The sequence below is a fragment of the Hyla sarda genome, chromosome 3 (assembly GCF_029499605.1).
Source record: "Hyla sarda isolate aHylSar1 chromosome 3, aHylSar1.hap1, whole genome shotgun sequence".
NCBI classification, from domain to species: Eukaryota; Metazoa; Chordata; class Amphibia; order Anura; family Hylidae; genus Hyla; species Hyla sarda.
Genome location: NC_079191.1, coordinates 324181596 through 324469953, shown reverse-complemented (window position 1 = coordinate 324469953; position 288358 = coordinate 324181596). Strand labels below are relative to the sequence as shown.

The 288358-nt window shown below is 44.4% G+C and overlaps 4 protein-coding genes, 2 long non-coding RNA genes and 2 other non-coding genes across 13 annotated transcripts in view; 3 read left to right on the top strand and 5 right to left on the bottom strand.

Moving 5' to 3' along the window:
• The first annotated feature begins 53130 nt into the window (after positions 1-53130).
• Positions 53131-113849, top strand: WTAP (WT1 associated protein). 3 transcript variants are annotated; one of them, XM_056567233.1, is made up of 8 exons: positions 53131-53273; positions 74864-74899; positions 75007-75062; positions 75471-75529; positions 85453-85580; positions 92804-92982; positions 110545-110699; positions 112664-113849. In XM_056567233.1, exons 1-8 carry the CDS (start codon positions 53244-53246, stop codon positions 113230-113232), a joined length of 1212 nt encoding a protein of 403 aa, XP_056423208.1. In that variant the 5' UTR covers positions 53131-53243; the 3' UTR covers positions 113233-113849. The 3 variants fall into 3 exon arrangements, with proteins under 3 accessions (XP_056423208.1, XP_056423210.1, XP_056423209.1); XM_056567235.1 differs by lacking the exon at positions 53131-53273 and adding an exon at positions 53343-53723; XM_056567234.1 differs by lacking the exon at positions 53131-53273 and adding an exon at positions 53346-53727.
• Positions 73659-142296, bottom strand: LOC130362556 (uncharacterized). Its single transcript, XR_008891458.1, has 3 exons — positions 142186-142296; positions 74757-74810; positions 73659-73872 (listed from the first exon to the last, which is right to left on the bottom strand). It is a non-coding gene; the product is annotated as an uncharacterized LOC130362556 (long non-coding RNA).
• On the top strand, positions 139508-171762 carry ACAT2 (acetyl-CoA acetyltransferase 2). The gene is made up of 9 exons (XM_056567236.1): positions 139508-139637; positions 148411-148545; positions 151726-151907; positions 153320-153437; positions 153685-153828; positions 154391-154513; positions 157415-157569; positions 158625-158735; positions 170507-171762. The coding sequence occupies exons 1-9, from the start codon at positions 139583-139585 to the stop codon at positions 170678-170680; spliced, it is 1197 nt and encodes a 398-aa protein (XP_056423211.1). The 5' UTR covers positions 139508-139582; the 3' UTR covers positions 170681-171762.
• A 46041-nt stretch (positions 171763-217803) lies between these two features.
• TCP1 (t-complex 1) lies at positions 217804-242764 on the bottom strand. The gene is made up of 12 exons (XM_056567232.1): positions 242547-242764; positions 240678-240763; positions 239514-239642; positions 232897-232994; positions 228464-228574; positions 228083-228264; positions 226696-226822; positions 223535-223710; positions 223274-223397; positions 222442-222634; positions 220219-220382; positions 217804-218187 (listed from the first exon to the last, which is right to left on the bottom strand). Exons 1-12 carry the CDS (start codon positions 242608-242610, stop codon positions 217974-217976), a joined length of 1668 nt encoding a protein of 555 aa, XP_056423207.1. The 5' UTR covers positions 242611-242764; the 3' UTR covers positions 217804-217973.
• LOC130363469 (small nucleolar RNA SNORA29) lies at positions 230625-230758 on the bottom strand. Its single transcript, XR_008891873.1, has one exon. It is a non-coding gene; the product is annotated as a small nucleolar RNA SNORA29 (small nucleolar RNA).
• LOC130363470 (small nucleolar RNA SNORA29) lies at positions 239901-240031 on the bottom strand. The gene has a single exon (XR_008891874.1). It is a non-coding gene; the product is annotated as a small nucleolar RNA SNORA29 (small nucleolar RNA).
• Positions 242765-242912: 148 nt separating the features above from the next.
• Positions 242913-288358, top strand: part of ACOXL (acyl-CoA oxidase like) — a 555195-nt gene continuing 509749 nt past the window's right edge. For 2 of the 4 annotated variants that reach the window (XM_056567227.1, XM_056567224.1), the window contains exons 1-2: positions 242913-243030; positions 273609-273692. The gene's annotated coding sequence lies outside the window, so the exon portion shown is untranslated. Of the gene's footprint in view, positions 243031-273608; positions 273693-276108; positions 276174-287000; positions 287123-288358 lie in introns of those variants that run through there. The other 2 variants (XM_056567226.1, XM_056567228.1) reach the window with 2 other exon arrangements.
• LOC130362553 (uncharacterized) lies at positions 260071-274629 on the bottom strand. Its single transcript, XR_008891457.1, has 3 exons — positions 274491-274629; positions 268146-268215; positions 260071-260992 (listed from the first exon to the last, which is right to left on the bottom strand). It is a non-coding gene; the product is annotated as an uncharacterized LOC130362553 (long non-coding RNA).

Here is a 288358-nt window from a genome sequence, read left to right as displayed (position 1 = left end):
AAAATTTGTAAACCTTTTCTTCTGAGTATAAAAATACCCTATGTGTGGACGTAAAGTGCTCTGTGGGCGAACTATGATGCTCAGAAGAGAAGGAGTGCAATTTTGGCTTTTGGAGAGAGAATGTGTCTGGAATTGAAGGCAATGTGCGTTTACAAAGCCCCCATGGTGCTTGAACAGTGGACCCCCCTCACATGTGACCCCATTTTGAAAAATACACCCCTCACGTAATTTAATAAGGGGTGCAGTGAGCATTTACACCCCACAGGTATCTGACAGAATTTTTGAACAGTGGTCCGTGAAAATTAAAAATTACATTTTTCGCACATGGCCCCCAACTTTCATTCCAAACTAATTCTCTCTCCAAAAGCCCAATGACGCTCCTGCTCTTCTGTGCATTGTAGTTCACCTGCAGTGCACTTGATGCCCACATATGGGGTATTTCCATACTCAGACAAGAAGGGGTTACAAATTCTGGGGGGCATTTTCCCTTATTACCCCTTATAAAAATGTAAAATTTGGGGGGAAAAATGCATTTTTGTGAAAAAAAAAATTCATTTACACATCCAACTTTAACGAAAAGTCATCAAACACCTGTGTGGTGTTTAGGCTCATTGTACCCCTTGTTACATTCCTTGAAGGGTGTAGTTTCCAAAATAGTATGTCATGGGGGGGTTGCTGTTATGGCACCACCATAGGGGCTTCCTAAATGTGACATGCCCCCAAAAGCCATGTCAGAAAAACTCACTCTCCAAAATCCCATTGTCGCTCCTTCCCTTCTGAGCCCTCTACTGCGCCCGCTGAACACTTGACATACACATATGAGGTATTTCCTTACTCGAGAGAAATTGGGTTACAAATTTTAGGGAGATTTCTCTCCTTTTACCCCTTGTAAAAATTTGAAAACTGTGTCTACATGCCTAGTTTTCTCCTTCAATTTGCTGCTATTCCTGTGAAACACCTAAAGCGTTAAACACACTTTCTGAATGTCATTTTGAATACTTTTAGGATTGCAGTTTTTATATTGGGGTAATTCATGGGGTATTTCTAATATGAATTCCCTTCAAATTCACTTCAAAACAGAACTGGTCCCTGAAAAATTAAGATTTTGAAAATTTTGTGAAAATTTTGAAAATTGCTGCTGTACTTTGAAGCCCCCTGATGTCTTCCAAAAGTAAAAACATGTCAACTTTATGATGCAAATATAAAGTAGACATATTGTATATGTGAATCAATATATAATTTATTTGGGATGTTTATTTTCCTTATAAGCAGAGAGTTTCAAAGTAAAAAAAAAAATGCAACATTTTCCCATTTTTCATCAAATGAAGAAATGATGTAAATATTGTGGAAAATTTACCACTAACATAAAGTAGAATATGTCACAAAAAACAATCTCGCAATCAGAATGAAAAGTAAAAGCATCCCAGAGTTATTAATGCTTAAAATAACAGTGGTCAGATGTGCAAAAAATGCTCTGGTCCTTAAGGTGAAAAGGGGCTTGGTCCTTAAGGGGTGTTACGCCGAGCACTCCGGGTCCCCGCTCCTCCCCGGAGCGCTCGCAGCGCTTTCCTGTTCGCAGCGCCCCGGTCAGACCCGCTGACCGGGAGCGCTGCGATAATGTCCCTAGCCGGGATGCGATCCGCGATGCGGGACGCACCCGCTCGCGATTCGCATCCCGGCCCGCTTACCAGACTCGTTCCCCGTCTGTACTGTCCCGGCACGCGCGGCCCCACTCCCTAGGGCATGCGCGCGCCGGCTCTCTGCAATTTAAAGGGCCAGTGCCCGTGTCACGATGCCGGCTGGCAGGTAGTGGATCCTCTGTGCCAGAGAGGGATTGGCGTGGACCGTGCTAGTGGATCGGTTCTAAGTCACTACTGGTTTTCACCAGAGCCCGCCGCAAAGCGGGATGGTCTTGCTGCGGCGGTAGTGACCAGGTCGTATCCACTAGCAACGGCTCAACCTCTCTGACTGCTGAAGATAGGCGCGGTACAAGGGAGTAGACAGAAGCAAGGTCGGACGTAGCAGAAGGTCGGGGCAGGCAGCAAGGATCGTAGTCGGGGGCAACGGCAGGAGGTCTGGAACACAGGCTAGGAACACACAAGGAAACGCTTTCACTGGCACAATGGCAACAAGATCCGGCGAGGGAGTGAAGGGGAAGTGAGGTATAAATAGGGAGTGCACAGGTGAACACACTAATTGGAACCACTGCGCCAATCAGCGGCGCAGTGGCCCTTTAAATCGCAGAGACCCGGCGCGCGCGCGCCCTAGGGAGCGGGGCCGCGCGCGCCGGGACAGGACAGACGGAGAGCGAGTCAGGTACGGGAGCCGGGATGCGCATCGCGAGCGGGCGCTACCCGCATCGCGAATCGCATCCTGGCTGGAGACGGTATCGCAGCGCACCGGGTCAGTGGAGCTGCCCGGAGCGCTGCGGTAGCGAGAGAGAAGCGAGCGCTCCGGGGAGGAGCGGGGACCCGGAGCGCTCGGCGTAACAGTACCCCCCCCCCTTGGGTCTCCCCCTCTTCTTAGAGCCTGAGAACCTGAGGAGCAGACTTTTGTCTAGGATGTTGTCCTCAGGTTCCCAGGATCTCTCTTCAGGTCCACAGCCCTCCCAATCCACCAAAAAGAACCTTTTTCCTCTGACCGTCTTGGAGGCCAGTATCTCTTTCACTGAGAAGACGTCAGAAGAACCGGAGACAGGAGTGGGAGAAACTAATTTGGGAGAGAAACGGTTGATGATGAGTGGTTTAAGAAGAGAGACATGAAAGGCATTAGGAATACGGAGAGAAGGAGGAAGAAGAAGTTTGTAAGAGACGGGATTAATTTGGCACAAGACTTTGAAAGGACCAAGATAGCGTGGACCCAGTTTGTAACTGGGGACACGAAAGCGGACATATTTAGCGGAGAGCCATACCTTGTCTCCGGGAGCAAAAATGGGGGGAGCTCTTCTTTTCTTATCGGCAAACTTTTTCATGCGAGATGAAGCCTGTAAAAGAGAATCTTGGGTCTCTTTCCATATGGTGGAAAGATCACGAGTCACTTCATCTACAGCGGGCAAACCAGAGGGCAAGGGAGTAGGGAGGGGGGGAAGAGGGTGACGGCCGTACACCACGAAAAATGGGGATTTGGAGGAAGATTCAGAGACTCTAAAGTTATACGAGAATTCGGCCCATGGTAGAAGATCTGCCCAATCATCCTGGCGGGAGGAAACAAAATGTCGTAAATAATCACCCAAGACCTGGTTAATTCTTTCTACTTGTCCATTGGATTGAGGATGATATGCAGAAGAAAAGTTTAATTTAATCTTGAGTTGTTTACAGAGAGCCCTCCAGAATTTTGACACGAATTGGACGCCTCTATCCGAGACTATCTGTGTGGGCAACCCGTGAAGACGAAAAATGTGTACAAAAAATTGTTTAGCCAACTGAGGCGCTGAAGGAAGACCAGGAAGAGGGATGAAATGTGCCATCTTGGAGAATCGATCAACGACCACCCAAACAACAGTGTTGCCACGGGATGGGGGTAGGTCTGTAATAAAATCCATACCAATCAGAGACCAAGGCTGTTCAGGGACAGGCAGAGGATGAAGAAAACCAGCGGGCTTCTGGCGAGGAGTCTTATCCCGGGCACAGACAGTGCAGGCTCGCACAAAGTCCACGACATCCGTCTCCAGAGTCGGCCACCAATAGAAGCGAGAGATGAGTTGCACAGATTTCTTGATGCCTGCATGACCTGCGAGATGGGAGGAGTGACCCCATTTGAGGATTCCGAGGCGTTGGCGTGGAGAGACGAAGGTCTTTCCTGGAGGAGTTTGCCTGATGGAGGCTGGAGAAGTGGAAATCAGGCAGTCAGGAGGAATGATGTGTTGCGGAGAGAGTTCAACTTCCGAGGCATCCGAGGAACGAGAGAGAGCATCGGCCCTAATGTTCTTATCGGCAGGCCGAAAGTGAATTTCAAAGTTAAATCGGGCAAAGAACAGAGACCACCTGGCCTGGCGAGGATTCAGCCGTTGGGCAGACTGGAGATAGGAGAGGTTCTTGTGATCGGTGTAAATAATAACTGGAAATCTTGATCCCTCCAGCAGATGCCTCCATTCCTCAAGTGCTAATTTAATGGCTAGAAGCTCTCGATCCCCGATGGAGTAGTTCCTCTCCGCCGGAGAGAAGGTCCTAGAAAAAAAACCACAAGTAACAGCATGCCCGGAAGAATTTTTTTGTAGAAGGACCGCTCCAGCTCCTACAGAGGAGGCATCAACCTCCAATAGGAAGGGTTTAGATGGGTCAGGTCTGGAGAGCACGGGAGCCGAAGAAAAGGCAGACTTGAGCCGTTTAAAGGCGTCTTCCGCTTGAGGAGGCCAAGACTTGGGATTGGCATTTTTTTTGGTTAAAGCCACGATAGGGGCCACAACGGTAGAAAAATGTGGAATAAATTGCCTGTAATAATTGGCGAACCCCAAAAAACGTTGGATAGCACGGAGTCCGGAGGGGCGTGGCCAATCTAAGACGGCAGAGAGTTTGTCTGGATCCATTTGTAGTCCCTGGCCAGAGACCAAGTATCCTAGGAAAGGAAGAGATTGGCATTCAAACAGACATTTCTCTATCTTGGCATAAAGTTGATTGTCACGAAGTCTCTGAAGAACCATACGGACATGCTGGCGGTGTTCTTCTAGATTGGCAGAAAAAATCAGGATATCGTCCAGATATACAACAACACAGGAGTATAAGAGATCACGAAAAATTTCATTAACAAAGTCTTGAAAGACGGCAGGGGCGTTGCACAGGCCAAAGGGCATGACCAGATACTCAAAGTGTCCATCTCTAGTGTTAAATGCCGTTTTCCATTCATCCCCCTCTCTGATGCGGATGAGATTATAAGCACCTCTTAAGTCCAGTTTGGTAAAGATGTGGGCACCTTGGAGGCGATCAAAGAGTTCAGAGATGAGGGGTAGGGGGTAGCGGTTCTTTACCGTGATTTTATTAAGACCGCGGTAGTCAATGCAAGGACGTAGAGAGCCATCTTTTTTGGACACAAAGAAAAATCCGGCTCCGGCAGGAGAGGAGGATTTACGGATAAAGCCTTTTTTTAAATTTTCCTGGATGTACTCCGACATAGCAAGAGTCTCTGGGGCGGACAGAGGATAGATTCTGCCCCGGGGTGGAGTAGTGCCCGGGAGGAGGTCAATAGGACAATCATAAGGCCTGTGAGGAGGTAGAGTCTCAGCTTGTTTTTTGCAAAAAACATCCGCAAAGTCCATATAGGCCTTAGGGAGACCGGTTACAGGGGGAACCACAGAGTCACGGCAAGGGGTACTGGGAACCGGTTTTAGGCAGTCCTTGAAACAAGAGGGCCCCCAACTCTTGATCTCCCCAGAGGACCAATCCAGGGTTGGGGAATGGAGTTGAAGCCAGGGTAGTCCAAGGAGGATTTCGGAAGTGCAATTGGGGAGGACCAAAAATTCAATCTTCTCGTGATGAGGTCCGATGCACATTAGAAGGGGCTCCGTGCGGAAACGTATGGTACAGTCCAATCTTTCATTGTTTACACAATTGATGTAGAGGGGTCTGGCGAGACTGGTCACTGGGATGTTGAACCTGTTGACGAGAGAGGCCAAAATAAAATTTCCTGCAGATCCGGAATCCAAGAAGGCCATAGTAGAGAAGGAGAAGGCAGAGGCAGATATCCGCACAGGCACAGTAAGACGTGGAGAAGCAGAGTAGACATCAAGGACTGTCTCACCTTTGTGCGGAGTCAGCGTACGTCTTTCCAGGCGGGGAGGACGGATAGGACAATCCTTCAGGAAGTGTTCGGTACTGGCACAGTACAGGCAGAGATTCTCCATGCGGCGTCGTGTCCTCTCTTGAGGTGTCAGGCGAGACCGGTCGACCTGCATAGCCTCCACGGCGGGAGGCACAGGAACGGATTGCAGGGGACCAGAGGAGAGAGGAGCCGGGGAGAAAAAACGCCTTGTGCGAACAAAGTCCATATCCTGGCGGAGCTCCTGACGCCTTTCGGAAAAACGCATGTCAATGCGAGTGGCAAGATGGATGAGTTCATGTAGGTTAGCAGGGATTTCTCGTGCGGCCAGAACATCTTTAATGTTGCTGGATAGGCCTTTTTTAAAGGTCGCGCAGAGGGCCTCATTATTCCAGGATAATTCTGAAGCAAGAGTACGGAATTGTACGGCGTACTCGCCAACGGAAGAATTACCCTGGACCAGGTTCAACAGGGCAGTCTCAGCAGAAGAGGCTCGGGCAGGTTCCTCAAAGACACTTCGAATTTCCGAGAAGAAGGAGTGTATAGAGGCAGTGACGGGGTCATTGCGGTCCCAGAGCGGTGTGGCCCATGACAGAGCTTTTCCAGACAGAAGGCTGACTACGAAAGCCACCTTAGACCTTTCAGTAGGGAACTGGTCCGACATCATCTCCAAGTGCAGGGAACATTGGGAAAGAAAGCCACGGCAGAATTTAGAGTCCCCATCAAATTTATCCGGCAAGGATAGTCGTAGACCAGAAGCGGCCACTCGCTGCGGAGGAGGTGCAGGAGCTGGCGGAGGAGATGATTGCTGAAGCTGTGGTAGTAGCTGCTGTAGCATCACGGTCAGTTGAGACAGCTGTTGGCCTTGTTGCGCTATCTGTTGTGACTGCTGGGCGACCACCGTGGTGAGGTCGGCGACAACTGGCAGAGGAACTTCAGCGGGATCCATGGCCGGATCTACTGTCACGATGCCGGCTGGCAGGTAGTGGATCCTCTGTGCCAGAGAGGGATTGGCGTGGACCGTGCTAGTGGATCGGTTCTAAGTCACTACTGGTTTTCACCAGAGCCCGCCGCAAAGCGGGATGGTCTTGCTGCGGCGGTAGTGACCAGGTCGTATCCACTAGCAACGGCTCAACCTCTCTGACTGCTGAAGATAGGCGCGGTACAAGGGAGTAGACAGAAGCAAGGTCTGACGTAGCAGAAGGTCGGGGCAGGCAGCAAGGATCGTAGTCGGGGGCAACGGCAGGAGGTCTGGAACACAGGCTAGGAACACACAAGGAAACGCTTTCACTGGCACAATGGCAACAAGATCCGGCGAGGGAGTGAAGGGGAAGTGAGGTATAAATAGGGAGTGCACAGGTGAACACACTAATTGGAACCACTGCGCCAATCAGCGGCGCAGTGGCCCTTTAAATCGCAGAGACCCGGCGCGCGCGCCCTAGGGAGCGGGGCCGCGCGCGCCGGGACAGGACAGACGGAGAGCGAGTCAGGTACGGGAGCTGGGATGCGCATCGCGAGCGGGCGCTACCCGCATCGCGAATCGCATCCCGGCTGGAGACGGTATCGCAGCGCACCGGGTCAGTGGAGCTGCCCGGAGCGCTGCGGTAGCGAGAGAGAAGCGAGCGCTCCGGGGAGGAGCGGGGACCCGGAGCGCTCGGCGTAACAGCCCGCTGATTGGCGCCTGGTCCTAATTAGTGTATTCACCTGTGCACTTCCCTATATAACCTCACTTACCCTTCCCTTCCTTGCCGGATCATGTTGCCATTGTGCCAGTGAAAGCGTTCCTTGTATGTCCCAAGCCAGTGTTCCAGACCTCTTGCCGTTGCCCCTGACTACGATCCTTGCTGCCTGCCCTGACCTTCTGCTACGTCTCTTGCCTAATCCCTTGTACCGCGCCTATCTCAGCAGTCAGAGAGGTTGAGCCGTTACCGGTGGATACGACCTGGTTTCTACCGCCGCTGCAAGACCATCCCGCTTTGCGGCGGGCTCTGGTGAATACCAGTAGCAACTTAGAACCGGTCCACCGGTACGGTCCACCCAATCCCTCTCTGACACAGAGGATCCACCTCCAGCCTGCCGAATCCTGACAGTAGATCCGGACATGGATCCCGCTGAGGTCCCACTGCCAGTTGTCGCTGACCTTACCACAGTGGTCACCCAGCAGTCGCAACAGATAGCGCAACAAGGCCATCAGCTGTCTCAACTGACTGTTATGCTACAACAGCTTCTACCACAGCTTCAGCAACCATCTCCTCCGCCAGCTCCTGCACCTCCTCCGCAGCGAGTGGCCGCATCCAGCCTCCGCTTATCTTTGCCGGACAAATTCAATGGGGAGTCTAGACTTTGCCGTGGTTTTCTCTCGCAATGTTCCCTGCATTTGGAGATGATGTCGGACCAATTTCCAACTGAACGGTCGAAGGTGGCTTTCGTGGTTAGTCTCCTGTCTGGGAAGGCCCTGTCATGGGCCACACCGCTCTGGGACCGCAATGATCCTGTCACTGCCACTGTACAGTCCTTCTTCGCTGAGGTTCGAAGTGTCTTCGAGGAACCAGCCCGAGCTTCTTCTGCCGAGACTGCCCTGCTGAACCTGGTCCAGGGTAATTCTTCTGTAGGCGAGTACGCCATCCAATTTCGTACCCTCGCCTCTGTATTATCTTGGAATAACGAGGCCCTCTGCGCGACCTTCAAAAAAGGCCTATCCAGTAACATCAAAGATGTGCTGGCCGCACGAGAAATCCCTGCCAACCTGCATGAACTTATTCATTTGGCCACCCGCATTGACATGCGCTTTTCCGAAAGACGCCAGGAGCTCCGTCAGGATATGGACTTTGTTCGCACTAGGCGGTTTCTAGCCCCGGCTCCTCTCTTCTCTGGTCCGCTGTAATCTGTTCCTGTGTCTTCTGCCGTGGAGGCTATGCAAGTAGACTGGTCTCGCCTGACACCACAAGAGAGGACACGCCGCCGCAATGAGAACCTATGCCTGTACTGTGCCAGTACCGAACACTTCCTGAAGGATTGTCCTATCCGTCCTCCACATCAGGGAAGACGCAATCCGATTCCGCACAAAGGTGAGACAGCTCTAGGTGTGAACTCTGCTTCTCCACGTCTTACTGTGCCTGTGCGGATTTCTTCTGCTAACTCCTCCTTCTCAGCTGTGGCCTTCTTGGATTCTGGATCTGCAGGAAATTTTATTTTGGCCTCCTTCGTTAACAGGTTCAACATCCCAGAGACCAATCTCGCCAGACCTCTCTACATCGCTTCAGTTAATGGAGAAAGATTGGACTGTACTGTGCGTTACCGCACAGAACCCCTGTTAATGTGCATTGGACCTCATCACAAAAAAATTTAATTTCTGGTCCTCTCTAACTGCACTTCTGAAATTCTTCTCGGACTGCCTTGGCTCCAACGCCATTCCCCTACCCTTGACTGGACCACCGGGGAAATCAAGAACTGGGGTGCTTCTTGCCACAAAAAATGCCTCACGTCTGCTCCCAGTCCTGCCAGTCAAACCCCTATGGCTCGTCCTATACCAGGTCTCCCCAAGGCCTATTTGGACTATGCCGATGTTTTTTGCAAAAAACAAGCAGAGACTTTGCCTCCTCACAGGCCTTATGACTGCCCTATTGATCTCCTTCATCCGCAAGTCTTCCTCCCCTGCCGGACGGGGTTCTTCTTTGTCTCCAAAAAAGACGGTTCCTTACGGCCATGCATCGATTACCGCGGTCTTAATAAGATCACTATAAAAACCTGCTATCCCCTGCCTCTTATCTCGGAACTCTTTGACCGCCTACGTGGCGCTAACATCTTCACCAAATAGGATTTAAGAGGTGCATATAATCTCATCCGCATCAGGGAAGGGGATGAGTGGAAGACAGCATTTAATACCAGAGACGAACACTTTGAATATCTGGTTATGCCCTTTGGGCTCTGCAACGCCCCTGCTGTCTTCCAGGACTTTGTGAATGAAATTTTTCGTGATCTGCTATATACCTGTGTTGTGGTTTACTTGGACGACATTTTGATTTTCTCTTCTAACCTCGAAGAACATCTCCGTCATGTGCGTCTGGTGCTCCAGAGACTCCGTGACAATCAATTATATGCCAAGATGGAGAAATTTCTCTTTGAATGCCAATCTCTTCCCTTCCTAGGATATTTAGTCTCTGGCCAGGGACTTCATATGGACCCAGACAAACTGTCAGCCGTGTTAGATTGGCCACGCCCCTCCGGACTCCGAGCTATCCAACGCTTCTTGAGGTTTGCCAATTACTACCGACAATTTATTCCACATTTTTCAACCATTGTGGCTCCAATTGTGGCCCTAACCAAGAAAAACGCCAACCCTAAGTCCTGGCCTCCCCAAGCAGACGACTCATTCAACCGTCTCAAAACTGCCTTTTCTTCTGCTCCTGTACTCTCCAGACCAGATCCATCTAAACCCTTCTCACTGGAGGTAGACGCCTCCTCGGTGGGAGCCAGAGCTGTACTCCTACAAAAATACTCTTCTGGACATAACATTACTTGTGGTTTCTTTTCTAAGACCTTCTCTCCGGCGGAGAAAAATTACTCCATTGGTGATCGAGAACTGCTGGCCATAAAACTAGCCCTTGAGGAATGGAGGCACCTGCTGGAGGGTTCCAAATACCCAATTATCATATACACAGATCACAAGAATCATTCTTATCTTCAGTCTGCCCAACGTCTGAACCCACGCCAGGCTAGGTGGTCGTTGTTTTTTGCCCGTTTTAACTTTGAGATTCATTTTCGACCTGCTGACAAAAACATCAGGGCTGACGCCCTCTCTTGTTCCTCTGATGCCTCCGAAACGGAAGCCCCCCTGCAACACATTGTTCCTCCTGAGTGTCTGATCTCCTCTTCCCCAGCTTCCATCAGACAAACACCTCCTGGAAAGACTTTCGTCCCTCCACGCCAGCGCCTCAAGATCCTCAGGTGGGGACACTCCTCGCACCTCGCCAGCCATGCTGGCATCAAGAAGTCCATCCAACTCATCTCTCGATATTATTGGTGGCCTACCCTGGAAGCAGATGTTGCTGATTTTGTTCGGGCTTGTACAGTCTGTGCCCGGGAGAAGACTCCTCGCCAGAAACCTGCCGGCCTCCTTCATCCTCTGCCTGTCCCTGAGCTACCATGGTCTCAGATTGCCATGGACTTTATAACGGACCTGCCTTTATCCCATGGCAACACAGTCATTTGGGTGGTTGTTGATCGTTTCTCCAAGATGGCACATTTTATTCCACTTCCAGGCCTTCCTTCTGCGCCCCAGTTGGCGAAACAATTTTTTGTGCACATTTTTCGCCTTCACAGGCTTCCCACGCATATCGTCTCGGATAGAGGCGTTCAATTTGTGTCGAAATTCTGGAGAGCTCTCTGTAATCAACTAAAAATCAAATAAAATTTCTCGTCTTCCTATCATCCCCAATCCAATGGGCAAGTAGAGAGAGTTAACCAGGTTCTTGGTGACTATTTGCGACATTTTGTTTCCTCCCGCCAGGATGATTGGGCCAATCTTCTACCCTGGGCTGAATTCTCGTACAATTTCAAAGTCTCTGAATCCTCCGCTAAATCCCCGTTCTTTGTGGTGTACGGCCGTCACCCTCTTCCCCCCTCCCCACTCCCACGCCTTCTGGTTTGCCCGCTGTTGACGAGGTTACCCGGGACTTCTCCACCATCTGGAAAGAGACTCAAAAATCCCTCCTACAGGCCCCATCCGGGATGAAGAAGCATGCCGACAAAAAGAGAAGAACTCCTCCTGTCTTTGCTCCTGGAGACAAAGTGTGGCTCTCCGCCAAGTATATCCGCTTCCGTGTCCCCAGTTATAAACTGGGACCACGTTATCTTGGACCCTTTAAAATCAAGTGCCAAATCAATCCTGTCTCCTACAAACTCCTTCTTCCCCCTTCTCTCCGTATTCCTAATGCTTTTCATGTTTCTCTCCTTAAACCGCTTATCCTTAACCGCTTCTCTCCCAAGGTTGTTGCTCCTACTCCTGTCTCCGGGTCCTCAGATGTCTTCTCGGTTAAAGAAATTCACGCGTCTAAGACGGTCAGAGGTAAAAAAAAAATTCTCGTAGATTGGGAGAATTGTGGTCCTGAGGAGAGGTCGTGGGAACCTGAGGATAACATTCTCGACAAGGACCTCATTCACAAATTTTCAGGTGCCAAAAAGAGGGGGAGACCCAAGGAGGGGGTACTGTTACGCCAAGCGCTCCGGGTCCCCGCTCCTCCCCGGAGCACTCGCAGCGTTTTCCTGTTCACAGTGCCCCCGTCAGACCCGCTGCGATAATGTCCCTAGCCGGGATCCACGATGCGGGACGCACCAGCTTGCGATTCGCATCCCGGCCCACTTACCAGACTCGTTCCCCATCTGTACTGTCCCGGCACGCACGGCCCCGCTCCCTAGGGCGCGCGCGCCAGCTCTCTGTGATTTAAAGGGCCAGTGCGCCGCTGATTGGCGCCTGGTCCTAATTAGTGTATTCACCTGTGCACTTCCCTATATAACCTCACTTTCCCTTCCTTGCCGGATCATGTTGCCATTGTGCCAGTGAAAGCGTTCCTTGTATGTCCCAAGCCAGTGTTCCAGACCTCTTGCCGTTGCCCCTGACTACGATCCTTGCTGCCTGCCCTGACCTTCTGCTACGTCCGACCTTGCTCTTGCCTAATCCCTTGTACCGCGCCTATCTCAGCAGTCAGAGAGGTTTAGCCGTTACCGGTGGATACGACCTGGTTGCTACCACTGCTGCAAGACCATTCTGCTTTGCGGCGGGCTCTGGTGAATACCAGTAGCAACTTAGAACCGGTCCACGCCAATCCCTCTCTGACACAGAGGATCCATCTCCAGCCTGCCGAATCCTGACAAGGGGTTATCCAGGAAAAAACTTTTTTTTATATATATCAACTGGCTCCAGAAAGTTAAACAGATTTGTAAATTACTTCTATTAAAAAATCTTAATCCTTTCAGTACTTATGACCTTCTGAAGTTAAGGTTGTTCTTTTCTGTCTAAGTGCTCTCTGATGACACATGTCTCAGGAAACACCCAGCAAATCCCCATAGCAAAACTCTTCTAAACTGCTCGTTTCCCGAGAAAGGTGTCATCAGAGAGGACTTAGACAGAAAAGAACAACCTTAACTTCAGAAGGTCATAAGTACTGAAAGGATTAAGATTTTTTAATAGAAGTAATTTACAAATCTGTTTAACTTTCTGGAGCCAGTTGATATATAAAAAAAAAGTTTTTTCCTGGAATACCCTTTAACCATGGTGAGGGCCATGCTTCATCTCTTTTTTTCTATGATGGACTGCATGCTACCATTTGGTGTAGAGCACAAGAGAAGGAAGATTTTAATATTGTCAACCATGTTCTTTGTGCTCAATACAATAACTGTGTACAGATGTGTTTGATATGCTAGTCTGTGGAACATTCTTTTTGGTATACATCTTATCTTGGTATATATCTGTCATGTCTTCCACCCTCTGTCTGTCAGTTGTACTCAATTTGAGCAATTCTGTACACAACAACAATCAATTCCTGTCATCTAATGGTGACTTGCTATTTCGTATTATTGCATAAGCTGACATCAATACATGCTTGAAGGACTTCCTCCAAACAGGCGACTTATTGTTGTCTCCCCAACACTTTAGATATATACTTTGTAGAATCTGTTTAGCTGCATTCAAAGTTTTATTTCCATGATGTGTGTTACGCCGAGCGCTCCGAGTCCCTGCTCCTCCCCGGAGCGCTCGCGGCGTCCCTCTCTTCAGCGCCCCGGTCGGACCCGCTGACCGGGAGCGCTGCACTGACATTGCCGGCGGGGATGCGATTCGCATAGCGGGACGCGCCCGCTCGCGAATCGCATCCCAGGTCACTCACCTGTCCCGGTCCCCGGCTTTCATGCTCTGACGCGCGGCTCCGCTCTCTAGGACGCGCGCGCGCCAGCTCTCTGAGATTTAAAGGGCCAGTGCACCAATGATGGGTGCCTGGCCCAATCAGCTTAATTGGTTACCACCTGCTCCCTGGCTATATTACCTCACTTCCCCTGCACTTCCTTGCCGGATCTTGTTGTCCTTGTGCCAGAGAAAGCCTTTCCTTGAGTGTTCCTAGCCTGTGTTCCAGACCTCCTGCCGTTGCCCCTGACTACGATCCTTGCTGCCTGCCCTGACCTTCTGCTACGTCCGACCTTGCTCTTGCCTTATCCCTTGTACCATGCCTATCTCAGCAGTCAGAAAGGTTGAGCCGTTGCCGGTGGATACGACCTGGTTGCTACCGCCGCTGCAAGACCATCCCGCTTTGCGGCGGGCTCTGGTGAAAACCAGTAGCAACTTAGAACCGGTCCACCGACACGGTCCATGCCCATCCCTCTCTGACACAGAGGATCCACCTCCAGCCTGCCGAATCGTAACAGTAGATCCGGCCATGGATTCCGCTGAGGTGCCGCTGTCAAGTCTTGCCGACATTTCCACGGTGATCGCCCAGCAATCACTAATGATCGCCCAACGAAATCACCAGCTGTCGTACTTGACCACCGTGACACAGCAACTTCAGTCACAGATACAGCAGCTGCTACCGCAGATACAGCAACTTCAGTCACAGACACAGCAGCTGCAACAGCAACAACCATCTCCTCCGCCGGCTCCTGCACCTCCTCCGCAGCGAGCGGCCGCTCCCAACCCCCGCTTGTCCCTGCCGGATAAATTTGATGGGGACTCTAGACTCTGCCGTGGTCTCCTGTCTGGGAAGGCCCTGCCATGGGCCACACCGCTCGGAGCACCGCTCTCACAGTATCCTTTGCAATCTACCCCTGTGCCTCCCGCCGAGGAGGCTATGCAAGTGGATCGGTCTCGCCTGACCCCTGAAGAGAGGACTCGCCGCAGAAATAAAGATTTACGTCTACACTGCACTGTGCGTTACCGCACAGAACCCCTGCTCATGAGCATGGAACTGCATCTGGAAAAAATTGACCTTTTTGTTTTGCCCAAATGCTCCTCTGAAGTCCTCCTCGGTCTGCCATGGCTCCAACGCCACTCTTCTACCCTTGTCTGGACCACCGGGGAGATCAAGAGCTGGGGTGCTTCTTGCCACAGAAAATGCCTCACGTCTGCTCCCAGTCCCGTCAGTCAAACCTCAGTGTCTCCTCCTTTACCTGGTCTCCCCAAGGCCTATCTGGACTATGCTGTGTCTCCTCCTCATAGCCCCCGTCCTGTTAACACTCTGCCCCGTGCCAAGCTTCACCCTCTTCCCTCCCTCCCCGCTCCCACGCCTTCTTGTTTGCCCGCTGTTGATGAGGTTTCCCGGGGCTTCGCCACCGTCTGGAAAAAGACTCAAAAATCCCTCATACTAGCCTCATCCCGGGTGAAGAAGCATGCCGACAAAAAAAGAAGAACTCCTCCTGTCTTTGTGTGGCTCTCCGCCAAGTATATCCGCTTCCGTGTCCCCAGTTTTAATCTGGGACCACGTTATCTTGGACCCTTTGAAGTTAAGTGCCTAGAGGAAGCTACTCCTGTCTCCGGGTCCTCAGATGTCTTCCTGATTAAAGAATTTTCAGGTCCCAAAAAGAGGGGGAGACCCAAGGGGGGGGGGGTACTGTTACGCCGAGCACTCCGGGTCCCTGCTCCTCCCCGGAGCGCTCGCGGCGTCCCTCTCTCTGCAGCGCCCCGGTCGGACCCGCTGACCGGGAGCGCTGCACTGACATTGCCGGCGGGGATGCGATTCGCATAGCGGGACGCGCCCGCTCGCGATCGCATCCCAAGTCACTCACCTGTCCCGGTCCCCGGCTGTCATGCTCTGGCGCGCGCGGCTCCGCTCTCTAGGGCGCGCGCGCGCCAGCTCTCTGACATTTAAAGGGCCAGTGCACCGATGATGGGTGCCTGGCCCAATCAGCTTAATTGGTTACCACCTGCTCCCTGGCTATATTACCTCACTTCCCCTGCACTTCCTTGCCGGATCTTGTTGCCCTTGTGCCAGAGAAAGCCTTTCCTTGAGTGTTCCTAGCCTGTGTTCCAGACCTCCTGCCGTTGCCCCTGACTACGATCCTTGCTGCCTGCCCTGACCTTCTGCTACGTCCGACCTTGCTCTTGCCTTATCCCTTGTACCATGCCTATCTCAGCAGTCAGAGAGGTTGAGCCGTTGCCGGTGGATACGACCTGGTTGCTACCGCCGCTGCAAGACCATCCCGCTTTGCGGCGGGCTCTGGTGAAAACCAGTAGCAACTTAGAACCGGTCCACCGACACGGTCCACGCCCATCCCTCTCTGACACAGAGGATCCACCTCCAGCCTGCCGAATCGTAACAATGTGCAAATTTTGCTCCGGAGCAATGCACACAAGGCCTAAAGGAAGATACTGGGCCTAATTTACGAAGAGTGTTGGCTTTTTACTAGTGTGAAATGTTGTTTCCGACTTGCAGGATTCCTCTCTATTTACTATCGGGTCACAGCTTTTTTCTAGGTGTAAATTTCCAGCCATTTATTCACAGGATTTTTTGTGAAATGAATAGTAAATCAGTCAGGTTTTGAAATCACACCCTTTTTGGGCCGGTGTGAGGTGGAAATTTGTGACCCGTACAGACTTGCGACCGCTCCTCCCCTTAGCTCTACAAAGGTTTCCGAAGCTGGGCGAAGCGAAGGCAGAGCAGAGGACACAGGTCTGCATGGGAAAAAAGAAGCCACGCCCCATCATCTTCCCCTCCAGGAGAACGGAGGTCTTCATGGGAGAAGGAAGGCAGAGCATGGAAGAGAGGACGTACATGGCTCCTCATCTCCCCTCCCCCTACTCTGCCTTTGGAGGATGCAAGTTTAAACTGTTTTTATTGCAATGTAAGTGCTCAACACAATAAATACAGAAGGAGAATATCAAAAGCTGGTGGTGAGACATTCAGGTATCATCCGACACCATGCCGGAAAAAGGAGGATCAATCATCAGCATGACACGAGCAGATACATCAGCAATGAACCGAACCAAAACACAGAAAACATTGAAACCAACCACCATATGGTGGGAACGCAAGAACTATGGAAAGGGAAACAAAGACAAACACAAAGACGATACACTACAAACACAAAACACCACACAAATCCGTCCAGGTCAGGGGGAAGGGGGAAAAGGAAGAGGGAGATGGGAGAGAAAAAAAAGAAGAACAAGAGAAAATAAGGGGAAAGGAAAAGAAAGAAGGGAAAGGAGAGAGGGAAACGAAGAAGGGGGGGAGTATCAGCCTAGGTCAGACGAGAAAAGAGAAATCAAGTAGCCGGGGGAGAAGACTGTGATAGAAGGAGGTCTCTTGCAGCCAAGAACCTGGAGACCGTGTATTGGGCATGAGGGGAGGCACACCAGGTCGCCCATATTTTATAGAATTTGGCAGGGTTCTTACGATGCTATAAACCAGATACTCATAGTTCACTGAGGTGTTCACGAGGGTTTTCCAACCAGCAACTGTGGGAGTCCTAGAGTCCATCCAACGCAATGCTATGGCCTTGCGTGCAAGAAAAAGAACTTCCCTGAGGAAGATAATCTCAGCTGGGGACCACAGTTCCTCATCAAAAAGATGCAGAAGGCAGTACCTCGGGAGGAGCGGCACCGGTCGCCGAGTTAAGGTATTAAGAAACTGTATCACCTCGGACCAGAACAATGCTATATAATGGCAGGGCCACATCATGTGCATAAAGTCAGAGTCAGGGTGCCCACAACGGTGGCAAGATGAGTCAGGACGCCTACCCATTTTAGGGGTGAGGTACGACTGGTGGAACATGTACAGCTGAATCAGTCGGTTGTTAATAAAAGGTGAGACATAGAGATGTGAGGAGAGGGCATCATCCCACTCCTCATAAGTCATGTCAGCTACACAGCTCCTCCAGCGCGCCTCAACCGACAGCGGCTCCCCCCCCAACTTAGCATTCAAAAGGGCAGTATATAGAGCCGATATAAGGCCCCGAGGCCCCTGAGTGGTGAAAACCCCAATAACCGGGAAATGGGAGAATGGAGCACTAGACCTAGGGAATTGTACTTGGAAGGCATGTCTGAACTGGAGGTATCAGTAAAATGATCGTCTGGGGACAGACTTAACATCAATAAAGTACTGGAAGTCCCTAAAGGCACTACGGTCATAGACATCACTAATGGAGATCACACCATAGGACCTCCAAAAGTGTAGGTCCAGTTGGTCAGAGAAGTGTGGCAACGTAGGATCATGCCATAGTTGTCGATCCAACATGTTGTCCGTAAAAACAAATAGACGTTTAGCATAGGTCCAGAGTTTCAGGGCCAGTCTATGCAAAGGAAGCCAAGGGCCCCCCAAGCCAATCCTACCCTCCAAGACGGGCCACAAGTGAGAGAAGTGTAAACTATGGGCGAGGTGATGCTCAGTATTGGGGAGGGGCTGCAAAGAGACCCAGTGTCTAAGATACCTGAGCTGGCCAGCCATGTAATATAACTGTAGGTCGGGAAGTGACATACCTCCCTGAGTTCTAGGTCTTTGCAATGTGGTCAGTTTTAGCTCAGATCTATTACAGCCCCATATAAACGGGGGAAAGAGAGAATGCAGCTGCTTAAAAAAGGAGACTGGTACTATGGCCGAAGCGTGCTCTAACAGGTAAAGACACTTGGGGAGGACCACCATTTTGATGAGATTAATTCGGCCCGCAACAGAAAGGGGTAAGGCAGCCCAGGTCCGGAATTTGGTGCGGACATAGGATAGAAGAGGTAGAATGTTCGTCTGGTGATCCTCCCCAAACCGCCTATTGATGTTGATGCCTAAATATTTGAACTGATCTACAACCCGCAGGCCATGTAAGCAGGTCCCTACCTGAGAATCTCTGATGGGCATATACACCGACTTGCTCCAGTTGATCCTAAGACCCGAATAGACCCCAAAGCTGTCAATGAGGCCGATCCCCAAAGCCAGAGTGCACGCAGGATCAGACATGAATAAGATCATGTCGTCAGCATACAGGCCTACCCTATCCTCCCTCGAGCCAATGCATATACCAGCGTACCCCGGATGCTGACGGATCCGGAGGGCCAAAGGTTCATTAGCAATAGCAAATAACAGTGGAGAGATAGGGCATCCCTGTCGCGTGCCCCTGCCCAGGGAAAAATAAGGAGAAAGAGCACCGTTGATGGACATACGTGCCCTCGGGGATCTATATAAAAGAGAAATCCATCTTCCAATTCCTCCATAGTCAACTCCGACTCCAGAGAGGAAGCACTGACAGCGGACAGTCGAGGGAATGTGATATTGTCCAGGTAGTCAGACAGTTCCCTTGAGGAGTAGGTGGCCTGAGAGGTGTATAAATCAGAGTAGAAGGAGACAAATCTGTCAGAGATCTGGGAAGTAGTGGTCAACACAGTCCCATCCACCGAACGGACCTGTAGAACCGTCGGAGACTGGGAATTTTGGTGAATAAGGTGGGCCAGCAATCTACTGGACTGATTTCCCATCTCAAAGGCCTTCTGTTGGGTAAAAAAAAGCTTACGAGCCGCTTTCTCCTGCAGACAATGTAAGTACTGTCGCCCCGCCTGCAGCCATACAGTTTAATTGTCATCGGTCGGGTCAGTGATGTAAGTCCTCTCCAGGTCAGCACAACGATCCCCCAGCTCAGACTCCTCCCTCATCGCCTCCCGCTTAATATAAGATATGGCCAACTGTAAACACCCCCGTAGGAATGCTTTAGTGGTTTCCCACATTAAGATGCGGTCGTCAACCCCATTATGATCTACAAAGAACATGGAAAGTTGTACAGGTATACCATCATGATCAAATAAGGACAACCAATAAGGATTTAATTTCCAGCATCGGATATTAGAGGGGCCAGGGGCCAGCAGGGTCAGCAGGAGAGGGGAGTGATCTGAGACCCCCCTAGTGACATACGCTACAGCCTGGACCATAGGGAGGACAAGCGGGTTACTCAACACCATATCAATGCGTGAAAGGGAGTTGCCACTTGCAGCCTGACAGGAATAAACACGGGCATGTCGATGTAAGTGCCGAAAGATGTCCCTCCAACCTAGTTCCTGAACCAGGGCACTCAGTGGAGTCGGGGAAGAGGAAGGAACAATGCCAACCCCTCTCCTATTCAAAGCCGGGTCCAACACATTATTGAAGTCACCCATGCAGAGAACTCTAGCCCCTGGAAAAGAGGCAGCGAAAACTGCAGTTTGGTGTAGAACCTCCAGGGCACCAGGAGGAGGGACATAAATACCCAAGAGGACATAGGGGGAATTATCAATAAGTGAGAAAATAAACACATACCTGCCCTCAGAGTCGACCCGAGTATGCCTCGCCTCCCACCTCAGGGATTTATGTATCATAAAAGAGACTCCCCTGGAATGTGACGTGTGGCAAGAGTGTAGCGTCCATTGCACCCAGGGCCTAGATAACCACCGAGTATTAGGAGCAATCAAGTGCGTCTCCAGCAAACAAACCACAGTTGGTTGGTACTTACGTATAGTGGCATACACCAGAGATCGCTTAAGAGGACAGCCGACACCCCTCACATTCCACGAAAGGTACCTAACATTCGCCATGTGGAGAGAGGAAAGCTGAAATGAAAGGAGTGGTGAGAGAAGGGAAACAGGGGTAAAGCGAGTACCCAATGTGTAAGTAGAAGAGGGGGCAGGTAGGGGGACGACAGAAGAAGGCAGAGGAGCAGGGAAACCACAGAGAAGGAGGGAAGGAAAGAGGGAAGAAGGGCAGGCAACCCGACCGGGACGTACACAGAACGAGACAGACACAGAGCACTAGACAAAGACAAAACAAGAGGGTCATAAACAAATGCAACATGCATAAGGCCATTAGCCTAAGGCCCAGAAGAGGTGTGTAATATGGGGGGAACCGTGTTAATCGGGGTCGCAGGGAAAAGAGACCCCACGATCGGCCACCAGGGACAAACAGCAGTGCCATCAAATAACTAGGGTACATAAACAAAAGGAAGTACGGGTGGGCTATAACCCGGCCAATACACCGCACAGTATAGTGAGTACGAGCAGTGCAAAACAACATGCAGTCCAGAGGTATCAACCAGACATCAAGTCCCATCAGCAGAGCAGTAACGGGCTGTCAGAACTGCTTCAGTCACAGGTATATGGCGGCATTCGCCAGTGGAGTACCAGGTCCCCTATGGGGAAGTCCAGTGTAGGGGAAAGGGATAAACGGTATAGGGAGGATGCAGGATCCGCTGGGCACAGAGCAGCGGGAGGAAAGAGTCTGCATGGGTCCGACATGAGATGGAGCATACAGTTACTGAGGGGCAGTCCATGGGGGGGGGGGGGGGAGAAACGGGGGGGGGGGGTAGGACAGCGAGACCGGGTGGGGTATTCAGGTGGGGTATGCAGGTACGGAGGGCAAAAGTCCACGGGTGAAGGTGGCAGTTGGGTGCAGCCCAGAATGTGTATGCACATGGGGGAGTAGACCATGAGGGGACCAGGAGATGGGTACAGGGGGCACACCAGGGGTCTCAGAAGCAAAGTCACTGTAGACAGCAGTACTCACAGTTCACTGGCAGTCCAGGAGTACCAGGCAGAGCAAAAGGTGACAGGGCCCAGCCGGGCCCAGATGGCGCGCAAGACCTCAGCGCCTCACATTGCGCCTCCTTGAGGCCCACTCGTCAGCCTCCTGTGGGGTAATGAAGAAGATGGCCCTCTCACCGTCCACGACCCTCAGTCGGGCCGGGTACACCATAGAATAAGGGATCGCCATGTCTCTCAGCTTCCGCTTCACCGCTTGGAAGGTGGCAAGCTTCTTCTGCAGGTCCTGGGAGAAGTCAGGGAATATCGACACCGGAGATCCATTGAAGGTAAGCTCTGGCAGACGACGGAGCAGTCGTAAGGCGATGTCCCGGTCATTACAATTCAGCATCCTAGCCAGAAGTGGCCTTGGCGAGTCAGGACCCGGTGTGCTCTCTCCACCGCGAAGGTGGTAGTGAACGGGGCGTCAGGCAATAGCTCCCGCAGCCACTTTTCAACGAAGGAGCCGGGGTCCTGACCTTCAGAGTGTTCCGGTAGGCCAACATTCCGGAGGTTGTTCCTCCGCAACCGGTTCTCCAGGTTGTCTGCCTTCTCTTTCCATTGCGACGCGGTGCGCTCCAGGTCTGATATCGCAGCAGGTAAGGGCGCCACCGAGTCCTCGATTGAGGAGATGCGATCTTCAGCCTGTCTCACCCTGTCCCGGAGGTTGTGCAGGTCCTGCCTGATTAGGCCAATGTCAATCTTCACTTCTTCCAGCATACTCGTCAGGGAAGTTTTGCACATGGTAATGGCGGCCAGGAGTTGCGCAGACACCTCACTTAGGGTCACCTCCCCTGAGATAGCGACCAGTGTAGAGGGAGTCTCCGGGCGGGAGTCAGCGACCGGCTCAGCAGGAGCGGAGGAAGAGGGCCCGGCGCCATCTTGGTCAGGGCCGCGCGCGAAACTCTGCAACTTCGCGGCTGCCGCCACACCGCTCTTATTAGCTGGCATGATGGAACCCACCGATCCACTGCGGTTCCGAAGTCTCTGAGGCAAAATTCTGAGGTCCAGGATGAAGACAGGATGCTAAATAACACGGTTCAGAGCAGAGCTAGTTCAGCAGGCGTCCTTTCGGCTCAGCGTCTAGGCCACGCCCCCGAGGATGCAAGTTTACACGGGAAAAGAAGCCAGAGCAGGGGAGAGAGGATGTACACTCCCTCATCTCCCCTCCTTAATGATTTCTATGTGTGAAGGGGAAATACTGCACAGGCTGGGGATAAGGGGATGATTTCTATCTGTGAAGGGGGACATACTGCACGCATCACCCCTCCCCCTGCTCTGCCTTCAGAGGACGCAGGTCTGCATGGGAGAAAGAAGACAGAGCAGGGGGAGAATTACAAAGTACACGGGCTGAAGATTTATAGACTGCAGGGGCTGGGGAATAAATCTTGGACTGGGGATGATTTCTATGTGTGAAAGGGGGGGGGAAGGACTCCTGAATGACACATGCTGGGAGTTGTAGTCCCTATTATGTGTGTATGCTAGTGTTTCCCAACCAGGGGATGCTGGGAAACACTGGTATATGCCCTGTTGAGGTGTGGTGAACTACAACTCCCAGGAGACTACTGAGACAATAGAGGTGTTATGAACTGCAACCCCCAGGAGACTACTGAGAGACAATAGAGGTGTTGTAAACTACAACACCCAGGAGACTACATAGACAGAATGCTGGTGATATACCACAGACTGAAGACTCCTGAATGACACATGCTGGGAGTTGTAGTCCCATTTGTGTATGCCCTTTAGAGGTGTGGTGAACTACAACCCCCAGGAGACAACAGAGGCAGCATGCTGGTGTTATACCACAGACTGAAGACTCCCGAATGACACATGCTTGGAGTTGTAGTCCCTTTTGTGTGTGTATGCCAGTGTTTGCCAACCAGGGCTGAGTTATATTAGTGTGCTGTGTATAACGCCGATTTCCTCGGGCTGCAAGGGGGAGGACGGACTGCACGGGCTGGTTTCTGCTTTTTCATGAGGTGTTCATTAGCCCCATAAATAGGACATAGAAATGCATGGGGTTTGTACAGGACATGAACATCACTATAGGAACCCTGTGCATTTCTTTGTCAACGTTCATACAGGGACGTAGAAATGCACAGGGTTCATACAGGGAAGCAGAAATGCACAGGGTTCATACAGGGAAGCAGAAATTCACAGGGTTCATACAGGGAAGCAGAAATGCACAGGGTTCATACAGGGAAGCAGAAATGCACAAGGTTCATACAGGGAAGCAGAAATGCACAGGGTTCATACAGGGAAGCAGAAATGCACGGGGTCCATACAGGGAAGCAGAAATGCACGGCGTTCATACAAGGAAGCAGAAATGCACGGGGTTCATACAGAGAAGCAGAAATGCACGGGGTTCATACAGGGATGTAGAAATGCACGGGCTTCATACAGGGATGCAGAAATGCACGGGCTTCATACAGGGGAGCAGAAATGCACGGTGTCCATCCAGGGAAGCAGAAATGCATGGGGTCCATCCAGGGAAGCAGAAATGCACAGGGTTCATACAGGAGAGCAGAGATGCACGGTGTTCATACAGGGGAGCAGAGATGCACAGGGTTCATACAGGGGAGCAGAGATGCACGGGGTTCATACAGGGGAGCAGAGATGCACGGGGTTCATACAGGGAAGCAGAGATGCACAGGGTTCATACAGGGAAGCAGAGATGCACGGGGTTCATACAGGGAAGCAGAGATGCACGGAGTTCATACAGGGGAGCAGAGATGCACGGGGTTCATGCAGTGGTCTTCATGTCAGCATTCATTGCACAGCAGCTTTGAGAGAAAATCAAGTCAGGAGGGACGTACAGGAGAAATAACGTTGTAGCATGTAAATCTTCATCCAGGGGAAATTGAGAAGGAGGGGAAAACGGATTTTGGCGGTGGCCACTAATTGAAATCTACACTTGCAGAATTCTGCAAGTGGAGTTTTAGATTAAATCAATAACCTGTCTAGGACCAAGGGCGTACCTGTTCGCCCTCAGCGTTTCCGTTCACCACCGGTAACCGGGCGGAAAATGGAATGGGATGCCTGCTGAAATCGTTCAGCAGACAGCCCATGCCAATGCCTGGACCCCCCCCAACACACATTTTGGTCAATTCAGACCGGAGATTTGCAGCGATTCCAGGTCATATGGGTCTCCGGTGACCCGGTAAATAAGGATGTTCAGGGCTGTTCAAGACAGTTTCGATCACCCAGAAGAGATAGGAGTGAGGTGGCAGGGGTGCCACCCCTCCTATCTCTGCTATTGGTTGGTCAGAAGCGACCGACTAATAGCAGATTGAGGAGGTGGCGCGAGGGTTAAAGTTCAGTTCCCCCGCTCTGCCCACCCACGTTAGTCCGGGCAGAGCGGGGGGAACTGTGATGTGAGCAGAGGTGGAGGTCCCTTACCGATTGTGGGCGGCAATCCTCCTCTAGGTGTGGCGGGTGGCAATCGTGCTGTTGACAGGAGCCAGGAGGTGAGTAGTTGCCTAGCAACCTCTGGAGGGCCACAGTTTGGAGATCACTGTGCAGTGGTCTCTAAATTGTGGCCATCCAGATCTTGCATAGCTACAACTCCCAGCATGCACAAACAGCAAATGGCTGTCTGGGCATGCTGAGAGTTGTATTTGTGTGCCTCCAGCTGTTGCATATCTACAACTCCCAGCATGCCCTTCGGCTATCAGTGCATGTTGGGAGTTGTAGTTTTGCCACAGCTGGAGGCACACTGGTGTGGAAACACCCAATTTGGTAACAGAACCTAACTCAGTGCTTCCCCACCAGTGTGCCTCCAGCTGTTGTAAAACTACAACTCCCAGCATGATCGGTCTGTCAATGCATGCTGGGGGTTGTAGTTCTGCAAGATCTGGATGGCCACAATTTAAAGACCACTGCACAGTGATCTTCAAACTGTGGCCCTCCAGATGTTGCTAGGCAACTACTCACCTCCTGGCTCCCGTCAACAGCACAATTGCAGCTCCCCACACCTAGAGAAGGATCGCCGCATGCAATCGGTAAAGGGACCTACCATGGGTGGGCAGAGCGGGGGAACTGAACTTTAACCCTCGGGCCACCTCCTCGATCTGCTATTGGTCGGTCGCTTCTGACCAACCAATAGCAGAGATAGGAAGGGTGGCACCCCTGCCACCTCACTCCTTTCACTTCAGGGTGACGAAGCTGAACACCATTATTTACCGGGTCACCAGAGACCCATATGACCTGGAATCGCCGCAAATCTCCGGTCTGAATTGACCAACATGAGGAGAGGGGAGGGGGGCTCAGGAGCCTCCAGGCATTGGTCCTAGACAGGTTAATGATTTAATCTAAAACTCCATTTGCAGAATTCTGCAAGTGTAGATTTCAATTGGCGTCCGCCGCCAAAATCCATTTCCCGAGTGCACCTCTAGGTGCTGGCGAAAAAGGAACAACGGTCATATCACCGATCACTGGGCGCAGGTGGTAGAACGGGGAGGCCTAGGAGCCATGGATAGAATCCCCGCCAACCTGGGAGATCGGGGGAGGCTGAGGAGCCATGGATGGTATAGGGTCCATAGGACACGTCAGGGCACTTCTTCAGACTCTGCGCACTGGTAGTGGGGTACCGGAACTCCAGCCGCAGAGACATCAGGCATGTGAGAAATGACAGGCTGCGGAGGAACCACGCAGACTACTGTCTGGCTTGCTGGTATGGGTCCATAGTATGCAACAGGTCACTCCGTCGGACACCTTGCACTGGTAGAGGGGTACCGGAATGTCAACCGCGCATGCGGCAGATATGAGATCGGTGACCTGTGGAGGAGGGAATCATAGTGTATACACATGCCAAGAACCCTCCCCTGATGGATGACCGTCTGAGGAAGAACCCCGAAAAGGCCATAGTTGTCCGCCAGGAACGCAAAAGCCCTGTAAGAGTGCTGGACCGGGGCCGTGCCCCGATAGGGAAGGACTAGGACCAGCCGTGGGCACAGTAAACATGGCATGGTCCGCAGCGTAAGGGGAAACCAGGCACGGAATGTAACCCCAGAATCTCCAAGGACCGTGTAATGGCCCACCACCGTGGTTCGCATATGATCCCTCACAGAGCGAGAGCTCTGCAGAATTAGGTATGGCAGAGGCATAGGGCAAAAAACTGCGCTATCTGGAAAAAAAAAAGGCGGACCCCAAATAATCCCAGAAAAGGACCCAGCAGATATTAATCTGATAAAAACAGATATTACAGGCAAAAAACTGTAAGAGGGAGCCACAAAAAACACAATGCCATTAACAGCCGCTGGAGGGCGTGTTCCAGTCAAAGAGACCAAAGGAAGACAATTTTTTTTTAATGAACCTGGCGCGTGACGCTGGGAGCCCCACGGATTCCCGGCATTAACCACCAAGCCCAAGCCTGGACACACTACGAGGGATGGAGAGGGGCGGAGCAAAATTCTGCCTGAGAGAGAGAGGCGCAAGAGAGGAACTGCGGGTGTTCTGTGAGACATCCTGGGAAAAGGGGCCACCCTCCAGGAAAGCGATGCTCATCACTGCTGGAGTGGAGGGGGGGTGGTCACAGCTGCGGAAAGGATCCACAGGCTGTGACAAGCACCACCGGCAGCCTCAAACTAAACAGGAGCGGTGATGCATAGTGCTGTAGGAGTGCTTGCCACTCCGAGGCATGGGGGGGGGGGTGACAGTGGTGTCCAGCTAGACAGGCTTTTGCTGAGCTAGAGGAGAAATGGCCCTGAACCAGGGAGTCAGAGGAGGGAGACGGCCTCTGACATCCCTGGTAGCGTGAACAACTACTGCAGCGCCCTAAGCCTGGAGGGCTCGCTGTGGGAGTAGCTAAGCTATGTTCATGATAGGCGCAGAAAGGCGCTGAGAGGGGGCTCAGGAGCCCCCAGGCGTTGGCACGCTATGCCTGCTGAACAATTTTGGCAGGCATCCCGTTCCGTTTACTCTCCGGTTACCGGTGGTGAACGGAAACGCTGAGGGCGTACAGGTACGCCCTTGGTCCTAGACAGGTTAATGATTAAATCTAAAACTCCATTTGCAGAATTCTGCAAGAGTATATTTCAATTGGCGTCTGCCACCAAAATCCGTTTTCCCCTCCTTCTCAATTTCCCCTGGATGAAGATTTACATGCTACAGTGTTATTTCTCCTATATGTCCCTCCTGACATGATTTTCTGCTGTGCAATGAACGCTGACATGAAGGCCTCTGTAAAACCCTGTGTATATCTGCTTCCCTGTATGAACCCTGTGCATCTCTGCTTCCCTGTATTAATCCCGTGCATTTCTGCTTCTCTGTGTGAACCCCATGCATTTCTACATCCCTGTATGAACCCCATGCATTTCTGCTTCCCTGTATGAACCCCGTGCATTTCTACGTCTCTGTATGAACCCTGAAATAGAAATGCACAGGGTTCATACAGTGATGTTCATGTCCTGTACAAACCCCATGCATTTCTACGTCATCTTTATGGGGCTTAATGAACACCCCATGAAAAAGCAGAAACCAGCTGGGAGTTGTAGTTATGCAACAGTAGGAGGCACACTGGTTGGGATTGGGAAACACTGAGTTAGGTAACAGACTACCGCAGTGTTTCCGCACCACTGTCTGTTTCCTAACTCAGTGTTTCCCAACCCATGTGCCTCCAGCTGTTGCAAAACTACAACTCCCAGCATGCATGGTCTGTCAGTGCATGCTGGGAGTTATAGTTTTGCAACATCAGGAGGCACACGGGTTGGGAAACACCGAGTTAGGAAACAGACAATGTTTCCCAACCATTGTGCCTCCAGTTGTTGCAAAACTACAACTCCCAGCATGCCCAGACAGACGAAGGGCATGTTGGGAGTTGTAGTTATGCAACAGCTGGAGGAGAACAGTTTGGTGACAACTGTGAATTGGTCTCCAAACTGTAGCCCTCCAGATGTTTCAAGACTTCAACTCCAAGCATGCCCAGACTGCCCAGGCACTCTGGGAGTTGTAGTTTGGCAGCATCTGAAGGGCCATATGTTACAGAACTACAACTCCCAGCATGTCTGGACAGTCTGGGCATGCTGAGAGATGTAGTTTTGCAACATCTGGAACGACAGTGGTGTCCAAACTTTGGCTCTCCAGATGTTGCAAAACTACTACTCCAAGCATGCCCAGACAACCAAAGGCTGTCTGGGCAGTATGGGAGTTGTAGTTTTGAAACTCCTAGATACAGCAGTGAAGATCACTTTCTTCACTGCTGCATCTGGGAAACCGCTGCTTCCACTTGCAGAGCGGAGATCTCAACTGACACCCCCCGCCCCTGCCCTGTGATTCGCTGATCAGTACTGATCGGCCAATCGCAGGGGATAGGAGGAGGTGGCACCCCCTGCCACCTCGCTCCTATCCTTTAGGATGATCGGGGCTGTCTCTAAGCTCCGTTCATGATAGGCGCAGAAAGACGCTGGGATTTTCCTGTCCGGGGCTCCCAAAACAGCACCGACAGGGGGGAAAAGAGTCAAGCAAGGGGAGAAGGGGGGCAAAGCTACCTGCCACAATTATGGATCCCGCTGGCCAGCAAGCTCCGGTGGAGATCCGACCAACTGAAGTAAAGAAAATCAGCGGCCAAAGAAAGTACAGGGAGACGCTGCAAAAGCCGGCGGCTGCCCTAAGACAGAAATGGCTGCCGTAACTGTGAGTCCACTGGCGGGCAAGCATGTGGAGGAGATGATATACTCACTCACAGTCTTCATATACGCACTCAGACGGCTTCAACCAGCTTATGGCCACGCTGCATCATACCAGGCTTAGGTAGCAAGGCGAGCAAGGGCAGTGAGGGCCTCGGACCCAGGGTACAACCTCCAGGCGCTGGCAGTTGGCGAGAAGGGGTTAACAGTACATACTCTATGTATGTGCCCCTTTTTCGCGTATGGGAGAACAGGTAGTGCCATGCTCCTGAACCCCCACCTGAAAATGAGAAACAAAAGGGAGGAAAAAAGCTAACTAAACAGCCCTTACTAGAAAATATTTTTTCTTTAAAGACCAGGTCTGGGGAGATCCCAGACCTGTGTCTTTCCTCCTACTGTCTCTTTCCTCCTACTGCCTCACTTCCAGTGGGCAGGTATATCCTGCCAGGGAGGAGCCAACTTCTTTTTTCCTAGTGTTAGCGCCTCCTAGTGGCAAAAGCATATACCCATGGTCTCTGTGTTCCCCAATGAAGAGCGACCAAGAAAAAGTTAAAACTCAGTCAGATTGGATAAAGGCCGTCTTCCTGTAGCTTTTCAATTGGATTCAGGTCTGAGTTTTAACTGGGGCATTTTAAGACATGAACATGTTTTAATATAAACCATTCCATTGTAACTCTGGCTTTATGTTTAGGGTTTTTTCCCTGCTCTCTCCCAGTCTCAAGTCTTTTACAGACTGCATAAAATTTTCTTTAAGTATTGCCATGTATTCAGCTCCATCAATCATTACATTCATTTTCCTGTATCTGCTAAAGATAAGCATCCCCACAGCATGATAAAACCACTATGTTTCACTGTGGAGATGGTGTGCTAAGGGTGATAAGCAGTGTTGGGTTTCTGCCACAAATACAGTGGGGATCAAAAGTTTGGGCACCCCAGGTAAAAATTTGTATTAATGTGCATAAAGAAGCCAAGGAAAGAGGGAAAAATCTCCAAAAGGCATCAAATTACAGATTACACATTCTTACAATATGTCAACAAAAGTTAGATTTTATTTCGATTAGATTTTATTTATCATTTACACTTTCAAAATAACAGTAAACAAAAAAATGGTGTCTGCAAAAGTTTGGGCACCCTGCAGAGTTAATATCTTGTACTGCCCACTTTGGCAAGTATCACAGCTTGTAAACGCTTTTTGTAGCCAGCCAAGAGTCTTTCAATTCTTGTTTGAGGTATCTTCGCCCATTCTTCCTTACAAAAGTCTTCCAGTTCTTTGAGATTTCTGGGCTGTCTGTCACGCACTGCTCTTTTAAGGTCTATCCATAGATTTTCAATTATGTTGAGGTCAGTAGATTGTGAAGGCCATGGCAAAACCTTCAGTTTACGCCTCTTGTTGTAATCCCCAGTGGATTTTAAAGGTGTGTTTAGGATCATTATCCATTTGTAGAAGCCATCCTCTCTTTAACTTCAGCTTTTCACAGATGGCATCAAGTTAGCATCCAAAATTTGCTGAAATTTTATTGAATCCATTTTTCCTTCTACTCGTGAGATGTTCCCTATGCCACTGGCTGCAATACAACCCCAAAGCATGATTGATCCCTCCTGCTTAACAGTTGGAAAGAGGTTCTTTTCATTAAATTCTGTTCCCCTTCTTCTCCAAACGTACCTTTGCTCATTCCGGCCAAAAAGTTAAATTTTAACCTCATCGGTCCACAGAACATGTTTCCAAAATGCATCAGGCTTGTCTATATGTTCATTTGCAAAGTTCAAACGCTGATTTTTGTGGGTGGGGAGGACGTAGAAGAGGTTTTCTTCTGATGACTCTTCCATGAAGACCATATTTGTACAAGTATCTCTTTATAGTGGAATAGTGTACCACAACTCCAGTATCTGCCAGATCTTTCTGGAGGGATTGTGCAATCAAACGTGGGTTTTGAATAGTTTTTCTCACAATCCTGCAAGCTGTTCTGTCTGATATTTATTTTTCTTGGTCTTCCAGATCTTGCTTTAACTTCCACTGTTCCTGATGACTGCCATTTCTTAACCCCTTAAGGACTGAGCCCTTTTTCACCTTAAGGACTCAGCCGTTTTTTGCAATTCTGACCACTGTCACTTTAAACAATAATAACTCTGGAATGCTTTTACTTATCATTCTGATTCCGAAATTGTTTTTTCGTGACATATTCTACTTTAACTTAGTGGTAAAATTTTATGGTAACTTGCATCCTTTCTTGGACAAAAATCCCAAAATTTGATAAAAAAAATTGAAAATTTTGCATTTTTCTAAATTTGAAGCTCTCTGCTTGTAAGGAAAATGGATATTCAAAATAAATTTTTTCTTGATTCACATATACAATATGTCTACTTTATATTTGCATCATAAAATTTATGAATTTTTACTTTTGGAAGACACCAGAGGGCTTCAAAGTTCAGCAGCAATTTTCAAATTTTTCACAAAATTTTCAAACTCGATATTTTTCAGGGACCAGTTCAGATTTGAAGAGGATTTGAAGGGTCTTCATATTAGAAATACCCCACAAATGACCCCATTATAAAAACTGCACCCCCAAAGTATTCAAAACGACATTCAGTCAGTGTTTTAACCCTTTAGGTGTTTCACAGGAATAGCAGAAAAGTGAAGGAGAAAATTCAAAATCTTCATTTTTTACACTCGCATGTTCTTGTAGACCCAATTTTTGAATTTTTGCATGTGGTAAAAGGAGAACATTTTTTGTAGCCCAATTTTTCTCGAGTAAGCACATACCTCATATGTCTATGTAAAATGTTCGGCGGGCGCAGTAGAGGGCTCAGATGGGAAGGAGCGACAAAGGGATTTTGGAGAGAACATTTTTCTGAAATGGTTTTTGAGGGGCATGTCACCTTTAGGAAGCCCCTAGAGTGTCAAAACAGCAAATAAAAACCACGTGGCATACCATTTTGGAAACTAGACCCCTTGAGGAATGTAACAAGGAATTAAGTGAGCCTAATACCCCACAGGTGTTTCAAATGTAAAAAAAAAAAAAAAAAAATTACCTAAAATGCTTGGTTTCCCAAAAATTTTACATTTTTACAAAGGGTCAAAGCACAAAATACCCCCCAAAATTTGAAGCCCAATTTCTCCCAATTCAGAAAATACCCCATATGGGGGTGAAAAGTGCTCTGCTGGCGCACTACAGGTCTCATAAGGGAAGTAGTCACATTTGGCTTTTTGGAAGCAAATTTTGCTCTGGAGGCATGCTGCATTTGGAAGCCCCTATGGTGCCAGGACAGCAAAAAAAAAACACATGGCATACCATTTTGGAAACTAGACCCCTTGGGGAACGTAACAAGGGGTAAAGTGAACCTTAATACCCCACAGGGGTTTCACGACTTTTGCATATGTAAAAAAAAAATAATAATTATTACCTAAAATGCTTGGTTTCCCCAAAATTTCACATTTTTACAAAGGGTTAAAGCAGAAAATATCCCCCAAAATTTGAAGCCCAATTTCTCCCGATTCAGAAAACACCCCATATGGGGGTGAAAAGTGCTCTGCTGGGGCACTACAGGTCTCGGAAGAGGAGAAGTCACATTTGGCTTTTTGGAAGCAAATTTTGCTCTAAGGGCATGCCGCATTTAGGAAGCCCCTATAGTACCAGGACAGCAAAAAAAAACCACATGGCATACCATTTTGGAAACTAGACCCCTTGGGGAATGTAACAAGGGGTAAAGTGAACCTTAATACCCCACAAGGGTTTCACAACTTTTGCATATGTAAAAAAAAAAATAATTTTACCTAAAATGCTTGGTTTCCCAAAATTTCACATTTTTACAAAGGGTTAAAGCAGAAAATATCCCCCAAAATTTGAAGCCCAATTTCTCCCGATTCATAAAACACCCCATATGGGGGGTGAAAAGTGCTCTGCTGGCGCACTACAGGTCTCAGAAGAGGAATAGCCACATTTGGCTTTTTGGAAGCAAATTTTGCTCTGGGGGCATGCCACATTTAGGAAGCCCCTATGGTGCCAAGACAGCAAAAAAAAAAAACACATTGCATACCATTTTGGAAACTAGACCCCTTGTGGAACGTAACAAGGGGTAAAGTGAACCTTAATACCCCACAGGGGTTTCACGACTTTTGCATATGTAAAAAAAAATAAAAAATTATTACCTAAAATGCTTGGTTTCCCCAAAATTTCACATTTTTACAAAGGGTTAAAGCAGAAAATATCCCCCAAAATTTGAAGCCCAATTTCTCCCGATTCATAAAACACCCCATATGGGGGGTGAAAAGTGCTCTGCTGGCGCACTACAGGTCTCAGAAGAGGAATAGCCACATTTGGCTTTTTGGAAGCAAATTTTGCTCTGGGGGCATGCCACATTTAGGAAGCCCCTATGGTGCCAAGACAGCAAAAAAAAAACACATTGCATACCATTTTGGAAACTAGACCCCTTGGGGAACGTAACAAGGGGTAAAGTGAACCTTAATACCCCACAGGGGTTTCACGACTTTTGCATATGTAAAAAAAAAAAAAAATTATTACCTAAAATGCTTGGTTTCCTCAAAATTTCACATTTTTACAAAGGGTTAAAGCAGAAAATATCCCCCAAAATTTGAAGCCCAATTTCTCCCGATTCAGAAAACACCCCATATGGGGGTGAAAAGTGCTCTGCTGGGGCACTACAGGTCTCGGAAGAGGAGAAGTCACATTTGGCTTTTTGGAAGCAAATTTTGCTCTAAGGGCATGCCGCATTTAGGAAGCCCCTATAGTACCAGGACAGCAAAAAAAAAACACATGGCATACCATTTTGGAAACTAGACCCCTTGGGGAATGTAACAAGGGGTAAAGTGAACCTTAATACCCCACAAGGGTTTCACAACTTTTGCATATGTAAAAAAAAAAATAATTTTACCTAAAATGCTTGGTTTCCCAAAATTTCACATTTTTACAAAGGGTTAAAGCAGAAAATATCCCCCAAAATTTGAAGCCCAATTTCTCCCGATTCATAAAACACCCCATATGGGGGGTGAAAAGTGCTCTGCTGGCGCACTACAGGTCTCAGAAGAGGAATAGCCACATTTGGCTTTTTGGAAGCAAATTTTGCTCTGGGGGCATGCCACATTTAGGAAGCCCCTATGGTGCCAAGACAGCAAAAAAAAAAAAACACATTGCATACCATTTTGGAAACTAGACCCCTTGTGGAACGTAACAAGGGGTAAAGTGAACCTTAATACCCCACAGGGGTTTCACGACTTTTGCATATGTAAAAAAAAATAAAAAATTATTACCTAAAATGCTTGGTTTCCCCAAAATTTCACATTTTTACAAAGGGTTAAAGCAGAAAATATCCCCCAAAATTTGAAGCCCAATTTCTCCCGATTCATAAAACACCCCATATGGGGGTGAAAAGTGCTCTGCTGGCGCACTACAGGTCTCAGAAGAGGAATAGCCACATTTGGCTTTTTGAAAGCAAATTTTGCTCTGGGGGCATGCCGCATTTAGGAAGCCCCTATGGTGCCAAGACAGCAAACAAAAAAACACATGGCATACCACTTTGGAAACTAGACCCCTTGGGGAACGTAACAAGTGGTAAAGTGAACCTTAATATCCCACAGGGGTTTCACGACTTTTGCATATGTTAAAAAAAATAATAATAATTTACCTAAAATGATTGGTTTCCCAAAAATGTCACATTTTTACAAAGGGTTAAAGCAGAAAATACCCCCCCCAAAATTTGAAGCCCAATTTCTCCCGATTCAGAAAACACCCCATATGGGGGTGAAAAGTGCTCTGCTGGTGCACTACAGGTCTCAGAAGAGGAATAGCCACATTTGGCTTTTTGGAAGCAAATTCTGCTCTGGGGGCATGCCGCATTTAGGAATCCCCTATGGTGCCAAGACAGCAAAAAAAAAAAAAAAACACATGGCATACCATTTTGGAACCAAACCCCTTGGGGAACGTAACAGTGTTACAGTGAGTACTTACACCTCTCAGGTTTTTTGAACAGTGGGCCGTAAAAGTGAACAAATTAGATTTTTTTTTTGCACTATATTGATAGTGTTAGCCCAAATATTTCATTTTCACATTGGGTAATAGGGCAAAAGGCCCCCAAAATTTGTAGAACAACTTCGTCTGAGAAAAAAAAAAAACAAATATGTGGATGTAAATTGCTCTGTGGACGCACTACAATGCTCAGAATAGAAGGAGTGAAATTTTGTTGAAATCGAAGTCGGGGGTCATGTGCATTTATAAAGCCCCCAACAGAAAAAAAAAAAACACATGTGACACAATTTTAGAAACTACACCCCTCAATGAACGTAACAAGGGGTACAGTGGAAAATAACACCTCACAGGTTTTTTGAAAAATGGGCCATAAATTGAAAAATAAGATGTTTTTACACTAAAATGCTGGGGTTACCCAATTTTTAACATTTTCACATGGGGTAATATGAGGAATTGGGTTACAAATTTTGGAGGGCTTTTTCCCCTGACTATGAAAATTCATCCACATATGGGGTAACGTGCTGGACGGGCGCACAACAAGGCTCAGAAGTCATAGAGGTCACTTTGTATTTGTGACCTATGGCATATCAGTAGCTGACGGTTACATACATTCCGAGGAAAATACAAAAATGAAACACCCAAATGTGACACCAGTACAGAAAGTGGTATAGGGGTAAAGAGGACATTTCTAACGCACAGGTGTTTCCTAAATTTCTTTTCCAGGAATGGATGAAGGGTAGCTTTTGAAAATTGCAATTTTCAACCTATACTCTGCTTCATCTTTCTGGGAACAACTAACATGTAACTCCGAATTGTCGCCTGGAAATACGACAGAGCTCAGCGAGAACTCTTCGCATTTGAGGCGGATGTTTGTTACGGACCTAACAGTTACATACATTCAGAGGAAAATACAAGAAAGGAACACCCACATGTGAGAATATTACAAACAGTACACCCCCTTGGGAAGGTGTATAGGGTGAAGTGGAGATTTGGAACAGACGGGTGTTCCCTTCATTTTCCAGGAATGGATGAAGTGTACTATGGGGGGAAGAAAATTGCAATTTTAGTACTGATATGCCAATTATTTTCCCAGAATGATGACCCAGAGTACAGAGTGTTTTCCGCATGGCATTATATGGCTTGAGGACTTGATCAGAAAGATCAACTCCAACCATATACCGATTGTAGTCCAGAATACAATCGGGCTTGAGGATCGGTCCCGCAGTACCTCGCACAGGGACAGGGGTGCTGCCATTCCCATGAATTGTGGTGAGCATAAGGACATCCCTCTTGTCTTTATACCGGACCAACAACAGGTTCTCATGGGAAAAGGCACGGGACTAACCCCGGGGGATAGGAGCATGTAGGGGATGGGGCGGAAGGCCTCTTTGATTCTTCCGGACTGTCCCACAAGCGACCGTGGATCTGGCGGCGAGGGATGTGAAGAGAGGGATACTAGTATAAAAGTTATCCACGTAAAGGTGGTAACCTTTATCTAGCAATGGGTGCAAAAGGCCCCAAACGATTTTCCCGCTAACAGCCAGAGTGGGGGGACATTCTGGGGGTTCAAAACGGGAATCTCGTTCCTCATACACTATAAACTTGCAAGTGTACCCGGAGGTATTCTCGCAAAGTTTATACATCTTCACGCCATACCGCGCTCGCTTGGTCGGGATGTATTGCCGGAAGCTGAGTCTCCCCTTGAAGCTGATGAGCGACTCCCCCGCCCCGGGACATAGGCCTCCCAAAATCTGGCTCCGAAGTGATTGATGACCGGCCTGATTTTATACAGGCGGTCATACGCAGGATCAGTTCGGGGGGGACATGCCGCATTATCAGCATAATGCAAACATCTCCGAATGGCCTCGAACCGGGGACGTGTCATGGCCATACTGTAGAGTGGTGTCTGGTAAAAGACGTCCCCACTCCAATATTGCCTGACACTGGGTTTTTTAACTATACCCATATGCAGCGCGAGGCCCCAAAAGGTCCTCATTTCGGCTGCATCGACTGGAGTCCAGCCGCCGGGTCTAGCTAAAAATGAGCCCGGGTTAGCGGCGACGAACTGTTGGGCGTACAGATTCGTCTGTGTAACCATCAAATTAACAAAGTCGTCACTGAAAAAATGACCGAAAAAGTCCTTTTCAGTGAACCCGACAATGTTAATTTTGATTCCTGAGTCGCCAACAAACTCAGGAATCACGGGCTCGTGGTCCGCTGGCTCAGCCCAGTCAAGTTCTCCGATACGAGGTACCAGTGACCTTGGCAGGGGGGCTTCACTAGTATGAGCACTAGGGGGACTCATACTAGCATAGGGCACAGAGTCAAGGGCAGAGGAGGTTTGCGGCACCGCACGGCGGCGTCTCCGCCGCCTTGGTGGCTCATCATCTGAACTAGATGATGAGGAGGACGATGAAATAAGGAAGGTGGGGTCTTCATCGTCCTCTGAGCCGCTCTCGGTGTCGGAGGCAATTAGTTCATATGCCTCCTCCGCCGAGAACACTCTGCGGGCCATTTCCCTACTCTAATGTGGGTGTGTGTGTGGGGGGGGGGAAAACTTTATTGGTGTATGTGCTGCGTGTGGTGTGGTGCGATATTACCTCCCTAACCCGCCCTAACCCTCCCTAGCCTAACCTAACTAAACTAAACTAACCCGCCCTAACAGAAAGAAAAGAAATATAAAAAAGGGGATTTTTTTTTTTTTTTAAAGAGGACTTCTAACGCAAAAAAAGCCCTGCGCCAAAAAAAAGCGTTTATCTAATCAGTGGTGTGCGCACTGATTAGGGCTTGTGGCGGCAGGGGGCGCAGAAGTCAGTGGGGGGTCCGGCCACTCAGCCCAGAACAGTGGCTGGTGGCTTGTACACAGACCCTCACACAAAAAAAAACGAAAAATAAAATAAAAAAAACGCTTAACCCCGAAAAAATGCACCCGCCTGAACCCCCAAAAAAACGCTGATCAGTGATAAATCACCGACAGGCTGCACACACAGGTACGGTCCATCCACACAGTACACGCCTGCTACTGGTGGCACGGAACGCCTATGGGTGCAAAAAAAGAACGCGGTAACCGAAAAAAGTGCCTTTACCACCAAAAAAAACGCTGATCAGTGATAAATCACTGACAGTGGTGAGGCATGCCGCACACACAGGTACGGTCCGGCCACACAGTACACGCCTGCTACTGGTGGCACGGACCGCCTATGGGTGCAAAAACACGCTAGAAAACCCGAAAAAAAAGCGCCGGCACCACAAAAAAAAATGCTGATCAGTACTACGGGACTGATCAGAGGTGGGTGGGCTTTAACAAATGGTGGCGGACCGCTCTTTTATAACTAAGAGGGTCCGCACACACGCTTAGGAAAAAAAAAAAAGATCTGCGCCCAAAAAAAACGCTGGCGGCAGACCGCAGCGACCCAGCAGGGCCGGGGTCACGCAGCTAAAGGTGCTACGGACCCACGGACACCCACTGAGGTACGTTGAAAAAAATAAATAAATAACAGACTTTTTTTTTTTAACCCTAACCTGTCCCTACCTAATCTAAAGCTATTCCTGGGGATTTCTGTGCCAAGGGGCCACAGAAAGGGGGCAAGGGGCACTTTTTTTTAACTGAGGGGATGGTGGGCAGCACGGGGTTCCGTCCTGCACACCAGATCTCTCTGAAATGGCGGGCAGAACGGAGCAACATGCTCCTAGCCCACCAGATCCCCTCCCATTACATTGTGATTGGTGTGGCCACTTTGGCCACCCAATCACAACTGTACTGAGGGGGGTGGCCACAATGCCAGCCCCCAGTACAGCATGGATGGTGATTGGTGGTGTATACTACACCACCAGTCACCATCTATATCCGGGTCACAGGGTCACACGTGACCCTGATGACCCGGAACCGCTGCAGAACGCCGGTAAGTAGTTACCGGCATCCTGCAGCGATCGCTGGTATAGGAGGTCCTCCGGAGGTCCTCCGGACCTCCTCCGGCACACTGCCGGGATGTCTGCTGATAGAAATCAGCAGACATTCGGCTCCGATCCCCGCCCGGCAAGCGGCGGGGAACGGAATCGCAGCGCATCGCTCGTCTGAATTGGCGAGCGATGCGCTGCGATCGCCGACATGGGGGGTCATCATGACCCCCCTAGGCGATATGCCGGGATGCCTGCTGAACGATTTCAGCAGGCATCCGGCTCCGGCGCCCCTCCGGCTAGCGGCGGGGGGCCGGGATATGACAGGACGTACGGGATATGACAAACGTCCTGAGTCCTTAAGGACTCGGAAAAGGGGCCGTTTGAGTACGTCCTGAAGGGGTTAATTACATACCGAACAGATGATATTGACATCTAAAAACGTTTTGCTATCTTCTTATAGCCTTCTCCAGCATTGTGAGCGTCAACTATTTTCAGTTTCAGATTTCTAGACAATTGTTTAGAAGAACCCATGGTGCTGATTGTTGGGGCAAGGTCAGATGATGAGATTGACATCACCTGGTCTTCCAGATGATGATTGAGAACAATCCATGACACTGGCAGGTCTCAGCTTTGCAAAGGGGGCAGTGCATGTTATAAATTCTGCAGGGTGCCCAAACTTTTGCAGACGCCTTTTTTTTGTTTTCTGTTATTTTGAAAGTGTAAATGATGGAAATAAAATCTAACTTTTGTTGACAAATTATAAGAATGTCTAATCTGTAATTTGATGCCTTTTGGAGATTTTTCCATCTTTTCTTGGCTTCTTTATGCACATTAATACAAATTTTTACCTGGGGTGCCCACACTTTTGATCTCCACTGTAGCATTTAGGCCAATTTGCATTGAGGCCAAAAAGTTTAATTTTTGTGTCATCTGACCAGTGCACCTTCTTCCTTCCTGTTTGCTGTCTCCCACATGGCTTTCTCCTTGCTATTCTTCCATAGAGGCCAGATTTGTGGAGTACATGACTAATAGCTGTCCTGTGGATAGATTCTTCTACTTCAACTGCTGCTCTTCTAAAGTTACTAGGGGCCTCTTGGTTGCATCTCTAATTAATGTTTTCCTTGCCTGGCTCATCAGATTAAGTAGTGGCCTTGTCTTGGCAGGTTTTCAGTTATGCCATATTCTTAATTCTTATTGCCATATTCTTAATCTTCTTATTTCTGATGATGCTCTGTAAGATGTTCAAAAAGTACTTGTCACCAAATAAACTTTTCTAAACTAACTCGGACTATGTTCCCTATCTACTCTAAACACTTTTCAAAGCTTTAACCCCTTGGGGACGGAGCCCATTATGACCCTAAGGACGGGAGCATTTTTTGCAAATCGCACACTATTATGGAAACGACACCCCTCAAGGAACGTAACAAGGGGTACGGTGAGCCTTAACACCCCACAGGTGTTTGACAACTTTTTGTTAAAGTCGGATGTGTAAATGAAAAAAAAATATTTTTCCACTAAAATGCTGGTTTTTCCCCAAATTGTACTTTTTTACAAAGGGTAATAGGAGAAAATGCCCCCCAAAATTTGTAACCCCATTTCTTCTGAGTATGGAAATACCCCATGTTTGGACGTCAAGTGCACTGCGAGCGAACTACAATGCTCAGAAGAGAAGGAGCGCCATTGAGCTTTTAGAGAGATAATTTGTTTGGAATGGAAGTCGGGGGCCATGTACATTTACAAATCCCCCCGTGGTGCCAGAACAGTGGACCCCCCCACATGTGACCCCATTTTGGAAACTACACCCCTCACGGAATGTAATAAGGGGTACAGTGAGCATTTACACCCCACTGGTGTTTGACAGATCTTTGGAACAGTGGGCTGTGCAAACAAAAAAATTAAATTTTTCATTTTCACGGACCACTGTCCCAAAAATCTGGGGGGGACAGTGTAAGGGGGTGTATATGTAGTGTTTTACTCTTTATTAGGTGTTAGTGTAGTGTAGTGTAGTGTTTTTAGGGTACATTCACACTGGCGGGTTACGGTGAGTTTCCCGCTGGGAATTTGCGCCGCAGCTCATACTTGCAGCAGGAAACTTGCTGTAAACCCGCCCGTGTGAATGTACCCTGTACGTTCACATTTGGGGGGGGGGGGGGGTTGCAAACCTCCAGCTGTTTCAAAACTACAACTCCCAGCATGCACGGTCTGTCAGTACATGCTGGGAGTTGTAGTTTTGCAACAGCTGGAGGCACACTGGTTGGAAAACCTTCAGTTAGGTTCTGTTCCCTAACTCAGTATTTTCCAACCAATGAGCCCCCAGCTGTTGCAAAACTACAACTCCCAGCATGCACGGTCTGTCAGTACATGCTGGGAGTTGTAGTTTTGAAACAGCTGGAGGCACACTGGTTGGAAAATACTGAGTTGCGTTCTGTTACCTAACTCAGTATTTTCCAACCAGTGTGCCTCCAGCTGTTGCAAAACTACAATTCCCAGCATGTCTGATCACAGAAGGGCATGCTGGGAGATGTAGTTATGCAACAGCTGGAGGTACGCAACTACAACTCCCAGCATGCCGAGACAGCTGTTTTCTGTGTGGGCATGCTGGAATTTGTAGTTTTGCAACATCTGGAGTGCTACAATTTAGAGACCACTGAACAGTGATCTCCAAACTGTGGACCTCCAGATGTTGCAAAACTACAACTCCCAGCATGCCCAGACAGCAAACAGCTGTGTGGGCATGCTAGGAGTTGTAGTTTTGCAAGATCTAGAGGGCAGTATAGAGATCACTGTGCAGTGTTCTCTAAACTGCAGACCTCCAGCTGTTGCAAAACTACAAGTTCCAGCATGCCCACACAGCAAACAGCTGTCTGGGCATGCTGGGAGTTGTAGTTTTGCAACATCTGGAGGGCTACAGTCTAGAGACATCTATAGTGGTCTCAGACTGTAGCCCTCTAGATGTTGCTAGGCAACTACTCACCGGCTTCCGTCGCATCCGGGAGCCGTCTTCTTCTGCCGCACGCCGCCGCAGATCTCCGTCGCCTCCCGCCGATCACCGTCGCTCCGCAGCCTCCGGAGGGGTAAGTGGACTCCGGCGCCGCTCCTCTTTGTTTTCCCCGTTCTGCCCCGCCTATTGTGGGAGGGCAGGACGGGGAAAACGAAAGTAAACCCCTCCGCCCCAGATCTGCTATTGGTGGTCGCGTCTAGACCACCAATAGCAGAGATAGGAGGGGTGGCAACTCTGCCACCTCACTCCTATCGCTTTAGGGGGATCGTGGGTGTCTTAAACACCCGCGATCCCCCTTCTATTCCGGGTCACCATAGACCCGTAATGACCCAGAATCGGCGCAAATCGCAAGTGTGAATTCACTTGCGATTTGCGCCGATCGCCGACATGGGGGGGTCTAATGACCCCCCCGGGCATTTGCACGGGGTGCCTGCTGATAGATATCAGCAGTCACACCGGACCAATCCCCGCACGGCGCGCGGCGGGGGCCGAAATTCCTACGGGCGTATGGATACGCCCTTCGTCCTTAAGTACCAGGACGCAAGGGCGTATGCATACGCCCTTCGTCCCCAACAGGTTAAAGAGTAGCTCCCACCATCCTTTTTTTTTTCTTTCTGTCCCTGCCTATTGCCCATCTATTCCTAACCCCCTCCCTGCCTTTAATTTTTTTTTACTAGATTAAAAAGGCCTTTTTGTCTGCCTGGTAGTGTGCTCACTTACCAGGCAGACTTCCCCAGCAGGCACGACGTCACTAATGCCTGTTGGGGCCGACACTTCTGCCCTTAGTTCATCTATACAGGGTGCCTCCAGTTGTTTCACAACTACAAGTCCCAGCTTGCCCTGACATCTATTGGCTGTCAGGGCATGCTGGGAGTTGTAGTGGTGAAACAGCTGGAGGCACCCTGTGTTGAAAACAATAAGTTAGGGCCATGGCCGTGGTACTACCCTGCCCCCCCCCCCCCCCCCCGTGTTGAGAACCCTCAACCCCATTTTCCCCCTACCCCCATGTTGAAAACCCTGAACCCCGCTCTCCCCAAAACATACCCTAGTGCAGAGTTCTGAGGCAGCAGCGTGTAAATGCCGTGAGGCGGGGCTGGCATGTGAGGTCAGGGAGCCAATGTGCTCTCAGCGCTCGCTCCCGCCTGTTTGATTGACAGGCAGGGAGCGAGCGCAGGCTGAATGAATTAGGACCGACTGCCCGGCCGGCATCAGTCCAAATTCAAGCGTGACGTCACGCCAGCCTGCAGCCGGCCACTAGGAGGGAGACCCCTATACAGTGGTCTCTAAACTGTAGCCCCCCAGATGTTGCAAAACTACAACTCCCAGCATGCCCAGACAGCTATTTTCTGTGTGTGCATGCTGGGATTTGCAGTTTTACAACAGCTGGAGGGCTACAGTTTGGAGATCACTGTGCAGTGAAATCTAAACTGTGGCCCTCTAGATCTTGCAAAACTTACAACTCCTAGCATGCCCACACAGCAGTTTGCTGTCTGGGCATGATGGGATTTGTAGTTTTGCAACATCTGGATGGCCACAGTTTGGAGATCACTGTGCAGTAGTCTATAAACTGGAGCCCTCCAGATGTTGCAAAATTGCAAATTCCAGCATGCCCAAACAGCAAACAGCTGTCTCGGCATGCTGGAGTTGTAGTTGCGTACTTCCAGCTGTTGCATAACTACATCTCCCATCATGCACTGAGGCGATCAGTACATGCTGGGAGTTGTAGTTTTGCAACAGCTGGAGGCACACTGGTTGGAAAATACTGAGTTAGGTAACAGAAAGGTTTTCCAACCAGTGTGCCTCCAGCTGGAGGTCCCCCCCCCCCCCCCAGGGTACATTCACACTGGTGGGCTTACAGTAAGTTTCCTGCTTGAAGTTTGAGCTGCAGCAAATTTTTCGCCATAGCGCAAACTCCTAGCGGGAAACTCACTGTAAACCTCCGCCAGTACGAATGTACCCTAAAAACACTACACTACACAACATTAACACATAATAAAGGGTAAAACACAACATATACTACCCCTTACACTGTCCCCCCCAATAAAAATGAAAAATGTATCGTACGGCAGTGTTTCCAAAATGGAGCCCCCAGCTGTTGCAAAACAACAACTCCCAGCATTTCCGGACAGCCACTGACTGTCCAGGCATGCTGGGAGTTTAGCAACAGCTGGAGGCACCGTGTTTGGGAATCACTGGTGTAGAATACCCCCATGTCTACCCCTATGCAATCCCTAATTTAATCCTCAAATGTGCAAGGCGCTCTCTCACTTTCGAGCCCTGTCATATTTCAGGGAAACAGTTTAGGGTCACATATGGGGTATTTCCGTACTCAGGAGAAATTGCACTACAAATTTTGGGGGGCTTTTTCTCCTTTTACCCCTTATGAAAAGGAAACGGGGGCCACACCAGCCTGTTAGTGTAAAAAAAAAAATTTTTTTACAATAACATGCTGGTGTTGTCCCATACTTTTTATTTTCACAAGAGTACAGAAATACCCCAAATGTGGGCGTAAAATGCTCTGCGGGCGCACAACAAGGCTCAGGAGTGAGAGCGTACTATGTACATTTGAGGCCTAAATTGGTGATTTGCACAGGCATTCTGACATAAACGCAAAAAAATAAATACCCACATGTGACCTCATTTTGGAAACTACACACCTCACAGAATGTACCAAGGTGTACAGTTAGCTTTAACACCCCACAGGTGTTTGAAGAATTTTCATTAAAGTTGGATGGGAAAATGAAAACAATTTTTTTTTACTAAAATGCTGGTGTTACCCTAAATTTTTCATTTTCACAAGGAAAAAAATAGGAAAAAAAAGCCCCCCAAAATTTGTAACCCCATTTCTTCCGAGTAAGAACATACCCCATATGTGGATGTTAAGTGCTCTGCAGGCGAACTACAATGCTCAGAAGAGGAGTGCCATTGGGCTTTTGAAGAGAAATTTTTTTCCAGAATTGAAGGCCCCGTGTGTTTACAAAGCCCCCCTGGTGCCAGAACAATGGACCCCCCCCCCACATGTGACCCCATTTTGGAAACTACACCCCTCATGTAATGTAATAAGGTGAGAATTTACGCCCCACAGGTGTCTGACAGATTTTTCGAACAGTAGTCTGTGAAAATGAAAAATTAAATTTTTAATTTGCACAGCCCACTGTTGCAAAGATCTGTCAAATGCCAGTGGGGTGTAAATATTCACTGCACCCCTTATTATATTCTGTGAGGGGTGTAGTTTCCAAAATTGGGTCACATTTGGGGAAGGGGTGTCCACTGTTCTGGCACCACAGGGGGCTTTGTAAAAGCACATGGCCCCTGACTTCCATTCCAAACAAATTTACTCTCCAAAAGCTCAATGGCGCGCCTCCTCTTCTGAGCATTGTAGTTCGTCAGCAGAGCACTTGACGTCCACACATGGATGTATTTGAGGGTCATTTTCTACTATTACCTCTTGTAAAAATTTAAAATTTTGGGAAAAACCAGCATTTTTGTGAAAAAAAATTTTTTTTTCATTTACACATCCAACTTTAACAAAAAGTCGTCAAACACCTGTTGGGTGTTAAGGCACACTGTACCCCTTGTTACGTTCCTTGAGGGGTGTAGTTTCCAAAATAGTATGCCATGTAGTTTTTTTATTTTGCTGTTCTGGCACCATAGGGGCTTCCTAAAAACGACATGCCCCCGCAAAAACCATTTCAGCTAAATTTTCTTTCCAAAAGACAAATGTGACTCCTTTTCTTCTGAGCATTGTAGTGTGCCAGCAGAGCACTTGACGTCCACACATGGGGTATTTCCATACTCAGAAGAGATGGGGTTACAAATTTTGGGGGTAATTTTCTCCTATTACCCCTTGTAAAAATGTAAAATTTGGGGGAAAACTAGCATTTTAGTGAAAAAAAATAATAAAAATTTACACATCCAACTTTAAAGAAAAGACTTCAAACACCTGTGGTGTGTTAAGACTCACTGTACCCCTTGTTACGTTCCTTGAGGGGAGTAGTTTCCAAAATAGTATGCCTTGTGGGTTCTTTTCCGCTGTTCTGGCACCATAGGTTGCTGTCCATTTTAGGAACTGTCCAGAGCAGCATATGTTTGCTTTGGGGATTTTCTCCTTCTCTGGACAGTTCCTAAAATGGACAGCAGAGGTCAGCAGAGAGCACTTTGGTCATGACATCAGAGGAAATGCATTTCTTTTTTGGATTTCTCTTTAGTACACAGACCCTAAAAAGTACTGGAAGGATTAAGATTTTTTTATAGAAATGATTTACAAATCTGTTTAACTTTCTGGCACGTTGATTTAAAAAAAAAGTTTTCCATGGGAGTACCCCTTTAACTTTTTCAGAAAAACTCACTCTCCAAAATCCCACTGTCGCTCCTTCCCTTCTGATCCCTCTAGTGCACCCACAGAGCACTTGACATATACATATGAGGTATTTCCTCACTCGAGAGAAATTGAGTTACAGATTTTAGAAAGATTTCTCTCCTTTTACCCCTTGTAAAAATTCAAAAACTGGGTCTACAAGAACATGCCAGTGTAAAAAATGTCGATTTTGAAAATTTTGTGAAAAATTGGAAAAAGGAGATTTTCTAACACTTACCGTAAAATCTCTTTCTCGATGGATCCATTGGGGGACACAGACCGTGGATGTATCTTGATGTCTCTAGGAGGTGTGACACTATGGTAATAAAAAAAAGTCAGCTCCTCCCAGCAGGATATACCCGCCTTCAGGCTCTGAGCTAGTCAGTTTAAGTTCTAGAGCAATAGGAGGAGACCAATAGGTCAAGGAAAACCCAAAAACTGTCCGAAAACCAGAAGGAAAAACATAACTGAACACACCCTCGGACAGAGAACCAACGGGAAACAAACCCAAACAAAGGGCGGGAGCTGTGTCCCTCAATGGATCCTTCGAGAAAGAGATTTTACGGTAAGTGTTAAAAAAATCTCCTTTTCTCTATCGGCTCCATTGGGGGACACAGACCGTGGGACGTACCAAAGCCGTCACTTGGGTGGGCAGATAAGTAATCAGGCAGATGGCCGATCCACTGCCGCCTGCAACACTTTACGCCCCAGACTAGCATCAGCCGATGCGAAAGTATGAACTCGGTAGAACCTCGAGAAAGTGATCAAAGACGACCCGGTAGACGCCTTGCAAATCTGCGAGGCCGAAGCTCTATTCTGGAGAGCCCAGGATGCCCCGACAGAACGAGTGGAATGAGCCACAACCCTGAAAGGAGGAATCTTCCCCTTGCAACGATAGGCTTCTGAAATGGCGGACCTAATCCACCTAGAAATGGTGGCCTTGGAAGCAGGCCGTCCCTTGCGACGACCTTCCATAAGGACAAAAAAGAATCACACTGACGAAACGAAGAAGTGATGGAGAGATAAGCCCGAACAGCCCGGACATAGTCCAGATTGTGTAGTAAGCGCTCCCTAGGATGAGAGGGAGTAGGACAAAAGGACGGGAGGACAATGTCCTCATTGAGATGAAATGCCGAGACCACCTTGGGCAAAAAGGAAGGATCTGGCCGGAAAACGACCTTGTCCCGATGGATCACCAGAAACGGAGAACGGCAGGAAAGAGCTGCCAATTCAGACACCCTCCGGATGGAGGTGATAGCAACAAGAAACGCTACTTTCCGAGAAAGGAGGCAGAGAGACACCTCTCTAAGGAGTTCAAAGGGTGCACCCTGGAGGGCACTCAGAACCAAATTTAAGTCCCAAGGGAGAGAAGGAGACCGATAAGGAGGAACAGCATGCGCCACTCCTTGCAGGAAAGTCCGGACAAGAGAATTAGAAGCCAGGGGCCGCTGGAAAAGAACAGTAATGGCCAAAACCTGACCTTTAAGGGAACTGAGAGACAATCCCAGCTCCAGCCCCGACTGTAAAAAGGAGAGAAGAGAACTGAGAAGGTCACCGGGGAGAAGTCCTGAGCTTCACACTAACTAAAATAAGACCGCCAAGTACGGTGGTAAATTCTTGCAGTGGAGGGCTTACGAGCCTTGAGCATGGTGTGAATGACTTGTGAGGAGAACCCGCGGGCCCTCAAAACCGCGGTCCCAACGGCCACGCCGTCAAATGCAGCGACTGTAAATTGAGGTGGCAAAGAGGACAGGACCCTGAGAGAGTAGATCCGGCCGGAGCAGAAGGCGCAGAGGAATGTCGTCCAGGAGCCTGACTACGTCGGTGTACCACGACCTTCGGGGCCAATCTGGAGCTACCAGAATGGCGGGAACGACCTCTGCCTTGAGCTTCCTCAGCACCCTGGGAAGGAGCGGAAGAGGAGGGAAAAGATAAGGCAGAGCGAACCCCGTCCAAGGAATCCCTAGGGCGTCCACGGCCTGAGGGTCCCGGGACTTGGACACAAACGGAAGAATTTTCCGATTGTGTCGGGACGCAAAAAGGTCACTGTCCGGAACGCTCCAGAGGTCGCAGAGCTGCGTGAAGACCTCCGGATGAATAGACCACTCGCCAGGGTCGGGAGAGGACCGACTGAGGAAGTCAGCTTCCCAGTTGAGCACTCCCGGAATGTGGATCGCCGAGATGGCCGGAACCTGGCTCTCCGCCCAGGAAAGACTTTTGGTCATCTCGGCCATGGCTGCCGAGCTGCGGGAGCCGCCTTGACGATTTATGTATGCCACGGTCGTGGCGTTGTCTGACTGAACGCGGACAGGACGGGACTGAAGACAGGGCTCCCAATGAAGAAGACAAAGAAGAATCGCCCGTAATTCCAATATGTTTATCGGAAGAAGGATCTCCTGGGGAGACTAGAGACCCTGAACCGCATATAAGGTGCTGAGTAGTGGCCAAAACACACACAATAAAGGATTTTATAACACATGCCTTATAAAAACATGCCCCCTTAGTGTAATTGCTCCCCCAATATAGTGCAGCCCCTGTAAAACAAGCCCCAAAAAATGAGGGTGGGCCAAAACAGGGGGTCTCCAGAGGTTGCGAGGCTGTACCTGTGGAAAAAGTACTTACCTCAGTCAGAAGAACTTACCTAATGAAGTCTTCAGTGAAGTCTTCAGTCAGCTTATGGTCCCTGCATCACGCCTGGCTGCTATGCACAAGCAAGGCGAGCAGAGACATAGGGGGACCCGGACCCATGAGGTACCACCCAGCCGCTGACCGTTGGTGAGAGGGGGTTAACAGCGCATATACGCAATGTCTTTGCCCCCTTACTCGCAACGGGGGAAACAGTGAACCGCAGTTCCTGAGTCCCCACCTGAAAACAGAAAGAAAAGGGAATAAAAAAAACTAACAAGTCCATATACTAGGAAAATAAAAAAACTGAAGCAAACCAGATCAGTCCACCTCCTTCAGACACTAAGCTTAAACTGACTAGCTCAGGGCCTGAAGGCGGGTATATCCTGCTGGGAGGAGCTGACTTTTTTTTATTACCATAGTGTCACACCTCCTAGAGACATCAAGATACATCCACGGTCTGTGTCCCCCAATGGATCCATCGAGAAAGAGATTTTACGGTAAGTGTTAGAAAATCTCCTTTTTCCAATTTTTCACAAAATTTTCAAAATCGACATTTTTTACACTGGCATGTTCTTGTAGACCCAGTTTTTGAATTTTTACAAGGGGTAAAAGGAGAGAAATCTTTCTAAAATCTGTAACTCAATTTCTCTCGAGTGAGGAAATACCTCATATGTATATGTCAAGTGCTCTGTGGGTGCACTAGAGGGATCAGAAGGGAAGGAGCGACAGTGGGATTTTGGAGAGTGAGTTTTTCTGAAAAAGTTAAAGGGGTACTCCCATGGAAAACTTTTTTTTTAAATCAACGTGCCAGAAAGTTAAACAGATTTGTAAATCATTTCTATAAAAAAATCTTAATCCTTCCAGTACTTTTTAGGGTCTGTGTACTAAAGAGAAATCCAAAAAAGAAATGCATTTCCTCTGATGTCATGACCAAAGTGCTCTCTGCTGACCTCTGCTGTCCATTTTAGGAACTGTCCAGAGAAGGAGAAAATCCCCAAAGCAAACATATGCTGCTCTGGACAGTTCCTAAAATGGACAGCAACCTATGGTGCCAGAACAGCGGAAAAGAACCCACAAGGCATACTATTTTGGAAACTACTCCCCTCAAGGAACGTAACAAGGGGTACAGTGAGTCTTAACACACCACAGGTGTTTGAAGTCTTTTCTTTAAAGTTGGATGTGTAAATTTTTATTATTTTTTTTCACTAAAATGCTAGTTTTCCCCCAAATTTTACATTTTTACAAGGGGTAATAGGAGAAAATTACCCCCAAAATTTGTAACCCCATCTCTTCTGAGTATGGAAATACCCCATGTGTGGACGTCAAGTGCTCTGCTGGCACACTACAATGCTCAGAAGAAAAGGAGTCACATTTGTCTTTTGGAAAGAAAATTTAGCTGAAATGGTTTTTGCGGGGGCATGTCGTTTTTAGGAAGCCCCTATGGTGCCAGAACAGAATTTTTTTATTACCATAGTGTCACACCTCCTAGAGACAGAAAGATACACCCACGGTCTGTGTCCCCCAATGGAGCCGATAGAGAAATTGCTGCTGAACTTTGAAGCCCTCTGATGTCTTCCAAAGTAAAAACATGTCAACTTTATGATGCAAAAGTAGACATATTGTATACCGTATATACTCGAGTATAAGCCGACCCGAGTATAAGCCGAGACCCCTAATTTCAACCCAAAATCCCAGGAAAAGTTATTGACTCGAGTATAAGCCTAGGGTGGGAAATACCTCATCCCCCCCTGTCATCATCCAGACCCCCGTCATTAACATCCTCATCATCCCCTTATCATCCCACACATCCCCCCTTCATCATCCCCTTGTCATCATCCCACACATCCCCCCTTCATCATCCCCTTGTCATCATCCCACACATCCCCTTATCCCACACATCCCCCCTTCATCATCCCCTTGTCATCATCCCACACATCCCCCCTTCATCATCCCCTTGTCATCATCCCACACATCCCCTTATCATCCCACACATCCCCCCTTCATCATCCCCTTGTAATCATCCCACACCCCCCCCCTTCATCATCCCCACCCCCCTTCATCATCCCCACACCCCCCCCCCTTCATCATCCTCTTCTCATCATTCGCCCTCAGTGGTCTTCAACCTGCGGACCTCCAGAGGTTTCAAAACTACAACTCCCAGCAAGCCCGGGCAGCCATCGGCTGTCCGGGCTTGCTGGGAGTTGTAGTTTTGAAACCTCCGGAGGTCCGCAGGTTGAAGACCACTGCGGCCTTCAACATGCGGACCTCCAGAGGTTTCAAAACTACAACTCCCAGCAAGCCCGGGCAGCCATCGGCTGTCCGGGCTTGCTGGGAGTTGTAGTTTTGAAACCTCCGGAGGTCCGCAGGTTGAAGACCACTGCGGCCTTCAACATGCGGACCTCCAGAGGTTTCAAAACTACAACTCCCAGCAAGCCCGGGCAGCCATCGGCTGTCCGGGCTTGCTGGGAGTTGTAGTTTTGAAACCTCCGGAGGTCCGCAGGTTGAAGACCACTGCGGCCTTCAACATCATCCAGCCCCCTCTCACCCCCTTTAGTTCTGAGTACTCACCTCCGCTCGGCGCTGGTCCGGTCCTGCAGGGCTGTCCGGTAAGGAGGTGGTCCGGTGAGGAGGTGGTCCGGGCTGCTATCTTCACCGGGGGCGCCTCTTCTCCGCGCTTCCGGCCCGGAATAGAGCCGTTGCCTTGACAGCGACGTATCTGCGTCGTTGTCAAGGCAACGTGACTATTCTGAGGCCGGGCCCGAAGCGCTTAGAAGAGGCCTCCCCGGTGAAGATAGCAGCCCGGACCACCTCCTCACCGGACCACCTCCTTACCGGACAGCCCTGCAGGACCGGACCAGCGCCGAGCGGAGGTGAGTACTCAGAACTAAAGGGGGTGAGAGGGGGCTGGATGATGTTGAAGGCCGCAGTGGTCTTCAACCTGCGGACCTCCGGAGGTTTCAAAACTACAACTCCCAGCAAGCCCGGACAGCCGATGGCTGCCCGGGCTTGCTGGGAGTTGTAGTTTTGAAACCTCTGGAGGTCCGCAGGTTGAAGACCACTGCGGGTGGGGGAGTTCACTCGAGTATAAGCCGAGGGGGGTGTTTTCAGCACGAAAAATCGTGCTGAAAAACTCGGCCTATACTCGAGTATATACGGTATATGTGTATCAATATAAAATTTATTTGGAATATTCATTTTCCTTATAAGCAGAGAGCTTCAAAGTTAAAAAAAATAAAATTCAAAATTTCCAATTTTTTCATCATATTTTGGAATTTTTCACCAAGAAATGATGTAAGTATGGACAAAATGTTACCACTAACATAAAGTAGAATATGTCACAAAAAAACTCTCGGAATCAGAATGAAAGGTTAAAAGCATCCCAGAGTTATTAATGCTTAAAGGGGTACTCCGCACTCCTCGACATCTTATCCCCTATCCAAAGGATAGGGGATAAGATGTCAGATTGCCGGGGTCCCGCTGCTGGGGACCCCCGGGATCTCGGCTGCAGCACCCACCTGTACAGCTTCCACTTCACACCGGCATTGCTTGTGGTTTTGGATCCCGACAACAATGGTGGAAGAGCGTGACATCACGACTCCGCCCTGTGACATCACACCCCGCCCCCTCAATGCAAGTCTATGGGAGGTATGTCACGCCCCCTCCCATAGACTTGCATAGAGGGGGTGGGGCGTGACATCACACGGGGCAGAGTCATGATGTCACGCTCTTCCACCATTGTGGTCGGGATCCGAAGCCACAAGCAATGCCGGTGTGAGGTGGAAGCCGTACAGGTGGGTGCTGCAGCCGAGATACAGGGGGTCCCCAGCAGCGGGACATCGGCAATCTGACATCTTATCCCCTATCCTTTGGATAGGGGATAAGATGTCGAGGGGTGTGGAGTACCCCTTTAAAGTGACAGTGGTCAGATGTGCAAAAAATGGCTGGGCCCTACAGTGAAAATTGGCTGGGTCCTTAAGGGGTTAAGCATGGGTCCCAGTCTCATAAACAGTACAAAGCCCTATACTTGTTGGGTATCAGTCTGTGGCCTTGGCAAATTTTTCTTCAGAAATGTATGGTGAACTTATCAGCTGGTAGGGATCGGTGCACACCCTGCTTATGCTTCACATTTATGTAGTATACTATAAAGGATAAAGACCTTTACATTCATGGATTCTGCTGTATGCCATACAGCCAAATATGATTCAATTGACTAAAAAAAAAACTAAAAAAAAAAAATGTATACTTCTTTTTGCTGTATATACAACAGAGCGAAATGTAACCACAAAACACAGTGCACCCAGTCGGAAGCTTTCCGGAGTTGCTGATCTATAGGTATTCTGTGGTATCCCCTTATCTTCTGGGCATCTTCATTATGGTCTGGGGGTCTAGATATTTTAGCAGGGGCTAGGACGCTTTTCCCGCTCCATCTCCTCACGCCACAAGAACCAGTGTAGTCGGTAACAATATAACTGAGGGGACTCTCGTCCTGTATTGTATGGAATGTTATGACGGGAAAGTCAGCACGGTGAGTGACCTTGGCGGACACCGCCCGCTTGCTCGCCACTTTCGCCAATAAACTTCACACAGCGACAATTCTCCCCACACGACAGTAGAATAACGTCGCGGATACTTTCAACCGAGAACTTTAGCCCTTGGTTAACGTTCCGGTCGGAACGACGATAAGGGCCGGGGGGTGTGTCCGTGTGTAACATGGAGGCTGGCAGGACGATCATTTCCTCCTCCGCCGCCATTTTGTGTCGGATGCGCTGCAGAGAAACAGGAGCGCGGAGAGAAAAAGGGGAAACAGTCGAGAGCGGGAAACGGAGCGTGTGAGGGCCCAGACCGGACCGCGGCCATATACCGCCAGAAACCCGGCGCACTCGGGAGAACGAACCGCACAGCACAGCGTACAGCTTTTCGTTCCGAAGCGGGCGGGGAAGGCAGCAGGGGAAACTCGGGCTGCGCAGCTCCCGCTGTAGGTAAGAGACACAGACCCGTCACTAGTTGCCCCTAATCCCGCGCACATGTGAGGGGAGGCCGCGCTGTGTGAGGGGCCGCTCCGCCGCCCGGCCAGGAGCGTGTTGTTTGTCTGGTCTATGGGTTAAAGATGGCGGAGCGGAAGGTTCCGCGGCCTTCAACGTCCTGACCTCAGGCTGGAGATAGTGAGCATGGCGCCTGCTGAGTGAGGAGATGTGTGGGCTGTGGTGAGGGGCTGAGGCGGGAATCCCTGTACCGGGGAGGGGGGTCTCCTCCTATACGCAGTATACCATCATTTTGTGAAGACGTATTTATAGCTCTACAGCAGCGATCTGCTTGTTACTTCCTATCATAGGCTGCGAAGTGCAGTAGATTGTAAACCTAGTGTCTTATTTCCAGTATATTAAATATAGGGACACCCTATAGACTGCAATTACATGACGGGATAATGCTAAGAAGTCTGGAGAAGATATCCCTTTATAACTGTGTCCCAACCAGGGTGCCTCCAGCTGTTGCAAAACTACAACTTCCAGCATACCCGGACAGCCAGAGGCTGTCCGGGTATGCTGGGAGTTGTAGTTTTGCAACAGCTGGAGACACCCTGGTTGAGAAACACTGCCTTATGAGGTTTACACATGTCATCCATCTCTTGTCACAGGCCTATGGAGCTCACTGCTGGGATATACCCGCCTATAGATTGACATTTTTTATTTTTTTTAAATCAACTGATGGCAGAAAGTTAAAGGGGTAGTCCAGTGGTGAAAAACTTATCCCCTATCCTAAGGGGCCGCTGGGGCCCCCTGCGATCTCTCTGTACGGGGGCCCCGGCTCTCCGCCGAGATAGCGGGTGTCGACCCCCGCACGAAGCGGTGGTCGACACTCCCCCTCAATACATCTCTATGGCAGAGCCGGAGATTGCCGAAGGCAGCGCTTCGGCTCTGCCATAGAGTTGTATTGAGGGGGCGTGTCAGCCGCCGCTTCGTGCGGAGGTCGACACTCCCCCTTCCCGCGGGCTGTTGGGGCTCCGTACAGGAGATCGCAGGGGGCCCCAGCGGTCGGACCCCCCGCGATCTGCAACTTATCCCCTATCCTTAGGATAGGGGATAAGTTGCTCACCACTGAATCACCACTGGACTACTCCTTTAAACAGATTTGTGAATGACTTCTATTAACCCCTTTAGGACCAGGGTTTTTTTTCCAGTTTTTGCACTTTCGTATTTTCCTTCTTACCTTTAAAAAAAATCATAATTCTTTCAATTTTGCACCTAAAATTCCATATGATGGCTTATTTTTTGCGCCACCAATTCTACTTTGTAATGACATCAGTCATTTTACCTAAAAATCTATGGTGAAATGGAGAAAAAAAAAATCATTGTGAGACATAATTGGAAAAAAAAAAACGCCATTTTGTAACTTTTGGGGGCTTCTGTTTCTATGCAGTAAATTTTTCGGTAAAAATGACACCTTCTCTTCTGTAGGTCCATATGATTAAAATGATACCCTATTTTTATAGGTTTGATTTTGTCGCACTTCTGAAAAAAAATCATAACTACATACAGGAAAATTTATATGTTTAAAATTGTCATCTCCTGATCCCCTATAACTTTTTTATTTTTCTTGCGTATGGGGCAGTATGAGGGCTCATTTTTTGCATCCTGATCTGAAGTTTTTAGCGGTACCATTTTTGTATTGATAGGACTTATTGATCGCATTTTTGCGCATAAGCCACTGTTTGGTTTAATTAACGATATATTTTTATAATTCGGACATTTCTGCATGTGGTGATACCACATTTGTTTGTTTTTATTTACACTTCTTTTTATGGGAAAAGGGGGGTGATTCTTACTTTTATTAGAGAAGGGGTTAAATGATCTTCACTTTTTTTCCCCCACTTTTTTTGCAGTGTTATAGCTCCCATAGGAGACTATAACACTGCACACACTGATCTATTACATTGATCACTGGTTTCTCATAGGAAACCAGTGATCAATGATTCTGCCGCTTGACTGCTCATGCCTGGATCTCGGGCACTGAGCAGTCATTCGGCGATCGGACACCAGGAGGCAAGGTAGGAGACCCTCCTAGTGTCCCAAAGCTGTTCCGGATGCCGGGATTTCGCAGTGAACATCCCGAACAGTCCCCTGAGCTAACCGCAACTTTGAATGCCGCGTCTAAAGGGTTAATAGCACGTGGCACCACGATGAGTGCTGCATGCTATTAGCCACGGGTCCCGGCCGGGCCTGACCTGCTATGATGCCATGGCCCCGCGTTATAGAAAGGGAAAGGACTCCGGATGTACCGATATGTCCTTGGTCCTTAAAGGAGTAGTCCAGTGGTGATTCAGTGGTGAGCAACTTATCCCCTATCCTAAGGATAGGGGATAAGTTGCAGATCGCGGGGGGTCCGACCCCTGGGGCCCCCCGCGATCTCCTGTACGGAGCCCCGACAGCCCGCTGGAAGGGGGCGTGTCGACCTCCGCACGAGGCGGCGGCCGACACGCCCCCTCAATACAACTCTATGGCAGAGCCGAAGCGCTGCCTTCGGCAATCTCCGGCTCTGCCATAGAGATGTATTGAGGGGGCGTGTCGGCCGCCGCCTCGTGCGGGGGTCGACACCCGCTATCTCGGCGGAGAGCCGGGGCCCCGTACAGAGAGATCGCAGGGGGCCCCAGCGGTCGGACCCCCCGCGATCTCAAACTTATCCCCTATCCTTAGGATAGGGGATAAGTTTTTCACCACTGGACTACCCCTTTAACAGGTTAAAAAAATCTCAATCCTTCCAGTACCTTTTAACGACTGTATACTAAAGAGGAAATGCTTTTCTTTTTGGATTTCTTTTCTCTTCTGTCATGACCACAGTGCTCTCTGCTGTCCATTTTAGGAACTGTCCAGAGCAGCATATGTTTTCTATGGGGATTTTCTCTTGCTCTAGACAGTTCCTAAAATGGACAGCAGAGGTCAGCAGAGAGCACTGTGGTCGTGACCTAAGAGAAATCCAAAAAGAAAAACATTTCCTCTGTAGTATACAGCCCCTAAAGTACTGGAAGGATTGAGATTTTTTAACCGAAGTAATTTACAAATCTGTTTTAACTTTTTGGCATCAGTTGATCAAAAAAATAATAATAATTTTCCACGGGAGTACCCCTTTAAAGTTGCAAAATTTCCCTTCTGTTGTAGTCAAATATAAAGAGTTTTCAGAGGGCTTCAGCCCCCACCTCCGCCACCCCTGATCACCATCTAATACTAGGGCTCCATATACTGTTAATGGGAGCAGCCAACCACATTGATTTCTATGGCCGAATTGAGTCGCCTATCAGGACCAATGTGCCATTTTAAGTGGACTCAAAAAGCGCTTTTGAAATAGGTCCAGAACAGTTACTTAGCAACTCAGTTCGGCCATAGAAATCAATGGGGTCCACTGCTCTCATTTATGGCAGGATTTTAAAGGTTACAACTAACGGGAGCACTCATGTAGTATAAACCTACCCTAACATGTTCATTTTCCCTGCATTCTTTTTTTGGTCTTACCCAGTGAGTGATGTCCACATTTTCGTTAAGGGTTGTGGTTTATAGATTTTGGTTAGGCTTTGACTGAGAAATTTCAGAGCGTATTTCTAGCTACATATTCTGTTGCAGCAGAATCCCATTGCTGTCAGTGTGTTGTCTCTAGGTATAAAGGTGAGGTGTATGGGGCAGATGTTGTAGCCCAGGGGCAGATGTTAATCCCTAAATGTTCGTAACAGCAGGGCGTGGTTTTCCCGGTAACCACCCAAACGGTAGCACCGCTATCCCAAGGTTAGGCAGGGCAATAATAGTCCAAGACCAGGTTAGGGTTAACTGTAGCTTTACTGGGGTAGACAGATGGAAATAGTCTTTACAGCTAGGCCAGGAACCCAGAGAAGTGGCCAGTAACACAGAAGGACCTCGCAGCTTGCTGGTACTTGTAGGGACTTTGACAGACTCTAGTTCAGCCACGCTGACTATAGTAGACTTGACTATAGGTCCAAAAATGTATTAATCATAGTAAAAATGCATTCCCAATGGGGTGGTTAAAAGCGTAGCAGAAACGCAGACGCGTTTCGAACCATATGGTTCTTAGACGTGCCATGACTAAGAACCATATGGCTCGAAACGCAGTGGCATTTCTGCTATGCTTTTAGCCACCCCATTTGGAATTCATTTTTACTATGATACATTTTTGGATTTTTAACCTCTTAAAGGGGTTGTCCGCTGCCCTGCCTTTCTGAACTCCGCTTGCAGCGTCTGGAAGTTAATTACTCCGAACGCTGTGTGCGAGTTTCCGTGTTCGAGGCCGCCCTCTTGTGACGTCACACCCGCCCCCTGAACGAAAGTCTATGGAAAGGGGGCGTGACAATGGTTGCATACTGAGGGGGCGGAGACCTGCAGTGAGGCCACGCCTCCTTCCTTTGGGAGGACTTCAGACTAGTGAGCTAAATTAAAAGTGTAATAAAAAAAATAAATAAAGGTGCTAGACACAAATTAGATGTACATGGTCAGGATTAGGTACTGAGTGATATATATTGAAGAAATTTTTTTTTCGTTGGATCTGATGGGTACTCTTTAATGTGTTGCTCAGCATTATAAATTACGCTCCATTGTTCCTTAGTCATAGTTACATAGTTAGTATGGTTGAAAAAAGACATACGTCCATCAAGTTCAACCAGGGAATTGAAGGGAAGGGGATAAGGGAAAGGGATGTAGTTTTATAATTCTGCATAAGCATTAATTTTATGTTGTTCCAGGAATGACCCTGTTTTAAAACCATTAATTGTTCCTGCTGTGACCAGTTCCTGAGGTAGACCGTTCCATAAATTCACAGTCCTCACGGTAAAGAAGGCGTGTCGCCCCTTTAGACTAAACCTTTTCTTCTCCAAACGGAGGGAGTGCCCCCTCGTCCTTTGGGGGGGTTTAACCTGGAACAGTTTTTCTCCCAATTTTTTGTATGGGCCATTAATATACTTATATACGTTTATCATATCCCCCTTAAACGTCTCTTCTCAAGACTAAACAATTGTAACTCCTTTAATCGCTCCCTAAGATGTTCCATGCCCCATATTAGTTTAGTCGCGCGTCTCTGCACCCTTTCCAGCTCCACAGTGTCCCTTTTATGTACAGGCGACCAAAACTGAACAGCATATTCCAGGTGAGGCCGTACCAATGCTTTATAAAGGGGGAGTATTATGTCCCTGTCCCTTGAGTCCATGCCTCTTTTGATACATGACAATATCCTGCCGGCTTTGGAAGCAGCAGCCTGACATTGCATGCTATTCTGTAGTCTGTGATCTACAAGTACACCCAGATCCTTCTCTACCAGTGACTCTGCCAGTGTAATCCCCCCTAAGACATACGATGCATGCAGGTTATTAGTACCCAGATGCATAACTTTACATTTATCCACATTGAACCTCATTTGCCAAGTGGATGCCCAGACACTTAGGTTACAAGATGACTTGAATAGACTATCAGGGGTGTGGAAATTAAAAAAAAACTACTTGTCCAAGGGACTAAAGCGGAACACAATCTACTTGTCCCTCAAGAAAATCCACTTGTCCTGGCAGATAAAATAATTTCCACCAAAATAGTCTGATCCCCCCCCCACTAGACCACCAGGGATGGATATAAGATCCCTTTAGACACTGCTGACAGCAGTGATCTAATGGGTTAATAGGTGATCGCAGCATGACAGGATATTAGAGGCGGGAGAGCTGTAGATCCTCTTACACCCGAGGGAAGCCCAGATAAGTCTAGATGTAACTTTTTGATCACCTTATAAAAAATTTCTCATATGAAGTGACCAAAAATGAGCAATTCTGGACTATTATTTACATTTACACCGTTCACCGTACGGTTTAATTAACATCATATTTTAATAGTCTGGACATTTCCACATGCAGCAATACCACTTATGTTTATTTTTGTACATTATTTTTATTTAAAGAAAATTGGAAACTTTTATTAGGAAAGGGGCTTATTCACATATATACGCACTTTTTAAAATATTTTAATCACTTTTTTTCAGTCTCAATAGGGACTTATGTGTTACTGGGGGGGGGGGGTCTGCTTCTCCAGTTTATGTGCTGCATTTTGTGTCAGAAAATGCTGGAAGTTGCATTTTGTTACTAGATAACTACAACTCCCAGCATGCCCTGATACAGTCTATGGTTGTGTGGGTGTTGCAGCATGTTGCACTGTATAGTAGTACAGTTAAGGTTATTGTGTAACATGCTGGGAGTTGTAGTTTTGGTTTGTGTCAGCTGCAGAGCCATAGGATGTGTAAAGGAATACTGGGAATTACAGTTAGTAACTACAACACCCAGCATGCCCTGATGCAGCCTATAGCTCTGCAGCTGACCCGAACCAAAACTCCCAGCATGTTGCACTTTATAGTTCTACAGTTTAGGTTATGGTCCAACATGCTGGGAGTTGTAGTTTTGGTTCGGGCGTGTTTGTGTGCATCCGTGGGGCTCTTGGATGGCGGGTGAGTATGAAGGGGGCAGGATTCTGGGGGTGCAATTTAGTGCGGGTGCCACTAAAAATAAATAAAATTAGATGGCACAACTGCCCTAATGCCCGTCTGCTCCTATACAAAACATTCATGCATACACATATCCTACATGCACCAGCCACTGCCCCCATATACATACACACACACACTCCCGCCACTGCCCCCCCACATCATACATTACATACACACATACACTCACACCATACATATGCACACATCATACATACACCCATCGCTGCCCACCCACATCATACATCACATACATACACATCACACTTAGACATTATACACACATCATACATTACATACACATCACACATAGACATCATACACATACACTCACACCATACATATCCACCAGTGTTTCCCAACCAGGGTGCCTCCAGCTGTTGCAAAACTACAACTCCCAGCATGCCCAGGGCATGCTGGGAGTTGTAGTTTTGCAACAGCTGGAGGCACCCTGGTTGGGAAACACTGATATACACCATACATATGCACACATCATACATACACCTGCCGCTGCCCCCCCCCCATCATACATTACATACACACATACACTCACACCATACATATACAACCACCCTTCCTGCCGCCTGTATTCTTGGTCTCCTCACCTGAGCTGCCATGAGTGGACATCAGAGCTGTAGTCCCGGCCGGTGTGAGGTGAGATTTCCGTCCTCTCTCCCCTCCCCCTTGCTCTGTGTTTTCCCCGTGCAAACAAGCAACCTCCCCGTGGTGGATTAGGTCCTGTGGAGACAGGGGAGGGATAGAGCTGTGTGCGGGGGATGGAGCTGTGCAAGGAGCTGTCAACATCCTTTCTCTCACCCTGCTGTGTCTTCTGCACTGCGTCCATCCTCCGGGAGGGGAGATAAGGGGGCTCTGCAGTCAGCTGGAGGCCGCTGCCCCCTCCATATACTCAGAGCTGGTGTGAGGTGTAGACTTCCATGATCGGCTCCTGCGCCTCACACCGGCATTAAAGGAAAATAAGGGAGAAGTCTGTCTGTCCCTGCTAGCCTGATACAGGGCTAAATCTATAAACAATTCACCTTCCCGGCCCCCAAAACTACTTGTCCTGGGCGTCGGGCTATAGAATTTCCACATCCCTGCCTATACAAATCCTCTATAGACTGTACCGTGCTACAAAGCTTGGTATCATCTGCAAAGATAGAAACAGAGCTGCTAATACCATCCTCTATATAATTGATAAATAAATTAAACAGCGGGCCCAGTACTGAACCTTGGGGTACACCACTAATCACCGGGGACCAATCGGAGTACAAATCATTGACCACCACTCTCTGGGTACGATCCATGAGCCAGTGTTCAATCCAGTTACAAACTAAAGTTTCCAAGCCCCAAGACCTTAACTTACCTGTCAGACGTCTATGAGGGACAGTATCAAACGCTTTGGCAAAATCCAGAAACACTATATCCACAGCCATTCCTCTGTCAAGGCTTCTACTCACCTCTTCATAAAAGCAAATTAGATTGGTTTGACAACTTCTATCCTTATAAACCAATAAATTGAGGCCAAAAACAAACAAGGTATAGACCACTGTTCGGTGCCCAAAAAATACTAGAGAACCTATAGAGATGCACCAAACTGACACAGTATTATGAATAAATATAAATCTTTACTATAATCAGATAAGATAAAACATGATAAAAAAATCAGCAGCAGTTAGAAAGAAAACGACTCCGAACACAGATATTAGATAATGTCCAATAGGCACATGGAATGGCACATAAGTATAGGCATACAATACTCAATGAAAAGTGGACTTAAAAGCAAGCCACAATATATATATATATATATATATATATATATATATATATATATATATACACACACACACCTAGAGATGCCTCAGTAAACCCAGTACACTAATGTAAACAAAAAGGACATATAAAGAAGTATAGCTAGTATAGTGTCATTTGCCCAGTGCTATCGGCAGTATGAATACAGGGAGACAAGGATGTTGACCATACATATCTGAGGGGAAACAAACCACCTCGGTAAAAGTTGGAGCATCGGTTGTCCCTGAAACCGGTTGAAAACAAGATGGCGCAGACCATTACATGCCACGCTTACAGCGCGCACAGCTGTACCAGGTATTTAATTCATATAGAACTTGTTTGATTGGTCGATATCATGTATATAAACTTCCGTTTACCCTCCATATGACACTCCCTGAGGAAGCGAGTGAGCGAAACGACGTAGGGGTAGGCTCCTGACCTTCGTAAGTATAGCTGTGTGTCAGTTGGCTAGGTGCATGGACAGTCTTATATGTTTAAAAAAAAAAAAAAAAAATTTTCAGGGACAACCGATGCTCCAACTTTTACCGAGGTGGTTTGTTTCCCCTCAGATATGTATGGTCAACATCCTTGTCTCCCTGTATTCATACTGCCGATAGCACTGGGCAAATGACACTATACTAGCTATACTTCTTTATATGTCCTTTTTGTTTACATTAGTGTACTGGGTTTACTGAGGCATCTCTAGGTGTGTATATGTGTATATATATATATATATATATATATTGTGGCTTGCTTTTAAGTCCACTTTTCATTGAGTATTGTATGCCTATACTTATGTGCCATTCCATGTGCCTATTGGACATTATCTAATATCTGTGTTCGGAGTCGTTTTCTTTCTAACTGCTGCTGATTTTTTATCATGTTTTATCTTATCTGATTATAATAAAGATTTATATTTATTCATAATACTGTGTCAACTTCTATCCTTAGTAAACCCATGCTGGTTATCACTTATAATACAATTATCCCATATGTATTCATGTATGTAGTCCCGTATAAGTCCTTCAAACAATTTACCCACAATGCACATTAAACTTACCGGTCTATAATTGCCTGGCGAAGACCTAGACCCTTCTTGAAGATTGGTACCACATTCGCCTTGCGCCAGTCCCTTGGCACAATACCAGACACCAGAGAATCTCTAAATATCATGAGCAGGGGTACAGATATTACTGAACTTGCCTCTCTAAGAACTCTTGGGTGCAATCCATCCGGTCCTGGAGATTTGCTTACATTTATATCACTTAACTTACCTTGTACCATTTCTACATTAAGCCAATTCAGTACATTACATGATGTGTTACCAGCACTGACCTGGCCAATGTCAGCTCCTCCTTCTTCCATAGTATATACAGAACTAAAGTCATGTCATAGTTAGTGATTAATTCCTTTTTTTTAGATAATTATATTAAAGACCTCCACACTATATGCTATTGCAGTTTTTACAAAGCGGTCAATCCGGATTATACCACTTCCAATCTGCAGCAGATCCGGTGTGTGTATGCAGCCTAGGGCTGGGCGGTATACCGATTCATACCAAAATTTTTGTGCTGCACGATATGAATTTTAGCCCATACCGCAATACCGACTTGGCCCCTCCCCCTCTGGAATGAATGAATTATCAGCCCAGCGTTGTGCTGTCTCCCCCCGTCCCCCCCGCCTCCAGATTAATTATAATTATCAGCCCAGCGCTGTCCCCATCGGGGTAAATACTCACATGTCACCCGCAAGCGCTGCCCTCCTCTTCCTCCTGTTTGTGGTTGCCGCCGGCGCTGACACTCTATACCGGTGGTCTTCAACCTGCTGACCTCCAGATGTTGCAAAACTACAACTCTCAGCATGCCCGGACAGCCAACGGCTGCAAAAAATTAACAAAATAAACTTTAACTCTCCTCCCGTTGATCCGGTACCGGCCTCACCTGCTTCTTGGAGACGAGAACGTCGGACAGCCATCAGCCTTTCACAGGCCACAGCAATGTTTTGCCTCGGCCGGTGATGGGCTGAGCCCACTGTCATGTAAGAAGCCGGCCAGAGCTCCTTACATGACAGTGGGCTCAGCCGATCACCGACCGAGGCGGAACATCGCTGTGGAGCGTAAGGCCGACGTAGGAACATGTGTGCGTTTATTTTGTTTACCTTTTGCAGCCCGGGCATAGGGATACCGCACAGTATAGTGTCAGCGGCGGCGGCCCACAACAAACAGGACGAGGAGGGCAGCACTTGTGGGCGACGTGTGAGTATTTACCCACGGGGCTGATAATTAATTGGGGGGGGGGAAATGCCGTTATATACCGTGGAAGTACCAAAAGTTAACAAATATACTGTTATGCCGTTATATACCGTGGAAGCACCAGCCTTAATGCAACCTAAAGGGAATATTCAGGATTTAGAAATAGAGAACTAAGACTACATTCATACCACTATTTTGCCATACGGTTTTAAATCAGTTTTTGTTTTGGGAAAACTCATCCCTTCAAAAACTGACAAAACAAAAAAAAAATCGGGTGCTCAATAAGGTTTCCATTAATTACAATTGGAGATGAGCAAGCTTCCAGTAATTCAATTCGTCACAAACTTCTCGGCTCAGCGTTTGCTGACTTTATCCTGCATAAATGAATTCAGCTTTCAGGTGCTCCGGTGGGCTGGAGACTCTCTTTCCTAGGACTATATCCACCTTTTCCAGCCCACCGGAGCACCTGAAAGCTGAACTAATTTATGCAGGATAAAGTCAGCAATTGCCGAGCCGAAAAGTTTATGACAAAATCGAATTACTGGAAATTCGCTCATCTCTATTTACAATGTTTTAAAAACTGTATACAGTTTTTAGGAAAGACACAACCCTTTGTAAACAGAAAAACCGGACACAAAACCGTGGTTGACTGCAGTTTTGTGCACGGCAAAAAAAACGCACAAAACCATGCAAGTATAAAAACGTATACAACTGTATACATCTAGTTGTGTACGTTTTTGTATGGGAGGTCAATGTATACAGTTTGCTATATGGTTGTATACGGCTTTAAAATACAAAACCGTATACAGGAACCATATAGTAACCATATTGCGTCTTGAATGCACCCTAATTTCTTCAGAAACAGCATCACACCTGTCCTCAGGTTGTGTGTGGTATTGCAACTCTGTTCCTTTAACCCCTTAAGGACCGTTTTTTTTTTTCTGTTTTTGCATTTTCGTTTTTTGCTCCTTGCCTTTAAAAAATCATAACTTTCAATTTTGCACCTAAAAATCCATATGATGGCTTATTTTTTGCGCCACCAATTCTACTTTGTAATGACATCAGTCATTTTGGCCAAAAATCTACGGTGAAACGGAAAAAAATCATTGTGCGACAAAATTGAAAAAAAATGCAGTTTTGTAACTTTTGGGGGCTTCCGTTTCTACACAGTACATTTTTCAGTAAAAATGACACATCCTCTTTATCCTGTAGGTCCATACGATTAAAATGATACCCTACTTATATAGGTTTGATTTTGTCGTACTTCTGGAAAAAATCATAACTACATGCAGGAAAATTAATACGTTTAAAATTGTCATCTTCTGACCCCTATAACTTTTTTATTTTTCCGTGTATGGGGCGGTATGAGGGCTAATTTTTTGCGCCGTGATCCGAAGTTTTTAACGGAACCATTTTTGCATTGATAGGACTTATTGATCGCTTTTTATTCATTTTTAAATTATATAAAGTTACCAAAAATGGACTATTTTGGACTTTGGAATTTTTTTGCGCACACGCCATTGACCGAGCGGTTTAATTAATGATCTATTTTTATAATTCGGACATTTCCGCACGCGGTGATACCATATATGTTTTTTTATTTTTATTTACATTTTTTTTTTATTGGAAAAGGGGGGCGATTCAAACTTTAAATAGGGGAGGAGTTAAATGATCTTTATTCACTTTTTTTTTGCAGTGTTATAGCTCCCATAGGGACCTATAACACTGCACACACTGATCTTTATCATTGATCACTGGTTTCTCATAGGAAACCAGTGATCGACGATTCTGCCGCATGACTGCTCATGCCTGGATCTCAGGCACTGAGCAGTCATTCGGCGATCTGACAGCGAGGAGGCAGGTAGGGGCCCTCCTGCTGTCCTGTAAGCTGTTCGGGATGCCGCGATTAGCCGCGGCTATCCCGAACAGCCCGACTGAGCTAGCCGGCAACTTTCACTTTTAGCCGTGCAGCTCAGCTCTGAGCGCGCGGCTAAAGGGTTAATAGCGCGCGGCGCAGCGATCAGCGCTGCGCGCTATTAGAGGCGGGTCCCGGCTTCACTATGACGCCGGGCCCGCCGTGATATGATGCGGGGTTACTGTGTAACTCCGCGTTATCAGGAGAGCAGGACCAATGACGTACCGGTACGTCCTTGGTCCTTAAGGGGTTAAGTGTATAGAGCAAAGTTTTAATATCACACACAACCTGAAGACAGGTGTGGTGCTGGTTTTGTCTTCCTTCAGAGACCCTTTAAACTACAAGGCATTCCGTGTTTTTTTTTTTTTTGTGTAGGGGACCCTGGTTAAAAAGGTGTGTACTTTGTTCCAAATTGTGCAGCCATTCCTGAGAAATGGTTGTAGTTAATAATCAAATAATTTTTTGTGTGCTATTGAATTTTGGTCCTTTAGTAATGTTCTTGCTATCCTCTCCAACCATATACTCCCGCTTTCTTCATTAATATTCATATTCTCTTCATTTTCATATCAGCCGCAAAGAGAGTCTAAGCACCTGACTTCCGGGTGTAGTCACATGTCTATAGACCAGGCATAGGCAACTTTCGCCACTGCTGATGCTTTGGCTACATCTGCCATGATGCTTTGTCAGAATTTTGGCTGTAAGAAATTCATGGCAGATGTAGTCCAAAACATCTGCAGTGCCAAAAGTTGCCTTTGCCTGCCATATACTATCACTTCCCCGCTGACCTGAAGTGAAGAGGATATGAATATTGATGAAGGGTTAAGAAATATATGGCTGGAGTGGACAAGAAGAACATTGCTGAAGGACCAAGGAGGCACAAGGAATCATTTGCATATTAGCAACATTAACAATATCCAGGGATTGGCTGCACATATTTTGCGTAACTCCTGGACACACAGAGTAGCCCTCAGGGCTATGCCATTTGTACAACTCCCATTAAAGTTAAGAAAATTGTATAACTTCCCTACTTTGGCTGCTTTTGGCTTTCCCAACTGCCACTGCAAACAGGCAGGAGCTGTCCGAAGAACCGGTTCACACTGCGAAATCTACAGACGGAAAATTTCCTCCTGGAGATTCCGAGTGCGTCCAGTGCCGATTGAATCAGTCGGTGCTAGGACTGCGTGGACATTGCAGTCCCCAATAGACTGCAATGTGTTCTGCGAGTATATCTGCCTGAAGAAAGAGCACCACCACTCTTCAGGCGGATATTTTAAAGCGGATTTTCCGTTGACAAATTCCACTTCCAAAATTCCGAAGTGTGAATTTGAACGGAAAACCCATTCACTAGGCTTGTGCATTTTAGCAAGCAGAATTTCTGTCTGCAGAACCGCTATCCATATGAGATGGCCGAGTCTCTAAGCGGCGATCTATCCTTCAGCTCTTCAGTACTGAAAGTATACTTAACATTGCTAAACACTGGTGGATACCAGACATTGCTACATTGTTACCATGCAATAATTGTTACATTATTGCCAACTAGGGATTGACTGATTATCGGTTTGGCTGATATTATCGTCCGATATTAAAAATGTTGGACGTTATCGGGATCGGCAATTACCTTGACGATAATCCGATAATGCCGCACCTCGGTGATAGGACTCAGGAGGACCCCAGGACAGGCAGGGGGAGAGAAGCGGGTGGCGATCACTGGCACCCTAAAAGCTCCCCCTTTAAATCAATGATCTGCAGCGGCATCGCCGGGGGGGGGGGGGGGATAAATAGCCGATAACTTATTCTGGAATATCGGTATAAGTTATGTGCCCTAACCTCCACAGAGTATCGTTATCGGCCCTAAAAAATCTATCGGTCGATTCCTTCTGCCAACGGATACCACTCATTCTACAAACAGCGCATTGAACAGTACAATTCTGCACTTTACATATTCGTTTCTATTCAAAAGACACGTGCACCACTATTTAATTTTATTATTACAGGCTGGAATATCCAGACATGTGGCTTTTACATTGACTGTATTTTATTATATATTTATATTTTAATATTATAATGTATTCTATGCCATCTATGTAATTTTTTAATTTATTAAATTGTATTTTGTGTCTCCGCTGACCCACAAGGGCCCTGTGTGTCACGGAGCACATTACATATTTTAAACAATTAATAAATGTCTACCCAGTATTCAAGATCCTGAGCCTCAATTTTCCTTTTTATCAGATTTGTAAATTACTTCTATTAAAAAATCTTAATCCTTCCAGTACTTGGGGATTTTCTCTTACTCTGTACAGTTCTTAAAATGGACAGAGGTGTCAGCAGACAGCTGTGTTCCAAAAAGAAAACTATTTCCTCTGTAGTATTCAGCAGCTAATAAGTACTGGAAGGATTAAGATTTTTTTAATAGAAGTAATTTACAAATCTGTTTAACCCCTTAAGGACCCAGCCAATTTTCAGTGTAGGACCCGTCCATTTTTTGCACATCTGACTACTGTCACTTCAAGCATTAAAGGGGTTCTCCACTGCTTTAACCTTCTTTGGCCAGTTAGTTAGTACTGTGGCTATATGTCATAAAATCTTTTTCCTGTTGCTAACGCTACTATGTGTTTTTTATTTTATTTTATTTTTTACCTTTAAAGGGTAGCTCCCACCATCCTATTTTTTTTTTTTTTTTGCTAGCCCGTTCTCCCCCGACCCCCCCCCCCCCCCCCCCCCCCCCCCCGCTACGGCACTAGCCCGTTCCCTCATTACACTTGCAGTTACTACAGAGTCCGGCGGCGATGTGCGGGAGGAGTGGCCTCCCAGCCAGTGGCCGGGGAGCCATTGCGCTCGCTCCCGTCTGTCTGATTGACAGGCAGGGAGCTGGTGCAGCCTAACTGAAAAAGGACTGATTGCCACTCCAAAATCAGTCCTTTTTCAGTAGCCGGTTTTTAAATGTAAATTAAACCTTTTTAATGAAAAAAAAAATAATAAAAGTATATTAGAGAGATGTTGTAGTACATAAGTACTACAACATATCAAAAAATAAAGTTGGTGACAGTGCCCATTTAACAGACCCGGAAGCTGGTTAATTCCTTAGTTTGCTGGCTTGTCTCGACCCCTTTTTTTTTTCCCCCGCCGCCATCTTGCCATCGATACGTCACCCTGCAGGGTGTTGTATGGGAGGTCGGCCTGCCCCTCGCTCCGTTCGTGCCCACCTCCCGCGCTAATGAATATTCTGCCGAATGCTGATTGGGCTGCTTGCGGCGAATCGGCGCATGTGCCATTGTGATGTCAGCCTCGGGCCTGACGCGCTGGGGGATTGTTAACACTAACCTTGCCAGAGGGGAGTCCCTGAGCGCTGGACAGCTCCCGAAGGTTTGCTAAGGGCTCTCTGGCAGATGTTCGCGCCGCATGTGATCTTAATTTTTCATATCTGTTTTACTGCAGGTGTTTTAGGGATTGGACTATTTAAGGGGAACATGTGCTGCAATAAACCTCTCTTCTCTGGGCATGGTGTCAGTGTGTCTGCTGCATTTTCCCCTTGTCTATAGTGTTTTGGCAAGTCCAGTTATTCCTGGTATTTTGGGTAAGTTTGTGGTGTTTTTTTGGCAGATTTTGGAATATCCTATTTAAATAGTCCAATCCAATGCTGGAGGCACACTGGTTGTAAAACCTTCAGTTAGGTTCTGTTACCTAACTCACTATTTCCAACCTGTGTGCCTCCAGCTGTTGCAAAACTACAACTCCCAGCATGTACTGATCACCGAAGGGTATGCTGGGAGATGTAGTTATGCAACAGCTGGAGGTACGCAGCTACAACTCCCAGCATGACGAGACAGCTGTTCGTGCATGCTGGGATTTGCAGTTTTGCAACATCTGTAGAGCTACAGTTTGGAGACCACTTCACAGTGATCTCCAAACTGTGGCCCTCCAGATGTTGCAAAACTACAAAACCCAGCATGCCCAGACAGCAAAAAGCTGTGTGGGCATGCTGGGAGTTGTAGTTTTGAAAGATCTGGAGGCCACAGTTTGGAGATCACTGTATAGTTGCTAGGCAACTCACCGGCTTCCGTAGGATCCAGGGAGCCGCATCGCCGTCTCCTGCTGCCACCGATCTCCACCGTTGATCGTCTCCTCCGCTGCCGCCAATGGTTAAGTGGACCTCCGGCGCCGGTCCCTGACGGTTTACCCGTTCTGCCCTGCCTATTGTGGGTGAGCAGAACGGGGAAACAGAAAGTTAACCCGCCACCGATCTGCTATTGGTCGTCGCTTCTATACGACCAATATGAGGGGGGGGCACCCTTGCCACCTCACTCCTATCTCTTCAGGGGTATCGTGGGTGTCTTGGGCAACCCCGATCCCTCTTATCTTCTGGGTCACCATAGACCCGTATAACCCGGAATTGCGCAAGTCGCCGGTGAATTCACAAGGGGGCACGACGGCCTTCATGCCCCCTTCCCTGAGGGGGCGGGTGTGATGTCACGAGGGGCGGCTCTGAAGACTGAAGCCCGCACACAGTGTTCGGAACAATCAACTTCTGGATGCTGGGGAGAGGAGCTCCGGAAGCAGGGCAGCGGAGTACCCCTTTAATGTCACTGTGGAAGTACTTGAAGTCCATTCATGGTAACTGCACTAACACTGTTAAAAAAAATATAAATTGAAAAATCTTGTATGCCGATGGCTGCAAACCATCAGCAGTTACTTGGGCAACCCAGAATATTAAAACTGAGACACACACAGCCCCCCTGACGTGTTTCACTCCATAGCATGTTCTTGGAAAAGTAAATGTAGAGGTGTCAGTACCTTTTTAATTCAGTAATACAGCTGGCATACATCTCTCAAAGGACTGCATCTTCTTAGATAAACAAGGTTTTCCCATGGTAGAGCATTATAGCATATTGCACACAAGAAATGTACCAATTTTTATTTTGTTTCCCCCTGGATTCCTTACCTAGATAGGGGCTGTAACAGAATAAAACAAAAAAAATTGTCTTGCTCTTATAGATAAATTTAAAGGGGCGATTTTAGTACATACCTGCCAGGCTATCAGGGTATTTCCTATTGAAGTTTGGGCTCTTAAACTACACATCCCATTAGGGATGTCCCAATACCATTTTTTTTTTTTTGACCGAGTACGAGTACCGATACTTAAATTCTAGTACTCGCCGATACCAAGTACGAGTACTTATATTTTAAAGGGAATCTGACAGCATGGTGACACGGTTTCTGGCGCGGTTTACTGTGCTGATATGTAGGTTCCTTGTTGTGTTGAATGGAAGGAACCTACAAGATTTCTCTCTTCTCCAATGGGCGGAACAGGGAATTTGCACTGGTGGTGAGACTGATGTTCACATGGTGAGCAGCGGCAGAAACAGGGTCACCTGCACTATCTACATATAAATTCAAGTAGTTAATATCCCCTTGCAGACATTAGCAGCAGCCCCCCGGCAGTCATTAGTAGCAGCCCCCCTGCAGACTGCAGGCCCACCCCCTTGTAGACATAAGTAGCAGCCCCCCTGTAGACCACAGCCCCCTTTAGATAGAGGGCCCCAATTTAAACAGCAGCAGCCCCCCCCCCCCCCCCCATTTAGACATTAGTAGCAGCCCCCTCCTTGTAGGCAGCTCACCTGTGGCTGTCCTCTGTCGGTTGCTGCCGCTCCACCACCCTGTTCTCCGGTCCGTATCATGTCGTCCTATGGAGGAGCATGTTACATATACGTCACTCTGCTTCACCCGTAGCGTTACGCTGGGCGCAGGGGAGGAGGCGGAGTGACGTGGTGTCACATGCTCCTCCATAGGACGACATGATACGGACGGGAGAACAGGGCAGCAGGTATCGGGGACATTAAACGAGTCCCCGATACCATGCAAATGGCTAGTATCTGCCCAGATACCAGTATCGGTATCGGGACATGCCTACATCCCATAGTTCCATGCTTGTAAGTGTGAAGTTAAATTCCTCCCTCCCACACATCAGCCACCCCACCCATTGCAGCCCAAAATATCAGTGTTTTCTAATCATGGTACCTACAGCTGTTGAAAAATTATCGCTCCACCCATTAAAGGGTACCTCTCATCAAAAAAACTTTTGATATATTATAGATTAATGTATGCAGAATAACTTTACAATTGCATGTTATTAAAAAATATGCTTCTTTCTATTTAATTTTCCACTTTGAAGAAATGACCACTAGGGGTCTCCCTACCAGTCCTGGCAGCAAGCATTTCAGACTCATGCTGGAGTCCTAAACACTACGAGCTGCCAGTCTGCTTTGTTCACAAAGGAGAACGCTCAGAGCTGCCAGCCTGCTTTGTTCACAGCCTGTTTGGCTGTGAACAAAGCAGGCTGGCAGCTCTGAGTGTTTAGGACTCCAGCATGAGTCAGAAATGCTTGCTGACAGGACTGATCAGGAAAAATACAATAGAAAGAAGCATATTTTTCATTAACATGCTATTGAAAAGTTATTCAACATTCATTAATCTAAAATATATCAAAAGTTTATTTGATGAGAGGTACCCTTTAAAGCAGGACAGGCTCCCTTTACACAACTCACTAGTGATGTCAGGTCTCGATGCACTGCAACCTGGGAAATCCTGAGACCGGAGTAATTTTGTATGCTGTTAAAAATTTATATTAGTGTAAAAATCACATAAGAATTGTGAGACCAATATATTATGAACGACAATAACTTCACAGCCCATGTAGTATAGTCAAATAAAAAAAAATCCTGGAACACCCCTTTAAAGGCCTTGGACACATTTTAACATGTTTGTTTTTTTCTCTTCTAAAGCGCTACACTCCAACTCTGTCCTGTTCCTGTATAATGTAACTACATGTCACTGCCTGCACTCCTCCATTGGCCCTGTGTACTGCTATTGAGGAGCATAGTGACAGGTGTCATCATATGCTCCTCCATAGGCTGCCATGTGTGGACAAATAAGCTGTCCGGCAGCATACAGGGACTGGGGACTGAGCTGGAATGGAGATGCGTGATTAGATAGAAGGGGGCAGCAAAGACACCCCTTGATATTATTTATAATATTATAATTATGGGCACGTTCATTATACCTGTGTAACATCACTGGATTATTACTGCTAAGTTACTGGGAAGCTGAACACACTGGAATCTGAGCCGATGCCTAGGATTTCTACTGTGAGGATCTAAATACCTTTTCGTGTACCTTGCATGATCATAGACTTCAATTAATTACAATCCGATTCTGATTAACTTGTACTACGGAATGTACCGCATGTAAAAGAAAAGTTTGTGGGCATTTATTGGGTCTTCTATTTTAGAAGAAATGCTGCAGCCTCCCCTAATAGACTCGGGCTTCAAACACAAAAATTTGCCCTTTTCTTCATGGGCTGTTTTATTCCATTTATGTGCAGGCAGGTCCCATAGGTAGGACCTACGTCTATCATATCCTCTTAGGCTATAAATGTTTATCGCCTAGGCCTTTTAAGATTTTTGCCATAGAACTAGAGCGGCATTCCGAGTTCTCTTCCATCTAGTGCACTGCATCTACAACCATGTATTTTTATTCCTCACAGTTGCAACCTCATTGTTGGAATTGTGCTGCTTGTTTACTCAACGGTGTGGGTGGTTTCTTTCTCCATAGATCTGTCGGCACTGGCATTGATGTTGTGGCAGATGTTGCTAGCCTTTGCTGCAATTGCAAATGTGTATTATACCAAATCAATACTGTCATTAGTTTTGAAATCTTTAATGCTCAAACTGGTGAAGTAATTTGCTATAGAATATGGACATTATCTTATGGGGCTGCTCTCTCCTTGCCATTTTGCTGGTGGCTGAAGGGTGTTCCATTTGGAGCATGTCAACTTGCTCCTTTCTCAAACGCCCTCATCACTTGTCACAGGACCTGCATTGGAGTATGCCATATGCCCAGTATAGGGTGCAAGGCCACAGGGAGTCTGTTCATTTTGTGACCATAGTGAAACGTATGTGCCCATACACAATTTATGGGGTTATCCGCTGGCAGGTGGGTTAGAACTATGTCCAGCATATTATATAAAAAAAAAAAATAAACCTGTGCTCTTCTCCAACACTCCCCAGGCTAAATATTCTTTCTTTCTGAGCTGCAGCGTTACACCGCCTGGGCCAGGATGCACCCGAGCCGAATGTTTCATACTGCTGCTCAATGAATTGCTGGCCTGCAGCTACATATATTTGCTGTTGGGATAGATCAGACTAGGGACCAGGGTCTGATGAAAAAATGAGATTCCTAGTGACCTTTTGTTCAAATTTTTATTGTATTTATTTTTCAAGTTTTTCACATTTTAAATAAAATATATATATATATATATATATATATATATATATATATATATATATATATATATATAAAAAATTTGGTGTAATTCTTTCCCCTTCCTAGAGATATCCTGAAATTTCTTATGTTTCTTCCACTTCTATTAGTTTCATACTGTTCCTTTAAAATTCTGCCCCCTTTGCTGTGTCTCTGAAAAATGTAGTTTCTAGTTATTTAAACAAACTTGAAAACATTGATAATATAATTTGAGGGCTACACACCTGTAATTGTGGGTCTTGTTGTGTACTTCTGTACTTGTGTACTACTGATATCATCTGTTAAAATAACACAAGGTTAAGTAAATTTTAAAATGTCTCTTGTTTTATAGGTCACGATGACCAACGAAGAACCTCTTCCGAAAAAGGTTAGTGAAAAAAATCTTTAAATGTGTTGTTATGAATCGTTTTAAATTTTTTTTTTTTAATCACAATTTTTTGTAATAAACCTAATACTGTACTTTTAACTATTCAGGTTCGCCTCAGTGAAGCAGATTTTAAGGTCTTACCAAGAGAAGAACTCCTTCAAAGGTATAAAAAGTAACATACTGTATCTATAAAATTTTGATTTAACTTGGATAATTCTAGGAAATATTTATATTGTACACCAGGGCTTCACAAATTGTCTATGAATCTAAGAGCCAGCAAAAATGTATGTGCTAGGAAGCCACAGATCAGGCAGCACAGTCATTAGTGTCTGCCTCAGCTCCCTTCATGTGTCACTATCATTGGTGTCCCCTCATCTTTAGGGGGGGGTGGGGGACTTCTGTTGCTCCATTCCCACATGAAATCCTTTTTTTTCCCTTTTCATAATGTAGTATTAGATAAATATAAAATAAATGTTCTTTACTGTTAAAGACAATTTACATACTGTTAAACTCTAAAAACCTGTATTGTGAATGAGTTTATGTTCATTGTGGTGAAACTTTTCTGTTTTAGGTGGAAGCAATATGAAGCTTACGTTCAAGCTCTGGAGAACAAATACAGTGATTTGAATTGTAAGTCTGTTAAGCAAAATTACTGACAAAATGCCATTTTATTTAAAAAAAAAAAAGGTTTCCCATTAAAAAAGAATTTCCATGTTTAGAGTGCTTGTCATCAAACCATATTTTCTAAACCAACTCAGATTATATTCCCTAACTACTCCTAACACCCCTCTTGCCCTTAAAAAAAAAAAAAAAAAAAAAAATATTCTGAGCTTTAACCCCTTAACGACCACTGACTTAAATGTATGTCCTGGCTTGGCGGAACTTCGCACACCAGGACGTACATTTACGTCCTGTGTATGACTGCGAGCATCGTAGTGGCGCTCGTGTCATACACGGCAGGTAGCAGCCAGCGACCCGCCGGTAATGGCCGACATCCGCAATCGCCCGGATGTCCGCCATTAACCCCTCAGATGCTGTGATCGGTACAGATTACGGCATCTGCAGCAATGTCCACGTTAAAATTGATGATTGGATTGCCCACAGTGCTACCGTGGCGATCCGATCATCTGTAATGGCGGCCGGAGGTTCCCTCACCTGCCTCCGTCCTTCTCCCGGCATCTCCTGCTCTGGTCTGAGATCAAGCAGACCAGACCAGAAGATGGCCAATAACACTGACCAGTTCTATGTCCTATGCATAGCACTGAACAGTATTAGCAATTAAATTATTGCTATTGATAGTCCCCTAAGGGGCCAATAAAAATGAAAATTGTCAGTTTTTCCCATTTTACCCCCAAAAAGCGTAAAATTATTTTTTTTTCTTTTAGAAACATTTGGTATCGCCGCATGTGTGTATGTCCGATGTATCAAAATATGTTAATGATCCTGTATGGTGAACTGTGTAAACGTATCTAAAAGTTTTATATATGCAAATGTGGGATCAATAAAAAGTACAGATGACGGTGCAAAAAATGAGCCCTCATATCACTCTATATACGGAAAAATTAAAAAGTTATAGGTGATCAAAATAGGGCAGTTTTAGGTTACTGATTTTGCACAAAATGTTGTAGATTTTTTTTTTTTTTTTTTTTAAGCGGTACAAAAATATAAAAGTACCTAGTCATGGGTATCATTTTAATCATATTGACCCACAGAATAAAGAACACTTGTCATTTCTACCATAAAGTGTACAGTGTGAAAATGAAACCTTCCAAAGTGTGCAAAATTAGTTTTCATTTCAATTTCCTCCCTAAAAAATTTTTTTGGGGGGATCGCCGTTCATTTTATGGTAAAATGAGAGGATTCATTACAAAGTACAATTGGTCATGCAAAAAACAATCCCTTATATGGGTCTGTAGATGGAAATATAAGAGTTATAGATTTTAGAAGGTGTGAGGAGGAAAAATCGAAGACGCAAAAATAAAATTGGCCTGGTCCTCAAGGGGGAAAATGGGCTTGGTCCTTAAGGGGTTAAAGGAGTACTCCACTTGAAAACTTTTTTTTATTTTTTTTTTTTTAAATCAACTGGTGCCAGAAAGATAAAGAGATTTGTAAATTACTTCTATAAAAAAAAAAATCTTAGCCCTTCCAGCACTTATCAGCTGCTTTATGATCCACAGGAAGTTTTTCTTTTTGAACTTCCTTTCTGCCTGACCACAGTGCTCTCTGTGGACACCTCTGTCCAGTTTAGGAACTGTCCAGAGTAGGGGCAAATCCCTATAGAAAACCTATCTTGCTCTGGACAGTTCCTAAACTGGACAGAGGTGTCCGCAGAGAGCACTGTGGTCAGGCAGAAAGGTATTTCAAAAAGAAAAGAACTTCCTGTGGATCATAACAGCAGCTGATAATTACTGGAAAGATTAAGATTTTTTATTAGTACAAATCTGTTAAACTTTCTGGCACCAGTTGATTTAAAGAAGAGAGGATTTTTTTTCCAGTGGAGTATCCCTTTTAAGAAGCTCTGTATCATACCTTTCCCCATGCTCATATTGTCTGAGCTTCCGGCAGGAGAAAGTGGGCATTCCCCATCAGGCGCAACGTCACTGAAGCCTGCGAGAGCTGAGCCTCACCATGCCCCACACGCACTTCCTGAGCTTGGTCTCCTGCCAGGCCGGGAGGAGACCAAACCAACTGACTTGCTGCAGGGAGCAGAACAGAGCTACCTAGAAAAACAAAGGTTGAGAATTTTAACAGCAAGTAAATAGCGAAGTGTCTTATAATTGCACAAAGAACAATATTAAAAGTTTAGTTTGGTGACAGGTACTCTTTAATGTTTGCTTTTAAAACTTCAAATAATATGTACCGTATTTATCGGGGTATACCACGCACCGGCCTATAACACGCACCCTCATTTTACCAAGGATATTTAGGTAAAAAAATTTTTTTACCCAAATATCCATGGTAAAATGAGGGTGCGTGTGTGCGCGTGTATACCCCGATATACCCCTAGGAAAGGCAGGGGGAGAGAGGCCGTCGCTGCCCGCTTCTCTCCCCCTGCCTTTCCTGGGGGTCTAGAGCCCTGCTGCCGGCCCTTCTCACCCCCTGGCTATCGGCGCCGCTGCCCGTTCTGTCCCCCTGACTATCGGTGCCGGCTGCCCCGTTGCCTCCCCCCATCCCCGGTGGCATAATTACCTGGGTCGGGTCCGCGCTGCTGCAGGCCTCCGGCGTGCGTCCCCTGCGTCGTTGCTATGCACGGCGCGGCACACTGACGTCATGCGCCGTGCAGCGCATAGCAACGACGCCGGGGACGCATGCCGGAGGCCTACAGCAGCGCGGGCCAGACCCAGGTAATTATGCTTCTCTCCCCCTGGATATCGGTGCCGGCGATAGTCAGGGGGACAGAACGGGCAGCGGCGCCGATAGCAAGGGGGAGAGAAGGGCCGGCAGCAGCGCTCTAGACCCCAGGAAAGGCAGGGGGAGAGAAGCGGGCAGCAACGGCCTCTCTCCCCCTGCCTTTCCTGGGGCTGTATCGGCGTATAACACGCACATGGAATTTAGGCTAAAAATTTTATCCTAAAAAGTGCGTGTTATACGCCGATAAATACGGTATATTGCAAATTTGCAAAGTCTGCTGTGTAAATACGTCTTCATTTTTTTTTTTTGCACTGAAATGTGCAGCACAACCTGGCATTAACACATGTCAACACTTTTTCCCTGGATGCAAATGCAGTTGAGGTCAGAAACGGCTAATTCTAGAAAAGAAGGCTGCTCGACTGGGACTTGTTACATCGCCTCCTTACACCTTTCTTCTGTAATATCAAAAATTAAACAAGTATTGGGCACTGCAGAATTCATGTAATATGGCGGATGGCCAGTGTGAACAGAGACTTGTGAAATGTTAATACCTCATGTAAACATTTTATTATAATAACGAACATGTAAATGTCTCGATAGATTTGGGTCATACATTTGTGGCCCACATCTATGTGGGGAACGGGTTCCCAGACCACTGTACCCCTAGTAAAGCAGCTGTTGAATCCCAAAATGATTTTCCCAATCCCAAAATGACAGTTCCCCAAGATGAATAGGTGGTCAGGCTGTTCTACATCCACTTATTTGAGAATCCTATTGCCACGTGGTAAGCATCACAGACCTCGCTAATGGAAACATTTTGAAGACAGCAAAAACATTTTTTTGTGGGTAGGGGATAACCCAGTTTCAATTACCCATATATACATGTTGGGAAATAACTAGCTGACCGATGGGGGGTCTGAATGCTGGGACCCTCACAGATCCCAAGAATAGAGAAGAATTGTCCTTCAGATAGAGCATCAGCACACTAAGTTCTGTGGATAGGGAATATTATTGGATTTTGGGAGAAGCCCTTTAAAAAAAAATCATTACAGCAATTTAAACATATGCCCTGCCCTATGCCAACTCCCTCCCAGTCAAACTGCCGCCAGTTAACAATGGAAGAGATTGAAAGGAACTTCTGAGTTCTGTACATAAGGTTGTTTCAGAAACATCCAGAAAATCCTGGATGTTACACTGTTGGCATATATCTCCTTGTTTACCTTTTACCATTGTTTTCTAGGTTTGTTGCTTTAGGAAAGACGACTGCCGTTGTCCTTGCATCTAACTTTAGTATGGTATAATACATTCTATGATTGTGGTCATGTGATCCCACTTTGGTCAATTTACATAGAGGGTGTATTTGTTCTGGCACAAAGGAGTTTTTCTTTGAACAGAAAATGTATTATCTGTTCCCTGGCACTCAGTTCTGTCCTTTTCACATCTCTGAAGTATAGCTTTTGAGATGCAAGACCTTGCCTGCATGTGATGACAGATGGATCTTGCAACTTTTGGACATTAAGCGTGCTTACAGTGATGTGACTGACACCCCCCCCTCTCGTCTTCAATTGTATACTTTCGAGGTGTGCACAGGGCACTACTAGTTGCCACCTATCACCCAGTAACAGCCTCTGCACATATGACGTATACCTTTTGAAGATGAGAAGGGGGGGGGGGGGTGTACTAGTCACATTATTTTAAGCTAATCATTGAAGTTTAGAAAATGGTCTGTCGCTGTATTTCACTTGTTAAGTTGGTTGTGTGATTATAGTATTTGACTCCCTGACCATAATTGTACCTTTTATACAGTGGGGCAAAAAAGTATCTAGTCAGCCACCAATTGTGCAAGTTTTCCCACTTAAAATGAGGCCTGCAATTTTCATCATAGGTATACCTCAACTGAGACATAATGAGACAAGAATCCATAAAATGTCTGAATTTTAAAGAATTTATTCTCAAATTATGGTGGAAAAGTATTTGGTCACCTGCAAACGAGCAAGATTTCTGGCTCTCACAGACCTGTAACTTCTTCGTTAAAGGGCTACTCCGCCCCTAGACATCTTATCCCCTATCCAAAGGATAGGGGATAAGATGTCTGATCGCCAGGGTCCCGCTGCTGGGGACCCCCTGGATCTACCATGCAGCACCCACCTGTAGCGGCTTCCGGAACCGTTGGAGGTCCTCAGGCTGAGTCCTTCTCGACCACAGGGACGGAAGATCGTGACGTCACACCCCGCCCCTCAATGCAAGTCTATGGGAGGGGGCGTGAAAGCTTTCATGCCCCTACCCATAGACTTGCATTGAGGGGAGGGGTGTGACGTCACAAGGGGCGGAGTCGTGACGTCACGATCTTCCGTCCCGGTGGTCGAGGACCTCCAGCGGTTCCGGAAACCGCTACAGGTGGGTGCTTCATGGTAGATTCAGGGGGTCCCCAGCAGCGGGACCCTGGCGATCAGACATCTTATCCCCTATCCTTTGGATAGGGGATAAGATGTCTAGGGGCGGAGTAGCCCTTTAAGAGTCTCATCTATCCACTCGTTACCTGTATTAATGGCACCTGTTTGAGGTTGTGGACAGGTGTCTTATACTGATAAGTTCAAACGGTCACACTCCAAACTCCCCTATGGCCAAGACCAAAGACCTGTCAAAGGACACGAGAAACAAAATTATAGACCTGCACCAGGGCTGGGAAGACTGAATCCTGAAATAGGCGTAGCTTGGTGTGAAGAAATCAACTGCGGGAGCAATTATTAGAAACTTGAAGGCATACAAGCAGGGCTGTGGAGTCAGACGAAATTTTAGGTACCTGGAATCGGAGTCGGCAAACAATGTACCGACTACTAAATTTTGATTGGAATAAAAAAAGCAAGTTTAAATGTCCCAATTCAGTTATAATTAATGACTTCTCTACTTTAAGAATAAAGACCAATGCATGCAGTGCCTCACGTAACCGCAAAACGAACACATTAAGTGACCGTGAAGACGCATGCTTTTCATGTTCTTTACTATATGGCATAATTAGGAGCAGTAATACTTATACTTTCCATAGTGTTGTGTTCTGCTGTTACAGGGAACCCATAGGTAACCTAGCCTCTCACTGATAAGGGATTAAGTAAATATGTTTTTGGCAGCACTAGAGACACTTTAACTATTGACCCTCCACTCCCTTCACTTATACAAGACTGAAGCTGTAAACCATTGGAAAAACTGCTGTCATTGAGCTAAGGCTATAAAAACTTGTGAACTCGATTGTTAGCTTAAAGGGGTACTCCGCCCCTAGACATCTTATCCCCTATCCAAAGGATAGGGGATAAGATGTCAGATCGCCGAGGTCCCACTGCTGGGGACCCCTTGGATTGCCGCTGCGGCACCATGCTATCATTACTGCACAGAGCGAGTTCGTTCTGTGCGTAATGACAGGCGATACAGGGGCCAGAGCATCGTTACTTCATGGGTCCGCCCCGCGTGATGTAACGGCCAGCCCCCTCATTAAGTCTATGGGAGGGGGGGTGGCTGCCTTAGACTTGCATTAAGGGGCCGGGCCATGATGTCACGAGGGGCGGAGCCCAGTCCTCACACTGCTCCATCCCCGAACTCTCTGTATAGTAATGAAAGGGCTGTGCCGCAGCAGCGATCCTTGGGGTCGCCCGATCCTTTGAATAGGGGATAAGATGTCTAGGGGCAGAGTACCCCTTTTAAACTTTAAACATGACTATGGGATTCTACTAGGGAAATCATGTTTTATAATAAATGCCCCTTCCTGGATCCTCCCACTGTCCTATCTTCAGCAGCAGATCAGCACACAAACTATTCAATACAGTAGACTGTTTGCTTCCCAGCCAGTAGTCCTGTGGTAATGACAGGTATGTTGCCTTTCTTTCCTTAGAGGAATGTATAAAATACATTCACATGTTAATACAGAGGAGTCGGAAGTATAGAAAACACCAGAGTCTGAGTCGGAACATTTATCTACAGACTCCACAGCCCTGCATACAAGACCACTGATAATCTCCCTCAATCTGGGGCTCCACGCAAGATCTCGCCCCGTAGTGTCAAATTGATCACAAGAACGGTGAGCAAAAATCCCAGAACCACACGGGGGACCTAGTGAATGACCTGCAGAGAGCTGGGACCAAAGTAACAAAAGCTGCAATCAGTAACACACTACGCCACTAGAGACTCAAATCATGCAGTACCAGACGTGTCCCCCTGCTTAAGCCAGTACATGTCGGGGGCCCACCTGAAGTTGGCTAGAGAACATTTGCATGATCCAGAAGAGTATTGGGAGAATGAATGAATGAAGCTCATGCTGCTGTACAGAACACTGGTGAGACCTCAGAGTATTGTGCGCAGTACTGGAGGCCGTATCTCCAGAAGAATATAGATACTCTAGAGAGAGTTCAAAGAGGAGCTACTAAACTAGTACATGGATTGCAGGATAAAACGTACCAGGAAATGTTAAAGGACCTTAACATGTATAGCTTGGAAGAAAGAGACAGGGGGGATATAAGAGACTTTTAAATACATAAAGGGAATCAACATGGTAAAGGAGGAGAGCATATTTAAAAGAGAAACTACCACAAGAGGACATAGTTTTAAATTAGAGGGGCAAAGGTTTAAAAGTAATATCAGGAAGTATTATTTTACTGAGAGAGTAGTGGATGCATGGAAAAGCCTTCCTGCAGAAGTGGTCGCTGCAAATACAGTGAAGGAGTTAAACATGCATGGGATAAGCATAAGGCTATCCTTCATATAAGATAGGGCCAGGGACTATTCATAGTATTCAGATTATTGGGCAGACTAGATGGGCCAAATGGTTCTTATCTGCCGACACATTCTATGTTTCTATGTCATATGATTAGATGCAACTGAAGTAGAACTTTTTGGTAAAAACTCAACTTGTCGTGTTTGGAGGAGAAAGAATGCTGAGTTGCATCCAAAGAACACCATACCTGCTGTGAAGCATGGGGGTGGAAACATTATGCTTTGGGGCTGTTTTTCAGCTAAGGGATCAGGACAACTGATCTGTGTAAAGGAAAGAATGAATGGGGCCATAGTGAGGTTTTAAGTGAAAACCTCTTTCCATCAGCAAGGGCATTGAAGATGAAATGTTGCTGGGTCTTTAAACATGACAATGATCCCGAACACACCGCCCGGTCAACGGAGTTGCTCCGTAAGAAGCATTTCAAGGTTCTGGAGTGGCCTAGCCAGTCTCCAGATCTCAACATCAGAGAAAACCTTTGGCGGGAGTTGAAAGTCTGTGTTGCCCAGCGATAGCCCCAAAACATCACTGCTCTAGAGAAGATCTGCATGAAGGAATGGGGCAAAATACCAGTAACAGTGTGTGAAAATTTTGTGAAGACTTACAGAAAACGTTTCACCTCTGTCATTGCCAACAAAATGTATATAACAAAGTATTGAGATGAACTTTTGTTATTGACCAAATACTTATTTTCCACCATAATTTGCAAATAATGTCCTTAAAAATCTGACAATGTGACTTTTTTTTTTAATTTTTATTATGTCTCATAGTTGAGGTATACCTATGAGGAAAATTACAGGCATCTCATCTTTTTAAGTGGGAGAACATGCACAATTGGTGGCTAAATACTTGCACTTTTATGACAGTTTCAATTGCACTAAAAAAGGAAAAGGAAGATTTTTTTTCCAATTTTTTTTTTTAAACATTGTGCAAAAATGTAACACCTTTGTAAAAGTTAGGCTGCTTTCACACTATAAAATGTATCCTTTTACAAAGACCTGTTCAATGTTCCGTTTTTAAAAACCCTGAAAATCATCTGTTAAATGGCCGTTACAAAATCCCATACAGCCGTTCAAAAATCACATTATAGTCTATGGAATTTTTACATTATCAGTTTTAACCTGTTATAGCCCGTTATTACTGACAGACATTATTTTGTGACGGGAGAATGAATGGAAGAAATAGTGCATGCACTATTTAATGGAAGATTTTCAGGGTTTTTATAAGTGAACATTGAACAGGCCTTTTAAAAAGGATACATTTTATAGTGTGAAAGCAGCCTTACATGTAATAAATACGGTTAACAATTTACTACCCTTAAGGGGTACTCCAGTGGAAATGTTGTTGTTGTTGTTGTTGTTGTTGTAAATCAACTGGTGCCAGAAAGTTAAACAGACCTGTAAATTACTTCTATTTAAAAATCTTAATCCTTTCAGAACTTATCAGCTGCTGCATAATACAGAGGAATTTCTTTTGTCTGACCACAGTGCTCTTTACTGACACCTCTGTCCATGTCAGGAACTGTCCAGAGCAAGAGAAAATCCCCATAGCAAACCGCCTGCTCCAGACAGTTTCTGACATGGACAGAGGTGTCAGCAGAGAGCAGTCTATAGCAATGTATATATAGTACAGTGTGGTTATAGATTCCTATTTGCAGTTTTCCTTAGTATATGTATATCCTTTCCATAATTGCTATGGATTTTACTACTGTTAATACTACTCTCATAGCTAGGTATCATCCCATACTGTATCTTGAGCATACATTAGAGATTTTAAGCTTCTGAAAAGGCTGTTAGAGCATTTCTCACTGACAAGTGTGGCCTTTCCACATGCTGTCATTGATATCTGCCTTCAGTGGACAAGTTGATCTGCTGTATTGGATTGTGTTTTTAAAAAGTCTTACATACTATTCAACAGATCTGCATCTTATTTTTATTTAAAAAAAAAAAATGTTTAAGCCCATACCAGGCCCCTGCTCACAGCTTGATGTACGATTTATCATAATATATGGCTTTTTAGTTAAAAACAACAACCTTCACAAACGAAACATGGACAGGTAGATAAGGGATAATCTAAAATACCTACTGCTTGGTCAGGCTTGCATAAAGCAATGTTAAAAGCAAATGTGCACTATATGCCCATTATGCTCGTATTGGACAGCAGGGCTCGTTATTTTTCCCTTCCCACAAAGTGAACACAGTTCTTTGCTACAACAAAATGTACAGACTTTTCAAGCTGTTGTGCTTACTAAAAACCCAGTTGCTGCTAGGTATCCACAGGGAGTTTGATATTGACCTTTTATAAAGATTGCAACAGGTTACAGCAGGTAAACATTAATTATTCTAGTAGGTCAATCATTTTAATTTTAGCATTTGCTTTGCACAAGCTACTGTATACAGTAAAAATTACTGCAGTCTTATGTTTTTGAAACTTCTTTCTACAGCTAATGATGTGACTGGACTTAGAGAATCTGAAGAAAAACTTAAACAGCAACAGCAAGAGTCTGCCAGAAGGGAGAACATATTAGTGATGAGACTGGCCACCAAGGAGCAGGAGATGCAGGAATGCACGGTTAGTTCTCTATGTATTTCCATTTGACCACTTTGTTAATAAAAAAATAAAAAATACTGATGTTTTTACTATTAAAGGGATTATGTAAGATGAGTGACAAAGTGACACTTATTACCATGTGCTAAATTGTGCCTGTTTAGGAATAACATGTTGCAGCCTTGTTCGATAATTAAAAAAAAAAAATCCCCAACATTGTGCATTCAATACTATTCAATATTAGGAGAAATTGAAAATAGAATTTGTTTTTGCAAATGTTTTAAAATTGAAAAACTTTAATTCCAGATGGACATTAGTATTTAGATTCTTTACTTTGATACTGAAAAATTAGTTTTGGGTACACCCCATTTCTCTTGTCTTTGAGATGTTTCTACGCCTTGATTAGAATCACTTGTGGTATATTCATTATTTATTATAATTATTAAAGAGGCTATCCAGGTTTTATTAACTTCTCACTATAGTGCCAGTGATGGCAAGTAATGTCTTAAAGGGGTACTCCGGTGGAAAGCATTTTATTATTATTATTTTTTTTTTTTTTAAATCAACCATTGCCAGAAAATTAAACAGATTTGTAAATTAGTTCTATTAAAAAAATCTTTACCATTCCAGTACTTTTTAGCAGCTGTATGCTACAGAGGAAATTCTTTTCTTTTTGAATTTCTTTTGTCTTGTCCACAGTGCTCTCTGCTGACAACCGATGCCTGTATCAGGAACTGAAAAGAGCAGCATAGGTTTGCTATGGGGATTTTCTCCTGCTCTGGACAGTTCCTGATTCAGGTGTCAGCAGAGTGGACAAGAAAAAAAAAAAAATTTCCTCTGTAGCATACAGCTGCTAAAAAAAAGTAGTACTGGAAGGGTTTAAGCTCTGTGCAGCTGAGAAACGGGGGTGCTGCAGGAGGGATTGTGGGGGTCCTCAATGGCGGGACCCCTGCGATCAGACATCTTATCACCTATCCTTTGGGGTGGCTCAACCTTCTTTAATTTTTAATTTTTTTTTTTTTGTCATTATGGTCCCAGGTTCAGCATTTCTTCAGTGTCTGGATGACTGTATAGTGAGCTTTCCCAGGATCCTGCTAGCCTCGAGACAACAGCTGATCACAGGGGCAGCAGCGTGTACAGCCGGACCCACATGTAATCAGTGGGCTGGTTTGTCAGGGAAGAATAGAAGATTCCAAGCACCTTGTGATCAGCTGTTGTCTCGAGCCAAAGCGAATCCTGGGAAAAGCTGGAGACAAGTCATCTAGACACTGGAGAAATGCTGAGCCTGGGTTGAACATGAAATCACAAAGGGTTGATCCATCCCACATGTATAAGGCAAGTAAAGCACTTAAAGGGGTACTCCACTGGCCAGCTTCCTGGCTGCATTCGGAACTAATGTTCCGAACACTGTGCGTGCTGCGGTGGTTGGCCACGCCCCCTCAATGTAAGTCTATGGGAGGGGGTGTGGCCTGATGCCCCCCATACAATTAGGACAGGATTGTGTAGAGCCACAGATCTGGAGAAGGGTACAAAAAAACTTCTTCTGCACTGAAAGTTCCCAAGAGCACAGTGGCCTTCATAGTTGTTAAATGGAAGCAGTTTAGAACAACCAGGAATCTCCCTAGAACTGCCCCCACCAAAACTAACTAATTGGGGGGGGGGGGGGAGGAGAGAGAAGCACGTCACCAATCTGGTCTTTATGGCAGAGTGGCCAGAAATAAATCTCTCTCCAGTAAAAGACTCATGAAAACCCATCTTGAGCTTTTTTTTAAAAAAAAGCACCTAATAGACTGTGAGAAACAAGAATCTCTGTTCTGATGAAACAAAGATTAAACTTTTTGGTCTTAATTCTAAGCATCATGTTTGGAGAACAGCAGGCACAGCTCATCACTTGTCCCGATACATTCTTACAGTGATGGAGGGTGGTAGCATCGTGCTGTAGGGGTGTTTTTCAGCATCTGCAACAGGGAGTCTGGTCAGGATTAAGGGAAAGCTCAAAGTACAGAGATTCTTGATGAAGACCTGACCTCAGACTGGGCCGAAGATAGTCCTTTCAACAAGACAAGGAGCCTAAGAATCAGTGGAGGAGTGGCTTAAGGCTTGTTCACACTGTGGACATTACACTTGCAGCAGAACCCCATTGTTTTCAGTGGGATTCTGCTCCTCGGTGCACACTTCAGAATCACAGAAGTATTCCGCCCATGGAATGGACTTCTGCCCAAATTGTGAACATGATCATTCTTTGGGTGAAATTCTGCCTGACTGCATAGCCGTCTGAGACTGTGCAAGTCTACTCAGTTTTAATGTTGATTATTTTGGCAGTGCCTCTTGCAAATGAACACTCAGCCCAGGGAATTCTGCCTGCTGAATGTCCGCAGTGTGAACTATCCCTTAGACCACTCTGAATGTCCTTGAGTGGCCCAGCCAGAGCCCCTGAGAGACATGGTACATCTGAGACACCTAAAACAGGCAGAGAAGAATGGCAGAAAATCCCCAAATCCAGTGTGTAAACATTCTGACATAATACCCAAGATTAGAGATGAGCGAACTTCCAGTAAATTTGATTCGTCACGAACTTCTCGGCTCGGCAGTTGATGACTTTTCCTGCATAAATGAGTTCAGCTTTCAGGTGCTCCGGTGGGCTGGAAAAGGTGGATACATTCCTAGGAAAGAGTCTTCTAGGACTGTATCCACCTTTTCCAGCCCACCGGAGCACCTGAAAGCTGAACTAATTTATGCAGGAAAAGTCATCAACTGCCGAGCCGAGAAGTTCGTGACTAATCGAATTTACTGGAAGTTCGCTCATCTCTACCCAAGATGACTGGAGGTTGTAATCACTGCCAAAGGTGTTTTTAAGAAAGTACTGTTTTCACTTTGTCATTAGGGAATATTGAGTGTTTAAAGTTCAACTTGGCTAATGAATTTGATTTTAAAAATATCGTACTACTGTGTTTACAGCTCCTTTACTGGCCTGCATGTCTCTCTCTGGTTAGAGACTGCAACTAAACTCCAGTACCCCCTCTATTCCTTGTATTTAAGGAAAAACATTAAAAATAGAGCATATAATAGACATTACAAAAGTTACATAAAGAAGTAGTTACTTCGGAGAGCTACAAGGTTACAAAACAGCAGCATAATGTCAGTCGCAGGTTTTAGTAAAGCAGCATTTCAAGGGCATTTTTTTTTACACTTTTTGTGATTGATTTAATTGTGTGATGATGCTACTCCATGTAGATATACTTCCAAGATTTCCTATATTTCTATCACAAAAACGTATTTTGGGTATCGGATGCATTTCAGGTTTAGTGCTCCTGGATATGGTAGAGCAGTTTGCACTGTTCTTGTACAGCAGCACAGGGGCGGTTTGTTCTTAGCTATTCATGCTTTGTACATACAACATGTTACTTTGTGTTAATGGCCTTTTGAACAATATAAAGGCCATTAACACTGAAGTAATATAGCTGTATATTATCGTTTCTATATCTGGCTTGCACTAGATTTAAAATTCTGTGCTGGATTATCTGATGCTGAATGATAATCCAGCACAGGGATAATCTAGAAAAATATATATTTTGCTGTGCCTGGGGTAAAAAAGTAATACTTTCCTACCCTGGTCCCCTGCCACTTTTTTCCTGCTTTTTAGATCACTGCTCAGCCAATCCATGGACAAGAGCAGGACACTGCTGTGGCCAGTAATTGGCCGAGGAGGCAGGTCCTGCTCCAGTAGTCTCCAGCAGGGAACTGTGCAGCAGGGGTAAGTATTTTGTACTCCAGGCCCAACAGCATATCCATATATTTTATTAGTTTTACACTTATTTTTAGTCCCAAAACCACATGCTCTGTATATGCATGACCATCTGTGTATACAGTGATCCCTCAACATACTATGTTAATTTGTTCCAAATGAACCATCGTTACTTGAATCCATCGTATGTTGAGGGATCTGTGCAATAATAAGTTATACTCTCGTGTCCCCGCCGCTCTGGACTGTCACTGCTGCCCTGGATCGTCGCTCTCCATAGCCGTCATAAAGTCGCTGCGCACGCCACTCGTATTGGATGACTGGACGGCAGCAATGTGATGACGACTGAGAGCGACGGCCATGCAATGGAGCATGAAGAGGACTGTCCGCAACGTCGGGGACAGGTGACACGTTAAACTATCCTGTGGCAGCTGAAGCAGTCTGCACCGTTTATGCGATGACCCCGACATATAAAAGCATTGTATGTTGATGCTTCCTTCAATATACGATTGCCTCCGAGAGGCCATCGTGTCTTGAAGTGATTGTAGGTCGGGGGGGGGGGGGGGGATGACTGTACTGTATGACATGCTGTGCAGTAAGACTATGAAGAGAGCTGTGCCTGCTTCATACATGTGAGTGACAGCTGCTATCAGCGACCAACACTCTTAAATTGCTGCAATTATGGCATTGTCGCTTACAGAGGTTTGTGACGGGAGTGTTGCCTGTCACCTGCCGAATTGGCACCTCCACAAAGTCCCTTATGAGGGTTTGATCAGTTTTCATGGGAGCCTGGAGTCTTTTGAAGGCCTCTGTGCTAGCAACTTAGAGATCTTCTGAGAGTCTGGCTCAGGCAGAGCACCAATCAGTGAGCAGTGCTATGCAGTAATTTTACTTAAGTCTCCTAGAAGAACTTAAAAAGCAATATATAATCCTATCTCCAAATAAAAATTCAAATCATCCCCTTTTTTGTTTAAAAAAAAAAAATTTGGTATTGGCCAAACTGTTAAAATAGAAGTCCAAAGTTTTTGATTTTAGTGCATCACATTGCAGAAGAAATTGAATAAAAGGTGACTGAAAAAAATTGTATCGGAAAGGACTGGTTCTTTTTTGCAAAACAGCACCATTCTTATTTGTCCACAAGTCACGTGTAGTATTTATGTATTTTTTTTACAAACCGTGGAAGAAGGATGGGCATTTGATGGTAATAAAATAAAAATCTTGTATTGTTCATTAGGTTCTATTGTATTTTCGAAGCTTTGGATATGTTACCATACTTGATGATGTTGTTTAGGCAGTACAAACCTCTATGGGGGCCAATAATCTAAAATATTTTTTTTTTTTTTTAATAAAACTGCATAGATAATTTTCTAAATAATTTAAAGGAAACCTGTGAGGTATCCTAACCCTTGTAAGCCCTCTCCAGTACTTTGTAGATGTAGGTCACCGTGTATAGATGCGGTGCACATAAGCTTTCTCTGATTCTGCACTATGAGAAATAAAAACTAGGAAGTGGAGCCACAGCGCATGTAGTAATGCTGCCCCATCCTCCTCCCAGCTTTGCATTAAATGCTTGGTACTCCTGGTGTCAGTCAATGAAAGTGGGTGGGGGCAGCATGACTGCATGCGCTGTGGCTCCTCCCCTGTGCCTACCTACCTGTCAGCAGGGAGCAGTGGTAAAAGTTATCCATGGTGTAGTATCAAAGGAAGTCTATTGGCATAGCGTCTGAACGTGGTGCCCAACATTTACAAGGTACTGGAAAGGTCTTATAGGGGTGAGGTGCTCCCTTTTTTAAAAAGGGAAGAAAAAAAAGGCAAAATACTTTTTACATGGTGCAGCCAGATTGTGTGGTGTGTTCTATATATCAACCCAACACCACACAATCTGGCTGCACCATGTAAAAAGTATTTTGCCTTTTTTTTCTTCCCTTTTTAAAAAAGGGAGCACCTCACCCCTATAAGACCTTTCCAGTACCTTGTAAATGTTGGGCACCTGCCCACTCAGAGCACACAAGAGAAAAAAAAAATACATTAAGTTTCGCAAACGAGAAGAGACAAAATTACAGATTTAATATGTATGTATGTACACACACATATATATTATTGAATCTGTAATTGTGTCTCTTCTTCCAGTTTGTGAAACTTAATAAATGTATTGTTTTGTTTTTTCTTGTGCTCTGAGTGGTCAGGTGCTTCCTAGTGTCAGGTTTTCCCTTTGCTCTTATTTCCTGCTTTACGTCTCCATCTTAAGTCAAGCTGCAGCTGGGTCTGTCGGCCATAACTTATAGTATTATTGAGTTCTATGGTGCTTCTGTTTGAGTGGACCCATGGTCTGGTCAGGGCTTGCATCCATATTGCAGATGCAGACATAAAACTTTATACATTTGTGTAGGACTGAAGGTTTCCGAATGTTTCCAATCTCTCTACAGGGTTAGGAAAGAATGTATGAGGGAAATGCAATCTTCCCCTTATAAGATATTAAAAGGATTAACCAGGGATATAAAACGGCTAACTTCTTCCAAAAACACCGTTTGTCCTCAGGTTGTACATGGTATTGCAGCTCAGTTCCGTTGAAGTAAATGGGACCAAGTTTTAATACCACACACACCTTGAAGACAGGGATGGTGCTGTTTTTGGAAGATATTAGCTGTGTTTCTATTTCTGGATAAGCCCTTTAAAAAGTCTCATGCATTCACTGGTACAACTGATTTATGCTAAACAAAAAACGTTAACTCCATGTAGTTTGTTCCTGTGTTGTCTGAAAGAGTTCATGTGGTCAGTAAAATGTAAAAAGTTTTCTACTATCCACACTTTCATGTTTCTAATATTAAAAGGGATGTAAATGCTAGGCTCTGGGTGCTTAATTTATACCCAATCTGCCTCCCTATTCACACCCCTTTTTTTCAGGGAAAGTGCAGATAGAGAGAGGGGGAGAAGAAAAGTCTAAGGAACCAGAGGGGGGGGGGGGGGAATTACAGCAAAATAGTGATGTAATCTGCACCAGAGGCTACAATGTGATTTAAAAAAAAAAAAAAAAAAAAACTACTCTTTCAATAATATATGTTGACATTTTTGCTATCTCTGGTTTTGTAGGTGACCTTATGTCTTTAGGCTCTGAGAAAGTTCTACCATTGTCTTGCATGGTATCCCTCCTTACCTGACACTCGGAACACGTTTTCTACTTTCTGGAGGAGTCACACTTTGCATTGCATGTTAAACATGATTCCCACTTTAGCATCTGTTGTAAATTCCTGCCTGGTTTTTTGTCTTTGATCACATGAACTATGAATACAGACACTTTGGAGGTTTCAATAACTGACACAAATGTAAAATGAAGTATAAAGTTGATCTGCCACATTGCTTTTCTCTCCTTCAAGGATTCTGTAGCTTCATTTGCCAACTGGTTGGTAACACAGAATGTGTCTGGTTGACCTATGGTGATCTTGAGATCTGTTTACCTCCTTGCCTGATAAGCTGGTAATTTTGTTTTATTGGCTCCTCTGTCCAGAACCAGATTCAGCATCTCAAGCAAGTCCAGCAGCCAAGTGTTGCCCAGCTGAGAACTACAATGGTTGACCCAGCCATCAACTTGTTTTTCCTCAAAATGAAAGGCGAACTGGAACAGACTAAAGACAAACTGGAACAAGCCCAAAATGAACTGAGTGCCTGGAAATTTACGCCTGATAGGTAAACAAATCAAATACTCCCCAGTCAAGACTTCCCTGACAATCTCACTGCGAGAGTGCTATGGTGGGATGGCCAAGTACTCGTTTTGCACACCAAGACTCAGACTCTGTGAGCCAAAAAAAAGCCACTTTCTTACATTGTCCAGCTTGTAATGCTTAATGTAAAACTTATCAGATGAACCTTCTATTTCAGCTTTTTATTTTCCTCCCTTCATTTGCTTCAGAGGCCTGAGAGCATCGGACTATTCCGAAGAAGAGGCCACATCGGCAGTGTCCCCATTTTCTAGAACACTTAGACACTTGCAAACATGGTTCTGATTGAAGAAAATACAGGCAGAAAAAGAAGTCTGGCACATTGTGTCAGTGTCCTTTTATGGAGGAGAGAACTTAGTTTTATTTTTTTTGTTTTTTGTTTTGTTTTTTGTTTTTTTATAATTTTTTCGTTTGCCATAAATCATGTAATTGAACATGTAAAATTCCCGTAAAAAGTGGAATGTTCATTGCTCTTTACATTGAGCCTAGTGACTTATAGACATTTTAAGTCCGCTATTCAAATAAGACTCTGGACTTCATGATTGTTCAATGAACTGCTGAGCCCAATCTCAAACTTAAGGTGATTTTTGTTTATAAGGGGATTGCCTGGTGATAGATTTTGATACTCTAACCCCTACACCAGAGTAGTATTTGCTTCTGAACAACCAGATGCAGTTTATTGTATATGTTGCACAGGTCTGGTGTTTGTTTTTAAGCACACTTCTCTGATGTGTGGAATTCCTGTGAGCAAAATTGTTTATTAAGACGAGGTGTTTTTGCACCTCGGTGAAATGAGGTTGGCCTAGGAAGAATAATGGCATGCAACTAAGCTGTCGTTGCAAGGGCTAGAAAGTAACTAAACAAAAAATCATAAAAATAATTCAATTAGACCACCTGAAATAACGTATGCATTTTTTCAGTTATATTGAGGTTTCTGGTATTCCTGTCTTATGCATTTTTCTTTACATGTCTTAATACTGCTTTTTTGTATTGTGTGCTTTTCTGCTTCAGATGCGGCCAAGAAAGTGAATTTGCAAAAAATGCACATTTGAGACTGTTTGCTACTAAGTATATTTCTATTTTTGACCTTCATCTTGGATGACGCAAACTTTTTATTCCTGTATCAGGAATATTTATGTAGGCATTTTTAAGGTCTACTCAAATCCGTTCTGTGATCTTGGTTACTTGCAATCAGTGTTTCTTTGTGCAATATTAACAGCTATTTATTTTGATTTATGTTGGGTTTTGTTTTGTTTGGAAACAGGTAAGATCTACCTTATCATTTGAAAAGTTTCTTATCAAATGTTTATCTAAATGTCTAGGTGGGTTTTGAGAACACAAATTGCATATCTCTCATTAGAAGTATAGCAGAAAACTCCCATGGGAGCAAAATGGAGACTTGTGGGAACATATACCATTGTGTCTGATTGGGATGCAGTATTCACCCTAAAAGGACAGTTTAGACTTAAGAATAGTCATAAAAGTTTGCGTTTTAATGCAACTTTTCAGGTTCTTTAATATTGTGCAAAACTATTGCACTGCTTGGCAGATAATTGTGAAGTACGACATGAGTGTTTTCCCAATATTAAGATGTGCCATGCTAGAATATGCTCTAAGCTTATGTTGCACTAAATTCACTGATCCTGTGCACCCTTTTTAGCAGCAGACTAACACTGCTGTGTCAGCATGGTTGTCATCTGTTTGTCATTGGTGTATATTGTAAGATATATGTTGGCAAATCATAAACATGCTTGCTCTGTTCTGCAAAGTATATGTAAAGGGAGTGGTAAGCAGCTGTCAGACACAATTTACACCTGGAACAAATGGGAATATGGTATCTGGAAATCAGACATTCCTCCTTCTTAAGGTGTGCACCTGGGGCACAGTTGGGCTGAACAATACCCTTTATAATGTTTAAAAAATGCCACACAACTCTGGTGGTGTCTGCAGTGTATTGCCAGCATTACGTAACCTAACTTGCATTTCTAAACAAGCATTTTGTTGGATATATAAATTCCAACAAAACAGAACAGTGGTTATGATTTATTGATGATATAACCCCACTGTTATGTTTTTAAATCAATTTCTCTTCAAAAAGAGCTAAAAAAATAAAACACAAATCTTGGGCAACCCCTTCAACACGACGAAGTGCCTTTCTACCACTAGTTTTGCTTATCCTTTTTGTTAGTGCTACAAATACTATTTTTAATTGTAGTAACTTGCCATCTTAAGGGAAAACTGTCACTAAACTGGGACGTCAGCGCCGCTCGTCCGCAGCACCGCCCGGCTTATGAATATTCATACCCTCCCTCCGCCTCTACTCCCCACTCTGTACAGGACTCCACTGTGCATGTGCTGCGGCCTCAGTGCAGTGGAGTCCTGTACAGAGCGGGGAGGAGAGGTGGACGGAGGGGATGAATGGTCATAAGCCGGGCGGTGCTGCGGACGAGTGGCGTTGACGTCACAGTGCCAGATGGAGCCTTGTAACCCTGCCCATGCCAGTTAGAGGATCATTTGCATATCAAGAATAATGAAGAGAACTGGCAAACGGCGGGACGCATCCGACATGGTAGGCAGCATATTGATCAGCATCCCCCGCACTACCAGCCAGTACCTATGGTTATTTGGGGGGAGTTAAAGGGGTACTCCGGCGCTAAGACATCTTATCCCCTATCCAAAGGATAGGGGATAAGATGCCTGATCGCGGGGGTCCCGCCGCTGGAGACCCCCGTGATCTTGCACGCAGCCCCCCGTTATAATCAGTCCCCGGAGCGTGCTCGCTCCGGGTCTAATTACTGGCGAACATGCTCCGGGGACTGATTATAACAGGGTGCTGCGTGCAAGATCACGGGGGTCCCCAGCGGCGGGACCCCACAATCGGGCATCTTATCCCCTATCCTTAGGATAGGGGATAAGATGTCTTAGCACTGGAGTACCCCTTTAAGTGACAGTTTTCCTTTAAAATTACCCAATAATGGCATTTATCGCCTAGTGTGATCACTGGGGTTTCAACAGAAAGGACCCTTCACCAATCAAGAGAGCTGCAGCCCCCGAGTGCCCCTTGTGAATGTTGTGGTAGTGTACTTGCATTGCATTTGCTTAATTCACTACCATGGGACTTTTGGAGATGGCCCAGAGCAATCTATCAGTTACACAGTGGTGAATAGAGAAGGAACCGAGAAGTGCACTACCATCCCATTCATAATGGGCACCCAGGGGTGCTCTTTTCTCGATTGGTTGGGGTCCTGGTGGTCAAACCCCTAGCAAATAGCACATTACCTATCCTGTGGACAGGTGGTAAATGTTTAGTGTAGCAACCTCTTTAAAGGGGTCAAGTAAGCGGAATTATTCCCAGAAGTTGTCAAGCTCCCCAGAAACTCTACCTTGCCTTCCTAGATAAAGGTGTTGCAGTGCTACCAGAGAGTAAACTACATACTTAAAATAATAAGCCCAGTATTCAGTAACTAGGACTAGTTTTCCTATGCTGGACAAATCAGGGGTCCCCAACAAGTGGCTCACCTTGCTGTGTTTAGCAGTTATGACCATATAAACTGACTATTGACTTTCAGGCAGACCTATCATAACCATGATACAATGGCAGTATACTAGTGGTGTTTAACATTTTCTGAGTTAAATGTGGCTTAAAAGCTTAAAAAAAAAATTGTATGTACTTTTTAGCACTGCCATTTTTAACAAAAAGAAAATGTTTTAATAGACTGAAACAATACAGTACCTTGAGTTCAGACTAGACCTGAACTGTGGATCATTGATCCTTTTGTATGGTAACCGCTTACATTGTAATATGTCCCCTTGCTTGATGATGATAGCATTTTCTCATATTGGAAGAACAGTTTTCAGTAAGTTTAATTGTCTTTTCCTTGCCAGATGAGTCCCTGGGTACTATAGGGTGTCATTAAATACTTTAAATCAGGAGTTGACAAATTTTATTTGAATCTAGGAGCCAGCAAAAAAGACAGGATTTATTTTTTATTTTTTTTTTAACGGACACACTTTTAGTTTTTGAAAGTGTGGTGTTTTTTTTTTTTTTTTGTTTTTTGACTGCTTTACCACTTTTATTTTGCCCAGTAGAATATCTGCCTGGAAAAATTCCAGGTGGACCTTCTGGATCAGTTGGCGCTAGAACAATGCTTAATTTGTAAGCAGTATTCCACTCGGAAATGCTAACCCTAACCCACTTATCCTGTATGTAGAACCCCCCCTGTATATAGCTTGTCCTGAACCTGTCTGCTGACTGGACGGCTTTCCTGTCCATAAGATGGCGTCCTATGGAGAAGCATAAGACAATACACTGTGCTCAAGCAAGGAGGGCAGGCAGTGGAGAAAGCAGTGTAACTATGGGACTGATTGCTCTATCATTATCAACTGCTCCTCCTATAGGATGTAATATTATGGATGTGTAGGCAGTTCAGCCAGTGTGCAGGAAAATGGGTGGAGAGCTACTTTTTTTTTTTTTTTAACACTGAGATTGGGGCCACAGACATTGTGCAGTACATGTGTAATCTCTAGTGTGCTTACCTAGGTGCCAGGACGTAATTCTTATTCACCATGGTGACCTACAGCCTGCGATTTATAGGGCCTTGCTTAACAGCCTATACAAAGTTAAATTATAATTTTGTCATGGTAAATTTTACTATGCATTAATAATGTATAGCAACACATTACCATAATTCATAGCATTTAATTTCTGTGCAACATTATATATATTTTAGGGATCTATATTATCGGCCGATAATCACGATTTTGGGCATTATCGGTATCGCCAATTACCGACCCGCCACACCGCCCCGGCCCCATTGCCTCCCCCATCCCCGGTTTTACAATTACCTGTTCCCGGGGTCCACGCTACTTCCGACTCCTGCTGCGTCCTGAGTTACGCTGTGCGCAATGACGAGTTACGTGACGTCACCGTATGTGCGCACAGTGACAGCTCAGGAGGACGCCACCGGAGCCAGATGGGGCGGTGCAGCGGTAGGGGGCGCGGAGCGGTGTGGCGGTGATGGGACTCGGGACCCCCTGACAGGCAGGGGGAGAGAAGCGGGTGGCGGCGGTGGTCTATGGCACTGCAAAAGCCACTGCAGTTCATTGATTTAAAGCACCTGCTTTAAATCAATGATCTGCAGCGGTGTCGCGGGGGGGGGATATATAGCCGATAACTTATGCCGGAATATCGGTATAAGTTATCGACCTAACCCTAACCTCCACCGATTATCGGTATCGGCCCTAAAAAAAACGATATCGGTCGATCCCTAATATATTTACAAAAAAAATCTTATGAAATCTATGAATTGTACTTCTGTTCTCGTTCTATAGTTTGGTGTATGCAGTTAGCAAGGGATTCCAAGACGTGTGATGGGCTTGTGTTTAAAAAAAGGCATGTCAGGAAGTAAATGCCTCATAAAGTAATCATGCTGGAGCATCTCTTCATATAGGTTTGCATTGTGGAATCCTAGTACTGTATGAATAAACTGACAACTGAGTGTTACTATTCCCCTTGTGAACAGTGTTTATATGCTCCTTTGACAAGGGGTATAGAAACTCTGTTGTCAGGTTATTAATACATTTCCAGAAATGTAAGTATCTTAAAATGCTCTGTCCTCTGTTTACATACATCTGCATATCTGCTTAAAGATTGTGATGTAGTTACATCCTTGTGCATGTTATTGAAGAACATATAAGACTATCATGGCCAGCAAGGCTCCAGCTACTTGGATATTGTACCGTTGACAATTTGTAGATTGTGGAGCATTTTGCCATTATCATATAGCGAAATAGGTTATCTGGGGGATGAGTGAGTGGGAAAAAAAACATACAGTGAGCTGTACTCACATACCTGATCCTCTGCTGCTGCCTTACTGACACACACTGTATCCAAATTGATCTTCACTTGCTTTTCCCTTCTAGACATACAGGAAATCCCTATTCAGCCATTTACTGTCAGAGGCAGGACACCCCTCCAGTGAGTGTTTTGGCTGAGTGGGCATTTAACCTGTTTCAAGTTTAAATTGGGAAGGGACTGGGATCCATTGGTCATTGTATTGGGGTGGAGAGTATTGGCCACTTAATTTTTTTTTCCCACCTAGTCTGCCCCTGGTGACCTCTCAATCCTGCTTGCTAATCACTGTGTGGCAAAAACAGATATTTTTTGTTTCAAAGTGCCACATTTTGGCTGCACTACACTCTTGGTACCGTGTTTCTCCAAAAATAAGACCGTCTTATATTCATTTTAGTCACAAAAACACACTAGGGCTTATTTATTTACGGTATGTACATTGAACAACATACATTGTCCCCCATACATTGTCGCTGCTTCTCTCTCCCCCCCCCCCCCCCTTGCTAAATAATTATCAGCCGCTGCGCTGTACTTTGTATGCCTGTGCCCGGGCTGCAAATATTAAAAAAACAAACTTTAACTTGCCTTCGTCCTCTGTTCCCCCGTTGCTAAGGAACCGGCCTCATGGTCCCTCCTCCGCTGTTCTTGCTGCTTTCTGGGGATGGGTACGTCACCGGCCGCAGTGATGTCCCGGCCGGCTTCTTAAATGACAGTGGGCTCAGCCTATCATCGGCAGAGGCGGGACATCACTGCGGCCGGTGATAGGCTGAAGGCTCTGAGACGTCCCAACACCAGGAACCAGCAAGAATAGCGGAGAACAGTGACACCGGTTCCTTAGCAAGGGGGGAACAGAGGACAAAGGTAAGTTAATTTTTTTTTTTTTTTTTTTTTTTTTTTTTTTTTTAATAGTACAACCCATCCTGATAATCCAGCTAGGGCTTATTTTCGGGGTAGGGTGTAGTTTTGGGGAAACTGAGCCTAAAGTTTCTCTTTTCCCTTAACTATAAGCTCAGTAGGAATCTGTTTTATTGGTATTGGCTTAAAAAGATAAGTTATTCTTTTAGAGCTTTAAACTTTCCTTTGCATAACCATAAAGTTAGAAAGCATGTGTCTTTCAACATGGAAAAAGTATTTCAGGTGTAGGTTTCTGCACTGTATTGTCTGACTTATGTTGCCCAGAGGCAGTGTATGATAAAAATTGCTTTTGTGCTGGTGTTCCTGTTTGAAATTGCCCCAATGTCATTGAATACAGAGTACAACAAAACGCAGAACTCCTGGGATTGGAGTAGGTGCCTGAGTAGGATCTCTCTCCTTAAATATACAAATGAAGAGAAAATGTTGCACTCTGACTTTGTCTTTTAGTTGCAGGCCATCAAACATGCATTTTCAGATTCAGTCATAATGAATCAGATTGCTGTAAAAAGATATACAAAAGGCCCAGGGGTAGGGCGACTAAATATTGCAACAACAAGGTGCAGTGTAGTGCAACCTATTGTCAGAGTGCATGGGGTGCTGCAGCCAACCGCTGGCCTCAGAGGGCACAAGCACTTGCATGTGACCTCTGAGGCTGGTTGTATGCACAAATCGTTGGCCTTAGCTCTCGTGTGCAATTGCTTGTGATCACTAAGGCCTTTGGCTGCACCCTGCCATGTCCGGTAATGTCATTGGGGTATTTCCACAGGGGACAGAGCTGTTGCACAGGACAGGAAGGTACCAGAGGGTGAAAGTATGTTATCATTTTTGTCTGACAATGAGTTAATGTGGCTCATATATACATTCTAGATACAGTGGGGCAAAAAGTATTCAGTCATTCATTCTTTCCTTTACACGGATCAGTCGTCCTGGTCCCTTAGCAAAAAAACAGCCCCAAAGCATGATGTTTCCACCCCCATGCTTCACAGTAGATATGGTGTTCTTTGGATGCAACTCTGCATTCTTTCTCCTCCAAACATGACGAGTTGAGTTTTTACCGAAAAGTTCTACTTTTGGTTTCATCTGACCATATGACATTCTCCCAATCCTCTTTTGGATCATCCAAATGCTCTCTAGCAAACTTCAGGTGGGCCCGGACATGTACTGGCTTAAGCAGGGGGACCCGTCTGGTACTGTATGATTTGAGTCCCTGGCGGTGTAGTGTTACTGATGAAAGCCTTGGTTAGTTTGGTCTTAGCTCTCTGCAGGTCATTCTGTAGGTCCTACCCCCCCATGTGGTTCTGGGATTTTTGCTCACCATTCTTGTGATAATTTTGACACCACGGGTCGAGATCTTGGGTGGGGCCCCAGATCGAGGGAAATGATCAGTGGTCTTGTATGGCTTCCATTTTCTAATAATTGCTCCCACGGTTGATTTCCTTAAACCAAGCTGCTTGCCTATTGCAGATTCAGTCTTCCCAGCCTGGTGCAGGTCTACAAATTTGTTTCTGGTGTCCTTCGACAGGTCTTTGGTCTTGGCCATAGGGGAGTTTGGAGTGTGACCATTTGAGGTTGTGGACAGGTGTCTTATACTGATAACAAGTTCAAACAGGTGCCATTAATACAGGTAACGAGTGGAGGACAGAGGAGACTCTTAAAGAAGTTGTTACAGGTCTGTGAGAGCAGAAATCTTGTTTGTTGGTGACCAAATACTTATTTTCCACCATAATTTGCAAATTCTTTGAAAATCAGACAATGATTTTATAGATTTTTTTTTTCTCAGTATGTCTCTCATAGTTGAGGTATACCTATCATGAAAATTACAGGCCTCTCATCTTAAGTGGGAAAACTTGCACAATTGCCCCACTGTAATATGGGCATGGGTTTGTAAGCGGCTTGTAAGCTTTGTATTTTGCTTTTCTGTTTTGCCTGTTGACTTCCAAGTCCAGAGCTCAGTAGGTGTTCAGTACTTAAATGGTCACTGTTGTTTCAAACCACTTCCCTCCATTTGATAGTCTACATGTTGTCTTTTAATCACTTAATAAAATAAAAAAACATGGGACTCCTTGTCCCAGAAACATCTCTGAATTCTGGTCCACTAGGTTGTTTCACTTCCATGCAGACCAGACACATTGGGGGAGGAGCTTAAATATTATGTCCAGGTGATAGCCTGGACTAAGTGAATGCAATCTAAGCCTTCCTAAAGGTTGTCTGCCTGTAAGGTAAATAATGGTTTCCCTCTTGTCTCTGTGTAGCTTAACATAGTCGGTGGCAGAAGTTTACTGCTTAGACTAGAATTTTTTTTTTTTTTTTGTGATTCTTCTTTTTGGTTACTTTCCATCATGTTCATGTAGCACCTTTGCAAAATCAGTGCATCAACAACCTCTTCTTTATGCCCCCACATGTAATTTAGTATTGTATTGTGAATGCTTTTCCAGGACCGTGCCAGCCTGTTCAGTCCAATGCCCTTTTTCCTTTACTGCAATGGTATGGCAGAGAGCATGATTACTTACATATAGGGGCTCGCCTGTGCTTGGCAAGAAAAGTAAGGGAAAGGAAGTCCAGGTGTAATAAATGCTGGCAAACAGTCCAGCACTGATCACATATCCTAAAATAGAGAGATTGAGAAATGGCTATATACCATGGAGCGGACTCTCAGGGGCTTAATAACAGTAACACCATGTAGATTTTTAACCTGTTAAGGACCCATGACATACTGGTACGTCATGAGTCCGCTCCCGTTCTACAACGCGGGGCCCCGCATCATAGCAGATCGGGCCCGGCCGGGACCCGTGGCTAATAGCACGTGGACTGATCGCAGTGCCGTGTGCTATTAACCCCTTAGATGCAGCGTTCAAAGTTGATCGACGTGTCTAAAGTGAAACTAAAACGTTGCCGGTTAGCTCAGGGAGCTGTTCGGGATCGCTGCGGCGAAATCGCGGCATCCCGAACAGCTTACAGGACAGCCGGAGGGTCCCTACTTGCTCCATGCTGTCCGATCACCGAATGACTGCTCAGTACCTGAGATCCAGGCATGAGCAGTCAAACGGCAGAATCATTGATCAATGGTTTCCTATGAGAAACCATTGAACGATGTAAAAGATCAGTGTGTGCAGTGTTATAGGTCCCTATGGGAGCTATAACACTGCAAAAAAAAAGTGAATAAAGATAATTTAACCCCTTCCCTTATAAAAGTTTGAATCACCCCCCCCCCCTTTTCCGATTTAAAAACAAAGTTAAAATAAACATATGTGGTATCGCCGTGTGCGGGAATGTCAGAATTATGAAAATATATCGTAATTAAACCGCACGGTCAATGGCGTACACGCAAAAAAAATTCAAAGTCCAAAATAGTGTATTTTTGGTCACTTTTTCTATCGTGAAAAAATTGATAAAAAGCGATCAAAAAGTCCGATCAATACAAAAATGGTACCACTAAAAACTTCAGATCACGGCGCAAAAAATGTTCCCTCATACCGCCTCATGCATGGAAAAATAAGTTATAGGGGTCAGAAGATGACAATTTTTAATGTATAAATTTTCCTGCATGTAGTTATGATTTTTTTTTCCCAGAAGTACGACAAAATCAAACCTACATAAGTAGGGCATAATTTTAATCGTATGGACCTACAAATGTACTGTGTAGAAACGGAAACCCCCAAAAGTTACAAAATGGCGTATTTTTTTTTTTTTTCAATTTTGTCTCACAATTTTTTTTTTTTTTTCCGTTTCGCCGTAGATTTTTAGGTAAAATGACTGATGCATTACAAAGTAGAATTGGTGGCGCAAAAAATAAACCATCATATGGATTTTTAGGTGCAAAATTTAGTTTTATGATTTTTTAAAGGTAAGGAGGAAAAACGAAAATGGAAAAACCCCTGGTCCTTAAGGGGTTAACTTCTTTTGAAGTGACAGGTATGCTTTACAAATCGAGTTTAAAAAAAACAAAAAAAAAACTAAACTCTCCAACACAATTCCAATGTTCAGTGCATACTGACTTAAATCTAAAAATCGCGTGAAGCAAAGCATGGGATTTGGCGTTTTATATGAAAAATGGGATTCTAAATATAAAATCTGCATTCAGTTATTGACCTATTGACAGTGGAACAAAAACAATAAAAGGGTTTAACAAAATTAAGCAGTGCATGTTCTGTCTCTGCAGAGTAGAAGGTAATTATCTGCTACAGATGAATACATTTTATTCAGTTATTTTTGAGCTGATCGTCTGAACAATCTTTTACTCTTTGGAGAAACTGTTGAATCTTCCAGGGTTATTTTAAGGATCTATGCAGGTATCCTCTACTAGAACTTGCACTTGTAAAGTAATAAATGCCATGTCACTTGTTAGATACAATTCCATTGTCTTGTCTGGTTTTGCCCCTACATACAGTTTTAAGTTGCAAAAATCTTAATCTCTTCTGCTGAATCAAGTAAATATTTAATGTTAAAATATTAAGCCAAAAGATATATATTTGCATTAATGCTGCCTATATTGTCGTATGAAAATAGTTTTTCCTTCAGCTTTATACCAGCACAAGTGGTGAAGGTGAGTATTAAATGTATATTTTGTGACTACACAAAAATAATTTCTCACTAGATAAATTTTATAGGTTAATATGTTAATGTATAGCTTGTTACATTACAGAACAATTGCATCTGCAGAACTTTTAAGAGGGATTCTGCACAAAACAAACCTATTAAAAGTATTAACACACATACAACTAATGTGTGGTAGTAATTTATCAACAAATGTAGTAGTTGTATTCCATTCTTCCATGTGGCCATAACTTGTGTATGGGTTACAAGTGGTCTTTAAATCTTTCAGTAAAAATTTGACATGTTGTCCAGACATGTCAAAAGTTTATATCGCTCTGGTCGAGATTTGCTGTGATCACGAATTAAACCCCATCTGAATCTTGCTCCATAGACTATAATAGAGCACATCAGTGGGATTGGGTGGCAACCAAGGAGTGAACCTCTGTACCAATTACTTAACCTACCTGGTTTTTGGAAATGAAAGTAATGCTTCTAAAGTTATGTGGAGCTGTAGTTTTGCAGTAGCTTGAGTGCCTCTATACTGGAGTATAACATATAGAGCATAGATTTGATGGCCTTATTCTTTTACAGTTGAAAACACTGAATTTGTCTAAAAGTTACCCTGTGTGTGTGTGGGGGGGGGGGGGGGGGGGTCTCCTGCCACTGCTCCAGCTCTACCATAGAGATGCATGGAAAGGGCACCGCTGTGCTGTGGTTGACATCATTTTTCATGCAGAGAGCCAGGGGTCCCAGCAGTCGGTAAGTCTGTGTTTCCATGCATCAGATTTCCACTGCAGATTTGCAGCTGGTGTGCAGCAGAATTGTCTTAAAGGAAAGCTGCACTGTTTGGTTGCACTAGATAAGTGTTTTTGGAGATTTTTTTTTTAATGTATATTATGTGATAACTTTGGCGTTATGTTTAAAGGGATTGTCCAGCAAAGAAAATGTATCCCCTCTCCACATGGTAGGAGAGGAGTGTCAGATTGCTGGGTAGTCTAACCTTGGGGAACCCTCATGATCTCCTGGATGGGACCCAGCTTTTAAAGAAGAGACCTTTTGTCATTTCTATAGGAGCGCCAAAGATGGCAGAGTACAGCACTCAGGTTTCTTGTCGCTTTCTAAGAAATGGAGTGTGTGCCATTTGTAGCACAGGCTTCTTTCAGAGAGCTGGGGGCCCTTCAGAAGATTGCAGGGTTCGCAGGGATCAGACCCCTGCAATTAAGACTCTTATCCCCTATCCTGTGGATAGCATAAGTGGTCTTTCAATATAAACAAACCCCTTTAAGCTATTTCCTAATAGTGTGTGTCTATGGCAAGTATAACAATATTTATAAATTCTACCCCAATGAAAATAAAGGGGTACTCCACTAGAAAACATTTTTTTTTTTAAATCAACGGATGACAAAGTTAAACAGATGTGTACATTACTTCTATGTAAAAAAAAATAAAAATAAAAAAAATCTTAATCCTTCTAGTACTTCTAAGCTTCTGTATGCTCCACTGGAAGTTCTTTCCTATTGGGATTTCCTTTGTCTGACCACAGTGCTCTCTGCTGACAACTCTGTCCATGTCTGGAACTGTCCAGAGCAGGAGAAGTTTGCTATGGGGATTTGCTCCTTCTCTGGACAGTTTCTAAAATGGACAGAAATGTCAGCAGAGTGCACTGGTCAGACAAAGGAAATTCAAAAAGAGAAAAAACTTCCAGTGGAGCTTAGAAGTACTAGAAGGATTAAGATTTTTAAATAGAAGTAATTTACAAATTTGTTTAACTTTCTGGCACCAGTTGATTAAAAAAAAAATTGCTGCGGAGTACCCCTATAAGCTTCAACTACTCAGACCAGAGTTAAAGGGAACCTGACACCTAAATTACCCTATATTACTGGTGGCAGCACTTGATATAGTGTAAGGTTTCTTACTAGGTTTAGATGTCCTGAGTGTCGGCTATCTTATAGAAAATTAGCTTTAAAAGTGTTCTGTGCTGTACACTAAAGAGGGTCAAGTAGTCATCAGGGGATTCGCAATTGGTACTCACCACGCTTTGGCTGTAATCACTCCTACGGCAGATGTCACTACTTTTCTCCCTGAAGCCTCATGCTAGTCGAGATGCCGATTCATGCCCAGAGATACTGCCTGTGCAAGGTTTCCATGAGGAGAACTGTGAAGTCGGCCGTGCCCAGGTTATCAAGTGTAAATAGGAGGGATTACAGCCTGGAGCATTGACTACTTAGGAATGCTGCATAGCCCAATGACTAGTTGAGCCTCATTATTATACGCCGTGGGACAGTGTTGCCAAAGCTCGGATATCCAGTCCTGGTAAGAAACTTTTTTACCATATATAACATGTTGCCACTAGACATTTCCTTCCCCTACTGTAAAGGCAATACATCATAATTATGTATGTGCTTGGGTAGTTATGTAAATAATGCTTAAATGGGCAAAGTCAGATTCAGAAATTCCTGTGCTCTCTCCTGTCTGATAGGTGTACTATCAGACAGGAGAGAGCACAGAGGAGTGCTATCAGACAGGAGAGAGCACAGAGGAGTGCTATCAGACAGGAGAGAGCACAGGAGTACTATCAGACAGGAGAGAGCACAGAGGAGTGCTATCAGACAGGAGAGAGCACATAGGAGTACTATCAGACAGGAGAGAGCACACAGGAGTGCCATCAGACAGGAGAGAGCACAGAGGTGTCCTCTGTGCTCTCTCCTGTCTGATGGCACTCCTCTGTGCTCTCTCCTGTCTGATGGCACTCCTCTGTGCTCTCTCCTGTCTGATGGCACTCCTCTGTGCTCTATCCTGTCTGATGGCACTCCTCTGTGCTCTATCCTGTCTGATGGCACTCCTCTGGGCTCTCTCCTGTCTGATGGCACTCCTCTGGGCTCTCTCCTGTCTGATAGCACTCCTCTGGGCTCTCTCCTGTCTGATGGCACTCCTCTGTGCTCTCTCCTGTCTGATGGCACTCCTCTGTGCTCTCTCCTGTCCTATCAGAGTGCTAGCCCACCCTCATTTACTGGACTTTGTCCATGCCTGTGCTTCAGCTTAGACAAAGTCATGATTTTATAAGCCATGATTTCTATAAGAAGGAAATAAAATTTTCTTACAAAGTATAATAGAAAAGTTTTATATTTTGCGAAGATGTAGAACATATAAAGTTATTTAATCTGTAAGTTCCCATTTAAAGGAGTTGTCAATTGGAACTTATTATTTTCTTATTGTTTCCAGGGTGTCTACAATTATAACTTTGATTTCTCCGGTCCCTTATAGCTCTGATATCAGGGCACCCCGTCTTCGGCTGGTGACCCTGCTTTCTTTCGAGCTGCAGAGCCTAGTGTCTCTAGCTATGGGAACTAACAGTGCCGTTTGCAAATTACTGGTCGAGGGGAGATACCACTGCGGCCAGTGATTGGCGGAGCAGCAATGTGACATCACATCTATATAGCTCCGGACAGCTCCTTAAAGCAGACTGTCAGCGGAAACCGGCCGGAGAAGGGGCATCCTGATTCTAGAACTACAAAGGAACGAGGAGGGGAGTTAGTTTATTTTATAAGGCAGCCTGGGGACAATAAGAAAATAATAAATTCCATCACTGTATGAAGGGCTCTGCAACTTACTATTATGCGTTATCTTAGTTTCTTAGCAAGATATCTTATAATGTCTGAACAAGAACATTCTTTATATTTACAGTAAACTCATACTAGATGGATTTGCTTTGGGTGCTTTCCATGACAAATCCAAAAAAATCTGCATGAAGTTATATGGTTTTGGTGCCAGTTTTACCCTATCCCCTTGAGTTAAATATTGAAAGTCATAAATTGACTTTTTAAAAATCCACACCGCAGGTCAGTTTTACTCAAAAAGATTTCCTCCGTGTAGATGATATTTGAAAAATCGAATTTTGCTTGCCAGTTCTATAACCCGCTTCAGATTTGGTGTGTAAAATTCTGGACAGAAAATAAATCTAGAGTGTGTGTAATATAGAATAAATAATTTTTGTTCTGCTTGCTTTTAAGAATTTGATACTAGGGCCCTGATTTACTATTGAAAACCTGAATGCTTTTTTTGGGGGTTGTGCTTCAAAATGTGGTGCAGTGCAGCACAGATTGTGTATGCGCCAGTTTTTTGGGGGCATTGCACCAAAATAGACCTGCAAACCCACAAAGGGGGAATGGTCGGCACGAAAAGGGCATGGTTTCTCAACCCGACCTATTTACTACTAAATACACAGAAAATCCTGTCACTAAATGGCTGGATATTTTCACCAAGAAAAAGCTGGCCAGAAAATTTTTCAGACTTGCAAATCTGTGAATCCCCATAGTAAATAGATTGGAATCCTGCAAGTGGGAAACAACATTTTACACTAGTAAAAAGCCAACACTCTTCAATTTAAAACATTGGCCTTGTAAATCAGGGCCAATGTGTCAAATATTTCATATGAACAGTCTGAAGTGCTGGCTGTTTACATACCAGATATAATTGAATCCACTTTGCAGCAGAGAAGAGAACTAGTTATGTACGGATTTGCTGACAGCAGCACTGTCTGGTCAGATCCTGTAAGATCACAGCCTTCTGAACAGCTCTGGTGCGAATATGAACCTAGCCTAACTGAGCTTTATAAAAAAAAGTAAATGTCGGCTAGTGTAAAAAGTGGAATATTTTACTGTTACTTTTTTTTTTTTATTACTACAGTGATAATGTAACTTTAAGCATTTTTCAACATTCTCATAAACTGATGTAATCACCTTTTGTGTAGTATTGGTTGCCTATAGGTTGAATTGTAGGTGTGTGTGTGTGTGTGTGTGTGTGTGTGTGTGTGTGTGTGTGTGTGTGTGTGTGGATATAGAGATAGACACACTTATAGGCAACCAATACTACACAAATATATAGTTACTCTGCTGAGACCACCACTCAATCTGCAGCTTCAAATCCTGCTCGTCAAAAATGTGCATGATACTGTACATGTGAATACTCTCTTAAAAAACGTATGTTAAAATGTACCTGTCGTTAAAAACTTTTGATACAATGTAGATAATACTATTATGTATATTTGTAATATACATTGGTTAAAAATGTGTATGTTTGGGGGGGGGGGGGAATGCTGTCCCTACAGTTATTGCCTGTGTGTCTCTGAGGGTCCAAATATAGGAAGTGAGGGCAGGACAAGCAGGGCTCTGTGCAGGCTCCAGGCTTGTCAATCATTCTGCTGTGTAAGTCGGGGGCATGTCATAGAGCCTTATTGCACAGAGCCTTGCTTGTCCACCCACACTTGCTCTATTTGGACTCCTCACAGACACACATGGGCAATAGCTGTAGGGACAAAAATATACACATTTTTAACCAATGTATATTACAAATATATAGTGCTGGGCGATATACCGGTTCATTCCGAATACCAGTTTGTTTTTTCTGTACGATATGAATTTTTCCCTATACCGCAATACCGGTCGGGCCCCTCGAATAAACTATCAGCCGCAGTGTGCTGGGGAACAAATACATTTTAAAGATACAGTGATACACATTTTTGGTCATACCACCCAGCACCACAAATACACGTATAATGGTATTTTCTACGTTATATTACATTTTTCTAAACAGGTACACTTTAAATGTAAAATGTAGAGTGACCCTAACCTAGTTATTCTAGTGCCTTTTCATGCTTTTCTTAATAGCTTTGCTTACATGGCAGAGTTTGTGTCAAATAATTTTTGATCCAATCAGTGTTTAGTTTAAAACAAACAAGACTGTGCATAAGCTACATGAATCAACAACATTTTATTTTATTATTGCTATATCTAGGATTGTGCAGGGAACCAATCCTTGTCTTTTAAACATGTTTAATCATGTTGTTTAATGTTTTGGTAAGTCAAACACATGGTGATATGGCATTAATTACTTTACAAAAATGTTATCTCTTACAAGGAATTATGTGCAGATATCTTGACAATACGTTTAATGCTTATATACTTGGCAAGTTTTTATTTTTTATTTTTTTTGAGAGATGAGGGTTTGGTAGCCCTCCTGATGTACCAGGAAATGTGAGGATCTCAAGAAAAAAGGAGCATTTTGGTAACTAAGCAGCAATGCATGTTACAGGCTTAATATTGAAGAGATTATACAGGTTGTTGGCTGTTAATTAAAAAAAAGTGTTTTAAATCTTGGCTAATGGTTAAAAAGCAATTGTAACAAAGTTAATATAATCTTGTTTTGATAAAGAAAACCCTTTTTACTTTACAGCCAAACAGGCAAAAAGCTAATGGCGAAGTGTCGAATGCTTATCCAGGAGAATCAAGAGTTGGGAAGGCAGCTGTCCCAGGGACGTATTGCTCAACTTGAGGCAGAGTTGGCTTTGCAGAAGAAATATAGCGAGGAACTTAAAAGCAGTCAGGATGGTAAGGGGGTTACAAATAGATTCACAACTGTATCTTATCTGTTTAATTTAACATTCATTGGTTTGGAGATACACAAGCTCATAAGGAGGAATTGCATAAACCTGTTCAATTTTCTAATCTTTGTTCATTTAAGATTACAAATGGACGTGATCTTCATCTAGAATAGAAGAGATACTGGTTAACAGGCCACAGGCTACTTTATAAGATGTTTAAAGACTTGAGCCCACCAAAAATAAACGTCTTAAAGATTGCCATCCAGTGATCTGCTGGAATCTACTGTAGAAATGTGCCTGGTCCTATAGATTAAAGAATGCTCTTTGTACCTGCTCCTAGCACTGGCTATATGGGGAAGTCCTGAATTAGAGGCTCCTTATGTTATCATTAATGTGCTTGTTTTTATTTAGAGGGGTAATTTGGTTCTGAAAACCTCATAAAATGGAATTTCCTTTACTTTTCCTTGATACATTAGCTTGTGTATTCCAAACCTAGAAGAACTAATTTTCCATTTCTGTATCACCACTAAAAGGGTACGTGTTCACACATGCATATTTTCTGCTGCAGGTCTGCTTCTACAGATTTTGCTACCCATTGAAATCAATGGGCAACAAAATCTGCAGATGCAGATCTGCAGTAGAAAATATGCACATGTGAACGCACCTTAAGGCTATGTTTGCACGGCAGAATATCTGCACATAATTCTTCATGAAAATTTACTTTAATGAAATTCTGCTGTGTGAACGGGACAGCGGAATCCCATTCAAGTGTATTTGCTATAAATTCATGAAGAATTTTCATGTGCAATCCATACAGAAATTCTGGTGGGGGTGTGTGTGTAAACATAGTCTAAGGCTCCTTTCACACTATATATTGCTCCGTTTTAAAGACCTGTTACAATGCCCCGTTAAGAAAACCCTTAAACGGCCGTTAAAAAGTCTATGGGATTTTCTTATTATCCGTTATCACCTGTTATAGCCAGTTATGAAAAACTGACGTTTGTGACGGGAGAAAAATTAGTGCATGTAAAGTTTTTTCTCCCGTCACAAATAACGTCTGTTATTCATAACTGGCTATAACAGGTGATAACTGATCAGAAAATCCCATAGACTTTTTAACGGCCGTTTAAGGGTGTAAAACGGAGCAACATACAGTGTGAAAGCAGCGTTAGTTTCTTTTAGGTTTTTGTGTTACATGTTGCATGTAAGCAGAATGAAAATTATTTTTACTAAACCGTGTAGCTTGGGTATCAAATCGGGGAGTGAGCTTTTATTTTATGGGTCTACTATCCCTGTAGTGAAGTTACAATACATAGTTATTGGATCATGTTCTAATTCCCTGTGTTGTAATGTCTATTTTTGTGCATCTACATATAGATCAAAGGCATATCAGAAAAGCTAACATTCAAAGTGGTTTTACCAAAGTTAACACTTAACATCTATTCTATGGATAGGTGAAATCTCTTGGACCCCCATTTGAATGAAGCAATGGTCAAGCATCCAAAAAAATGTATGGGTTAAACTGAGTACCCACAGACTTTAAATGGAATGATGACCTGTATATTTAACCACTGCCCCATTCAAATGCGCCACGGTATTCATGTTTTGGTGATTGACCCTTTTAACAATCAGGCACCTATTTTATGGATTGATAACTTTCTGGGGAAGAAACCCTTCAAATTTACTACATGTAGCAATATTACTAAGCAAAGTTATGCTGTCCAGATTTAATATAGAAACACTATATAAATCTATATTAGATATAGAAATAGTTACTCAATTAAGAATTTTTTGGTTGTAGAGAACACCTCCAGTGGTGGTTAAAAACTGTTGTTTGTTTATATAACATACTGTCAGTTTTGCTGCTCCAAGAATTTTCAGTATCTGGGTTTGATTTATTTTTTTATGTTTTTTTATTTTTTTTTATTTTACTGTATTTACAATTTTTCTTTTGATCATTTTCTCTATCAGAACTAAATGACTTCATCATTCAGCTGGATGAGGAAGTGGAAGGCATGCAAAGTACTATCTTGGTTCTACAACAGCAACTAAAAGAATCCCGTCAACAGTTCTCTCAACTCCAGCAACAACAGTCTCAAATTTCTAACAGGACTCCAGCAGAGCCCAAAGAAGGAGAGACAACAAGCAAGGACTGCAGTCGTGTGGCAAATGGACCAAGCAATGGTGGCTCTTCCCATCAGAGAAGTCACAGCTCTTCAGCTCTTTATAGGGAGGGTAGTAGTGCAGAAGAAGACTTTCCTGGTTCCCCTGTAAATGAGGGAAAACTGTCCAACCACTCAGACGAGAGAACTGGTAGAGGGGGGTCAAGTTACTTAAATCAGCTTAGTACTGGGTATGAGAGTGTAGACTCACCTACTGGAAGTGAGAACTCTCTCACTCACCACTCTAACGATACAGACTCCAATCATGACTCTCAGGAGGAGAAACCAAGGAGTGTCAAAGGTAACAGAACTGTGAGCTCCCGTCACATTCAGAATGGCTTGGACTCTGGAGCAAACGTACAGGGATCTGTTTTGTAAAATAAAAAACTTGTTTATTTTTGTTTTCTATGAATACAAGTCATTTAATTTCACAGTTCATACTGTCCAAGAATAGTGTATATTTTGTCATAATTTTGCCTTTCGGAGTTTTGTTTTTCATTGTTGCTTAATGTAATACCTCTGCCATTTTGGTCATTTTAACAGTTAATTACATTCAGTTGCAAACAAAATTGACATTTATGTAGACAGTTATTTTTATGTAAGATAATTAAAAGTTGGACAAATAACTTTGTAAATTCTTCATATTAATGATGTCTGTACAACTTCTAATATCAAAATTTTGCCGTGTAGTGGGATTTCTACCATCTCTTTATCACCATGTTTTTTCATAGTACTGTGCATGGGTAACTGCCAAAGTACACCCAATAACATAGTTTTATCACAAAAATTTCTCTGGTAGTTTATGTTGAACTGAGTTTTTTTTATTTTCTACTTCGGCAAAACTGTACATACTATTCCTCCTTTAGATGGCTGAATGTTTGACACTAGTGTGCAGTTATTCAGACCGTTGTACCTTGTTTATGCATATGATCCTGTGACTCCAATATTACCTTGCCTGTACTGACCAAACCAAAATAAAGATTTTTAATATGTCACATGTCATAAAAATTTGTTGATCATATTTGGCCTTTAAAGTAACCTTGATACTTTGTTTCCAGAACTGGAGCCTTGTTGTAATGACTTGGGACATGTTGGAGTATAATCAATATAGCAGTTTGCCACTTATCATTAAAAGTTGTGTTCCTGAAGACACACGTACAAAGAGTGTTGTAAATTAAAACCATTTCCCTCTTGATGACCTTACGTATCCTTACATTTCAAGGCTCATTGACTCCATAGTAGCTAAACTACATCGGTAGGATGTAGCTTGATTTGCTGTGGTTGCCTCTCTTAGGGGTTTGAAGCTCTGTATAAGAAAAAATCAGCACTAACCATTTGTATGAAATTAGACTTGAACTTGGGAACTAAAGAACATGATAAAAGGTTGAAACTAGAGAGGAGTGAAGTTAGTGATTTGATTCGTCACAAACTTCTCGGCTCTGCGTTTGCTGACTTTTGCCTGCATAAATTAGTTCAGCTTTCAAGCGCTCTGGTGGGCTGGAAAAGGTGGATACAGTCCTAGGAGATTCTTAGGCCCCAGGTTATTCAAGTCTTAACGCTTGTTCAGATTAGGCTGTCCAATTGAAAATATATTTTTTGTAAGTTGTTCTGGCAGACAAGACGAGAAAGCAGGTTTGCTGCATTTATTCTATTTTTTTACCCATCACAGATGGTTGTATTTAACATTTCCTATTCATTTTGACCTTTCAAGGGGAGATTACTGCACATATTTTATACAGCTCTTGAAAAATCTGTATACTATAATGTTCCCTTCACTTAGCAAGAAGTTTTATAATTTTAATAGAGTACACGTGGCAAAAAGCTCAAGTAGTACCCATGAGATTTGTGAGATACAGTTCATGACAATTCATTTTCTGGTATACTGACCATAATTTACACTTTCTCTCTGAAAGGAGTATTTCAGGTACATCAGGCAAAATGTAAATAAAATGCTGCAGAAGCATAAAGTTAGAATATTTACCTACCGTATATACTCGAGTATTAGCCGTTCCGAATATAAGCCGAGGCCCCTAATTTCACCCCAAAAACCTAGGAAAAGTTATTGACTCGACTATAAGCCTAGGGTGGGAAATAAATCATCCCCCCCCCCCCCCCCCCAGGTTATTATCCAGACCCCCGTCATTAACACACTAGTCATCACCCCCCCCCCCCCCCCTTTCCTCATCACCGCCTGTCAATCCCTTCATCATCATCCAGATCCCCCTTTTGTTTTCTACTTGCCTCCCCTCGGTGGGAAGGAAGGGTGAGCTGGTCCGGGCCGTCCATCTTCGGCCATCTATGCTGCAGGGACCGTCCGGTGGGGAGGGTTAGTCATTCCGGGATGTCCATCTTCTCTGTTCCGGGCCAGCCCCGGACTAGTGACGTTGCGTTGACGACGACACGCAGGGACGTCCGTGACATCCCTGCGCGGTGGCGTCACACACACACACCATCTGGAGGTCCGCAGGTTGAAGACCACTGAGAAGGGATTGACAGGCGGAGATGGACGGCCTGTACCATCCCCTCACAGCTAAGCCAGAAAAGTTTTTTTCACTCTAGTATTAGCCAAGGGGGGCGCTTTCAGCACAAAAAATTGTGCTGAAAAACTCTGCTTATACTTGGGGATCTACGGTAATTAAACTTTTATCAAAGTTGGCACAGAGAATAGGCTTTAGTGATTAATTTAACCAGCAATCTAGGGTGTATTTGGTTGTGTACCTTTTTTCTAGGCCCTGCAAACAGTACAAATAAATTCTCCTTTCAAAAATCTTGTACACCATGGGTGTCAAACATGTGGCCCACAATGAACGTCTTTGCGGCCCCGCATCCCTGTGTCCCGAATTTTTTTTTCAGTAGACAAGGATGCCCTGGTTACCTCTCGGCGGCCCCACTTTAACTTTAAAAACGCAGGGGCGGCCAGGAGGTAGCGCACGCAGGGACGTCACTGACGTCCCGTGCGTGCGCCCATAGAAGACCGGAGCAGCGAGGAGGATGCACGCGCATGGTAAGTCACCAGCGGCACGTCATCTTCAGTGCTCCGACCACTGCTCCTCTCTGGTCCCGGGACCTACTGCTATGACCCATAGGCCTTAGCAGTAAATCGTGACCCCTGATTGAAGGAGTGGTGGTCGGAATACTGAAGTGGGGCAGTAAACTGACATACAGCCTCCAGCCATACACTGTATATGGCTAAAGGCTGTATGTCTGTGGTGGAACTATACTGCCAACCTAATGTGGGGGAACTGTACTGGACAGTCTTGTGAAGGGGGGGCATGGGGTCTTGTGCATGGAGGGGCATGGTTTTGTTTGTTTGATGCGGCCCACATAAACTTAAACATTTTTTGGCCCATGTTAGCCTTTGAGTTTGACATGCTTGTTGTACACTATATGGTAACAAGTTAGGGCACTTTTTACATCCATTGAACGTATCTTCTGTGACAGGTTTGAGAAAGAATACTGGTAAAAGACTCAATATTTACTGTTGAAGCTGCTTTGGAAATAAAGAGGGGACTGTCCTAAAGTAGAACACAATGAGGCAATATACACAGCTGATTTTGCTACCCATTGACTTCAATGTGAAGGAAAATACGCAGCAGTTAAATACAGCAAATGTGACACTATCCTAAAGCATAACCCTGATAATGGTCAAGTAGCAGAATAACTTTTTGCTGAATTCTTTAGTCTTGTTTAGGTTAACTTATTGGTTACACAGGGCATACAGGTACGCTCTGCATCCCCGATTCTTAAGGATCCAGGGCATACCTGTACGCCCGTGGGAATTCCAGTCCCTGCCGTTTTTCGGGCGGGGACCTGGACCGGGATGCCTGCTGGAATCATTCAGCAGGCATCCCGTGACAATGCCTGGGGAGGGTCCTGAGATCAATTCAGAAAGGCTATTTCCGGCAATTCCGGGTCAATCTGTGACCTGGAATAGGATGATAGGTACCGTCCTAGATAGCACCTATCATCCTTTAGCAGCAGGAGTGAGGTGGCACCTGGTGCCACCTCGCGGTCGTCCTGATTCGTCGGCCAGTAACTGCCGACAAATCAGGACTCCTGCTTTGGGGTTGTCCTGAAACGGCACCCGCTCCGCCCCTATTCTGGAGTGCGATATCGGGTGCCGAGAGTTGTTACCTGGTGTGGGGCCTCCAATCCCCGACATCGGTTGCAGTAGACACACTACTGCAACTTTCAGCATGCCCTTTGGCTGTCCATGCATGTTGGAGGTTGTAGTTATGCAACAGCTGGAGACACATTTTTTCTATGAAAGTGTGCCTCCAGCTGTTAGATAATTACAACCCCCAGCATGCATGGACAGCCAAAGGGCATGCTGGAAGTTGCAGTAGTGTGTCTCCGGCTGTTGCATAACTACAAGTCCCAGCATGCCCTTCGGCTGTAAGTGCATGCTGAGAGTTGTAGTTTTGCAACAGCTGAATGCACACTGGTTGCGAAACAGTTTGTTAGCTAACTCAGTGTTTTGCAACCAGTGTGCCTCCAGCTGTTGCAAAACTGCAACCCCCAGCATGCATGGGCCGCCAAAGGGCATGCTGGGAGTTTTCGTAGTATGCGTCCAGCTGCTGCATAACTACAAGTCCCAGCATACCCTTTGGCTGTCCGTGCATGCTGAGAGTTGTAGCTTTTGCAACAGCTGAAGGCACACTGGTTGCAAAACAATGAGTTTACCTAACTCAGTGTTTCACAACCAGTTTGCCTCCATAACTACAACCCCCAGCATGCACGGACAGCCAAAGAGCATCCTGGGAGTTGTAGTCTTGAAACAGCTGGACGTTTGCCTCCCCCATGTGAATGTACAGGGTACATTCACACGGGCAGGGTTTACAGTGAGTTTCTCGCTGCAAGTTTGAGATGCAGCAAATTTTCCGCTGCAGCTCAAACTCCCAGTGAGAAACTCACTGTAAACTCCCTCCTGTTCAAATGTACCTTAAAAGCACTACATTACAAAAAAATTAAAAAATAAAACACATATACTGAGAGTTTTGCAACAGCTGGAGGCACCCTGTTTGGGAAACACTGCCATAGGTTAATTTTGGTATCGGAGGCAAGTGTAATTCTTGCATTCGGGTCCATCCCTAATTTAGGCCTCAAATGTGCATGACGCTCTCTTGCTTTGGAGCCCTGTCATCTTTCAAGGCAACAGTTTAGTGCCACATATGGGGTATTTCCGTACTCGGGAGAAATTGCCTAACAAATTTTGGTGGGCTTTTTCTCCTTAAAAATTTTACACTAACATGCTGTTGTTGCCCCATACTTTTCATTTTCATAAGAAGTAAAAAGGAAAAAAAAAAAAAGACACCCAAAATTTGTAACGCAATTTCTCCTGAGTACAAAAATACCCATTACTGCGGGTACACAACATGGCTCAGGAGTGAGAGCGCACTATGTACATTTGATGCCTAAATTAGTGATTTGTACAGGGGTGGCTGATATTACAGCCGTTCTGATATAAACATGAAAGAATAAATACCCTCACCGAACGTCGGCTCATTAAAGTAAATGGAGTTTAGTGTTGGTCCGGCTGGGGTACGGGAGAGCCCCTCCCCCAGCCAGATCCGGCACCTGTAATGTAAAAATGAAGTGTGAATGCAGCCTTACCCTAAATTTTTAATTTTCACAAGGGAAAATAGAAAAAAAGCCCCCCAAAATGTGCAAACTCATTTCTAGAGATGAGCGAACTTTTACAGTAAATTCGATTCATCACAAACTTCTTGGCTCGGCGGTCGCTGACTTTTCCTGCATAAGTTAGTTCAGCTTTCAGGTGCTCCGGTGTGCTGGAAAAGGTGGATACAGTCCTAGGAGAGTCTTTCCTAGGAATGTATCCACCTTTTCCAGCCCACCAGAGCACCTGAAAGCTGAACTAATTTATGCCGGAAAAGTCAGCGACCGCCGAGCCGAGAAGTTTGTGACGAATCGAATTTTACTGTAAGTTCGCTCATCTCTACTCATCAGGGACATAGGGGGAGATTTATCAAAACCTGTGCAAAGGAAAAGTTGTCCAGTTGCCCATAGCATCCAATTTGTTCGCGTCTTTTATTTTTCACAAGGCCTCTGCAAAATGAAAAGCGATCTGATTGGTTGCTATGGGCAACTGGACAACTTTTCCTTTGCACAGGTTTTGATAAATCTCCCCCATACCCCATATGTGGATGTAAAGTGCTCTGGGGGCGCACTACAATGCTCAGAAGAGAAGGAGCTCCATTGGGCTTTTGGAGAGAATTGAAGGCCACGTGTGTTTACAAAGCCCCCATGGTGCCAGAACAATGGAAACACACACACACACACTACCCCGCTTTGGAAACTAAACCCCTCACGTAATGTAATAAGGGGTACAGTGAGCATTTACGCCCCACAGGTGTCTGACAGATCTTTGGAATAGTGGTCCGTGAAAATGAAAAAGGTACTAGAATCCTCATAATCCCTACTCTTATAAAACATAACTTTTAATCATTCCTTTATAAATTAACCAAGGGAGGAATATTAAAACCACAACTAATTCCACTGGATGTTATCCACTATCCTTTCCAATATTGTGAACAACTGTTCTATTCAGAACTAGTCAGGAAAAGGATGTTCAGTACTAAACTAGTGCTGATTAAGGCTTTTTATGCCGACATTGGAGGCAGTTGCACCTGCAGTGTGCACTGCCTCTCACTTGACTTCTTATATGCCAGTGGATGTTAGTGCATATACCATATATCTGCTAACATCCTACATGTTTCACCACTAAGTGTGGCTTTCTCAATGATGGCAGCTAGCAGAATAAATGCTCACTGCACCCCTTCTTACATTCTGTGAGGGGTGTAGTTTCCAAAATGGGGCGGGGGGGGGGGGTCCCACTGTTCTGGCACCATGGGGGCTTTGTACACGCACATGGCCCCCGACTTCTATTCCAAATAAATTCTCTCTCCAAAAGCTCAATGGAGCTCCTCCTCTTCTGAGCATTGTAGTTTGCTTGCAGAGCACTTTACATCCACATATGGGGTATTTCCATACTTAGAAGAAATGGTGTTTCCATTTACACATCCGAATTTAATGAAAAGTCGCCAAACACCTGTGGGGTGTTAAGGCTCACTATGCCCTTGTTACGTCCCTTGAGGGGTGCTGTTTCCAAAATAGTATGCCTTGTGGGTTTGTTTTTTTTTTTTTTTTTCAGCTCTGGCACCAAATGCTCCTAAATGCGGTATGCCCCCCCCCCCCCCCCCCCCCCCCCAAACCAAAATTTCAGCAAAATTCACACTTTCACACAAAATCCTATTGTCGCTCCTTCCCTTCTGAGCCCTCTAGTGCACCCACGGAGCACTTTACATCTACATATGAGGTATTTCCTTACTCGAGAGAAATTTGGTTACGAATTTTGGGAGGATTTCTCTCCTTTACCCCTTGTAAAAATTACAAAAATGAGTGTAAAAAATGAAGATTTGGAATTTTCTCCTTCACTTTGCTGCTATTCCTGTGAAACACAAAGGGTTAACAAACTTTCAGAATGTCATTTTGAATATGTTGAGGTGTTTAGTTTCTATAATGAGGTAATTTATGGGGTATTTCTCACAGACAGGCCCCTCAAATCCACTTCAAACTTAACTGGTCCCTGAAGAATTCAGATTTAGAATTTTCCATGAAAATTTTGAAAATGCTGCTATACTTTGAAGCCCTCAAAGTTTTCAAAAAGTTAAAACATGTCAACTTTATGATGCCAACATAAAGTAGACATATTGGGGGAGATTTATCAAAACCTGTCCAGAGGAAAAGTTGCTGAGTTGCCCATAGCAACCAATCAGATCGCTTCAGAGGCCTCTTTAAAAAGGGCAACGCAGCAACTTTTTCTCTGGACAGGTTTTGATAAATCTCCTCCATTGTACACTGCTCAAAAAAATAAAGGGAACACTAAGATAACGCATCCTAGATCTGAATGAATGAACTAATCGTACAAAATACTTTTGTCTTTACATAGTTGAATGTGCTGACAACAAAATCACACAAAAGTGACCAATGGAAATCAAATTTATCAACCCATGGAGGTCTGGATATGGAGTCACACTCAAAATCAAAGTGGAAAACCCCACTACAGGCTGATCCAACTTTGACGTAATGTCCTTAAAACAAGTGGAATTGAGGCTCATTAGTGTGTGTGTGGCCTCCACGTGCCCATATGACCTCCCTACAATGCCTGGGCATGCTCCTGATGAGGTGGCGGATGGTCTCCTGAGGGATGTCCTTCCAGACCTGGACTAAAGCATCCATCAACTCCTGGACAGTCTGTGGTGCAACGTGGTATTGGTGGATGGAGCAAGACATGATGTCCCAGATGTGTTCAGTCGAATTGAGGTCTGGGGAACGAGCGGGCCAGTCCATAGCATCAATGCCCTTCCTCTTGCAGGAACTGCTGACATGCTACAGCCACATGAGATCTAGCATTGTCTTGCATTAGGAAGAACCCAGGGCCAACCACACAAGCATACGGTCGTACAAGAGATATGAGGATCTCATCTCGGTACCTAAACGCAGCCAGGCTACCTCTGACAAGCACATGGAGGGCTGTGCAGCCCCCAAAGAAATGCCACCCCACACCATTACTTACCCACCACCAAACAGGTCATGCTGAAGGATGTAGCAGGCAGCAGAACATTCTCCACGGCGTCTCCAGACTGTCAGGTCAGTCACGTGCTCAGGCACAGGGTGCCAGTGGCGAATTTGCCAATCTCGGTGTTCTCTTGCAAATTCCAAACATCCTGCGCGGTGTTGGGCTGTAAGCACAACCCCACCTGTGGATGTCGGGCCCTCATACCACCATCATGGAGTCTGTTTCTGACCATTTAAGTGGACACATGCACATTTGTGGCCTGCTTGAGGTCATTTTGCAGGGCTCTGGCAGTGCTCCTCCTTGCACAAAGGCGGAGGTAGCGGTCCTGCTGCTGGGTTGTTGCCCTCCTACGGCCTCCTCCACATCTCCTGATGTACTGGCCTGTCTACTGGTAGTGCCTCCATGCTCTGGACACTACGCTGACAGACACAGAAAACCTTCTTGCCACAGCTCGCATTGATGTGCCAACCTGGATGAGCTGCACTACCTGAGCCACTTGTGTGGGTTGTAGACTCTGTCGAATGCTACCACTAGAGTGAAAGCACCGCCAGCTTTCAAAAGTGACGAAAACATCAGCCAGGAAGCATAGGAACTTAGAAATGGTCTGTGGTCACCACCTGCAGAACCACTCTTTTATTGGGGATGTCTTGCTAATTTCCTTCCATTTCCACCTGTTGTCTGTTCCATTTGCACAACAGCATGTGAAATTGATTATCAATCAGTTTTGCTTCCTGGGTGGACAGTGTGATTGACTTGGAGTCACATTGTGTTGTTTAAGTGTTCCCTTTATTTTTTTAGCAGTGTATTTGTGAATCAATTTATAATTTATTTGGAATGTCCAATTTCCTTACAAACAGAAAGTTTCTAAGTTAGAAAAAATGCTAAATTTTCCTGAAATTTGGGGATTTTTCACCAAGAAAGGATGCAAGTAACAACGAAAATTTACCACTATGATTAAAGTAGAGTACGTCACGAAAAAACAATCATCCCAGAGTTATTAATATATGAAGTGACAGTGGTCAGAATTGCAAAAAAGGGCTGTCTCTTTAAGGTGAAAATGGGCTGCGTCCCTAAGGGGTTAAGACTAAAGCGATCAGGATACAGATTTACTTGCATTCTTATAGACTTGTATGTGACTTCTGTCAAATCCGTATCTTGATCTTTTTAGTTTTGGGTTGCAAAGTTGCCAGGAGGTTTAACAAGATATTCTGCCACTACACAATCATAAGAGTTAGGCTGGAACTCCACGGAGGTTTTTTTTTGCAAAAACGCAGTAGAAAACGCCAATTTTCCTGCGTCCAGATGTTAGCTGCAAATCAATAGTAAACTGCAATATGCCAGATTCACTTGGCGCTTTTCAGTTTGGCGTTTTTTTTAATCCTTTTGGCTTTTTTCAGCAATTTTGGGCTCAGAGGCTGGATTTTCAAAACGCCCGACAAAACCTAGTTTGGTGTTTTTTGCCCTGAAATCGTGGCATTTACCTCCCATAGAAGTCTATGGGATAGCAAAAACGCCAAGAAAAAAGCCATGTTGGTTTTAAATTTGGCGTTTTTGCAGGCGGTTTTTATTCTTTTTTTGGACTTTAGCGATCCAAAAAAGTGATGGAGATACCTTTTTTTATTAAAATTTCGTAGGGTACCATTAAAAAATAATAATAAAAAAGATACAGTAGTGATGGAAAAAATTGTATCTAACAAAATTTTTCTTTTTTTTTTTAATACGAAATGTTTATTAATGTTTAAACAGGGATCAATTTATGTGAGCGGGTAAAGCATTAAAAATGTAGCCGACAATAATAAAAATGTAGTGTGTGTTTTTCACTTTTTTTTTTCCAACATTTTTTTAGGTAGCACTACTACTCCCAGCATAGAACACACTGTTCCATGATGGGAGTAGTAGTACCTGTACTAATTGACAGATCGCCCGTTGCGATCCTCCTGGCCAGATGGTTCTAGCCAATCACAGCTCTCTGTGGGAAATAGGAACATGTGTATATATATATATATATATACGTCAGTGCAGGGGACCATAGAAGAGCGGGCGTCCGCATCTATACATTATACAGAAGGATCACAGCGTGTGTCAGGAGTGATACCCGCTGTGATCTGTTCTTAAATACTAGTACTACTACTCCCACCATGGAGTACACTCTGCTCCATGCTGGGAGCTGTAGTACCTGCATTAATAGACAGATCGCATCATGTGTCAGAAATTATACTTGCTGTGATCTGTCTATTAATGCAGGTACTACAGCTCCCAGCATGGAGCAGAGTGTACTCCATGTTGGGAGTAGTAGTACCTGCAGTTAAGAACAGATCACAGCGGGTATCACTACTGACACCCGTTGTGATCGTCCTGTCTATAGCAGAGATGGAGCGACTGTATACAGCACTCGCATCCCTGCTCTGTACTCCGGCCGGCCACTCACTCATTCATATTTTCCTCAGAGCTGTGATTGGCTGCAACCATCCGGCCAATCACAGCTCTGGGTGGAAAATATGAACGGCCAGTGATGTGAATAGAACATCACTCAGAGTACAGAGCAGAGGTGCGAGCGCTGTATACAGCCACATCTCTGCTATATTATGGACGATCACATCGGGTGTCAGACTGACACCTGGGGCGATATGTCTATAGTACAGGTACTACTACTCTCATCATGGAACGGTGTGTTCCATGCTGGGAGTATAGTACTACATAAAAAATGTAAGAGAAAAAAAAAGTTAAACACACACATACACACTTTATAAAAAAATTATTAAAATTTTGTGATAAAAAATAAACATTTAGGTAATACATTTTGACATCCCTACTGCATCTTTTTTTATTTTATTTTTTTGGTACCCAACTATTTTGTAAATAAAATGCCAAAGGGGCAAAAAAAAAAAAAAAAAAGGCAAATTCCACACAAAGGTAAAAACGCCAGAAAAACTGCCAAAATGCAGGAAAAATCTGTGGCAGTTTTCCTGGCATTTTTGCTGGGGGGAAAAAAACGGAGTGGAGTCCTAGCCTTACACTGTAAGGTTCTCTGGAGGATAAGGTCTGGAGTTCACACGGGGGGAATATTCAAAGACTTGTGTTATTCGGGCTCTTTATTTTGCACCTCATAGAGTGTTAACTGCATCTCATTTTCAGAAGTGTGTTGGTCTTTTAAAAATTTAGGGCAAATCACACAAAGCACATTATTTAACACCAGGTATTAGCTCCGACACTTTGTGCACCAGAAAGTGGTGCAAAACCTTTAAAGGGGTGGTCTGGTGGAAAACTTTGTGCCAGATTTGTAAATTACTTCTATTAAAAAATCTTAATCCTTCCTGTACTTATTAGCTACTGAATACTACAGAGGAAATTCTTTTCTTTTTGGAACACAGTGCTCTCTGCTTAATCACGAGCACAGTGCTCTCTGCTGACATCTCTGTCTATTTTAGGAACTGTCCAGAGCAGCATATGTTTGCTATGGGGATTTTCTCCTACTCTGGGCAGTTCTTAAAATTGACAGAGATGTCAGTAGAGAGCACTGTGTTCCAAAAAGAAAATAATTTCTTCTGTAGTATTCAGTGGCTAATAAGTACTGGAAGGATTAAGATTTTTTTTTTAATAGAAGTAATTTACAAATCTGTTTAACTTTCTGGCATCAGTTGATTTAAAAAACAAAAAAAGGTTTTCACCGGAGTACCCCTTTAACCCCTTAAGGACCCAGCCATTTTACACCTTAGGACCCGGCCATTTTTTGCACATCTGACCACTGTCACTTTAAACTTTAATAACTCTGGGATGCTTTTAGTTATCATTCTGATTCCGAGATTGTTTTTTTCGTGACATATTCTACTTTAACATAGTGGTAAAATTTTGTCGATACTTGCATCCTTTCTTGGTGAAAAATACCAAAATTTGATGAAAACTTAGAAAATTTTCCATTTTTCTAACTTTGAAGCTCTCTGCTTGTAAGGAAAATGGATATTCTAAATAATTTTTTTTAATTCACATATACAATATGTCCACTTTATGTTTGCATCATAAAATTGGCAAGTTTTTACTTTTGGAAGAAACCAGAGGGCTTCAAAGTTCAGCAGCAATTTTCCAATTTTTCACAAAATTTCCAAACTCACAATTTTTCAGGGACCAGTTCAGGTTTGAAGTGGATTTGAAGGGTCGTCATCTTAGAAATACCCCACAAATGACCCCATTATAAAAACTGCACCCCCCCCCCCCAAAGTATTCAAAATGACATTCAGTCAGCGTTTTAACCCTTTAGGTGTTTCACAGGAATAGCAGCAAAGTGAAGGAGAAAATTCACAATCTTCATTTTTTACACTCGCATGTTCTTGTATACCCAATTTTTGAATTTTTACAAGGGGTAAAAGGAGAAAATGTATACTTATATTTGTAGTCCAATTTCTCTCGAGTAAGCACATACCTCATATGTCTATGTAAAGTGTTCGGCGGGCGCAGTAGAGGGCTCAGAAGCGAAGGAGCGACAAGGGGATTTTGGAGAGTATGTTTTTCTGAAATGGTTTTTGGGGGGCATGTTGCATTTAGGAAGCCCCTATGGTGCCAGAACAGCAAAAAAAAAAAAAACACATGGCATACCATTTTGGAAACTAGACCCCTTGAGGAACGTAACAAGGAATAAAGTGAGCCTAAATACCCCACAGGTGTTTCACGACTTTTGCATATGTAAAAAATTGGAAAAAAAATTTCACTAAAATGTGTGTTTCCTCCCCAAATTTCACATTTTTGCAAGGGTTAATAGCAGAAAATACCCCCCAAAATTTGTATCCCCATCTCTTCTGAGTATGGAGGTACTCCATAAGTTGACCTGAAGTGCACTACGGGCGAACTTCAATGCTCAGAAGAGAAGGAGTCATATTTGGCTTTTTGAGAGCAAATATTGCTCGGGGGGCATGTCGCATGAAGCACCTATGGTGCCAGGACAGCAAAATAATCCCCACATGGCATACCATTTTGAAAACTAGACCCCTTGAGGAATGTAACAAGTGGTACAGTGAGCATTTACCCCCCACTGGTGTCTGTCAGATCTTTGGAAAAGTGGGCTGTATGAAATTTTTAATTTGCACAGCCTACTGTTTAAAAGATCTGCCAGACACCAGTGGGGGGTAAATTCTCACTGCACCCCTCATTACATTCCGTGAGGGGTGTAGTTTCCGAAATGGGGTCACATGTGTTTTTTTTTTTTTTTTTTTTGCGTTTGTCAAAACCGCTGTAACAATCAGCCATCCCTGTGCAAATCACCTCAAATGTACATGGTGCATTTTTTTTTTACACTAACATGCTGGTATAGACCCCAACTTTACCTTTTCATAAGGGGTTAAAAAGGAGAAAAAGACCCCCAAAATTTGTTAGGCAATTTCTCCCGAGTACGGCGATACCCCATATGTAGCCCTAAACTGTTGCCTTGAAATACGACAGGGCTCTGAAGTGAGAGAGCACCATGCGCATTTGAGGCCTGAATTAGGGATTTGCATAGGGGTGGACATAGGGGTATTCTACGCCAGTGATTCCCAAACAGGGTGCCTCCAGCTGTTGCAAAACTCCCAGCATGCTTGGACAGTCAACGGCTGTCCGTCAATACTGGGAGTTGTTGTTTTGCAACAGCTGGAGGCTCCATTTTGGAAACAGTGGCGTACCAGACGTTTTTTATTTTATTGGGGAGGGGGGCTGTGTAGGGGTATATGTATATGTAGTGTTTTTTACGTTTTATTTTATTTTGTGTTAGCGTAGTGTAGTGTTTTTAGGGTACAGTCACACGGGCGGGGGATTACAGCGAGTTTCCCGCTGTGAGTTTGAGCTGCCGCGCAAAATTTGCTGCATCGCAAACTTGCAGCCTGATACTCACTGTAAGCCCCCTGCCCATGTGAATGTACCCTGTAGGGGGGGGACCTCCAGCTGTTGAAAAACTACAACTCCCAGCATGCACAGTCTATCAGTGCATGCTGGTAGTTATAGTTTTGCAACAGCTGGAGGCACACGGGTTGGGAAACACTGAGTTAGGAAACAGACAATGTTTCCCAACCAGTGTGCCTCCAGTTGTTGCAAAACCACAACTCCCAAACATTCTCAGGCATGCTGGAAGTAGTAGTTCGGCAACATCTTTAGAGCCAGATGTTGCCGAACTACAACTCCCAGCATGCTTGGAGTTGTAGTTTTGTAACATCTGGAGGACTACAGTTTGCAGACCACTAATACAGTGGTTCCCAATCTGTGCCCTTCCAGATGTTGTAAAACTACAACTCCCAGTATGCCAAAACTGTCCAAGCATGCTGGGAGTTGTAGTTCTGCAACATCTGAAGGGCCAGATGTTACAGAACTACAACTCCCAGCATGCCTGGACAGTAAGGGTATGCTAAGTATGTGTAGTTTTGCAACATCTGGAAGGGCACAGTGGTCTCCAAACTGTGGACCTCCAGATGTTGCAAAACCGCAACTCCCAGCATGCCCAGACGCCAAGGGCTGTCTGGGCATGCTGGGAGTTGTAGTGTAAGGGGACCAGATGGAGCAGTCCAGATCACTTTACAGTGATCTGGACTGCTGCAAAGGTCCCGCGCCGCCGAAGGTCAACTCACCTGTCGCCACCACCGCCGTCTCCGGGATCTGGGTCTTCAGGCACGAGGTAAGTACCGGGGCCGGGCCCCAGCACTCCCCCGTCCCCCGCCACGTCCTCCGGTCTTCCTCCCGTCCTGTCCGGACTTCCAGGGGCAGGGCGGGAGGAAGTAACCGCCCCCCCCCTGCGATTGGTCGGTTAACTAACCAACGGATCGAAGGGGATAGGAGGAGGTGGCCGGCTTGCCACCTCGCTCCTAGCCTCCAGCATGATCCTGGCTGTTTGTGACAACCGGGATCATGCAAAATTAGAGACCCGATCAGCCCGGTATTGCTGCAGATCGCAGGAGCGATTTCCCTCGTGACTTGTGACGATCGCCGACATGGGGGGCCTACATGGCCCCCCCTCAGCGTTTGCCCTGGATGCCTGCTGAAGCATTTCAGCAGGCATCCGCTTCCGATCTCTGCCCGGCGCGCGGCAGGGACCGGAAAACGCCAGGACGTATGGGGATGTCCTGGGTCCTTAAAGCCCAGGGTGCGGGGACGTCCCCGTACGTCCTGGGTCCTTAATGGGTTAAAGACATAGGGCGTACCTGTATGCCCGTGGGAATTCCGCTTGCCGGGCGGGGACCGGGATGCCTGCTGAAATAATTCAGCAAGCACCCCATGCAAACCCCTTGGGGGGTCCTGAGGCGCATCAGTTCAGCGATCAATTCAGACAGGCGATTTGCGGCGATTCCGGGTCAATCAGGTTCTCGTTGACGCAGAAAAAAAAGGGTGATAGGTGCCGTCCGACACAGCACCTATCACCCTATAGCAGCAGGAGTGAGGTGCCACTGAATCAGGACTCCTGCTGTGGAAGTGTCCCTAACGGCACCCGCTCTTCCCCTATTCCGGAGAGTGAGAATGGGTGCCGGTAGTGAGTACCTAGAGTGGGGGCCCCCGATCCCCGTCATCGGCGGCTGGATCGGGGGCACCCGGAGCAGAGACAGCGGCAGCAGGCAGGATCCGGAAGAGCAGCAGCAGGAGGTGAAGTTGGCCTCCTGCTGTTGCTTAGCAACAACTCCCAGCATGCACAAAAGGGCATGCTGGGAGTTGTTATACAACAGCAGAAGACACTACTGGAGCTCCCAGCTTGCCCTTTGGTAGTTTGTGCATGCTAGGGGTTGTAGTTATGCAACAGATGGAGGCCCATTTTTTCAATGAAAAAGTGTGCCTCCAGCTGTTGCATAACTACAACCCCCAGCATGCACAAACTACCAAAGGGCATGCTGGGAGTTGCAGTAGGGTGCCTCCAGCTATTGCATAGCTACAAGTCCCAGCATGCCCTGTAGTTTTGCAACAGCTGAAGGCACACTGGTTGTGAAACACTGAGTTTGTTACCTAACTCAGTGTTTTACAACCAGTGTGCCGCCTCCAGCTGTTGCAAACTACTACTCCCAGCATGCACTGATAGACCGTACATGCTAGGATTTGTAGTTTTGCAACAGCTGGAGTCACACTGGATGCAAAACACTGAGTTAAGTAACAAACTCCCAGTGTTTTGTCACCAATGTGTCTCCAGCTGTTGCATAAGTACAACTCCCAGCATGTATGGTCTGTCACTGCAAGCTGGGAATTGTAGTTTTGCAACAGCTGAAGGTTTGAACCCCCCCAAGTGAATATATAGGATACACCCACTTGGGCAGGGGTTTATGGCGAGTTTTCTGCTGCAAGTTTAAGATGTAGCACATTTTCCGCCGCAGCACAAACTCCCAGGGAGAAACTCACTGTGACTGTACCCTAAAAACACTACACTAACACAAAATAAAAAGTAAAACACTACATATACACCCCCTTACACAGTCCCCTTCCCCCATAGAAAAAAAAAATTCTTGTATGGCACTGTTTCCAAAATGGAGCCTCCAGCTGTTGAAAAACCACTTCCTGTATTGCCGGACAGCCACTGTCTGTCAAGGCATGCTGGGAGTTTTGCAACAGCTGGAGACACCCTGTTTGGGAAAAACTGTTGTAGGGTATTTTGGTGGCGGAAGCAAATCCCCCAATTTAGGCCTCAAATGCGCTTGGTGCTCTCTCGCTTTGGAGCCCTGTTGTATTTCAAGGCAACAGTTTAGTGCCACATATGGGGTATTTCCATACTCGGGAGAAATTGTGTTACAAATTTTGGGGGTCTTTTTCTCCTTTTACCCCTTATGAAAAGGTAAAGTTGGTGTCTACACAAGCATGTTAGTGTAAAAAATGTAATGTTTTTACACTAACATTCTCGTGTTGCCTCATACTTTTCATTTTCACAAGAGGTAAAAGGAATATAAGACCTCCAAAATTTGTAGCGCAATTTCTCCTGAGTACGGAAACACCCCATACGTGGATGCAAAGTCCTCTACGGGCACACAACATGGCTCAGAATAGAAGGAGCACACCATGTACATTTGAGGTCTAAATTGGCGATTTGCACAGGGGTGGCTGATTTTATAGCAGTTCTGACATAAACGCAAAGCAATAAATACCCACATGTTACCCCATTTTGGAAACTAAACCCCTCACAGAACTTAACAAGGGGTATAGTGAGCCTTAACACCCCACAGTTGTTTGATGAATTTTCGTTAAAGTTGGATTTGAAAATGAAAAAAAATTTAAAATAAACATCATTAAAATGCTGGTGTTACCCTACATTTTTTCATTTTCACAAGGGAAAATAGGAAAAAAGCCCCCAAAATTTGTAGCCCCATTTCATCTAAGTATGGAAATACCCCAAATGTGGATGTAAAGTGCTCTGCGGGCGAAGTACAATTCTCAGAAGAGGAGTGCCATTGGGCTTTTGGAGAGAGAATGTGTCCGAAATTGAAGGCCATGTGTGTTTAGAAAGCCCCTGTGGTGCCAGAACAGTGGACCCCCCCCCACATGTGACCCCATTTTGGAACCTACACCCTTCATGGAATGTAATAAGGGGTACAGTGAGCATTTACACCCCACAGGTGTCTGACAGATCTTTGGAACAGTGGTCCGTGAAAATGAAAAATGTAATTTTTCATTTGCATAGCCCACTGTTCCAAAGATCTGTCAAACGCCAGTGGGGTGTAAATACTCACTGCACCCCTTATTAATTTCTGTGAGGGGTGTAGTTTCCAAAATGGGGTTACTTGTGGGGGAGATCCACTGTTCTGGCAACACGGGGGCATTGTAAAGGCACATGGCCCCCCGACTTCTATACCAACCAAATTCTCTCTCCAAAAGCTCAATGGCGCTCCTTCTCTTCTGAGCATTGTAGTGCGCCAGCAGAGCACTTAACATCCACATATGGGATATTTCCATTCTCAGAAGAAATGTGGTTACAAATTTTGGGAGGCCTTTTCTCCTATTACCCCTTGTGAAAATGAAAAATTTGAGGTAACAACAGCATTTAGCGGAAATTTGTCAAACACCTGTGGGGTGTTAAGGCTCACTGTACCCCTTGTTGCGTTCCTAGAGGGGTGTAGTTTCCAAAATAGTATGCCATGTGGGTTTTTTATTTGCTGTTCTGGCACCATAGGTGCTTCCTAAATGTGACATGCCCCCCAAAAATAATTTCAGCAAAATGTGACTCCTTCTCTTCGGAGCACTGTAGTGCGCCCACAGTGCACTTGACGTCCACACATGGGGTATTTTCATACTCAGAAGAGATGGGGTTACAAATTTTGGGGGGCATTTTACCCCTTTGGGGGGCTATTACCCCTTGTAAAAATTAAAAATTTTGGGGAAGAAACAGCATTTTAATGGAAAAAAATTTATTTACACATGCAACTTTAATGAAAAGTCGTCAAACACCTGTGGAGTGTTAAGGCTCACTACAACCCTTGTTACGTTCCTTGAGGGGTGTAGTTTCCAAAATAGTATTCCATGTCTGGTTTTTTGCTGTTCTGGCACCATAGGGGCTTCCTAAATGTGACTTGCCCCCCAAAAACCATTTCAGAAAAACTCACTCTCCAAAATCCCATAGTCGCTCCTTCTCTTCTGAGCCCTCTAGTGCACCCACAGAGAACTTTCCGTACACATATTAGGTATTTCCTTACTCGAGAGAAATTGGGTTACAAATTATAGGGAGATTCTCTTCTTTTATCCCTTGTAAACATTCAAAAACTGGGTCTACAAGAAAATGCGAGTGTAAAAAATGAAGATTTTGAATTTTCTCCTTCACTTTGCTGCTATTCCTGTGAAACACCTTAAGGGTTAACACACTTTCTGAATGTCATTTTGAATACTTTGAGGGGTGCAGTTTTTATAATGGGGTAATTTATGGGGTATTTCTAATATGAAGGCCCTTGAAATCCACTTCAAACCTAAACTGGTCCCTGAAAAATTCAGATTTTGAAAATTTTGTGAAAAATTGGAAAATTGCTGCTGAACTTTGAAGCCCTCTGGTGTCTTCCAAAAGTAAAAACAACTTTATGATGCAAACATAAAGTAGACATATTGTATATGTGAATAAATGTATAATTTATTTGGAATATCCATTTTCCTTATAAACAGAGAGTTTCAAAGTAAAAAAAAATGCTGCATTTTCAAATTTTTCATCAAATGTTTGAATTCTTCACCAAGAAATGATGTAAGTATTGACGACAATTTACCACTAACATAAAGTAGAATACTCATGAAAAAACACTCGGAATCAGAATGAAAAGTAAAATCATCCCAGAGTTATTAATGCTTAACCTCTTCAGGACATAGGGCGTATGGATACGCCCTGCATTCCGAGTCCTTAACCCCTTAAGGACGCAGGACGTAAATGTACGTCCTGGTGAGGTGGTACTTAACGCACCAGGACGTACATTTACGTCCTGTGCATAACCGCGGGCATCGGAGCGATGCCCGTGTCATGCGCGGCTGATCCCGGCTGCTGATCGCAGCCAGGGACCCGCCGGCAATGGCCGACGCCCACGATCTCGCGAGCGTCCACCATTAACCCCTCAGGTGCCGGGATCAATACAGATCCCGGCATCTGCGGCAGTGCGCGATTTGAATGAATGATCGGATCGCCCGCAGCGCTGCTGTGGGGATCCGATCATTCATAACACCGCACGGAGGTCCCCTCTCCTTCCTCCGTCCGGCTCCCGGCGTCTCCTGCTCTGGTCTGTGATCGAGCAGACCAGAGCAGAAGATGACCGATAATACTGATCTGTTCTATGTCCTATACATAGAACAGATCAGTATTAGCAATCATGGTATTGCTATGAATAGTCCCCTATGGGGACTATTCAAGTGTAAAAAAAAATGTAAAAAAATGTAACAGTAAAAGTAAAAAAAAAGTGAAAAATCCCCTCCCCCAATAAAAAAGTAAAACGTTCGTTTTTTCCTATTTTACCCCCAAAAAGCGTAAAAAAAATTTTTATAGACATATTTGGTATCGTCGCGTGCGTAAATGTCCGAACTATTAAAATAAAATGTTAATGATCCCGTACGGTGAACGGCGTGAACGAAAAAAAAAAAAAAGTCCAAAATTCCTACTTTTTTAATACATTTTATTAAAAAAAAATTATAAAAAATGTATAAAAAGTTTTTTATATGCAAATGTGGTATCAAAAAAAAGTACAGAAAATGAGCCCCCATACCGCCGCTTATACGGAAAAATAAAAAAGTTAGAGGTCATCAAAATAAAGGGATTATAAACGTACTAATTTGGTTAAAAAGTTTGTGATTTTTTTTAAGCGCAACAATAATATAAAAGTATGTAATAATGGGTATCATTTTGATCGTATTGACCCTCAGAATAAAGAACACACGTCATTTTTACCATAAATTGTACGGCGTGAAAACGAAACCTTCCAAAATTATCAAAATTGCGATTTTCGTTTTAATTTCCCGACAAAAATAGTGTTTTTTGATTGCACCATACATTTTATGATATAATGAGTTATGTCATTACAAAGGACAACTGGTCGCGCAAAAAACAAGCCCTCATACTAGTCTGTGGATGAAAATATAAAAGAGTTATGATTTTTAGAAGGCGAGGAGGAAAAAATGAAAACGTAAAAATTAAATTGTCTGAGTCCTTAAGGCCAAAATGGGCTGAGTCCTTAAGGGGTTAAGGACCGAGGGCGTATCCATACGCCCGTGGGAATTCTGGTCCCCACCGCTAGCCGGTTGGGGACCGGAGCCGGATGCCTGCTAAAATCGTTCAGCAGGCATCCCGGCATATCGCCCAGGGGGGGTCGTTATGACAATTCAGTCCAGCGATCTGCGGCGATTCCGGGTCAATCGGGTCTCCCGTGACCCGGAATTACTGGCTGTTCGGGGCCATCTCTGACGGCCCCGAACAGCCAGAGCCTGCAGGGGTGAGGTGGCACTGGTGCCACCTCACGATCGCCCTGATTCGTCGGCCGGATTACCGACCGACCAATCAGGGCCCCTGCTGCGGGTGTCACTCCCGCACCCGCTCCGCCCCTCTTCCGGAGGACGTGAGCGGGTGCGGGAAGACGACCCCGGGTGCTGGGGACCCCGATCCCCGGCGTGAATGTTGGGATCGGGGCCCCAGGAGCAGCGGCAGCGGCGACGACGACGAGGGACTGACCTGATACGGCTGGATCGTTGGAGGTGAGTGACAGCCTCCTGCTGTTGCTTAGCAACAGCTCCCAGCATGCAAAAAGGGCATGCTGGGAGCTGTAGTTATGCAACAGCAGGAGGCAGACTACCACAACTCCCAGCATTCCCTTATGGGCATGCTGGGACTTATGGTTTTGCAACAGCTGGAGGCACATTTTTTCTATGGAAAAGTGTACCTTCAGCTGTTGTATAACTACAACTCCCAGCTTGCACAAACAGCTAAAGTGCATGCTGGGAGTTGTAGTGGTGCATCTGCTGGTTGCATAACTACAACTCCCAGCATGCCCGTTGGCTGTCGGTGACTGCTGAGAGTTGTAGTTTTGCAACAGCTGAAGGCACACTGGTTGTGAAACATAGAGTTTTTTTTTTTTTACCTAACTCAGTGTTTCACAACCGGTTTGCCTCCAGCTGTTGCAAACTCCAACTCTCAGCAGTCAATGTACACCATGCACCGTACATGCTGGGAGTTGTAGTTTTGCAACAGCTGGAGGCACACTGGTTGTGAAACACCGAGTTAGGTCACAAACTCAGTGATACATAACCAGTGTGCCTACAGCTGTTGCAAAACTAAAACTCTCAGCATGTATAGTCTGTCAGCGCATGCTGGGAGTTGTAGTTTTGCAACAGCTGGATGTGTCCCCCCCCCCCCCCCCAATGTGAATGTACAGGGTACACTCACATGGGCGGAGGTTTACAGCAAGTATCTGGCTGCAAGTTTGAGCTGCGGCAAATTTTCTGTCGCAGCTCAAACTGCCAGCGAGAAACTACTGTGAACCCCCCGCTCAGGCGACTGTACCCTAAAAACACTACACTACACTAACAAAAAATAAAATAAAAAGTAAAAAACACTACATATACACATACCCCTACACAGCCCCCCTCCCCTCCCCAATAAAAATGAAAAACGTCTGGTACTACACTGTTTCCAAAACGGAGCCTCCAGCTGTTGCAAAACAACAACTCCCAGTATTGTCGGACAGCCGTTGACTGTCCAGGCATGCTGGGAGTTTTGCAACAGCTGGAGGCACCCTGTTTGGGAATCACTGGCGTAGAATACCCCTATGTCCACCCCTATGCAATCCCTAATTTAGGCCTCAAATGCGCATGGCGCTCTCACTTTGGAGCCCTGTCGTATTTCAAGGCAACAGTTAAGGGTCACATATGGGGTATCGCCGTACTCGGGAGAAATTGTGTTACAAATTTTGGGGGGTATTTTCTGCTTTTACCCTTTTTAAAAATGTAAAATTTTTGGGAAAACAAGCATTTTAGGTAAAAAAAATTTTTTTTTTTTACATATGCAAAAGTCGTGAAACACCTGTGGGGTATAAAGGTTCACTTAACCCCTTGTTACGTTCCCCGAGGGGTCTAGTTTCCAAAATAGTATGCCATGTGGTTTTTTTTTTGCTGTTCTGGCACCATAGGGGCTTCCTAAATGCGGCATGCCCCCAGAGCAAAATTTGCTTTCAAAAAGCCAAATGTGACTCCTTCTCTTCCGAGACCTGTAGTGCGCCAGCAGAGCACTTTTCACCCCTATATGGGGTGTTTTCTGAATCGGGAGAAATTGGGCTTCAAATTTTTAGGGGTATTTTCTGCTATTACTCTTTTTAAAAATGTAAAATTTTGGGGAAAACAAGCATTTTAGGTAAAAATTATTATTATTTTTTTACATTTGCAAAAGCCGTGAAACACCTGTGGGGTATAAAGGCTCACTTTACCCCTAGTTACGTTCCCCAAGGGGTCTAGTTTCCAAAATGGTATGCTATGTGTTTTTTTTTTTTGCTGTTCTGGCACCATAGGGGCTTCCTAAATGCAACATGCCCCCCCAAAAACCGTTTCAGAAAAACGTACTCTCCAAAATCCCCTTGTCGCTCCTTCCCTTCTGAGCCCTATACTGCGCCCGCCGAACACTTTACATGGACATATGAGGTATGTGCTTACTCGAGAGAAATTGGGTTTCAAATACAAGTAAAATTTTTCTCCTTTTACCCCTTGTAAAAATAAAAAAATTGGGTCTACAAGAACATGTGAGTGTAAAAAATGAAGATTGTGAATTTTCTCCTTCACTTTGCTGCTATTCCTGTGAAACACCTAAAGTGTTAAAACGCTGACTGAATGTCATTTTGAATACTTTGGGGGGGTGTAGTTTTTATAATGGGGTCATTTATGGGGTATTTCTAATATGAAGACCCTTCAAATCCACTTCAAACCTGAACTGGTCCCTGAAAAATACCGAGTTTGAAAATTTTGTGAAAAATCAGAAAATTGCTGCTGACCGTTGAAGCCCTCTGGTGTCTTCCAAAAGTAAAAACTTGTCAATTTTATGATGCAAACATAAAGTAGACATATTGTATATGTGAACAAAAAAAATGTATTCGTAATATCCATTTTCCTTACAAGCAGAAAGCTTCAAAGTTAGAAAAATGCAAAATTTTCAAATTTTTCATCAAATTTACGGATTTTTCACCAAGAAAGGATGCAAGTTACCACAAAAATTTAGCACTATGTTAAAGTAGAATATGTCACGAAAAACCAATCTCGGAATCAGAATGATAAGTAAAAGCATTCCAGAGTTATTAATGTTTAAAGTGACAGTGGTCAGATGTGCAAAAAACGCTCCGATCCTTAAGGCCAAAATGGGCTTGGTCCTGAAGGGGTTAAAGGGGTATTCCAGGAAAAAACTTTTATTATATATCAACTGGCTCCAGAAAGTTAAACAGATTTGTAAATTACTTCTATTAAAAAATCTTAATCCTTTCAGTACTTATGAGCTTCTGAAGTTAAGGTTGTTCTTTTCTGTCTAAGTACTCTCTGATGACACGTGTCTCGGGAAACGCCCAGTTTAGAAGAGGTTTGCTATGGGGATTTGCTTCTGAATTGGGCGTTTTCCGAGACACGTGTCATCAGAGAGCACTTAGACAGAAAATAACAACCTTAACTTCAGAAGCTCATAAGTACTGAAAGGATTAAGATTTTTTAATAGAAGTAATTTACAAATCTGTTTAACTTTCTGGAGCCAGTTGATATATATTAAAAAAGGTTTTTCCTGGATAACCCCTTTAAAGTGACAGTGGTCAGATGTACAAAAAATGCTCAGGTCCTTAAGGTGAAAATGGGCTGGGTCCTTAAGGGGTTAAAAAGGTTTTGCGGGGGTATCCTACATCAGCCATTGATTGGCTGATCAAGCAACTCCATGTGCCAACCCCAGGAAATCCTGCACAGCAACACTGTGCTCAATGAGATCTATGCCCCCTTAATGTGGTATTCCAGGAATTTGTTTTATTTGACTATGCTACAGGGGCTGTAAAGTTAGTGTACTTCATAATATAGTGTCTGTACCTGTGTGTGACGGTTTTCTCTCAATTCTTCTGTGATTTTCACTCCAATATTTATTTTTAACAGCATACAAAATTACTGTTGTCTCAGATTTTTCCCAGGTTGCAATGCGGCCGAGACCTGACTCACAAGTCAGCTGATGACAGGGAGCCTGTCTGCTTCAATGGGTGGAGGGATCTCTTGGTGGGAGAGAGATCAATCTGCAACAGCTGTAGGAACTCTGAGTGAAAACCACACTGATTTGAATGGCTGCAGCTCATTTATGCTTCAGTGGGTGGGGTCGCTGATGTGTGGGAGGGAGGAAAATGGAATTATGGGATTTGTAGTCAAAGAAGAAAACACAAACAGGAAAATACCCGTTCACAAAAAGCTAGCCACAGTGTTATGGTAATCTCACAACATAGCCGTTTAGCCCCAAGACAAGTGCAGATCCTTCCTAAGCATGTCCATTACTGTCTGCCAGGTACGTACTAAAATCACCTTATGGTGGATAACCCCTTTAAGGCTAGGTTCAGACTATGGAATTTCTACCTGGAATTCCGCTTTGAAATTGCAGGCAGAAATTCTGCTTGCAAAAATGCACAAGCCCAGTGAATGGGTTTTTACGTTCACCAATTCACACTTCGGAATTTTGTAAGCGGAATTTGTGAACGGAAAATTTGCTTTAAGAATATGCGCCTGTAGAATGGCATTGCTCATTCTTCAGGCGGATATACTCGCAGAACACATTGCTGTGTATTGTGGACTGCAATGCCCACGCAGTCCTAGCGCCGAACTCGGAATCTCTAGACGGAAATTTTCCATCTGGAGGTTCCGTAGTCTGAACCTAGCCTAATACGTATAAAAAATAATGTTCTCAAGATAAAGATAGGGCAGTAATAGATATATATAAATATATATGACATGTACTATTACACAGGTAACTACTTCAGTCTGTCACTCCGCAAAGTAGAGGACCATAACGGTGTTCATCTGAGTGTTTCTCTGTTCTCTGTTCTTATTTTATGAGGGAGATGATTGTCTTCTACAAGAATCCTGTATTTTTCAGTTACGGCCGCATAGCCTTTTTGTCACATCTTGTTATTTCCACCTTGGCTCTAATCAATGTCATTGTGATGCTGTTTATATTATGCCGTATTCTGTCAATGAAATTATTTAACAATAACTAACTAAATAGTGGTCGGAATACCCTTTTCATCTAGTCTTGCTTAATGCATGGAAACAGTGAAAATCTGTATATTTATCAGGCTTTATTTTTCCTTTTTGTCATACTATTAGTGTTACTGTAGATGTAATGCCTCTACTCACTGATTCTCCCTACAAAGATCCAGTAAGGCTATGTTTACACTGTATGTTTTTGCTGATATTCGTAGCCATAAAAAATTAGTCCATAGACTTTCATATAACACATTGTTTTTTGTTAAAAGACAAAACGGGGGGGGGGGAAATGTTTAAACTGTGTGAACATAAAAGTTAGCTGGAAATAAGTCTGCCAGTTTAATGGTTAACACAGACATTTCTCCTCCAAGCCAGCAGATGGCACATTTCCTTTTTTGTCAGCCCCCTGCCATCCAGGAAGACACATAGCATAGTAGTCCTGTGTGAGTCAGAAGCTGTGCCAGTATTACAGTGTGTGCAGTGCAATCCTCAGCCTGGAAGATGAGCTCTGCAAAGGACCCAGTGGTGATTGTGGCAGCTGCCCGCACTCCTATAGGTAACCACCACATCAAGTGTTGTGTGTATATTATGTGATATATCTATTGCAGACAGTATTATGTGATGGCAGTGATACATTTATTGTGTCCAGTGTTGTGTGTATATTATGTGATATATCTATTGCAGCCAGTATTATGTGATGGCAGTGATACATTTATTGTGTCCAGTGTTGTGTGTATGCTATATGAAGGTGGTGATACATTTATTGTGTCCAGTGTTGTGTGTATGCTATATGAAGGTGGTGATACATTTATTGAACCTAATGTTGTATACAGTTGATACAATGTTGTATGTATGATGGCGGTGAAGCATTTATTGCATACAATGTTGTGTACATATGAAGGCAATGATAAATATAGTGCACACAATGTTGTGTACATATAAATGCAGTGATACACTTAGTGCACCCAATGTTGTGTACATATAAATGCAGTGATACACTTAGTGCACCCAATGTTGTGTACATATAAAGGCGGTGATACATTTAGTGCACCCAATGTTGTGTACATATAAAGGCAATGATAAATATAGTGCACACAATGTTGTGTACATATAAATGCAGTGATACACTTAGTGCACCCAATGTTGTGTACATATAAATGCAGTGATACACTTAGTGCACCCAATGTTGTGTACATATAAAGGCGGTGATACATTTAGTGCACCCAATGTTGTGTACATATAAATGCAGTGATACACTTAGTGCACCCAATGTTGTGTACATATAAAGGCGGTGATACATTTAGTGCACCCAATGTTGTGTACATATAAAGGCAATGATAAATATAGTGCACACAATGTTGTGTACATATAAATGCAGTGATACACTTAGTGCACCCAATGTTGTGTACATATAAATGCAGTGATACACTTAGTGCACCCAATGTTGTGTACATATAAATGCAGTGATACACTTAGTGCACCCAATGTTGTGTACATATAAATGCAGTGATACACTTAGTGCACCCAATGTTGTGTACATATAAAGGCGGTGATACATTTAGTGCACCCAATGTTGTGTACATATAAAGGCAATGATAAATATAGTGCACACAATGTTGTGTACATATAAATGCAGTGATACACTTAGTGCACCCAATGTTGTGTACATATAAATGCAGTGATACACTTAGTGCACCCAATGTTGTGTACATATAAATGCAGTGATACACTTAGTGCACCCAATGTTGTGTACATATAAATGCAGTGATACACTTAGTGCACCCAATGTTGTGTACATATAAAGGCGGTGATACATTTAGTGCACCCAATGTTGTGTACATATAAAGGCAATGATAAATATAGTGCACACAATGTTGTGTACATATAAATGCAGTGATACACTTAGTGCACCCAATGTTGTGTACATATAAATGCAGTGATACACTTAGTGCACCCAATGTTGTGTACATATAAAGGCGGTGATACATTTAGTGCACCCAATGTTGTGTACATATAAATGCAGTGATACACTTAGTGCACCCAATGTTGTGTACATATAAATGCAGTGATACACTTAGTGCACCCAATGTTGTGTACATATAAATGCAGTGATACACTTAGTGCACCCAATGTTGTGTACATATAAAGGCGGTGATACACTTAGTGCACCCAATGTTGTGTACATATAAATGCAGTGATACACTTACTGGACCCAACGTTGCGAACATATAAAGGCGGCGATACATTTAGTGCACCCAATGTTGTGTACATATAAATGCAGTGATACATTTAGTGCACCCAATGTTGTGTTGTGTACATATAAATGCAGTGATACACTTAGTGCACCCAATGTTGTGTACATATAAAGGCGGTGATACACTTAGTGCACCCAATGTTGTGTACATATAAATGCAGGGATACACTTAGTGCACCCAACGTTGCGAACATATAAAGGCGGCAATACATTTAGTGCACCTAATGTTGTTGTGTACACATGAAGGCGGCAATACATTTAGTGCACTTAATGTTGTGTACATATCAAGGTGGCGATACATTTAGTGCACCCAATGTTCTTTACCTTATGTGATGTCACTTACACATTTATTTGACTCTCTAAGCCTGTGGTCCCCAACCTGTGGCTTTTTAGCTGTTGCAAACTACAACTCCCAGCATCCCCCCCCCCCCCCATGTGGCTGAGTATAAGCCATTTCTTCTTGGGCTAGTCACCTGCAGTCTCTAGAACAGTGTTTTTCGAAGAGTGTGCTTCTATCTGATGCAAAACTACAACTCCCTGCGGCTGTCCGGGCATGCTGGGAGTTGTAGTTTTGCAACAGCTTGAGACAGTAACACACTGCTCTAGAATCCCTGTGATGAGACTCTGCATGTATTAGTCTTTACCAGAAATACCTCTCCTGGTTTTTATTTGTCGCCGGATCTGTTGCCGTGGAAACTAATCTATCTATCCATCTATACATTCCACATTTGTATAACTTAAACATTCTTGAAACTAAAATGATTGCTTGATGTAAACCAGACAGTATAATTCCAATAAACACTTCTTGTAATACATAGACTGTTCTATTAACCAACCGCTTCTACTGTACCTAACGCGCTTTCCTATAGTAAATGGGCGAGTCCTGGCACACGTGATGGAAACGTCATTAATATTCATTTATCAGAAGTGGAGTGAAGGGAGGAGCTGCAACTGAAGTCAGTCAGCTTTCCCAACCGCCGCTACTGATTGGCTGATTGGTGTAGAACCATATCAGGTAGCGACTTTCTGATTGGTCACTGCTCTGACGTGTTCTTCACCCGCGTTCTGATTGGCTGTTAGAGTAAAACCACGCTGCAGGGATGTGTTGTCAGTGGTCTGGCTGCTGCACGGCCGTTCGCGAAGAGGGAGGAGGGGCGGAGTGATATCTTTGGGTCGGTGTCCTTACGCTGCCTGGTTGTGTTGTGCAAAGTTCAGCTGTAACAATGCGCAAGGTGTTACAGAAATTACTCAAATATTTAACAAATAATTTTTACAGTTTAAAAAAGTGCACAGGAGAGAAAAAAATTCTTCCCAATTGACGTTTAGTTACAATTTTCTTTATTTTTGACGGATTTTGCCCCCCCCCCCCCCCCAAAAAAAAAAGGCAAAATAAAAACTAGCTGTAAAGTTATAAAAATAGGCTGAGATTTTTTTTTTTAACCCCTTCAGGACGGAGCCCATTTTGGCCTTAAGGACCGGAGCGTTTTTTTGCACATCTGACCACTGTCACTTTAAACATTAATAACTCTGGAATGCTTTTAGTTATCATTCTGATTCCGAGATTGTTTTTTCGTGACATATTCTACTTTAACATAGTGGTACATTTTTGTCGATACTTGCATCCTTTCTTGGTGAAAAATCCGTAAATTTGATGAAAAATTTTAAAATTTTGCATTTTTCTAACTTTGAAGCTTTCTGCTTGTAAGGAAAATGGATATTACGAATACATTTTTTTTTGGTTCACATATACAATATGTCTACTTTATGTTTGCATCAAAAAATGTATGAGTTTGTACTTTTGGAAGACACCAGAGGGCTTCAACGGTCAGCAGCAATTTTCCGATTTTTCACAAAATTTTCAAACTCTGTATTTTTCAGGGACCAGTTCAGGTTTGAAGTGGATTTGAAGGGTCTTCATATTATAAATACCCCATAAATGACCCCATTATAAAAACTACACCCCCTAAAGTATTCAAAATGACATTCAGTCAGCGATTTAACCCTTTAGGTGTTTCACACGAATAGCAGCAAAGTGAAGGAGAAAATTCACAATCTTCATTTTTTACACTCACATGTTCTTGTAGACCCAATTTTTGAATTTTTACAAGGGGTAAAAGGACAAAATTTTTACTTGTATTTGTAGCCCAATTTCTCTCGAGTAAGGACATACCTCATATGTCTATGTAAAGTGTTCGGCGGGCGCAGTAGAGTGCTCAGAAGGGAAGGAGCGACAAGGGGATTTTGGAGAGTACGTTTTTCTGAAATGGTTTTTGGGGGGCATGTTACCTTTAGGAAGCCCTTATGGTGCCAGAACAGCAAAAAAAAAACCACATGGCATACCATTTTGGAAACTAGACCCCTCGGGGAATGTAACATGGGATAAAGTGAACCCTAATACCCCACAGGTGTTTCACGACTTTTGCAAATGTAAAAAAAAAAAAAAAATTTTACCTAAAATGCTTGTTTTCCCAAAAAATTTTTATTTTTAAAAAGGGTAATAGCAGAAAATACCCCTAAAAATTTGAAGCCCAATTTCTCCCGATTCAGAAAACACCCCATATGGGGGTGAAAAGTGCTCTGCTGGCGCACTACAGGTCTCGGAAGAGAAGGAGTCACCTTTGGCTTTTTGAACGCTTTCCCAAAAATTTAACATTTTTAAAAAGGGTAAAAGCAGAAAATACCCCCCAAAATTTGTAACAGAATTTCTCCCGAGTACAGCGATACCCCATATGTGACCCTTAACTGTTGCCTTGAAACACGACAGGGCTCCAAAGTGAGAGCGCCATGCGCATTTGAGGCCTAAATTAGGGATTGCATAGGGGTGGACATAGGGGTATTCTACGCCAGTGATTCCCAAACAGGGTGCCTCCAGCTGTTGCAAAACTCCCAGCATGCCTGGACAGTCAACGGCTGTCCGACAATACTGGGAGTTGTTTTGCAACAGCTGGAGGCTCCGTTCTGGAAACAGTGGCGTACCAGACGTTTTTCATTTTTATTGGGGAGGGGAGGGGGGCTGTGTAGGGGTATGTGTATATGTAGTGTTTTTTACTTTTTATTTTATTTTTTGTGTTAGTGTAGTGTTTTTAGGGTACAGTCACACGGGCGGGGGTTCACAGTAGTTTCTCGCTGGCAATTTGAGCTGCAGCAGAAAGTTTGCGGCAGCTCAAATTTGCACCCAGATACTTACTGTAATCCTCCGCCCATGTGAGTGTACCCTGTACGTTCACATTGGGGGGGACATCCAGCTGTTGCATAACTACAACTCCCAGCATGCCCGTTGGCTGTCGGTGACTGCTGAGAGTTGCAGTTTTGCAACAACTGTAGGCACACTGGTTATGTATCACTGAGTTTGTGACCTAACTCAGTGTTTCACAACCAGTGTGCCTCCAGCTGTTGCAAAACTACAACTCCCAGCATGTACGGTGCATGGTGTACGGTGACTGCTGAGAGTTGTAGTTTGCAACAGCTGGAGGCACACCGGTCGTGAAACACTGAGTTAGGTAAAAAAAAAACTCTAGAGTTTCACAACCAGTGTGCCTTCAGCTGTTGCAAAACTACAACTCTCAGCAGTCACCGACAGCCAACGGGCATGCTGGGAGTTGTAGTTATGCAACCAGCAGATGCACCACTACAACTCCCAGCATGCACTTTAGCTGTTTGTGCAAGCTGGGAGTTGTAGTTATACAACAGCTGAAGGTACACTTTTCCATAGAAAGAATGTGCCTCCAGCTGTTGCAAAACCATAAGTCCCAGCATGCCCATAAGGGAATGCTGGGAGTTGTGGTGGTCTGCCTCCTGCTGTTGCATAACTACAGCTCCCAGCATGCCCTTTTTGCATGCTGGGAGCTGTTGCTAAGCAACAGCAGGAGGCTGTCACTCACCTCCAACGATCCAGACGCTGCAGGTCAGTCCCTCGTCGTCGCCGCCGCAGCTGCTCCTGGGGCCCCGATCCCAACAGGGGCGCCGGGGATCGGGGTCCCCAGCACCCGGGGTGCACGTCCCGCACCCGCTCACGTCCTCCGGAAGAGGGGCGGAGCGGGTGCGGGAGTGACACCCGCAGCAGGCGCCCTGATTGGTCGGCCGGTAATCCGGCCGACGAATCAGGGCGATCGTGAGGTGGCACCAGTGCCACCTCACCCCTGCAGGCTCTGGCTGTTCGGGGCCGTCAGAGACGGCCCCGAACAGCCAGTAATTCCGGGTCATCGGGTCACTGGAGACCCGATTGACCAGGAATCGCCGCAGATCGCTGGACTGAATTGTCCAGCGATCTGCGGCGATCGCCGACATGGGGGGGCATAATGACCCCCCTGGGCGATATGCCGGGATGCCTGCTGAACGATTTCAGCAGGCATCTGGCTCCGGTCCCCAACCGGCTAGCGGTGGGGGACGGAATTCCCACGGGCGTATGGATACGCCCTCGGTCCTTAAGGACTCGGGATGCAGGGCGTATCCATACGCCCTATGTCCTGAAGAGGTTAAATAAAGGTAATTTAAAAAAAACATTTTTAACCAATTTGTATAAAATAGCACTTTACATAAATGGACAATTTAAAAAAAATTATTAATTTATTTTCCAGCTACGAAAAACTGTGTGTGATGAAGATCTGGTAATGGCTAGTAGTAAAATGCAGTTTCTTAAAATAATTCCCTGGGATTCTGTAGGACCCTCTACCGCAGCTTTGCAGAGCTGTTAAATCTGGACTATGGAGTACATGGGTGCTGGGGACTGGGAAGTGGCACTATCTCAGAGTATGTTCACACCATTAGGATGTCATGTGGATTTAAAGGGAACCTGACCCCAGTTTTATGCAGTGTGTCACCCTGGTAACTAGTCATAGGGGCAGGTCCCAGCAGCTGCTCTTTACCCTAATAGTACTGAGTGACGCGTCCTTATACACAGGGGGCGCTCCTCAGCGTTTGCAGGGCAGAGAGCAGTCGCCAGGACCACCACTACTTACCTGGGTTATCGCGGCTTTTTTAGGCAATGTTCAAACGACCGAAATTCTGCAATTCCACTTAAATTTGATACCGCAAAACTTGCTGCTGAATTCTGCGGAAATTCAAAGCCCCATTAAATTCAATGGGATTCCATCCGCAATTCCGCAAAATTTGAAAACAGGTCTTTAAATGTTGCAGAATTTCCGTGGCGGAAAATCTGCTGTGTGACTGGGACAGTGGAATCCCATTGATCATAATGGCCATTAAACTTTGGCAGAATTTCCGGTGGAATTATTCTGCAGAATTCCATACAAATATTTCACCTTGTCAGCAGATTCTGCATGTCCTCAGTACATTGACAGCCCCTCTGCAGCAGAAATAAGTGTCAGCCTAGAATCCTCTTGTGAGATAAACTTGACTAATGTGCACTCAGAATTTTGAGATACATGAGAGGACATGTAACCTTATAAATCACTGATCATTATGGCTGGTTTGGAAAATGTTTGGGGGGTTTTCACACTGTGTTGCAGTTTCCAGCATAAATATAGATCAGAGTTCTTCCCCTAGGTATACCTCTGATATTAGAGATCGGAGTTCTTCCCCTAGGTATACCTCTGATATTGTAGATCGGAGTTCTTCCCCTAGGTATACCTCTGATATTGTAGATCGGAGTTCTTCCCCTAGGTATACCTCTGATATTGTAGATCAGAGTTCTTCCCCTAGGTATACCTCTGATATTATAGATCAGAGTTCTTCCCCTAGGTATACCTCTGATATTATAGATCAGAGTTCTTCTCCTAGGTATACCTCTGATATTAGAGATCGGAGTTCTTCCCCTAGGTATACCTCTGATATTGTAGATCGGAGTTCTTCCCCTAGGTATACCTCTGATATTGTAGATCGGAGTTCTTCCCCTAGGTATACCTCTGATATTGTAGATCGGAGTTCTTCCCCTAGGTATACCTCTGATATTGTAGATCGGAGTTCTTCCCCTAGGTATACCTCTGATATTGTAGATCAGAGTTCTTCCCCTAGGTATACCACTGATATTATAGATCAGAGTTCTTCCCCTAGGTATACCACTGATATTATAGATCAGAGTTCTTCCCCTAGGTATACCTCTGATATTATAGATCAGAGTTCTTCCCCTAGGTATACCTCTGATATTATAGATCAGAGTTCTTCCCCTAGGTATACCTCTGATATTATAGATCAGAGTTCTTCCCCTAGGTATACCTCTGATATTAGAGATCAGAGTTCTTCCCCTAGGTATACCTCTGATATTAGAGATCAGAGTTCTTCCCCTAGGTATACCTCTGATATTAGAGATCAGAGTTCTTCCCCTAGGTATACCTCTGATATTAGAGATCAGAGTTCTTCCCCTAGGTATACCTCTGATATTAGAGATCAGAGTTCTTCCCCTAGGTATACCTCTGATATTATAGATCAGAGTTCTTCCCCTAGGTATACCTCTGGTATTATAGGTCAGAGTTCTTCCCCTAGGTATACCTCTGATATTATAGATCAGAGTTCTTCCTCTAGGTATACCTCTGATATTATAGATCAGAGTTCTTCCCCTAGGTATACCTCTGATATTATAGATCAGAGTTCTTCCCCTAGGTATACCTCTGATATTGTAGATCAGAGTTCTTCCCCTAGGTATACCTCTGATATTAGAGATCAGAGTTCTTCCCCTAGGTATACCTCTGATATTAGAGATCAGAGTTCTTCCCCTAGGTATACCTCTGATATTAGAGATCAGAGTTCTTCCCCTAGGTATACCTCTGATATTAGAGATCAGAGTTCTTCCCCTAGGTATACCTCTGATATTGTTGCATCAGTCATACGTATAAATTCATGTTCAAAGAATACAACAACATTTTGAATAGTTTGTATTGCAGCTATGTTCCATTGAAGTTAATGGAGCCAATATATAATGCCATGCACAACCTGAGGACAGACAGGGTGCTGTTTTTTAAAAAAAAAATTAGCTATGTTTTTTTTTTTTTTTTTGATAACCCCTTATATAATTCTTATGGTGGGTTCTAAAAAAAAAAAACAGTCGACACATCTTTTAGATTAGTAGCAGTAGTATGTTTCAATGTGGATAATTACAAAATGTTTCATTTATTAATAGGTTCATTCAATGGAGCCTTGTCGACTTTACCCGTTCATGCCCTGGGCACAGTTGTCATCAAGGAGGTTCTAAAGAGAGCCAGCATTAAGCCAGATGAGATCTCAGAAGTGATATTTGGCCATGTCTTAACTGCAGGTAAGTGGTTGTATAATACAGTGATCCCTCAACTTACAATGGCCTCAATATACAATAGTTTCAACATACAATGGTATTTTCTGGACCATTGTAAGTTGAAACCAGACTCAACATACAATGTACAGACAGTCCAGATCTGTGAAACATGTCAATGGCTGGAAGATCTGACCAATCAGAATGGGCAATTTACTGGTAAAACACCAGTATTACTGAAGTGTATGCACTGACTGGTGTCTGGTAGTGCCCCCTACAGTATAGGGAGGTATTACATGTTCTGTACTCTTTACCTGTACCAGGGTTACCTGCTCCTTTGGACACCAGGTGAGGACGGCTCCATGTTACTTTTTTAGGACATTGCATGTACCGTACAGGACCCTGAAGAAGCTCCTGTCCTCTACATAGACCAGTGTTTCCCAAGCAGGGTGCCCCCAGCTGTTGCAAAACTACAACTCCCAGCATGCCCGGACAGCCTTTGCTGACATAGACAGTGATTTACAGCTCCCAGCAGATCTTTCTTACTTTTATATGTAAGGATTTGCTTTATCTATATTAGTTATCTACTTATTTTTCTTTAATTCTCACTTTTTCCTATTTTCGGATGACATTTTGGATCTTGAGAACCAATTACCAGGTTTCCATAGAGTTATGGTCTCAACATACAATGGTCGTCCCAGAACCAAATAATATTGTAACTTGAGGGACCACTGTATAGGGATATTGGGGGAGATTTTACCTGTTAGGAAAAGTGGAGCAGTTGCCCATAGCAACCAGTCAGATATCATTCCTTTTTTTTTTCCAGAGGCCTTTTTATAAATAAATTAAATAAATAAGCAATGTGATTGGTTGCTTTGGGCAACTGCACCGCTGTTTCCCTGCAAAGGTTTTGATAAATCTGGCCATTATGTTGATGCATGAATACACATAATAAATCTTTGATTTCATTAAGGCCCCTTTAACACTATAAAGTTGTTCCGTTAAAAGATCCGTTATAAACATTAGTTAGAAAAGCCTTAAAAACGGAAGTTAAAGTCCATTTTTTGATTATCTGTTATGACCCGTTATAGTCCGTCATGAATAACGGATGTTATTTGTGACAGAAGAAAAAATGGCACATGCACTAATTTTTCTTCCGTCACAAGAACTAGGTAAATTGACGGCCGTTATTTTTAACATTGAAGTCTAAGGCAAATGGATGAGCCTTTGTGTCATCTGCTTGCACCTGGTTTATAATATCCGTTATTACTTCTGAGCATGCTCAGAAGAGGGGACATCAGCAGACTCCTGCAGTGCTGAGGGACTACTACTACTCCCATCATGAACAGACTTGTTTCCATGATGGGAGTAGTAATTCCCTGACTGTGGGAGTCTGCCAGTGGCTGGGGAGGCAACATTAGTACTACTACCCCCATCATGGAAAATACTCTGTTCCATGATGGGGGTTGCAGTACAGGGGCTTAGGGATTGATCGCACCGGGTCTCACTTCTGAGACCCCACGTGATCAGAAGTTATTAAGCAGGGGATCGACATCATGGTCCGCAACCCTGCGATGTATGGTGTGTTTTTACATTTATTTTTAAATCCCCCACGGGGAGCCCTGAATGGCCGGTACCATTCATGGCTCCTAGTGCGGTTTTTAAAATGAACATTGTGAGTGGCAGCAAAGGCCATATGTATATTAAAAGCGCTGTGGGGGGCAAGATATATAGCCTATTTATCTTGCCCCCCCCCAGCGCATTTATAATATGCCCCCCCCCCCCGCAGCGCATTAATAAACATATGACCCCCGCCGGCTCATTTATAAATATATACCCCCCGCTGGCGCATTTATAATATGCCCCCCGCAGCGTATTAATAAAAATATGACCCTCCCGCCGTCACATTTATAAATATATACCCCCCGCCAGCGCATATGTCATATTATGCCACCGCAGCGCTATATGTGAACAGTATTTCTATCAGCAGCCGGCCAGCCTGATAATGCTGATACAATACTTTTAATTCATAGCGCTGCGGTGGCATATGTATATAAAAGTGCATAGAGTTATCTGCCCACCACAGCACTTTTATATACATATGCCACCGCAGCGCTGTGAATGAAAATTATTTTATCAGCATCATCGGGCTTGCCGGCTGCTGATAGAAATACTTTTCACATATAGTGCTGCAGTGGCATAATATGGCAAATGCACTGCGGAGGGCACATTATAAATGTGCTGGCAGGGGGTATATATTTATAACTGCGACGGCAGGGGGTATCGTTATTAATGGCTGTGGGGGGCTAGATTTATAGGCTATATATCTGCCCCCCCTGCAGCACTATATATCTTGCCCCCCTCAGCGCTTTTAATATACATATGGCCCCCGCTGCTTCTCACAATGTTCATTTTAAAAACCCTGCAGAGAACCCTGAATGGCTCCTCCGTACCGGCCATTCAGGGCTCCAAGCGGGGGATTTAAAAATGAAAGTAAAAACACACGATACATCGCAGGGTTATGGACCATGCCGCCCGCCCCCCCTGCTTAATAACTTCTGATCACATTGGGTCTCAGGAGTGAGAACCGGTGCAATCAATCCCTCAGCCCCTGTACTACAACCCTCATCATGGAACAGAGTCTGTTCCATGATGGGGGTAGTAGTACAAACACTTATGTAGCCTCCCAAGCCACCGGCAGACTCCCGCAGTGGGGAATTACTACTCCCATCATGGAAACAAGTCTGTTCCATGATTGGAGTAGGATTAGTCCCGGCTGTGTGAGTCTGTAGGCAGAGGTGTTAAAACGGCCGTAGATGAGGGATTTTATGACTGGCTTAACGGATGAATATGCCCGTTATTTTGATGGACATTATTCAGCCGTTAGCACCCGTTATTTCATTCGTTACTATACATCCGTTATTACACAGAAAACGGATGTTTAATAACAGATAAATACTCATAGTGTGAAAGGAGCCTAAGACATTTTCTGGCTGAAGCAACTTATGGTAGTTAAGACCCTATGCACATTCTGTCTTGTGTAGATACATAATATGGCACTCCGTTTCAGAATGTTTTTTCTATAGAATATCCCATTATAGAGGTATCGACCAATAAAAGATGACTAGTAGTGTACTTGGTACGCAATGAAATTGGGTAGAAATGCCTTATATGATGGCTTATTTTTCTTTTTGTAATCATCTGTAGGCACTGGGCAGAACCCTACTCGTCAAGCCAGTGTGGCTGCTGGGATTCCCTACTCTATTCCAGCCTGGAGTTGCCAGATGATCTGTGGCTCAGGCTTAAAGTCAGTTAGCCTTGGAGCTCAATCTATATTAACTGGTGAATCAGACATTGTCGTGGCTGGTGGCATGGAGAGCATGAGTCAGGTAAGACTGTGCATAATATTCAGAGTAATAAAGAAGCTTGAGATAATGTGTCCTTTATTGTAAATTCCAATCGGCACTTTTTCTTTTTTTCTTTTTTTTTTAAAACATGTCAAGGTGAAAGGATTTTAAGTGCCCAAACACCTTCATACCAAAGTTGGCCAAATCTTTGGCAGCTGTCTAAGGTGATTATATCAGTGGTGAAAAGGGTTGGGCATGTTGGATTTTTTCCACCCAACCCTATTGTTCTGGGAGGGATAAGCCGCCACCAGAGCAGCCACCCCTCTCTATAGACAACACATAAACATTTAGCAGTGCGGAACGTTTATGTAAATAGGGAGTTCGAGATAGATGACTGTTGGCCCAATGAATGTTTAGCCAACAGTTATTAATAATGTATGGCAACCTTTAGGATTAGTGCAAACAATTGAAGTGAGAAGTGATTTTAGAGATTAATAGTTGTGTTAGGCTGGCGTTGCACACAGTGGCCCAGATTTATCAAACTGTGTGAGAGAAAAAGTGGAGGGATTTTCCCACAGCAACCAATCACAGCTCAGCTTTCACTTTACCTCAGCTCGTTAGCTGAGATGTGATTGGCTGCTGTGGCCAGTCATTTTTGGGGAAAATTACTACTTCAGTTTTTGATGCAGTTTCTTGAGCCAAAGCCAGAAATGGATCCAGCAGGAAGGAAAAGACCTTCCCATTATGTTTCCATTCTTTTAGCATTCACTACTGGCTCTACTTTGGCCCAAAAACCTGAATGAAAAACTTTTCCCCCTAAAAACACTGTGTGTGAGACCAGCTTAAGTGGATATACCGCGGTTTTAGGTCCGGTAAGAAAACCGTATATAGGGGGAAAAAATGAGCTGACCGGAGTCACTATCTGAGTCCAATCGGCTCATTCAAGTGAACAAAATACGGGCTGGGTCTGGCTGGGATATGGGAGCGTCCGGTGTTCACTCCCACTAGTGGGATCCGGTGACCGTATCTTCAAAACGTAGTGTGAACCCATCCTAAGACAGGTGTTACCAAACAGTCCAACATGAAATAGTGGTCTGCAAAGTAGTGACCAGTAGAACACAAGATCAGGCATTCACTAACGTCTCTGATCTTGTGTTGAGATTTGTGATTTTCCTTTGACTTCCTCCATTAACATGAATTCATGGCTGTTATTTTGGCAGTTTTAGATCTGATGCACTAGTTGATAGGTTACATGCCAAAAAAAAGCCTGGGAACCTATAATGCAGTACATTAAGAAAAGATTACATAAAGGTTTACCAATCTGGAATGGAAACAGTGGCAAAACAGTATCCATAATATGTTCATAAATGCTTATATGTGCACAAAAACCCAGTCCCTTTGTTCATCTCTGTAATCTTACTCAGTTGTTTTATCTATATACCTTTTATTTTCAGGCTCCACATTTAGTCCACATGAGGGCAGGTGTGAAAGCTGGGGATGTCCCATTACAAGACAGTATTCTGTGTGATGGTCTTAATGATGCATTTTATAAGTATCATATGGGAGTAACAGGTAAGACTATTGTACTGTAAACTGTTTTCATTTTTTTTTTTTAACATAGGCCCTATTAACAGTCGGGGCTTTGTCACAATTAAATGCCAGGATAACTTCAAAAACGTGTTCTAATATGTACCATGGCATGGCCATTGACTTTAATAGATAAATCAAATTCTACTAGTGGCTACATTTTGTGTGCCTCACAAAGTCAATTTCATTTCTTTCATTTCTGTACATTTGTTTACATGTGTTGTCTTTATAGCTGAAAATGTGGCCAAGCAGTGGAAAATCTCTAGAGAGGAGCAGGACAAGCTTGCAGTCCAGTCACAGAACAGGACTGAAACTTCACAGAAAGCGGGGTATTTTGACAAAGAGATTGTACCCGTTGAGGTTCCCTCAAGGAAAGGTAAGCAGCAGTATGCTATGTAATAGTGCCGATCCTATACAAGTGATTTCCTTACCTACTGTCCAATATATCCTGCATGACCACATTAGTATTTTTAACCCCTTTGGCAAAAAGTGCAGTGGGTCTTAGCTGTATCTTACAGATGATACTCTACTACAGGCCATGAAGGGGGCTCCCTTAGGCACTTAATTACTGGGCAAGAGGAAGGGTCCAAAAAGCTGCCTGTCAGTATTATGCTAAATCAGAAGTATTGTATATTAAAAAAGATAATCAATAAGTATTACATGCCAAAAATGCACTTATAAAAACTTACTTGTCCTGCAAAATCAAGCCTTCATGTACCTCTGTAGATAAATAAAAATAGCATCAGTGCATGTGTCTGATCACGAATCCACTCAACCCAGACACTGCACCGCGCTCGTAGTTGATGGGGGCCCTAGTGGTCGGTCCCCTACCGTATAGACACTAACCGTCTATCCTATGGAAAATCTCTTTAAAATGGAGAATGTCTAAATGCCACATTACAGCTTGAACTATGTTCACTTTATTTAATTTTCCACAGGCCCTGTGACTGTAACAACTGATGAGTTTCCCCGCCATGGAAGCAGTTTAGAAGGAATGGCAAAATTGAAACCCTATTTCGTAAAGGATGGGACTGGTACTGTAACTCCAGCTAATGCCTCAGGTAAGTAGTGTTGTTTATGCCAGTTCTGACTCCATAAAATATTGTGGTATTGTGTTTTCAACATGGAATGGTCTGGAACAAAAGTAACAAAACAAAGTAAAATCTACAATCATTGTACACTTTCACTACTGGGTATGAAACTATCGGTTTCTACAATACTTATTAATGCTCTGTGTAGACAAAGTTAAAGGGGTTGTGCGCTGCCCTAATTTTCGGAGCTCCGCTCACAGTGTCCCGGAAGTTCATTACTCCGAACGCTGTGTGCGGGCTTCCGTGTTCGCGGCCGCCGGGCGTGACGTCACGGCCGGCCCATCGCCCACCCCCTCGTGATGTCTCGCCCGCTTCCTCGTGACGTCACGCCCGCCCCCTCTACCAAAGTCTATGGGAAGGGGGCGTGACAGCGGTCGCGCCCCCTTCCCATAGACTTTCGTTGAGGGGGCGGGCAAGACGTCGTGAGGGGCCGGGCGTGACGTCACGCCCGGCGGCTGCGAACATGGAAGCCCGCACACAGCGTTCGGAGTAATTAACTTCCGGACGCTGTGAGCGGAGCTCCGAAAGTCAGGGCACCGCACAACCCCTTTAAAGCCTTTCGAGAGAGTCATATTAGAGAAATTTACTGACATGAACAGCCAACAGAAGGCTTAGATGCATGTTTGTTTTGCATTTGCTCTATCTACTGAAAGACACAAGCTACTCCAGTAGGAATAAAAGTAATCAGATGCATACAAAACACCATGCAGAACGTCCAAAAAAAACTCCCACTCTTCTGACATGTGTTGGGTGAATGGTGCCCTGTAGGTATATATAATGTATATACTTGGAACAAGAAGTTAGAGAAGGCGGATGGCAATAGGACTGCAGGCTCAGACTACACAGAATTTGTTTGTTGTCTGTTACCATGGAAACATAGTCCCATATAGGAGCTGTAGACACAGAATGGTGGGAATGTTTAATGGAACAATAAATTAAATCAGTTGCAAAAGTGGACATGGTCATTAAACAGTGCTTATTTAGTCCCTAATTTGTAAATAGTAAATTAAGTTCCAGGAGTTGCCATGTTGTATATAAAACATTGGTAAAACGAAAATAACTTTTTTGTTCCCTCATACAGCTTCAGATGATATCACTAGCAGTGCCGATCTGCTCCATATACTTATATTATGCTGCCATCTTAGCACAAGTAACTCTAAGTTACTGCAGTCACTTGGTTGACATGGTAACGGCCATAATTGTGGTAGCAGCTTTTCTATTGAGGATAGTGACACCATACATATTCATGTACATCGAAAAATAGCATGTGTCAGCACATAAGAACCATTTGGCTCATCTAGTCTGCTAAATATTCTGAATACTATCAATAGTCCCTATCTTCTATGAAGGGTAGCCTTATACCTATCTCCATCTTATATGAAGGATAGCCTTATACCTATCTCCATCTTATATGAAGGATAGCCTTATACCTATCTCTATCTTATATGAAGGATAGCCTTATACCTATCTCTATCTTATATGAAGGATAGCCTTATGCTTATCCCATGCATGCTTAATCTCCTTCACTGTATTTGCAGCTGTCACTTCTCCAGCAGGCCATTCCATGCATCCACTACTCTCAGTAAAATAATACTTCCTGATATTACGGCATAAACCTTTGCCCCTCTTATTTAAACCTATGTCCTCTTGTATTTTAAAGTTTCCATCCTATCCCCTCTGTCTCGTCTTTCTTCCAAGCTATACATGTTCATATTCTTTAACCTTTCCTGGTAAGTTTTATCCTGCAATCCATCTTCTAGTTTAGTAGCTCTTCTCTTAACTCTCTCCAAAATATCTATTTCCTTCTGGAGAAGGACTGCGCACAATACTTTGTCAGGTTTCACCAGTGCTTTGTACAGCGGCATGAGCACTTCCCTCTTTCTACTGCTAATACCTCTCCCCAAACGCCCAAGCATTCTGCTTGCATTTCCTGCTGCTCTATGACATTGTCTGCCTACCCTTAAAGGGGTATTCCATGAAAAAAACATTTTTTTTCATATCAACTGGCTCCAGAAAGTTAAACAGATTTGTAAATGACTTCTATTTTAAAAATCTTAATCCTACCAGTACTTATTAGCTGCTGAAGTTGAGTTGTTCTTTTCTGTCTGACAACAGTGCACTCTGTCTCAGGAACTGTCCAGAGCAGGAGAGGTTTGTTATGGGGATTTGCTGCTACTCTGGACAGTTCCAGAGACAGACAGAGGTGTCAGCAGAGAGCACTGTTGTCAGACAGAAAAGAACAACTCAACTTCAGCAGCTAATAAGTACTAGTAGGATTAAGATTTTTTTATTGAAGTAATTTACAAATCTGTTTAAAGGGGTATTTCAGGCAAAAAAAATTTTTTATATATCAACTGGCTCCGGAAAGTTAAACAGATTTGTAAATTACTTCTATTAAAAAATCTTAATCCTTCCAATAGTTATTAGCTTCTGAAGTTGAGTTGCTGTTTTCTGTCTAACTATTTTCTGATGACTCACGTCCCGGGAGCTGTCCAGCTCCAATGGGGATATTCTCCCATCATGCAAGGGATATTCTCCCACCATGCACAGCTCCGTGACGTGACATCATCATTGAGCAGTTAGACAGAAAACTTCAGAAGCTAATAACCATTGGAAGGATTAAGATTTTTTAATAGAAGTAATTTACAAATCTGTTTACCTTTCCGGAGCCAGTTGATATATAAAAAAAAGTTTTTGCCTGGAATACCCCTTTAACTTTCTGGAGCCAGTTGGGAAAATGTTTTTTCATGGAATACCCCTTTAAGTCTTCGTTTGATTGAGGAATTCTCTAATTGGAGGCTTTTCAGTTCATTAAATAATACAGTATAATATTCTATTTTGCAACAATAATTAAACCTGGACACTTTTTAGGTATCAATGATGGAGCTGCAGCAGTAGTTCTTATGAAGAGATCTGAAGCAGAGCGCAGGCACCTCTTACCAATTGCGCAAATAGTTTGCACTGCTCAAGCTGGTTTGGATCCATCTATTATGGGAGTCGGACCTATTCCTGCTATTAGAAAAGCTGTAAGTTTCTGCAATGATTTAATTTTTTGTTTTCACTATTTTGTTGCTTCCACCTTCAGAGAGCTTTTTGTTTTTCCATCCAAAGCTTTTTTTTTTTTTGCAGGACCAATTGTACTTTTGTAAGAACACTACAAGAATTTAGGTGCACTAGTGTGGTGGATGTATACAATGACATTGGTTATTCCTCAACACTGATGTTAAAATTGAGACATTAACCAGTATATCCTTATATGAAGGACATACCTGAGCCCGCACACCAACGCCAAGGTTTCTCAAAGGGCACGGGACCTAATACTAGACCTACCTGTGCGTGACAAGCAAAACCAGGGGCCAGTGGGCAATTATGGCAGCATTAGGCCGACTCACAGCCTCCTAGGGCCAACAGACCACAAGGGCAGGATCTGCTCCCCCAGCATAAATGCACAACTGCATTTGGGGTTGAGCACCTCCAGCCATTTGAGACCATGTCTTTGTTGTTGTTTTGTAAGAACACCTTTTATAAAACCATAAAATATACTGAGAAATATGGACAATATAGGGAATTGTCTAATTAGTTTTTCATATCTTCCCTCAGAGCTGGACTCATCGTCTTTGTATAATCGCAGCTAGTCTCCTGCTTCTGCCACCTCCATAGACTTCTATAGGCAGCAGACCTGAAGTAGAAAATCCTTCTCCTCTCTATTTAGAGCTTTAGTTGTTTTATTTTTTTATTTTTTATTGTGAGTTATGGAACAGTGCAGGAGTGAGGAGAAATAGGTAGAGGAAAAAACCCAAAAACATTAAATTACCACAACTTTAACTATCCTTTTGAATAGGGGATAAGATGTTTCTAGTGGAGTACCCCTTTAAGACTTTGATATTGATGGCTGGTCTTTAGGATAGGCCATCAGTATCAGGCAGGTGGGGTTCTAATCAGCTTATTAAAGGGGCCATAACGTGAAGCTCGTGCCAGTTTTGGGCAAATGTCTTTTTAGGATACGAATAGTGGGTGTCAAGAATAGAATTTTTTACAACTACTGTAATTTCACAGACTTTTGTTTTTTGTATTTTTTCAGGTTGAAAAAGCAGGATGGAGCCTTGATGATGTTGATGTCTATGAAATAAATGAAGCATTTGCCGCTCAGGCCCTAGCAGTTGTTAAGGAGCTAGGACTGAACCCTGATAAGGTTAGTGCGTTAGATTTTTAGTAAATAAAAAGGGTGACGCTAGTATAGTCACAATGATGAACTTTGATCACCACTGCCTTTCAAAAAAGGGCTTTGACACTCCTTAGATATTCTCAGGAAACTACTATTGATCTAAATGTGGTTAGATTTCTAGTAACTAACAATATTGATGTAGGGTGTAGAAAAAAGGTGATTAGCTTCTGTTGTTGAAAGAGAATTTCACTGATAAAATGTGCCCATTTTGGGAAACAATTGCTATCCAGATGCAATATTAGGATACTTTTTAGTGCATCTTAACATAAAATTTAGTTGAAAAGTATTAAAGGAGAACTCCAGCCAAATGAAATTACCTTTATATAGCTGCACATGTTAAAGTTATATAACTGTATAATGTACAAGTGTAATCTTTGCTGAGCACTATTTTTATATACTATTCTTCTCTTAGCTTTTCCTCCAGGTAGGCTGTCCAGTAGTTCTTAGCACGTATGATGACTGTTGGGCACCAGTTTGCTGGACACAACAACTCACTTTTTAACATCACACTCCCTTCTCCTCAATTCAGAGCCGCGTTTCAGTGTATATGACTTATTGGCTGGATTTTTCCTTTAAATGGGTACTCCGGTGCTTAGACATCTTATCCCCTATCCAAAAAGATAGGGGATAAGATGCCTGATCGCGGGAATCCTGCCGCTGGGGACCCCCTTGATCCCCGTTTGTGATCAGTCCCCGGAGCGTATTCGCTCCGGGTCTGATTACCGGCGACCACAGGGCCGACGGTGTGTGACGTCACTCCTCCGCCCCCGTGTGACATCACACTCCGCCCCTCAATGCAAGCCTACGGGAGGGGGTGTTACGCGTAGCTGTGCAAGCCCTTATCTGGGGAAGGTTTTGCCCTGAATTCCTGGCAACTACAGCAGCAGAGGTACCAGCCAGGGGGTCTAATCTAGGGATACTACCTGCCTACTGGGGGGAGGGGGGGTTAATCTGTGACCTGGGCTGGTTTACTGAGTGCAATTCACATAGAGATCATGAGTAAATTGTGCAGGTCTGTTTATGTATGTGTGCATGCAAGCAAGAGTGTATTTGTGTGTGTATATATATATATATATATATATATATATATATATATACGCATACATATATATACGCACGCGCGCGGCGTGAGTTTGTGCTTTAGGGTGCACACACTAATGCAATAGGCTGCACACGTTAATCTAAAAGTTATGTTTATTTGCTAACTACTCTACCACAATTGGTGGCCATATTGGATTGTGAAATATTCTACAAACATAGTTTTCTCTAAAATAACTAGTCTGAAAATTACTTGATCACTTTCTCTACCACAATTGATCACCAGATTTGGCGGCCATAGTGGATTGCGCAATATTCTACATACATAGTTCTTTCCAAAATTGCTGCTCAGAACAGTGCGAAAATTAGCACACACATCCACGATCACCTTCTCCACCATTGAGGGTCAAAGCAATCGTGTGCGATTACCTGGCTGTGAAGCTTGGCTTTGCTGCTTGTAGCTACATTTTTTATTTATTTTTTAAATCAGATAGTTTTTATTACGTTTTTTCACAGTTTTACAATAACAGGCCCCACCCAAAACAAATCCGTCTCAACCCACCCCCACAAAAGCTCCTCCGCCCGTATCCTAGATAAGTCATAAACAAGCTCCAACTTAAGTACCACATTGACATAAATGAACAGATGAGCACATTCCACCAGAGCCATTTATAAATACCTCTCCAATTTCCGTCCAACAGGACACACATCCTTCCACATCCATACATCCCAGGAGGGCAAGCACATGTAGAATCCGCCACTTCAGTATCTCACTTGCCATACCACACGCAGCCACACATTTGGAAACATCCTACTAATAAGAGGCATCCAAAGGGGGGTCAAATCTCTGCACCCAGGGTCCCCAAATACCCTCAAACTTCCGCTCCACCTTGCACTTAATGTATACATTTTTTATTATTATTTCGTCACAAATTTCAAATGCTTATATCCGCTACACTGTAAATCCAAAACACATGTGACTTTGCATAGTAGTAGACCCTTGAGCTGTGCATAATCGTATGTAATATAAAGGTCACCTGGTAAGGCCGCCATCTTGGTTTTTGTGCCAATTGTGCACAATATTGAAAAATCTTCTCTGGAACCGCAAAAGCTACAGATATATAAATCGTTATATGTGGTGGCACTTTTGTGCTGAGTCCGATTTGTTCATTATAAGACTTTTGGTCACATGGTGTGGCCGCCATATTGAATTGCACATTATTGTACAAACATCCTCTTCTCTGAAACCGTTTGTTAGAATAACGTATAATTTGGCAGACGTGTTTATGGTTACCTCCTGTACCAAGGTTGTTGTATGCAACCAGACACCAATAACATTTAGATAGCATTAAAAGTAATGCGCAAATTGTTTTAGATGTGTGTAATATGTACACTGTTAATTAAACATTTTTGCACAATGGTAGAGTGCTCTATTGTGCTTAAATGTAAACACCTGTCTTTCTGAAACCATTACAGATTCAGATGTACAAACAGTTGTGTATAGTTACATTGTGACCTAGACTCATACATGTTCGTTTCACGTTATTTAACCACATGATTCGGTGGCCATATTAAATTCTGTAAATATCAAGAAAAAATATTATTTCTATGGGGCTTTTTCATATAGCTGTAATTGCCTCACTGTTAAATTAAAACTCCATAAAATTTTGCCCAAAGGTAGAGCCCTAGACTATGCATAATCTACTGTAACATAAAGGTCATAGGTCACATGGTCAGGCAGCCATCTTGATTTGTTTGCCAAGACTTTGCACAATTTTCAAACCTGTGCATTTCTGTAACTGCTAGATACAGGGGTATAAATTGTTGTAAATGAGACCTGTGAATCTCATAAAGGAAACAGGTTTCTGACTATAGCTAAAGACAAGTATCTGTCCCAAATGGTGCAGGGCCCAACCAGAGGGGGCGCCCTACTAGACTTAATATTAACCAACAGACCTGACAGAGTAACTAATGTGCAAGTAGAAGAACACCTAGGAAATAGTGATCATAATATAATACATTATAATTTGTTCTTCAATAAGGGAATCTCTCGAGGGGCCACAAAAACAATGAACTTTAGGAAGGCAAAGTTTGACCGACTCAGAGAAGCCCTTAACAATAGAAAATGGGAGAATGTCCTCAAAAACAAGAATAAGGACACTTAATGGGAGACTTTTAAAAATATCTTAAACTCTCACTGTAAGATATATATACCTTATGGGAATAAAAGGTTCAGAAATAAAAGAAAACCAATATGGATGAATAAAAACATTAAGGGGGCAATAAATGACAAAAATAAAGCATTTAAACTACTAAAAGAGGACGGCAGTGAGGAAGCATTAAAAAGCTGTAGAGAAAAATGTAAAATATGTAAAAAAAAACAGATAAATGCCGCAAAAATAGAGACAGAAAGACTCATTGCCAAAGAGAGTAAAACTAACCCCAAAAAGTTATTTAACCCCTTATAGGGGTTATCAAGGAAAATACTTTTTTTTATAAACTGGCTTCAGAAAGTTAAACAGATTTGTAAATTAATTCTATTAAAAACTCTTAATCCTTTCAGTACTTATGAGCTTCTGAAGTTAAGGTTGTTCTTTCCTGTCTAAGTGCTCTCTGATGACACGTGTCTCGGGAAACAGCCAGTTTAGAAGCAAATCCCCATTGCAAACCTCTTCTAAACTGGGCGGTTCCCGAGACACGTGTCATCAGAGATCAGTTAGACAGAAAAGAACAATCTTAACTTTAACTCCAGAAGCTCTGAAAGGATTAAGATTTTTTAATAGAAGTAATTTACAAATCTGTTTAACTTTCTGGAGCCAGTTGATATATATAAAAAAGTTTTTTCCTGGATAACCCCTTTAAGGACCCGGGGGTTTTCCGTTTTTTGCACTTTAGTTTTTTCCTTCTTACATTTAAAAAATCATAACTCTTTCAATTTTGCACCTAAAAATCCATATGATGGCTTATTTTTTGCGCCACCAATTCTACTTTGTAATGACGTCATTGTACCCAAAAATATACGGCGAAGCAGAATAAAAATAATTGTGAGACAAAATTGAAAAAAAAAAACACCATTTTGGGTGTTTCCGTTTCTACACAGTATATTTTACAGTAAACATGACACCTTCTCTTTATTCTGTAGGTCCATATGATTAAAATGATACCCTACTTATGTAGGTTTGATTTTGTTTGGATTTTGTACTTCTGGAAAAAATCATAACTTCATGCAGGAAAATTTATACTTTAAAAATTGTCATCTTCTGACCCTTATAACTTTTTTATTTTTTGCGCCGTGATCTGAAGTTTTTAGCAGTACCATTTTTGTATTGATAAGACTTTATTGAATTTTTATTCATTTTTCATGATATAAAAAGTGACCAAAAATGCACTATTATGGACTTTGGAATTTTTTTGCGCGAACGTCATTGACCGTGCGGTTTAATTAATTATATATTTTTATAATTCGGGCATTTCTGCACGCGGCTATACCACATGTGTTTATTTTTATTTACTGTTTTGTTTTTTTTTAAATGGGAAAAGGGGGTTGATTCAAACTTTTATTAGGGGAGGGGTTAAATGATCTTTATTCACTTTTTTTTTTAACTTTTTTTTTGCAATGTTATAGCCCCCATAGGGGGCTCTAACACTGCACACACTGATCTTTTTAATTGATCAATGGTTTCTCATAGGAGACCAATGATTCTGCCGCTTGACTGCTCATGCCTGGATTTCAGGCACTGAGCAGTCATTAGGCGATCGGACACCAGGAGGCGAGGTAAGGGACCCTCCTGCTGTCTTACAGCTGTTCGGGATGCCGCAATTTTGCAGCGGACATCCCAAACAGCCCCCTGAGCTAGCCGGCAACGATTTACTTTCAGGTGAAATACAGCGAGATAAGGTAAACTCCCCAGTACAGGTCACCTGTCTAACCCAGGAAGAAGTACAGTGCCGCCTACAAAAAAATCTAAATGGACCAATCCCCAGGTCCAGATGGCATTCACCCCCGTGTTCTATAGGAATTAAGTAATGTAATAGACAGACCCCTATTTTTAATATTCAGGGACTCTATAGTAATGTGGTGGCACTTTTGTGCAGAGTCCGATTTGTTCATTATAAGACTTTTGGTCACATGGTGTGGCCGCCATATTGAATTGCACATTATTGTACAAACATCCTCTTCTCTGAAACCGTTTGTTAGAATAACGTATAATTTGGCAGACGTGTTCATGGTTACCTCCTGTACCAAGGTTGTTGTATGCAACCAGACACCAATAACATTTAGATAGCATTAAAAGTAATGCACAAATTGTTTTAGATGTGTGTAATATGTACACTGTTAATTAAACATTTTTGCACAATGGTAGAGTGCTCTATTGTGCTTAAATGTAAACACCTGTCTTTCTGAAACCATTACAGATTCAGATGTACAAACAGTTGTGTATAGTTACATTGTGACCTAGACTCATACATGTTCGTTTCACGTTATTTAACCACATGATTCGGTGGCCATATTAAATTCTGTAAATATCAAGAAAAAATATTATTTCTATGGGGCTTTTTCATATAGCTGTAATTGCCTCACTGTTAAATTAAAACTCCATAAATACTTATGAGCTTCTGAAGTTAATGTTGTTCTTTCCTGTCTAAGTGCTCTCTGATGACACGTGTCTCGGGAAACAGCCAGTTTAGAAGCAAATCCCCATTGCAAACCTCTTCTAAACTGGGCGGTTCCCGAGACGTGTCATCAGAGATCACTTAGACAGAAAAGAACAATCTTAACTTTAACTCCAGAAGCTCTGAAAGGATTAAGATTTTTTAATAGAAGTAATTTACAAATCTGTTTAACTTTCTGGAGCCAGTTGATATATATAAAAAAGTTTTTTCCTGGATAACCCCTTTAAGGACCCGGGGTTTTTCCGTTTTTTGCACTTTAGTTTTTTCCTTCTTACATTTAAAAAATCATAACTCTTTCAATTTTGCACCTAAAAATCCATATGATGGCTTATTTTTTGCGCCACCAATTCTACTTTGTAATGACGTCATTGTACCCAAAAATATACGGCGAAGCAGAATAAAAATAATTGTGAGACAAAATTGAAAAAAAAAAACACCATTTTGGGTGTTTCTGTTTCTACACAGTATATTTTACAGTAAACATGACACCTTCTCTTTATTCTGTAGGTCCATGTGATTAAAATGATACCCTACTTATGTAGGTTTGATTTTGTTTGGATTTTGTACTTCTGGAAAAAATCATAACTTCATGCAGGAAAATTTATACTTTAAAAATTGTCATCTTCTGACCCTTATAACTTTTTAATTTTTTGCGCCGTGATCTGAAGTTTTTAGCAGTACCATTTTTGTATTGATAAGACTTTATTGAATTTTTATTCATTTTTCATGATATAAAAAGTGACCAAAAATGCACTATTATGGACTTTGGAATTTTTTTGCGCGAACGTCATTGACCATGCGGTTTAATTAATTATATATTTTTATAATTCGGGCATTTCTGCACGCGGCTATACCACATGTGTTTATTTTTATTTACTGTTTTGTTTTTTTTTAAATGGGAAAAGGGGGTTGATTCAAACTTTTATTAGGGGAGGGGTTAAATGATCTTTATTCACTTTTTTTTTACTTTTTTTTTTTTTTTTTGCAATGTTATAGCCCCCATAGGGGGCTCTAACACTGCACACACTGATCTTTTTAATTGATCAATGGTTTCTCATAGGAGACCAATGATTCTGCCGCTTGACTGCTCATGCCTGGATTTCAGGCACTGAGCAGTCATTAGGCGATCGGACACCAGGAGGCAAGGTAAGGGACCCTCCTGCTGTCTTACAGCTGTTCGGGATGCCGCAATTTTGCAGCGGACATCCCAAACAGCCCCCTGAGCTAGCCGGCAACGATTTACTTTCAGGTGAAATACAGCGAGATAAGGTAAACTCCCCAGTACAGGTCACCTGTCTAACCCAGGAAGAAGTACATTGCCGCCTACAAAAAAATCTAAATGGACCAATCCCCAGGTCCAGATGGCATTCACCCCCGTGTTCTATAGGAATTAAGTAATGTAATAGACAGACCCCTATTTTTAATATTCAGGGACTCTATAGTAACAGGGACTGTTCCCCAGGACTGGCGCATGGCAAATATGGTGCGAATATTTAAAAAAGGGACAAAAGGTGACCCTGGAAATTTAACATCAGATGGTCTTCATGGTCTCTGTCCTCTCATTGTAGAGATATTTAGATTAAAAGTGATTTTTCCACTGACATGATACTTAGAAAAAGACATTATGTTACATGGGGCACATTGACATCCATTATTAGAGTTAAACCTTATCATCATCTTGTACTATAAGTAATGTCTTGGCATTCGCACTTTTCTACAACCCTTCATTATGTATCAGATATATAAGGATAAAAGAAAAGAAAAAATATATGTATATAACATTATTGGTACGTACACATACTACTATGCAAGTTATCTCGGAGATGTTATATTTCCTTTATTTTTATTTATTTTACTTTAGTCTTTTTATTTCTGTTTTCCTTTTGGTTTGGTTAAACAGCTGCCTATCTTATATGTAAGATTGAATCGACAATCAAGTCTTCCTATATGCAGTAAACAACTGTTCGCTGTTCATGTTGTCATAAAATAATAAGTTGACAGCTGCGTCTGTCCTTTATACATGTTTGTTTTTCTATTATGGTAAAATTCAATGAAAAACTATTGAAAGAAAAAAAAGGGGACAAAAGGTGACCCCGGGAATTATAGACCTGTTAGTTTAATCTCTGTTGTATGTAAATTGTTTGAGGGTTTTCTAAGGGATGCTATTTTGGAATATCTTGATAAAAATAAATGTATGACCCCCATATCAGCACGGGTTTATGAGGGATCTGTCCTGTCAAACTAACCTGATCAGCTTTTATGAGGAGGTGAGCTCCAGACTGGACCAGGGGGAATCGCTGGATGTCGTATATCTGGATTTTTGAAAAGCATTTGGTACAGTGCCACATAAACGGTTGGTGCATTAAATGAGAAGGATTGGGCTGGAAGAGAATGTGTGTAAGTGGGTAAGTAACTGGCTCAGTGATAGGAAACAGAGGGTGGTTATTAATGGTACTTATTCTGATTGGGTGACTGTTACTAGTGGGGTACCACAGGGGTCAGTCTTGGGTCCTGTCCTATTTAATATATTTATTAATGACCTTGTAGAGGGGTTGAATAGTAAAGAAGCAATCTTTACAGATGATACTAAACTCTGTAAAGCGGTAAACACTATAGAGGACAGTGCACTGTTACAAATGGATCTGGATAGGTTGGAGGTTTGGGCTGGGAAGTGGCAGATGAGGTTCAACACTGATAAATGTAAGGTAATGCACATGGGGAAGAAAAATCCGGGCTGGGATCATGTATTAAATGGGAGCACACTTGGGACGACTGATGTGGAAAAGGACTTAGGAGTCTTAGTTAACATTAAATGTAGCTGTAGTGACCTGTGTCAGGCAGCTGCTGCCAAGGCAAATAAAATCATGGGGTGCATCAATAGGGGCATAGATGCCCACGACAAGGAAATAATTCTACTGCTGTACAAATCACTAGTCAGACCACACATAGAATACTGTGTACAGTACTAGGCACCAGTGTATAAGAAAGATATTGTGGAGCTGGAGAGGGTTCAAAGACGGACAACCAGAGTAATACGGGGAATGGGAGGACTACAGTGCCCAGAAGTATTATCAGAATTAGGGTTATTAAGTTTAGAAAAAAGAAGGCTTATGGGAGACCAAATAACTATGTATAAATATATCAGGGGACAGTACAGAGATCTCTCCCATGATCTATTTGTGCTGTCCTGGTACCATATTGCATACCGTACCTTGGTTAGGGGTCCCCAAAGTCAGAGTTCCTAGTAACTGTGGGGTTCCGTTTCTTTAGTCATACTTAGTCATACTTACTTATACTTACCTGCATAGCGTCGCAGGACCTGCGGTTCATGTGACTGTGGTTTAGTCTCTATGGTAGGTAAAAGGACCTTTGGAGGTTCTGGGTCATGTGATACCCACAGTGCCTTGTAAAGCTGATTGACAGATGGTGTGGACCAATCCTAAAATGGCCAACCCCTGCCCATATAAGGGAGCTGCAGCCAATAGACGGCTCTTTTTCTTTGCTCTTGGGTTGCTGACACTTCATGAGGTAGGACCTCAGCAACTTACAACAACAAATTCTAGGCCAAAGCCTACCGGCCTTGACCTGAAGCTAAACAGTGAGTTCTTACAACTTCCCCGTTACCTCTAGCGAGACCTCTGGACCTAAACATAACCCTAAATCCAGCAGATCTGCGCATACTAAATCTTACTAAGCTAAATAACTTACAAAAGTCCCAACCATACGTCAATCTCAGCTAAGCTGTACATAGACTCTGTTATAAGGACTGTTCCTGTTATTCCATGTTACAGAAAATCTTTAGTAAAGTTTACGCAAGTTTTCAGCAAAGCTCCGGTTGTGGACAATACTTTATTCTGCATCTACCTATCGCTCTTGGGAAGGGTGGCGATAGGCCAAGCCATACTGCATTTAACCCTCACCCTGGCATCACGACTGACAAGAGTTAATTATAACCGTGATATACCTCACAGCAACACCCCAACTGCCATACACCCCCCCCCCCCAAGGCACCACATATTCATACCCAGGACTGTATCTATAACAAGGGGGCATCCTCTACGTTTAGAGGAAAGAAGGTTTCTACACTAGCACAGATGGGGGTTCTTAACTGTAAGAGCAGTGAGACTGTGGAATTCTCTCCCAGAGGGTGGTGGTCATGGTGAACTCTGTAAAAGAATTTAAAAGGGGTCTGGATGCATTTTTGGAGAGTAAGAACATAGCTGGTTATGTATATGAGATTTATAGGGACAGAACGTTGATCCAGGGATTTATTCTGATGCCATATATGGAGTCGGGAAGGAATTTTTACCTCTAGTATGAGGTTTTTTTTGCCATCCTCTGGATCAACTCAGTAGGGACTCATTAGGGATATAGGTTGAACTTGATGGACTCTGGTCTTTTTTCAACCTTATGAACTATGTTACAATGTTACACTGTCATAATGTTAATTATTTGTTCATTACAAGTCTATTGATCACATGGTATATCCACCATGTTGTATTGCACAATATTCTATAAACATCTTCTCTGAAGCAGTTTGTTAGAATCATTCACAATTTGGCATATATGTCCAGGGCCATCTCCTGTACCATGTTGGTTATAGCTGGTTCATTTGCATAATTAATATGGCCACTGCAAGCCAATAAGCCACTGTATTAAAATGCCTGTAATATGCTCTGTTATTTACAAAATTATAAAACTTGGCTCATTGGTAAAGTGCTATATTGTTCTCAGTCTTTTCTTACATAAAGGTCCTAGGTCATCCATCTTGTTATAGGTTACAATGTTCAGCGCCATATGCAAAGATTTGCTGCTTTCTAAACATTAAATCTAGAGATATACAAATTACTGTGTAAAGTTACAGTGCTGTAGAATCGCAAATGTTTAAGTTATTTATCCATATTATATCATATGTAATAGCCACATAGTGTGCTGACAAATGGTAGGGAAGAGGCTAACATGTTTCTCTGGTGTTTCTGGTCTTATCAGGAGCTGTCAATTGTTTTATGACTTTACTTCTCTGACCTCTTCATGAAACAATCATCTTCTCTGAAAACATTTGCTAGAAAAACTTATAATTTGGCAGAAATGTTCATGGTTACCTCCTATACCAATGTTTTTAAAGCTGATTAATTTGCATAATCGATATGGCCACCACACGCCAATAAAATTTAAATAGCATTAATAATGATAAGTAACTTTTTAAATGTGTGTAATATGTAGATTGTTCATCTAAAAATGTTTCTTTGCACAGTGGTACAGTATTCACTTTCTGTACCACAATTGATCACCAGAATTGGCGGCCATACTGGATTGCGCAATATTCTGCAAACATAGTTTTCTCTGAAATTGCTGGTCAGAACAATGTGAAAGTTAGCACATATGTTCATGATCACTTCCCGTATCACAATTGATCACTAGAGTTGGCAGCCATATTGGATTGCACAATATTGTGCAAACCTAGTTTTCTCTAAAATAACTGGACAGAACATTGCGAAAATTAGCACACATGTTCATAATCACTTTCTATATCACAATTGATCACCACATTTCACGGCCATATTGGATTTCGCAATATTCTGCCAACATAGTTTACTCTGAAATTTCTGGCCATACCAATGTGAAAATTAGCACACATGTTCGTGATCACTTTCTGTACCACCATGGATCACATGGTTTGGCCGCCATATTGGATTGCGCAATATTCTACATACATAATTTTCTCTTAAATTAATGGTAAGAAAAATGTGAAAATTAGCATACAGGTCCATGATCACCTTCTCCACCATTAGGGGTCACAGCAATAGTGTCCAATAACCTAGCAGTGCAGCTTGGCCACGTGTATTGCTGCTTGCAGCTATATTTAGGACAGTTATTTAATTTTTTGTTTCTGAATGAAAAATAAAACAGCTCCCCATTTAATACTGTTTTCAGGGACCTATAAATCTGGTGAGATTTTATTTCTAAAGAATTGTTACATACCACCTTAGTTAAAAGTACATTTGTTTTTGTTTTTTCCCCCACAGGTTAACATCCAAGGTGGTGCTATAGCACTTGGCCACCCACTTGGAATGTCTGGCTGTCGTATTTTGGTTACTCTTCTTTATGCTCTAGAACGAACTGGTGGGAAGAAAGGAGTCGCTGCTTTGTGCATTGGTGGTGGTTTGGGAATTGCAATGTGTGTTGAAAGAACAAGCTAAACATTTCAGGAATATACAGAGCACTCGTTGGTTATTACACACTTCAGAAGGCTCTTGTTCCCATGGAACATACAAGTGACTGAAGAACAAGTACATTCCACAATGCATTAACTACTTTAGCCTGTACTTTTTTCCTTTTTTAGTATTTTTTTTATTTAAATAATTGTTAATCAAATCACTAATAGTGATCAATAGTTTACTAGCTTGAATAGCACCATATTCATAAACTAGAATGGTATTTTCTGCAGTAAGAACTTACATGCAGGTTTCTCTGATTTTATTTGCACTAGCTTTCAAAATGTTCAAAATAAAGTAGATTAAGGAGAAATGCGGCACAAAATGTTGCCTTCCCCTGTGCCCAGGCTGAAAAAACATAAAAAAAAAAACTTTAACTCACCTTCCTACGTTCCCCCGTTGCGCCGATATCGATGTCCCGGTCCTCCGGTGCTGCTTGGCTCCCTGCTTCTTAGGCTCGGAATGTCACACTGTAGTCAGCGTATCACCGTCCACAATTATGTCCCGCCTCCGCCTGTGATAGGCTGAGCACACTGCCATGTAAGGAGCCTGGGCAACATAGAGAAGGCGGGGCCAAGCTCCTTACATGACAGTGTGCTCAGCCTATCACCGGCCGGGGCTGGCGATATGCTGACTGTGGTGTGACATTTCGAGCCTAAGAAGCAGGAAGCCGAGCAGCGCCAGAGGACCAGGACACCGATATCTGCACAACGGGGAAACGTTGGAAGGGGAGTTAAAGTTTTTATTTTTTTGTTTATGCAGCTCGGGCACAGGGGAAATTTAAAAGTTTTTTGCATTGCATTTCTCCTTTAGTAGCCAAAAACATTAACATGACTTATGTTTCCATGGTCAGTTTATTAAAGGGGTACTCCTCCCCTTGACATCTTAAACCCTATCCAAAGATAGGGGATAAGATGTCTGATCGCAGCGGTCCCGCCGCTGGGAACCCCTGTGATCTCTTCTGCAGCATCCCTTGTCATCTGTTGCACGGAGCGAACTTCGTTCAGTGCCTGATGACGGGAGATACAGGGGCCGGAGTATCGTGAAGTCTCGGCCCGCCCCCTCAATACAACACTATGGGAGTGGGCGTGATGGCCGCCACGGCCCCTCCCATAGACTTGCATTGAGGGGGCGGGCCATGACATCACGATATTCCAGCCCCTGTATCGTCTGTCATTGAGCACGAAGCGAAGTTTGCTCTGTGCAGCAGATGACAAGGGATGCTGCAGAAGAGATCACAGGGGTTCCCAGTGGCAGTACCCCTTTAATTTCTACAAATTAGACATTTGCCCTTTTAATGTTTCAGAGTACAATTACTTTATATTAATTTCTGCTATTTTAATTTATACATTTTAAATACTCTGCATTACCCACTACAGCTTGTGTTTCTGCTTCAAGACTATGGCCTAGATTTCTCAAACTGTGTGAAAGAGTGATTTTCCATCGGCAACCAATTACAGCTCAGCTTTCACTTTACCAGAGCTTGTTCTCTGAGCTGTGATTGGTTGTTGTAGGAAAATCTCTCTATTTTTGGGCCTATGGCCTTACATGTACATGGTTGTATTTTGATTGGTCACTGAAATACCAAATATAACATCAAATGCAATTCTAACATTGTGCCATGGTCTAATGCATACAATCCTACATAGAATCAGTGGGAAAGACTCCCTAGGGGAGTTAAAACGCGCTTCATCTTTTACAGTGTGTGAATAAACACATCAATGTTCACAACTTCTGGAGTGTTGCTTTATCTTTAGGAACTGGTATGTCAATTAAAGGCTGTGGTCTTTCTTCATAAGGAATTAAACACTTAAAATGCAACAGTCACATAAAACCTTGCTTCTTAACTGCCTACACAATGTAAAAAATGTTATATAGATACCAGTCATGCTTTTCCTATTAGAAATCCTTCTTAAGAGTACGTTCCCACTTGTTTTTTCACACTGCGCAAAACCTGCAGCAGGAGTCGGAAATACGCTGCGTATCCCTTGCTCACCATACACACAAGGCTTTCCGGCAGCAGCCCTATGTGTGTAGTGAGTTTTGGAGGCGGAGCCATTTGTCGGTGTGACTGTGACGCTCGGCTCTGCCTCCAAAACTCACTGCACACATAGGGCTGCCGCCGGAAAGCCTTGTGCGTATGGTGAACGAAGGATACGCAGCGTATTTCCCGCTGCTGCTGCAGGTTTTGCGCAGCGTGAAATATGCTGCGTATACGCCAAGTGGGAACGTGCCCTAAGGATAGGGTCACACATGCCGTATTTTGCTGCTGCATATTTTTACTACGAATTGAAGTCAATGGGTAGAAAAATACCCTACCTTTTCTTTTGGACAGTCGGAATGGCAGGGCATGTCCCAATACCCCAAGGCACTTGTGTCACGGAATCTCCTGCAGTATTGACACAAAGGGTGTCGGTGCACAGGGCCGCCATCAGGGGGGTACAACCCATACTCCTGTAAGGGGCCCGGAGCTTCAGGGGCCCAGCCGGCACTGTCCTTCTTTTTTATTTTTTATTTTTTTGCTTGTCAGTGAGTGACACTCACTGACCGCTGGGGGCTCACCACTGTACACTGCATGCTGATTAATTGACTGACTACATACAGTCAGCCAATTAGTCAGAATGCAGAAGAACTCCTCTGCCACACATACCTCCGAGGCCGGCGGCTACTGCCTCTTTAAATCTGCAGTGGCTGCAGTGGCCGGCGGAAGGTCAAACTAAAACTCCCAGAATACCCTGACAGCCTTTGGGCATGCTGGGAGTTGTTGTTTTGCAACAGCTGGAGGCACACTGATTGTGAAATACTGAATTGGCTAGAACAGTGTTTCCCAAACAAAGAGCAGTGTTTCCCAACCAGGGTGTCTCCAGCTGTATCAAAACTACAACTCCCAGCATCATGAGAGTTGTAGTTTTGCAACAGCTGGAGACCCTGGTTGAGAAACACTGTATTACCCATGCTACTTTGAGAGTTAGGTGCAGTACAGTTCCCTCACATTAGGTGCAGTACAGTTCCCCCACAGACATACAGCCTTCAGCCATATACAGTGCATGGCTGGAGGCTGTATGTCTGTGTACTGCCCCACTTCAGTGTTCCGACCACCGGTCCGGGGTCACGATCTACTGCTATGGCCTATAGACCATTGCAGTAGGTCCCGGGACCAGAGGACCGGTGATCAGAGCACCGAAGAGGACGTGCTGCCAACTGGTGCTGGTGACCATTCCGGCCGGCTCACGTCCGCCTCACAGCTCCGCTCCTCTGTTGCTATGGGCGCATGCACGGGATGTCAGTGACATCCCTGCGTGCGCTATCTCCCAGTGGCCCCTGCGTTTTTAAAGTTAACGTGGGGGCCGCCGCAAGGTAACGGGGACCGCAGATCCCCCCCCCCTCCACCCCCACCTAAGGGTAAAAATGTAAAGAGTATGGGCCCCTCCATAATACCCAACAATATCCAGCCTGGTCCAAACAGTGGATTGGTAGGAAAATAGGTGCCAACCTTGCCAGTTGCTTATGTGTATTACAAATAAGTAGCTGATGATTTTAAGAGGTTAAACACCATTGGGCCTCTAGTATGTATACAGAAAATACTGAGTTCAATGAAACAACTTCCTGTAATAACACATTAACAGTGCTTGTCCTGCCGGGCCGTCCTCCTGCCCCTATCCCGGTTCAGCAGCTCGCCCTGTCGGCCAACCGGGCCAGCAGTGTGAGAGCCTGGAGCGGGACGGGAGGCAGAGACTAAAGCCCCTCCTGTCCTGTAGCATGGTGGAGCAGGAGCTGTCAGCTGTCTCGTTCCACTATTCTCTCACCTTTCTCACACGCTGCTCCGTTCACAAAGTGTGAGCTGCGGGGACGCCATCCACGGCAGGCCAGCGCAATGATGTCACACCATCGCGCCAGCGCCCGGATATTACAACCCCGTGGATCACACTGCAAGAACAAAGCAGCGTGTAAGAACGAGGCTGAAGTTGGCTTCTTATTCGGCAGCTTCTTCTTCACTGATGTTGGTTTCTTATTGGAGCATTTTCTTATAGAGGACTATGACAGAAAACCCCTTTCTCCGCTTAAATCTCAGCAGTAAATCAGTTTGTTTGTTTTTATACATAAATGTTGAATATTATTTGGGAACAATCAAATTCAGGAAAAAAAAATCTAGATTGTTTGTTCGTGTTTTCGCAGAAAAAAAACGATAGTAAACAATGGATGAAAAAATGTGTTTTGAATAAGTAACTGACGAATTTGAGGCGTTAAACGCTGTTGGCCCACTGACTTAAGGGAGGAAATGTAAATATTAAGGGCCCCTCCATAATACCCAACTATATCCAGCCTGACCCAAACAGTGGATTGGCAATAAAACAGGTGCCAACCTTGCCAACTATATACCTTTTCTGCATTTCCAATAAGTAACTGGTGATTTGAAGGGGTTAAACGCAGTTGGGCCACTGGCCTAAGGGTGGAAATATAAAGAGTAAGGGCCCCTCCAAATGTATCCAGCCTGGCCCAAACTGTGGATTGAAAATACAAGAGGTGCCAACCTTGCCAACTATATAACTTTTATTTTATTTTGTATAAGTAACTGAAAATTTTAAGGTGTTAAATGCCATTGGGCCACTAACCTAAGGGTGGAAATATAAAGAAAAAGGACTCCTCTATAATACCCAACTACTTCCAGACTGGCCCAAAAAGGGGATTAGCAAGAAAACAGGTGCCACCCTTGCCAACTACATACATTTAAACAACAACAAAGACATGGTCTCAAATGGCAGGAGGTGCTCAACCCCAAATGCGGTTGTGCATATATACTGGGGGAGCAGATCCTGCCCTTGTGGTCTGTTGCCAAGGGTGATCCCCAGCATAACAATGCATACAATGGGGGATGCCTGCAACAGACTACAAGTGCCACAATGGCATCCTACACCAGATAAATGGTGTGTATGTGTAACAATTAGAATACAATACAGGAATTTAGGTGCACTACTGTGGTAGATGTATACAATGACATTGGCTATCCCTCAACACTGTGTTAAAATTGAGACATTCGCCAGTATATCCTTAGATGAAGGACATACCAGAGCCCGCACACCAATGCCAACGTTTCTCAAGTGGCACGGGACCTAACACTAACCAATCTGTGCGTGGTAAGCAAAACCAGGCGCCAGTGTGCAATTACAGCAGCATTAGGCCCAACTTACAGCCTCCTCCCAGTAACCTCCAGTGTGGCTGAGCACACATACAATGGGAGGAGGGAGGCAGACTATAAGCCCCTCCTAAGTTGGCTGATATGTGTGCCGGCCTCACAGGTGAACCTTAAAGGAGAACTCCAGAATATAAAAATTGTCCCCCATACTGCCGCCAGTAAAAAAAATTAAGATGTACATACCTTCCTCCGCTCCGCCGGGGCCTCCGGTAACCGGCTCTGGTCTCCGCCGCGATCCTCTTCCTGGTTGCCGGTGGTCGGAGAATCATAGTGTGCTCAGCCAATCACCAGCCACAGTGAAGTCCCGACTGGGCCGGCGATAGGCTGAGCGGCAGTGTGAGAACGCTTCAGGACACACAATCCTTCACTACACCGGCACCTGCTGCCGGGGCCGAAAACGTCACACTGCCGGTCAGCCTATCGCCGATCGAGTCGTGACTTCACTGCGGCCGGTGATTGGCTGAGCGCAGTATGACTCTCCGACCACCGATAACAAGGAAGAGGATCGCGGCGGAGGCCGGAGCCGGTTACCAGAGGCCCCGGGGGAGCGGAGGAAGGTATGTACATCTTTATTTTTTTTACTGCCGGCAGTATGGGGGACAATTTTTATATTCTGGAGTTCTCCTTTAATGCTGCCTTAATAATGATCAAGGCGCATGAAATGTGGAGTTTATACACCTCCAAGTATAAGATTTAAACAACAACAAAGACTCCACATTTAATGCGACTTGATCATAATTATGGCAGCATTAAGCTCCACCTGTGAGGCCGGCAACATATCAGCCAACTTAGGTGGAGCTTGTAGTCTGCTTCCCTCCTCCCATTGTATGTGTGCTCAGCCACACTGGAGGTTACTGGGAGGAGGCTGTAAGTCGGGCCTAATACTGCTGTAATTGCCCACTGGCCCCTGATTTTGCTTACCACGCACAGGTAGGTTAGTATTAGGTCCCGTGCCACTTGAGAAACCTTGGCATTGGTGTGCGGGCTCAGGTATGTCCTTCATCTAAGGATATACTGACTAATGTCTCAATTTTAACATTAGTGTTGAGGGAGAACCAATGTCATTGTTCACATCTAGTGCACCTCGATTCCTGTATTGTATACAACTACATACATTTTGAGCATTTTGAATAAGTAACTGATGATTGTAAGGTGTTAAACACCATTGGGCCACTAACCTAAGCGTAAAAATGTAAAGAGTATGGGCCCCTCCATAATACCCAACAATATCCAGCCTGGTCCAAACAGTGGATTGGTAGGAAAATAGGTGCCAACCTTGCCAGTTGCTTGTGTGTATTACAAATAAGTAGCTGATGATTTTAAGGGGTTAAACACCATTGGGCCTCTAGTATGTATACAGAAAAAACTGAGTTCAATGAAACAACTTCCTGTAATAACACATTAACTTTATTGAATCAATTTTCATAAAAACATAAAAACCGTCCTCAATTTCTGGACAATTAAAATTTCAGGTAAAGTCCAAGCACAGCGGAAGAATCAGACCGCCATATCCCTGCTGAGAGCGTCATATACTGTATGCGCAGCCAGACTATATACTAGGAATCATACCGCCATATCCCTGCTGAGAGCGTCATATACTGTATGCGCAGCCAGACTATATACTAGGAATCATACCGCCATATCCCTGCTGAGAGCATCATAGCATCATATACTGTATGCCCAGCCAGACCATATACTAGGAATCATACCGCCACATCCCTGCTGAGAGCGTCATATACTGTATGCCCAGCCAAACCATATACTAGGAATCATGCCGCCATATCCCTGCTGAGAGTTTCATATACTGTATGACCAGCCAGACCATATACTAGGAATCATACCGCCACATCCCTGCTGAGAGCGTCATATACTGTGTGCCCAGCCAAACCATATACTAGGAATCATGCCGCCATATCCCTGCTGAGAGTTTCATATACTGTATGACCAGCCAGACCATATACTAGGAATCATACCGCCACATCCCTGCAGAGAGCGTCATATACTGTATGCCCAGCCAAACCATATACTAGGAATCATGCCGCCATATCCCTGCTGAGAGTTTCATATACTGTATGACCAGCCAGACCATATACTACTAGGAATCACGCCGCCATATCCCTGGTTAGAGCGTCATATGCTGTATGCCCAGCCAGACCATATACTAGGAATCACACTGCCATATCCCTGCTGAGAGCGTCATATACTGTATGCCCAGTCAGACTATATACTAGGAATCATACCATCATATTCCTGCTGAAAACGTCATATACTGTATGCCCAGCTAGACTATATACTAGGAATTACACCGCAATATCCCTGCTGAGAGCGTCATATACTATATGCACAGCCAGACCAGTTGGGTGGGTGGGCTGGTTAGTTAGGCAGGCAGGCTGGGGGAGAATGTGTGTAAGTGGGTATATGTAAGGCTGGGTTCACACCAGGTTTTTGCTATACAGTTCCTGTATACGTTTTCAATTTGAAAACCGCATGGAACCGTATTGAAAACCGTATACTGTTACGCCGAGCGCTCCGGGTCCCCGCTCCTCCCCGGAGCGCTCGCTACACTCTCTCCGCTGCAGCGCTCCGGTCAGATCCACTGACCCGGGGCGCTGCGATTCTGCTTCCAGCCGGGATGCGATTCGCGATGCGGGTAGCGCCCGCTCGCGATGCGCACCCCGGCTCCCGTACCTGACTCGCTCTCCCTCGGTCCTGTCCCGGCGCGCGCGGCCCCGCTCCCTAGGGCGCGCGCGCGCCGGGTCTTTGCGATTTAAAGGGCCACTGCGCCGCTGATTGGCGCAGTGATTCCAATTAGTGTCTTCACCTGTGCACTTCCCTATATCACCTCACTTCCCCTGCACTTCCCTGCCGGATCTTGTTGCCATTGTGCCAGTGAAAGCGTTCCTTGTATGTTCCTAGCCTGTGTTCCAGACCTCCTGCCGTTGCCCCTGACTACGATCCTTGCTGCCTGCCCCGACCTTCTGCTACGTCCGACCTTGCTTCTGTCTACTCCCTTGTACCGCGCCTATCTTCAGCAGCCAGAGAGGTTGAGCCGTTGCTAGTGGATACGACCTGGTCACTACCGCCGCAGCAAGACCATCCCGCTTTGCGGCGGGCTCTGGTGAAAACCAGTAGTGACTTAGAACCGATCCACTAGCACGGTCCACGCCAATCCCTCTCTGGCACAGAGGATCCACTACCCGCCAGCCGGCATCGTGACAGTAGATCCGGCCATGGATCCCGCTGAAGTTCCTCTGCCAGTTGTCGCTGACCTCACCACGGTGGTCGCCCAGCAGTCACAACAGATAGCGCAACAAGGCCAACAGCTGTCTCAACTGACCGTTATGCTAGAACAGTTACTACCACAGCTTCAGCAGTCATCTCCTCCGCCAGCTCCTGCACCTCCTCCGCAGCGAGTGGCCGCTCCTGGGCTACGCCTATCCTTGCCGGATAAATTTGATGGGGACTCTAAGTTTTGCCGTGGCTTTCTTTCCCAATGTTCCCTGCATCTGGAGATGATGTCGGACCTGTTTCCCACTGAAAGGTCTAAGGTGGCTTTCGTAGTCAGCCTTCTGTCCGGAAAAGCCCTGTCATGGGCCACACCGCTCTGGGACCGCAATGACCCCGTCACTGCCTCTGTACACTCCTTCTTCTCGGAAATCCGAAGTGTCTTTGAGGAACCTGCCCGAGCCTCTTCTGCTGAGACTGCCCTGTTGAACCTGGTCCAGGGTAATTCTTCCGTTGGCGAGTATGCCGTACAATTCCGTACTCTTGCTTCAGAATTGTCCTGGAATAATGAGGCCCTCTGCGCGACCTTTAAAAAAGGCCTATCCAGCAACATTAAAGATGTTCTGGCCGCACGAGAAATTCCTGCTAACCTACATGAACTTATTCACCTAGCCACTCGCATTGACATGCGTTTTTCCGAAAGGCGTCAGGAGCTCCGCCAAGATATGGACTCTGTTCGCACGAGGCGTTTCTTCTCCTCGGCTCCTCTCTCCTCTGGTCCCCTGCAATCTGTTCCTGTGCCTCCCGCCGTGGAGGCTATGCAGGTCGACCGGTCTCGCCTGACACCTCAAGAGAGGACACGACGCCGCATGGAGAACCTCTGCCTGTACTGTGCTAGTACCGAACACTTCCTGAGGGATTGTCCTATCCGTCCTCCCCGCCTGGAAAGACGTACGCTGACTCCGCACAAAGGCGAGACAGTCCTTGATGTCTACTCTGCTTCTCCACGTCTTATTGTGCCTGTGCGGATGTCTGCCTCTGCCTTCTCCTTCTCTACCGTGGCCTTCTTGGACTCTGGATCTGCAGGAAATTTTATTTTGGCCTCTCTCGTCAACAGGTTCAACATTCCAGTGACCAGTCTCGCCAGACCCCTTTACATCAATTGTGTAAACAATGAAAGATTGGACTGTACCATACGCTTCCGCACGGAGCCCCTTCTAATGAGCATCGGATCTCATCACGAGAGGATTGAACTTTTGGTCCTCCCCAATTGCACCTCGGAAATTCTCCTTGGACTTCCCTGGCTTCAACTTCATTCCCCAACCCTGGATTGGTCCACTGGGGAGATCAAGAGTTGGGGGCCCTCTTGTTCCAAGGACTGTCTAAGACCGGTTCCCAGTAACCCTTGCCGTGACTCTGTGGTTCCCTCAGTAACCGGTCTCCCTAAGGCCTATATGGACTTCGCGGATGTTTTCTGCAAAAAACAAGCTGAGACTCTACCTCCTCACAGGCCTTATGATTGCCCTATCGACCTCCTCCCGGGTACTACTCCACCCCGGGGCAGAATTTATCCTCTCTCTGCCCCAGAGACTCTTGCCATGTCTGAGTATGTCCAGGAAAATTTAAAAAAGGGCTTTATCCGTAAATCCTCCTCTCCTGCCGGAGCTGGATTTTTCTTTGTGTCCAAAAAAGATGGCTCCCTACGTCCTTGCATTGACTACCGCGGTCTTAATAAAATCACGGTTAAGAACCGCTACCCCCTACCCCTCATCTCTGAACTCTTTGATCGCCTCCAAGGTGCCCACATCTTTACTAAATTGGACTTAAGAGGCGCCTATAACCTCATCCGCATCAGAGAGGGGGATGAGTGGAAAACGGCGTTTAACACCAGAGATGGACACTTTGAGTATCTGGTCATGCCCTTTGGCCTGTGCAACGCCCCTGCTGTCTTCCAAGACTTTGTCAATGAAATTTTTCGTGATCTGCTATACTCCTGTGTTGTTGTATATCTGGACGATATCCTAATTTTTTCTGCCAATCTAGAAGAACACCGCCAGCATGTCCGTATGGTTCTTCAGAGACTTCGTGACAATCAACTCTATGCCAAAATTGAGAAATGTCTGTTTGAATGCCAATCTCTTCCTTTTCTAGGATATTTGGTCTCTGGCCAGGGACTACAAATGGATCCAGACAAACTCTCTGCCGTCTTAGATTGGCCACGCCCCTCCGGACTCCGTGCTATCCAACGCTTTTTGGGGTTCGCCAATTATTACAGGCAATTTATTCCACATTTTTCTACCGTTGTGGCTCCTATCGTGGCTTTAACCAAAAAAAATGCCGATCCCAAGTCGTGGCCTCCTCAAGCGGAAGACGCCTTTAACCCCTTAAGGACACAGCCCATTTTCACCTCTAGGACGCAGCCCTTTTTTGCACATCTGACCACTGTCACTTTAAACATTAATAACTCTGGAATGCTTTTACTTATCAATCTGATTCCGAGATTGTTTTTTCGTGACATATTCTACTTTAACATAGTGGTAAATTTTTGTGGTAACTTGCATCCTTTCTTGGTGAAAAATCCCAAAATTTGATGAAAAAATTGAAAATTTTGCATTTTTCTAACTTTGAAGCTCTCTGTTTGTAAGGAAAATGGATATTCCGAATATTATTTTTTTTGGATTCACATATACAATATGTCTACTTTATATTTTCATCATAAAATTGACATGTTTTTACTTTTGGAAGACACCAGAGGGCTTCAAAGTTCAGCAGCAATTTTACAATTTTTCACAAAATTTTCAAACTCGCTATTTTTCATGGACCAGTTCAGGTTTGAAGTGGATTTGAAGGGTCTTCATATTAGAAATACCCCATAAATGACCCCATTACAAAAACTGCACCCCCCAAAGTATTCAAAATGACATTCAGTAAGTGTTTTAACCCTTTAGGTGTTTCACAGTAAAAGCAGCAAAGTGAAGGAGAAAATTCAAAATCTTCATTTTTTACACTTGCATGTTCTTGTAGACCCAATTTTTGAATTTTTACAAGGGGTAAAAGGATAAAATTTATACTTGAATTTGTAGCCCAATTTCTCTCGAGTAAGCACATACCTCATATGTCTATGTAAATTGTTCGGCGGGCGCAGTAGAGGGCTCAGAAGGGAAGGAGCGACAAGGGGATTTTGGAGAGTACGTTTTTCTGAAATGGTTTTTTGGGGGCATGTTGCATTTAGGAAGCCCCTATGGTGCCAAAACAGCAAATAAAAAAAACATGGCATACCATTTTGGAAACTAGACCCCTTGAGGAACGTAAAAAGGAATTAAGTGAGCCTTAATACCCCACAGGTGTTTCATGACTTTTGCATATGTAAAAAAAAAAAAAAAAAATGTCACTAAAATGTGTGTTTCCCCCCAAATTTCACATTTTTGCAAGGGTTAATAGCAGAAAATACCCCCCAAAATTTGTAACCCCATCTCTTCTGAGTATGGAGGTACCCCATAAGTTGACCTGAAGTGCATTACGGGCGAACTACAATGCTCAGAAGAGAAGGAGTCATATGTGGCTTTTTGAGAGCAAATTTTGCTCAGGGGGCATGTCGCATTTAGGAAGCCCCTATGGTGCCAGGACAGCAAAAAAAAACGACATGGCATACCATTTTGGAAACTAGACTCCTTGAGGAACGTAACAAGGGATAAAGTGAACCTTAATACTCCACAGGTGTTTCACGACTTTTGCATATGTAAAAAAAAAATATTTTTTTTACACTAAAATGCTTGGTTTAGCAAAAATGTAACATTTTTAAAAAAGGTAATAGCAGAAAATACCCCCCAACATTTGAAGCCCAATTTCTCCCGATTCAGAAGACACCCAATATGGGGTGAAAAGTGTTCTGCTGGCGCACTACAGGTCTCAGAAGAGAAGGAGTCACATTTGGCTTTTTGGAAGCAAATTTTGCTCTGGGGGCATGCCGCATTTAGGAAGCCCCTATGGTGCCAGGACAGAAAAAAAAAAACACATGGCATACCATTTTGGAAACTAGACCCCTTGGGGAACGTAACAAGGGGTAAAGTGAACCTTAATACCCCACAGGTGTTTCACGACTTTTGCATATGTAAAAAAAAAAAATTTTTTTTTACACTAAAATGCTTGTTTTCCCCCAAATTTTACATTTTTACAAGGGATAATAGCAGAAAATACCCCCCAAAATTTGTAACCCCATCTCTTCTGAGTATGGAAATACCCAATAAGTGGACGTGAAGTGCACTGGGGGCGAACTACAATGCTCAGAATAGAAGGAGCATCATTGAGCTTTTGGAGAGAGAATTTGGCCATGTGCATTTCCAAAGCCCCCCCGTGGTGCCAGAACAGTGGACCCCCCCACATGTGACCCCATTTTTAAAACTACACCCCTCACGGAAGGTAATAAGGGGTGCAGGGAGAATTTACACCCCACTGGTATTTGACGGATCTTTGGAACAGTGGGCTGTGTAAATTAAAAATTTTATTTTTCATTTTCACAGACCCCTGTTTCAAAGATCTGTCAGACACCTGTGGGGTGTAAATGCTCACTGTACCCCTTGTTACATTCCGTGAGGGGTGTAGTTTCCAAAATGGGGTCACATGTGGGTATTTATTGTTTTGCACTTATGTCAGAACCGCTGTAAAATCAGCCACCCCTGTGCAAATCACCAATTTAGACCTCAAATTTACATGGTGCACTCTCCCTTCTGAGCCTTGTTGTGCGTCCCCAGAACACTTTGCGCCCACATATGGGGTATCTCCGTCCTCAGGAGAAAATGCGTTACAAATTTTGGAGGCTTTTTTTCTTTTACCGCTTGTGAAATTTTAAAGTATGGGGCAACACCAGTATGTTAGTGTACAAAAATGTTTTTTTTTTACACTAACATGCTGGTGTAGACCCCAACTTTACCTTTTCATAAGGGGTAAAAGGAGAAAAAGCCCCCCAAAATTTGTTAGGCAATTTCTCCCGAGTACGGCGATACCCCATATGTGGCCCTAAACTGTTGCCTTGAAATACGCCAGGGCTCCAAAGTGAGAGCGCCATGCGCATTTGAGGCCCAAATTAGGGATTTGCATAGGGGTGGACATAGGGGTATTCTAAGCCAGTGATTCCCAAACAGGGTGCCTCCAGCTGTTGCTAAACTCCCAGCATGCTTGGACAGTCAATGGCTGTCCGGAAATGCTGGGAGTTTTTGTTTTGCAACAGCTGGAGGCTCCGTTTTGGAAACACTGCTGTAGGATACGTTTTTCATTTTTATTGGGGGGGAAGGGGTGGTGGTGGGGGGGGGCAGTGTACGTGTGTATATGTAGTGTTTTACTCTTTATTTTGTGTTAGCGTAGTGTAGTGTTTTTAGGTTACATTCACACTGACGGCGGATTACACTGAGTCTCCCGCTAGGAGTTTGAGCTGCGGCTGCTGCAGCTCAAACCTGAAGCAGGGAATTCACTGTAATCCGCCGCCAGTGTGAATGTAACCTGTACATTCACATGGGAGGGGGGGGGGGGGCAAAACTACAACTCCCAGCATGCACTGACAGAACGTGCATGCTGGGAGTTGTAGTTTTGCAACAGCTGGAGGCACACTGGTTGGAAAATACTGAGTTAGGTAATAGAACCTATTACCTAACTCGGTATTTCCCAACCAGTGTGCCTCCAGCTGTTGCAGAACTACAACTCTCAGCATGTACTGATTGCCAAAGAGAATGCTGGGAGATGTAGTTATGCAACAGCTGGATGCACGCAAGTACAACTCCCAGCAGGCCGAGACAGCCATTTGCTGTTCCTGAATGCTGGGAGTTGTAGTTTTGCAAGATTTAGAGGGGTTCAGGCTGGAGATCACTGACAGTGGTCTCTAAACTGTGGCCCTCCAGAGGTTGCAAAACTACAAATCTCAGCATGCTAAGACAGCAAACTGCTGTCTGAGCATGCTGGGAGTTGTAGTTTTGTAATATCTGGAGGGCTACAGTTTAGAGACCACTGTCAGTGATCTCTAGCCTGAACCCCTCTAAATCTTGCAAAACTACAACTCCCAGCATGCCAACACAGCAAACAGCTGTCAAGGCATGGTGGGAGTTGTAGTTTTGCAACATCTGGAGGGCGACAGTTTAGAGACCACTCTCTAAACTGTCGCCCTGAAGATGTTGCTAGGCAACAGACTCTGCACACGCGGCGTCATACTTACCTCCACCGCCGCCGTGATCACAGCCGCCGCCGCCGCCGGGTAAGTGATCGCCGCCGCCGCCGCCGCTACTACACGGTTCCCCCCGCTGTGCCCGGACACCGATGGGCGGGCATAGCACGGGGAACCGAACTTTAACCCCCCCGCCCCCAGTCTGCTATTGGTCGGCCGCTCCGCCGATCAATAGCAGGGATAGGAGGGGTGGCAGCCCTGCCACCTCACTCCTATCTCTTCAAGGGGGATCGAGGGTGTCTTGGACACCCCCGATCCCCCTTATTTTATCGCGGCGCCGCGATTGATGGGCAGGGGGAGAGCGCTCCCCCTGCAAACACCATAGATGCCGTGATCAGACTGATCACGGCATCTATGGGGTTAATGCTGCCGGGACCGGCGCGATCGCGGCCCCGGCAGCTGCGGTGGGACTCCGGCTGTGATTGACAGCTGAGTTCCACCCGCGATCTCCTGCGCTGCCCGCGGCAGAGCAGGAGATCGCTTGGACGTATGCATACGTCCATTTGCGCGAACGTGTAATTCGCCTGGACGTATGCATACGTCCAATAGCGGGAAGGGGTTAAACGACTCAAGTCTGCCTTTTCTTCGGCTCCCGTGCTCTCCAGACCTGACCCTTCCAAACCCTTCCTATTGGAGGTTGATGCCTCCTCAGTGGGAGCTGGAGCTGTTCTTTTACAAAAAAATTCTTCCGGGCATGCTGTCACTTGTGGTTTTTTTTCTAGGACCTTCTCTCCGGCGGAGAGGAACTACTCCATCGGGGATCGAGAGCTTCTAGCCATTAAATTAGCACTTGAGGAATGGAGGCATCTGCTGGAGGGATCAAGATTTCCAGTTATTATTTACACCGACCACAAGAACCTCTCCTACCTCCAGTCTGCCCAACGGCTGAATCCTCGCCAGGCCCGGTGGTCTCTGTTCTTTGCCCGATTTAATTTTGAGATTCACTTTCGTCCTGCCGATAAGAACATTAGGGCCGATGCTCTCTCTCGTTCCTCAGATGCCTCAGAAGTTGAACTCTCTCCGCAACACATCATTCCACCTGACTGCCTGATCTCCACTTCTCCAGCCTCCATCAGGCAAACTCCTCCAGGAAAGACCTTTGTTTCTCCACGCCAACGCCTCGGAATCCTCAAATGGGGTCACTCCTCCCATCTCGCTGGTCATGTGGGCATCAAGAAATCTGTGCAACTCATCTCCCGCTTCTATTGGTGGCCGACTCTGGAGACGGATGTTGTGGACTTTGTGCGAGCCTGCACTATCTGTGCCCGGGATAAGACTCCTCGCCAGAAGCCCGCTGGTTTTCTTCATCCCCTGCCTGTCCCCGAACAGCCTTGGTCTCTGATTGGTATGGATTTTATTACTGATTTACCCCCTTCCCGTGGCAACACTGTTATTTGGGTGGTCGTTGATCGATTCTCCAAAATGGCACATTTCATCCCTCTTCCTGGTCTTCCTTCAGCGCCTCAGTTGGCTAAACAATTTTTTGTACACATTTTTCGTCTTCACGGATTGCCTACGCAGATCGTCTCGGATAGAGGCGTCCAATTCGTGTCTAAATTCTGGAGGGCTCTCTGTAAACAACTCAAGATTAAATTAAATTTTTCTTCTGCATATCATCCCCAGTCCAATGGACAAGTAGAAAGAATTAACCAAGTCTTGGGTGATTATTTGCGACATTTTGTTTCCTCCCGCCAGGATGACTGGGCAGATCTCCTTCCATGGGCCGAATTCTCGTATAACTTCAGAGTCTCTGAATCTTCCTCCAAATCCCCATTTTTCGTGGTGTACGGCCGTCACCCTCTTCCCCCCCTCCCTACCCCCTTGCCCTCTGGTCTGCCCGCTGTGGATGAAATTTCTCGTGACCTTTCCATTATATGGAGAGAGACCCAAAATTCTCTCCTACAGGCTTCATCACGCATGAAGAGGTTCGCGGATAAGAAAAGAAGAGCTCCTCCCGTTTTTTCCCCTGGAGACAAGGTATGGCTCTCCGCTAAATATGTCCGCTTCCGTGTCCCTAGCTACAAGTTGGGACCACGCTATCTTGGTCCTTTCAAAATTTTGTGTCAAATTAATCCTGTCTCTTACAAACTTCTTCTTCCTCCTTCTCTTCGTATCCCTAATGCCTTTCACGTCTCTCTTCTTAAACCACTCATCCTCAACCGTTTTTCTCCCAAATCTGTTCCTCCCACTCCTGTTTCCGGCTCCTCGGACATCTTCTCTGTCAAAGAGATCTTAGCCTCTAAAAAGGTCAGAGGGAAAACTTTTTTTCTAGTGGACTGGGAGGGTTGTGGTCCTGAAGAGAGATCCTGGGAACCTGAGGACAACATCCTAGATAAAAGTCTGCTCCTCAGGTTCTCAGGCCCTAAAAAGAGGGGGAGACCCAAGGGGGGGGGTACTGTTACGCCGAGCGCTCCGGGTCCCCGCTCCTCCCCGGAGCGCTCGCTACACTCTCTCCGCTGCAGCGCTCCGGTCAGATCCACTGACCCGGGGCGCTGCGATTCTGCTTCCAGCCGGGATGCGATTCGCGATGCGGGTAGCGCCCGCTCGCGATGCGCACCCCGGCTCCCGTACCTGACTCGCTCTCCCTCGGTCCTGTCCCGGCGCGCGCGGCCCCGCTCCCTAGGGCGCGCGCGCGCCGGGTCTTTGCGATTTAAAGGGCCACTGCGCCGCTGATTGGCGCAGTGATTCCAATTAGTGTCTTCACCTGTGCACTTCCCTATATCACCTCACTTCCCCTGCACTTCCCTGCCGGATCTTGTTGCCATTGTGCCAGTGAAAGCGTTCCTTGTATGTTCCTAGCCTGTGTTCCAGACCTCCTGCCGTTGCCCCTGACTACGATCCTTGCTGCCTGCCCCGACCTTCTGCTACGTCCGACCTTGCTTCTGTCTACTCCCTTGTACCGCGCCTATCTTCAGCAGCCAGAGAGGTTGAGCCGTTGCTAGTGGATACGACCTGGTCACTACCGCCGCAGCAAGACCATCCCGCTTTGCGGCGGGCTCTGGTGAAAACCAGTAGTGACTTAGAACCGATCCACTAGCACGGTCCACGCCAATCCCTCTCTGGCACAGAGGATCCACTACCCGCCAGCCGGCATCGTGACATATACATTGACTCGCCATTGAAAACCGCATGCCAAAAGATGCTTCTGGTTGTGTCCGATTTGCATCCTGTCAGTTTTTTTTTTCTGTGCCCGAAACCGTAGCCTACCATTGTTTCTGGTCCTGGTGAAAAACCGTATTGAAACTAATACATTTTTAGTTTTTTTTTTAACATGGCAGTCAATGGGAACCATACAGAACCGTATTTGCGTACGGTTCCATACGGTTTTCACCATACGGTTTTTGGCTTTGCACAGTTTTTTTCTTGGAATTTCAATCAAACAAGTGAAACTTTATTCATAATGGAATGAAAAGTAAAAAAAAAGTATACGTTTTTTTCTTAAAAAACTGATGCAACCGGACATAATTTTTCAAGCCGTATTCGGTTTTCAAATTTGTACTCACGTTTTGATACAGTTTAGTCAGGTTTTGAGGAATCCGTTTTTTAGCAAAAACCTGATATGGGAACTGTATTGCAAAAACATGGTGTGAACCCAGCCTAACTGGCTCAGTGAAAGGAAACAGAGGGTGGTTATTAATGGTATTTATTCTGATTGGGTGACTGTTACTAGTGGGGTACCACAGGGGTCAGTCTTGGCTCCTGTTCTATTAAATATATTTATTAATTACCTTGTAGAGGGGTTGAATAGTAAAGTATCAATCTTTGCAGATGATACTAAACTCTGTAAAGTGGTAAACACTATAGAGGACAGTGCACTGTTACAAATGGATCTGGATAGGTTGGAAGTTTGGGCTGGGAAGTGGCAGATGAGGTTCAACACTGATAAATGTAAGGTAATGCACATGGGGAGGAAAAATCCTCGCTGGGATTATGTATTAAATGGGAGCACACTTGGGACGACTGACATAGAAAAGGATTTAGGAGTCTTAGTGAACAGTAAATTCACTAAGTGTCGGGCAGCTGCTGCCAAGATAAATAAAATCATGGGGTGCATCAATAGGGGCATAGATGCCCACGACAAGGAAATAATTCTACCGCTGTACAAATCACTAGTCAGACCACACATGGAATACTGTGTACAGTACTAGGCACCAGTGTACAAGAAAGATATAGGGGAGCTGGAGGGGGGTTCAAAGACAGGCAACCAAGGTAATACAGGGAATGGGAGGACTACAGTACCCAGAAATATTATCAGAATTGGGGTTATTTAGTTTAGAAAAAGAAAGCTATGGGGAGACCTAATAACTATGTATAAATATATCAGGGGACCATACAGAGATGACAGAGATGACATGACAGTGCGCTTAGCCTATCACCGGCCGAGGTGGGACATCCCTGCGGCCGGTGATACGCTGACGGCTCTGTGACATTCCCGTCCCCAGGAAGCAGCATGAAGATCGCAGCGGAGAACAGTGAGGCCGATACCGGAGCAACGGGGGAATGTAGGGAGGTGAGTCAACGTTTATTTTGTTTATTTTTGCAGTCCGGGCACAGGAATATGGAAAAATTCATCAGTACAGATGTCCTTTATTAATCATTTTCAGCGCCGCGGCACGCAACTCATTCATTTAAAGAGCCGATGGCTCACAGGAGGACAGGGTGAGCAGCGCCCGTGGGGGGGGGGGGGGCGGTTAGAGACGCAGAGCAGCGCCCGCGGGTCACATAGGATTAGTTCCCAGGCGTGGGGGGGGGGAATACGGTTAAATACCGTGGAACCGCCACAACTTACAAAAATACGGTGATATGCATTTTTGGTCATACCGCACAGCGCTGCTACAACTATTCCTGTAAATCTGCTGCACACACAGCCCCAGCTGGCGGACTGTGGTCCATATCTAGACCACTACTGCCAGACATCCAGACCCTCATTAATTTGTATTGGTGTCTTTAAGACACTCTGTTTCCTGCACGGCCGTCCAGCGCTTCTTCTGTGATGCAGGCGGCGCGATGATTTACAGCAACTGCATAGTTCATAGGGGCATAGTGGCACAGTACATGGGGCATAGGGGCACAGTTTATAGGGGGCATTGTGGTACAGGTCATAGGGGCATAGTTGCATATTTCATGGGGTCATAGTGGCACAGTTCATAGGAGCATAGTGGCACAGTACATGGGGACATGGTGGCACAGCCTATGGGGGCATAGTGGCACAGTTCATAGGGGCATAGGGGCACAGTACATGCGGACATATTTTAACAGTTCATAGGGGCACAATGGCACAACTTATGGGGGCATAGTTGTACAGTTTATGGGAACATAGTGGTACAGTTTATGGAGGGGCATAGTGCTGCAGTACATAGGGGCACAGTGGCACAGCGTATGGGGCATAGTGGCACAGAATATGGGAGCATAATGGCACAGTACATGGGGGCATAGGGGTACACTTCATGGGGCATAGTGGTACAGTTCATAAGGGCAAAATGGGACATCTCATGGGGGCATAATGGTACAGTTCATGGGGGCACAATGTGCCATTATACTCCCATTTACTGTGCCACTATGCCCCCATATGCTGTGCCACTGTGCCCCTATGTACTGCAGCACTATGCCCCTCCATAAACTGTGCCACTATCTCATGGGGGCATAGTGGCACAGTTTATGGGAACATAGTGGCACAGTTCATGGGGGCATAGTGGCACATCTCATGGGGCATATTGGCACATTACATGGGGGGGTTGTGGCACAGTTCATGTGGGCATAGCGAATGGCACATTACATAGTGACATAGTGGCACAGCATATGGAGGCATAGGGGCACAGTACATTGGGGCATAGTGATATAGTTTATGGTGGGGCTAAATTGGCATGGGGCATAGTGGCATCATTCACTGTGGGGGCACAGACACATCATTGTTTTAAGACAGAGGTACAATTATTCAGTACAGGGCACAGTGTTTGGCAATATTATATTGGTGGGACAGTATTAAACCAGGGGCATATTGTGTGGCAGTAATATACCCTGAGGAACGTGTGCTGCAGTAATATGTTTAGGGGCATAGTTTGTGGCAGTATTATACCAGGGGCACAGTGTGTGGCCTGACAGTAATATACCAGGGGCACAGTATGCAGCAGTAATATATTAAGGGGCACAGTGTGGCAGTAACATACTAGGGACACAGTGTGGCAGAAACATACTAGGGACACAGTGTGTCACAGTAATATACAAGGGACACAGCTGTGGCAGCATTATACTCAGGCATAGTATGTGGCAATAATATACCAGGGGCACAGTGTGTGGCAGTAATATACTTCCATGTACTGTAATGTACAGAAATCTTGCACTGGGGCCTTTGTTGTCCACTCTGGTTGATACATATGGTGACCGACATGGTGTAAAAAGAGTGATAGAAGTGCTCAATGTATCCTTCCACATTGTATCAAGAGGGTCCTCCAGGTGTGACATATTGGCTGGTGGCACTGTATATAAGGTGCTCTCTGGCTGGCACTGTATATGGAGGACTCTCTTAGTGGCTCTGAATGTGGGGGACTCTTTTAGTGACACTGTATATGGGCAACTCCCTTAGTGACACTGTATATGGAGGATTCTCTTAGTGACACTGTATATGGATGACTCCCTTAGTGACACTGTATATGGAGGATTCTCTAAGGGGCTCTAAATATGGGGGACTCTCTTAGGATCACTGTGTATAAAGGACTCTCTTAGAGGCACTGTATATGGAGGACTCTCTTAGTGGCACTGTATAGTGAGGACTCCCTTATTGTTTATAGGGGCACTCTTTTAGCTAGTTTTATATATGGGGTATTCCTCTGGCTGCTATGGGACACTCTCTACTTTATATAGAAGAGCCCTCTGTCTGGTAGAGTTTGTGGGGTTCTCTCTGACTACAGTTCTCTTTAAAGGACTGCTGTCTGGCTAGTACTGTACACAAAAGAGCTCCCTGGTGGCTGCTATATAAAGTAGTCCTCTGTTAGGGAGTCCTCATTGTTCCCCTTTAACAAAACAGTCACAGACCATGTTAGTTAAACAGAAGAATGTACTTTTATTTCTTAATGCAAAATGGCGCAACAGTCTTTATGTTTACAGTTCACATTAGGAGACACAGTCATTTTGATGGTTCAATTACACTCTAGGTGGCGCTATCACATTCGACTCTGACCGGTGACTTCTGCTGGTGTAAAACACAGGAACATTATATTACACAGCCTTAAAGGGTTTATCTCAATATTAATAGTTACGTGGAACTTCCTGCTACCATTCTGCATGGGGTAGTGTTTTCCAACCAGAGTGCCTCCAGCTGTTGCAAAACTACAACTCCCAGCATTTTTGCAACAGATAGAGGCATCCTGGTTGGGAAACACTGGCCTGGGGTAACAATTAAGCATATCTGGTTGGGAAACACTGACCTGGGGTAGCAATGAAGCATCACACATAAATCATAAAAAAAAAAAAAAAAACTTTATTGAAATCTAATACACTGAGGGACACTTAAAGGGACCCTCCGACGTTTAATAGCTTATCCCCCTAGCCACACCTGCTTACTCCAAACCTCATATTAGGCTAGGGTCAAGCAGAACGGATCCGCAGCGTATTTTATGCTGCGGATCAGCCGATGATGGACGCTACAGTGTTCCTCCAGCTGTGCCTCGTAGCAATCTGCCACTACGAGCAGACACACAGTGTCCTGCGAATCGCCGCCAGGCCGTCTTTAATTTTGATTGGACCCTGTGCAAGCAATCCCCCGACACACACACACACACACACACCCTGCCTGACCGACCAACACACTAACAGACATACACTTACAGACACACTCACCTGACGTCTGTGGTTACTTCTTTCCTGCAGTGGCCGGGACTGACGTGTGACATCGCTGACATCCTCCTGCGCGGGTCTGCGGAGGTACGTCACTTGCGTGACGCCCCCCGTCAGTCCCAGCCACAGGCTCACTGTTTTAAAGGCTGCGGCGCTGCTTTAGAACAGTGAGCTGCAGCGCAATGGCAGGACCGGCCCTGCCTGGACCAGCGGCGGCTAGCTGATTTAGTGTGGGGCTAAAGGGCTAGTTGCTTTGGGCCCCCAGGAATGACAGGGCCCAGGGCAGCTGCCCCTTTTGACCACGTTAAAGACGGCCCTGGGTGAAGTCCATGTGGTGGCATTACAAAACTGTTCTAAAGATTCTGAGGCCCATTCTGGCCACGTGCTGGAAACTGCCTGAGTGGAACGAACAGTAAAGCCAAAAGGGTAATCTAACACCACAGCTGTATAAGCCAATTGGATAGATTATTCCATCTAGCCATTAGTATGGGCCAAAGATACACACATAGGGGACATGTATCATTATGTGTCTATTGTAGACACAGTTCTACCCCTTTACACTCTTGTCTAATTTACACTCTTTCTCAAGATTAACTAAGGCTGTACACTCCTTTGATAAATTTTGTGCAAATATAGAAACGCCCCCCCTCGCTCTACCGTACACTCTTTTTCTACCTCACATGGTACACTGCTCACTGCTCATAGCTAGAAGTGCTGGAGCAGCAGTGTGCGCCGAACAAAACTCTGCATAATAGTAAAATCATAAATCTGTATAAAGTACACAGAGGGGGAGATTCTCAAAGAATTTTGCACCAAAAAATAAAACAAAAAATACTTTTTGCGCGAAAAGCATCACCACATTTTTAAAGAGCTTTGTGCCGTGGTTTACACTGTTCACGTCAGTTTTGTAAACGTGGGCGTGTCCACGTATATTTTCTGCTTTAGGGTGCGTTTCCACAGGGCGTATACGCAGCGTATTTCACGCTGCGCAAAATTTAGGGCAGCAGCGGGAAATACGCTGCGTATTCCTCGCTCACTATACACACATGGCTTTCCGGCGGCAGCCCTATGTGTGCAGTGAGTTTTGGAGGCGGAGCCGCGTGTCACAGTCACACCGGCACACGGCCCCGCCTCCAAAACTCACTACACGCATAGGGCTGCCGCCGGAAAGCCATGTGTGTATAGTGAGCGAGGAATATGCAGCGTATTTCCCGCTGCTACCCTAAATTTGGCGCAATGTGAAATACACTGCGTATACGCCCTGTGGGAAAGCACCCTTACATGATATTTATACGTGGGGTGAGAGTCCAGTTTACATAAAAAATTTCAAAAAATTTCAAAAATGTGTTTTTTGTTGTTTTTTTTTGGGGGGGGGGGAAGGTGTTATGTAAGTAATTATAAAAAAAATTATTATTGAAAAATGTTATATAATTTTTTAAAAATATATACACTTTTTTTCTTCTTGGTCACTGCACCTGCACTCACATTTAAGCTGAGAAATGTTTTGTTTATACAGTTATCGCTTGTCTATGCACTAGTAACCATGGAATATTTCACACACACACACACACACACAACATACACAGCTCTAATACATACACACACAACATACTCAGCTCTAATACATACACACACAACATACTCAGCTCTGCTACATACACCCACAACATACTCAGCTCTGCTACATTCACACACACATAACATACTCAGCTCTGCTACATTTACACACATAACATACTCAACTCTGCTACATTCACACACATATAACATACTCAGCTCTGCTACATTTACACACACACATAACATACTCAGCTCTGCTACATTTACACACACATAACATACTCAGCTCTGCTACATTTACACACACATAACATACTCAGCTCTGCTACATTCACACACACATAACATTCTCAGCTCTGCTACATTCACACACACATAACATACTCAGCTCTGCTACATTCACACACACATAACATACTCAGCACTGCTACATTCACACACATAACATACTCAGCTCTGCTACATTCACACACACATAACATACTCAGCTCTGCTACATTCACACACACACATAACATACTGAGCTCTGCCACATTCACACACATAACATACTCAGCTCTGCTACATTCACACACACACATAACATACTCAGCTCTGCTACATTGACACACACACATAACATACTCAGCTCTGCTACATTCACACATATACATAGACCTGTGCAGGGAGCTGTACCTCCTTCTCCCCCTGCACATTACAGTGGTATATTCTTAGCTGTGGTCAAGAGCAGGGAGTTTGAATGTTACACAGTGTGAAGTGTGATCTGTGTCAGGAAGGATTTCATCCCCACTATAACCCAGTGTATTATTGGTTGTATGGGGTTATATACTGAGGGTGAACGGGTGATCACACATGGCAGAGTAATCTCGCAATCCGCTCTGAACATGACATCAATGATTTAGAGCATCTCGCTAAGTGCAGTCCAAGACGGCTTATATTTGTGTTAAAAAAAAGGTACTTGGGGAAAATTTTTGTTTGTAAAGGAAAAGTGCGCAGTTTATAAATTCATGCATACTATAGATGTCACTACAAGGTACCCCGTATCACCACATCTGGAGGAAATCAGTATGAACGCAAAAAAAAAAAAAGATGCAAAAAACAGCTTGCGCAAAATTTTGCGCAAGAATTTACACACAAAAACGGTGTAAATTCTTTGATACATGTCCCCCATAGTGACTTTTCACATTTTTACATTATAGAGAGGCTTTAAATAAGATGTCAGGGGACGTTTATCAAAACCAGTCCAGAGGAAAAGTTGCCCATTTGCCCATAGCAACCAGTCAGCTCGCTTATATCATTTTTAACAAGGCCGCTGCAAAATTTTAGAAGCAGTCTGATTGGTTGCTATGGGCAACTTTTCCTTTGCACAGGTTTTGATAAACCTCCCCTGATATCTTATTAAAAGCCTCTCTATAATTTTTGGGTTGTAAAAATGAGAAAAGTCACTATTTGGGATCTATGCAAATAGAGAAAGGCGGATCAGTAGAAAAGACTAACTGGTCATCCTTAATTGTCATATATGGTTCATTTATGGGAAATCTACTGGTCGATGTGATAACCAACACATTTTAATGTCACATCCTGTATTAACCTCTTGGGGACGAAGGGCGTGCATGTACGCCATTGCTCCCTGGTACTTAAGGACCAAGGGCGTACCTGTGGGAATTTCCACGCCCGTGGGAATTTCGGTCCCCGCCTCGTGCCGGGCGGGGACCGGACCGGGGTGACTGCTGATATCTATCAGCATGCACCCCGTGCAAATGCCCAGGGAGGTCCTGAGAACCCCCCATGTCGGCGATTTGCGCCGATTCCGGGTCATACCGGTCTATGGTAACCTGGTGACCCGGGAAATAAGGGGGATCGGGGTTGTCCAAGACACCAACGATCCCCCTGAAGGCATGGGAGCGAGGTGGCAGGGGTGCCACCCCCCTATCCCTGCTATTGGTTGTCCAGAAGCGACGACCAATAGCAGATCAGGGGCGGCGACAACCCCCCCCCCCCCCGTGAATGTACTGGTTACATTCACATTGGCTGCAAATTTTTCGCCACAGCGCAAACTCCTAGCGGGAAACTCACCGTAACCCGCCAGTGCAAATGTAGCCTAAAAACACTACACTACACTAGCACAAAATAAAGGGTAAAACACTACATATACACTCCCTTACTTTCCAGACAGCCACTGACTGTCCAGGCATGCTGGGAGTTTAGCAACAGTTGGAGACACCCTGTTTGGGAATCACTGGCATAGAATACCCATATGTCCACCCCTATGCAATCCCTAATTTAGTCCTCAAATGCACATGGCGCTCTCTCATTTCGGAGCCCTGTCGTATTTAAAGGAAGCAGTTTAGGGCCACATATCGGGTATTTCCGTACTCGGGAGAAATTGCACTACAAATTTTGGGGAGCTTTTTCTCCTTTTAACCCTTATGAAAAGGAAAAGTTGGGGGCTATACCTGCCTGTCAGTGTAAAAAAAATTAAAAAAAATTACACTAACATGCTGGTGTTGCCCCATACTTTCTATTTCCACAACCGGTAAAAGGAAAAAAAGACCCCCAAAATTTGTAACGCAATTTCTCCTGAGTACGGAAATACCCCATATGTGGGCGCAAAATGCTCAGTGGACGCACAACATGGCTCAGGAGTGAGAGCGCACTATGTACATTTGAGGCCTAAATTGGTGATTAAAAATGTACTTAACCGGCCTTAGCCCGGGGTGTGAAACCCCTTAAGTGCAACCCCCTAAAACGTAACTTTTACTTAATATAGGTTAAAATATCAAAAGTCCCAACAAAAAGGTAGGTTAAACTGATAAACTGATGATCACGTATGAAATACAGCTTATAATAAGAGAGCACTCTCCACTTATCAGTAGTGCGGCCCTGCAGTGGCTGCTAGATTTCTGATTATACAGGTATCACTTAAAAGATCACACTGTTGCCGCCCCTACATGTTTAGCCGTACCAACGGCTTTCTCAAGAGGCAATGGTGGCAATGGCTGCTCCAAAATGGCGATGAGGTATTTATAACCCTCCCCAGTGATGTCATAATTGTGAGCCCTGTGTCTCTCTCCAATGGTAATCGCCCTTACTTATCTCGTTTATCCACATGCCAATCCCGTATGCATGGCAATTATAATCATCAGGACTTTAAACAGACTCACCAATCCCGTGCCTGAATGTGCTTTCACTTCCGAGCGCAACGAGTCCACGTCATCATGCAGCACCGCTTTGAAGTGCCCGTGGCACTTCCATGCACCGTGCATGTCAGCTCCGTGATATGGGTAACTTCTATTTCTGCTGAGCTACTAAGCATTTATGATGGCCATACTGATCAAATAATGTCCATTTTGAGATGCCATTGGCATCTCTTAGCAAGAGATACAGATTTGCTACCAGTCATTGGCAATATACCTAGTGTGACATTCCGTAAAGGCCCTAGCCTTAAGGACCAGTTGGTGTGTACCATCTTAAAACTGAAAACAGTGGAGGCACGTGGCTAATGAGCAATACAGTGGGCACATACCCATGTGGTCATTGTAGATTTTGCCGAGACGTAAAAAAAACGAAATAAATAGTTAATCCTGTTGACCATCGGGTCTACCAGATAAGACAGTTCATCAACTGTGGATCTCGTAATGTTATATATGTTGCATACTGCACATGCCCCAAAATTTACATGGGAAAAACAACTCAAGAATTTTGTAGAAGGATCTCGCAGCACTTGAGTAACATCAGGACAAACAAGTAGACCCCTTTAGCGAGACATATTCTTGCCATCCATAATGGTAGATCAGAGGATCTTAAATTCATGGGGCTATGTCAATTGAAACTTGGCCCACAGAAAGGGAATATTGATACCCGTCTGCTACAAGAGGAAGCAAGGTGGAGCTGGCGTTACGTAGCCAGGCACCTTTGGGTATAAATGAAGGCTTTTCTTTTGTAGCTTTTCTCTAAATTGGAGTCTTCAATTAATTCTGGTTTATGATTTTGTTTATAATTATTTTCCCAATTGATATTATGTGTTGGCTGCTAGAGTGAGTTACCAAGATACACATGGGCCCTTTATAAGATCTTATTTTTTTTTCCCCTGTTCATAATAACTCATCACCTTATATCACCACAGTCATTTTCATTTTTTATTTATTTTTCATTATTTATTATTTATTTTTACTTTATTTGTACATTATTATTTTTCAACACAACAGCTTACCTTATTTAGTACAACACCATTGAATAGTCTCTATTTCATGTTACATCATTCTCACATATTAATATTGTTTTATTATTTTTTTATTATAATTTTTTTGCTTATCCTCTATTACATTATTATATATTGTTTTCAACACAATAGTTTACTTTTTACAACACCATTGAATACATTTAATTTTATGTCACATCATACTCACATATTACTTTATATTTATTTTTAATATTGTCAATTAATATCTATCTCAATTTGCATTGTAGCTCTAATATCCTAACTATTCTCGTTGTTGATATGTATACACCTGAACCCATTTACGTAGTGTATGATTATTATTAGTACTTACATCTTTGTCACTCCTGTATATTGGCAAATTATAGGCCTATTTAATGGTAATATTACCATTCAACTAAGAGCCAATACAACAGATTACGAATATACAGAGACAGAGAGTAATTTTCTAAGTGCATACACATGCGCAGTTCTGCTCCCGATGCCAATCTCGGGCTAAGTCCTAGCGTGTGTGTAGTATCTACAATGATGTCAGCAGAAATAGAAGTTACCCATATCACGGAGCTGACATGCGCGGTGCATGGAGGTGACACGGGCACTTCACAGCGGCGCTGCATGATGACGTGGACTCGTTGCGCTCGGAAGTGAAAGCACATTCAGGCACGGGATTGGTGAGTCTATTTAAAGTACAGGTGATTATAATTGCAATGTATACGGGATTGGCAAGTGGATAAACGAGATAAGTAAGGGCGATTACCATTGGAGAGAGACACAGGGCTCACAATTATAACATCACTGGGGAGGGTTATAAATACCCCCATCGCCATTTTGGAGCAGCCATTGCCACCATTGCTGGGAGTCGTAGTGGTGAAACAGCTGGAGGCACCCTGTGTAGATGAACTAAGGGCGGAAGTCGGCCCCTCCAGCAGGCATCAGTGACGTCTGCCTGCTGGGGAAGTCCGTCTGGTAGTTAGCACATTACCAGGCAGACAAAAAGGCATTTTTTATTTAGAAAAAAAAAAAAATTAAAGCAGGGAGGGGGTTAGGGAGAGTTGGGCAATAGGCAGGGACAGAAAAAAAAAGGGATGGTGGGAGCTACCCTTTAAGTGATACCTGTATAATCAGAAATCTAGTGGCCACTGCAGGGCTGCACTACTGATAAGTGGAGAGTGCTTTCTTATTATAAGCTGTATTTAATACATGATCATCAGGTTATCAGTTTTAATCTACCCTTTTGTTGGGACTTTTGATATTTTAACCTATATTGAGTAAAAGTTACGTTTTAGGGGGTTTCACACCCCAGGCTAAGGCCCTGGAGTTAAGTTAATTATTGGTCTAATTGGACCCTTACTACCCTCGGGTAGTTTGTTTTGTAAATTGGTGATTTGCACAGGGGTGGCTGATTTTACAGCGGTTTTGACATAAATGCAAAAAAATAAATACCCTTGTGTGACTCCATTTTGGAAACTACACCCCTCATGGAATGTAACAAGGGGTAGAGTGAGCCTTATCACCCCACAGGTGTTTAAAGAATTTTCATTAAAGTTGGATGGGAAAATGCAAAAAAAAAAATTTCACAAAAATGCTGGTGTTACCCTAAATTTTTCATTTTCACAAGGGAAAATAGGAAAAAAGCCCCCAATATTTGTAACTAGAGGTGCACCGAAATGGAAATTTCAGAACCGAAACGAAACCGAAATACAAAAAAAATGTCTGGCCGAAACCGATACCGAAACAGAAAATGACTTCTCCCCGTCTTCTGGTAAAATGCAGCGTTCCGCTCATTAGATTAAATTCCCCCACATTAGATTGCCAGCTCCCCCACATTAGGTCGGGAGTTCCCCCACATTAATAGGCAGCTCCCCCACAATAGTAGGCAGCTCCCCCACAATAGTAGGCAGCTCCCCCACATTAGGTCAGCATTTCCCCCACAATATTAGGCAGCTCCCCCCAACAATATTAGGCAGCTCCCCCCACATTAGGTCAGCAGTTCCCCCACAATAGTAGGCAGGTTCCCCACAATAGTAGGCAGTTCCCCCACAATATTAGGCAGCTCCCCACAACAATATTAGGCAGCTCCCCCCACATTTGTAGGCAGTTCCCCCCACCCCGCAATATTAGGCAGCCCCCCCCCCACAATATTAGGCAGCTCCCCCCAACAATATTAGGCAGCTCCCCCCAACAATATTAGGCAGCTCCCCCCAACAATATTAGGCAGCTCCCCCCACATTTGTAGGCAGCTCCCCCCCACAATATTAGGCAGCTCCCCCCACAATATTAGGCAGCTCCCCCCCAACAATATTAGGCAGCTCCCCCCAACAATATTAGGCAGCTCCCCCCCACAATATTAGGCAGCTTCCCCCCACAATATTAGGCAGCTCCCCCCACATTTGTAGGCAGCTCCCCCCCCCAACAATATTAGGCAGCTCCCCCCACATTTGTAGGCAGCTCCCCCTCACATTAGGTCAGCAGTTCCCCCACAATAGTAGGCAGCTTCCCCCCACCCCACAGACATACAGGGGGAGATTTATCAAAACCTGTACAGAGGAAAAGTTGCCCATAGCAACCAATCAGATCGCTCCTTTCAGTTTTCAGAGGTCTTGTTAAAAATGAAAGAAGCGAGCTGATTGGTTGCTATGGGCAACTGGGCAACTTTTCCTCTGTACAGGTTTTGATAAATCTCCCCCACAGTTTCCAGCCATATACAGTGTATGGCTGGAGGCTGTATGTCTGTACTGCTGCCCCCACAGTGTTCCGGTCACTGCTCCTCCGGCCCGGGGTCACATCTACTGCTATGGCCTATGGACCATAGCAGTAGGTGCCGGGACCGGAGGAGCGGTGACCGGAACACTGAAGAAGATGACGCGGTCACTTACCAGGCCCCGGCCAGCGCGCGTTCTCCTGCGACGATCCTGCGGTCCTCCTGGGTCTCTTTGGTTGTACGCACGGGACGTCAGTGACGTCCCGTGCGTACGACCATAGAAGCGGAGAAGTGAGGGACCGAAGGAGGATCGCAGGAGGACGCCGGGGAATGGTGAGTGACCGGTGGACATCCTTATGTCCCGAAAAGATTTTTCGGGACACAGGGATGTCCGGGATAGGAATACTTCTTTTTATGTGCCCGGGCCGGCTCCCGTGTGTGGCTGCAGGCGGGGGCCGACCAGAGCATATAAAACCTAATACTGTATACTATAAACCAGGGGGCCTCAAGCTGTTGTGAAACTACAACTCCCAGCAGACTTTGCCGGTCCAGGCATGCTGGGAGTTGTAGTTTCACAACAGCTGGAGGCCCCCTGGTTTTTAGTATACAGTATTAGTTTTTATATGCGCTGGCCGGCCCCCGCCTGCAGTCACACACGGGAGCCGGCCCCCGCCTGCAGCCACACACGGGAGCCGGCCCGGGCACATAAAAAGAAGTATTCCTATCCCGGAGAGCGCCCCCCCCCCCCAGATGTTGCGCCCAGTGCGGATGCCCCCGGCCCCCCCTTGACCCCCCTGAGTGCCTCTGCCACTGGCAGTGTTTGTCACTTTTGCTGTGGGCGGGCAGGGGAGGTGGGTCATTATCGGCACATTTTTTTGTTGTTTCGGCATTTCCCTGAAACAGCTATTTTCGGCCGATATATGGGTGCATCCCTATTTGTAACCCCATTTCTTCTGAGTAAGAACATACCCCATATGTGGATGTAAAGTGTTCTGCGGGTGCACTACAATGTTTAGAAGAGAGGGAGCGCCATTGGGCTTTTGGAGAGAAAATTTGTCCGGAATTGGAGGCGCTTGCAGGGGGAGGTGACAGCTTGCTGAGGCTCCCATCTCATTCATTTCAAGCGCCGATGGCCCGCAGCTCATTAATTTAAAGCACCGGCGGCCCGCATCTCATTAATTTAACCTGTTAAGCACCAAGGACGTACCGGTACGTCCTGAGTCCTTTCCCTTTCTATAATGTGGGGCCACAACATGGCCCCGCATCATAGCGGGTCGGGCCCGGCCAGGACCCGTGGCTAATAGCGCGCAGCACTGATCACAGTGCCGCGCGCTCTTAACTCCCTAGATGCTTTAGTTGAACGCCACGTCTAAAGTGAAAGTAAATCACTGCCGGTTAGCTCATGGGGCTGTTCGGAATGTCCGCGGCAAAATTGCGGCATCACGAACAGCTCTAGCACACGAGGAGGGTCTCCTACCTTGACTCCTGGTGTCTGATCGCCGAATGACTGCTCAGTGCCTGAGATCCAGGCATGAGCAGTCAAGCGGCAGAATCATCGATCAATGGTTTCCTATGAGAATCCACCATCGTACCTGGCACGCGGCGGGGACCGGACCAAGATGACTGCTGATATCTATCAGCAGGCACCCCGTGCAAACCCCTGTTAATGCAGACTGGCGATCTGCGGCGATTCCAGGTCATACGGGTCTCCGGTGACCCAGAAAATAAGGGGGATCGGGGCTGTCCAAGACACCTACGATCCCCTGAAGGCCACCCCTCCTATTGGTCAGTCAGAAGCGACCGACCAATAGCAGATCGGGGGGGCTTAAAGTTCGGTTCCCCCATTCTGCCCACCCACAGTAGTTCGGGCAGAACGGGGAACTGTCCTGTGGCCGGCGCCAGAGGTCACTTACCATCGGTGGCGATGACATGCGGCTGGCTCCCTGGTGCAGACTACGGAAGCCGGTGAGTTGCCTAGCAACATCTGGAGGGCTACAATTTGGATACCACTATACAGTGGTCTCTAAACTGTAGCCCTCCAGATGTTGCAAACTACAACTCCTAGCATGCCCAGACAGCTGTTTGGACATGCTGTGATTTGTAGTTTTGCAACAGCTGGAGGCACACTGGTTGGAAAATACTGAGTTAGATAACAGAACCTAACTCAAGGTTTTCTAACCAGTGTGCCTGCAGCTGTTGAAAAGTACAACTCCCAGCATGCACGGTCTGTCAGTGCATGTTGGGAGTTGTAGTTTTGCAACAGCTGGAGGTTTGACCCCCACATTCACATGGGCGGGTTTACAGTGAGTTTCCTGCTTCAAGTTTGAGCTGCAGCAAATTTTCCACTGCAGCGCAAACTCTTAGCGGGAAACTCACCGTAAACCCGCCCATGTGAATGTACCCTAAAAACACTACACTGACACATAATAAAGGGTAAAACAAGAGGTAAAACGAAAAAAAAGACCCACTAAATTTGTAAAGCAAATACCCCATATGTGGACATAAAATGATCTGTGGGCGCACAACAAGGCTCAGGAGTGAGAGTGCACTATGTACATTTGAGGCCTAAATTGATGATTTGCACAGGGGTGGCTGATTTTACAGCGGTTCTGACATGAACGCGAAAAAATAAATACCCACAAGTGACCCCATTTTGGAAACTACACCCCTCACGGAACGTAACAAGGGGAGGTATAGTGAGCCTTAACACCCCACAGGTGTACGTATGGGTACGTCCTGGGTCCCGGTACTGCGATATAACGCGGGGTCACACGGTGACCCCGCATCATATTGCGGCGGGCCTGGCGTCATAGTGAAGCAGGGACCCGCCTCTAATCGCGCGGCACTGATCGCGGTGCCGCGCACTATTAACCCTTTAGCCGCTGAGCCGCGTGGCTAAAAACGAAAGTTAAAGTGCCCGGCTAGCTCAGGGAGCTGTTCGGGATCGCCACGGTATAATCGCCTGAGATCCAGGCTTGAGCATTCAATCGCCGAAAACACTGATTGATCCATTCCTATGGAGATGGATCAATCAGTGTAAAAGATCAGTTAATGAAATGTTATAGCCCCCTATAGGAGCTATAATATTGCATAAGAAAAGTGTAAAAAAAAATCATTAACCCTTTCAATTATCCCTTCCCCTAATAAAAGTTTGAATCATCCGGCATTTCCAAGAATAAAAAAAAGAATAAAAAAAATACTGCAAATAAAAATAAACATATGTGGTATCGCCGCGTGTGGAAATGTCAGAATTATAAAAATATACCGCTTTTTAAACCGCACGTTCAATGGCGTACGCGCAAAAATAGCGCATTTTTGATCACTTTTTAAACGACAAAAAAGTGAATAAAAAGTGATCAAAAAGTCTGATCAGAACCAAAATGGTATCGCTAAAAACTTCAGATCACGTTGCAAAAAATGAGCCCTCATAGCGCCCTGAACACAGAAAAATAAAAAGTTATAGAGGTCAGAAAATGACCATTTTAAACGTATAAATTTTCCTGCATGTATTCATGATTTTTTTCTGAAGTGATACAAAAACAAACCTATACAAGTAGGGTATCATTTTAACCGTATGGACCTTCAGAATAAAGATATGGTATCATTTTTGACGTAAAATGTACTGCGTAAAAATGGAAGCCCCCAAAACTTACAAAATAGTGTTTTTTCATCAATTTTGTCGCACATTTTTTTCCCATTTCACAGTAGATTTTTGGGTAAAATGACTAATGTCATTACAAAGTAGAATTAGTGATGCAAAATTTTAAAGAGTTATGATTTTTTTAAGTTAAGGAGGAAAAATTGAAAAAGAAAAAACGGAAAAAGCCCGGATCCTTAAGGGGTTAGATTTGGATGGGGAAAAAAATGTTGTTTTTTTTCTAAAGTGCTGGTGTTACCCTAAATTTTTCATTTTCACAAGGGAAAATAGGGGGAAAGATTGCCCTCTCCAAAAGGTCAATGGCGCTCCTCTTGTGAGCATTGTAGTGCGCCAGCAGAGCACTTGACGTCCACACATGGGGTATTTCCATACTCTGAAGAAATGGGGTTACAAATGTTGGGGGCATTTTCTCCTATTACCCCTTGTAAAATTTGGGGAAAAAACAGCATTTTAGTGAAAATTTTTTTTTTATTTACACATCCAACTTTAACAAAATGTCATCAAACACCTGTGGGGTGTTAAGGCTCACTGGACCCCTTGTTACGTTCCTTGAGGCGTGTATTTTCCAAAATAGTATGCCATGTGTTATTTTTTTTGTTTTGTTTTGTTTTTGCAGTTCTGGCACCATAGTGGCTTCCTAAATGTGACATGCCCCTCAAAAACCATTTCAGAAAAACTCACTGTCCAAAATCCCATTGTCGCTCCTTCCCTTCTGAGCCCTCTAGTGCACCCACAGACCACTTGACATACACATTTCCTTACTCGTAGAAATTCGGTTACAAATTTTAGGGTGATTTATCTCCTTTGACCCCTTGTAAACATTCAAAAACTGGGTCTACAAGAACATGCGAGTGTAAAAAATGAAGATTTTGAATTTTCTCCTTCACTTTGCTGCTATTCCTGTGAAACACCTAAAGGGTTAACAAACTTTCTGAATGTCATTTTGAATACTTTGAGGGGTGTAGTTTTTATAATGGGCTAATTTATGGAGTATTTCTAATATGAAGGCCCCTCAAATCCACTTCAAATCTGAACTGGTCCCTAAAAAATTCCCATTTTGAAAATTTTGTGAAAAATTGGAAAATTGCTGCTGAACTTTGAAGCCCTCTGATTTCTTCCAAAAGTAAAAACATGTCAACTTTATGATGCAAACATAAAGTAGACATAAAGTAGACATATTGGGGGATATTTATCAAAGTTGTCTATGTCCCACATCAATATAGACCAAACTACAGAGGGTTAGTCTGGTCTATTGTGCACCTAATTTCTCAAATGGCGCACAGCTCTTGATAAATTATGTGCACAGACTGCATGATCTATGCTTTAGTCTATATTTAAACCTGTTCCAGCATGGTCTGACATTCCGGTGTACTTTCAGCCTATGCGACTTGTCGCTGAAAAGTCGCTTTTGATAAATTCAGCACCAATGCATTTTTCAATGCATTTCAGTCTAAAATAGACTTGCATGCATCATGTTCTAAAAATCCTCTAGAGCAAAAGTCGCAGAAAAGTCGCACATATTTAGACTGCGACTTTCTGTGCGACAAATTTAGACAAGAAAAAACAGTCTAAATCCTTTGATAAATCTCCCCCATTGTATATGTGAATCAATATATAATTTATTTGGGATGTCAATTTTCCTTATAAGCAGAGAATTTCAAATTTTGGAATATTTCACCAGCATCATGCAAGTATCGACAACATTTTACCACTAACATAAAGTAGAATATGTCACGAAAAAACAATCTTAGAATCAGAATGAAAAGTATCTCAGAGTTATTAATGCTTAAAGTGACAGTGATTTTTTTTTATTTTATTTCCCTCCCCGGCGCCGCAGGGGGGTAATGTTTGTGTGCGCTGTGAGACTGTAACAGGACCTGCTTTGCCGGAGCCTTGAGTCGGTGCCCTGCCGGAGAGGGGAAGAACGGGGAAGAAAAATGGTTTGCTTAAGGTACTGTACCGTGTCCATCCCACCCTAAAGCAGCACTTTAAACTACATACCCACTGATAAATAGATATTGGAATTTGTGTGCATTGTGGATTTTTTTTTTTTTAAATGATTTCATTTTTTTTTTTAGCTCGTCAACTTTTTTTTTCCGGAGGGGTGCACCAAGCCGAAAAAGGTTGGGAAACACTGGTATACAGGATTTGGTCAGTAACAGTATGATGGTAACATAAATGGTGATAATATTCCTCCCTGTATACTGATATTATTGGTAATATCAGTCTCAGTATACAGGATTTGGCAAGTAATCGCATGATGGTACTATGTATGGTGATAATATTCCACCTTTTATAGTTCCATTATTATTAATATCAGTCTAAGTATAGAGGACTTGGTCAGTTACAGTGTGATGGTAATATTTCCTTTCCTCCCATACTATTGTTACTTTGTAAATTTATGACTTTTATAGACATATACAGTATTATAATGCATGGAAAATTGACACATATATAAATTGCTCCAGCATAGTGAAATACAGTAGCAATTTATTTCTTCAAAATATATAGAGGAAAAAAAAATTATATATATATATATATATATATATATACATATATATAACTAAACGGGATGAGTATTTAACTCAGGGAGAGTTCACCACTCCTGGTGTGAAGGAGCTTTCAAGGGCCACTAAGCACTCCGCAGGCATTCTGGGTAGGGGAATATGCAAATCAGCTCATTACATCACCTTTTCAGGGACCCACGACGTGGAGGCCATCCAGGAGGCCTGGCGCCTTATGAACTGTTTTAAGGATGCAGTGTGGCTTGCCAGGAACCGCCTCGTGATCAACAGGGAGAACATGTCCGTCCGGGACTGCCGCAGATTCATCAAGAGCCTGCTTAGAGACTATTCCATCTTGGACAGCTCGGCCGTCGATGAGGAAAAAGAGGAGTGAAGACCCCTCTCCTTCTCCCATGTCTCCTTGAAGATACAGCCCAGCAGTTTGGCCCTGTGATCCACCCCCACATAGTCGCCCATGCCCCTACCCCGATCACAGATTGTATTGTTTTGTTATTCGATCTCTTGTGCTTTTCTATTACAGGATTGAGCGGAGTGTTAGAGTAGCATGATGTGCGATGTATAGCTTAGGGAACCTTTGCTGTGTATTGTACTGTCATGCTTTGTGTGATTGTAATTTATTGTATGACTTGTAATGACTGAACGGACAATAAAGCTCTTTCAATAAACCCCGATGCCTCGGCATAGCTTCGGGGGCAAAAGTCAACTGAGGGAAGTTGGAAGCCATGCTCTTCGGGGAATGGCACCTGGCTTCTTCCTTCCCCTTTACTGTTAAACTGGACTTCATTCAAATTCTTGGAGTCTGGTTCGGGAAGGAAGGAGCGGCCCTTAAGTCTTGGCAAGACTGACTAGGAAAGATGAAACTAAGATTGGACTGTGGAGCTCCAGAAAGCTCTCTATTGAAGGCAAAGCACTTGTCCTGCGGAGTGAAGTTTTGCCTGTGCTCCCCATACCACCGTTTGAAAGGCCATCACCCGGACAGTGTTTCGCTTCATCTAGGGCAAAATGGACAGAGTCAAGAGGACTGTGATGTACAAGGAGCCCTGCAAGGGTGGGAAGGGAATACCCGATATCCCCACTCTGCTGAGGGCCTCCTTTGCATGTGTCAGCGTACAGCGGACTCTTGTTGAAAAGACTGGCTCAGCGGGCAGGTCCATGTCTCGCTTGTTTCTCATGCCCCTCTGGAAACAGCTGGGCTGGGACAGGTGGGACGCTCCCTGGTTCTATGGGGATGTTGTCCGGTTTGTGAGGGAGCACCAGCTGGAAGGACTGAAACCTGACCTATGGAAGCCGAAGACAATCTACAAGCTCATCCGAGCTAAGGACTTGACTGAACTGGTTCCGGGACTCCCCGCAGCCACTGCAGAGACAGTTTGGACTAATGTGGCCTCAAAGCGGCTTACCAATGGACACAAGGACTTGTCGTGGATGGCCGTCAAGGGAGGACTCTCTCTCAGGTCGTTCATGCATGCCCACAACCTGTGCACAACCCGGTACTGCCCCCGGTGCCCCTATGTGGAGGAAACATCTTTGCAAGTGTTTTGGCAGTGCCCCTTTGCATAGGGTCTGTTGGACGCCCTGGAACATGAACTTAGAGACTCTGTACCCAGGAACTGCCTATCGTACCATTCAGTGCTTTACGGTCTGTTCCCTGGGACCCACGATGTGGAGGCCATCCAGGAGGCCTGGCGTCTTATGAAATGTTTTAAGGACGCAGTGTGGCTTGCCAGGAACCGCCTCGTGATCAACAGGGAGAACATGTCCGTCCGGGACTGCCACAGGTTCATCAAGAGCCTGCTTAGAGACTATTCTATCTTGGACAGCCCCGCTGTCGATGAGGAGGAAGAGGAGTGAAGACCCCTCTCCTTCTCCCATGTCTCCTTGAAGATACAGCCCAGCAGTTTGGCCCTGTGATCCGCCCCCTCCCCACCCCCACATAGTCGCCCATACCCCCCACGCCCCCACCCCAATCACAGATTGTATTGTTTTGTTATTCGATCTCTTGTGCTTTTCTATTACAGGATCGAGCGGAGTGTTAGAGTAGCATGATGTGCGATGTATAGCTTAGGGAACCTTTGCTGTGTATTGTACTGTCATGCTTTGTGTGATTGTAATTTATTGTATGACTTGTAATGACTGAACGGACAATAAAGCTCTTTCAATAAACCCAGAAACAGCTGTCTGCAAATAGGGTACTCTTTCCTTCTGGAGAGAGAGTTCTGGCTTGGCATTAATCCCGATTAGCTTTTTATATTCCGTAACTGGAGCTAAGCTGATACCAGGGAACATCGCCTGAAAAGGTGATGTAATGAGCCGATTTGCATATTCCTATATATATATATATATATATATATATATATATATAAACAAATAATAAGCAGCACATCCAGCAAAAAAAAAAGTCCAAGGGGTGCACGCCAATTGGATCTCGGTGCTCCGATCCCACTTTAGATACAAATTGAAGATAGGCAGCATACCGAAGTTAGTGCAAAATAAAGGTGTTCTTTATTCCATATACAAGACAACGTTTCAGCGATCTCACATCGCCATTTTAAAGTGTTTAACAAGTGATACCAATGGGGTTTAAATACACCCCTTCATTAGTGACATCATCAAAATTTGCATATCACATGACATATTTACAAATGTCAAAACAGTGTATCAAACTTTTTGGGCCCCCAAAAAAAGCCTATCCCAGGCCTGGGCCCCCAAAAAAAGCCCATCCCAGGCCTGGGCCCCAAAAAAAAGCCCAGGCCTGGGGTGGGCTTTTTTGGGGGGCCCAGGCCTGGGGTGGGCTTTTTTGGGGCCCTGGGCTGGGGAGAGGGGGGTTAATGCTGCCGCGGGGTGAGGGGTTGACGCTGCCGCTGCCATGGGGGGAGGGGTAACTTAACCCCTCACCCCATGGCAGCGGTAGCGTTAACCTCTCACCCTGCGGCAGCGATAACGCTGTCGCTGCCATGGGGTGAGGGGTTAAATTACCCCTCACCCCATGGCAGCGGTAGCGTTAACCCCTCACCCCGCGGCAGCGTTAATGCTGCCATGGGGTGAGGGGTTAACGCCCGCTGTCAATTGAGTAATCAACTGTCGACTGAGGCGCAGGCCGGCGACGTCACTGTCATGTGACGTTACATTGTCACATGACAGTGAGGATCCGCACGGCCCCGGAAGAAGAGACTCCGCTCCGATGGCACCAGGGCAGGTAAGTAAACCGACGACGCTGTGACGGCGGCTCACGGGCTCAGATCATTCCGGGACACTGCATTGTCCCGGAATGAGGGTGACCAGGACCCGGGCAAAGGAGTAAAAGAGCAGCATGCGGCAAAGGAGCCGCGGGTTGCCGACCCCTGGTCTAGACACTATATACATCAAATTATACACCTGAACAGCTGTCACTGTGCTGGTTAAAGAAAATAACTATATCAAATTTTCAACTAAAGAGGAAAATCTGAAAAAAAGAAGAAATTGTGGTTCTTAGGTAGGGATTCTATCTCCAAATCTTGCGGACTCCATAACCGGAATGTAGATACTTGAATGTCTAAAGAAACAACAAAAACTTGATCTACATATACCTAGTGATTTTCAACCCACAGTAGAATCACATGCAGTTACCACATTTATGGAATGTGTCAAAAAAGAATTTATGCTGATTAAACAACAACAATTGGGACTAAAACATCCTAATCTTACACATACTGAACTGCTTGCTATACAACAAACTTGTCCATGACCACAACCTCATCATCAAACCAGCCGATAAGGGTGGTGGGGTTGTGGTCATGGACTGTAGCACATACATGAAAGAGGCCTATAGACAACTGGAAGATCCGGAGTTCTATAGGATTTTAACCAGAGATCCTAAAAAATGACATGACTAGGATGCAGAAAAACATTGTTGGGGATGCCTTACAACAAGGGTTGATTGATAAAAAAAAAACTAAATGAGTTCCTTTTGGTTGACCATCCGGTTACACCTCTTTTGTACCTCCTGCCGAAGATTCATAAGAGACTGTGAGATCCACTTGGCAGGCCTATAGTCTCCGGCAGGGGGTCGCTTTCAAATAATGTATCTATTTTTCTAGATAAAATTCTGAGACAATATGCTTTGGAAGCAAAGTCATACCTAAGAGACACGAGGGACTTTTTGGCAAAAATTTCACAAATTACTATACCGACTAATGCTCTAATTGCAAGTTTTGACATTGTTAGTCTATATACCTCCATTCAACATAGGAGAGGTACAGAAGCAGTAAGGAAAATGTTGATTTCAGCACAATTTGATAATGAAAAAATTGACTTCATTCTACGGCTATTAATGTTTGTTTTACAGAATAATTATTTTTATTTTGACGAAAAATACTATGTGCAGCAACGTGGGACCGCCATGGGCAGCAACATGGCGCCCACGTATGCAAACATAGTTATGAGAGATTTTGAGGAACAATACGTCTATGTATACAGCCCACCACTCCAGGAAGATCCGCAGATTTATTTTCAAAACCCACGGACTGTAATACACTATTAAGATTCGATTCATGCCATCCCAGATCTATGGTTGAGGCCTTGCCATACAGCCAATTCCTGCAGGCAAGCAGAATTGTGGATAGCAAGGACAAACTAGACAGGGCAATTGAAAAAATGACTGTACAATTTATTCAGAGGGGTTATCCCAGCACTCTAATTGACAGACAAAAGCAGCAACTGCTAGAAGAGCATAGAGGGACTAGGGCCCCGAGAATTAAGAAGGACCCAACATCTCGAATCCCTTTCATTACTACCTATAATGAATTGTCGGGTAAAATTGCACTGAGTGTTAAAAAACACTGGCACTTAATTAGGGACAATTTTCCAGACATTCTAGAATTCAAGGAGATGCCCCTAATGTCATACCGCAGGGGCAGGAATTTAAAAGACATTTTGGTTAAAGCTGATGTGTCCAGACAGAAGGTACATACACAGAAATATTTATCGGTACAAAGTAAGGGCTGTTTTCCCTGTCGGAGGTGTGTGAACTACAAGTACGTGCAGAAAGGGAACTGTTTCACACACCCCCAAATGGGGAAAACGGTCCCCATTAAATACTATTTAACCTGTGACAGTGATCAAGTTGTGTACATCTTATGGTGCCCATGTAACTTGATTTACATAGGAGAAATAAAATGCGATTTCAAAACAAGGCTAAACCAGCATAGAAAAAATAGAACAGATTTACCAGTGTCGAAACATTTTCTAGAAGCCGGACATCAAGAGAAGGATTTGAAATGTATGATAGTAGACCATATCCCACCACTCAATAGAGGAGGGGATAGGGTCCCTATGCTACAAAAGAGGGAATTGAGGTGGATTTATGACCTCAACTCCCTAAAATCCAATGGATTGAATGTAGAATTTACTGTGCTACCAAGACTACTTGCATAAGGTGTGCTGTCAGTAATTATGTCGATGTCCAGTAGGTATTTGAGTAACAAGTGATTGCTCTCTTTTCTATATATAATTTCTAACATCCATTTTGTTATTTCTTTAGATATTCAAGTATCTACATTCCGGTTATGGAGTCCGCAAGATATGGAGATAGAATCCCTACCTAAGAACCGCAATTTCTTATTTTTTTCTGATTTTCTCTTTAATTGAAAATTTTATACAGTTATTTTCTTTAACCAGCACAGTGACAGCTGTTCAGGTGTATAATTTGATTTATATAGTGTCTAGACCCTTGGATGTATGATACATGAGTGTTGGGTAACCTATTAGACACTTCCACCTCATAAATGGATCCGACTGGAGAACATTCCAGTAGACCGGCAGGTAGATTACCAGATCTGGCAATCCGGAATAGCGCACTAATGGGTCCTATGGATCCAGATAGACGCACCCAGAGGAGTCCTTAGAGGAGGAATGCTGTGTCTTGGTTCCCTTGACTGTTTCTAGGGTGCATGCAGGGTGACACAATACTATTTAGTGGTAAAATAATAAGATGCCCTTTTATTGCAATATATTTACCATTGCGAACTACTTGCCAGTAGTCTGCTATTTATTACCTTACATTTACCCATAACAAAGATGGCGCTACCTTGATGTGAAGTTACTGGGCATGCGCAAATTTAAGTGACTCCTCCTGTATGAGATTACGCAGGTTTCTATGGCCACCGTGATGCTCTCACTGTGATTGGTTAGAGTTCCGGTTGTACCGGAAGTGAGTCCCGGCATCCCATGTGGATGGATCGGACTTGTGGCTCAATGTCGGTTTGTGCCTTGGGACAGACATCCAATCAGGACTTCATACCGGTAACGGTAATGCTTTTAAACGTTACATTAACACGTTAGCACCTGGTCACTTGTAATGTGTTAATCGCCTGATTATTTTGTGCTAGGCGATTATGTATATGCACTTAATTTGTATATATACACTGAACTATAATATGATACACTGTATTTTGATAAACGATTGTAAATTCTCCAAGTTTGATACTGTTTTGACACTTGTAAATGTCCTGTGATATGCAAATTTTGATGATGTCACTAATAAAGGGGTGTATTTAAACCCCATTGGTATCACTTGTTAAACACTTGAAAATGGCGATGTGAGATCGCTGAAACGTTGTCTTGTATATGGAATAAAGAACACCTTTATTTTGCACTCTTTGGTGTGCTGCCTATCATCAATTTGTATATATATTAGTGTACTGTAAAGGGATAAATCTAGGCTTGGCTACCGATGGCTGACGCGATGCTGTGGGGCTGGTCTGCAATTATTTCCAGGGCTGGTTTTAATCCCCAGTCTGGCCTTGGTCATATGTGCAAAAAAATGCAGGGTTCCTTAAGGCCAAAATGGTCTCTATAACTTTCTAGCACCAGTTCATGTGAAGAAAAAAAAAAAAAAAACTCTTCCAACAAAGTACCCCTTTAAGCTTCCCATTCTTGAAACTGCCTTTCTTCACCGTTAAATCTGCTTCCTTTTTCAATCAGCCGTTTTCCAACAGGTCCGATGCATACGTTTTGAAAAACGTGTGCACATGATAGGACCCACCCCTAGACAAGAGAAAACGCAGAAAGAAAATGTCGGCAGACTACCACCCCACCCAGGAAGAGTGTGTATACAGGTGGGGAGAGATATTAAACTCCTGTCACAGAAGACTTAGGCCTTTGAGGTACCCTGTAAGTTTGTCACAACAGGAGTCCCCACAATCAAATATCTTTGCAAATCCTTTAGGACAGCGGTATTCAACTGGCAGACCGCAGGCCAGATCCGGACCGCCCGCCGGATCTCCCCTCATTACCTGTATAGGTGTCTCCAAGACACAGATAAAGATGAATAACCGCGGCCAGGAGCGAGAGAACGCTGTGCTTCCTGCGCAGCTGCCTGGCACTTCAGTGATGCAGGCAGCACCATTAGCACTGCCTGCCTCATCTGCTCTGGCCAGGCCTGACAAGAGGCCAGAGCAGCACGGTACCTGGGACGGGAGCCAAGCTCTCAGATTAATATGTGTTCCCCACCTGTGACTCCAGTTGTTCTAGAACTACAACTCCCATCATGACTGTGGATGATGAGAGTTGTAGTTTGCAGCAGCTGAAGACTCACAGTAGCACAGTTTATGGTGGCATGAATTGAGGGCACAGTGGCATGAATAATTTGGGGGCAATGGCATCATTGTTTTATGGTACAGTGTTTGTCAATTATATTTGGGGACAGTGTGTGGCAGTAATATAGCAGGGGCAGTGTGCAGAGGTGATATATTCAGGGGTACAGCATGTGGCAGTATTATATTCAGGGGCACAGTGTGGGGCAGTATTACATTTAGGGTGGCAGTATTATACTCAGGAATACACAATGCAGCAGTATTTTCAGGGGTACAGCCAGAGACTGTACCCCCTGAAAATACAGCTGCATTGTGTATCCCTAAATATAATAAGGTCTCTGGCAGTAATCAGAAAATACAGGAAACAGTAGGTTTACATCCTCCATACTTCAATCATTTTACCCATTTCCTTCATGGCACTGCAGCCACTATGTGGCGCTCTGCTCTGACCTTTACCAGTGGCAGACCTGAATAAGCAGACCCTCACTAAAAAATAGTTGAGTACCCCTGCTTTAGGGAATTACCCATTCTGTTCCTCTGCAGGACAGGACACAGAACTGGGCTCCTGACCCATTTGTATTTAAGTTCTGTCAGTTTTTCCTGTCCTGCGGATGAAGAGATGGCCCCCTCCATGGGTGCTTTCATAGGCGAAACAACGATTTTTTAAAATAATTCCCAATAGGAACGGTACAACTGGCACCTACTTGTTTGTGGAGATGTAATAAACCTGGCAGAGGAAACACTGGCTGATTGCCTATAGCAACCAGTGTGCTTTCATTTTGAAAATGGCCTCTAAATAAAAATATACGCTATTTGATTGGTTGCTATGGGCAAGTGTTCAGCTTGTCATCTGCACAGGTTTAAATAAACCTCCCTCTATGTGGGCAGTTTATAAACAACCAGCTGACTACCTGGCACTGCCCGGTTTTTCCTACCTAAACCTTGTAGCGGAGAAAAAGCAACAAAATCCCCTCATATCCCGACCCTCAAATCCCCTCCTCATAGCCTGTCCTAATATCTCGACCTTATATCTCGTCCACAGATCCTATCCTATTATCCCTTCCCAATAGCCTGTCCTCATATCTTCTCCCCATTTCTAATCCTCATATCCCGTCATGTGGGGCAGAGTTGTAAATTGAAAATAAAAAGGGTGGATGTTTCTTTGTGAGATGGGACATGGCATGTGGGGGAGTGTGGCTCATCACCCAGACTGACGCATTCACCAGGAGATGTGGAGCATGGTACCAGAAGTCCTATATACTTGCATGGGACTTGAAACAAAAACCCCATCCTTCACATAAGGGGGTAGGTTAGGGTTAATTTAACTATGATATATTGATTTGACATAACATGTGACTAAGGATTATCAAAATATCTCCAGTCATACAGAAGTTATGCTTGAACATACATTTCCCATAGATTTGCATTGGACTTTAAACAAAAACCCCAACCCTCACAAATGGGGGTAGGTAAGGATTAAATTAACTATCCTATATTTTTAGTGGACATGTAAGTAACATGTGACCAAGTATTATTGAAATATCTCCAGCCGTTATGTCAACATATATTTCCCATAGACTTGTATGGGATGTTAAACAAACCCCAACCCTCGCAAACGGGGGCGAGTAAGGATTAAATTACCTATCCTAGGTTTGTAGTTGACATATGAGTAACGTGTGCCAAGTTTCTTATTAATATCTTTAGCCTTTTTTGGAAGTGATGCTGGAACATACACACATTTATAGATTAATATTAACACTCCTCCTGCCCTTTTTTTTCTGAGCTTTGAAAAAAAATAAAAAATCCCTCTATCTTTCCCCTTGCTCACATTGGCCCTGATTTACTAAGAGTGGAGTCTTTGTGGCTTTTACTTCCCTACAATGTTTTTCACAGTATTTACTAAGAGTGTTTTTTTTTTTCACACACTCCATTTTCTGTGGAAAATGTTGAGTTTTCTAAGTAAAATGGAGAGTTAGTCGGGTTTTTTCCCCCCCCCCCCAATTCTGGTGCAGACAGAATTTATGGGGCAATGTGCCAGGATATGGCACACAACCTGACAAATTATGTTGGCTTTAAAATAGTAAATCAGGGCCATTGTATGAGCTACCGGAAGGAGAAAGTGGGCGTTCCCCAGCAGGCATGACGTCCCTGAATCCTGCAAGAGCTGTGCCTCGCCATGCCCCGCACACACTTCCTGTGTTTGGTCTCCTGCCAGGGCAGGAGGAGACCAAACTGACATGCACAGGGAACAGAACAGAGCCACTTAGTGGCCGGTTTTTTCAATCACATTAAAAACACAAAGGTTGAGAATTTTTAAACTAATTATAAGGCACTTTGCTATTTACTTGCTTAGAGAACCTGTCACCAAACTAAACTTTTACTATATTGTTCCTTAAGTTTCTACTGAAAGTCAGAAAAAAATAATTTGCTCACACTTTACATTTATTAAGTGTCTGAGTGACTGGGTTTGGTACAATACCAAGAAGTGCAAGATAAACAATCAATAAGAGTTACTAGTTATAAGTTACAGTAATACAAAAAAAAAAAAAAAAAGAAAAAAGAAACCAAGTTCTATGACACATTAGCCTTCAATGGACCCAGACTGCACTGCCTCATGATATTTGCCCTTTTCCTCTTTACTCTCTGGATGTAGTTTGATGATATCATCAATTCGGAGGATTGTAATTGCAGCTTCTGTTGCAAACTTCAGGCTTTTTGTTTTGACAACAGTGGGTTCCAAGACCCCTGCTTGTTTGTTATCCCTAGGCTTTCCATTGAGCAGATCTAGACCAATCCTGGGGAAAAAAATATAAATTAGGATTATGAACTACTCAAATTAAGAAGAGTGAACTATGGCTAATCAGTTCTACACATTACTGTGGCTTCAAAAAGGAAGGTTCTATATTATAAAATGTATCCCCATCCAACCCTAGCAATCTCCTGTATGGTTTTAAATGGGTACTCCACTGGCCAGCATTCGGAACTAAATGTTTTCGTGCTGCCGTGGTCGGCCATGCCCCCTCAATGCAAGTCTATGGGAAGGGGCATGACTACCACACCCCTCCCATAGACTTGCATTGAGGGTGTGTGGCTTTGACATCATGAGGGGCGTGGCCAACCCCCAGAACACTGAATGCTGGCCAGTGGAGTACCCCTTTAAACTCAGGAATGCAGAGTCTGCTGCTTCACAGCATGCTCTGACCCTTACTGAGAATGCATTTCAATGGAACAGAGCTGAAATATCACACAAACTAAGGATGGCACTGTTTCTGGAAGATCTCTTCAAACCCCTTCTAAGGCCCACACCTATTGTTAAAATGAGCCAGGAGAAACATGCAGCGGAGCACTTCACTGCAGGACATCCATAGATTGGAAGCAGTCAGCTGATTGCTTCTCCTGGCTCATTTTAATCATTGTCAGGGGTTTGAACACCAAGACCCAACAGATTAAAAATTTTGACTTGTCTCCAACATGTCAAAGGTTTGTTTAAAAAAATTGATACACAAAAGACTTAAAAATTACATTATTTTTTCTTCTTACACAAAATTGTTAAAACTAGTAACCTCAATGTTACAGGGCTTGCAGGCCAAAGACCCATGTGCACACGGTGGAAATTCCACAGCAGAAACCTGCAAACTTGCGGAAAATCCACCCGTGTTCTCCAGGTGGACGCTCTGCAGAGTGAACAAGGCCCAAAAAGGCAAAATGGCAGAATTAAAAATAAAAATCTGCAAATTAATTTACCCACAGTAACCTATAAACTGGCAAAATCAGGTAATGATTCTACATAAATTTACTCTGTTCCAGAATTTGACCTTTAAAGAGTAGCTCCCACCATCTTTTTTTTTATCTTTCTGTCCCTGCCTATTGCCCATCTATCCCTAACCCCCTCCCTGCCTTTACATTTTTTATTTTTTTACTATATTAAAATGCCTTTTTGTCTGCCTGGTAGTGTGCTCACTACCAGGCAGACTTCCCCAGCAGGCACCACATCACTGATGCGTGCTGGGACCGACACTTCCACCCGTAGTTCACCTATACAGGGTGCCTCCAGCAGTTTCACCACCACAACTCCCAGCTTGCCCTGACATCTACTGGCTGTCAGGGCATTATGGGAGTTGTAGTGGTGAAAAAGCTGGAGGCACCCTGTGGTGAAAACAATAACTTTGTTTAACCAGCGCAGCAGTGCTACTTCGGGAGCAGCAGCGGCAGCGCTCTCCCGAACCCCCCCATGCCTCTAGTGCTGAGCGGCGGCGCTCCCCTGAACCCCGCTTCCCTCACCCCATTCCTCTAGTGGTGCAGACTTACTGGAGGATCAATGAGCTGCCTCCGGATAGGGTAACGGGGGCAGGCGGGGCCGCGCGCGAGGCCAGTGGAGCTGGCCAATGCACACAGCCCCAGCTATCAGCGTGTTCGCTCTCGCCTGTTTGACAGGTGGGAGCGAGCACAGCAGTGCCTGAATTTCGACTCATTGCCAGGCTTAAATGAGTCGAAATTCAGTGGTGACGTCACTTCAGAATGCATTCGGCCACTAGAAGGGTGACCCCTAGTGGCCGAATTTAAAAGCGATTTTAAACCACTTTGTTTAATTAAAGTATATTAGAGATATGTTGTAGTACTTAAGTACTATAACATATAAATTTTTAGATTTCATGACAGTGCCCATTTAATAGAACATAATTACCAAATCCTCTTTAAAACCGCTAATTTCTGTAGTTTAACCATTTCTGAAGAAACTTACATATAACATTACATGACCAATAAAGTAAGCCATCGGTACGGACGGTAGAGAAACCGGGCTCAGCTGTATTGGGTTTATTTCTTACCACTTAAGATTTTTGCGCTCTGGGTTGACTTGAGCCTCATTATGGAAAGCTCGCAGCTTGGCGACCAGGTCAGTAGAGTCTTGTGCTGCATTCACAGCCAGGGTCTTCGGAATAACTAGAAGTGCTCTTGCAAACTCTGCAATTGCCAACTGCTCCCTTGAGCCCTGAAATTTTTAGCAGAAGTTGTTGTTTTAACAAAAGTTTTCAGTGTAAGGGTATGTTCAGACAGTGGAATATCCACGCAAACTTTCCTGGAATACAACGCTGCAGCAGAGTCCCATTGATTTCAGTGGGATTTTGCTGCACTGTGCACACAGTGGAATTTCTGTTGTAGATTTTTCTGCCACAGGAATCCTGTTTTTGGCACCCACAGAAAGACTTTGCAATGCATTTCTGAGCAAAATCCACAGAAAGAATAGAAGTCTAACACAGGTGCATTTTCGAGTGGTCCTAGCGCCTGTCGGAACATTCAAATGTGTTGGCTGTCCGCTCGTGTTATCTGTGCAGACATTCTGCACATTTTCCAATTGTGTGAACATACCCTTAAATTGTTAGACACCAAAATTTAGAAGGAAACCCCATTCCCTCAAAAGTAGAGTGACCCCCCGACCTACGATGGCCCCGACATATGATCAAATCGACATACGATGGCCTCTCAGAGGCCATCACATGTTGATGTCAGCATCGACATACGATGCTTTTTTTTATGTCGGGGCCATCGCATTAAGTGCTATCCGGCAGCGCCAAATGCTTAAGCTGCTGCCGGATAGCAGCTTAATGTTCCCTGTGTGGTGCGGTAAGTATTACTTACCCCTCCACGATGCTCCGGGGTGCCCTCCGGGTCCAGCGCTGGTCTTCCGGTGTCTTCTCGGCCCTCTCCGATGAAGTCAATACGCTGCTGCGCACGTCATCCAATAGGAATGGCGTACGCAGCGGCGTAATGACGTCGCCACGCAGGCCCAGTAAGGCCTTGAAGGAAGACGACGGAAGAAGAAGGAAGACGACGGAAGAAGAAGGAAGACGACGGAAGAAGAAGGAAGACGACGGAAGAAGAAGACAGAAGAAGAAGACGGAAGAAGAAGACAGAAGAAGAAGACAGAAGAAGAAGACAGAAGAAGAAGACAGAAGAAGAAGACAGAAGAAGAAGACAGAAGAAGAAGACAGAAGAAGAAGACAGAAGAAGAAGACAGAAGAAGAAGACAGAAGAAGAAGACAGAAGAAGAAGACAGAAGAAGAAGACAGAAGAAGAAGAAGAGGACCGGAGAAGAAGAGGACCGGAGAAGAAGAGGACCGGAGAAGAAGAGGACCGGAGAAGAAGAGGACCGGAGAAGAAGAGGACCGGAGAAGAAGAGGACCGGAGAAGACAGAAGAAGAAGAGGACCGGAGAAGACAGCGGAGGCCGGGGTCACCATCGGGAGTGGCGGGGATAGGCGAGTACAGCTTCCTATACTTTGCACGAATTCCTCAACATACGATTGATTCGACAAACGATGGCTCGTTTGGAACGAATTACCATCGTATGTTGAGGGACCACTGTATATGGTTATGTATTTAGTGCCATACTCCTGCCCTTATTGCTCATGTATTTTTCCTTTAAAAAGTGTACATAAGAGATCCCACAAGATAGAAAAACAAAAAAATACCTAATCCTGTACATCTAATATTTATGCTTCTGTCACCTATATTAAAACAAAAAAAACCCTCTTCATTATCTTTCAGTGTTAGAAAGCCTCTCGTGTTTCCCCCCCCCCCCCCCCCCCCCCACGTGTTGGAAGGCGATTGGTGTGTCTGCTCATGCAGCCTTGTCTATGACTCATGGACAAGCCTGATGTTGGAGCAGGACAGGTTAGTTCCCCAGTAGGTATGGGTACCCCTAGTGGTGAGATTTTCAGGTCCAGTTTTTTTTATTAAATCTATAATTTTTTTTAATTACCATATTAGAAAAGGTCTTTAATTTTCATCAGTAACAACAACGTTTTTCGATCTGACAGTGACCATTTAAACAAAGACTAGTTTATGGTGCATTTGCAACTATATGTATGTCACTGTGCATACTGTGTATTAAAGCAGTAAAAAAAATAAAAAATGATACTGTATTGTAAGAAGCGCCACTGCATTTGTATTCAGGACCTGTTAGTCCCTCCAGCTTTAGAAACTATATATTTTCTATGGCCTTAATGACTATTTAAAATATGCTTTTCTATTATAAAAACACATTCTTACCATGCTAGTAGCATAATTTTCAAGGTAAATGGAAAGTGCTGCTTCCACAGCGCCACCACCTGGTACCACAGATTTTGATTCTAGCACTCTCTTCACTACACAGAGGGCATCATGGACAGAGCGTTCCATCTCATCACACATGAAGTCATTGGCACCACGAAGGATTATAGACGCACATGTTCGGGCCTTCGTACTGTAACAAATTTTAGTACACTTTATTAATAAACGAATAGGCCCTGCAATTGCTAAATTATACCTACAGATTTCCCAAAAGCTAGTGGAGCAGATAGTAAGGGGGAGATTTCTCAATATATATATATGCAAATCATAAAATGTTGCAGTATCTTTTAATACCTTTTTTATTGGACTAACAGTATTTTGTAGAGACAAGCTTTCGGGATTCCTCCCTTTATCAAGTCCAAAGCAAATCTAAGCTCACAAGTCTACAAAATGCTGTTAGTCCAATAAAAAAAAAAAAAAAGGTATTACAAGATAATGCAACATTTTATGATTTGCATCTGCATCACTGGACTAATATGGCTACTCAAATTTAATATATAATATTATATATTTTTTTTATTTTTTTTAAGGCACAATCTGCTCCACCTGTCTTCTGCACATATTGATAATTGTCCTAGTAAAGAAATCTGTACACAATTTTATCAATGATCTTGACACAAATGTACAGTCTCAGTAATAGGGTAGGGCAACGGAACAGCTCTACTTTTTATTTGAGACAACTTTTCCTTTATCCCACGCGTATAACTGCACACGGCACAGCACAGCCTGGCAGCAATGAAATGGGAATCTTATCAATTTAAAGGCAACTTACTTTTTAACAAGAATAAGCTCATCGTCACATATTCTCTCTTGTACAACCTCTTCAGCTTGTCCCAACATGGACGCCTCAAAGCTTTCTTCACCCTCCAGGTTTGCAAGGGTTGAACAAACAGTAGCTGGAGATAAGGAAGAATTCAGGAACGGGAAACAAAAAACATTCTGTCAAATAACACTCGAGAACCAGAATTTTATGGCTAACCAGTTATGACAATGACTGTCAAGATGAAGATTACATTGAAGAGAAGTCACTGACCTCCAGTTGCTTTAGCAATGCGCTTCAAATCCTTCTTTAATACTCTCCGTACAGCCATTGCACCTGCATCAACAAAATACTTCAGACACATGTCATCGATTCCACCAGTAGTGAGGATAACATTGGCTCCAGTTGCCAAAATCTTCTGGATCCTCTCCTTGGTAATGTCAGACTCTCTAGGAGAATAAAAAATTGTTTAAAGTAAATGTAAAAACACATTAAAAAGAGGACATATTATAAAACCGAATGAACTTTCAGCAACCATAATACAAACTACTTTATTTGGGGGGGGGGGGGGGGGGGGGTGGATTTACTGATGAGTGCTGTGCAACCCTGGATGGTCCAGATGAATGGAATAGTGGATGGCCCCGTTCCAACAAGGTTGCAACGTCAGCAAGGCGGTGGTGGAGTCGTGTTTTGGGCCAGAATCATGGGAAGAGAGCTGGTCTGCCCCTTTAGGGTCCCTGAAGGTGTAAAGATGACCTCTGCAAAGTATGTGGAGTTTCTGACTGACCCCTTTCTTCCCTGGTACAGAAAGAAGAACTATGCTTTCTGTAATAAAATCATCTTCATGCATGACAATGCATAATCTCATGCGGCAAAGAATACCTCTGCCTCAATGGCTGCTATGGGGGTAAAAAGGAGAGAAAGTCATGGTGTGGCCTCCATTCTCCCCCTGACCTCAATCCTATTGAACTCCTTTGGAGCATCCTCAAGCAAAAGATCTGAGGGTGGGAGGCAGTTTACATCCAAACAGCAGCTCTGGGAGGCTATTCTGACCTCTTACAAACAATTTCAAGCAGAAACTGAACAAAAACTCAAGTTCAATGGATGCAAGATGCTGAAATCAAATAAGGGGTCCTATGTTAAAATGTAACGTGAAGTGTTAAAATGTTAAAGTTTGATTGCAGCATATTTACTGAAATCAATAGCCATTTCAAATGCAACAAATGACAATTCAGTTCTTTACAACCTATAAAGTGTTTTGAAACTTACTGGGGGAGATTTAGCAAAACCTGTGCAGAGGCAAAGTTGCCCAGTTGCTCATAGCAACCAATCAGATCACATCTTTCATTTTTCACAGGCCTTGTTAAGAATGTAAGAAACAAGCTGATTGGTTGCTATGAGCAACTTTGCCTCTGCACTGGTTTTGATAAATCTCCCCCCACTGTGCGTAATAATTTGGAACACTGCATTGGAAGTTTAGATTTAAAAAAAAAATACAATAAAAAATTACTGTTAAGGTTTATTCACTAAAATTTTAATTGTACTCTTAATAGTTGATAACAAGAGAATTATGCTGACTTATTTACATCAATTATTTAGGTAAATGAAAAATATAATTGGAATAATTTGGAACATACTGATCCATAATTGAAAATGGGGCTCTAGTATATATTCTATAATTGAAGAAACACTGTGAGACAACAAGTGAGAAAGTCCCCTATAAAGCAAGTGTCCCTTAACCCCTTCCCAACCCATGTCATGTATGTCATGGGTCGGCTCCCATTCTATAACGTGGGGCCACGGCGTGGCCCCTCGTCATAGCGGGTCGGGCCCGGCACCTAGCAACGGCCGGGACCCGTGGCTAATAGCGCGCGGCAGTGATCGCGGTGCCGCGCACTATTAACCCTTCAGACGTGGCGTTCAAAGTTGAATGCAGCGTCTAAAGTGAAAGTAAACTAATGCCGGTTAGCTCAGGGAGCTGCTTGGGATCGCCGCGGCAAAATCGCGGCATCCCGAACAGCTTACATGACAGCCGGTGGATCCCTACCTGCCTCCATGCTGTCCGATCGCCGAATGACTGCTCAGTGCCTGAGATCCAGGTATGAGCAGTCAAGCGGCAGAATCAATGATCACTGGTTTCCAATGAGAAACCAGTGATCAATGTAAAAGATCAGTGTGTGCAGTGTTATAGGTCCCTATGGGAGCTATAACATTGCAAAAAAAAAAAAAAAGTGGAAAAAAAAAAAGTGAACAAAGATCATTTAACCCCTTCCCTAATAAAAGTTTGAATCACCCCCCTTTTCCTATTTAAAAAAAAAAAAACTGTAAATAAAAATAAAAATAAACATATGTGGTATCTTTGCATGCAGAAATGTCCGAATTATAAAAATATATCATTAATTAAACCGTACGGTCAATGGCGTACGCGCAAAAAATTTCCAAAGTCCAAAAAAGCTTATTTTTGGTCACTTTTTATATCATGAAAAAAATAAAAAGCGATCAAAAAGTCCAATCATTACAAAAATGGTACCGCTAAAATCTTCAGATCACGACGTAAAAAATGAGCCCTCATACCGTCCCATACGCAGAAAAAAAAAAGTTATAGGGGGTCAGAAGATGACAATTTTAAACGTATACATTTTCCTGCATGTAGTTATGATTTTTTCCAGAGGTACAATAAAAACAAACCTATATAAGTAGGGTATCATTTTAACCGTATGAACCTACAGAATAAAGAGAAAGTGTCTTTTTTACCGAAAAAAATGTACTGCGTAGAAACGGAAGCCCCCAAAAGTTACAAAATTGTGTTTTTTCTTCAATTTAGTTGCACAATGAATTTTTTTTCCATTTTTCTGTAGATTTTTGGGTAAAATGATTGATGTCATTACAAAGTAGAATTGGTGGTGCAAAAAATAAGCCATCATATGGATTTTTAGGTGCAAAATTAAAAGAGTTATGGTTTTTTAAAGGTAAGGAGGAAAAAACAAAAGTGCAAAAATGGAAAAACCCCGGGTCATGAAGGGGTTAAAGACAGCCTTCCTGATAGGTGCCCTGCAGCATCCATGAGTGAGTATACAGCCAGAGTCCTCTACTGCTACAGAAGTTATTTTACAGACCGCTGGAAATCTTGTAACATTCACACACTTGCACCTTTATTTTTGCCATACAAATAATGTGAACAATATTTCCTATTGACTTAATTGCCATATAGCCCAAGCTAAGATACGAAGTGTAGAGCTTCCACTAAGAGTGACTAAATAGTCACCTACAAATAGCAGAATTCCTATTATAATTTACCCCACGCGTATAACTGCTCACACCATAAGCAGGGTATGGCAGCAAATAAAATGGGGAACACATTGGACTTTATACCAAAGAATCATACAACCTGTGGAGGATTAAAAGGGCATTATGAATGAAGTGTTAAAATATACCTCTGCCTGATCTGGTCCAACTTGGATGGGTCGGAAATAATCACTTGCACTCCAAGTTTCATTTTAGTTTTCTGTAGACTGAAATCTAGGCAGGCGATTTTTGCATTAGTGATCCTTTTATTCATTCCTGAAAGCAAAAATGTTACAGGATTATTTAGATCCAGTGTACCCAGATGTTTTTATAAGTAGAAATCTTATTCCTTTTGCGAAGGATATAGGTGAGGATAGATTAGATTATAATAATATAAATATATATATATATATATATATATATATATATATATATATATATATATATATATATATATATATATATACACATACACATACACATTTTTTTTTTTTACTGTAAGGAGTGCAATAGCAAAAAAAATTTATGAGAGTGCCCATTTAAAAAGAACATTTTATCTTCATAAGGAGTTTAGTCAATGTTGGAGGAGCACTGGACTTCCAGTACTGAGCAAGCAGTTTCCTTGCTGCGTATAAAATACAGCCCAATGCAATCTTCTACTTAAAGGAAAACTGTCACCATTATCACCGACACTAAACCCAATACACTAGGTCATAGTGTGAGTGACCAGAAATTCAAAAGGGGTCACTTACTATAATTGGTGCTGTGGTTCCCGAAACATTGGGTTGAGAAGTTTCCCTTCTGAATTCAGCGAGTTACACGCAGGAGGCGGTGCCCTGCCGGCTGGCCACCCCTGCTTCTTTCCGCCTTCTCAATTAGCCGTCCCCTTAGTTGGCATATTCATATTCTGCGACTCCACATCCTAGTGACGCAGGTCGCATGTCATGTGAGCACATGCGCAGGCAGTTTACATACAGCGCTCACGTCCTGAGCTCTGACTGCTGTAGTCATGTGAGCTTTAGGTGCAAGTGCTCACGTGACATGCGACTCACATCACTAGGACGAGGAGTCGCAGAATATGAACATGATAACTAAGGGGACGGCTGATTAAGAAGACTGAAAGAAGAAGGGATGGCCAACCCCTGCCTCCTGCAAGCGACTGAATTCAGAAGGGAAACTTTACCAGCCAAAGGCTGTCCGGCCATGCTGGGAGTTGTAGTTTTGTAACAGCTGGAGGCACCCTGGTTGGGAAACAACTTAGGGTTACCACTATTATCCTTTATTAGGCTCAATTCTGTAAATTTCCAAGTCAGACCCACTGATAGCATTGCCATGGCTATTTGTCTGCACTGCGCTCATAACTCCTAGCAATGCCTAAAGGGGTTAAAAGGTCTTAATCATGCAAGCACAGGTGTTTTACCTGCATGACCAGGCACAGTGAACATGCACAACCCTCTAATAACTATATGCTGGTAAAGTAGATAAAATTGCATTTTCCACAATAAGTATCTTTACATAAGATGTATTCATACTCGCCTTGTGAGCCGACAATACAGTTTAGGGCATAACCATTAACAAGAATGCTCTCTTTCTGGCTCCGGCCATGAGCTTTAAGCACATTTATGGAGTTAATTGGGTAATGGGCTTGACCCTTAGAATCCACATATTTTACAGCTAGAGCAGCATCGACTACCATAGAAGCAAAGAAGTCACTATCACTGAGCAGGTGAGTCAAGGAGAAGTATATAAACTGACAATTATTAATATCTTTAAATCCAAAAGCATGCAGCCATATTAACTGAAAGTGTTAACTTTCTTACACTTCACAAAGTAGTATGCAAATTTAAGCAGTAGTTTTACGAATGGCAACCATGATTCACATGTATAATTATTTCTAACCAATATGGAAAAGGATACACTCCGATTATTTTGGAGGACATCGAGGTATTGGCGGCATTAAGAAGACAATCCTTCCCCAGCTCATCAGTGTTAATAGTCAGGTTCTCATTGATGTATCTAACAGCTTCTCTGTAAGGGGAAACAAGAACACATTAGATTCATAGGAGCAAGCAATATTAGCAAAATGGCTTAAAGAGGGGGGCATTCTCATCTGAACATCTGTGAAGAGATTTCACGTGTATGAGACAGGAATCCCACTGTAAGATTGAGGGCCTCCGGCTGGTTTGTGCCAAATTCTTCACTCCTATTGACGTTAATGGGAGTAACAAACAGCGACACCGAAACATCCTGGCTCATAACTTCCAGTTTACCTAGAGTGTTATGCTGTTCACACCAGGGCTGTGGAGTCGGTAGATAAATGTTCCAACTCAGACTCTGCAATTTTTTGTTCTTAGACTCCCCGACTCCTCTGTATTAATATGCAAATGTATTAAAGCTAACAATTGGAGTTTACAAGTTTTTATAGCCTTAGCTGAATGACAGCAGTTTTTCCAATGGTTTACAGTAGAGATGAGCGAACTTACAGTAAATTCGATTCATCACGAACTTCTCGGCTCGGCAGTTGATGCCATCCTGCATAAATGAGTTAAGCTTTCAGGTGCTCCCGTGGGCTGGAAAAGGTGGATACAGTCCTAGGAGACTCTTTCCTAGGACTGTATCCACCTTTTCCAGCCCAAGGGAGAACCTGAAAGCTGAACTAGTTTATGCAGGATAAGTCATCAACTACTGAGCCGAGAAGTTTGTGACGAATTGAATTTACTGTAAGTTCGCTCATCTCTAGTTTATAGCTGCAGTCTTGAACTATTGACCCTCCATTCCCTTCACTTATACAAGTGTCTAGTCCTGCAAAAAACATCTACTTTATCCCTTATCAGTGAGAGGCTAGGTTACCCATGGGTTCCCTGTAACAGCAGAACACAACACTATGGAACGTATAAGTATTACCGCTCCCAATTGTGCGTTGTGTGCCATATAGTGAAGCACATGAAGAGCTTCTTCACGGTCACTTAACGTGTTCGTTTTGCGGTTACATGAGGCACTGCATGCATTGGTCTTTATTCTTATAGTAGAGAAGTCATTATTTATAACTGTGAATTGGGACAATTAAATTTGCTTTTTTTTTCCATTCCAATCTAAATTTAGTAGGAGTCTGAGCAGGTGCATTGTTTGCCGACTCCAGGTACCCAAAATTTTGTGCCGACTCAGACTGACTCCACAGCACTGGTTCACACATCTCCCATTAAAGTCAAAGTGTACACACCGTAAAATTCTGACCAACTACAATGCTGAGATGGAATATCCCTTTAAAGCTGGTATCAATGAATTTCTTGGAAAACTGGCCCTGTTTAATTTTATTTATTTTAAACAAAGCCCTAACTGGATCCAGCGGGCTCTCTTCTGTAGGACTAACTATGTGGGCTGTTGGACAGTATTATCTATCTTTAACTAGAGTTAAAAAAAATAAACTAACTCCAACAATAAAATTGCACACCTGGTAGGAGTGGTGCAACAAGACATGGGTACAGCTAAGATAAATACAGTTAGCTGGCAAAAGATGCATATATTGCGTTACTGCAGCTCCACTCTAACTGAAATGAATGAGAGCTGAGCTGTAGTATGATAGCCGGGCTACTACCCAATGTCTGGCTAGAGCCAACTGGTGTGGAGCCAAGTGCCTGACCCCCACTCATATTCTGCAAGATCACAAAAGAAGTTTAGCTGCAGGATGTTCTATTTCTAGCAGCTTTAAGTTTGTTCCATCACCATTTGTTATAGTGACATAGGAAAAACAGGAATGCTGGGCAATTACTACATAAGAATCCTTTTCATCACTGCCCAAAAGCATGTATTTTATTTCCGACACAAATTTAGGTCAGCATTTGGCTGTCCGGGCATGCTGGGAGTTGTAGTTTTGGAACAGCTGGAGGCACCCTGGTTGGGAACAACCACTTTAGGTTTTGTTTACCCCAACCTACTACAGCATCAGATGGCTGCATGTTGAAATGATTGCAAAATATCACTTGCATGAATTGCATCAAAATTTGAAGATACACAAGGGGCTGTTCTTGATAGTTAGGAAGACCGGGTGAAGCTCACCAACACATGGACAGTAAAGTAGCCTGAAATGTTCTGCTATTTCATATAGGGGAAGGCGACAGACACATTCCCCTTCAGACGATAGCAGTTGTTGCTCTTCCCCATTTGCATAGCCACTTGTTCTGAGAGAAGAAGTAGTGGTACTAAAATGGGGTTGTCACACAATGTCAATACAAGCATCTACACTGTCATTTAAGTCCTCCCCCCTCCCCCCCCCAAAAAAAAGAAAAAGAAAAACAAAGCGTACCAGTCAGATAAAATTAAAATATAAAAATCAACTGGTGCCAGAACGTTTAACAGATTTGTAAATTACTTCTATTAAAAAATCTTAATCCTTCCAGTACTTTTTAGCTGCTGAATACTACAGAGGAGATTATTTTCTTTTTGGAACACAGAGCTCTCTGATGACATCACGAGCACAGTGCTCTCTGCTGACATCTGTCCATTTTAAGAACTGTCCAGAGCAGCATATGTTTGCAATGGGGATTTTCTCCTACTCTGGACAGTTCTTAAAATGGACAGAGATGTCAGCAGAGAGCTGTGCTCTCTGTGCTTGTGATTCAGCAGTGAGCTCTGTGTTCAAAAAAGAAAAGAATATATTCTGTAGTATTCAGCTGCCAAGAAGTACTGGAAGGATTAATATTTTGTAATAGAAGTAATTTACAAGTCTGTTTAAACTTTCTGGCACCAGTTGTTTGACTGGCTTTTTCAGTAGGAAATACTGAACATTTTCTAATGAAAACAATTGCAAAACCTATTGGTTTTGCATGCTTTACAACATATCTGATAGTACCCATTTAAAAAGAGTAAAGGCATGTTCACATGGGGGGGTGGGAGATTTGATTGCAAACTCTTAGCGTGTTTGAATGGGGACAGGCTCTCTGTGGCAAATTCAGATTTTTCACATCTGCTGCGGACAGCCCCCAGAAAGCCTCCCCTCCCCCCAAACTCACACCAGGAAACAAGTTTTTAATCAAACCCACACGTGAAAGCACCCTGTCAGACGTTGAGATCACACTGGGTCTCACTGAGGACTGCTTTGCTTGAGCTATAAGCTGGAGAATGCACGGCTGTCAGTCAAATCCAACCTTTTCTCTGCACAAGTCTACAGAAATAAGTCGGATTTCCTAGCCACTTCTCAAGAGTGTAGTGATACTGGTTTGAGTCCGGACATGATCACAATTTTTTTAAATGTCTTAAGTTCTTTCAAACTATTTTGGACTTTGGAATTTATTTATGCGTGTATGCCATTGTCCATGCAGTTTATTTAACGGATATTTTTATAGTTCGGAAATTAATGCATGCGGCAATACCACGTTTATTTTTTACAGTTTTTTTTGTAGAAAAGTGGGGCGATTCAGACTTCTTAGGGAATGGGTTAAGTCACATTTATTAACTTATTTTTCCTGCAATTTTGTAGCCCCCATAGGGGGCTATAACATGCATTTCACTGATTGCCAGCACTGTTCAATGCGATGCCATTGATCAGTGTTATCTGCGCTTGGCTGCTCAAGCCTGGATCTCAGGCTTGGAGAAATCAAACGCCAATCGGACAGCGTGGAGCCAGGTTGGGAGCCTCTGTCCTCTCAGCGTCTAAGGGGTTAATGACACCTGCCCGATCGGCGATGTCCGGTATTAACCGGGACCCTGCAGATACGAAGTGTGTTCCGCTTCTGAGCATGCATCACAGATCAGGAGCCAGCCATGGACATAAATATACGTCCGTGGTCAGTAAAGGGTTAAAAAGCCACACGTGCATTCAATGTGTATGGCTTTTTAATATTGTACTGGAATACAGTGAAACTTGTGCCAATTACTACCAGCATGAGTATTACTTTCTCTACGGAACGGTTCTCTGCGCCTCAAGCCTGGGTTTTTGTTTCTCCGTATACCTACCATTAAGTTTCTAAATGACTAACCTTTTAAAGACATCCAATTTGTTTCATTTTTATTCTTTACAGAACTTATTGTACTTTGTGTAATTACACCTTTAGTTTTACAATAAAATGTACTACAAAAAATGTTTCCGTGTTTTGCATTAAGATATGGATGTCAGAGGGGCATTTCCAACTGATCAAGTCTATCAACTTGTGAATGTATATGTTTAGGGTTCGTCCAAGCTGGAAACATTACTACATAAACAGATTTCCTGTACTGAATCTAAATGTTTAAGTAAAATCTATATTCTCACAAGACAGTAAGTTACGCATAAAGGAACACAATTTCTAAAATAGTGGGGGACAAGTGAACATGATTTTCATTGTATCATGTAATAAAGTAATGATGTTACACACTTGCATGCCAGACGATATCCTCCAATAATAGAAGTGGGGTGTATTTTCTGTTTCACCAGCTCATCAGCGTTCTTCAGTAACTCTGCAGCAATAATCACCTAAATATGACCAAATATGTTAAACTATAGGAATCAGGTTATGCATATGAAAAAAAAAAGCGCAACTAAAAAGCTGAGGGTTCCATTACTTCACACAACAGATTGAGGACAAAAATTAGATAGAGATATCTATCTATATCTATCTCTCTCTATATTCTCATTTACCAATACAGTTGCAAGAAAAAAAAAAAAAAAAAAAGTATGTGAACCCTTTGGAATTATATGGATTTCTGCACAAATTGGTCATAAAATGTGATCTGATCTTCATCTAAGTCACAACAATAGACAGTTTGCTTAAACTAATAACACAAAACATGAAATCTTACCATGTTTTTATTGAACACACCATGCAAACATTCACAGTGCAGGTGGAAAATGTGAACCCTTGGGATTTAATAACTGGTTGAACCTCCTTTGGGAGCAATAACTTCAACCAAATGTATCCTGTACTTGCAGATCAGACGTGCTTAACGGTCAGGAGTAATTTTTGACCGTTCCCTTTTATAGAAGTTTCAGTTCAGCAATATCCTTGGGGTGTCTGGGGTGAATCACTTTCTTGAGGTCATGCCACAGCATCTCAAGACTGACTGGGCCAATCCAGAAGGCGTATTTTCTTCTGTTTAAGCCATTTACTTCTATGCTTTGGGTCGTTGTCCTGTTGAAACACCCATCTTCTGTTGAGCTTCAGCTGGTGACAGATGGCCTTAAACCCTTAAGGACCAAGCATTTTTCTGTTTTTACACTTTCGTTTTTTCCTCCTTACCTTTTAAAAATCATAACCCTTTCAATTTTGCACCTAAAAATCCATATGAGGGCTTATTTTTTGCGCCATCAATTCTACTTTGGAATGACATCAGTCATTTTACACAAACATTTATGGCGAAATTGAAAAAAAAAATCATTGTGCGACAAAATTGTAGAAAAAACACAATTTTGTAAATTTGGGGGCTTCTGTTTCTAGGCAGTAAATTTTTCGGTAAAAATGACACCTTATTATTCTGTAGGTCCATACGGTTAAAATGATACCCTACTTATATAGGTTTGATTTTGTCGCACTTCTGGAAAAAAATCATAACTACATGCAGGAAAATTTATACATTTAAAGTTGTCCTTTTCTGACCCCTATAACTTTTTTATTTTTCCACGTACAGGGCGGTTTGAGGGCTCATTTTTTGCACCGTGATCTGAAGTTTTAATCGGTACCATTTTTATTTTGATTGGACTTCTTGATCGCTTTTTATTCCTTTTTTTATGGTATGAAAAGTGACCAAAAATACGCTATTTTGGACTTTTGAATTTTTTTGCGTGTACGCCATTGACCGCGCGGTTTAATTAATGATATATTTTTATAGTTCAGACATTTACGCACGCGACGATACTACATATGTTTATTTTTATTATGGTTACATATTTTTAATATGGAATTTGGGAAAAGGGGGGCGATTTAAACTTTTAATAAAGAAGGGGTTAATGTGTGTGTTTTTTTTTAAAAAAAGTTTTTTTTTTTTTTTTTTTTTTTTTTTTACACTTTTAGTCCCCTTAGGGGACTTTTAGGAGGAATCATTTGATTCCTCATACAGATGAATGGGATTGCATACAATCCCATTCATCTGTGTGCTCTGCGCTCGATTGATAAAGCCTGGTCCTGCCAGGCTTTATCATTCAGAGAGCCGGAGCCGACACAGGAGGAGAGGTAAGCCCTCAGGCTACCTCAGTAGTGGATCGCTCCCTCGCGATCGCGCTGCGGGGGAGCGATCCACCCCACTGGACCACCAGGGACTGTATACAGGCATCTTTAGACGCCGCTGTCAACTTTGACAGCGGCGATCGAAAGGGTTAATAGCCGGCCGCGGCGATCGCCGCATGTCGGCTATTAACGCCGGCCCCCAGCTACAGGAATCAGCTGGGGGCTGGCCGGTATGACGCGGGCTCGAGTCGGGAGCCCGTGTCATACCCCGGTAACGGTCATTGGACGAGTATAGACGTCCATGGTCGTTATCGGGTTAAGCTCACCTTCAAAATGTCTTGATAAACTTGGGAATTCATTTTTCCGTCGATGATTGCAATCCGTCCAGGCCCTGACGCAGCAAAGCAGCCCCAAACCATGATGCTCCCACCACCATACTTCAATTGGGATGAGGTTTTGATGTTAGTGTGCTGTGCCCTCTTTTCCTCTACACACAGGGGGAGATTTATCAAAATCTGTCCAGAGGAAAAGTTGCCCATAGCAACCAGATCGCTTCTTTCATTTTTAACAAGTCCTCTGCAAAATGAAAGCAGCAATATGACTGGTTGCTATGGGAAACTTTTCCTCTGGACATATTTTGATAAATCTCCCTCATAATGTGTGTGTCTTCCAAGCAACTCCACTTTGGTTTAGTCTGTCCACAGAATATTTTTCCAGTACTGCTGTGGAACATCCAGGTGCTCTTGTGCAAACTGTAAACGTGCAGCAATGGTTTTTTGTATAGCAGTGGCTTCCTATGTGGTATCCTCCCATGAAATTCATTCTTGTTTAGTGTTTTACGTATCGTAGATTCGCTAACGCGGATGTTAGCATATGCCAGAGACTTTTATAAGTATTTAGCAGACACTCTAGGATTCTTCTTCACCTCATTGAGCAGTCTGTGCTGTGCAGTTATATTTACAGGAAGGCCACTCCTAGGGAGAGTAGCAGCAGTGCTGAACTTTCTCCATTTATAGACAATTTGGCTTACCGTGGACTGATGAACAGCAAGGCTTTTGGAGATACTTTTATAACCCTTTCCAGCTTTATGCAAATCAGCAATTCTTAACCGCTTAAGGACGCAGCCCTTTTTCACCTTAAGGACTGAGCCCTTTTTCGCAATTCTGACCACCGTCACTTTACGAATTAATAACGCGAAAACGCTTTTACCGAATATTCTGATTCTGAGATTGTTTTTTCGTGACATATTCTACTTTATTTTGGTGGTAAATTTTCACCATTAATTGCATCCTTTTTTGGTGAAAACTCCCAAAATTTCATGAAAATTTTGCATTTTTCTAACTTTGAAGCTCTCTGCTTGTAAGGAAAATGGATATTCCAAATACATTTTATTTTTCTTCACAAATACAATATGTCCACTTTGTTTTGCAAAAAATAGAGGGCTTCAAAGTAGAGCAGCAATTTTCAAAAATGTCATGAAAATTGCTAAATCTGAAGGGACATGTTACAGAACTACAACTCCCAGCATGCCTGGTCAGTCGAGGCATGCTGAGAGTTGTAGTTTGGCAACATCTGGAGGGCTACTGTTTGGACACCACTGTAACAGTGGTCTCCAAACTGTGACCCTCCAGATGTTGCAAAACTACAACTCCCAGCATGCCCAGACAGCCTTTGTAAACCTCCGCCAGTGTGAATGTACCCTATAAACACAACACTACCACATAAAGGGTAAAACACTACATATACACCCCCTTACACTGTCATCGTCCCCCCCCCCCCCCCCCAATAAAAATTAAAACTTATTATACAGCAGTGTTTCCAAAACAGAGCCTCCAGCTGTTGCAAAACAACAACTCCCAGCATTTCTGGACAGCCACCGACTGTCCAGGCATGCTGGGAGTTTAGCAACAGCTGGAGGCACCCTGTTTGGGAATCACTGGCGTAGAATACCCCTATGTAATCACTAATTTAGTCCTCAAATGCGCATGGCGCTCTCTCAATTCAGAGCCCTGTCGTATTTCAAGGAAACAGTTTATGGCCACATATGGGGTATCTCCGTGCTCGGGAGAAATTACGCTACAAATTTGGGGGGGGGGGCTTTTTCTCCTTTTACCCCTTATGAGAAGGAAAAGTTGGGGTCTACACCAGCCTGTTAGTGTAAAAAAAAAAAAATGAATTTTTATTTTCACAAGAGGTAAAAAGGAAAAAAAAAAAAAAAAAAGACCCCCAAAATTTGTAACGCAATTACGGAAATACCCCAGATGTGGGCGCAAAATGATCTGTGGGCGCATAACAATGCTCAAGAGTGAGAGTGCACTATGTACATTTGAAGCCTAAATTGGTGATTTGCACAGGGGTGGCTAATTTTACAGCGGTTCTGACAAACGCAAAATACCGACATGTGACCCCATTTTGGAAACTACACCCCTCACGGAATCAAACAAGGGTTATAGTGAGCCTTAACACACCACAGGTGTTTGACAAATTTTCGTTAAAGTTGGATGGGAAAATGAAATAAAATAAAAATAAATTCCCCAAAATGCTGGTGTTACCCTAAATTTTTCATTTTCACAAGGGAAATAGGAAAAAAGCCCCCCAAAATTTGTAACCCCATTTCTTCTGAGTAAGAAAATACCCCAAATGTGGATGTAAAGTGCTCTGCGAGTGAACTACAATGCTCAGAAGAGAGGGAGCGCCATTGGGATTTTGAAGAGAAAATGTGTCCGGAATTGAAGGCCACGTGTGTTTATAAAGCCCCCATAGTGTCAGAACAATGGACTCCCACATGTGACCACATTTTGGAAACTACACCCCTCACGTAATGTAATAAGGGGTACAGTGAGCATTTACACCCCACAGGTGTCTGACAGATTTTTGGAACAGTGGTCCGTGAAAATGAAAAATGTAATTTCTCATTTGCTCAGCCCACTGTTCCAAAGATCTGTCAAATGCCAGTGGGGTGTAAATACTCACTGCACCCCTTATTCAATTCTGCGAGGGGTGTAGTTTCCAAAATGGGGTCACATGTGGGGGGGGGGCTTTGTAAACGCACATGGCCCCTGACTACCATGCCAAACAAATTCACTCTATTCACTCTTCAAAAGCTCAGTGGCGCTCCTCTTCTGAGCATTGTAGTTCGACCGCAGGGCACTTGACGTCCACACATGGGGCATTTCCATACTCAGAAGAAATGGGGTAACAAATTTTGGGGGTATTTTCATCTATTAACCCTTGCAAAAATGTGAAATTTGGGGGGGGAACACCTTTTTAGTGAAAAAAGAAAATTTTTTTTTTACATATGCAAAAGTCGTAGAACCCCTGTGGGATATGAAGGCTCACTTTATTCCTTGTTACGTTCCTCAAGGGGTCTAGTTTCCAAAATGGTATGCCATGTGATTTTTTTTGCTGTTCTGGCGCCATAGGGGCTTCCTAAATGCAACATGCCCCCCCAAAATCCATTTCAGAAAAACGTACTCTCCAAAATTCCCTTGTCGCTCCTCCGCTTCTGAGCCCTCTACTGCACCCACCGAACACTTTACATAGACATATGAGGTATGTGCTTACTCGAGAGAAATTGGGCTACAAATAAAGTATAAATTTTCTCCTTTTACCCCTTGTAAAAATTAAAAATTGGGTCTACAAGAACATGCGGGTGTAAAAAAAATAAAGATTGTGAATTTTCTCCTTCACTTTGCTGCTATTCCTGTGAAACACCTAAAGGGTTAAAACGCTAACTGAATGTCATTTTGAATACTTTGGAGGTGCAGTTTTTATAATGGGGTATTTCTAATATGAAGACCCTTCAAATCCACTTCAAACCTGAACTGGTCCCTGAAAAATAGGGAGTTAGAAAATTTTGGGAAAAATTGCTGCTGAACTTTGAAGCCCTCTGGTGTCTTCCAAAATTAAAAACTTGTAAATTTTATGATGCAAACATTAAGTAGACATATTGTATATGTGAATAAAAAAAATGTATTTGGAATATCCATATTCCTTACAAGCAGAGAGCTTCAAAGTTCGAAAAATAAAAAAATTTCAATTTTTTCATCAAATTTTGGGATTTTTCACCAAGAAAGGATGCAAGTTACCACAAAAATGTACCACCATGTTAAAGTAGAATGTGTCACGAAAAAACAGAATCAGAATGATAACTAAAAGCATTCCAGAGTTATTAATGTGACGGTGGTCAGATGTTCAAAAACGCTCTGGTCCTAAGGTGTAAAATGGCCTTGCCCTTAAGGGGTTAAACCATGATCTGTAGTTTTTATCTGTACCATTTTTGTTTTGATGGAACTTTTTGATCACTTGAATTTTAGTTAGTGTACGAATTGACTAAAACTCAATTTTATAGTACGGACATATCTGCATGTGGCAATACCAAACATGTTTGGCATCTCCACCATAATTTTAGATTGCTTGATCACCTTCAATTGTGGGATCTTAAAAGTACATGCTGGGCTTCAGCACAATCGCCACACTTACAGCAGCCATTTCTCACCTACTCTGAAGCAAGCAAAGTTCCTGCATGCCCTTCAAAAGACTTGACACAAAATTATGTAAATATACCTAATTTCTTGCCAATTTATACCGGCCCAAGACGCAACTATACATCATGGGAGGGGGATGGAGTTAAGAGTCCCTAGTAGACTACATTTCATGCATTAAAATCAATGGACTCGGCACAGTTATGCTGAGGTGTCGCCAATATGCCAACAATATTAGACTACTTTGTAGATGTGAATGTAGCCTAACCTGTTAAAATAAGCCATTCTACTACATTTAATTGTAAAGAAGAAAAAAAAAAAATATATATAAATCAGATCAAAACCTACAACTGATGTTGTCCCATCTCCAACTTCATTATCTTGCAGATCAGCAAGTTCACAAAGCACTTTAGCTGCAGGATGTTCTACTTCTAGCAGCTTCAAGATTGTTGCACCATCATTAGTTATGGTGACGTCCTAGAAAAGAGAAGCAACAATATGATATTGTTTACACTAATAAATGTGAAATACACCTCTAAAAATGTCATCCGAACTGTTGAACAGTGGACACAGGGCAATTGCTACATTTCATCATTGCCCAAAATAAAGGTTTTATTTTCAACTAGTTTGCAACATATTTTTGTATCCTAATTCATTGAAGATACACAAGGGGCTGTTCTTGATATCAGTTAGGAAGACCGGGTGAAGCTCACCAACACATGGACAGTAAAGTAGCCCGAAATGTTCTGCTATTTCATATAGGGGAAGGCGACAGACACATTCCCCTTCAGACGATAGCAGTTGTTGCTCTTCCCCATTTGCATAGCCACTTGTTCTGAGAGAAGTAGTGGTACTAAAATGGGGTTGTCACACTGTCACAATACAAGTATCTACACTGTAAATTTTGCTGAAAAATTACCCATGTTACTATTATTGTCATACTGAGCTCTACTTATTCAGGTGACAATATACAGGCAGAGAGCGAGCTGCATGGATGAGATTTCCTGGAATGGGACCACGGCCCGGCCAGAGCGGTCCAAACGTCCCGTACATGAGGATGGGGAAATAAAAGGCATCCTGGACCAAGTAGGGAGACACCTAGTGGCCAGGACTTCAAAAGGTGAAAAAAACGTGTTAAAACTATATTTTTTTTAAACAAATATATTAGAAATTGTTTCATTTTTTAATAGGTTATATGATGTCAAGTTTACTTTAATGAGAGTGCCCATTTAACAGTTACAGTAATGAAACAGATATAGCTCTGCTGGAATAACAAAATGGGGCTGTAGGACTAGTCATAGCGAGTGCATGATCTGGGCAAAAAAAAATGTATTATGCTTCTTTAATTTTGGAATAACTTTAAAATATTTATATATGGGATATAGGTGAATTTGGGATTGGTCAAGCCCTGCTGTAACACACGATCAGACTCAGCATTTCATATATAAGTCTATCTTCAGAAAACCCAATTGAGGTCAGAAACAAGTGGGTTACATTAGCTTGTGTACTTACCCCGATATCATCCACCAACATTTTATCCAAACCAACAGGACCAAGTGAACTTTTTACGATATTAGCAATAGAAGCGGCTGCCATCACTGAAAGAAGGATTACAGAGAAGTTAACTTTGCCTTATAACATATATAACTATTGAGTGAGTCCACAAGATTTCACACAAAGCAAAGTACTGCTGTGGACTGCAGCTGTAATTAAAGAGTTAAAATCAATTAAGCAGTGCTATAACAGTCACTGTGCACCTCGGCCATTTCCAGGTCAGGTTCCTTTCTAATACACAGTATATCTATACAACTGAGACAAAGTTATGTAACAGACTTCTCTCCCCCATTAGCATAGCTGCTTAAAAGGGGGTACTCCACTGCTCAGCGTTTGGAACAAACTGTTCAGAACACTGGAGCTGGCAGCTTGTGATGTCATAGCCCCTCCCCCTTAATGCAAGTCTATGAAAGGGGGCGTGACAGCCATCACCCCCTCCAATAGACTTGCATACAGGGGGCGGGCTATGACATCACAGCACCGGCTCCAGCGTTCGAAACAATTTGTTCCAAACGCTGAGCAGTGGAGTACCCCCTTTTACTCTGGACAACAAGATAAACAGTACTAAAATGGGGCGCTCAGGAAGCAACATTCATCTGCTCAGCACCAAGTATACAAGAGGTTCAGCTGAAACTAGAAGATACTATGCAGGGAGCCCCCAGAATCAGACATTGGGGCCCACCTCAGCTGTCTCAGCATCATTTTAATTTACAAGGGACAGGGTAAAGCAGATGCCACCTTTGCCCGTGCGGCTCATCTCTGTTACTATAGTTCTCTACCTGCTCGAAGTCATACTCAAGTTATGATGGAACCATCACTATGCCATGACTATAGGGGGGGGGGGTAGCAGGTAGGTGTACACTGGATTATGACGGCAGACATGTTTGAGGATGGAAGCGATCTGACAGTAAATATGGGTCCACACGTCAGGTAGTGAGACGTCTTGTAGGAGCAGGGCATCCAGGATCCCATATAAGGAGATGTCTGAGCAGCACATGGCAGACTAGATACAATGTAAGAACCTTACTACATTCTTAAAGGGAGACAGCCATAATACTGGGAGATGGGTCACAATCTTTGTCCTCCTGATATCACTGTCACCAGGTCTCATTCAGCTTTCTACACCTGAATGGCTGATCAGCTTAGAAATTTGGGAGCCTGGAAAAGCTGAATGACACACATGGCTCAAACCATGCTGATTGTCATTCGGCTTTCCCAGAATCCTGAATGGGAAAGCTGCTGATCTGGACTTAACAGGAGTTGCAGTTTAGAGACCTAGGTCCTAGATCCTGCTCTTCTATTGGGCACCACACATCACCTGACAGGTTCCTTTAGAGTGTGTTATCCAGGATTAGAAACATAGCTGCTTTCTTCCACAAACAGTGCCACTCCTGCCTTCAGGTTGTACATGGCATTGCAACTCAGTCCCATTAAGGTAAATGGAGCCAAGATGTAATACCATACACTACCTGAGAACAAAAGGGGCACTGTTTATAAAAGAAAGCAGCTCTGAGCATCAAATCCTGGATATCCCCGTTAGGACATGGTGTCCATGCTGGATTGGAGTATTCCCATAGGCTGGCCCGCCCTCCTGCATTGTTAGTACTTCTAGAATAGTCTAAGGGTGGATGCCTGGTGCCATTACTACCTATCGCTCATATTCCTATGTGTTTATAGGGAGAACGCGGCAATGGTGGCGGTTCAGGTTCGAGCAGGAATGACCAGGCCGCAGCCGGCTCGTGTAGAGCAGACATGGCGCGGCCCTCCATTGTGAAGCCGCTGACTCAGGCCGGTGCTGTGACTCCGCCAGCGGACACTGATATCTACCATTCTGGCTCCTGACGGCCTCCCCGGTGGTGCGCTCCCCGAACACGGCTAGCGGGCCCTCCATCTTCAGCTGTATTCACCCGGGCTCAGAACCGCTACAACGTGCTCTCCAACTGCCGCACAGCACGCTGGGAAACCGCCCCTCTTCCGCAGCTTAGCCACGGGACACCGCCCACTGCTTACACCTCTTCAATATAAGTTCCTTGGCAGCGAATGGGTTACGTGCGTACAAACGTAGCCGGCTTATGGGCGTGGCGACAGAGTGCGGCGGCCACTAGAGCGGCAGATAGAGAATGTTCTAGTCTGGTGCTGCGCGGTCTCGTGTCTTGCGCATGTTCTTTGGAGGCCACAGTCAGTTGGAGTTCGGGAGCGCGCATGTGGGCGGCAACAGGGAACGTCTGTCCTCCTGTGGGATCGGAGCGGGGTGCAATGGTGTTGTGATTGGGGTGGACATGGGCACCGCACCCTATAAAACTACTAGCAGGTACCCGGTGTTCCCCGGTTATCCTACCTAAAGCTTGTGGGAGAGGAGAAGCGCTGTGTTTCACCGCTCCATCCGGGTTCACGTTCTAGATCTCCCGGGGATCAGTCACAAAGCCCCATAGTTACTTCTCCTTGTAGGGAATAACGTCCTTTACATCACAATTGTGCTGTGTCCTGTATGTGTTGGCAAAGTGTCCTAATGGGATGCCGACATATTGCATTGGCCCGATGGGCTTTACTGGCCTGAATGCTGCCGAGTACATGGGGGTCATCTCCTGAATGCTGCCGAGTACATGGGGGTCATCTCCTGAATGCTGCCGAGTACATGTGGGTCATCTCCTGAATGCTGCCGAGTACATGGGGGTCATCTCCTGAATGCTGCCGAGTACATGGGGGTCATCTCCTGAATGCTGCCGAGTACATGGGGGTCATCTCCTGAATGCTGCCGAGTACATGGGGGTCATCTCCTGAATGCTGCCGAGTACATGGGGGTCATCTCCTGAATGCTGCCGAGTACATGGGGGTCATCTCCAGAATGCTGCCGAGTACATGGGGGTCATCTCCAGAATGCTGCCGAGTACATGGGGGTCATCTCCAGAATGCTGCCGAGTACATGGGGGTCATCTCCAGAATGCTGCCGAGTACATGGGGGTCATCTCCAGAATGCTGCCGAGTACATGGGGGTCATCTCCTGAATGCTGCCGAGTACATGGGGGTCATCTCCTGAATGCTGCCGAGTACATGGGGGTCATCTCCTGAATGCTGCCGAGTACATGGGGGTCATCTCCTGAATGCTGCCGAGTACATGGGGGTCATCTCCTGAATGCTGCCGAGTACATGGGGGTCATCTCCTGAATGCTGCCGAGTACATGGGGGTCATCTCCTGAATGCTGCCGAGTACATGGGGGTCATCTCCTGAATGCTGCCGAGTACATGGGGGTCATCTCCTGAATGCTGCCGAGTACATGGGGGTCATCTGAATGCTGCCGAGTACATGGGGGGTCATCTCCTGAATGCTGCCGAGTACATGTGGGTCATCTGAATGCTGCCGAGTACATGGGGGTCATCTCCTGAATGCTGCCGAGTACATGGGGGTCATCTCCTGAATGCTGCCTAGTACATGGGGGTCATCTCCTGAATGCTGCCGAGTACATGGGGGTCATCTCCTGAATGCTGCCGAGTACATGGGGGTCATCTCCTGAATGCTGCCGAGTACATGGGGTCATCTCCTGAATGCTGCCGAGTACATGGGGGTCATCTCCTGAATGCTGCCGAGTACATGGGGGTCATCTCCTGAATGCTGCCGAGTACATGGGGGTCATCTCCTGAATGCTGCCGAGTACATGGGGGTCATCTCCTGAATGCTGCCGAGTACATGTGGGTCATCTCCTGAATGCTGCCGAGTACATGGGGGTCATCTCCTGAATGCTGCCGAGTACATGGGGGTCATCTCCTGAATGCTGCCGAGTACATGGGGGTCATCTCCTGAATGCTGCCGAGTACATGGGGGTCATCTCCTGAATGCTGCCTAGTACATGGGGGTCATCTCCTGAATGCTGCCGAGTACATGGGGGTCATCTCCTGAATGCTGCCGAGTACATGGGGGTCATCTCCTGAATGCTGCCGAGTACATGGGGTCATCTCCTGAATGCTGCCGAGTACATGGGGGTCATCTCCTGAATGCTGCCGAGTACATGGGGGTCATCTCCTGAATGCTGCCGAGTACATGGGGGTCATCTCCTGAATGCTGCCGAGTACATGGGGGTCATCTCCTGAATGCTGCCGAGTACATGTGGGTCATCTCCTGAATGCTGCCGAGTACATGGGGGTCATCTCCTGAATGCTGCCGAGTACATGGGGGTCATCTCCTGAATGCTGCCGAGTACATGGGGGTCATCTCCTGAATGCTGCCGAGTACATGTGGGTCATCTCCTGAATGCTGCCGAGTACATGTGGGTCATCTCCAAAATAAATGCTGGTTTTACTCAGACTCCAAAGTAGCACAGAGGGCTTTTGGGTTTAGGTAAAGAAAGGTGAATGTTCAGGAAATTACCCAAATATAATCGCAGCTGAGAAGCAACACATCCAGCAGAGTTAGAGCCCAATAAACACTTGTGTCCAGGGGTTTCCTCCTATTGGATCTTTGCCGTACTCCACGAGGACATTGTGCTACCTGCTTCTTAAACCAAATATAATAACCAGCTGGCTACATTTAGCCAATAAAGTCAATGGGGGAGATTTATCAAAGGATTTAGACTGGTTTTACCTGTCTAAATTTGTTGCACAGAAAGTCGCAGTCTTAATATGTGCGACTTTTCTGAGACTTTTGCTGTAGAGGATTTTTAGAACATGATGCATGCAAGTCTATTTTAGAAGGAAATGCATTGGAAAATGCATTGGTGCTGAATTTATCAATTGCGACTTTTGTGTTACAAGTCGCATCTGCCCAAAATACGCTGAAATGTCAGACCATGTTGGAGCAGGTCTAAATGCAGTTTAAGCTGTAGACCCTGAAGTCTGAGCACAGAATTTATCAAGGGTTGTGAGACCTTTGATAAATTAGGAGCACAATAGACAGGAGACTACCACATACGCTGGTCTATAAGCATACCCAGAATAGACTAGATTAGTAAATGTCCCCCAATGAGTCCTGCACCTTTCTGTGCACATATGTCAGCATCCCATTTTGATGGTTTGCTATTGCAGACAGAGACAACCAGGGGCGTAGGTCTAATGGGGCTGTAGTCCCTGATCGCAGGTTGGCGGTTGTTTTCTGTTTTATTATTTTATTATTATTGCCACCACTGCTTTAAGACAGCGGTGGCTTCTGGGACGTGATGCTGTCAGCCCTGCTGTTCTCCCGATCTTTTCACATAGCTGCGGTCTCAGATTTCAGGCTCAGCGTGGAGAGAGGGAGAACAGGATCACCACACATCTGGCCAGTCCACCGCTAACAGTTCTTCTGCGGAGCTGTTTTTTCTGCATGTAAGAGAACATCCACCTGTATCGATACATATGAGTTAAATCTGTCTGCGAATCAACACGGCTGGAGTTGACTGATCACAGGGAGAAATAGATCCTAACACCCGCCCATACCGGCCGGCCCCCAGCTGATTCTTGAAGCTGAGGGCCGGCGTTAAGGCCAGCTATTAACCCTTTAGATAACCGCTGACAGCGGCGTCTAAAGGTGCCTTAAGGTCTCAGACCATTTGGGCCTTAACCCCTTAAGGACCAACACAAGTAAACCTGTACGCCCCTGAAAGACCAGGCCTGTTTTTTCAAATCGGGGATGTCTGTCTTTATTAGAGAATAACTCGTAACGTTTTTCCAATCATGATAATTCTGACATTGTTTTTTTTTGTCATAAGTTGTCCTACATGTACATAGTAAAAGTAAGCCGATATCATTTGTAGTTTTTTTTTTTTTTACAATGCAAAAAATCATGAAATGTAAAAAAAATAAAAATTTTTTGCTATTTTAACACTTATAGGTTGCATATATTTATACTTACTGACCAAATAGTTTATGAAACTTATACTTTCAGATGTCTACTTTATTTTGACAACCTTTTTTTATGTTTTTAATTCACATTTTAACCCCTTAAGGACCAGGCAATTTTCCACCTTAAGGACCAGAGCGTTTTTTGCAATTCTGACCACTGTCACTTTAAACATTAATAACTCTGGGATGCTTTTAGTTATCATTCTGATTCCGAGATTGTTTTTTCGTGACATATTCTACTTTAACTTAGTGGTAAATTTTTATGGTAACTTGCATCCTTTCTTGGTGAAAAATCCCCAAATTTGATGAAAAAAATGAAAATTTAGCATTTTTCTAACTTTGAAGCTCTCTGCTTGTAAGGAAAATGGATATTCAAAATATATATTTTTTGGGTTCACATATACAATATGTCTACTTTATGTTTGCATCATAAAATGTATGAGTTTTTACTTTTGGAAGACATCAGAGGGCTTCAAAGTTCAGCAGCAATTTTTCACAAAATTTTCAAACTCGCTATTTTTCATGGACCAGTTCAGGTTTAAAGTGGATTTGAAGGGCTTTCATATTAGAAATACCCCATAAAAGACCCCATTATAAAAACTACACCCCCCAAAGTATTCAAAATGACATTCAATAAGTGTATTAACCCTTTAGGTGTTTCACAGGAATAGCAGCAAAGTGAAGGAGAAAATTCACAATCTTCATTTTTTACACTCACATGTTCTTGTAGACCCAATTTTTGAATTTTTGCAAGGGGTAAAAAGGAGAAATTTTTTACTTGTATTTGAAACCCAATTTCTCTCGAGTTAGCACATACCTCATATGTCTATGTTAAGTGTTCGGCGGGCGCAGTAGAGGGCTCAGAAGGGAAGGAGTGACAAATGGTTTTTGGGGGGGCATGTCACCTTTAGGAAGCCCCTATGGTGCCAGGACAGCAAAAAAAAAAAACACATGGCATACCATTTTGGAAACTAGACCCCTCGGGGAACGTAACAAGGGGTAAAGTGAACCTTAATACCCCACAGGTGAATCACGACTTTTGCATATGTAAAAAAAAATATATATATTTTTTTACCTAAAATGCTTGGTTTCCCAAAAATTTTACATTTTTAAAAAAGATAATAGCAGAAAATATCCCCCAAAATTTGAAGCCCAATTTCTCCCGATTCAGAAAACACTGCATTTGGGGGTGAAAATTGCTCTGCTGGTGCACTACAGGTTTCAGAAGAGGAGTCACATTTGGCTTTTTGAAAGCAAATTTTGCTCTGGGGGCATGCCGCATTTAGGATGCCCCTATGGTGCCAGAACAGCAAAAAAAAACACATGGCATACCATTTTGGAAACTAGACCCCTCGGGGAACGTAACAAGGGGTAATGTGAACCTTAATACCCCACAGGTGATTAACGACTTTTGCATATGTAAAAAAAATATATATTTTTTTTACCTAAAATGCTTGGTTTCCCAAAAATTTTACATTTTTAAAAGGGTAATAGCAGAAAATACCCTCCAAAATTTGTAACACAATTTCTCCCGAGTACGGCGATACCCCATATGTGACCCTAAACTGTTGCCTTGAAATACGACAGGGCTCCAAAGTGAGAGCGCCATGCGCATTTGAGGCCTAAATTAGGGACTTGCATAGGGGTGGACATAGGGGTATTCTACGCCAGTGATTACCAAACAGGGTGCCTCCAGCTGTTGCAAAACTCCCAGCATGCCTGGACAGTCAACGGCTATCTGGCAATACTGGGAGTAGTTGTTTTGCAACAGCTGGAGGCTCCGTTTTGGAAACAGTGGCGTACCAGACGTTTTTCATTTTTATTAGGGAGGGGGGCTGTGTAGGGGTATGTGTATATGTAGTGTTTTTTACTTTTTATTTTTTTTGTTAGTGTAGTGTTTTTAGGGTACAGTCACACGGGCGGGGGGGGGGGGGGTTCACAGTAGTTTCTCGCTGGCAGTTTGAGCTGCGGCAGAAAATTTTCCGCAGCTTAAACTTGCAGCCGGATACTTACTGTAATCCTCCGCCCATGTGAGTGTACCCTGTACATTCACATTGGGGGGGGGGGGGAGAAACATCCAGCTGTTGCAAAACTACAACTCCCAGCATGTACGGTCTATCAGTGCATGCTGGGAGTTGTAGTTTTGCAACAGCTGGAGGCACACTGGTTGTGAAACACCGAGTTTGGTAACAAACTGAGTGTTTTGCAACCAGTGTGCCTTCAGCTGTTGCAAAAGCTACAACCCCCAGCATGTACGGACAGCGGAAGGGCATGCTGGGTCTTGTAGTTATGCAGCAGCTGGAGGCATACTACTTTGGCTGGGGATGCTGGGGATTGTAGTTATGCAACAGCTGGAGACACACTGGTTTGCTACTTAACTCAGTGTGCCTTCAGCTGTTGCAAAACTACAACTCTCAGCAGTCACCGACAGCCAACGGGCATGCTGGGAGTTGTAGTTATGCAACCAGCAGATGCACCACTACAACTCCCAGCATGCACTTTAGCTGATTGTGCAAGCTGGGAGTTGTAGTTATACAACAGCTGAAGGTACACTTTTCCATAGAAAAAATGTGCCTCCAGCTGTTGCAAAACTATAAGTCCCAGCATGCCCATAAGGGAATGCTGGGAGTTGTGGTGGTCTGCCTCCTGCTGTTGCATAACTACAGCTCCCAGCATGCCCTTTTTGCATGCTGGGAGCTGTTGCTAAGCAACAGCAGGAGGCTGTCACTCACCTCCTACTGCTGCTGATCCACGCCGCGCAGGTCAGTCACGCCGCCGTCGTCGCTCCTGGGGCCCCGATCCCAACATTAACGCCGGGATCGGGGTCCCCAGCACCCGGGGTGCACGTCCCGCATCCGCTCACGTCCTCCGGAAGAGGGGCGGAGCGGGTTGCGGGAGTGACACCCGCAGCAGGAGTCCTGATTGGTCGGCCGACGAATCAGGGCGATCGTGAGGTGGCAGCCAGTAATTCCGGGTCACTGGAGACCCGATTGACCCGGAATCGCCGCAGATCGCTGGACTGAATTGTCCAGCGATCTGCGGCCATCGCCGACATGGGGGGGCATAATGACCCCCCTGGGCGATATGCCGCGATGCCTGCTGAACGGTTTCACCAGGCATCGGGCACCGGCTCCCCTCCAGCTAGCGGCGGGGGGCCGGGAATGGACAGAACGTACTCCTACGTCCTCGGTCCTTAAGGACTCGGAAACGGGGGCATAGGAGTACGTCCATTGTCCTTAAGGGGTTAAATTAATTAGAAGCCTAACAATTTAACTTGAAATGTAGAAAATTTGAAAAGTACATCTTTTTATTATGTGCTATGCAAGGTTTGCAGAAATTTGAAGGTGGTAGAACATAGGAACACCCCCCAAATGACCCCATTTTAAAAACTAGACCCTACAAGGTATTCGCTAGGGGGTACAGTGAGTATTTTAACACCATCGTTTTTTGGCAGGAATTATTACAAAGTCAGTGTTAAAAAGTCGAAATTTGCATTTTTTCACAAATGCATCATTTGTGGGACATATTTTTTGTACATCACTTCTAATATTGCAAGAAATGCACCCTATATTTTATTAAGCTGCTCGGCCCGTGTTTGGAAATACCCCCGCTTAGGCCATATTTGGTTCCTTGGCCACGTGGTAGGACCCAGAAGTAGAGGAGCGCCATTTGGCTTTCAGGGCATCATTTTAGGCCGAATGAATTGTAGGCTGCACTTCATGCCTGCAAAGGGTTTTAGCTGCCAGAACCATACAGAACCCCCACAACTGACCCCATTTTGGAAACTACACCCAGCAGATGCACCACTACAACTCCCAGCATGCACTTTAGCTGATTGTGCAAGCTGGGAGTTGTAGTTATACAACAGCTGAAGGTACACTTTTCCATAGAAAAAATGTGCCTCCAGCTGTTGCAAAACTATAAGTCCCAGCATGCCCATAAGGGAATGCTGGGAGTTGTGGTGGTCTGCCTCCTGCTGTTGCATAACTACAGCTCCCAGCATGCCCTTTTTGCATGCTGGGAGCTGTTGCTAAGCAACAGCAGGAGGCTGTCACTCACCTCCTACTGCTGCTGATCCACGCCGCGCAGGTCAGTCACGCCGCCGTCGTCGCTCCTGGGGCCCCGATCCCAACATTAACGCCGGGATCGGGGTCCCCAGCACCCGGGGTGCACGTCCCGCATCCGCTCACGTCCTCCGGAAGAGGGGCGGAGCGGGTTGCGGGAGTGACACCCGCAGCAGGAGTCCTGATTGGTCGGCCGACGAATCAGGGCGATCGTGAGGTGGCAGCCAGTAATTCCGGGTCACTGGAGACCCGATTGACCCGGAATCGCCGCAGATCGCTGGACTGAATTGTCCAGCGATCTGCGGCCATCGCCGACATGGGGGGGCATAATGACCCCCCTGGGCGATATGCCGCGATGCCTGCTGAACGGTTTCACCAGGCATCGGGCACCGGCTCCCCTCCAGCTAGCGGCGGGGGGCCGGGAATGGACAGAACGTACTCCTACGTCCTCGGTCCTTAAGGACTCGGAAACGGGGGCATAGGAGTACGTCCATTGTCCTTAAGGGGTTAAATTAATTAGAAGCCTAACAATTTAACTTGAAATGTAGAAAATTTGAAAAGTACATCTTTTTATTATGTGCTATGCAAGGTTTGCAGAAATTTGAAGGTGGTAGAACATAGGAACACCCCCCAAATGACCCCATTTTAAAAACTAGACCCTACAAGGTATTCGCTAGGGGGTACAGTGAGTATTTTAACACCATCGTTTTTTGGCAGGAATTATTACAAAGTCAGTGTTAAAAAGTCGAAATTTGCATTTTTTCACAAATGCATCATTTGTGGGACATATTTTTTGTACATCACTTCTAATATTGCAAGAAATGCACCCTATATTTTATTAAGCTGCTCGGCCCGTGTTTGGAAATACCCCCGCTTAGGCCATATTTGGTTCCTTGGCCACGTGGTAGGACCCAGAAGTAGAGGAGCGCCATTTGGCTTTCAGGGCATCATTTTAGGCCGAATGAATTGTAGGCTGCACTTCATGCCTGCAAAGGGTTTTAGCTGCCAGAACCATACAGAACCCCCACAACTGACCCCATTTTGGAAACTACACCCAGCAGATGCACCACTACAACTCCCAGCATGCACTTTAGCTGATTGTGCAAGCTGGGAGTTGTAGTTATACAACAGCTGAAGGTACACTTTTCCATAGAAAAAATGTGCCTCCAGCTGTTGCAAAACTATAAGTCCCAGCATGCCCATAAGGGAATGCTGGGAGTTGTGGTGGTCTGCCTCCTGCTGTTGCATAACTACAGCTCCCAGCATGCCCTTTTTGCATGCTGGGAGCTGTTGCTAAGCAACAGCAGGAGGCTGTCACTCACCTCCTACTGCTGCTGATCCACGCCGCGCAGGTCAGTCACGCCGCCGTCGTCGCTCCTGGGGCCCCGATCCCAACATTAACGCCGGGATCGGGGTCCCCAGCACCCGGGGTGCACGTCCCGCATCCGCTCACGTCCTCCGGAAGAGGGGCGGAGCGGGTTGCGGGAGTGACACCCGCAGCAGGAGTCCTGATTGGTCGGCCGACGAATCAGGGCGATCGTGAGGTGGCAGCCAGTAATTCCGGGTCACTGGAGACCCGATTGACCCGGAATCGCCGCAGATCGCTGGACTGAATTGTCCAGCGATCTGCGGCCATCGCCGACATGGGGGGGCATAATGACCCCCCTGGGCGATATGCCGCGATGCCTGCTGAACGGTTTCACCAGGCATCGGGCACCGGCTCCCCTCCAGCTAGCGGCGGGGGGCCGGGAATGGACAGAACGTACTCCTACGTCCTCGGTCCTTAAGGACTCGGAAACGGGGGCATAGGAGTACGTCCATTGTCCTTAAGGGGTTAAATTAATTAGAAGCCTAACAATTTAACTTGAAATGTAGAAAATTTGAAAAGTACATCTTTTTATTATGTGCTATGCAAGGTTTGCAGAAATTTGAAGGTGGTAGAACATAGGAACACCCCCCAAATGACCCCATTTTAAAAACTAGACCCTACAAGGTATTCGCTAGGGGGTACAGTGAGTATTTTAACACCATCGTTTTTTGGCAGGAATTATTACAAAGTCAGTGTTAAAAAGTCGAAATTTGCATTTTTTCACAAATGCATCATTTGTGGGACATATTTTTTGTACATCACTTCTAATATTGCAAGAAATGCACCCTATATTTTATTAAGCTGCTCGGCCCGTGTTTGGAAATACCCCCGCTTAGGCCATATTTGGTTCCTTGGCCACGTGGTAGGACCCAGAAGTAGAGGAGCGCCATTTGGCTTTCAGGGCATCATTTTAGGCCGAATGAATTGTAGGCTGCACTTCATGCCTGCAAAGGGTTTTAGCTGCCAGAACCATACAGAACCCCCACAACTGACCCCATTTTGGAAACTACACCCCCTAAAGTATTCATCTAGACCAAAAGGGAGTACTTTGAGTCCTTTTTGTGTGGCTGGAATGGATACAAAGTCAGTGGAAAAATTTAAATTTTCTTTTTTTTTCACAATTGCATCATTTGTGGGACATATTTTTTATACATTGCATCTGAAAAGTAGAAAATGAGCCCCATATTTTATTAGACTGTTCGTTCCGTGTTTGGTAATACCCTTGCTTAGACCATATTTGGTTGCATGGCCACACGGTGGGACCCAAAAGGAGAGGAGCCCCATTTGGCTTTCAGGATATCATTATACAAATTATGGGCCGCACTTCAACTTGCAAAGCATTCTAGCTGTCAGAACAATACTGCACCCCCAGAAGTGACCCCATTTTTGAAACTACGCCCCTAAAGTATTCACCTAGGGCAAAAGTGAGTACGTTGAGCCCGTATTGTGTGGCTAGAATTATTTCAAAGTCAGTGGAAAAAATAGAAATTAGCTTTTTTCCCCACATTCTTTATTTGGTAAGTCGCTTTGAAATGGAGGAAATACGCCCCATATTTCATCACCCTGTTCGTCCCGGGCTGGGCAGTACCCCTACTTAGGCTATATCTGGTTGCCTGATCGCCTGGTAGGACCAAGAAGGAGAGGAGCCCCCTTTGGCTTTCAGGGCATCATTATATGAATAGTCCCCATTCGTACTGCATTTCTGCAGTATAGGTATCCGTTGTCATGTCAAAAAAGGGATACCAATGTATACTGTAGCAGTCTCATTCAGAAATAAATGGAGCTGCAACAGTATACATCAGCATAACTCAGTGTAGGGGCACAGAGCACATCCGCGGCTTATTTCACACCACGGATGCCCCCCATCAGTCACAAGGGGCGAGATCACTGCTGTGGCTGGGAAGCTCAGTGTATCCTGTCATGACTGCCAGTGGGAAATCCGCCGCTATGAGTGGACGCACAAAGCTACCTAGACGCAGCAGGGAGCTCATTATCGCGACTGCTGGCGGGCATCCGCAGCATGTAATATGCTGCGGATGTTTGCCGGATGCTGTGGATGTGCGCCGTGTGATCCTACTTAGTATTCCAAAGCATTGCAGATATATGCTGCCTGCTAGTTTTACACTAGCAGGCATCATATCAGGACGTGCCTCAGGCACGTCCTGTCAGGCAATAACCGGGGCAGACCTGGGGGTCCTAGTAAAGACCCCCGGCTGCCCAGGTAAGCAGCAGCACCCCGCGATAGTTGCAGGGTGCTTCAGGAGAGAGACAGAGGGAGCCCCCTCCCTCTGTCAAAACTCCTTACAACTCGCGGTCGCTTCCGACCGCGGCTGTAAGGGTTAAACTGCCGGGACCGAAGTTTTCTTCTGTCCCGGCAGTAACGCAGGTCCCCGCCCGCCAGGGATTACACACAGCACCCCGCGATCGCGCTGCGGGGTGCTGCAAGGGTGACAGAGGGAGCTCCCTCCCTCTGTCATAACACTTATAGCCAGTGGTCACTTCTGACCGCGGCTGTAAGGGTTAAAATGCCGGGACTGAAGTTTACTTCAGTCCCAACATTGCGGCAGGGTCCCGGCTGTGTGCACCCACGAGAGCCATGGACGAGTATACACGTCCTAATGGCTGAACGTGCATTCAGCCTGGACGTTTATACACGTCCATGGTCCTTAAGGTGTTGAGGACAATTTTACTTTGATGTTTTTTCCTCCTTGCATTCTAAAAATCATAGGGGGAGATTTATCAAAACCTGTCCAGAGGAAAAGTTGCCTATAGCAACCAATCAGATCGCTTTTTTCATTTTGCAGAGGCCTTGTTAAAAATGAAAGTGATATGATTTGTTGCTATGGGCAACTGGACAACACTTCCTCTGAACAGGTTTTGATAAATCTCCCCCATAACTCTTATATTTTCATCTACAGACTAGTATGAGGGCTTGTTTTTTGCACGACAAGTTGTCCTTTGTAATGACATCACTCATTTTACCATAAAATGTATGGCGCAACCAAAAAAATACTATTTGTGTGGGGAAATTGATAAGAAAACCACAATTTAGCAAATTTTAGAAGGTTTCGTTTTTATTCGGTACACTTTCACGGTAAAATAGACCTGTTTTCTTTATTCTGTGGGTCAATACGATTAAAATGGTACCCATGATTACATACTTTTCTGATATTAACCAAATTAGTACGTTTAAAATCCCTCTATTTTGCTGACCTAAATTTTTTTCATTTTTCTGTATAAGCGGCGGAATGAGGGCTCATTTTTTGCACCGTGATCTGTAATTTTTTTATACCACATTTGCATATATAAAACTTTTAATACATTTTTTATCAATTTTATTTGGAATAAAATGTTATAAAAAAAAAAAAAGCAGCAATTTTTTACTTTTTTTTTACGTTCACGCCATTCACCGTACGGGATAATTAACATATTTTAATAGTTTGGATATTTTGGATGCGGCGATACCAAAAATGTTTATTAAAAATAGTTTTTTACACTTTTTTGGGGGTAAAATGGGGAAAGATGGACAATTTACATTTTTATTGGGGGGTAGGGGATTTTTCACAATTTTTTTACTTTTATTTTTACACTTTAATAGTCCCCATAGGGGACTATTTATAGCAATCATTCAATTGCTAATACTGTTCAGTGCTATGCATAGGGCATAGCACTGATCAGTGTTATCAGTCATCTTCTCTGGTCTGCTCGATCTCAGACCAGAGCAGAAGACCTTTGGGAGGCCGTACTGGATAATCGGATCTCCGCAGCAGCGCTGGGGGCGATCGGATCATCCATTTTAGTGACTGTGGCGCTGCAGATTCCGTGATCTGTATTGATCACGGCTATCAGCAGCTGGGACTTGCCGCGCATGGCCCAAGCATCGCTCCGATGCACCAGGACGTACATTTACGTCCTGCGTCATTAAGGGGTTAACTGCTCTGTTGTGCGGTAATAAATCAATTATGTATTATGGTCATAAAAATTATTAATTATGAAAATTATAAAATATCAAAATTATGACCTGGTGAATTGTAGACAGAGCTAATCAATACAATTCACACCTGAGTCCGACTATTTCCTCAGATATCAACAAGTTCTTTTTTTGATGGGATGACATTAACTCTTAAGGATGTAGTTTTGCAATATACAATAATACACATGTATTATAAAGTATGCAGATTTATTGGTTATAAGATTATAAACATAAATGAGTAATAAACACAATGATGTATGCAAATGAATATCAATTAGATATTAGTAAACAGTACAAGATTGTTAATTTACTACATTTAGTAGAACAATACATGTGAGTAGTTAGTAACTTGTTACAATAAACAAAAGCCACTAGGTTAGAATATCATAATAAAAGGTTACATATCACTATTGAGAGGAACCTCATGATATTAAGATGGGCAATATCTAATCATTAGACATCAATATGGAATGCTAACTTCACTACCCGCCCCCTTCTAACCACTACAAATCACATGATTCCAATAATGGGGATATGCATCTAAGAATATATACATGGAAGAACTATGATATACTTTCTCCCCCCCCCCCCCCCCCCCATTCTGGACTACTTTCTATACATTATCTTGGTAAGACATTAACCCCTTAAGGATGCAGGACGTAAATGTACGTCCTGGTGCGGTGGTACTTAACGCACCAGGACGTACATTTACGTCCTGTGCATAACCGCGGGCGTCCGCCATTAACCCCTCAGGTGCCGGGATCAATACAGATACAGCGCTGCTGCGGGGATCAGATCATTCAGAACGCCGCACGGAGGTTCCCTCTCCTTCCTCCGTCCGGCTCCCGGCGTCTCCTGCTCTGGTCTGTGATCGAGCAGACCAGAGCAGAAGATGACCGATAACACTGATCTGTTCTATGTCCTATACATAGAACAGATCAGTATTAGCAATCATGGTATTGCTATGAATAGTCCCCTATGGGGACTATTCAAGTGTAAAAAAAAATGTAAAAAAATTTAAAAGTAAAAAAAAAAGTGAAAAAAACCCTCCCCCAATAAAAAAAAGTAAAACGTCCGTTTTTTCCTATTTTACCCCCAAAAAGCGTAATTTTTTTTTTATAGACATATTTGGTATCGACGCGTGCATAAATGTCCGAACTATTAAAATAAAATGTTCATGATCCCGTACGGTGAACGGCGTGAACGAAAAAAAAAAAAAGTCAAAAATTCCTACTTTTTTAATACATTTTATTAAAAAAAAAATTATAAAAAATGTATTAAAAGTTTTTTATATGCAAATGTGGTATCAAAAAAAAGTACAGATCATGGCGCAAAAAATGAGCCCCCATACCGCCGCTTATACGGAAAAATAAAAAAGTTAGAGGTCATCAAAATAAAGGGATTATAAACGTACTAATTTGGTTAAAAAGTTTGTGATTTTTTTTAAGCACAACAATAATAGAAAAGTATGTAATAATGGGTATCATTTTAATCGTATTGACCCTCAGAATAAAGAACACGTCATTTTTACCATAAATTGTACGGCATGAAAACGAAACCTTCCAAAATTAGCAAAATTGCATTTTTCGTTTTAATTTCCCCACAAAAATAGTGTTTTTTGGTTGCGCCATACATTTTATGATATAATGAGTTATGTCATTACAAAGGACAACTGGTCGCGCAAAAAACAAGCCCTGATACTAGTCTGTGGATGAAAATATAAAAGAGTTATGATTTTTAGAAGGCGAGGAGGAAAAAATGAAAACGTAAAAATTAAATTGTCTGAGTCCTTAACCCCTTAAGGACTCAGGGTTTTTCCGTTTTTGCACTTTCGTTTTTTCCTCCTTACCTTTTAAAAATCATAACCCTTTCAATTTTCCACCTAAAAATCCATATTATGGCTTATTTTTTGCGTCACCAATTCTACTTTGCAGTGACATTAGTCATTTTACCCAAAAATGCACAGCGAAACGGAAAAAAAAATCATTGTGCGACAAAATCGAAAAAAAACCGCCATTTTGTAACTTTTGGGGGCTTTCGTTTCTACGCAGTGCATATTTCGGTAAAAATTACACCTTATCATTATTCTGTAGGTCCATACGGTTAAAATGATACCCTACTTATATAGGTTTGATTTTGTCGCACTTCTGGAAAAAATCATAACTACATGCAGGAAAATTTATACGTTTAAAAATGTCATCTTCTGACCCCTATAACTTTTTTATTTTTCCACGTACAGGGCGGTATGAGGACTCATTTTTTGCGCCGTGATCTGAAGTTTTTATCGGTATGATTTTTGTTTTGATCGGACTTTTTGATCACTTTTTATTCATTTTTTAATGATATAAAAAGTGACCAAAATACGCTTTTTTGGACTTTGGAATTTTTTTGCGCGTACGCCATTGACCGTACGGCTTAATTAATGATATATTTTTATAGTTCGGACATTTACGCACGCGGCGATACCACATATGTTTATTTTTATTTTTTTTACACTGTTTTATTTTTTTTATGGGAAAAGGGGGGTGATTCAAACTTTTATTAGGGAAGGGGTTAAATGACCTTTATTAACACTTTTTTTTTACATTTTTTTTGCAGTGTTATAGGTCCCATAGGGACCTATAACACTGCACACACTGATCTCTAATGCTGATCACTGGCGTGCATTAACACGCCTGTGATCAGCATTATCGGCGCTTGACTGCTCCTGCCTGGATCTCAGGCACGGAGCAGTCATTCGTCGATCGGACACCGGGGAGGCAGGTAAGGGCCCTCCCGGTGTCCGATCAGCTGTTCGGGACGCCGCGATTTCACCACGGCGGTCCCGAACAGCCCGACTGAGCAGCCGGGTCACTTTCACTTTCACTTTAGAAGCGGCGGTCAGCTTTGACCGCCGCTTCTAAAGGGTTAATACCGCACATCGCCGCGATCGGCGATGTGTGGTATTAGCCGCGGGTCCCGGCCGTTGATTAGCGCCGGGACCGACGCGATATGATGCGGGATCGCGGCGCGATCCCGCTTCATATCGCGGGAGCCGGCGCAGGACGTAAATATACGTCCTGCGTCGTTAAGGGGTTAAGGCCAAAATGGGCTGAGTCCTTAAGGGGTTAAAGGGGTACTCCAGTGCTTAGACATCTTATCCCCTATCCAAAGTATTGGGGATAAGATGCCTGATCGCGGGAGTCCCGCCGCTGTCTGGGCATGCTGGGAGTTGTAGTTTTGCAACATCTCGAGGTCCGCAGGTTGAAGATCACTGTTGGGTGCAGAATATTTTTTTTCTAGATTTTGCACCTTTAAAATTGCGTGTGTCTTATATGCCGGTGTCCTATAGGGTCAAAAATACGGTAGCTGGGGCTCTCCCTGGGAAACAGCATGTCGCTGTAGGGGGAGACACTCGGGCCCTGTTGAGGAAGCACACAGCTGGAATCTGTGAGTGGCCCCAAGTGACAGTGTGAACTGTGAGTAAAACAGGTTGCAGGGGCACATGTGTTATGCTGGCTGAGGGTAGCTCACCAGTTAGTAGTCAGGGCATGCTTACATGTGTAGTCAGTGACCAGACAGTCTAGGACTTTGGTTTGTTCCTGAGTTATGTTTTGTTTTACCTGAACTTGTGTAAATAAAGCTGGCGAGGTGCCAGACTTGTATACATAACGGTTGTCTGGCGAGTTATTGCGAGGAAACGTGTCCCGTGGCAAGTAACCAGGATGATCCCAGAGCTAATCCCCGTGATGGAATGTCACTATATATATATATATATATATATATATATATATATATATATATATATGAAAGAGAGAGAAAGAAAGAGAGAGAGAGAGAGAAAGAGAAAGCGAGAGATAGAGAAAGAGAAAAAGAAAGAGAGAGACACTATGCAGATGGGTCCTCTTCCCTTCTGGGTAGAATTCAGGCTTGGCATAAAATCCCACTCAGTTTCTGAGACTCTGTAATTGGAGCTAATTTTAGGGAATGCTACCTGTGAGGGTGGTGTGATGAGCTGCTTTGCATATTCATTTTCCCAGGAAGTCCATGGAGTGCTTGGCCTTTTTTTTTTTTTGAATCTCCATACACCAGCAGTGGGGCTTCCTAAGGAGACTACTTATCCTCTTTTCATATATATATATGTCCAAGAGAGCAGCACTCCTGAGGCGTTAGGGTGCGTTCAATTGCTTCAGGTCCCAGTCACGAATCCCTCCAAATAGAAAACGAAAGGCAACTGCACACCCATAAGGGGCAAAATGTTAGGTCTTTATTCACACAAACGTGAAAAGTGGTGACGTTTCGGCTGGCTCACCCAGCCATTATCAAGCAATACAATGTGCAAACATGCGAGTATATATGGCCACGCAGGACCTTTCAATTAGTAACGTCATATTACATCAATAAAGTAAACAATTAATCTACAAATAATATAAAGTGATCGGTGCAAAGTGTAAACATAAGTCATGCTTCCCATATCGGGACGCAAAAGTGCCGTACAGTTAAATGCTATCTATAGCATATACAGATAAAAAAAATATAACAATGTCCATGTGCAGGTGCATAATCTTAATTGTCTGGGCGGGGACACGGCACTCACCGGGTTGACACGGGAGACAGCATGTAAACAAAGCCATGTGCTATGGCGTCCAGAACGCCAATCCTGTCAGCGCTCAGTCTGGAGGCGGAAGTGGCGTCACTGCTAAGTATCGGCTAGTTGTTGCTAAGATGTGCGTAAGCGTCTGCGCTCTGAAGCTCCCTTTTCACCGCGGCCATCTTCATATAGGGCAAAGGAGATCACAGCAATCCCCACTTGTTCCTCTAGCACGTAAGTTGAACAGGGTTGCCACGGATACAGCTGACCGCCCTGTTAACCCTTCCCTGTCTGCCTCTGCCTGTTACCCTTGTCAACAGGGTGCACAGAACAGGTTTCTGGGGAAGTGAACCTAGTCCTTAGAGATATATGGATGCAAATGGCAAAAGCCAGCCTCAAACTGCCGCCATCACTCCTGGTTCCAGAAATAAAAAGTTGCACAGCTGTCACATTTTTCAATAATCGGTGTTGCCAGTGTCTTCTGTCCTATAACAATAATAAAAAAGAGAGAATATAAATGTTAAAATCATGATTACACAGAAAAAATCATCTCAACACAGAATCGGTATAGCAGGATTTATGTGTTACATATATCATGGGGGATTTTAAAGTCAGCCCATGTGGTTCTCTTTTTTTTAAGTATAGCTGTCCGGTTACCTCCCCTTTCGGGTCTAGTGATATGATCTAATAACATGAACTTTAACTCCTTCTCGGTGTGTTTTGCTTCTATAAAATGTTTCGGTACTGGTAAATCGGTACGTCCTTTACGTATAGTGTACTTGTGTTGGTTAATCCTTGCTTTAGCGTCCAGAGTGGTTTCGCCTACCTATAATAACCGGCAGGGACACCACAGAACGTATATTGCGTGGTCCAAAGTGCATGTCATGTAACTTAATTGTGCACTTCTTTTTTGTCACTGGGTGTATGAACTCATTACCCTTTTGCATTTATAAGCAGTTAACGCAAGAGCGGCACAGAAAAGTAAGTTTGTTGAAACTTAACCAGAGCTATATCGCTTTTTACAAGTTTATCCCTAAAATTATAACCCCTTCTATATGACATCAGGGGGGGGGGGGGACTGTCAAATTCTGCAATGCAGTCATGTCCCTCTCTGAGGATATGCCAATGTCTTCTCTTCGTTTCCATTATCCTCTGTACAGTAAGGGACTGATTTTTTGTCCAAACATGGCTACGAACTGGTTTCAGTTAGAAATGGTTTTGCTCCAATTCAATAGGAAGCTAAAACTGAAAGTTTGGTTTTCTAATAGAACTGGAGATGAGAATTATATTGCTGTTGATTCTAGAGAGTCTGGTGAAGAAGACTGTTTTACATTTGTGAACAGTGGCATTAAAACTACTAGGGACTTTCAACCGAATATAGTTACCCCCATCATTGATACATTTGCCACTCTGGTTAAAAAAGACATTGAGAAGGTTAAGACCGCCATGACCTCCTTATCACACCCTAATATGACACATCAAGGAATGGAGGCTCTAAACGGATTGATCCATGACCACAACCTGGTGGTGAAACCTGCCGATAAAGGTGGGGCGGTTGTGGTCATGGATCGATCCAAATATATTAAGGAGGTCATGCTACAGCTTAACCCCTTCAGGACGGAGCCCATTTTGGCCTTAAGGACCGGAGCGTTTTTTGCACATCTGACCACTGTCACTTTAAACATTAATAACTCTGGAATGCTTTTAGTTATCATTCTGATTCCGAGATTGTTTTTTCGTGACATATTCTACTTTAACATAGTGGTAAATTTTTGTCGATACTTGCATCCTTTCTTGGTGAAAAATCCATAAATTTGATGAAAAATTAGAAAATTTTGCATTTTTCTAACTTTGAAGCTCTCTGCTTGTAAGGAAAATGGATATTACGAATACATTTTTTTTGGTTCACATATACAATATGTCTACTTTATGTTTGCATCATAAAATTGACGTGTTTTTACTTTTGGAAGACCCCAGAGGGCTTCAACGGTCAGCAGCAATTTTCCGATTTTTCACAAAATTTTCAAACTCAGTATTTTTCAGGGACCAGTTCAGGTTTGAAGTGGATTTGAAGGGTCTTCATATTAGAAATACCCCATAAATGACCCCATTATAAAAACTACACCCCCCAAAGTATTCAAAATGACATTCAGTCAGCGTTTTAACCCTTTAGGTGTTTCACACGAATAGCAGCAAAGTGAAGGAGAAAATTCACAATCTTCATTTTTTACACTCACATGTTCTTGTAGACCCAATTTTTGAATTTTTGCAAGGGGTAAAAGGACAAAATTTTTACTTGTTTTTGTAGCCCAATTTCTCTCGAGTAAGGACATACCTAATATGTCTATGTAAAAAGTTCGGCGGGCGCAGTAGAGGGCTCAGAAGGGAAGGAGCGACAAGGGGATTTTGGAGAGTACGTTTTTCTGAAATGGTTTTTGGGGGGCATGGTACCTTTAGGAAGCCCTTATGGTGCCAGAACAGCAAAAAAAAACCACATGGCATACCATTTTGGAAACTAGACCCCTCGGGGAATGTAACAAGGGATAAAGTGAACCTTAATACCCCACAGGTGTTTCACGACTTTTGCAAATGTAAAATAAAATTATTTTTTTTACCTAAAATGCTTGTTTTCCCCAAAAAATTTTATTTTTAAAAAGGGTAATAGCAGAAAATACCCCTAAAAATTTGAAGCCCAATTTCTCCCGATTCAGAAAACACCCCATATGGGGGTGAGAAGTGCTCTGCTGGCGCACTACAGGTCTCGGAAGAGAAGGAGTCACATTTTGGCTTTTTGAACGCAAATTTTTCTCTGGGGGCATGCCGCATTTAGGAAGCCCCTATGGTGCCAGGACAGCAAAAAAAAAAAACACATGGCACACCATTTTGGAAACTAGACCCCTCGGGGAACGTAACAAGGGGTTAAGTGAACCTTTATACCCCACAGGCGTTTCACGACTTTTGCATATGTAAAAAAAAAAAATTTTTTTTTACCTAAAATGCTTGTTTTCCCAAAAATTTTACATTTTTAAAAAAGGTAAAAGCAGAAAATACCCCCCAAAATTTGTAACACAATTTCTCCCGAGTACGGCGATACCCCATATGTGACCCTAAACTGTTGCCTTGAAATACGACAGGGCTCCAAAGTGAGAGCGCCATGCGCATTTGAGGCCTAAATTAGGGATTGCATAGGGGTGGACATAGGGGTATTCTACGCCAGTGATTCCCAAACAGGGTGCCTCCTGCTGTTGCAAAACTCCCAGCATGCCTGGACAGTCAACGGCTGTCCGACAATACTGGGAGTTGTTTTGCAACAGCTGAAGGCTCCGTTCTGGAAACAGTGGCGTACCAGACGTTTTTCATTTTTATTGGGGAGGGGAGGGGGGCTGTGTAGGGGTATGTGTATATGTAGTGTTTTTTACTTTTTATTTTTTGTGTTAGTGTAGTGTAGTGTTTTTAGGGTACAGTCGCACGGGCGGGGGTTCACAGTAGTTTCTCGCTGGCAATTTGAGCTGCAGCAGAAAGTGGGAAATACAAACACATATAAAAAAAAGTACTGCTTGAGGCTAAGGGACGAGGACTTATCGATGAATCTTTATACAACTATCTAATTATTTTACACCAAGTTACAACAATGTTGTATGTATTACCCAAAATTCACAAAACAGAACTTCTCTATATAGTGCTAACCAAAAATCATTTCATGTTTAATGACTCACATTACATACAACGCATGGGTACGGCCATGGGAACCAATGTGGCGCCAACATACGCAAACATCTACATGGCGCACATTGAGGAAAGCATTGTCTATGTATGCCACCACTTCAGCCATATGCTGAGGTGGTGGCGCTACATAGACAATGTTTTCTTGATATGATAAAAGAAAAAGGGTTGCAAAACTACAACTCCCAGCATGTACGGTGCATGGTGTACGGTGACTGCTGAGAGTTGTAGTTTGCAACAGCTGGAGGCACACCGGTCGTGAAACACTGAGTTAGGTAAAAAAAAACTGAGTTTCACAACCAGTGTGCCTTCAGCTGTTGCAAACCTACAACTCTCAGCAGTCACCGACAGCCAACAGGCATGCTGGGAGTTGAAGTTATGCAACCAGCAGATGCACCACTACAACTCCCAGCATGCACTTTAGCTGTTTGTGCAAGCTGGGAGTTGTAGTTATACAACAGCTGAAGGTACACTTTTCCATAGAAAGAATGTGCCTCCAGCTGTTGCAAAACCATAAGTCCCAGCATGCCCATAAGGGAATGCTGGGAGTTGTGGTGGTCTGCCTCCTGCTGTTGCATAACTACAGCTCCCAGCATGCCCTTTTTGCATGCTGGGAGCTGTTGCTCAGCAACAGCAGGAGGCTGTCACTCACCTCCAACGATCCAGACGCTGCAGGTCAGTCCCGCCGCCGCAGCTGCTCCTGGGGCCCCGATCCCAACAGGGGCGCCGGGGATCGGGGTCCCCAGCACCCGGGGTGCACGTCCCGCACCCGCTCACATCCTCCAGAAGAGGGGCGGAGCGGGTGCGGGAGTGACACCCGCAGCAGGCGCCCTGATTGGTCGGCCGGTAATCCGGCCGACGAATCAGGGCGATCGTGAGGTGGCACCAGTGCCACCTCACCCCTGCAGGCTCTGGCTGTTCGGGGCCGTCAGAGACGGCCCCGAACAGCCAGTAATTCCGGGTCATCGGGACACTGGAGACCCGATTGACCCGGAATCGCCGCAGATCGCTGGACTGAATTGTCCAGCGATCTGCGGTGATCGCCGACATGGGGGGGCATAATGACCCCCCTGGGCGATATGCCGGGATGCCTGCTGAAAGATTTCAGCAGGCATCCGGCCCCGGCTCCCCTCCGGCTAGCGGTGGGGGCCGGAATTCCCACGGGCGTATGGATACGCCCTCGGTCCTTAAGGACTCGGGATGCAGGGCGTATCCATACGCCCTATGTCCTGAAGAGGTTAAAGACACAGAGACATATTGTGAATTATCATACGATCACAAGTGGGAAATACAAACACATATAAAAAAAAGTACTGCTTGAGGCTAAGGGACGAGGACTTATCGATGAATCTTTATACAACTATCTAATTATTTTACACCAAGTTACAACAATGTTGTATGTATTACCCAAAATTCACAAAACAGAACTTCTCTATATAGTGCTAACCAAAAATCATTTCATGTTTAATGACTCACATTACATACAATGCATGGGTACGGCCATGGGAACCAATGTGGCGCCAACATATGCAAACATCTACATGGCGCACATTGAGGAAAGCATTGTCTATGTATGCCACCACTTCAGCCATATGCTGAGGTGGTGGCGCTACATAGACAATGTTTTCTTGATATGATAAAAGAAAAAGGGTTGCAGACCTCGAGGTATATACTTGCTGAATGTGGAATGGATCACTGGGTTTATAATAAATGTATAAAGTGGTTAAAATGTGTAATGGAATAAAATGTGCAAACTAGTTATATAGATAACCAAAAAATGTTTATTGATTAGTTAGATAAATGGTCTCAGCAGGGCCCTTGCTAGAGACCAGTAATAAAAAGTTAGTATTAAAACAATGATGTATAATAAAATAAGTTTTTAGCAGCCACCTCTGTATAACTTGGATTATATTCAGCTGTTTCTGTTATCTGATTTGTATTATCGTCAATCTTAGAATAACAGTAGCAGTTATCGGCAGTCTTAGGATAACAGTAGCAATTAGAAAACCAGTTGCAATTGGTGTTGTAATCCAGGAAATACTGTAACAAGTATGGATCCAGGCAGAGATACTGTAGCAGGTAATGATTGTTGGTGCTACTGAACCACTCACCGCTCCATTTGGGTCGGGATGGTAGCCCCTGGTGTGCTGGGCTCCTCATCGCAGGCTGGCTCGGCTGGGCGCTGGCACAATAGATGTGTCTGCGCGGTGTGTCCCGAATCTCCTCCGGTGGGGCACAGATGATTGCTCGGTCTTACGGATGAAATCACGGCAAACAGGCAGGTTAGTGAGTGGATGCAGGTGATGCTTGTATGCTCAGCAGCGTGCGCACGTCCTGAACAGTGGACCCGGCAATGGGGGGTTCCAGCTGTTGCCAATGTTGGTGGTGGGTAATAGTTCCAGGAATATAAATATATATATATATATATATATATATATATATACACACACACACACACACTGTATATGGTACAGTATATGGTCTGTGGTGGCAATGATGGTGGTTGTCTGTCTGTCAGTAAACTCTTAGAGGTATTCCCAAAATTTTAAATTATCCCCTATCCACATGATAGCTAGGTGATCGGTGGGGTCTGCCTGCTGGGACACCCACCGATCATCAGAATGGAGGAGTAATGTCCCTGATAATGCTTCATGCATTCTCTTAGCGATGTGTCTGAGGGTGTGGTTAGGGGGCATGGCTGGAGTATGGGCTCTCCCTGTCACCTGCTGTACGGAGTGAACTTTGCTTTGTGCCTGATGACAGGGGCCGGAGTATTGTAACAATAGTCACCACTCACCCTCCCTTAGACTTGTATTGAGGGGGCTGTAACATCACGATACTCCGGTCCCTGTATCGCCCCTCATCAGGCAGCAGGGGTGTGGAAATTTTATAAAAAACTACTTGTCTACAGGACTAAAATGGAGCAAAATCTACTTGTCCCTCATGACGATCCACTTGTCCGGGCCAATTTTCGATTTTACGCTCCTCGCCCTATAATAGCCATAAATGCCTACTATAATAATGATACCTTTTAATTTTTCAATAACATTCTCTGATCCAATATATCTATATATATATAAAACTCAACGTGTGTGTGTGTGTATGTATGTATGTGTATGTATGTTCCACAAAAGCTTTCAAACGGCTAAAGATATTAACATGAAACTTGGCACACATGTTACTTATATGTCAACAACAAACATAGGATAGGTGATTTAACCCTTACTCACCCCCATTTGTCAGGGGCGGGGTTTATGTTTAAAGTCCCATACAAGTCTATGGGAAATATATGTAGAACTTCCTAAATAACTTCATAACTTCCAAATGGCTGGAGATATTTCGATAACACTTGGTCACATGTTACTTATATGTCCACTTAAAATATAGGATAGTTAATTTAACCCTTAACTACCCCCATTTGTGAGGGTCAGGGTTTTTGTTTAAAGTCCTATGCAAATCAATGGGAAATGTATGTTCCCACATAACTTCCGTACAGCTGGAGATATTTCAATACCTGGTACACATATTACAGGTCGGGATATGAGGTCGGGATAGGAGGTCAAGATAGGATGATGGGATCAGAGGTCGAAATAGGAGGATGGGATAGGAGGTCGGGATAGGAGGTCAGGATAGATGGACTGGATAGGGGGATGGTATAGGAGGTTGAGATAGGAGGACGGAATAGGAGGTCGGAATAGATGGACTGGATATGGGGACGGGATAGGAGGTCGGGATAGATGGACTGGATATGGGGACGGGATAGGAGGTCGAAATAGGAAGTCAAGATACAAGGATTAGGAAGGAAAAACCGGGCAACGCCGGGTACTCAGCTAATATATATATATATATATATATATATATATATATATATATATATATAATGTGCATACAAGTAAAGAAACACGCTGCGACTCACCACCACTTTGCTTCGTCTTTTATGCCGCTTGTACATCATGATCGGTACAGGCAATCTGAAGACATCGGGGCTGGAAGGTGGGGAGAGGAAAGTGCAGGTTGTGCGGGGAGGTATATATATATATATATATATATATATATATATATATATATAAAACTCAATGTGTGTGTGTATGTATGTGTGTGTGTGTGTGTATGTTCCAGCATTATGTCCAAACCGCTAAAGATATTAACATGAAACTTGGCACACATGTTACTTATATGTCAACAACAAACAGGATAGGTGATTTAACCCTTACTCACCCCCATTTGCCAGGGGCGGGGTTTATGTTTAACCCCTTAAGGACCAGGCCATTTTACACCTTAGGACCAGAGCGTTTTTTGAACATCTGACCACTGTCATTTTAAACATTAATAACTCTGGAATGCTTTTACTTATTCTGATTCCGAGAATGCTTTTTCGTGACATATTCTACTTTAACATGGTGGTAAATTTTTGTGGTAACTTGCATCCTTTCTTGGTGAAAAATCCCAAAATTTGATGAAAAAAATTTAAAATTTAGCATTTTTCTAACTTTGAAGCTCTCTGCTTGTAAGGAAAATGGATACTCCAAATAAATTGTTTTTTAATTCACATTTCCAATATGTCTACTTTATGTTTGCATCATAAAATTGACAAGTTTGTACTTTTGGAAGACACCAGAGGGCTTCAAAGCTCAGCAGCAATTTTCCAATTTTTCACAAAATTTTCAAACTCACTCTTTTTCAGGTACCAGTTCAGGTTTGAAGTGGATTTGAAGGGTCTTCCTATTAGAAATACCCCATAAAAGACCCCATTATAAAAACTGCACCCCCCAAGGTATTCAAAATGACATTCAGTCAGCGTTTTAACCCTTTGAAAATGAAAGTGCTGTGTCAGCAGAGCTTCAGCAGACCTGCTAGCACAGACAGTGTGTGATTGGCTGCTGCCAGCAAAGATACTGTGATTGGTTGATGGGAGCGTAGGTGTGTGCAGTCCCACTCCACTGTTTACACACATTTCTTTACAAACCCTAATCCTCTCATGTACCGAGCTTTCCCCTATTCCTGCAAAACAAACCTGCGCTCACTGTGATTGGTTGATGGGAGCGTAGGTGTGTGCAGTCCCGCTCCATGTTTACACACATTTCTTTACAAAGCCTAATCCTCTCATGTACCCAGCTTTCCCATATCCCTGCAAAACAAACCTGCGCTCTCTGCTTTTCCCCTATTCCTGCAAAACCTACAGTTATGTACTCCGCTTTTAACAATTCCTGATAAACCTACAGCTGACTACATAACTGTAGGTTTTGCAGGAATAGGGGAAAAGCTGAGAGCGCAGGTTTGTTTTGCAGGAATAGGGGAAAGCTGGGTACATGAGAGGATTTGGCTTTGTATAGAAATGTGTCTAAACAGTGGAGCGGGACTGCACACACCTACGCTCCCATCAACCAATCACAGTATCTTTGCGCTCCCATCAACCAATCACAGTATCTTTGCTGCAAGCCAATCACACACTGTCTGTGCTAGCATGTCTGTCGAAGCTGTGATGACTCAGCACTTTCATTTTCGTCTGAGGCATGAGAGAGTTTAGGTTGACAAAGGTTTTGCCTGACGGAGGAGGGAGGAGGCGGGACGCAGTTTCGGAGGAGGGAGGAGGCGGGACGCAGTTTTCGCTGAAGGATGAGGGAGGTACGGCTTAAAACTGACAGCGATTTGTCTGAGGGAGGAGGCGGGACGCCATTTTGGCTGATGGATGAGGGAGGTACGGCTGAAAACTGACAGCGATTTGTCTGGGGGAGGAGGCAGGATGCCGTTTTGACTGAAGGATGAGCGAGGTGCGGCTGACGGCTGATGCTGTCCTAAAATGGACACCGTACCTATGGTGCCAGAACAGCAAAAAAAAAACACATGGCATACCATTTTAGAAAACTAGACCCCTTGAGGAACGTAACAAGGAATAAAGTGAGCCTTAATACCCCACAGGGGTTTCACGACTTTTGCATATGTAAAAAAATATTTTTTTTTCCCACTAAAATGTGTGTTTCCGCCCAAATTTCACATTTTTGCAAGGGTTAATAGCAGAAAATACCCCCCCAAAATTTGTAACCCCATTTCTTCTCAGCATGGAAATACCCCATGTGTGGATGTCAAGTGCCCTGTGGTCGAACTACAATGCTCAGAAGAGGAGGCCACCATGGAGGCCACCATCTTGCCCAGGACAGACATGCAGGCACAGATGGGAACCAGATCCGGCTGCCGAAGAGAGTGAATCCCTGACAACAACTCCCGGAGCTTGTCCTCCGGAAGAGTAAGGCGGGCCGCCGTCGTGTTGAAGCAGATCCCGAGAAAGGTCAGAGATTGGGACGGAGACCGGTTGGATTTTGCGCGGTTGATGATCCAACTGAAACTGGAGAGGGTCTGCAGAGTGATGTTGAGGCTGACCAGATTCTGTTCCAGGGAGGTCGTCCAGATAGGGGAGAACCGAGACACCCCGAGAGTGAAGGAGAGCCACCACTGTCGCCAGCATCTTGGTGAAGACTCTGGGTGTGGTCGCCAGGGACAGCGAACCTGAGAAAACACTGGTGAGCCGGAAAGATAGGGATATGCAAGTAGGCATCCCGTACGTCCATGGAAGTGAGGAACTCCCCTGGATCCATGGAGGAGACTACTGACCGCAGGGATTCCATCCGGAAATGCCTTAGCCGCACATGATGATTTAGAAGCTTCAAAATCGAGAATGGGTCAGACAGTGCTGCCCTTCTCTGGAACTACGAAGAGGTTGGAGTAGAACCCCATAAAAATTCATAAGGAGGGGCCGGCACGATCACTCCCTGGGACAGGAGGGGGCGAAGGGCAACCTGAAAAGCTGCAGCAAAAGCGGGAGATCGAGGGGGGCGGGACCGGAAAAAACAATCCCGGGGAATAGAAGAGAATTCTAGTAGATAGCCCTGGGACAAGACCTCTCCAACGCAAGCATCCTGAACTTGCGCTAGCCAAACATCCCGAAAGAGGGATAGACGGCTACCCGCCTGAGGAGAAGACTCGGATGGGGGCTCACCCTCAGGCAGTGGGAGGCTTGCGAGTCCCAGATTTGGAAAAAGGGCAGTTGGAATAGGACCTAGATTTCCAGAAGGGGCGAGCCTTAAAAGACTGTGCCCTCCTATCCTGTGAGGCCACCGGTTTGTTCTGGCGGCCTGAGAAAGGAAAGGGGTGAAAGAAAGAAGTCTTCAGCCGCGAGTCCGAGTGGCGTGGATGATTTTGGGGCAAGAGGGAACTCTTGGCCCGGTTAGCCTCAGAAATGATCTCATCTAGGCATTTGCCAAAGAGACAAGACCCCCGTGACGAATCAAATTTACTGTAAGTTCGCTCATCTCTACTCCTCACCTTTTAAAAATCATAACCCTTACAATTTTGCACCTAAAAATCCATATGATGGCTTATTTTTTGCGCCACCAATTCTACTTTGCAGTGACATCAGTCATTTTACCCAAAAATCTACAGCGAAGCAAAAAAAAAATCATTGTGCAACGAAATTGAAGAAAAAACGCCATTTTGTAACTTTTGGGGGCTTCCGTTTCTACGCAGTACATTTTTGGGTAAAAATGACACCTTATCTTTATTCTGTAGGTCCATACGGTTAAAATGATATCCTACTTATATATAGGTTTGATTTTGTCGTACTTCTGTAAAAAATCATAACTACATGCAGAAAAATGTATACGATTAAAATTGTCATCTTCTGACCCCTATAACTTTTTTATTTTACCACGTATGGGGCGGTATGACAGCTAATTTTTTGCGCCGTGATCTGAAGTTTTTAGTGGTACCATTTTTGTATTGATCGGACGTTTTGATAGCTTTTTATTCATTTTTTCATGATATAAAGTGACCAAAAATACGTTATTTTGGAATTTGGAATTTTTTCTGCCCAAAAGAGGGCTTGCTATAACTAGGACCAAGCCGCAGGCTCAATTAGTGTCACCACCCGCGGCCCAGACGAAACAAAAACGGGGCGCGCATAGTAGCGGGTTTGTTGGCACAGTGCGCTTAGTACCGAGTGCCCCGAAAAACAACGGAGGCCACAGGGGGGCGGAGCCACTGGCAGGCACAAGCCGCGGAGTACAGTGCGCTCTCTGCCCACAGCCCAGACCGAAGGCAGCCGGCAGAACAGGAAAACTAAGGGACACGCCCCCCGTGCATGGACACCGGAGTCATGCGACAGATTAAAGGGGAGTCGCATGGCAGTAAACGGGGCAGAGGCTAGCTGGTGGGGGGGGGGGGGGGGGTTTGCTACCGGCATCCTCAGGCAGTGGAGTTAACCCCTAATGGCCCGGAAAAGACCCTCCATGATCCCCAGCAGCACGGGAAGAACCCCCATCCAGGGAAGAACTGAGACCCGGGAGGGGGGGGGGGGGGGAGAATAGAGGGGGTAATGGAAAGAGAGAGGGAGAGAGGAAGAGGAAACATATTCACCCACGTAGAGCATAATTACCCATGAAGACTTCGACCAGCTAAGGGCCACCTGCCCTAAGCCAGACCCAGCTGGCAAACAGGGGCAAATGGGGGACCCTGAGTACACCACCAGGCACTGGTTGGTGGCGAGGAGGGGTTAACTGCCCATTCAGCAATGCACCATGCCCCTAGCTCGCAGGTGGGGGATCAGGCAGCACCACGCTCCTGTAGCCCCACGCTAGAAAAAACAACAAAGGAGAGAAATTCTAACTAGATGCTGAAACTAGGGGAAAAAAGAAATAAGACCAGGGCTGGAGAACTCCAGACCTCTGTCTGCCTCCTGCTGACACTAAGCTAAAACAGAGTTGTTCAGAGCCAGGTATATCCTGCCGGGAGAAGCAGACTTTTTTTTTTTTTTTTGCATAGTGTCAACCTCCTAGCTGCAAGCAGCATATACCCATGGTACTGTGTCCCCCAATGAAGCACTCGAGAAAAACCTGTGGTCCTTAATGGGTTAAGCCTGAGGGAGGGCTTTTTGAAAATATTGCAATTTTTTCTGACACTTATACTGCACATGGATAAAAATTAAACTATATGTGTGGTAAACGCATGCAACCTGTCTGGAGAAAAAATAAGTTTGCTTGTGTATACTATGGTGTACTCAACAGACCCAGTTAATTGTTTAACCCCTCCAGGAAACAGGGCGTACAACCCCTCTCCAGCTCCACTATATCTTTCTTGTACACTGGTGCCCAGCAGGGACGTGCACACATAGGAGTGAAAGGGGGCTGGAGCCCCTGCCCTTTTCCTCACCTGCCCCTCTAGTGCCCTCACAAAAGGAGCTGCAGACTCAGGGTGACAGGTGAAGTAAAAAGGATCCATTACTGGGGAGATTTGTATGTGGTTTAATGGAGGGTGCTGTGCCCTCCCTGCAGCAAGGGGGCGCCACTTACCCTGTCATTATCAGCCATTTATCTGCTTCTCTCCACAGGGAGGAGACAGGAGCAGAGGAAGCAGAGAGACGCCTCGCCCACAGCATGTCCGGCCACAAACTTCAGTCTATGCAGCCCTTACTGTAAGTAACTGTAAATATATGTAAGTGATTGTATGTCAGTGTGTGTGTGTGTGTATACATATGTGTGCGTGCAGAGAGGGATGGCTGGGGCCTTAGTGTAAGTGACTGTGTATATATTGAGTGACTTTATGTCAGTGTGAGGTGTATATATGTGTGTTTGTGTGTGTGTCTATCTCTATGTATGTGCCTATATATGTGAGCAAGTGAATCTATGTATATGTGTATATATATCAGCAAGTGAATCTATGTGTGTGTATGTATGTATGTATGTGGGTATATATATATATATATATATATATATATATATATGAGCAAGTGAATCTATGTATGTATGTGTGTGTGTGTATATATATATATGTAAGCAAGTGAATCTATGTATATGTGTATATATATGAGCAAGTGAATCTATGTATGTAATTTATGTATGTGTGTATGTATGTGTATGTATATATGAGCAAGTGAATCTATGTATGTGTGTGTATATATCTGTGAGTGAATGTATGTGTGTACCATGTTTCCCCGAAAATACACCCTACCCCGAAAATAGGCCCTAGCTGTATTAATCGGGGTGGGCTGCAATATAAGCCCTACCCCGAAAATAAGACCTAGGCCAGTGGTCTTCAACCTGCGGACCTCCAGATGTTGCAAAACTACAACTCCCAGCATGCCCGGACAGCCAACGGCTGTCCGGGCATGCTGGGAGTTGTAGTTTTGCAACAGCTGCAGGTCCGCAGGTTGAAGACCACTGACCTAGACAATGCCCATGCTGCAAATATTAAAAAACAAACTTAAACTTACCTTCGTCCTCCGTTCCCCCGTTGCTAAGGCACCGGCCTCATGGTCCCTCCGCTGTTATTGCTGCTTCCTGGTGTTGGGACGTCACAGATCCTTCAGCCTATCACCGGCCGCAGCGATGTCCCGCCTCTGCTGATGATAGGCTGAGCCCACTGTGATGTAAGAAGCCGGCCAGCTTCTTACATGACAGTCGGCTCAGCCTATCATCGGCCGAGGCGGGACATCGCTGCGGCCGGTGATAGGCTGAAGGATCTGTGACGTCCCAACACCAGGAAGCAGCAATAACAGCGGAGGGACCATGAGGCCGGTGCCTTAGCAACGGTGGAACGGAGGACGAAGGTAAGTTTAAGTTTGTTTTGTAATACCCTATTTGCAGCCCGGGCACAGGAATAGATACAGCGCAGCGGCCGATCATTATTTGGGGGGGGGGGGGGAGAGAAGCTGCGCTTGCGGGTGACAAACGATTATTACCCCGATGTGGGGTTCTGGGCTGATAAACTGGCGGGGGGAGGGACATTGGGCTTCAGAGCTGCGCCCATCACATGATAATAATGTGGGGGGTTGTAAATACCGTGGAACCGCTATGTTGTTTAATGTGCATATTACTGTAAATAAGTAAGCCCTACCCTGAAAATAGGCCCTAGTGTGTTTTTTGTGGTTAAAAGTAATATAAGACCCGGTCCTATTTTCGGAGAAACACGGTACCTGTATGTATGATGTGCTTATTGGGTATATCTTTTAGTATATATTCCATGTTATATGTGTGTCTGTGTATTTGTTTCTATACAGTATTTATATTTGTACCTGTATGTATGTGTCAAAGTGTCTCTATGTATGTGTGTATATTACCTATGTACTGTATGTGTCTTTATGTTATGTGCTTGTATGTAATGTATGAAGCACATTATTAGGGAATTATTGGAGGAATGCAAGCACAGTAAATAGGGAATTTATGGAAGCACAGTATATATTTCATTATATTGGAACATTATATTTTTATGTATGCTGACACTGTGTATTGATCCTTAGGGTGCGTTCACATGTGCCTATTTTTGCTGCAGATCTGCTGCAGATTTTGCTTCCCATTGACAATGGGAAGAGAAATCTGCTAAAGCAGAAAATATGCACGTGTGAACGCACCCTTAGTGGTGGCACAGTATAGTTAAATAATAGTGGCACAGTATATAGTTCATTAATAGTGGCACAGTAAATAGTTCATTAATGGTGGCCCAGTATATAGGGAATTAATAGATGACTGGTGGCCCAGTATATAGGGAATTAATAAATGAATGGTGGCCCAGTATATAGGGAATTAATAGATGAATGGTGGCACAGTATATAGGGAATTAATAGATGAATGGTGGCACAGTATATAGATCATTAAGGGGGTACGGTATATAATTAAAGGGAAACTGACAGGCTGTTTACTCGCACTAAACCCAATACACTAGGTTACAGTGCATGTATACAAAAATTGGTCTTTCCATTTTCTAGGTCTTTGCTATTATGCGAATTCAGTCTTGTGCGCAATGGAGGCGGAGCTTCCCTGCCTCCATCCTGTATGCTGTGCTATGCCTGGCCGTCTTTGTATATTTATAATTCTTTTTTTTGCCAACTCTAGTATATTTGTGTGGTGCCCATTTCTTCAGTGTAAGAACCAGAGCTGTGTGGAGATTTCTGCATAAGGTGGGTGATTGGGGATGAGTGCTGGGTGATTGGGGATGGGTGCTGGGTGATTGGTGATGGGTTCTGTCATATAGAGCTCAGGTGGGGGCATATAGGGGGCGATTTATTAAAACATTTGCAGAGGAAAAGCCCTCTGCAAAGCGATCTGATTGGTTGCTATGAACACCTGCACCGCTCTTTCTCTGCACAGGTTTTGATGGATCTCCTCTATAATACAGTATATTATAGTGCAGCTGTCACATGTTTTCTGTAAATAAGACTGACAGCACAGCCAAAGTGTATATACACATGGCAGACCTTCATAGAAACTGTTCCTGACTTGATTTTACAAAAGCACCAACTTTTATGGGGGCTAGGAATGGGCCGGAGCACATCTGCCCATTAAGTCTGGCAGACGTTTTTTAAATTACGAGAAGTGCCCTCTTTTTTTTACTTGAGCCCCTGCCCTTCAAAATGTCTGTGCACGTCCCTGGTGCCCAGTACTGTACACAGTATTCTATGTGTGGTCTGACTAGTGATTTGTACAGCGGTAGAATTATTTCCTTGTCATGGGCATCTATGCCCCTATTGATGCACCCCATGATTTTATTAGCCTTGGCAGCAGCTGCCTGACACTGGTCACTACAGCTTAATTTACTGTTAACTCAGACTTCTAACTAAGTCCTTTTCCATGTCAGTCGTCCCAAGTGTTCTCCCATTTAATACATAATCCCAGCCTGGATTTTTCTTCCCCATGTGCATTACCTTACATTTATCAGTGTTGAACCTCATCTGCCACTTCTCAGCCCAAACCTCCAACTGATCCAGATCCTTTTGTAACAGTGCACAGTCCTCTATTGTGTTGACCACTGTGGAGTTTAGTATCATCTGCAAAGATTGCTACTTTACTATTCAACCCCTCTACAAGGTCATTAACCCCTTAAGGATCCAGACCATTTTCACTTAACAACCCGGCCATTTTTTGCACATCTCACCACTGTCACTTTAAGCATTAATAACTCTGGGATGCTTTTACTTTTCATTCTGATTCAGAGATAGTTTTTTCGTGAAATTCTACTTTGTTAGTGGTAAAATTTTGTTGATACGTGCATCATTTATTGGAACCCAATTTCTCTTGAGTAAGGAAATACCTCATATGTGTATGTCAAGTGTTTGGCTGGCGCAGTAGAGGGTTCAGAAGGGAAGGAGCAACAATGGGATTGTGGAGAGTGAATTTTGCTGAAATGTTTTTTTTGGGGGGGGCATGTCGCATTTAGGAAGCCTCTATGATGCCAGAACAGCAGAAAAACCCCCACATGGCATACCATTTTGGAAACTACACCCCTCAAGGCACTTAACAAGTGGTCCAGTGAGCCTTAACACCCTACAGGTGTTTGACGACTTTTCGTTAAAAGGAGTAATAGGACAAAATGACCCCAAAATTTGTAACCCCATTTCTTCTGAGTATGGAAATACCCCTATAAATACCTTGTGTGGATGTCAAGTGCTCTGCTGGTTGCATTCACTTCCAGGCTGTGAAGAGACAGAGGTGCTGTTTGGGGACTGCAGGTGGAGAAGTTAACTAATTAGCAGCTGATAAATTGCAGCTGTTTTCAGCCTGCTAGCCCCTGCATTCACTTCCGGGCTGTGAAGAGACAGAAGTGCTGTTTGGCAACTATAAAACCAAGTATATCTAGCGATTGTCTGAGCTAGTGATTGTGTCTTTATACAAGAGTGTGACGTATACAAGTGAGTAAGTATAAAAGTGAGAGGGACTTTCAGGGAGTTTAATTTAAATATTTGATTTTTTTTTACTGTTAATACTTGCAATACCTAAATCTAGTATGGCCTCCATGTTGGAAAATGCAGTCCAGTGCACATCTTGTAATCCTTGAACAGCAGTTGGAGGGTGCATATTGTTGTGCGAGATGTGTGCAAATTGTTCATTTGGAAGCCCAGATCCTGGATCAAGAAGAGCGACTGGCAACACTGAGAAGCATTGACAACTTGGAGAGGAGTCTCCTGCTCACTGAGCAAGTACTCTCTGGGGTAGAGGTGAGGGAGGATAGTGGGACGGAGGTGCAGGACAGTCAGGCAGCTAGCTGGGTTACAGTTAGAAAATGGGGTAGAGGGAAAAGTGTCAGGGAGGCTAGTCCTGAACTGGCACACCCCAACAAGTTTGCCTGGTTGGCAGATGAGGGGGATGCCATTTCAGAGCTACTAGTACTGCAGCAGGACTCTGCCTCTGACCGCCAGGGAGAGAGGGAGTGGTGGTCTGCTCCAGTAAGGAGGGAAGGAGGAGTGCAGGGCAGGCCAGACAGGTACTGGTAGTGTGGGACTCTATTATTAGGGGGATAGACAGGGCGACCTGTCACAAAGACCGGGATCGCCAAACAGGGTGTTGTCTTCCTGGTGCTCGAGTTCGGCACATCGCGGATCGGGTTGACAGGTTGCTGGGTGGGGCTGGAGAGGACCGAGCAGTCATGGTACATATTGGCACCAATGACAAAGTAAGAGGTAGGCAGAGTGTCCTTAAAAATGATTTCAGGGACTTAGGCTGCAAGCTTAAAGGGGTACTACCGTGAAAAACTTTTTTTTTTTTTAATTAACTGGTGCCAGAAAGTTAAACAGATTTGTAAATTACTTCTATTAACCCCTTAAGGACCCGGGACTTTTCCGTTTTTGCATTTTCGTTTTTTCCTCCTTACCTTTAAAAAATCATAACTCTTTCAATCTTTCACCTAAAAATCCATATGATGGCTTATTTTTTGCGCCACCTATTCTACTTTGTAATGACGTCAGTCATTTTACCCAAAAATCTACGGCGAAACGGAAAAAAAAATCAATGTGAGACAAAATTGGAAAAAAAAACGCCATTTTGTAAATTTTGGGGGCTTCCGTTTCTGCACAGTACATTTTTCGGTAAAAATTACACGTTCTTTTTATTCTGTAGGTCCATATGGTTAAAATGATACCCTACTTATGTAGGTTTGATTTTGTCGTACTTCTGGAAAAAATCTAAACTACATGCAGGAAAATTTGTACGTTTAAAATTGTCAACTTCTGACCCCTATAACTTTTTTATTTTTCCGCGTATGGGGCGGTATGAGGGCTTATTTTTTGTGCCGTGATCTGAAGTTTTTAGCGGTACCATTTTTGTATTGATCAGACTTTTTGATCACTTTTTATTCATTTTTTCATGATATAAAAAGTGACCAAAAATGCACTATTTTGGTCTTGGAATTTTTTTGCGCGCACGCCATTGACCGTGCGGTTTAATTAATGATATATTTTTATAATTCAGACATTTCCACACGCGGCGATACCACATATGTTTATTTTTATTTACACTGGTTTTTTTTTTATGGGAAAAGGGGGGTGATTCAAACTTTTAATACGGGAGGGGTTAAATGATCTTTATTCAAATTTTTTTTTCACTTTTTTTTTTGCAGTGTTATAGCTCCCATAGGGACCTATAACACTGCACACACTGATCTTTCCCATTGATCACTGGTTTCTCATAAGAAACCAGTGATCGATGATTCTGCAGCTTGACTGCTCATGCCCGGATCTCAGGCACTGAGCAGTCATTTGGCGATCGGACAGCGAGGAGGCAGGTAGGGACCCTCCAGCTGTCCTGTAAGCTGTTCGGGATGCCACGATTTCACCGCGGCTATCCCGAACAGCTCCCTGAGCTAACCGGCATGGTTTCCCTTTCATTTTAGATGCGGCGTTCAACTTTGAACGCCGCGTCTAAAGGGTTAATAGCGTGCGGGAGCGCAATCAATGCCGCGCGCTATTAGCCACGCCGTGGCCCCGCGTTATAGATCGGGAGCGGACTCAGGGCGTACAGGTATGCCCTGGGTCCCTAACAGGTTAAAAAATCTTAATCTTTCCAATACTTTTAGGGGCTATATACTACAGAGGAAATGTTTATCTTTTTGAATTTCTCTTATGTCACGACCACAGTGCTCTCTGCTGACCTCTGCTGTTCATTTTAGGAACAGTCCAGAGCAGGAGAAAATCCCCATAGCAAACATATGCTGCTCTGGACGGTTCCTAAAATGGACAGCAGAGGTCAGCAGAGAGCAATGTGGTCATGACATAAGAGAAATCCAATAAGATAAACATTTCCTCTGTAGTATGCAGCCCCTAAAAAGTAGTGGAAGGATTAAGATTTGTTTTATAGAAGTAATTTACAAATCTGCTTAACTTTCTGGCACCAGTTGATTAACCTCTTCAGGACGCCGGGCGTATGCATATGCCCTTCATCCCGAGTACTTAAGGACGTGGGGCGTATGCATACACCCGTTGGAATTCAGGTCCCCGCCGCTAACCGGTTGGAGACTGGACCGGGATGCCTGCTGGAATCATTCAGCAGGCATCCCGGCACATCGCTGAGGGGGGTCCCCCCCCCATGTCAGCGATCGCAGAAAATAGCAGAACATTTTCTGCTATTTTGGGCTGATCGGGTCTCTGGTGACCCGATCACCCGGAAAATAGGGATGATTGGAGCTGTCAGTGACAGCCCTGATCATCCTGAGGGATAGGAGCAAGGTCGCAGTGCTGCGATCTCCTCCTATCTCCTGCCATTGGTCAGAACTGATTCTGACCAATGGCAGCGCAGGACAGTGGGTTGCAATGGCAACCCCCCGTTCTGCCCACCCCTGGATGTCGGGCAGAACGGGGGGGAGAAGATGGAGGTCGGTACCTGAGAAGAAGATGGCGTGGGGACCGCAGATCGTCGCTGGAAACAGGCGCAGGTAGGGAAACGACGGTGGGGGTGGGGTGTTGAAAGGAAGGAGGCAGTATTTACTTAAGCGATATTTACTGCTGCCCCTCCTAGTGGGTGCCAAACTGCAACTCCCAGCATGCCCAGACAGCGAAAGGCTGTCTGGGCATGCTGGGAGTTGTAGTTTTACAACATCTGAAGGGTGACAGTTTGGAGACCACTGTTACAGTGGTGCCCAAACGGTAGCCCTCCAGATGTTGCCAAACTACAACTCTCAGCATGCCTAGACTGCCCAGGCATGCTGGGAGTTGTAGTTCTGTAACATCTGTCCCTTCAGATTTAGCAATTTTCATGACATTTTTGAAAATTGCTGCTCTACTTTGAAGCCCTCGATTTTTTTCAAAAAGTAAAAATATGTCCATTATATGATGCCAACATAAAGTGGACATATTGTAATTGTGAATAAAAATAAAATTTGGAATATCCATTTTTCTTACAAGTAGAAAGCTTCAAAGTTAGAAAAATGCAAAATTTCAACGACGAAAATTTACCACCTAAATAAAGTAGAATATGTCACGAAAAAACGATCTCAGAATCAGAATATTTGGTAAAAGCGATTTAGAGTTATTAATGCGTAAAGCGACGGTGGACAGAATTGCGAAAAAGGGCTCAGTCCTTAAGGTGAAAAAGGCCTGCGTTTTCCACAGTAGTACCCCTTTAAGGCAAGGACCTCCAAGGTAGTATTTTCTGAAATATTACCTATACCACAAGCCACACCAGAGAGGCAGCGGGAGATCAGGGAGGTAAACAAGTGGCTCAGAAGCTGGTGTAGGAAGGAGGGGTTTGGGTTCATGGAGAACTGGGCTGAATTCGCTGTCGGATACCGGCTCTACCGTAGGGACGGCTGCACCTCAATGGGGGAGGGTGCAGCTGTGCTTGGGGAGAAGATGTCTAGAAGGGTGGAGGAATGTTTAAAGTAGGGACTGGGGGGGAGGGAACCTACAACGTAGAGGGGGAAGATAGTGCAGATAGAGAGGGGGGACTTAGTAATATACCTGGGGGTGGAGCGGAGGGAAGGGTTAAAATAGTTAATATGGATAGGCTTCATAGGAAGAAAAATCATACACCATTGTATTGCATGTTGACTAATGCCAGAAGTCTGACCAATAAACAGAGGAACTGGAGTGGTTGATGTCTGAAAAAAATTATAACATAGTGGGTATAACAGAGACTTGGTTGGACGATAGCTGTGACTGGGCGTTCAACATATAAGGTTATAGTCTATTCAGGAAGGATCCAACAAAACGGAAATGGGGAGGAGTTTGTCTTTCTGTAAAGTCCAGTCTGATGACCGCACTGCGGGAGGATATTTGGGAGGGAAACGATAATGTGGAGTCATTATGGGTAGAAATATATGGAGATAAAAAAAAAAAAAAATACTGGTAGGGGTTTGTTATAAGCCACCAAACAGGAAGAGGCAGAAGATCAATTACTGAAGCAAATAAACAAGGCAGCAAATCAGAATGAGGTGATAATAATGGGGGACTTTAACTATCCTGATATAAACTGGGGTCTGAGACCTGTGAATCTGATAAAGGAAACAGGTTTCTGACTATAGCTAAAGACAATTATCTGTCCCAAATGGTGCAGGACCCGACCAGAGGGGGCGCCCTACTAGACTTAATATTAACCAACAGACCTGACAGAGTAACTAATGTGCAAGTAGAAGGACACCTAGGAAATAGTCATCATAATATAATACATTATAACTTGTTCTTCAATAAGGGAATCTCTCGAGGGGCCACAAAAACAATGAACTTTAGGAAAGTAAAGTTCAATCAACTCAGAGAAGCCCTTAACAATATAAAATTGGATAATGTCCTCAAAAATATGAATACTGACACTAAATGGGAGACTTTTAGAAATATCTTAAATTCTCACTGTAAGATGTATATACCTTATGGGAATAAAAGGGTCAGAAATAAAAGAAAACCAATATGGATGAATAAAAATGTTAATTGGGCAATAAATGACAAAAATAAAGCATTTCAACTACTAAAACAGGATGGCACTGAAAAAGCATTAAAAAGCTATAGAGAAAGTTAAAATATGTAAAATACAGATAAAAGCCGCAAACATTGAGACAGAAAGACTCATTGCCAAAGAGAGTAAAACTGACCCCAAAATGTTCTTTAACTATATAAATAGCAAAAAGGTCAAAAATGAATGTGTTGGCCCTTTAAAAAAATGATGAGGAAGAAATTATAAAAGGGGATGAGGAAAAAGCAAATATATTAAACAAATTCTTCTCCACTGTATTCACAGAGATGAAATACAGTGTGATAAGATAAACTCCCCAGTACAGGTCACCTGTCTAACCCAGGAAGAAGTACAGTGCTGCCTACAAAAAAATCAAAATAGAAAAATCACCAGGTCCAGATGGCATTCACCCCCGAATTCTAAAGGAATTAAGTATTGTAATAGACAGACCTCTATTTTAAATATTCAGGGACTCTATAGTAACAGGGTCTGTTCCCCAGGACTGGCGCATGGCAAATGTGGTGCCAATATTTAAAAAGGAGACAAAAAGGTGACCCTGGAAATCACAGACCTGTTGGTTTAATCTCCATTGTATGTAAATTGGGGTTTCTAAGAGATGCTATTTTGGAGTATATTGATAAAAATAAATGTATGACTCCCTATCAGCATGGCTTTATGAGGGATCGGTCCTGTCAAACTAACCTGGTCAGCTTTTATGAGGAGGTGAGCTCCAGACTGGACCAGGGGCAATTGCTGGCAGTCGTATATATGGATTTTTCCAAAGCATTGGATACGGTGCCACATAAAAGATTGGTGCATAAAATGAGAAGGAATGGGCTGGGGGAGAATGTGTGTAAGTGGGTAAGTAACTGGCTTAGCGATAGGAAACAGAGGGTTGTTATTAATGGTACTTATTCTGATTGGGTGACTGTTACTAGTGGGGTACCACAGGGGTCAGTCTTGGGTCCTGTTCTATTTAATATATTTATTAATGACCTTGTAGAGGGGTTCAGTAGTAAAGTAGCAATCTTTGCAGATGATACTAAACTCTGTAAAGCAGTAAACACAATAGAGGACAGTGCACTGTTACAAATGGATCTGGATAGTTTGGGTGTTTGGGCAGAGAAGTAGCAGATGAGGTTCAACACTGATAAATGTAAGGTAATGCACATGGGGAGGAAAAATCTGGGATGGGGTTATATATTAAATGGGAGCACACTTGGGACAACTGCCTTGGAAAAGGACTTAGGGGTCTTAGTTAATACTAAACTTAGCTGTAGTGACCAGTGTCTGGAAGCTGCTGCCAAGGCAAATAAAATCATAGGGTGCATCAATAGGGGCATAGATGCCCACGACAAGGAAATAATTCTACCGCTGTACAAATCACTAGTCAGACCACACATAGAATACTGTGTACAGTACTGGGCACCAGTGTACAAGAAAGATATAGTGAAGCTGGACAGGGTTCAAAGATGGGCAACCAAATGGGGGGGGGGGGGGGGGGGGGGTGTCTGCTCATGGCCGCGTGAAGTCGCATCTCTTGGAGCTCCTGCCTGACGCTGCTAAATTCAAGCCTGCCCTGCTGGAATTGATGGGGGAGACTCACCGATGGGGGAAGAAGTAGTCAGCCTCGACACCCCTGACCCCCCACAGATGGATCTGTAGAGCTACTTTACCCGCTCCCAGACCCTCCGCTCGGGACCCGCACTCCGGTTGGCCTTGCCGGGCGCCATCTTGGAGGGGCCTGTGGAGGAGAGCAGCCAGCCTGAGCACCGGACCCCGAACTCCGCTTTCCCGCCAAACGCAACTGCAGTCAGCGCGCACCGCGGCCGGAGGGGTGAGTCAGCAAAGACAGAGCCTGCAGCCCCTGTGCTTACCCCCCGACTCTCTCCTCGGCCGATATTGCAGGGATCCACCCCAGTGAGACACCTTCCTTTGGACCTTCTGACGGGGGACAGCGCATTAACCCCTCCTGAGCCACGCTTGCAGCCTTCCATGGGGCCTTCTCCTCCTCAGCAGCGCTCTGACCAGGGTGCCCCCGGCCCGGCCTCGCACACCTCTCCTGCTGCTGGGACATAGATGGGCTCACCTGCGGTGCACAGGGCCCTGAGGCCACCCTCGCCCTCCTCTGATTGGGCCTCGGTTCTGTCCCCCTAACTGGGCCTCGGGGTCCCCCTGGTTTGAAGCTCCAGCTCCTGTGGGGAAAGCCTGCCCCCCTTCCCCTATGGACCCCGGGTCCCTTCCAAGGGGGAATGAGTGTAGCCCCCCTGGGGCTTTCATGAACCTGCCAGCTCCATCTCCACTTCCACCTGCCTGCAGTCTGGATTCCACTCCTCCAGTGTTTCATTTAAGTTATGCTCCATCTCATCTGCCTTGTCCTCATCCTGGGGTCCCACAGGGCCAACTAGTCGGTGTACATTGCACCCAACCTCCCTCTACACCCATTACTCTGGCGGATCTACAATCCTTGGTGCATGCCCTCCCTACCAAGGCGGATATTTCTAATCTTGCTCAACAGATTGTCACTGAATGCAAACAGGAATTTGCGCAATTCCGTTCAGAACTATCTACTCTTGATAACAGGGTCTCTGTGGTGGAAACAGCCCACGAATCTACTTCCAGTTTGGTTCAGGCTTTACAATCTGTGGTGAATAGTCATAAAGAATAACTGTTCTCCATGCAACAACACCTTGACGACCTGGAAAATCGTAGCCGTTGGAATAATATCATTGTCCGGCGTCTGCCGGAAGCGGTCTCCTCTAGCGAACTTTGGCATGTCCTTACCTCTATATTCAATGACCTGCTAGAACATCCACCTGATAGATATATTGAGATGGACAGAGCCCCCAGGGCCTTGAGACCCCCAAGTAATGATGATACTAACCCTCGAGATGCAATCTGCTGGGTTCATTTCTACGGACTAAAGGAGGACATTCTGCGAAACGCCAGATGGCGTCAAAGGATCTTTTATAAGGATGTGCCAATACAGCTATACCAGGACCTTTCTTGCCATACTTTAGCGCAAAGGGCAGCTCTCAGGCCTTTACTGCTTGCCTTACGTGAGAGGGGGATTCAATAATCGCTGGGGCTTCCCCTTGTCTCTCAATGTCAAACACAATGGTCGCTTTCTCACCTTGCGGTCACCGGATGACCTGCCAAGCTTTCTTCAGGATCTCGAACTCACTGATTTGTCCTTGCCGGACTGGCCTCTACCACAGATTTTCTCTACCACACGTCCTCTGCAACACACCTCACAGGCCCCCTGCGAAGACCCCGAGAGCGGGTCTCCCACCGAGGGGCCCTTCCCGCAAAGATCCCCGTACTGCTCTACAGATGCATCCCGTTAGCTCATCTCTGCGGCCTAACTAGACTTGGGGGTAGTAATAGTGGATATTGATATGTGATGGAGTTGTTGGTGTAGCTAATGCACTTTGCCTATGTTATGCTCTGTTTTTCTTCATGCTGATTGAAACTTTGTTCAATATTACATGTCCTTGAAGGGTCATATGGTGTCACTTGCTCTTCTCCCTGTCCTGTTCTTCTAACTATGTTTCCAAAGCTTCATCCCTGGTCCTTTCAGGTGGTGGTAGTCACTCTTCTATGTTACTTTCTTAGTTGGCGGCGCCAGGAGTCTTCCCCTCTATGTGGTCTAACTTACCTTACCCCCTCGTAGATAGCGAGTACCGGGGTTTGTCAACCTTGGGTCCTTGTTGTTTCTTTCCTCTTAGATACTGCAGCAGTAGAATCTTCTCTGTCCTCTACTTCTTTTTGAATTTTCCCTTTTTACTATTCTCTGTTTAAGTTTTATTTTCTACACTTCCTTGCTCATTTTTCCTCTGCTTTTTACTGGCTTCCTTGGTATCCCCTTGGAGTTCCTTTCTCTGGTTTAGTTTTGTGTTCTCCCCACCCTCTCCTGTCTGACGTCTCTTTTCCTTGTGTTTCCATTCCTTCTGTATCCATCCCACTCCTAGTGTGTGTCCCCCTTCCTACCAACAGGGGAGTTTTCTTTTCCCCACTTACTAGTGCCATTGTACTTTGCTGATGGTTGTTCATCTCTTCCATTATGGCTGGGGCGGATCTTAAGGTTGCTACGTACAACGCCAAGGGACTGAATACGCCCAAAAAACGCTCACAAGTGCTTCACCATTTCCATAAGCAAAAAGTACAGTTGGTATGTCTGCAAGAAACTCATTTTAAGGTAGGACATGCTCCCTCCCTCAAGCACCCACACTACACATCCTGGTATTGCGTGGACAATCCTCACTCCAGGTCCTGTGGGACGGCGGTTGCTATTCATAAATCCCTCCCTCATCAGGTCCTGAACAGTAGGATTGACCCAGAGGCTAGATATGTCCTCCTTTCTCATGGTGGGGGGTGAAGAACTTACACTACTTAATGTTTATGCCTCTAATGTGAATCAAATAGCGTTTCTGACACACCTGTTGGATGAGGTTATGCCGCTTCTTAGGGGTACCCTCATTCTGTGTGGGGACCTTAACCTGACCCTAGACCCGGTCCTTCACAACTTGTCAGGGCGCTCCTCCATCTCTTACACTACTATTAAACGCTTTAAGCGCACATTAGGCCTATTGCAACTATGTGACGTTTGGCGCTTGCTTCACCCCTCGGATAGGGATTTCAGTTTTTACTCACCTTCTCGTAATTCCTATAGCAGAATAGACTATATCTTATTGCAGCATAGCGCCCTCCCCTGGGTGACCTCTTCTAGTATGGGGAATATTCTATGGTCTGACCATTCCCCAGTTCTATGTACACTGCGCTTGCCTTCTTTGATCAGGGGGGAGTGGTCCTGGCGTTTGAACGACTCGCTTCTGCTGGATCCTGTCTGTGTGACTGATGTTAAGAAATCGATTGCTAATTTCCTCCTAGATCGTGCACAAGACTCCACATCCCCCCTGATGAAATGGGAAGCTGTTAAATGCGTGGTCCGTAGGGTATTTATTAAGCATGGCACTAGGCTTAAAAGGGGGAAGGCCCATGCTCTGAAACATGCCTTTGGGAGGGTGACAGACCTTGAGCTGGCTCATAAACGGGCCCTCTCATCTTCTGTCTTGGGTGAGTTGGCGCACCAGGAAGCTAGACGTCTTTTGGACACCTCTTCCAAACGCGCCTTACACTTATGCCGCAGTAAGTTCTATGAATTCGGCAATAAAAGTGGACGTATGCTTGGTAGAGCTCTCAGGGAACGCATGGCATCGTCCCATATTCCCTGTATCAAACATCGTTCAGGTGTGAAAGCCCATACAACCCCAGAAATAGCTGTGGAATTTTGTCAATATTATAGTGAACTTTCTCATCTCCCTGCCGCTGCACGTTCTGACCCTGCTTCTTTCCCTGTACCTGGTCTCTCCAGACTTACTGCCGAAGTGTCGGGGGTGCTGGATGCCCCGTTTACGACAGACACACTCCTTGG

Bases quoted from the DNA above. Each gene is read 5' to 3' on its own strand.
- TCP1 (XM_056567232.1), bottom strand. From the start codon at position 242,610: ATGGAGGGCCCGCTAGCCGTGTTCGGGGAGCGCACCACCGGGGAGGCC. The intron at 222,635-223,273 runs GTAAGTTGCCTT...AATTTGTTACAG, and splicing joins GAGCTTATTCTTGTTAAAAA to TACGAAGGCCCGAACATGTG. The intron at 218,188-220,218 runs GTAAGAAATAAA...TTTTTTCCCCAG, and splicing joins GAGCGCAAAAATCTTAAGTG to GATTGGTCTAGATCTGCTCA.
- WTAP (XM_056567233.1), top strand. From the start codon at position 53,244: ATGGAATGTTATGACGGGAAAGTCAGCACG. The intron at 53,274-74,863 runs GTGAGTGACCTT...CTTGTTTTATAG, and splicing joins ATGACGGGAAAGTCAGCACG to GTCACGATGACCAACGAAGA. The intron at 92,983-110,544 runs GTAAACAAATCA...TTTACTTTACAG, and splicing joins TGGAAATTTACGCCTGATAG to CCAAACAGGCAAAAAGCTAA.
- ACAT2 (XM_056567236.1), top strand. From the start codon at position 139,583: ATGAGCTCTGCAAAGGACCCAGTGGTGATTGTGGCAGCTGCCCGCACT. The intron at 148,546-151,725 runs GTAAGTGGTTGT...AATCATCTGTAG, and splicing joins TGGCCATGTCTTAACTGCAG to GCACTGGGCAGAACCCTACT. The intron at 151,908-153,319 runs GTAAGACTGTGC...TTTTATTTTCAG, and splicing joins GCATGGAGAGCATGAGTCAG to GCTCCACATTTAGTCCACAT.